General features: G+C 46.2%; 1 protein-coding gene and 1 long non-coding RNA gene across 24 annotated transcripts, besides 23 other annotated features; both read left to right on the top strand.

Annotated features, from left to right (window-relative positions):
• Positions 15,276-15,775: an enhancer, noted in NCBI's record as "H3K4me1 hESC enhancer chr10:123455553-123456052 (GRCh37/hg19 assembly coordinates)". NCBI's record gives its function as "activates a minimal SCP1, AML or CMV promoter by ChIP-STARR-seq in primed H9 embryonic stem cells {active_cell/tissue: H9 hESC(primed)}" and the evidence as "EXISTENCE:reporter gene assay evidence [ECO:0000049][PMID:30033119]".
• Positions 15,776-16,277: an enhancer, noted in NCBI's record as "H3K4me1 hESC enhancer chr10:123455051-123455552 (GRCh37/hg19 assembly coordinates)". NCBI's record gives its function as "activates a minimal SCP1, AML or CMV promoter by ChIP-STARR-seq in primed H9 embryonic stem cells {active_cell/tissue: H9 hESC(primed)}" and the evidence as "EXISTENCE:reporter gene assay evidence [ECO:0000049][PMID:30033119]".
• Positions 28,481-29,423: an enhancer, noted in NCBI's record as "H3K4me1 hESC enhancer chr10:123441905-123442847 (GRCh37/hg19 assembly coordinates)". NCBI's record gives its function as "activates a minimal SCP1, AML or CMV promoter by ChIP-STARR-seq in primed H9 embryonic stem cells {active_cell/tissue: H9 hESC(primed)}" and the evidence as "EXISTENCE:reporter gene assay evidence [ECO:0000049][PMID:30033119]".
• Positions 42,376-42,925: an enhancer, noted in NCBI's record as "H3K27ac hESC enhancer chr10:123428403-123428952 (GRCh37/hg19 assembly coordinates)". NCBI's record gives its function as "activates a minimal SCP1, AML or CMV promoter by ChIP-STARR-seq in naive H9 embryonic stem cells {active_cell/tissue: H9 hESC(naive)}" and the evidence as "EXISTENCE:reporter gene assay evidence [ECO:0000049][PMID:30033119]".
• Positions 42,926-43,475: an enhancer, noted in NCBI's record as "H3K27ac hESC enhancer chr10:123427853-123428402 (GRCh37/hg19 assembly coordinates)". NCBI's record gives its function as "activates a minimal SCP1, AML or CMV promoter by ChIP-STARR-seq in naive H9 embryonic stem cells {active_cell/tissue: H9 hESC(naive)}" and the evidence as "EXISTENCE:reporter gene assay evidence [ECO:0000049][PMID:30033119]".
• LOC107984183 (uncharacterized) lies at positions 66,364-88,202 on the top strand. The gene is made up of 3 exons (XR_001747308.1): positions 66,364-66,536; positions 86,884-86,976; positions 88,117-88,202. It is a non-coding gene; the product is annotated as an uncharacterized LOC107984183 (long non-coding RNA).
• Positions 67,042-67,543: an enhancer, noted in NCBI's record as "H3K4me1 hESC enhancer chr10:123403785-123404286 (GRCh37/hg19 assembly coordinates)". NCBI's record gives its function as "activates a minimal SCP1, AML or CMV promoter by ChIP-STARR-seq in naive H9 embryonic stem cells {active_cell/tissue: H9 hESC(naive)}" and the evidence as "EXISTENCE:reporter gene assay evidence [ECO:0000049][PMID:30033119]".
• Positions 87,058-87,557: an enhancer, noted in NCBI's record as "H3K4me1 hESC enhancer chr10:123383771-123384270 (GRCh37/hg19 assembly coordinates)". NCBI's record gives its function as "activates a minimal SCP1, AML or CMV promoter by ChIP-STARR-seq in naive H9 embryonic stem cells {active_cell/tissue: H9 hESC(naive)}" and the evidence as "EXISTENCE:reporter gene assay evidence [ECO:0000049][PMID:30033119]".
• Positions 87,558-88,059: an enhancer, noted in NCBI's record as "H3K4me1 hESC enhancer chr10:123383269-123383770 (GRCh37/hg19 assembly coordinates)". NCBI's record gives its function as "activates a minimal SCP1, AML or CMV promoter by ChIP-STARR-seq in naive and primed H9 embryonic stem cells {active_cell/tissue: H9 hESC(naive and primed)}" and the evidence as "EXISTENCE:reporter gene assay evidence [ECO:0000049][PMID:30033119]".
• Positions 100,067-101,266: an enhancer, noted in NCBI's record as "BRD4-independent group 4 enhancer chr10:123370062-123371261 (GRCh37/hg19 assembly coordinates)". NCBI's record gives its function as "activates an origin of replication core promoter dependent on BRD2, P300/CBP, MED14 and CDK7 cofactors, and independent of BRD4, by STARR-seq in HCT116 cells {active_cell/tissue: HCT116}" and the evidence as "EXISTENCE:reporter gene assay evidence [ECO:0000049][PMID:35650434]".
• Positions 102,867-103,106: a silencer, noted in NCBI's record as "silent region_2885". NCBI's record gives its function as "represses an Ori minimal core promoter by ATAC-STARR-seq in GM12878 lymphoblastoid cells {active_cell/tissue: GM12878}" and the evidence as "EXISTENCE:reporter gene assay evidence [ECO:0000049][PMID:35858748]".
• On the top strand, positions 113,356-233,484 carry FGFR2 (fibroblast growth factor receptor 2). Of its 23 annotated transcripts, none has more exons than XM_017015921.3 (18): positions 113,356-113,852; positions 117,847-118,105; positions 146,110-146,376; positions 147,235-147,312; positions 160,355-160,524; positions 173,099-173,222; positions 191,645-191,835; positions 194,351-194,495; positions 196,495-196,691; positions 207,873-208,024; positions 210,867-210,988; positions 213,209-213,319; positions 215,092-215,282; positions 223,701-223,823; positions 224,390-224,460; positions 226,282-226,419; positions 228,011-228,116; positions 231,701-233,482. In XM_017015921.3, the coding sequence occupies exons 2-18, from the start codon at positions 117,940-117,942 to the stop codon at positions 231,761-231,763; spliced, it is 2,415 nt and encodes an 804-aa protein (XP_016871410.1). In that variant the 5' UTR covers positions 113,356-113,852; positions 117,847-117,939; the 3' UTR covers positions 231,764-233,482. The 23 variants fall into 23 exon arrangements, 22 of the variants coding, with proteins under 22 accessions (XP_016871410.1, XP_016871409.1, XP_006717773.1 ...); XM_017015920.3 differs by lacking the exon at positions 194,351-194,495 and adding an exon at positions 192,985-193,132; XM_006717710.5 differs by lacking the exon at positions 194,351-194,495 and adding an exon at positions 192,985-193,132 and having other exon boundaries at positions 196,495-196,697.
• Positions 114,164-114,899: an enhancer, noted in NCBI's record as "OCT4-NANOG-H3K27ac-H3K4me1 hESC enhancer chr10:123356429-123357164 (GRCh37/hg19 assembly coordinates)". NCBI's record gives its function as "activates a minimal SCP1, AML or CMV promoter by ChIP-STARR-seq in naive and primed H9 embryonic stem cells {active_cell/tissue: H9 hESC(naive and primed)}" and the evidence as "EXISTENCE:reporter gene assay evidence [ECO:0000049][PMID:30033119]".
• Positions 114,900-115,635: an enhancer, noted in NCBI's record as "OCT4-NANOG-H3K27ac-H3K4me1 hESC enhancer chr10:123355693-123356428 (GRCh37/hg19 assembly coordinates)". NCBI's record gives its function as "activates a minimal SCP1, AML or CMV promoter by ChIP-STARR-seq in naive and primed H9 embryonic stem cells {active_cell/tissue: H9 hESC(naive and primed)}" and the evidence as "EXISTENCE:reporter gene assay evidence [ECO:0000049][PMID:30033119]".
• Positions 117,381-117,909: an enhancer, noted in NCBI's record as "H3K4me1 hESC enhancer chr10:123353419-123353947 (GRCh37/hg19 assembly coordinates)". NCBI's record gives its function as "activates a minimal SCP1, AML or CMV promoter by ChIP-STARR-seq in naive H9 embryonic stem cells {active_cell/tissue: H9 hESC(naive)}" and the evidence as "EXISTENCE:reporter gene assay evidence [ECO:0000049][PMID:30033119]".
• Positions 130,021-130,799: an enhancer, noted in NCBI's record as "NANOG-H3K27ac-H3K4me1 hESC enhancer chr10:123340529-123341307 (GRCh37/hg19 assembly coordinates)". NCBI's record gives its function as "activates a minimal SCP1, AML or CMV promoter by ChIP-STARR-seq in naive H9 embryonic stem cells {active_cell/tissue: H9 hESC(naive)}" and the evidence as "EXISTENCE:reporter gene assay evidence [ECO:0000049][PMID:30033119]".
• Positions 130,800-131,579: an enhancer, noted in NCBI's record as "OCT4-NANOG-H3K27ac-H3K4me1 hESC enhancer chr10:123339749-123340528 (GRCh37/hg19 assembly coordinates)". NCBI's record gives its function as "activates a minimal SCP1, AML or CMV promoter by ChIP-STARR-seq in naive and primed H9 embryonic stem cells {active_cell/tissue: H9 hESC(naive and primed)}" and the evidence as "EXISTENCE:reporter gene assay evidence [ECO:0000049][PMID:30033119]".
• Positions 130,800-131,599: a biological region, named in NCBI's record as "Sharpr-MPRA regulatory region 287".
• Positions 131,305-131,599: a silencer, noted in NCBI's record as "tiled region #287; HepG2 Repressive non-DNase unmatched - State 3:PromF, and K562 Repressive non-DNase unmatched - State 22:ReprW". NCBI's record gives its function as "represses a minimal TATA promoter and a strong SV40 promoter by Sharpr-MPRA in HepG2 and K562 cells {active_cell/tissue: HepG2 | K562}" and the evidence as "EXISTENCE:reporter gene assay evidence [ECO:0000049][PMID:27701403]".
• Positions 131,905-132,199: a silencer, noted in NCBI's record as "tiled region #8577; K562 Repressive non-DNase unmatched - State 22:ReprW". NCBI's record gives its function as "represses a minimal TATA promoter and a strong SV40 promoter by Sharpr-MPRA in K562 cells {active_cell/tissue: K562}" and the evidence as "EXISTENCE:reporter gene assay evidence [ECO:0000049][PMID:27701403]".
• Positions 168,020-168,519: an enhancer, noted in NCBI's record as "H3K4me1 hESC enhancer chr10:123302809-123303308 (GRCh37/hg19 assembly coordinates)". NCBI's record gives its function as "activates a minimal SCP1, AML or CMV promoter by ChIP-STARR-seq in naive H9 embryonic stem cells {active_cell/tissue: H9 hESC(naive)}" and the evidence as "EXISTENCE:reporter gene assay evidence [ECO:0000049][PMID:30033119]".
• Positions 193,254-193,423: an enhancer, noted in NCBI's record as "experimental_10566 CRE fragment used in MPRA reporter constructs". NCBI's record gives its function as "activates a minimal promoter by MPRAs in K562 erythroleukemia cells, with activity observed for both the introgressed and non-introgressed 10:123277990 variant alleles {active_cell/tissue: K562}" and the evidence as "EXISTENCE:reporter gene assay evidence [ECO:0000049][PMID:34662402]".
• Positions 200,413-200,928: an enhancer, noted in NCBI's record as "H3K4me1 hESC enhancer chr10:123270400-123270915 (GRCh37/hg19 assembly coordinates)". NCBI's record gives its function as "activates a minimal SCP1, AML or CMV promoter by ChIP-STARR-seq in primed H9 embryonic stem cells {active_cell/tissue: H9 hESC(primed)}" and the evidence as "EXISTENCE:reporter gene assay evidence [ECO:0000049][PMID:30033119]".
• Positions 226,212-226,745: an enhancer, noted in NCBI's record as "H3K27ac-H3K4me1 hESC enhancer chr10:123244583-123245116 (GRCh37/hg19 assembly coordinates)". NCBI's record gives its function as "activates a minimal SCP1, AML or CMV promoter by ChIP-STARR-seq in naive H9 embryonic stem cells {active_cell/tissue: H9 hESC(naive)}" and the evidence as "EXISTENCE:reporter gene assay evidence [ECO:0000049][PMID:30033119]".
• Positions 252,019-253,008: an enhancer, noted in NCBI's record as "H3K27ac-H3K4me1 hESC enhancer chr10:123218320-123219309 (GRCh37/hg19 assembly coordinates)". NCBI's record gives its function as "activates a minimal SCP1, AML or CMV promoter by ChIP-STARR-seq in primed H9 embryonic stem cells {active_cell/tissue: H9 hESC(primed)}" and the evidence as "EXISTENCE:reporter gene assay evidence [ECO:0000049][PMID:30033119]".

Here is a 254,352-nt window from a genome sequence, read left to right as displayed (position 1 = left end):
TTGAGATGGAGTTTCACTCTTGTTGCCCAGGCTGGAGTGCAATGGCACAATCTTGGCTCACTGCAACCTCCGCCTCCTGGGTTCAAGCGATTCTCCTGCCTCAGCCTCCCGAATATCTGGGATTACAGGCATATGCCATCACGCATGGCTAATTTTTTGTATTTTTAGTAGAGTCAGGGTTTCTCCATGTTGGTCAGGCTGGTCTGGAATGCCCGACCTCAGGTGATCCGCCCGCCTCGGCCTCCCAAAGTGCTGGGATTACAGGCGTGAGCCACTGCGCCCAGCCGTCTCTATTTTACAAATAGAGAAACTGAGGCTCTAAAAGACTCAGTAACTTGCCTGAGGTCATATGGCTGAGCAGCCAGAGTCAAGATTCAAATCTAGGCCTTCAGATTCCAGAGCTCGGGCTCTGAAATTGGACACTTGAAAATTTGTTTCTATTATAAGAACATATTTTTGAATGTGTTCAAGCTTGAGTCTGGATTTTGAAATCACAATGATGTTTAGTTTCTTTTAATATTCCGAACTGTGTCTCTAGCTACCTGGAGTGCCTCCTGGCGACTTTTAGTTCCTGGTGGCTGAAGGGCAGTCTTTGTCAATTCCTCATATGTGCATCCAAAGTGTAGGGCGTGTGCAAGCTCTGCGTCTCAGCATCACATGTGTGGGTGAGCGGAGCTTCTGGACTTTTGGTTCACCCTATGGACAGGAGAGGAGAAAAGGAATGGGGGCATGGGAGAAGGAAGATAAAGAAGTGGGGACTCACAGATGCCCCCCGCCCCTCCCTTGGAGATCAAGCAATCTGCCAGGACAATTATCTCACCCCGTCCTGTGTGTTGTAGTCCAGATAATGTTTAATTCCCCCCTCCCTCCAACTTTGAAAATCACTTACCCCACAGTGTATAAAATAGGAATGCTGTGTGCTTTAGAAAGAGGCACAAAAATGGAAAGAGAATTTACCTTACCCCCTCTGGGCATCTCAGTGGGCATTTTTAAAGATGCTTAATGAAGCATGGGGCTTCTTTGGCGATGACTTACATTCAGGCTGCAAGCTTGGGATTATTTTCTTCCCCAGCCCCTGAATAGGAGCAAGGGCACCTCTCTTCTCTCTCTCCCCACCCCCACCTGCAACTCCACACAGCTCCCATCTACCACCCCCAACCCGGGTGGCAAATTTCCCGTGGCTCCCTCCCCCAAATCAGCCTGAAAATAGCGCTCAGAGGGAGAGAAAGAGGCTTTGGGGAATGTGACCTGAGCAGTCAGCTTAGGCGAAATGTGCACAATAAACTTCTATCTGGACTGAATTGTTCTGTAAAGTGGCAATCACTTCCCAGACAGACAGGCCCTGGAGGACCCGCCATTCTGCATCTTTTAATCACGGTTGCTATGGAGAAGGCCACTATTGCATTAGAGAAAGCCCCGTAACGCAATTAACACATAGTTCAGTTGTTCCTCATCCCTTTTGGGTCCAGGGCGGAGGGGGTGATGGAGTATGGTTTTCCCTGGGGCACGAAGGAGACAGCAGGCCAAACAGGGCAGGGAGGATTCCCAGGAAGGAAACAGCAGCCCAGGACTGGGTTGTAGATGAAGGGACATCCAAAGGAGAACCGGGCTTAAAATTAACAGAAACTCGGGGTTGAGGGTTTCAAAGCAAAGCAAACTAAAATAAATAAATAAAGAAGAGCCTCTGCTGGTTACTTTTTGGATTTGGAAATATACTGAAAAATCTCTGGTGAAACGGATTTTCTACTATTTCTTATCTCAGTGTGCTGCGTTTTCTTTTCTTTTCGAGAACAGGGACAAACCCAGTAGTCCAGCCAAGTATGGTGTAGATGCAACCGCCTCTGCTGTTTTAAACTCTGTTTTGCAAGCTCATTTGCAAAACAAGGAAGATAAGTTTTTCTGCGTAACTGAGTCATCAGTAGAAGCATTTCCCAGAGTGTCCGCCTGGCTAGAAAAAGGAAATACTAGTGAAAATGATGAGTTTTCTGGTTATGAAATGGGGACTTGAGGACCTGTTTTCTAAAGTAACTGCGTTCCGAGTATTTCCCAAGAACGGGGCTGTAGCTTGATGCTTTCTCCTCGCCTCTCTCTGGCTGTGTAGAGTAAGAGACTCAAGCAACAATTTAACTCTCAATTAACAGTATTTAAAAGAAAAAAAAAAAAAAAAAGAAGGTATACTCAAGCATCCTCTTTTAAGAATCAGCGTGGAAAGGGGAGGGCAGTGGAAAAGCTGGCCTGCAAAGCAGAACGGGAGCGTATATGTCTTGTGTATAGATGTTTTGTATCACCCCTAATTAGCTAATGTATTTCTTTCCGCCGGACTCTTGGAGGAATTCTCAAGCGTGAACCCTGCCGCTCCTGGAGACCGCAGAAAAGCAAATGACACCGAATTTTCCCTTCTTAATTAAAATGTTAAACAGGGTTAAGATGCCAAGCTTCATCAGAGATATTTGTTCCCCTGGTGAACTCTGAGCCCTGCTGGGGTTCAGTTCAATGGGAGTTATTTGAGTCAACACATGTTATTAAGTTTCCAAATGTAATCAGCCCAGATATTTTAATGGAAACTTTCTCCATTCTTTTAATAAGCATGTGGTTTGGTTAAAAAAGCACTTGGGTTAGGTGCCCTGCATTGCCCTTCTGTAACCAAATCGCATAGCAACAGGCAGCTGTCTCTACAAAGCCAGGCAGGCTCCGCAAGGGGCAGCCGGCAGGAGCCCAGCCCCCAGCCCCGGTGTTTGGCCAGGCATAAATATCTTCAATGGGATTAGAATGTTTAAGGGGCTAAAGGCTGTGGGAAAACTTTTGTCTGCCATATTTATCTCTTCTGCTGTTGTGTCTTAACATTTCCACTTGGGGGACAACGGGGTTAAAAGTAAGAACAAATGTTTTGATGGGTTTATTTTGAATTATGAATCCATGGATCTACATAATTGCCTGTGGGCCTCAGCCCGCTTCTCACTGTGCCTTCTGGGGACCAGAGGATAGGTGGATAGGGAAGGCAGTGGGAATCAACACCAGGGAAGGACTTCAGCATAGAGAATTAATTACATAGGGTTGAGGGGGATGCTTCTCTTCCTGGGCAGATGCTTGGTATCTTAGAGACAGGTTTTGGGCTCTCAGCTGTGCTGCTGGGGTACCCATGATGCAAGAGCAGGTTCCAGAGGAAGGAAAGAACTGGGAGGCAGATGCTTCTGTCTCCGGGTCTGCGGCTCCACATGACTTGGGGGGATGCTGCTTTCAAGGCTGGGCAAGGTATTCCTCTTATGAGATGAACTGTGTTCCATCCCCCAAAATTCATATGTTCAAGTCCTAATTCCTGGTATCTCCGAGTGACTGTAGTTGTAGAGAGGGTCTCAAAAGAGGTAATTATGTCAATATGAGGCCATTAGGGTGGGCCCTAATCCAATCTGACCTATGTCTTTATAAAAAGAGAAAGTTTGGACACAGAAAGGGACAGCAAGGATGCATGTGCACAAAGAAAAGACCATGTGGGGCACAGCAAGAAGGTGGCCGTCTGCAAGCCACTGAGGGAGGCCTCAGGAGAAACCAAACCTGCTGACACCTTGATCTCAGACTTCATCCTCCAGAACTGTGAGAAAATCAATTTCTGTTGTTTAAGATTCCCAGTCTGTGGCATTGTGTTATGGCAGTCCTAGCAAGCTAATCATCCCCTCAAAGTCTTTTCCAACCCCACTAGAGATGTTGACAATCATGTGTCAGAAGAAGCAGGAATAAGGGCCTGAAAAGACAACCTAGGCCACAGACCAAATTCTCTCTCTCCTTTCTCTCTATCCCTCTCTGGAGAGAAACAAAAGTCACAATATTGAATGAAAGAGGCTGCCATCTAAGCAGTGTTACCGCATCCCCACACTGCACAAGTGAGCTAGGGAAATCCTCACCCCCCTGCCAAAGAGATGAGCAAAGTTTGAAGTGGAGGGGTAGGCATTCTCCAACTTTAAGCAAAGTTGATATATTAAACTTGGACTTGAAAAGAGATACATTTAAGATTTATGATTCGCTTTATAGAAATGACTCTTCACTTTGCAAAAGTATATGTAAAAAACATTAAATACAGACTCCTTAGGTATATCTAGAATTGGATTTAATGTAGAAAAATCTGGTTTGTACAAAATTTCTTTCAGAAACACTTGCATGAAGCAGGTCCACCCGTTTAGAGGATAAGGCACTGATGAGTAACCAAGATCTCTTTCTTGCATCGGTTATGGTCAGCAATGGGAGCTGTACAACCAGACACGCGACAAGTAAAGCTTAATAGATGAATAGATACACCCAAAAATATCTATACGTGTCTCTACCCATTTATAGATGACTATATATACATTTCCACACACACGTGCATATATGTGAGTATATGGATATACACAATCCATACACATGTACACTATTTCTTGTTGTTGAAATCTTCATTAAAGAACAATTTATTCAGTGCTTGCTCCATTTGCTATTGCACTGAGGTGCTTAGAATACAAAGACAACACATATTTTCTGCATCTGCACGAGTCTGCAATCTACTAAAGGATGAGCTATGGAAATAAATAACAGGTGATCTGAACATGATAGACGTTTATGCAACTGTTAGGGAAGCAGGAGCCTAGGAGAGCCAGAGGAACATCATTTTAAGTTCAGCGCTATCTTGAGACTAACTAACAAGGGGCACATTCCTCGCCAATCACGACCCAGCATCATAAGAGGTTTATGATTGAGGAAACAGCTTAGAGATACCTGCAAAGACACACTCCTACAACAGAAAGTCCAGATGTCCCAATATCCATAACAATATACGCTCTCAAGATAATTATAGTTATGCTTTGGTGTGCTGATGCGCTAACATGCTAAGGATAGTTTTCTTTAAATCAGCAGAATAATAAATTTTGTCATGCTGTCAGCCCACCCACACATAGACATAGCTTAGCTTAGCTTTCACATAGATAAGACCCCGATATAAGAAAATCTTAAAACACAAGGCATTCCCCCTCTTGCTTTGTGAGGATGCCCTACTCTGTAACTGAGCAGCTTTCAAGAAAACTATCTCTTCTCACTGTGCTCTGTGACTCACCTTGAATTCCTTCCTGCACAAGATCTAAGAACCCTCTCTTGGGGTCTGAATCAAGACCCCTTGTTCTGGCAACCCAAGCACACGGGGGATGCCCGCCCATGTGACTATTCCAGGGCTGCAATTCCAGTGTTCTCTCCCATCCACCTCTCAAGAAGTCCAGCCTCAGTGTGTCTGGGTCACCCGCCTCTTCTGACCTCCACTTTAGAGAGGAGGAAAAAGAGAATTCTGAGCCAAGATGTGGTCAAATAGATACTCACCCTGTATAAAATAGGTAGTAAAAACATGAACATTTAATAAAATATATTGCAAGTTTGTCTTAGGCTGGTAACATAAGTTTCTCTTACCTGAAACTGGTCTCAAAGAGAATCTAAAAAGCAGATAGGAAGCAGTTCAATTTTATTTCCTGCCCTTACAACCCAAAGCTTGCACTGGTCTCTTGGTTTTGGGATTCCAGTATTTTTACACCTTCCTGGAGAATGTGTATGTTTCACTCATCCATGTTCTTCCGTCTGCCTCCCCCTGTACCTGTCTGTGTTGAGATTCCTTCACTCTCCAGTGCTGTAGAAACCTCTAAGTGCCCTCCATCACCCACCTTGTTTTGTGGCCTGAATAATGGTCCTAGTGCAAAATTGCAGTGATATCATTCCCCTAATCAAGAGCCATCAGTGGCTGGACATGGTGGTTCACTCCTATAATTCCAGCACTTTGAGAGGTCAAGGAAGGAGGATTGCTTGTGTCCAGGAGTTCAAGATCAACCTGGGCAACATAATGAGACCTTGTCTCTACAAAAAACTTAAAACTTAACTGGATGTAGTGGTGCATTCCTGTGGTCCCAGTTACTTGGGAGGCTGAGGTGGGAGAATAGCTTGGGTTTGGGAGGTCGAGGCTGCAGTGAGCTGTGATCTCACCACTATACTCCAGCCCGGGTAACAGAGTGAGGTCCTATCTCTCAACAGATAAATAAATGAATGAAGAGCCATCAGCATCTTCCCATTCAGGAGTATGTGACATTTATTAGCTGCTCTCTATGTGCTAGTTGTGCATATATGAGACTTACAGAACAAAGTCCTAACTACTAAACCAGGCATTTGAGGGGCTGTATGCCCAGGACCCACCTGGCTCTCAGACACTTCAGTCAAGCTCTGTGGCCTGCCCAGGTGTCCAAGGCTTGGTCCTGGCTGCACCACCAGCCAGCACACCTCTGCTGTCACCCCCCCGTCACTGCTGTGCTCCTCCCCAGCCTAGAACAGTTTACAGTCACTGAAAAGGGAAAGGGAAGGCCATGAACCTGTTTATGTAAAAGAACAAGAATCATACAATAAGCAATACACACACCAAAACAAAAACAAAAACAAAAACAAAAAACCCCACCAACTTAGGTTTAGTAAAAAAATCTTTGAAGAAAAGTTACTAAAATGGCTGGGCATGGTGGCTCATACCTGTAATCCCAGCACTTTGGGAGGCCGAGGCACGTGGGTCACCTGAGGTCAGGAGTTTGAAACCAGCCTGGCTAACACAGTGAAACCCCATCTCTACTAAAAATACAAAAATTAGCCAGGTGTGGTGGCGGGCGCCTGTAATCCCAGCTACTCAGGGAGGCTGAAGCATGAAAATCGCTTGAACCCAGGAGGCAGAGGTTGCAGTGAGCTGAGACTGCACCATTGCACTCCAGCCTGGGTGACAGAGGGAGACTCCGTCTCAAAAAAAAAAAAAAGATACTAAAATAGTGGTAATTTTGAGGTAATGAGTCATGCATGTGGGTTTTGTTTTTGTTTTTACTACTGTGTTTCCCAAACTTTTAATAACAAATATATTTTTTAATAATAAGAAAAAAAAGCCCAAACATGCATATTCTTCAAGATCTAATCCAAATTCCACTTAAAATAGTAGAAAATGAGTATGAGCTTTTAGATGTTTGAACTGAAGTTCAGACCCTGCTACCTCGACCAAGCAGCCTCCGGAAACACATCTGTAATATGGGATAGTGCCTTATAAAATGTGGAGGGTGAAATATAATGTCCTAAACCACTTAACACATTGCTATGTAGTAGAGCAGCTGTCCCCAAACTTTTTGGCACCAGGTACCAGTTTTAGGGAAGATGATTTTTCCATGGACAGGTGAGGGGGAGAGGAGGATGGTTTCGAGATGAAACTGTTCCACCTCGGATCATCAGGCGTTAGTTCGATTCTCATAAAGAGCATGTAACCCAGATCCCTTGCACGCGCAGTTCGCAATAGGGTTTGTGCTCCTATGAGAATCTAATGCTGCTGCTGATCTGAGAGGAGGTGGATCAGGCAGTACTGCTCGTCTGCCCACTGCTCACCTCCTGCTGTGTGGCTCAGTTCCTGACAGGCCACGCGGACTGGCACTAGTCCACAGCCCAGGGGTTGAGGACCCCTTTAGTAGAGGATGAATACACTTTAATTCCCTTCTCTTTCTCTCCCTCCACAAAGCCTGAAGCCCCATCAGGAATGACTCTCATCTTACCTGTGTGTGTCCATTGTGGCTGTAGACTGCGGGCTATGATTATTTGCATGCCCTCGACTGAATGGAGAAACTGTGAATAGGGCTGGTATTTAGTCATCTCTGTATTCCTTGAAGCCCCCCACTCTTCCCATGATGGTGTGTTAAACTATTTGAGTATTTGTTACACTGGAGTAAATAATCAATCTCTGTATTGAAATGAAGAATCTACCAGAATGGTCTCAAGAATCCAAGATTCGATGAAAAACAGACTCAACCAGAACAAGAAAAACCAAATGAAGAAAGAGTAGTCATTTTAAACTCACTTTAAAGTCGTAACTATCAGAAAATTCAGAATTATGACTCCCTTTCCCACCATAACCTTTTCACATCACACATATGTAATAGAGGCAGTAAAAGTTAACACGACATTCGGTAGTACACGCTACAAACAGATTGCACGATGAGGTTGAGTTACTGTGGCAATGGGAATCATAACTTTGAATTTCCTCACTTTTATGCATTTGTAATAGCATCAGCTGTAACTATGCATTAGTGGCCCGGTTTACACTCGGAACCCAAACTGTATTTATAACAGGAAACAAGAGAAATCAGCTACCATTTACGAGGCCTTGAAACTGCCCATGACCTCTTGGGTTTTTTAGGGCTTTATCCGAGTTTTCCGAGTGACCATTATCAGAAAGACATTGGAATAAATGGGTTATTTTCCCCATTCACATAGCATTGTGCTTGGCTTTACCAAACAGTATTTATTTTTTCATTAACATAAATGCTTTTAGGGAGGGGCTGTATCACTGTAGCATTGGTGGTTGTCTGTGCCACGCAGCTTGTGGTAGGAAGCTCTGGGCTTTATTAAAATTGGGACTAATGCTTGCTGCTCATGCAACACCTGTCTCTGCGGGCTTTCAGAGAATTCCAAAATGCTACCTCTAGAAGAAGCCACCCACCCCAGAGAGATGCAGGACGTAACACCTTGGGTTAAGAGGTGGGCTGGTTTTCCGTTGCCACACCACAAAGATGTCTCACAAGACCCTGAGCTCGATTCTGTGGTTCTGTGGCCTTCAGGGAGCTCTGCGCCAGAATCCGCTGGGCCTGTGAACGGCTTCTGTCCCTCAAAAGATGTGCAGACAATGAGTCAAGGATGCCTATTGCATGACTTATGATTCTGCCAGGCAAGAAATTCTCCTGCATGCTCAACTTCATCCTCCATTCTTGTTGCAGCCCTTAATCATGAATGTCTTCTCTCGAGGTGGAGAATGGATGAAGACTCTCTTTTCAGGAGTCTTTATACACCTGAAGGTTGTTATTAAGGTTATCCTCACCATCTTCTCCAGCCTAAATCAATCCAGTATGCCTTGAACGTTTCTTCCTGGGCCTTGTTTTCTTACCCTTTGATCATCACTGTCATTTTCCCAGAGGAGGTCCAAAGAGTCCACTCTCTGGGGCGTAAACACACAGTCGCCAGAAGAGAAAGTGCAGGCTTAAGGATTGACTGTAAAATCATTTTGAGCCCGAGGTGAAACTTGTAACAGCTCCCAGAAAAAAAATTTTAAAGCACTCATCCAAATCAATATCAATAAACCAAAAACAGCATCTCTCTCTCTCCCTCTCTCTCTGTCTCTCTCAATCACACACACACACCCACACACACACGAATATTTAAGGATGGTGGAGAGATTGTGTCAGCAGGATTCTATTTATGTGCTTGTTTCTTCTGAGGAAAGTCGGTTTGTGATGAATGGTCATGAACTTGGAATGTTTTAAGCTCTTACACTTTATTTTCTATTTAGTTGCCTTTGGTGAATGTCATTTGGTGATTCCTGTCAGGGTTGCATTTTGGAAAATGGCAAACACCTCCTTGGCAATACTTTAGAGGAAAAATCTCAGCAAGTGTTGGGGTGAAGGCCAGGCAGCCGGTGCCTGTGAGCCAGCCAGTGAAGTCAGCGTGGTCTTTATTTAGGGGGACGGAAGGAGAGGCAAAATTGTTTGTTATATAAAATGCCTTTGATATTTGTACGAACTTCAGGAAGTACAGAACTAATTTCAGTAAATCCCCAAACAAGGGGGGCAATGCTGGCAGTTTTATGTTTTTTGCAGGTATGTCCGGATACGTGATTATTTTGCAAGAGGTCCCAGGAAGAGTGAGACTGGAAGAAAAGTCGGAGATTTTAGTCCCATCAGTTAAATTACCTGACATGTCAATCTCCTTTCATTTTCAGGTGGTAGCACAAGCAATGGGTGAGTGTTTTCCCGTGGCGTGTATAAAGACCAGATGAAAGTCAAAAGGCTTTCTAGGCCGGGCGCGGTGGCTCACACCTGTAATCCCAGCACTTTGGGAGGCTGAGGCGGGTGGATCACGAGGTCGGGAGATCGAAACCACCCTGGCTAACATGGTGAAATTCCATCTCTACTAAAAAATACAAAAAGTTAGCTGGATGTGGTGGCGGGCACCTGTAGTCCCAGCTACTCGGGAGGCTGAGGCAGGAGAATGGCATGAACCCGGGAGGCGGAGCTTGCAGTGAGCCGAGATTGTGCCACTGCACTCCAGCCTGGGCGACAGAGCGAGACTCCATCTCAAAAATAAATAAATAAATAAATTTTTTTTTAAAAAAAGGTTTTCTAAGAAATTTGATGAAGCTCAATATTTCTCATTCAACTCACTGGGGGTCTTTCAAGCACAAACACTAAAACCACAAACAGAGTGTCTAAGTTCTTGGCTAAAGCACTTTGGTTTTGGTAGGGGACGTAGTGATTATTAATAGGCTCTTCTCTTACTAATTCTGGGGGGACCATGGAAACCTGTGTGCTAAGAGGGCTTAAGCTATTGTATCCAGGAGTCATGGCAAATGGACTCCATCCGCTTGCTTGTTCACTTAAGTACCTTCGGACCTCAAGTACTTTTAAGGTCACAAAAACCTCTGTTGGAGTTTACTGCGGTGTACTCAGAATAAGGATTTTTTTTAAAACTGCTATGTGGATTTATCATCTATATGCTGTTTTCAGAGTTTGCTACCTTGAAATAAAGGCATATATTCAGTGAGAGAGATTTGTAAAAATAATAAAGACAAAAAGCAAAAACGAAAGCTGGGCGCAGTGTCTCATGCCTGTAATCCCAGCACTTTGGAGGCTAAGGCAGGCGGATCACCTAAGGTCACGAGTTTGAGGCCAGCCTGGCCAACATGGTGAAACCCTGTCTCTACAAAAAATACAAAAATTAGCTGGGTGTGTGGTGGTGGGCACCTGTAATCCCAGCTACTCAGGAGCTGAGGCAGGAGAATTGCTTGAACCCAGGAGGTGGAGGTGACAGTGAGCCAAGATCGAGCCACTGCACTCCAGCCTTGGGGACAGAGCGAGACTCCATCTCAAAAGAAAAAAAAAAAAAAAGATCACCAACCACATAGTGAGAGAGGAGTCATGGTGGTTGGAGATGATTCTATCTGGAATGTGCAGGGAGATGAAGCAGGATTAGATTTGATTGTGAGTGAAAGAAAAGCCCAAAGTAACATGGGTTTATATGAGGGAGGAGTTTATTTCCCTCTCCTATAAATGTCCAAGGATAGGCAATCTAGGCCGAGATGGTGACTTTATGATTACTGTGGCTCTTTCTATCTGCCAATCTTAGTTTGAACCTCATGGTACAAAATGGCTGCTCATGCTCCAGCCATCATATTCACCTATCAATCAGCAGGAAGCAGGACAAAAGAGAAAACTGCACACTATGCTTCCCCTTACACCCTGTTGGCCAGAAGTTATAGCTATAACTGGTTGCAAAGGAACCAGAAAGATGTTGTTTCTATTCTGAGTAGCTTTGCTTCCAGCTAAAAATGAATTCTATTTAAAAAGGGAGAATACCCATTCTTAAGGAGTGAGAAATATTTTCCTGAAATTTAACTGTAAATTATAGCCATACTAGCATTTGTCTAATTAAAATTTGAAAATAATAACATATTAGTAATTTATTCATGTTTACTACTCAGAGGGAACAACTTTGAGGATTGGAAAGGTATTCTTTTTTTATTATTATACTTTAAGTTCTGGGATATATATGCAGAATGTGCAGCTTTGTTACATAGGTATACATGTGCCATGGTGGTTTGCTGCACCCATCAACCCGTCATCTACATTAGGTATTTCTGCTAATGCTATCCCTCCCCTAGCCTTCCACCCACCGACAGGCCCTGGTGTGTGATGTTCTCCTCCCTGTGTCCATGTGTTCTCATTGTTCAACTCTCATTTATGAGTGAGAACGTGTGGTGTTTGGTTTTCTGTTCCTGTGTTAGTTTGCTGAGAATGATGGTTTCCAGCTTCATCCATGTCACTGCAAAGGGCGTGAACTCATCCTTTTTTATGGCTGCATAGTATTCCATGGTGTATATATGCCACATTTTCTTTATCCAGTCTATCACTGATGGGCATTTGGGTTGGCTCCAAATCTTTGATATTGTGAATAGTGCTGCAATAAAAAATAAAAAAGATACATGTGCATGTGTCTTTATAGTAGAATGATTTATAATCCTTTGGGTATATACCCAGTAATGGAATTGCTGGGTCAAATGGTATTTCTGGCTCTAGGTCCTTGAGGATTCGCCACACTGTCTTCCACAATGGTTGAACTAATTTACAGTCCCATCAACAGTGTAGAAGCATTCCTATTTCTCCATATCCTCTCCAGTATCTGTTGTTTCCTGACTTTTTAATGATCGCCATTCTAACTGACGTGAGATAGTATCTCATTGTGGTTTTGATTTGCATTTCTCTAATGACCAGTGATGATGAGCTGTTTTTCATATGTTTGTTGGCTACATAAATGTCTTCCTTTGTTTTTTAAATGGCTGCCCTCTGCCCTCTGCCAGATCTGCCCCAACAGGGACCCTGTCCTGTGGACTAGCAGTGGAAACGCCTGTATTCTGCAGAGCACCCCGCCACTCCTTCCTCCCAGTGTGGCCTGGGGCGCGCCTTCCATGTTGCTACAACCTCAGTTTCCTCTTGAATCAAAAGTGCATAATAACACCAGCCTCAAAGGTGAAGTTTCAAGTGTACCCAGTGAATGGGACTGTTCTTTGTCCTAAGACCCGGGGCCACCCTCTCAGCCTGACGGAGGCAGGATCGACGCTGACACACGTCTGAGTCTCTGTGCAGGCTCTGTGGAAGCCCACCGTATAATCCACATGACTCAGCCTCATTTGATAGAAAAGGAACCTGCAGGTGAGAGAGGTTAAGAAACGTACCCTGGGTCCCCCAGCTGGGCTGTGGCAGCCAGGACGTCAGCGCAGTTCTGATGACTCCTGGAGCCCAGGAATCGAAGCTCTCTGCTGGGCTAAAAGTAACAAGGCTTAGGTTAAAAGTCTCTTCTCACTTTTCAAATCTATAAAAAAATTTCAGAACTTTCACAATTTTTCAGCTCCACTTGGAAGCATTAAAGAAGATCTTACGGTCTCCTTGAGCATATGGCGGAACTTGTTAATAGCTCAGGATGGTGTGTTTCTAAATTTGACGTTAAGGAATAGGCGAGGATAATTACTGCTTTCCTTTTGTTTGTGCTTAAAAACACTAATTAAGGATACAGAACCATTTTTCAAGAGAACCTGTGTCTGGTGCAGCCATTTTTTTCAGCACCATTAGCTGTTTACTCACGTTATTCAGGGAATGTAGGTTTTTCTCGTGAGCCTCAGTAATCCACCTGAATGGACCATTGTCCCAGGGTGTCTGTGGGCAGCCGCAGTCTGCAGAGCCCCCTTCCTTCACTCTGCTCTTATGTGGCCGGGATCCAAGGCAGATTCATTCTTGACGTGCTAATTCCCTGACTCAGAACACGCCAAGGTGTCTGTATGTCTTCTGTCTCTTTTATTTTTATTTTTTGAGACGGAGTCTTGCTCTGTCACCCAGGCTGGAGTGCAGTGGCACAGTCTTGGCTCACTGCCACCTCCGCCTCCTGGGTTCAAGCAATTCTCCTGCCTCAGCCTCCCGAGTAGCTGGGACTACAGACACCTGCCACCACACCCGGCTAATTTTTGTGTTTTTAGTAGAAATGGGGTTTCACCATGTTGGCCAGGTTGGTCTCGAACACCTGACCTTAGGTGATCCGCCTGCCTCGGCCTCCCAAAGTGCTGGGATTATAGGTGTGAGCCACCGTGCCTGGCCTTTTATTTTTATTTTTAATATTTTTTAGATACAGGGTCTCGCTCTGCCTCCCAGGGTGGAGTGCAGGGACACAATCATAGCTCACTGCAGCCTCAAATCCCTGAGCTCAAGCAATCCTCCTGCCTCAGCCTCCTGAGTAGCTAGGACCACAGGCATGCACCACCACTACGCTCAGCTTGTCTTCTCTTTGATTGTCAGTATCTTGCTGTGACCTGGAGCTTCAGAGGGAAGCATTTCTCCCCACTCCCATTCTCTATCCAGGCATGTAATTCCCACCAGTCTTAGGAAGCTGCCTGCAGAGACAGAATGTGGGTTGTAGGGCAATGACCAGAGGGAAAGATAAAAGGCACCCATGCTGGCACAGACAAGCCTGTGAGGTGGAGACTCTGCTTGTTCATGCCAGGCCAGATGGCTGCTTCTGTTATTCCACTTCTGTTGGGGGATGCTAAGCCCCAAAGGCCATGGGGCTCTGAAGGAGGGTGCCTTTCAGCCAGGTTTTCTGCCTCAATACAGGAAAATAAGACAAAGAAGATACTTTTTGTTTGCTTTCTTGGTATGGGACCCAATAGCTTTTTCAGATCCATCGGAAATAAAGGCCTCCAGGCCTGAGGGGACTTCTGCACCCTCTCTTCCGGACACTGCCTATTCTTAGGCTCTGCTTTTCTGGCAATCGAAGAGCAGGGTCTTACCCAGCACAATACCCTCATCACACTGGATGCCTTGGAGATGTCTGCAGCACTGAACTGACTGTAGAGTGGTGGAGGGTAGACGAAGCCCCTGGGAGGAGAGCTGTGTGGCTCTCATCTAGGCTGAGGCTCTAGCTCAAATGGCTTGATTTTTTCTGCGTGACGGCCAAGCCATCTCCCCCTACCCAGACACTAGCTTCTGCCAAAAGACAATGATGCCTTAATAGTTGGGCTGGATTTCTGCTGGATACTTTTAGCTTCAGCAGTAGATAAACTATTTGCTCCATTACCTTCCCAGCCTTTGAGAATAGGACTGTCCCCATTTCAGGAACCCCATGGTAATATCATCCTCCACCCCCAGGGGGCAATCTCATTTCCTTAGTGAGGAAGACCAGAGACAGATGGGTGGCCACGCTCAGTACTAATTAAACCAGCAAAAGAGGGCTTGGTCTCCAGGGCAGGAAGAAGGTTCCTCTTCCCATTCCCTGAGGATGCACAACCCAGCTGTGCCACTCACTGGTCCAGTGACCTTTGGCAAGTCACTGAATCTCTCCCGGCCTCCATGTTCCCGTATGTAAAAGTAATAGACCCATCTCATAGGGGGTACGAAAAGGATTAAATGAGCTAATACACATTGAGGACTGAACATGGTGCTTGGCCGATAGACACGCTCAATAAATGTTATGATTATTGGAAGTCTCTATGGAAAAGCAGATCTTGGATGGATGAGCTTTGGATGTGTTCAGCCTTGAGCATGTTCTCTTAGGAATCAATGACATATTCTCCAGTAAGGCAGGCAGGTCCTGGGACTTGAATCTGTACGAAGGACCCAAGATAATGATGCAGGGGGGAGAAAGTGGAATAATAGTGGTGCCTGGGGGCAATGCAGCCAGGTGAAGATTCTACGCAGGACACTGGGCTTTTAGGACTAACTGATCCAAACTCGTTATGACTTTTCTCATTCATTCATTCACACAACAACTATTTACCAAGTGCATATGGGGGGTGAGGCACTGTGCTGAGTCCTGCAAATCCTGTGATGAACAAGAGTGGTACATTCCTGGAATGTCTGTCCTAACTGAGGAGGTGGGAGCAAGGGGAGGCAGACTGCAGATAAGTAGGTGAATACATGAACGAGATCATTTCAGAGAGTACTTTGGTCATCTATTGCTACATAGCAAACCACCCTAAAACAAAGTGGCTTAAAACAACGGTGACCATTTATTTGCTCATGATTCTGCAGTTTGGACAGGGGAATCTGCAGTTTGAGTGGGTCAGCTCACCTTTGCTCCACATGGCTTTAGCTGGGGGAGCTCAGCTGCGGCTGGAGGACTCATTTCCACAATGGCCCACTTGCTAGGTTGGTTGGCTGTGGCTGGCTGTTGGCTTGGGGCCCAGGTGGGGCAATAGGCCAGGGCCTTAGCCCTCCTTCGTGCCACCTCTCCACTTTGGTAGGCAAGGGCTTCTCACTGTCTAGGGAGCATTCTAAGACAATTATCACAAGAAACAAGAAGCCACCGAAGTATTCTAGGCATGGGAGTAATGCTGTTTGATGGGGAAATTTCAAAACTTCCCTGTTTCTTCGTTTTCTCATTTACAAAATGAGAGGCCTGTCTGAGTCACCATTAAGGTCTTTTCTAGCCAACTCACCTGAAAAAACACCAGCTCTTTGGTGTCTGTAGTTTCGGGATTTGAGCTTTTTCCACCGTCATTTCTCCCTAGGGCAATAAAGAAGCAGAAGAAGGCTTCCTGGACATTTTATGAGAAAAGGCACAAAGCCCATTAATAAAGGCATTGTCAATACATGTTCCAGGCTGGGCTGTGTGCCCCTTGTCAAGTACGCTCTGCATGAAGATAGATGTGAAAGGCCAATGCTTAAGCGAAGGCTCTTTTGAGCAAGAAGAGAATGTCAGTCATCAAGGAACTTCAGAACATACAGACCTTCTAGTCTAGGCAAGACCAACACACAAACCAAATTCCAGTGAGCTAGCGTTACCCAGTGCTCAGTGTTCTAGGGCGGGGGGCGTCAGAACAGAAGTCTTCTCTGGAATTTAATTAGATTGAGATGGTTGATATGCTTTTCAAGGAGGGAGCTGAGCATTTAAAATTATACCAAAGATATTTTTCCCGGGGTATCTGTTATGGGAGCCATGAACCTATCAAAATATGTGATAAGGAAGCTACTTGTGTCATTTTAAACTAGTTCAAACCAGCTAGGCTGCTCCCTGCTCTAAGCTGCTGGCTATCAGCTGTCACCCAGCCTGGATGTGAAACAGGCAGGTGGATAAGGAAGACATCATCTTGTTAGGATCTGCAGGAACAGGCAAGCAGAATGCCTATCATCATCACACATCTCCCAGGCAGGCTCAGGCTCCGGCATGAAGCACTGTCTTAGATCGGCTTTTTCATTTAAATGACATTTTTTTTTTTTTTGGAAAGGTTAGAATTTAATCCTCTCCCAGGATAGAGTTATTTCAGTTGCCACTGATCCTTCCGATAAATGAGAAGGGTTTCATTTTCCTTGCTACCAAGGTATCTAATTTTATAAAAGCCTTCAACAATGTAATAATTTATTGTCACAACAGGATGGCTGCGTGTAGGGACTGGTCTACTTTCTATTAATTTTCTAAATGAACCTCTTCTCAGCACTGAGAAGTTGTGCGTGCCTTTCTCTGTGGGTTTCATTAAGACCTGTTTGAAGTCATGATTGTAAGATCATTACGATGTTTTTAAAAGATAGTGGGTTTCAAAGAGTTGTACTTAGAAGACTTAAAAAGCTTCATCATCTTAATTCCTGTCCTCAGCAATTTTTTCAGAGCTATGATCTGGGTATGCAGTAATTGCTATCATTTTCCTCACAATTTCACACCCAACTTCTATTGTTCTCATTATACCTAGTGCTCTTCGGAAATGACTCATGTAATAAGAAATGTACAAATAAAAGAGAGCCTAGCATCTTCTAAGGAATCCGGAGCCACAGTAGAAGTGGCTGCATCTGTGTGCACGCACAAAAAATGGACTTTTATATATATCCTTAGAGAGGGGAAACCGAGGCAGGGGCATAGCGTAGTTTACATAACCATTTCTTACTTTCATGTTATGGTCATGGCAAGGGAAATGCCGACATGGTTATAAATTAGACATCGACAGATGAGTCAGTGAAAACTCTTGGAAATGTTGCCATCTTCGCAAGATGGGGACAGAGGAGAAGAAGGAAAAAGGAAGTCCATTCTGATCCTGAGGTAGAATTGGGGCTTTCTGCTAAGATGGAGGAGAGGGGAGGCAGGTTGAAGCAAAGTAGTCTTGGAAACAATGAAATTATTCTCACAAGTTCTCATTTACAAGGAAGTGTTATATTTGCATTATAATCATACCATTCTCAGCTCAACTCATGAGAGAAACTTCTGAAGTCTGCATTTTGCAGCAAAGTTAAATCAGAACTCAAAGACGTCAATTAACCTGTCCAAGCTCATAAGGAAAGACCACGGATGAGACCGGAAGTGGTGATATTCCTAGTCCTTGGCTTAGCTAGCTAGGGCTTTCTGCCCATGCTGGTGGGCTCTAGGGGAGAACAGGTGGTGTACATTGTATGAACTGCAGGAGCCAAGGACGTCTCTTCTCTCTTGTTGGGCCTGTGTTGATCACATTCAAGTATTTTTTTGTTTTGTTGTGTTTTGTTAAGAGACAAGGTCTCACTCTGTCACTTAGGCTGGAGTGCAGTGGTGTGATCATAGCTCACTGCAGCCCGGACCTCCTGGGCTCAAGTGATCCTCCCGCCTCAGCCTCCTGAGTAGCTGGGACTACAGGTGTGCGGCACAATGCCTGGCTATTCTTTTTTTTTTTTTTTTTTTGTATTTTTTTTGTAGAGACAGGGTTTCGCTATGTTACCCAGGCTGGTCTTGAACTCCTGGGCTCAAGAGATCCACCTGCCTTGGCTTCCCAAAGTGCTGGGATTACAGGCTTGAGCCACTGCACCCTGCCCCACATCCAAGTATTCTATAGCAAATACTTTGTTGGTTGAGCCAAATTTGAAACCCATTCAGGGCACATTCTTTCAAAGGTTTCAATTAAACCTAAGACTTTCGATATTGGAGTAGACACAACTCCCCTAGTCTAATGAGGGGTGGGATGGCAGTGTGTAGGATCCAGCACAAGAGATCGGCCTTTTGTAGAAAAACAATATTTTTGATAAAGTAGAAGCCCATCAAAGACATAAAGAGAAATTCCTTTCTGCCACTCAGGAAATTTTTTAAAAATGGAAAGTAGGAGAAAGTTGTGGAAAAATATCTTTGAGAAGGAGGAAGCTCTCTCCACTGCGCAGGCTTCCTTAAAAGCGTCTCGTACCCTTTCTGACATGCCAGCTATTGATGCTGCTGAGTCCACTCAAACCAGCCTGATTAACTGCTCTTCCACCCAAACTCCCCTCTTGGTCATTGTTTCATTTGGTCGACACTGTGGCTGTGCCCTGTGACCGCTGCATGCACGGAGCCAGTATTATAACCATCTTTTTGCAGTTTGCCCTTACGGCCTGTCACTCCCTAATCAGGAGTCTATGTTCAATGCAATGGTCTGGGAATGTCCCCCACCAAGTTGGTAGCCATATGCTTTTCTATTTTGGAGCACTGGAAGTTTCTGGTTCAGTAGTTCCCTTTTTAAAGGCGATACGATTTCCTATCATCTTAAGTAAGCTGGAAAGAATTTTTCGAATGAGAGAGAGAGAGAAAAGGCGCTATGTTGTACACGGTTGTTTTCTTTTTAAAAAACACACACTCAGACACACACAGCGAACTGTTCTGGAAACTCATGAGCTGAAGTCACAGACAAGGTCTCTGCTGGTAGAAGCCCTTCCTGCCCGAAAGGGACCGTTTGTTAATAGCTGTATTCATGAAAGTTAAAATTAAATTTCTGTGTGTTGATGTAAAGCCAGCTTTTCCCTCAGGGCTATTTATTTTAAAAATCAAAAATAGTAAAGGGTCCACAGCATAGAACATAACACAAGCAGATTGGGGTCTGTACTCTGAGCAAAGCTTCCTTTGTACTCGTCTCTGCAATTTAATGCCCTCCAGGAGTAACCTGGCAGTGTGCTGGTTTCCCCGTCCACATGTGGCAAGCTCAGGCAGTTTTTATGCTCACCTGCGAAGGCGATTGTTCAAGATTTTCATACCTGGCGTTAAAGGCTGTGATAAACAGTGCCGTCCTCAATGGATGTGCCACACAGGAAAGTGGGCTTGTAGGAGACTGTGATTGCGGCAGAATTGGTTTTGTATGTGGGATTGTTTTGCCTTTAGGGTTCGAGGTTGGGATTGATGCTGTGTTTTTTTTAAAATATCCACATTTTTTCATTAAAAAAAATTAAAATTGGCCAGGTGCAGTGGCTCATGCCTGTAATCCCAGCACTTTGGGAGGCTAAGGCGGGTGGATCACCTGAGGTCAGGAGTTCAAGACCAGCCTGGCCAACATGGTGAAACCCCATCTCTACTAAAAATACAAAAATTAGCTGGGCGTGGTAGTGGGTGCCTGTAATCCCAGCTACTCAGGAGGCTGAGGCAGGAGAATCACTTGAACCCGGGAGGTGGAGGTTGCAGTGAGCCGAGATTGTGCCACTGCACTCCAGCCTGGGCAACAAGAGTGAAACTCCATCTCAACAAAAACAACAACAAAAAAATTGAAATTAATGATTAAGAAGCAAAAGCGAAGGCTATTTCTAATAATGCCAATAAATAAAGGTAGAAAATGGCCCATACTCTTGCCAATGCAAAGGTTTAAAATCTTGATGTTTAATAATAATAATAGAGGTTGGGCGCTGTGGCTCATGTTTGTAATCCTAGCACTTTGGAGGGCTAAGATGGGAGGACTGCTTGAGGGCAAGCCTGGGCAACATAGTGAGACCCTGTCTATAAAAAAAATTTAAAAATTAGCCAGGCGTGGCGATGCACACCTGAAGTCCCACCTACTCAGGAGGCTGAGGTGGGAGGATCCCTTGAGCCCAGGAGGTTGAGGCTGCAGTGAGCTATGACTGTGCCACTGCATTCCAGCCTGGGCGACAGAGTTAGACTCTGCCTCTAGAAAAAATAATAGGAAGAAGTAGAAGAAATTTTTCTTCTCAGCTCCCTTGGTTAGAATAAAGGAGTAAGCAAGACTCCTTAAGATGTCTTTGAAAGATTCAAAAAGCCCTTTTAGTTATGGAAAAAAGAGCATCAGCAGCAGTGGGGAGCAAGATCAGTCCCGCATAGCCCTCTGTTATGCAACCTCAGCCAGCCCCCGCATAGACACAGCATGCCTGGCTGACCAGATTCTCACCTGATTTCTATGCTTGGACTTTTTATTTTTACCCAGAAGCGACCTGTAAAGCTTATGAAAGAATTTGCTCCTCTCCTTTCTCAGAAGCAAGTCATGTTCATTTCTTCCTTTGCAAATGCTAGTTAAGACATTTAACAGATGAAGTATTGGGAATCAGGCAATGTAAGAAGAAAATATTGATGAGCAAGTGTAAAGTGACTTCCTCCTGTTGGTGAGAAGCATATTTCATTTTTTTCTGGAAGAATGTATTAAATTTAAGCCGTCCCAGTAATAACTAAATGCTATCTACCTGTCAGTTGTATCAGTCGATTGCTTTAGAGTGTGGATTTCTATATTATCGCCCGTGGCTTCTCTCTAAAATCCTTTAGCGATGCTCCCACGTGGAATTGCATCTGCAAAGACCATTGACAGAGTTCTCAGCTCACAGCCTGGATACAAATACGCATGAATGAAAGACTTCTCTCTTTAGAGACTGCCTCTAAAGAACTCAGGTTCCTTACCCATGTTTTATCTAGGACTTTGCTCCAGAGCTGGGAGGGAAAGAAGAAACCCTCTTGGTGGCTGGGTGTCCCATTCTTTTGTCTCTCACTTGGGATCCATGATTAATCAGTGCATTGTACATAAGAGCGACCTCTATTTCTTTGGGCAAATGGAACCAAGTTGGAGCTGTAAAAGCAGGACCATCAATCAGTTTGTTACAATGGCAACTTTCTTGAAAGCACCTAAGCCCCGTAGGCATTCCTCCTAGTTAATGAGCAACAAGGTAGAGCCTAAATCACTGGCTTGGTAGAGGCCAAGTTAGAACCAGAAGATGGATATGCGAAAATCAGTCACCCAGAAAAATCCAAGCCACCCAAAAAAACACAACCAACTTCAAAGGCCTCCTGCCCCTTCTCTTACGCAAGGTTTTGCTGGCTGAAGCATTTGTATGAAAAGGCATCTGGTACTGCCATGAAACTAGCTGTGGAAACCTAGTTTGTGAATACTCTATGGAAAAGGATTTTCTCTTAAAAATTGTCTTTACAGCTTCTTCTTCTTGAAGTGTTGTCTGGATTTCCTGAGAGGCGATAGACAGCTGGTCAGAGCCTCCTTTTCTTCTTTTTTTAATATAATTTTTTATTTTTAATTTTTGTGAGTACATAGTAGGTGGATATATTTATGGGTTTTATGAGATATTTTGATACAGGCGTGCAGTGCATGATAATCACAGCAGAGTAAATGGAGTATCCATCCCCTCAAGCATTTATCATTTGTGTTGCAAACAATCCAGTTATACTCTTTAGCGATTTTTAAATGTACGATTCAATCATTTTTGAGGGGAGTCACCCTGTTGTGCTAGCAAATACTAGGTCTTATGCATTCGGACTATTTTTTGTGCCCCAGGGCCTCCTTGTCTAAAAGTCTGGAGATCCTGACGTTCTCCTGCCTATTCACTCTCTCTCACTCCCCGGCGTGTTCAGAACAACCTTCCTCAGCAATCCAGAAGGGGTGAGACCCCACAGGCTTTCATAGTAGATGAAACTAAAATAGCTTCTTGATGATCGATTCAAACCCCGTAGGAGTTTCTCTTTCTCTCTGAGGTGATATGCCCCCAAGCCTCTGAAACAGAAGAAAAAGGGAAAAATCAAATAAAAAAGCAAGCACACGATTCATTTGATCTTTGTATCTGTGTGTTTGTATGTATATAACTCTACTTTATTGGTCTTTTCTCACCCATTTTTTGTGGGTTTACATATGAACTATTTCATGTCTTTTTCAAGTAAATCCTTACATACTAATTAGTGTCTTGGCACACCACATACTACACTATTCTCCCCAGTGCCATCTGTGACATGGGAGTACACGTTAAACCACAACCAAAAGTCTATAGAGATTTTTTTGGCTATTCAGGAAAAAAACCAAAACCACCCCTGTACCCCTCCCCCGCCAAAAAAAAAAACCATGTATCCCATTTGAGACAAAGTATTTACCTAGAGTGATATTTATGGAATACCAAAAAGAAAATATTTTGCCTTTTAAAATGCATAACTCTTATCACGTCCTCCTTTTTACTAAAGTGATATATTTTTACCCAATGTCACTGAGTGTGTTGCTCCATGCTGGGTTTCAGGCTGATGGTAGAGGAGCCCTTGGTATGTTCAGTTTCCAGCTATGATGTGATGTTTCTGGTTTGGACCCCAACCTTGCTCGTAGGCACTGACGGTTGAGGTGACTGCTCCCGCCGTGGATTATTCTCTGAGCATCCTGTGCTTAGCCCCTCAGCATAAATAAAGCCTTAGTATCTGCTCTGCCTCTTTCAATCCTCATGTAAAATCATTCTCAAAACTCTCTATAAAGAATCCAGCTTGGCACATAGGGAGGCATTCTGAAAAGTGCAATTCTCCCACAGAGAGGTACTTACCCAGGGAAGCCAGGATCCTAGGAAGTCTATAAATAGGGTTTAGGGCTGCAAAACACCCCTTGAGATCATATGCACACTTTTGTGTGTGTATAGATTTATTTTGGTGAGGAGAGGGCTTATAGTTCTCAAAGGAGTCTGAGACCTGCCCAAAGTTCATCACTGTCACCTCAACTGGCTTCCTCCCTTCCATTTCTTTCTCTTTCCAGTCTATCTTGTATATTACATTAGCATAATCTACATAAAATCTATTTTGCATGTCTTGTAGCATACCCCAAAGCCTTTCAAGTGTCTCCTACTGATAGAACACTGTGTTCTCTTGCCCTGGCTGTCCTCCTAATGCCATCTCTCGTGGTTCTTCTCCCCACCTGCTCCTCCAGACTGTGCCACTCTTATCTCCCCAACATGCCCTGCTTGTTTGCATTCTCCTCTGCCTTCTCTCATCCCTTCCCCACATTCCATCTTCCAAGTCCTTTAAGGTTAAATCCTCTCACTAAGCTTTTCTTCGGTCAACCAACAGCATCACTCTTTTGCACAAGCTTGTGCCATCCATATGGACTTTGACTCTTCACCATAAACTCCTTTTCACAATATTTCATGCAACGAACCTTTCATGTGTATGTCTGGCCATCCGAAATGGATTGTGAATTTCTTGAAGACAAAGTTTCTCTCATTCATCCATTCATTCATTCATTCATTTGTGTGTTCAACAGACACTTATTTAGTATCTTCTATTCATGGGGAACTGGACCTGGTGCTGGGTTTGGACCTCCTCTACACAGGAACAAGCTCTACACACAGAGAACACACTCAGTGAACACTGAATGACTCAATAAATGTGGGTCAAACCAAGCCATTTTAGTAGTGCTCGAGAACCTCTGAAATGAAGACTGCACAGCCAGGGTTTCTCTGGGCTTCTGGGGCCAAAGCAGAACCTGAAGGCATGATGGTTCTTAAAATGGAACCTTCTGGAGGGTTCAGTAAGCCCCAGGCAACAATCTCTTTCCACTTCCAGAGGAGCCTGCATTCTGCTGACTCTGTTCCACCCATGGCAGGCTCCGGCTTTACTGGCTCTAGGTGTCTCCTTGGCTTTTCCTTCCCTGTGGATGGCTGAGTGAGAGCAGGATCAAAGTTCCCCCTTTCATCAGAGCTTGCATCCTACAAAGCGGAAAGAAAAAGAAAACACACCGATTCTTTCTAGCCACCCAAGCTTTCTAGCATTCTAGCCCCAGCAGCTAAACTAATATTCCTGATCGTATTCCTTCGTGGAGAAGCCCACCTCTGGAAACGGGAGTCGGAGTGGGGGACTGGCATCTAGCCAGGTGGTGGGTAGAGTTATCACACCTTCGGGTAGGCGCAGGAACCTGGTGCTGTGTGCACATGGCTTTTAGAGGCTGCTTTGAAAGTCCCCTGAGCTGTTTGTCTTGGCCAGCTCCCGGGGCAGTTGAGCATCTGCCATGAGGGCTGGAGCTGAGGGAGAAGCCAGGCTGTTAGCTTGCTTTCCTCAGCCTTGCATCTTGGTTTGGGATGGATTCCTTTGCTGTGCTCCCTTCAGAGAAAAGGGAGCGTGAGTCCCTGAGATTGAGGGGCCAGTGGCAAGACCAAGCTCCCTAAGCCACATCCTGGAGGCATCTGGGCTGGCCTCCATCACCCAGGATTCTCTTCTCTTCTTTGCTGCAAATCAGAGCACTGGCTCTGCTCGGAGGGTCCCCCAAAGCCTGCTGTTCTTCCTTTCCACCTCCTGCTCTCTCATGCCAGTAAAAACAAGAGAGGGAAACGGCTTTGATGCCGGACCTCCCTCAAGACAACTCTGTCTGCTAGGGAAGAGAGAGACTGTGTACATCTCATGTGTGCATGGTTATGCATTCTGCATATCTTTTACACATTGGGCATGATTTCTCTTGAATTTTTGGCAGAAGTCTCCTGCAGAGGTCCTGAGCAACTACCTTCAAAATAATGTACTTAAAACACACCGCAGCACTCTTTGGTTGGGACCACTGACTACATTTTCCATGGTAGAATGAAGGAAAAGTCAGATTTTACTCATAAAGTGAATCAGTGTATCTGCTCAGATAGCATGTTTAAAATTGTAGAATAATACATATGCTACAAAATTTATCATTTTAACCATTTTAAATGGAACAATTCAGCAGCATTTGGTACATTCACAATGTTGTACAGCCATCGCCGCTACCTACTTCCAGAATATATATATACACACAAACACACAGCATCTCGCTTGCTCTGTCACCCAGGCTGGAGTGCAGTGGCACGATCTCAGCTCATTGCAGCCTATGCTTCCCAGATTCAAGAGATTTTCCCACTTCAGCCTCCCAAGTAGCCAGGATTACAGGCACCCACCACCATGACCGGCTAATTTTTGTATGTTTAGTAGAGACGGGTTTTCACCATGTTGGCCAGGCTGCTCTTGAACTCCTGGCCTCTAGTGATCTGCCCGCCTCAGCCTCCCAAAGTGCTGGGATTACTGGTGTGAACCACCACTCCCGGCCTACTTCCAGAATATTTTAATCATCCCCCAAAGAAACGTGGTTCTCATTAACTAACTGGTCATGCCCTATTTTCCTTTCCCCCGCCTCCTGGCAACCACTAATCAGCTTTCTGTCTCTATGAATTTCCATGCTCTGGATAGTTTATATAAACAGAATTATACAATATATGGCCTTTTGTGATGGGCTTTTTCACTTAGCATAATGTTTGCAAAGTGTATCTGTGTTGTAGTATGTATCAATACATCGTTCCTTTTTATGGCTCAATAATCATCCTAAGTTTGGGGGTTGAAGTTATTTTCTCTCTCTGGCGCTTCTGTTCCCATTCCCACCTTCACTCTGATTCAAGACCATATGAAGCCTTGACTCATCTGAGCTTGATTCTTCCTAACTCTACCTCCTCCAACCTGGCAAGCAACCCCCAAATCTCATCCGAGCACCCCCTGCACCAGGGTCCCCTGAAGAACTGCTTAGAATTGTACGTTCCTGGCTCCACTCCACACCTGAATGGGACCCTCTGGGGGTGAACCCAGGGAATCTTCCTTTCTGACAAGTTTCCGGCCACTCAGACGCATGCACCTTCCCCAGCTCCAGCCCCAGGACTCCTCGACTCCCTGCAGCCGGGCTTCATCTCCATCTATGCCCACCAGATCCCACCCATGTTCCAGATCCAGCACAAATGTCACATCTCCTGTGATTCCTGAAACATTCTTCAACTCTGGGCCAGAAACAAGCTCTCCTAGACTGTGAGCTGCATGAAAACAGAGCTCTGGCCTTCTGTTTGTATCCCTTAAATAATATTCATCCCCACAATAGGAGCATTCACTGAGCATTGATGTGCAGGCTGTGTTCTAGCTGCAATCAATTAACTATTTTAATCTTCATGGTGCAAGTGAAGGCAATGGGATTATCTCCAAATACCTGGAAGAATGCCCTGTCCAGGAAGTGCCGGAGTGATTGTGCTCAGTGACAGACAGAGGGTGACTCCTCAGCCTACGTGATGAAATGGTGTATGAATGAATGAAGTTTCAAAAACCTGTCCTAAACCTCAATGGGGAAAAAAAGCCAGGCAGTGCTGGCAGGATAATAACCATTTAAAAACAAATGTCAGTACCTTCTAAGGAGTACATGAGTCACTCTCCACCAGGGGACCCTTCTGTCCCCACTTTTGTGCAAGGTCCTGGTACCTGAGGCTTCCCATGTGGAGATGTGCATCCTCACTTCCTGCCTCACCTTGTTCAGTTTTCTCATTGATCCTGCTGTTAAGGCAGAAGGTATGTGCCATTACAACAAAGGTGCAAATTACTATGCACGTGACTGAGTTCTGGAAACATGGGCCATGTGATGTGTGGCTCGCGTGGCTCCTGTCAGGTGGGCTAGAACTGGCCTTAGCCAGGAAAGCAAAGCTTTAGTGCAAACTTGTAGCTTTCCTTACCATGTGATCCAGCAACTCTACTCACAGGCATATACAATGAAGAATTGGAGGCAAGGACTCAGACAAGTACTTGTGCACCAGCACTCATACCAGCACTATTTGCAGTAACCAAGACACGTACTTGGTGTACAAGTACACGTCTGAGTGCTTGCTTTCAATTCTTCATCAGATATGTGACATACCCCTACAAAGGATTATTCAGTCTTAAAAAGGGAGGAAATTCTGATACGTGTGATAACACCGATGAGTCTTAAAAATATTATGCGAAGTGAAATAAACCAACCACAAAATGACAAATATTGTAAGATTCCACTTATATGAAACATCTAGAGTAGACATATTCACGGAGATAGAACACAGATTATAGTTTACCAGAGGCTGCGGGGAAGGGAGGAATGGACAGATATTGCTTAATGGATACAGACTTTCCGTTTGGGGTGATGAAAAGATTTTTGGAAAGAGATAGTGGTGATGGTTGCACAACATTATGAATGTACTTAATGCCACTGAAATGTACACCCAAAAATGGTTAAAGTGCTACATTTTGTGTTATAGACATCTTACCACAAAAAAAAAAAAAAAAAAAAAAAGTTCAGCGTTCCTTTTCGATCACCATAATAAAGTACAAAATCCTAGGGCCTCATGTCCCCTTGAATAGGGTCCATTAGGAGCTCCCTGCTGTTGAGCCTGTAATCTGTTTAACCTCCCATTTCTCTGGCCCAGCTGCTGCGGTCTGGGGAGAAAGAGATTTCTGACTTTCCCTGAATGGCCCCAGGGAGAGTGTAGCCCAGCTGAGAGGGCAGTGCGGGCCTTTCCAGCAAGCCTCAACCATTAAATGTGCCCCTAGGGCACCTCCTGCCCTGGGGTCAGAGTTCTGGCCGATTGTCGCACCATGACCACTGAAAGGCCTCCTCATTTCATTGTTAGAAGCCTCAGTAACGTTCTGCCTGTGTCCTTTTCAGACCCTGCAGAATTTCTAAAAATGAAATGAGGGAGTGTTGAACGTACATTCAAATCCAGCCCCGGCCTTGCAAATATACCTGCAATTACTTTATAGACCTGGCATGGTTAGGTGTTGAGAAACCAGCAAGGGAGGAGGGCAGGGACCGGGGAGAAAAACCTGACTTATTAACAAGGCCCTTGGGAGGGAGGACTGATGTTTTTTTCTCAAACACAACCACTATTCAGAGCATGTGGTTAATAATCTTCAATCAACTCCAGTTTATTTGCATATCAAATCAATTTTGCACGCAAAAAGCGTCCCCCATATAAATTAAATGCTCTGTCAAAGACCTCCATGCTTCCAAAAGCCTCACACACTCCAGGCTATTTGGAAAAGCCTTAGCACTAGCTTTGCTCTCCTGTGAAATCGTTTACAGATATTGTATTTTATTTTGATTAATTTATCAAACACATATGTACAGTTATTATGCACCTGGCATGTTCCAAGCTCTTTACAAATATCACCCTACTGAACCTGCCTAATCAACCTACGAGGTGGGTTCTGTTCTTAACCCCACTACACAGATGAGAAAACTGGGGCACAGGTCACTCTCAAGGTGATGGCAGGGCAGACTCTGAGGACATTTTCTTTTTTTCCCCAAAACCTCCATCTCCCGGGTTCAAGCGATTCTCGTGTCTCAGCCTCCCGAATAGCTGGGATCTCGGGCATGTGCCGCCGTGCCCGGCTAATTTTTTTGTTTTTTTTAGTAGAGACGGGGTTTTGCCATGTTGGCCAGGCTGCTCTCGAACTCCTAGCCTCAAGCAATCCAGCCGCCTTGGCCTCCCAAAGTGCTGGGATTACAGGCATGAACCACCGTGCCTGACCTTTGAGAACATTTTCTAAGCGGGCAGGTAGGAGACTAAACAAGCCCCCTTTCACGCAGAGGCTCAGCACCCCGTTTCCCCTGTTCATCGCGTTGGTGTAAGGCCCAGGACAGGCCGCCAGAGCACAGGGAAAGAGCAGGCAGGCGCAGCTGTGTCCTGGGATGTCCACTCTGCTCCCCCGTCACGCTGGCCTCCTCGGCTTCCCTGAGAAATTGTGGAGCGGGAGGTGACGTTTCTTCCCACTTGCCTTAGGAATGGATGGCAGAGGGGAGGCAGCTTTCGGAACCGCCGTGGTGTGGATTGGCAAGCGTGGCGGATCCTTCTGGAGAGCACAGCTGGGATTCCTGGTCATATCGTGTTTGAGAGCCCTTTCGGGTGACTAAAACGCCATTGCTGAAATCTGAATAAGGTCTGCGGATTGTCCCAACGTCAGTTTCCTGGTTTTGATGTTGTACTTTCGTGACGTAAGATGTAAACGTCGGGGGAAACTAGGCAAAGGGTACACGGGGCCAGTCTGCACTGTTTTTGCCACTTCCTGTGAATCTATAATTATTTTCAAATAAAAAGTTTTTTTGTTTTTAATTGCCATTGTTTGAGGCCCGGAAACTGTAGCTACTTCTTCAACTTCAGCTTCGCTGTGTTTCTCTGTGCTTGAGAGCCTGGGACAGCCGCCCAGTCTGTGGAGGGAAACCTATTGTCAGTCTCAGAGCTTGGCCCCTTCTTGGCCCCCAGCTCCCCCTTTCCCCTGGACTGGGGGTTCCCTTTCCTGCTCTCGAGCTGGGGCATTTTCAGCTGCTTTTTAAGAAGTCTGATGTACTTTCCCATAAATCTCAGGCACACTCCGCCCTGAGCCTCCCCCCTCCCTCTCCTGGCAGTAATCCTGGTGCGGGGGAGCACCCCCGGGCTTTCTGAGTCGCCATTTCCATCCCCCATTGGGCACCTTGCATATACTATTTCGTCCAGTTCTCTCAACACCAAGGAAGGGTCTAAGTGGGGAAATGTGGGTATCTCTGGGGGAGGGGAAGTGACCCCCAGGTAGAAGGAAGTACAGGGGCAAAGGCACACAGAGGCAGGATGGGGGCCCCGTATGAAGAACAGACCAGATATTGAGTGGTGCGGAAGAGGCTGCCGGGTGCACTGAGGCTGGACCAGCACGGGGAGGGAGGGGGTGCAGCCAGGCATTCTGAGAACCAGAGACACTGGCCTCATGGTAAATATGGCCGTGAAATATGGACAGACCACAGTAGAACAAAGTCATCCTTCTTCCTGCTCCAAACACTTGAGGCTGTCATCCTCTGTAGTTTCTGAAAAACTTGTGCAGTGTCTTCTCCTTTTAATGTGGCCAGCCTGCAGGGGGTGTATTTACAATCTTGGCCTGACAGCCCTTTACCTGCCCAAGACTCTGATCCTAATTTATTTCTTTCCCTCAAATCCCCAGCATTTGGAGTTGGGCCTCTTCAGAGGGGCAGCACACATGATGGGGCCTCGTGACACCAGTCATTAAATCCCCAAACCTCGTGTGCTGTGGCTCAGCTGCACAGCAGACATTCCGTGTGGATTAGATTTGGCTGGAATGCCTTGGAGTTTAGAGCCGATTTGTCACAGTGTTTCGGGATTAGGCCCCCGAGGGGCCAAGAAGATGAGCCCAGGAATTTCGAAGCCAGTGTCCAGGGCTTAGGGCATGCTGTTTCCACCTCATCCCAGGACATGCCTTCTCTCCACCTCACTCAGATGTGGCTTCAGTGTTGAGGGCTTGTTATTAACAAACCTGACATCCCCTTTCCCCTGACTTCATCCCTGCTGTCCCGTGGGGTTGTCAGGGTAACTCTGCCCTCCCCAAAGGCAAGACACACACGGAGTCCTCCCAGCAGCCCTTTCTTCTCCACTCTGAGATGTTTTCACTGCTCTTTCTCTACCTCTGCCCTTTGATCAGCAGATAATGAGGCTCCTTCTCTCCTCCCCTATCCCAGACTGTTCTGTCTGTTCTGATTTCTTCCCCACAGATGGCCAGGCAGCTTTTCAGAGGCTGTGTTTCTGAATTTTGACCCCCTCCTATCTGGGCAGATTGATTCTCACATGGCATGGCTATGTTTGGGGATAAACGTTGGTGCTTTTATTTTCTCCCTAAAAGGCCCCTGTTCTGGACAGCAAGCTCCCCGAGTGCTGGGATGGGCAGGCTTCCCTGATCGCAAAGTGCCAGGGCCTTTCAGGGCCTGCATTGAGGATGTTCTGTGATGGCTCAACGTTAGGTCTTGCTTGAACGTTCCTTCTAAAATCCTGCAGTGGCCAAATGTGACCCTGGATCTCTGGGTCTTTGCTCTGAAGAACAAAATGTCTGATAAACAGAAATCCAGTCTGGAGGAAGCAGGCTGCTGGGGGCCTGGCCATGTCCCCACTGAGCCAAGGACACACTCGGATGTTCCCACGAAGAGGAAGGGAAGGAAAAGTAGGGCCTTTAGCCAAACAGCCCAATTTCATTTAAAAACTGGTGAGAGAGAAAAGGAAGGCCATATTATCTTTTTAACATTGAAAAATTATATTATTTTTTAGAAATGGGTTCTCTATATGGCCCTGGCTAGTTTTGAACTCCTGTGCTCAAGCAATCTTTTCGCCTCAGCCTTCAAAGTAACTGGAACCACAGGCTTGGCCATCATACCGTTTTTTATATTGAGATGGTGGGAGGTGACCTCTTCTCACTAAAGCCCTTGTCTGACTGACTTCTCAGGAGTGAAAGCACAGTTTGGTAACACTACCTCACACTTAGGTGGCACTCATGTAGAGGCACTGCCCTGAATTTCTGTCATGTAGTCGCTCATTTAATCCTCACAACTACCCCATTTTACAGATGTGGAGACTGAGACACAGAGCCATGAAAACTGAGATCGACTCCTAGAGGATTTGAGCCCACACTGTCTGGCTCCAGAATTCTTCCTCTTAACCACTATGCAGCAGCTAATGATTGAATAATAATTAAATCTTTGTGAAGCTGTTATTAAGTGCTGGGCACTATGCTTTGAAATACATCGTCTGGTTTAACTCTCACACTCTTCTGGGGGAAGGTGTTTTACGCCGATTGTATGAGCACAGAAACTGAGCCTCAGAGAGGCCAGCAGTGGCCATGTGGGATTCAGGCTCAGGCTTCTCTGCTTCTACCTCCTGCTCCTTGTTTTGGGGTGATCCAGGTAGAAGGAAGGCAGGGAGAGGCAGACTGAGGAGGGGATCACCCTTGGGGCCCTGCTCTGTCCCAGTGCACCGTGCCAGAGGTGGCCACACAGTCACTCCTCCCAGAGCTCAGTCCACACCAGTCAAGGTGGCTGCTGGGCAGCTGCCTTCTACTTTTCTGATTCTTGCTGAATATCTTCCCCTGATCATCCTAACATGCCTAGTACCTTAACCCAGCATGCCTGGGCTTGACCACCACCCCCGTGTCCCACGTCCCACCCACCTTCCATCCTGCAGAAACCACTGGCTTCTTCAGCTGCACATCCTCTTATCCACCTGTATTCTCTTGGTCAAGCCTGGAACCCTTTGCATCCTCTATGGCTCCTTTTCAACCTGCCTTCAGCCCTAGTAGTTGCCAAGTCAGAGGAAAGCAACATCCTTTGGGTTGATCCATTGGGGAAAGTCCTGCAGTGGCCAAATGTGACCCTGGATCTCTGGGTCTTTGCTCTGAAGACCAAACTGTCTGAGAAACGTAAATCCACACATACACGAAGGTAAACTATTCCCTGGGGGCACACCAGCTTTGAGTCTCTCTGTCCCCCCTCCTCTCTCTATCCCCAGCTTTTATGGGCTTCAAGGGTTCCACTTTTTGGGACTGTTAAAAATTTAACTGGGAGGCCTTAGGTTGAACTGGCTGCAGTCCTGTGGGTTCCTATAATATGTAAGCAACTGAAGCCTGATGGAAACAGTAAAACAAAACTTAACTCATCAGTCACCACCAACCAACCTCTAACTAGGGACTTACCTACCATCAGAGCATATGCAAATAAGGCAAACACACAGCTGTAGTCATTTAAGTAATTTCTTTTCTTTACTTCCACATTCAGCCCATAAAAGCTTGCTGCCTGTGCTGCTGGAGCAGAGTTCTCTGAACCTCTTTTGGTTTTTTGTGCTGCCCGATCCATGAATCCTTTACTACTCAAATAAACTGTGTTACATTTTTGTCTAATTTTTTTTTAATAGGATCTTACTGGAGGAAAGTGACCCCAGCACTGGGCTGGGGAGCAGCGGCAGGACCCTGTTCTGGAGCTCACCCCAGGTGTTCCCAAGGCCTGGCTGTGTGAGTGTCTGGCTCTGTTGGTCTTGAGGCTGGATGACCCCTGCCCATGCAGGGCTAGGGTAGGAGAGGAGATGTAGAAACCTGAGAAGGGGAGGCCAGTTGGACAACAGGGCTTGCTCTGTCAACTAAGGCTGTTAGCTAAGACTGACAACACAATCTTTCACAAGTGAGGGGGGCTCAAAACAGCCATCCCATTGGGTGTGGTGGGAGGACCAGTGGATCCTCAAGACTAACCTGGAGGTTTGGTGGTTCTTCTCTTCCACGGTGGATCTCCCAGCTTGGATCCTGCTTGGATTTGGAAAACACTTGAGATCTTGTGTTACCCTCCAGCCCCAAGTGAGTTTGAAAGTTGGCTTCACAATGACTGGGAGTTTAAACTAGAAATTTCCATCTGATCTTCAGGCAAGGGATTTCTGCATCTCCCCTGCCAGACTTTATGTTAAGCAAGTAGAGTTTTGGCACAGACTTGATTTTGATGTACATGAATAGGCTTTTGTGTCATATTTATTTTGCTGGCCAAAGAAACCCAGGATTTCAGATTTTGAAATCAGGCTCTGCACTTATTCTATTATTCTACTGCTATGGATTAACATATTTAAATAGCTCTTATCCCACCACCCAAGGCAATAGGATAAAAGTTTTCAAAGGAAAAACCTAGGAGATACCAAAGCATATGCAGACCATCCTGGTTGTGGCTCCCCTCCCCAGGGGCAGTGGCCACTCCTAGTTGATTTGGGGGCATATTGCAGAGATATTCTAGACATATTCAGCTGCATTTGTAAACACACTCCTCCTCCTCCTCTTTCACCTGTATTGTCGCATATGAAACTCACAGTCCTGCACTTGATTTGTTAAGAAAATACCCCAGGTGTTGTTTCTCTCATTCTTCTTCATGGTCTATGTGACCCATAATAAACTTACGCAGTCCCCTAATAATGGACTAACCAGCACTAAACAGACATTTAGGTTGTCTCCAGCCTTTTTGAGTCCTGCTTACCTAGAAGGTAAAAGATGAGATCTAGTATGATTTAAGGTGTACTTTTCTCTTTTCTTATTCATAAGGTTGAGCATCTCTTTATATTTAAGCAAAGTCATTTGTGTGTCATTTTCTGTGCATTTGCTGGCTAAGTCTTTGCTCTCAGCTTTTTGGGTCTCCATATTAAAGAAACATACTCACATTTCCTTAATGCTGAAAACTGTTGATGTTCCAGGTGCATGTTAATGAAGGCATTCAAGACAACAGGAAGAACCCTTTGAGTTGGGAGATAGTGCTCTGAGGAGCAGGAAGGGATGACCCTTGGCAGGATTGTATAATTGACAGTCTTTTATAGGGGAAAATAATTCCCATTATCCAGGACATCTCTCAATATCTCTAAGATATTAACAAAAATAGCAGCAATTTTTTTTGAGGATCTATCATGTGCTAGATGGTATGCTAAGTGTGTTAAATGGATTATTTCCTTTGATCAGCACAACATCCTGTGATGTCAGCACTATTGTTACTCTTGTTTTACAGATGAGGAAACCAAAGCACAGAGAGGTAAACAAATAGTCTGGGGTCAAAGAGTAGCAGTCAGGATTTGAACCCAGGCCATAACTTTCATGCTGTACAGCCTCCCACGTGAGTAGGCAAGTGCTTCTTGGGCTGGTGAGCATATGAGCAGCGTTGACCCTGGAATATGGGCATTTCGAAGAACACAGTCAGGAAGAACATCTTGAGATCTATTATGGTCACGGCCACCTTTGCCAGTGATGTTCTTCCAAAGGGTGGTTTTACCTTGCACGAAGACTGCAAAAACTACCGCATTAATTATTATGAGAAGCCCTTTTGCCCAGGGCTCAGATTCGCCTCCACTCCCTTGAACCTGTTCATGCATGAGCAGCATAGGCTCCTGGAAGCTTGGCTGTCCCAGAAAAGGAATACCAAAAAGGGGGAGTGTTATCCCCTTCAGCCCCACTGGCACCCCGGCATTCCTTGGAATTCAGCATGTGGATTCATAGCTCATCATAGCAGCCTACTTGGGGGAAAAGCTTTGTAATGCTCCTCTTGGGAACTGTCCAACTCACAGACAGCTCTAAAAAAGGAGAAAGAGAGAACCCTCTCAGCACCTGCCTCTGCCTTTAGCCACTTCCTGGGAGACTTTCCAACTGCACCCAAGGTGCATGATGTCTCAGCCCCCAGTGGGGAATGTGGACCAAGGGGCTGTTTCCACCCTGGGCTTCCAGCATTCGACACGGCCTAGGGGCCCCAGAACAGGTGCCTCCACATGCGCCTCCAGCTCAGCGCTCTCCTTTTCTGTGTGTCTTGCCTCCTCTGTTCACCTCAGGCTGCGATCAGCCACAGGGAAGAGATGACCAGAATCCTTTCTGCTGTCTTCTGACACTGCCTGGCTGACCCTGCCTCACTCTGGCCTGCCCTTGACCTGGATGGGGAAATGGCTGCAGGCTGATGGGCCAGCCAGGGACACCTCTGTCCACACTGATGTGAGGCCATGTCCCATTCCCGGCTTGCTGGTTGTGTCCGAGGTCTATGCTAACTGACCACAATTTCTGCAGCCTTTCTGCTGACGGTTCAGCTCCAAGAAAGCTGTCTGGGGTAAGGAGTCTGCAGGCTGGTAAAGGCATCCTGTGTTTGTGTGTGTGTGTGTGTGCGTGTTTGTGTGTGTGTGTGTATGCAGACAGAGAGAGAAAGGGAAGGGAAGGGTACAGAATATTAAACTCAATAGAGACAGTATTCCTTTAGAATTTTTTTTAAGATAGAGTCTCACTCTTTCACCCAGGTTAGAGTACAGCAGCCTGATCTCAGCTCATTGTAACCTCTGCCTACCTGGCTCAAGCATGCCTCAGCCACTTGAGTAGCTGAGACTACAGGCATGCACCACCACACCTGGCTAATTTTTGTATTTTTAATAGAGACAGGGTTTCACCTTGTTGGCCAGGCTGGTCTTGAACTCCCAGCCCAAACGATTACCCCACTTGGCCTCCCAAAGTGCTGGGATTACCAGCATGAGCCACCACACCTGGCCTAGAATATTTGCTTTCTCTCAAGTAAGTACCTTCAGGAGGAATTTAATAGTGAATGAGGCTGGGCATGTTTTCCATCTGGTGTGTACAATGAATAACAGAGAGTAAACAAGTTGTCAGGCCCAGTCATGTGGCAAAAGGTAGTTTATCGGCAAGCTGTGGAATCAGAGTTCAGTCAAGCTCGCTCTGGGAAGCCCCGAGTCTGCTGTTCCTATTACTGATGAATTAAGTTTCTGGAAAAGAAAAGGCCTTCCTGGTTTGTCCCTCTATCTCATGACCCTGTGCAGGAACTACAACAAACCCTTTCCCACTCCCCTCCCTGACCCATTCTCTCCACCTCTGTGCCTGTTCCTGCTCTTCCCTCCACCTGAAATGCCCTTCCCATTGTCTCTGGCTGTTCCCACGTTATCCTTGCTTCAGGTCCCAGCCACAGTCCACATCTTTCTCTAGGATGGCTTCTGCACTGCTCAGGAATGAGCAGATATAAATGGGAAGTAGGCAGGGACCAGACACTAGAGATGTGGAGTGCCATGGCAGACACTGCTAATTATCTACCATTTTGTTCAGGGAGGCAACAAGTCCAACTTTTAGCTCCTGTCCCTGGCTCCCTTGCAGCTAGGGAAAGCCACGTGTCCCAGTTCTGACAGTGAGATCTAAATACAAGCTTGCACGGGGCTTTGGGGGAAACTGTTTATATGGGAACAGAATCATGATGTAGCACCCTAATGATTGAAGTCACCTACTAGAGATCTCCAAAGAAGAACGGGAAGGAGACTGGGTCCCTGAGGGCTCTCCCCTGGCCCCACCTCCCCTGGACCTGCTTTGTCAGATGGATCCAGGTTTTGTGGGGCCTGAGGCTTTTTCACTGTGGAAGGCCTTCTTTGAGGAAAAAAATGCAAAATATAAAATAAACTGGCTAAAACTTGGGAGGGGGTCCCAAAGTTTAATTGAATTTCTTCCAGGACTTCCACCTCTGCACTTCTTGAAAAAGGGAAAAAGGAAACAATTTGTTTGAGCCAAAGTTCTCAGAACTGAATCTCATTCCTGACAGTCCAGTGTTATCAGCAGTGGCTTCAAGTGCTGGCTGTTCTAAGGAAGAATAGGATCTTCCTTAGAAGAAGATCTTAAACCTGGTTAGCAGCTTAGAACAGATCCTAACCTTAGCAGCACGCAGGAGGCATTTAATGTCCTTGTTTTGGGTTGAATTCTGTCCCCCTCAAAATTGGTAGGTTGAAGTCCTAACCCCTAATAATTCAGAATGTGAACTTTTTTGGAGATCAGGTCCTTACTAAGGTAATCAGGTTAAAACGAGGTCATTTGAGTGGTCTCTCATCCCATATGACGGGTGTCTTTATAAAAAAAAAAGGGGAAATTCGAACACAGAGATTGACAAAGAGGGGATAGGATATGAAGAGACACAGGAAGAAACCAGCCACCTGCAAGCCAAGGAGAGGGGCCTAGAACATCAGCAAAGTGGATCCTTCCTTTGCAGCCCTCAGAAGGAGCCAACCCCAAGTGTCACCTTAATCCTTGTTTCCAGAACAGTGAGACAGTCCGCTCCTATTGTCTAAGCCACCCGGTCCATGGCACTATGATGGCAGCTCTAGCAGGCCGACACAGCCCTAAGACCCGGGCCCTACCAGACTCTGATCCAACCATCTGGGGTCAGCTCAGATCTGGGACTGTTTTCAAAGGCCCTGGGGTGACCTATTGTGCAACCAGGGATAGAACCGCGAACTTAGAGGATTCAGAAAGCTTCAGAGAGTAGATTGTGCTCAGACAGGCCTTGAAGAAGGAATAGGAGTTCAAGGGACAAAGAAGCCAGGAAGGTGGCCGGGCGTGGTGGTTCATGCCTGTAATCCCAGCACTTTGGGAGGCTGAGGTGGGTGGATCACGAGGTCAGGAGTTTGAGACCAGCCTGGCCAACATGGTGAAACTCCGTCTCTACTAAAAATACAAAAATTAGCCAGGAGTGGTGGGGGTGCACCTGTAATCCCAGCTACTCAGAGGGTTGCAGCAGGAGAATTGCTTGAACTGGGGAGGCGGAGGTTGCCGTGAGCCAAGATCGCACCACTGCACTCCAGCCTGGGTGACAGAGCAACATCTGTCTCTGGGCGGGGCGGTGGGGGAGGAAAGAAGCCAGGAAGGTGTTCAGGCACCATTACCAGCCTGAGCATGATGGGGTTACAGCACAAGACCTCATGTGTGCCAGGTCAGAGGGGACCTCGCGGGAGGACCCACGGCAACAGCAGAACAGTCTGGGCTTACCCAGGGAGGAGGGTCTTACCTGGCATGCAAGGGGTTTTCCTGGGCAGCAGGAGCCAGTGAAGACAGCAGTCTGAGGCCTGTGGGGATGGGAGGTGTCCTTTAGAAAGACAAGGCATCCTATTTTCTCTTTTGCTGTTACTGGATGTGCCCCTCGTCAGCTCCAGCTTCATGACAGTGGCCGTTCATGTGCTGGCCCCTCGGGAGGTGCTGGTGGCCTCGGTGCAGAATCACAGGCTGGAAACAACCGCCTTTCCTTGGAGGAACTTGCTGGGGTTTCTCGGGCACTGAGAGGTGCTTTCCTCTTGCTGAATGTCCTTCCCCTCTTGCCGAACGTCCTTCTCCTCTTGCCCTCTGGGCAAACTCCTGTAGCACCTTCAACGCCCAGCTTCTGTCACCTCCTCTGGGCGACCTGTCTTGTCTCTCCTTTGAGCCTGCTGCTGTTCCCCACCACAGCGCCTCCCATGGATCTTGCCATGGTTTGCTCCTTTGTCTTCTCTTCACTGGTCTCAAGAATGAGGACTGTCTCCTCTCTCACTCACTGAAAAATGTTTATTGAGCAACTGCTGTCTGCCGGGTCCTGCAACCTGCAGCAGTGAGCTTTGCTGATGTTCCACAGGCGGCCGTTGAATTGATGGAGCAGGAAAAAAAAAGAGCACAAGAGGGCATTGAAACAGAAGGAGCGATTTTGCATCATGACAGCTTGCAAATACGTGTTGATTGGATGGCCAGGGGGCTATTAGTATTAAGAGAATTCAGTTAAACCACAGAAAACTCTCCAAGCTGTTTCCCATCTATAAACTGAGAATAAGAATCAACTGTATTTGTCAAACGTTTCAAGGAAAGTGCACTAAGTTAACTATATTCTATCTGAGTTTAAATTCCTTCTCTGGGGGCAGGGAAGGTGGAACGTACATCTGTGCATTTGACTGATCATTTATCAGACTGTGTTGCGTGCCCTGGGACAACCTGGCGGGCTCCCTGTAGTCTGGATTTCTGGCACAGGTAGAATGTGGACCGATGGAATTGCAAGATCGGCCCTGTGCCTGTTTTAGTGGATGGTACCAATCTCCTCCTTGATTTCTTTACTCCTAACTACGGCTTAGTGGGTTAAAGCTTAATTCCTTTTCTCCGTCCCTTGACCATTCTCCGTTGCAGCAACCAATGCATTAAATGGATAGAGAAGAAGGAAGGAAGGAAGCCCAGATGCCTGGCTAATCGAGAGCAAGGAAACCAGGCATTATTAGCACCATACCAGGTGCTCTGTTCTTGAATAGGATATGGACTCTATTCTTCAGGCCATATTCTGTTAGCATCCCACAGGACTTAATTCCCTGAGCTGGTTTCTGCTCAGGCACTGGGGACCGGAGTAAGCAGATTATAGTCAGCATGGAAGAGAGGCTAGCTTCAGGGGAAGGGCTCGGCTTCCTTCTGAAAGAAAAGCAGGTGTTCCAAGAGGAATTCTGCCATTCAAGAAATGATAAATGCCTCCTTGGCAGACAGCCCACTGCAAAGGTGGGTGCTTGTTTTAGCAAAAGGTATACAATTAATAGATAGTGCTTTGAACCTAGCCCACAGGTTACAGGAACAAGCTTTTATTAAAGACCATAATGACCTCCATATTTGGCATTTACTTCTTCGGGCAGGGCCAGAGCCGTCAGGCTGCTGGACCCTGAGGCAGCCTGAGGGGCCCCTGTCCATTTACAAGGGCCTTAGACCCAGGTGGACAGACAGCAGCAGTTAGAGGCCTACTGAGAACTTTTCTTGGAAGAGGCATTATTAAATACTTCGACAAATTGAAACAGAGAGGTTCCTTTACTCCTTCACTCCTCTACTGTCATCAAAGTTATGCACGGAAGCCTGGGCGTGATGGCTCACATGTGTAATCCCAGCACTTTGGGAGGCCAAGGCAGGCGGATCACTTGAGGTCAGGAGTTTGAGACCAGCTTGGCCAACATGGTGAAACCTCCTCTCTACTAAAAATACAAAAATTAGCCAGGCGTGGTGGTGGGTGCCTGTAGTCCCAGCTACTTGGGAGGCTGAGGCATGAGAATCACTTGAACCTGGGAGGTGGAGGTTGCAGTGAGCTGAGATCGTGCCACTGCACTCCAGCCTGGGTGATAGAGCAAGACTGTCTCAAAAAAAAAAAAAAAGTTATGCACAGAAGGCTGTAATGGCCTATTTTACAGCAGATGAGATGTTTTTACAAGCTAATAAGGACACGCAAAGTTGGGGAAGAGGTGGGAGGGCCCAGGTTTGGCACTTGTGAGGAAAAGGAGCAAAACCCTGGAAAATGGAAACTTCCAGTACTCTAGCAGGGCTGAAAACTGTGAATAGGAACCACAGCATGGTAGGCAAGGGCACCATTTTGAGGCCTGCCCTTCAGAATCCCAGTGGGCCCTCAGCTGCCCACTGTAGGGTCGCTGTGGACACACAGTGCCTTCCCCGGCTGCTTCATGGAGGGAAAAGGCCAGGAACACTGGGCAAACTGAAGGCCACACTCTTAGCTTTTGTGCCTGTCCAGGGGCCAGCAGGGAGGTGGGCTGCTGCAGGAGCAATATCTCTCTGAAACTCTGAGCATTTGTTTCATTTAACGAGTGCCTGCTGTGGGCTGACCTAGAGCTGGGCGAGGAGGAAAGGACCACTCTCGAGGGGCAACAGCTGATTTGGAGAGCCAGGAGGGGTGGCCCCTCAGCCAGAGGCCGCTGCACACGAGAGGATGCCAGTTCTGTCCCACCAATTCCTTTCCTCTCCTCTTCCCATCTAATCTGTCCCCCAAATCAGACACCTTGTAAATCCCAGTTAGATCACATGACTTCCTTACTTAGAGCTTCTGCAGGCCTTCCCAGCCCTGAATCCTGGTGCTCGGGGACCTATAGGAGCTGCCTTTCCAGCTTTTATTCCTCCCTGAGTCTCATCTCCTCCTGGACTCCAGGTAAACCAGAGACTCCCATCCTCCCACTGTCCTCCCTCCCTGGGGCACTTTCCTGCCTTGGTTTTGTCCACAGCATCCTCAATGCCTGGAAACCCACCCACACCCTCGAACCACCTCAACCTGCACAGCTCCCAAGTCAAGGCCATATCCAACACCCACACTGGGCCGGGCACAGTGGCTCACACCTGTAATCCCAGCACTTTGGGAGGCCAAGGCAGGTGGATCACCTGAGGTCAGGAGTTTGAGACCAGCCTGGCCAACATGGCGAAACCCTGTCTCTACTAAAACTACAAAAATTAGATGGGTGTGGTGGTGCACACCTGTATTCTCAGCTACTCGGGAGGCTGAGGCAGGGAGAATTGCTTGAACCTGGGAGGCAGAGGTTGCAGTGATCTCATTGCGCAACTGCACTCCAGCCTGGGTGACAGAGCGAGACTCTGTCTCAAAAACAAGAAGCAAAAACCGAAAAAAAAAAAAATCCCACACTGCCCTAATTCCCAAATGGAGCCAAGTCTTCCTCTCCCCTCTCTCCTCTTCCCTGGCCTTGGCCTCTGCTTCACCCGCACTGACCGCTTTATCCCATAGTATTTCAGATCTCTCTGTCCTGTCTAATGTGCAGCCCCTGAGGGCAGTGGCCCTATTTTAAGCCCCTGCTTCTCAACCTGACTGCACATTCTTATCCCCTGGGGAGTGTTAAAAGCCTACCCCTGCCACGTCCCACACCTGGAGATTCTGACAAAATTAGTGCAGGTCTCTGGGGTGCAGCCAGGTAGGGGGAGTTTAGAGAACGCTCAACAGGTGAATCTAATATGCAGCCACGTGTTGAGAACATCTTTGAATCCTCAATGCATTGTGCTTCTCAGGTGTTTGTTGAATTGAATACAATCATTGGAACTTGAAGGTAGCGGTGGTGAATCAGGTCATAGATCAGTGCTGACCCATGGAAGTACAACATGAGCCATAAATACGAGCCACCTATGTCGTTTTCAATTTTCTAGTTGCCACATTCAAGAAAGTAAAAAGCACCAGTGAAATGAATGTGTATATCTTTTCATCCCTGTATGCGAATATTATTTCAATATGTAATCAGTACAAACATACTTGATGAGATATTGCGCATTCTTTTGTTCATACTAGTTCTTGGAAATCCTGTGTGTATTTTACACTTAGGATACATCTCAATTTGGATGAACCACGGTTCAAGGGCTCAGTAGCTTCTTGCGGCTTGGGGCTGCCATATTAGGGCAGTTATAGACCACAGACCAGCTGAATTGTGGTGTTTTTATGCCTGGAGAGCACATGTGTATTGTGCGAGCAGGCTTGCAGAGGCAAGAGAGGTGGCTTCGGCAGCTGCTATGAGACAGATTTAACACTCTTAGCCCTGAACGCCCCCCTCCCTTCTAGTTAAATCAGAGCATCTTCTTATCTTGCCTCGCTTTCCTCTTCACTCCTTCCCCATACCCGCCCCATCTGGGTCCCACATCCAAAGTAAATTTCCTCCCCTGCTCAGCCTCCTGTGACCCGGCTTTCCAGCACCCAGCTGCAGACCTGCTGCTGCTTCCTGTCCTGGTTCTCTTTGGAGAGCTGGCCGCCAGTCCCAGTGGGAGGGAAAAGGGGTGGGGAAACCTGGCCCAGAGACCTGGGAGGGAGCTGGGAGAGTTTGGAGTGTGTTCTCTCTCTCCTTTGCTTTCTCTTGCTCTCTCTTTCTGGGTCAGCATGCTAGGCCACCGACCATCCCCTCTCCCCCTGGCCTCCCTTCTTAGGGGTCCTCTTGGACCCCTAAGAAGATCTGGAAGCTGAGTAGGTCTCTGGTGGGGTTACTTGGCTGCTTGCCAGCCTCCCCAGGGGCAACCCCTGGTGGGGACATTTTGATGCCAAAATGTGCAAAGCCAGCAAGAACGGGACTATTATTAGACCTTCCCCCACCGGCCCAGTTACCGGCCACATGACTCGGCCCTTTGATGGCTCAGTGGGAGCCTCAGCCCAGCTCTCTGTGACTACTAATATGGTGTTTCTAAAAATGCCTTTCCACTGGTGCATACTATCACTGTCCTCCTGATGGTGATCTTTTGTTTCCAAAAGCAATTAATCTTCTTTGTCTTTTCTTTTTCTTATTGCATGTGGCCAGTTCCTGGTCTTTGTTGCTGTACTAAATATGTGAATTGTTTTGGAGCATGTGGTAGACGGGTTTTTATGCTCTAAGTTTTTGCTGAAAGCTGTGATGGCAGGGATGGCTAATGAGATTTTTTTTTAAGTGCTACAATTCTTAGGCATGTAGCAAGAGGTTTCACTTGAAAACTTGGAGAGATACATTGTAGATGACTCAATTTCACAGCTTCATAGCGTGCTGCAACCTGACTAGTTCTGCAGCTTGTCAATCAGAGATTTACTAAGCAGCAGAGAGGTCCTGGGGGAGGTGCTACAGGGAAGGATAATGCAGTCCCTATCTGGTTGTGGAAATAAGACACAGCGTGTAGGTAGATAGCAAGCATAAAGGTGCCCAGGGTGTATACGCTAAGTGGAGGTTCAGGAAAGCAATGCTGTTCATGTAAATGCTACTGTAGGTGCCAGAACAGGAGGGGTGACCTGTGGAGGCTCCCAGAAGAGGCAGGTGCTTGAGCTGAACAAAAAGGTAGGATGTCATAGACACAGTGGCCAGGGAAGGCACCGGCAACTCCAGCAGGAGGCTCCGTACACGTGGAGAATGGAGTATTGGGCTTTACGATGCTGTAGGTTATAAGCTTTCCATTTCATGGCAGAAGTGGTGATTCTTAGAGTCAAGAACATTGGGTTCTCTTTCTAGCTCTGCTGCTGACATCCTCTGGTGACTTTGGCCAGTCACATGACCAGCTCAGGACCCCTCTTATGAATAACAGGGCTTGTCATTTCCCTTCCCTTCTTCTGCTGCTCAGGAAAGATCAAATCAACCATTCATCCATCATCTACCCATTTAAACACCCACTTACCACACCCATCACCCATCCATCCACCTGTCCATAAGTACATATACCCATCCAATCATATACCTATCCATCTGTCTATCCACCCATTCACCTGCCTGTCTAACAATCCATCCATCCATCCATCCATCCATCCATCCATCCATCCATCCATCCAATCATCCACCTAATTATCCACATATCCATACATCTATTCATCCATCCATCCATCCATCCATCCATCCATCCATCCATACATCCATCCATCCCTTCTGTAAGTCAGCTGTGCATTTGTTCATTCAGTTTCTGTTTCCTGAGTATCTACTCTGTGACAGACACCGTACTAAGTGCTAAGATATGCAGAGCAAAAAAGCATGATTGCTGTCATCAAGACAAGCCAAGGATGAGGGGAATGATACATACACACATTTTCCTACCCAAATGATAGGGTTGCTGCCACTACAGAGGAATAAGTAAAGGACTGCCAATTTAGAGGAAGAAGGCCCTTTTGAACATGTAGTAATAACACTGTAGGCTCGCCTCCACCTGAGCACTAACCTCATGGGTATAATTACCTGTCTATCTTCTCTGGTAGACTGAAAGATTTTGAAAACAAAGGTCATATTTTCAGGACCATCCTTAGACCTTGGCAGGGGGGAATCCCTAGTCTGGGACCCCTGTTTAAGAATCCTACTCTGGGCTTCTTCAGTGGAACCCCATTCCATAGGGTGAGGAATCTGAGGCTAGAAGGACATGCGCATCTGGAGCCTCTGTCTCCTCCCCATTAGTTAGGTCCTGCCACAGAAGGCAGGGACCAACATTCTCAGCCTCAGTGGATTTAAGAAGCCTATGTCTAGGACCTGTGTAAACCTCTCCCCTGTGTGGGCCCCCTTGAGTCTAAGTGGAAGGCCAAGGGCAGCCATTTGTAGGGTGTGGACAGAAATTGGGAATGAAACTAGGCGGTCCACTTGTGTCTTATGTGCACGCAAGGCCCCATATGGTATGGTTTAGCATCGGATGGAAAGAGAAGGACAGGCTACAGGCCAGGGACAGGAGCCTACCCTTCCCAAGCCATCAATTCCAGCTCAGAACCCCAAGAGGTCCAAGAATTCCACATTCAAACATGGACTTCCAGGTTGTTATAAAGGTATATTTTTCCAGGTTTACAGAGAGAACCTATTAATTAACAGTTAAAAAAAAAAACCTTAACATATTTAGACATATGGTACATGGATCTCCTGTAGTGATCTTGCCTAGGCCTCATAAATATTAGGGATGGGACTTCATGCCTTGTTTGTGGTTGAATCATAAATTCTTAAGCACACATGGTAACTAAATGTAGTGTGTGATTCTGGACTGGACTTGGGACTGGAACAAAAAGTGCTGGAAGAGATGTAATTGGGACAGTGGACAAAATTGGAATAGGAACTGTGGATTAGATAAAACATGTAAGTGTTAAATTCTTGAATCTGACAACCGTCCTGTGGTTTCCTAAGAGGACATCCTAGCCTTTAGGAAACATAAATAGATACATGGGGGTAAAGGGTCATGATGTCTGCAACCAATAAAGAGAGAGAGTGATAAATGTGGCAAGACGGTGAAGACCAATGAACGTGGGTAAAGGGTATATAGAGGTCCTTTCTGTATTATTCTTGCAATGTTTTTTCAACTGTGAGTTTGAAATTATTTCAGAATAAAAAGTTAAAACAAACAAATAGCACATTGCCTTGGGCAGAGTAGATATTTCGTAAGTGTTTGCTGGGGTGACACTGAAGCAGGCTCTTGAGGAGGGCTCTGGTTTCAATAGTCAGCAACAGGGAAAACAGCATTAATAACACTGCCCAACAAACACAGGGGTGAACAGCATGCCTGCACTGTGCTCAGGGCTCTGCTTTATTAATTTATTTAATCTTGGTGGAAACCCTGTGTGGTAGGTGCTATTATTCTCCCCATTCCTCATACAGGTGAGAAAACTGCAGCCTAGTGAAATGAAATAACTTGCCCCAGTCCTACAGTGGTTAACAGTCTGTCTCCAGAGCTAGCTGCTCAGCACTTGTGCTTTGCAGTCTCTGATAACGTTAGTTAATACTCAGTGAGTGCTCAGTATGAAGAGTCATGGTTCTAGAACTCTCACATGTACCTACTCCTTTAATCCCCATAAACCCCTATGAGGTTACTATTATCCCCATTTTACAGATGGGGAAACCACAGCACAGAGAGGGGAAGAACCCAGGGAGCTGGAGTCCAGAGCATGTCCTGTTGAGCCATGCCCTCTGCTGAAAGTGTTCCTGGAAGACTGGTTCACATCAGGGCACAGAAAGGGAAACATAGGAGAAATGTCTATAGGAGGCCAGTAATTGGGTCTACCTGGATTGGAGCTATCCATAGGTAATATGGTGCAAGGGCAGAGACTGGGCTGGGAGATGCAATGGCCAGCTGGATCCCTGGCTGGTGGATCACAGCCCTGGGTGGTGATCAAAGCATGGGTTAGTCTGGAGGGGGCTCTCAGTGATTATCTCACAGGGCCTGTGTTGGCCACAAACCATTTGGCATCCTCAACAGCAACTCCTAGTGGCATGTGTGTATTCCAGGTGGGGTGATGTCAGTGGGAGGAGGAGGAATGGAGAAACCACAGGACCCTATCAGGATCTAGGAAGAGCCAGGCGTGCAGGAACAAGGCAGCCCAGCCTAATAAGGCAAACTTCAATACAGCCTGCCTTTTGACCTAATTGCTCAAATGTAGGAATGAATACATTTGCTCAGCCACAGCCTGTGTACCCGGGACTCAATGGTTTGGTCACTATCAGTTCAGCTGGGGCACAGGATGGTGGGTTGCTGAAGCAGTCAGCTGCAGGCCCAGGTCGCCCTGTGCAGAGAAAACAGAAAGGCCTGTCCTGTCCGCACTGGGCACCCACTCTGGGTTACTATGTTCTCTATGAGGTGCAATGCTATGGGGGCATACAGACCGGATTAGAGTTTTGTTATGGGCTGAATTGTGTCTGCCCTCAAAATTCATATGTTCAAGTCCTAACACCCAGTATTTCAAAATGTGGCTATATTTGGAGATAGAGCCTTTTTTTTTTTTTTTTTTTTTTTTGAGACAGAGTCTCTTTCCATTTTGCAGGCTGGAGTACAGTGGCATGATCTTGGCTTACTGCAACATCTGTCTCCCGGGTTCAGGCAATTCTCTTGCCTCAGCCTCCTGAGTAGCTGGGATTACAGGTGCCTACCACCATGCCCAGCTAATTTTTATATTTTTAGTAGAGATGGGGTTTTGCCATGTTGGCCAGGCTAGTCTCAAACTCCTGACCTCAAGGGATCGGCCCGCCTTGGCCTCCCAAAGTGCTGGGATTACAGACGTGAGCCACCGCACCTGGCCCTGAAGAGGTAATTAAGATAAAATGAGACCATGACAGTGGGCCCCAATCTAATATGACTGGTGTCCTTATGAGAAGTGGAAATTTGGACACAAAAAGAGACACCAGGGAGGCACATGCACAAAGAAGAGGCTGGGTGAGGACACAGTGAGGAAGCAGCCATCTGGAAGCCAAGGAGAAAGGCTCAGGAGAAATCAAATGGGCTGACACCTTGATCTTGGACTTCCCAGCCTCTGGAACTGGGAGAAACACATTTCTACTGTTTAACACTCAGCCTGTGGAACTTTGTCATGGCAGCCCAAGGAAGCGAATACAAGTGCATTCAGTGGAGAGGAGCCTGGGTGCCAGGGATTTCAGGTTATTTCATAGGAGACACAGGTGACATCTTTTTTCCATACTAGACAGGTTATGACAAAAAATGATGACTCATGGGAGATAGAATCACTGACTTCCAGTAAGTGAAGGGCTGTCATGGGAGGGGAAGGGGTCTTCTCCCTTACAGCTCAAGGGGCAGAACCAGGGCTAGTGTATTGACTCTTCAGGGAGATGTGAGCTGAGAAGTGAGGTTCCCATCACTGAAGGCACTCAAACACAGCTAATCACCTGGCAGAAATGCAGAGTTGTGTAGAGGTGGCAGAGTTCAGTAGCCTGGATCCCATCCAGCTCTAACACCTGGAGCTCTCTGCAGTGCTGAGAAAGCCCACTGGAGACAGATGTGGTTGGCCTCAGATGTCAGGCTAAGAAACTGCAGAGAGCCACTGGAGGTTTCTGAGCAGGGGAGCACCAAGATCGGGGCATGACTTAGGAGAGTCACCTGGAAGCAGTGAGCAGCATGGATTGCAGGGGTGAGAAGGAAGAGAATGGTGGCGGGGCAATAGCCTAGTGGACATAATAAGACCCTTAAAGGTTTATATGGTGGGAATGGCACGAAGAGGTTAAACGCAGGAGCTGTTTCTGGGGTGATGGACAAGATCTGGCAACTTTGGAACAGAGGAGGGCGCCAGCGAGCAGCTTCCCACACAAGAGGATGTGGCACCACTAACTCAGCTACTCCCTACGCTCCACGCATCACTCAACGCTCCAATCCCACCTTCCCACTGAGGCCTAACCTAATGGGTTAGCAGGCTCCTCGAAGAGGCAGATGCCTCAATGGGCTTAGCTGGTCAAGAGATTTCTTAGGAGCCACTCCAGTGAAAGAAAACCAGGCGAGAGCAAGGAGAGGCTGGGAGAGTCTGACGCCGGCAAAGGAGAGATGGCAGGGAGGTTAGGTGGGAGTATCTTAATCTGCAGGTGACTCTTAAGAAAGTTCAGCATGGCTGTCGGGGCACCTTGAGCCAAAGTAGCCCCGTGTCTCCCAGGAACGGGCCTCACATCCCTGCAGTGCTGTCAGCAGCCTGTGGAAGGCCTGTCCTGAAAGCAAGCGCATCTCAGAGCCCAGCAGCGGATGCTTGGCCGGTTACTCAGTTCTGAGATGTACATTTTCAGAGTGTGATGCCTGCCTACTCTGTTTAATGCTGTCACCTGCCCTGCCCTCCGTCCCTGTACCCGGGCCCCCGATGCTGCTCACCCCGGCCCTACTTTGTTCCCCCATTGCATTGTTCATATTCAAACATGATATCTAACATACTTATTGATTATGTGTATTATTCATTTTCCATCTCCCTGACCTCCACCTCCAGCTAGAATGCAAGCTCTATTAGGGCAAGGGTGTGTATTGATTTCATTCACTGATGTATCCCAAAAGCCCATGGCACTGCTTGACACATAGTAGGTGCTCAATAAATACTTGTTAAATAATTAAACTGAATTAACAGAGCTGGGGAATCGGGAAGAGGAACTAGTTTAGGAGGAAGTGTTATGAGGCCAAAGAGAAAAGTTCTGTGACCTTCCAGAAGGCATGGTTTGTAAAGTGCGGTCTCTACCCCAATTCCTCTGCTGAGCCTGGTTTCCCAGGACCAAGATACAGCCCATGTGGGTGGCCCTGGCTCCCATAGATTGAGGTCGCCCTTGCCTTACGCAGAAAGACCTGAACTAATGTACCTTTCATTGTAAAGGCCAATGGAGGTTGGGAGTTTTAATGTTACTGTTAGCAGGAGAGGAGTCATTTCTCAATGCAGTCAGATCAACAAAGGTTGCATTTTGTACCTGAAAAAAACTTTTCCCTCAAAAATAAGTTTTACCCGGAAGAGCTGGTGAAGATGAGCACTTGTGCTCCTGACAAACAGCACGACTCTTTGACTGGCACGAAAGATGGTGCCATTCACAGGATGGGAGCTGGAGGCCTCCTCTCCCCGCCTGCGAGGCTGCTCGCCGCGTGGGCACAGCGGATGTGGCCCTCCACGCTCCCTCCAGAGTCCCAGAACCCCTTCCTGCTATTGCTTCCATGGGTGTTGTTGCTGACCTGTGGCCAGGCCCCCCGGGGCCGAGTGTGGATTCCGATGCTCCTCCAGGTCACTTTGTCAGTGTTGCCCCTGGCACTGTGCTCCCTGGCTGCCCAAACAGTTGGAAGAGACGCTTTGAGGGCTGCTTCCAGACTTGGCTCTCTCCATGGAAATTCCGGGCCGCTTTTACCACCAAGCAGGCTGGCTGCCCGCTGGGCCTCCCAGCATCTTCCTGCCCTGGGAGCCCTCCTTCCTGGGGCCAATCCTCTGCCTTCACTTTCTCAGAGGCTGCAGCAGGACTGGGTATCCACTGACTCCTCATGTAGGCTCGTAAATTGGGCCTGAAGATAGGAACCATCTGGAGAGTCTGCGAGACCAGCCCTTGGAGATCCACCCAATAAACTGGCCACCCCCAGCTTGAGAAAAGTTGGGGCCAGGATAACCAAATAAAGCGTCTAGAACCTTGGACAGAATTCTGTTTGTAAAAACTGAGAACTTTTTCCAGCTTACACTAAGGCCTTCCAGAAGCTGGCCTCCACCTCTGTGTCCATATCTCCCTCCACTCCACCATCTGAGCCCCACGGCACGTCCTGTGTACACAGCACCCAGCACATGGTGGGCACCCAATACACAGGTGTGGGACAGGTGCATTCCCTTCTGCGGGGATGGACACTTCGTACCTCTCTGAATACCAGTGATCCTTCAAAACCCAGGTCCAGGACTTCTTGTATGTGAAGATTTTTGGGACATCTTTGCCCCACAGAAACTGCTCCCTGCTCTGAAATCCGGAGGCAGATGTCTGGACCCCCGGTCTGACATGCAGCAGACACTTCTTGTCATTCATTTTTTCCCACCAACATGTATTGAGCTAGTCATTACCAATGCAACGAAGCAAAAATGCTTCCCGTTGCTGCCCTGAGAGAAGTCCTCACAATAGGGTGAGTATGATGGTTAATTTTATGTGTCATCTTGGTTGAGCCACAGTGCCCAGATATATGCCCAAATGTCATTTTGGAGGTTTCTCTGAGGGTGTTTTTGGATGATATTAACATTTAAATCAGGCCAGGTGTGGTGGCTCACGCCTGTAATCCCAGCACTTTGGGACGCTGAGGCAGGCAGATCACCTGAGGTCAGGAGTTCGAGACCAACCTGGCCAACATGGTGAAACCCCATCTCTACTAAAAATATAAAAATTAGCAGAACGTGGTGGCGGGCACCTGTAATCCCAGCTACTCGAGAGGCTGAGGCAGGAAAATGGCTTGAACCCAGGAGGCAGAAGTTGCAGTGAGCCGAGATGGCCCCACTGCACTCCAGCCTGGGCAATAGAGCGAGACTCTGTCTCAAAACAAAAAAAAAAAAAAACAAAACAAAATGAAAAAAAATTTAAATCAGTGGACTTTGAGTAAAGCAGATGCCCTCCATAATGTGGGTAGGCCTCACCCAATCTATTGAAGGTCTGATGGGAACAAAGATGACCTCCTCTGAGCAGGAGGGAATTCTGCCAGCTGGTGGCCTTCAGACTTGATCCACAACATCAGGCTCTCTGGGTCCTACCCTGCAGATTTCAGACTTGCCAGCCTCTGTAACTGTGAGCCAATTCCCTAGAATAAGTCTTTCTCTCTCTATGTATGTATGTACACACATATCCTACTGGTTCTGTTTTTCTGGAGACTCCTGAGTAACGCAATGAGGAGCCACCAGTGAGAAGTGGCACAAGGTGAAAAGTGAAGGAAGAACAAAGGATCTTGGAGCACAGAGCCCTCTCACTCAGCCAGGGTCAGATGGCTTCCCAACAGAGTTCAGAAGGACACTTTGCCACCTTGCCTCCATAGGAACTGCCTCCAGGTGGGGGTTTTCTTTGCCTTCGCAAGGGAACTGCATGGAGCCCCAGAATGCTATGGTCATCGTTATTGACGACAGATCACTTTTGCAGCCAAGTCATTTTATCCGTGTTATTTCCTACCCTGCTGTAGTCAGATGTGGGAGGCAGCCAGCCTGCCTTGTGGTCATCGTTTCAGCCTGCTGAGTGCCTGTAAACTGCCGAGCTGGTTCTCCTTCCTGTGGCCAGGGGAATTGGAAATGGCTTTGTAAGCCTTCATGGACTTCCTCACTCAGCACCCTCTGCGGGGTGCTGAGGATGCTCAACAAGACCCATTCATCCAACATGTGACACTCTTCCCTCCATTCCACCCACAGCCGGAATTGAGGCCCGTCCTCAAAGCTGCTTTGCTGCTCTCTAATCTGAACCAGGTCTGAACAAATCGGCTGATGTGACACCCGCAAGTGAAAGTCCTCTTTTTCTCATAACTTAGATCCAAGAGTTGGCCAGGTGCGGTGGCTCATGCCTGTAATCCTAGCACTTTCGGAGGCCGAGGCAGGTAGATCACCTGAGGTCAGGAGTTCAAGACCAGCCTGGTCAACATGGCAAACCCCATCTCTAACTAAAAATAACAAAAATTAGCTGGGCCTCGTGGCACATGCCTGTAATCCCAGTTACTTGGGAGGCGGAGGCAGGAGAATCTCTTGAACCCGGGGGTGGAGGTTGCAGTGAGCCAAGATCGTGCCAGTTCACTCCAGCCTGGGCGAAAGAGCAAAACTCTGTCTCAAAACAAACAAACAAACAAACAAACAAACAAAACACACACACACAGAAAAAAAAAAAAACCCAGAAAAGAAAAAGATCCAAGAGTTGACCTGGTTCCAGTATTTTCCAAGATTACAATCTTCAGCCTTTCCTTTAGTTCTGCTAGAACCTCCAACTTTACAAGGAATTCCTTATGTCCATTGGAGCTGGTTTCTATGACTTGCAACCAAAGAATCTCATCTACTTTATGAATAGAGACTTGGGCACAGTAAAAAATGAGTCGGGGCAGGGAGAAGGGATCATTATATATATTGAAAACTCCTCCATGCCAGGCAACATGCCGAGTCTTGTATTTCATAGATTCCAGCATGCACATTTCTCGAACACATGTGCAGTTTAACTTTAAAAAAAAAAAAAACTGGCATGACTATATCCTAGCTGTCAGTCACACAGCCAGATGTGGCCATTACTGCTTGTGTGTGAACATCAGCACTTGTAGGGTCAAAGACTTGGACAAAAATCCCAGAGATGATAGAGGAGCACTTCTTTTCTTTCTTTTCTTTTTTTTTTAACTTTTATTTTAGTTTCAGGGGTACATGTGCAGGTTTGTTATATGGGTAAGCTCATGTCTCAGGGGTTTGTTGTACAGATTATTTTGTCACCCAGGCACTAAGCCTAGTACCCAATGGTTGTTTTTTTCTGTTCTTCTTCCGTCTCTCACCCTCCACCCTCAAGCAGGCCCCAGTGCCTACTGTTCCCCTCTTTGTGTCCATGTGTTCTCGTTATTTAGCTCCCACTTATAAGTGAGAACACATGCAGTATTTGGTTTTCTGTTCTTCTGTTAGTTTGCTAAGAATGACAGCCTCCAGCTTCATCTATGTTCCTGCAAAGAATGTGATCGTTCTTTTTTATGGCTGTGTAGTATTCCATGGTGTATATGTACCACATTTTCCTTATCCTGTCTACCATTGATGAGCATTTAGGTTCACGCCATATCTTTGCTATTGTGAATAGGAGGAGCACTTTTTAAAGAAAAGTCACGTCACTACAAGAATGAGGTTGCTATATCTCTGGCAGCCACAGAGAATGATACTGTATGGGAAAACATGAACAGTGCCAGCTCTTAGTTTAAAAGAAGATTGAGAAAAATAGGGCTCTGAATAAGAAGGTTTGGGCATACCTTAGTCAATTTAATTCATTTATATTTACCATTTCATTAAAATGCAAAAGAATGGTACATGATTTTAAAAAATCAATGTCCATAGAAGCTTAAAAGAGCTATCTTAATAAGTATACAATGGGTATTCTAAGCTAGAGATTGCCACAGTTTTTCTAGGAAGGGCCAGAGGGTAAATATGTCAGGTTTTGTGGGCTAGGCGATCGAGGGGGCAGCTACCGAGCTCTACTGTTCTGGCCCAAAGGCAACCATCCATCATGCATAAACAGACGAGCACCACTGTTTCCATTCCAGATGCCTGCATTTGTGGACACTGAAATGAGAGTGTTATATAATTTCCTTTTTGATTTTCTTTAAGGGATGGGGTCTCACTTGGTCACCCAGGCTGGAGTGCAGTGGCGCTATCGTAGCTCACTGCATCCTCGACCTCCTGGGCTTAAGTGATCCTCCGGCCTCAGCATCGCGAGTAGCTGGGACTACAGATGTGCGCCATCACCCCTGCATAATTTTTTTATTTTTGTATTTTTTGTAGGGATGGGGTCTCACCATGTTGCTCAGGCTGGTCTTGAACTCCTGGGCTTAAGTGATGCTCTTGTCTCGACCTCCCAAAGTGCTAGGATTACAGGCATGAGCCACTGTACCTGGCCAGAATTTCATATAATTTTCATGCATCACCAAATATCATCATTTTATTGTTTTTTGGGGGGAAGCCATTGACAAATATAAAAGCCTTCTTAGCTCATGGGTCATAGGATAAGCAATGGCAGGCCAATAGTTTGTCAACCCCTTTCCTAAGTGATAAGAAAGCACGTGTCATTCCTCTCTTAAAAAAAAAAATACCATCCCTGAAGGTCTGGTCTGATTGATCATAACTTTTATTTCTTAGTTCAGTATTGGGCCCCTTACAGTCAATGAAATAAACTTTACAGCAGTCCCATGAAGTAGGTAACAATCCCAGATGGTGACATGAAGACACAGAGAGGGCCGGGCACAGTGGCTTGCACCTATAATCCCAGCACTTTGGGAAGTCACGGTGGAAAAAAAATTAGTCGAGTATGGTGGCATGTGCCTATAGGCCCAACTGCTCAGGAGGCTGAAGTAGGAGAATTGCTCGAGCTTAGGAGTTTGAAACCGCAGTGAGCTGTGATAGTGGTGCTGCACTCTGGCCTAGGTGACCCTGTCTTTAAAAAACAAACAAATGGCCAGGCGTGGTGGCTCACACCTGTAATCCTAGCACTTTGGGAGGTCAAGGTGGGTGGATCATGAAGTCAAGAGATCGAGACCATCCTGGCCAACATGGTGAGACCCCATCTCTACTAATAATACAAAAATTAGCTGGGCGTGATGGCGTGCGCCTGTAGTCCTAGCTACTCGGGAGGCTGAGGCAGGAGAATCACTTGAACCGGGGAGGCGGAGATTGCAGTGAGCAGAGATCGTGCCATTTCACTCTAGCCTGGAGACAGAGAGAGACTCCATCTCAAAAAACAAAAACAACAAAACGAACAAAACAAAACAAAAAGATATAGACATATTTTGCTGCTCAAAATCAAACAGTTAGCAGGTCCAAGTTAAGTTTCAACCCTAGGTCTGATTAACTAACTAAAAAAAAAGCAAATGTGCCTCTTTCAAAGATGTCAACTTGGAGGTTATAACTAACATTACAGTCTATAGGTATAACCTAGAATAATTCTAGCTGCCTTTCATTCGAGTCTGCCTCCTTTACACAGAAGAATGTAGGAATTTAAGTGTAGTTTTGGGTAACAACAGCATGACTGACCAAGTGGGTCGTTCTAAATGAGCGCTGATGGCATGATACAGTGACTGACAAATGCTGAAGGGCTAAACTGCTCGTAGGATTTCTCAGGCTTACTGTCTTACCCACCTCTTGAATATTAAGAAACACATTTTTATGCAGAGAGAAAAATGCAGTAAAAAAAAAAAAAAAGAATCAAGTGTAACTTATAATATGTGCAACTGGCCTCGGGGGCTTCCTGGCCTCTTCATACACTTGCCTTTCCTGTAACTTGGGCAGGGAATTGCTATCCCACTTGAGTCCCCCGGAGGCCTGGAGGAGCAGAGGAGTGGAATGAGCCCTGAGGTTGATGGAGCAGGGGCTGGCACATCCCAGTGGCCCCAGAGCCACAGAAGGAATTAACAAGTGTTCTGCTTCATTTTTCCAGGCTCCGTGCTGTGGACAGGCCTCCTGGACAAGCCCTCAAATGAGTTCTGCAAATGGGCTTCCAAAATCAATAGGCTGCAAAAATCTATCTGGCCTGCAAAATCTTCCTCAGTCTCCTTCACATCCATCAATGCCCCCCTCTCCCTGGCGCAGGCATGTCCCTCCGCTCCGCACTGCTTGGCGGTCACAGCACTGGCCTGGGATCTGGCAGGTTAGCTCAAAGCTGCAAATATGGGGACCTGTGAAATGATACCAGAAGCGAGCCATAAAAAAAGCTTGAACAAACACATCTCTGTGGGAATCGTTCCGGGCCTGCTGGTGCTCGTGGCTACCCTCAGCTATTGAGATGTTGCCTTTCCCTCTTTGGGTGTGGTCCTAGAGAGTTGAATGTCTTCCAGTTACTGTTTAGGTCTTGCTTCATAATATTAACAGCTACCATTTATTGAGCAAATGCTGTGTGCCAGGCATGGTTCTCTGAACTTCAGAACCATTAGTCCTCTCCTTAAAAAACAAACAACAACAAAAAACAGCCCTAAAGTATTGGCCCTGTTTTACAAATGAGGAAACTGAGACTCAGAGAAGTATTAAACTTGCCCAAGTGAAAAATGAGCTTTATGGCTTAGCTGGGATTCTAACACAATTCTGTCTTCCTGGGAAGCCTGCGCTGGTTTCATGTTACAGAAGCAGAGACTTTGAAGAGCCAATCAAACCGAGGTGTGAAGTCAGAATCATTGCCTCTGCCATGTCCCCGCCATCATTTCTCAAGTCCAGGCTCTCTCTAAAGCCTTTATCCGTCTCCCAACAAGAGGTGAGACTGTCTATTGTCTATCCCCCGACGTGGCACACAGAAGCAGGTGTTGGTGAATTTCTGTCATCTCCTGGACCAGAGGGAGAGTCCATCACAGGAAGAGAATGAGCTGTTGGTATTGCAACTGACCCACCCCAAACACTGCCCCTGTGGTGTAGGGCTTACTAAATACTGAATCCATGAATAAGCCCGCCATTCCAATAGCCCGCTACCTCTGTCTAAGATGAGTCCAGATCACTAGGTGGAAGCACACCTCAGTTTAGGGAACTGCATCGTTAATTTTTGGAAACAGCTGGAGTTCCATGTTGAACCTGTGTATACAAAGCCAGCTCAGAGCTCCATGGTCACTTGCAATGGAAGAGAGTTTTTATTATGTAAGCAGAATGTATTTTTGAACTAACTGGTTTTCCTGAAGGCATTCAATTCTTAGGGTTGTATTTTACCGCGAAAATTATAATGGGTTATTGAGAGCAAGCTGTACATTTCTAATCTGACAGGCAATTGGAAATATGCATGCTGAGAATGAAAAGCATGTTGCCGTGTTTATGGAAAACGGAGACACTCTTGTGATTAAGGACTGCTACATGGAACTCATCGCCAGGGTTTGTCTACTGCGGTTGAGTAGAAGAAACAAAACAAACAGCTCTGGACACATGGAGAGCCATCCATCCCACCCCTTACTGTGAGGAAATGGTAGACGTCAAGCTGTGACTTCAAAAGGAAATCCCCGTTTTGTCTTGCCAATGGGACGTGAAGACTAGTTAAGCAATTACATCCAAGCTGTACCTTGATTTTGCATTCATCTGAGCTATTCGCGGAACTCAGTGGTGAGTTTTCTGGTAAAAATGGCTCTAGAATTACAAAAATTTCAGTTCACAGATACTTGAAAATGTTACATTGCAAAAAAACTCAGTATTCTAAAACTAACTGTTCAAGTTGGGAGACAGCCAAACAAAGATTGAAAACCAAGCCTCCGGCTGTTGGTAAACCCAAGGACCCTGGTACGTTTACTGCGGGATGATACTGGAGGTGCATCCAGGCTATCCGAGAGGTCTTCCTCGTGCACAGAGCTCTACTGAGCACCTGGGGAGGGGGCATGGTAGGACTGGAAGAGGCGACCTGCAGGACTGGCCCAGCTAAGTTCCCCACTTTAGCTCCCTCCCTCAAGGCCCGCAGCCACTCATCAGCATGCCCAACTCAGGCCTGCCTCAGGGCCTTTGCACTGACATTGCCTCTGCCTGGCTCGCTCTTCCCCCAGCTCCTGCTATGGCTCACTCCTTACCATTCAGGTCTCTGCTCAAATATCCTCTCCTCTGAGAGCCTTTCCCAGCCACACTATCAAATCAGTTCCTCTTCCTCCTCTCAGCCTTTGCCCGTGACCCTCTTCTATTTTTCTCATAGTAGTTGTCACAATGTGAAGTGATATTATGTATTCATCTGTGCACTTGTTTCCTTTATTCTCTGCCTCACCCATTGGAGTGCAGTGCTGTGAGAGCAGAGATCACTCTTGTTTAGGGTTGTAGACCCAGGTCTCAGAAGAGGGCTGGCTTCTGGGGTCAGGAACCCCTTTGGCCTCTGATGAAGCCCATGGACCTTTTCTCAGAATAATGCTTTTAATTTTTTTTTATTTCAATAGGTTTTTGGGGGAACAAATGATGTTTGTTCACTACTTGTTACATGGTTAACTTACATGGATAAGTTCTGAACTTACATGGATAAGTTCTTGAGTGGTGATTTCTGAGATTTTGGTGTGCTCATCACCCAAGCAGTGTACACTGTACCCAATGTGTAGTCTTTTATTCCTTCTACCCTTCTAGTCCCCAAAGTCCATTGTATCACTTATGTCTTTGTGTTCTCATAGCTTAGCTCCCACTTATGAGAACAGATGATGTTTTGTTTTCCATTCCTTACTTTACTTAGAATAACGGTCTGCAACTCTATCCAGGTTGCTGCAAATGCCATTATTTTGCTCCTTTTTATGGCCAAGTAGTATTCCATGATGTATATATACGACATTTTCTTTATTCACCTGTTGATTGATGGGCATTTGGGCTGGTTCCATATTTTTGCAGTTGTGAATTGTGCTGCTATAAACATGCGTGTGCAAGTGTCTTTTTCATATAACGACTTCTCTTCCTCTGGGTAGAGACCCAGCAGTGGGATTGCCAGATCAAATGGTAGATCTACTTTTAGTTATTTAAGGACCCTCCATACTGTTTTCCATAGTGGTTGTACTAGTTTACAGTCCCACCAGCAGTGTAAAAGTGCTCCCTTTTCACCACATCCATACTCAACATATATTATTTTTTGATTTTTAAATTGTGGCCATTCTTGCAGGAGTAAGGTGGTATGACGTGGTTTGGAGTTGCATTTCCCGATAATTAGTGATGTTGAGCATTTTTTCATATGTTTGTTGGCCATTTGTGTATCTTCTTTTGAGAATTGTCAATTCATGCCCTCAGCCCGCTTTTTGATGGGATTATTTGGGTTTTTTTTCCTTGCTGATTTGTTTGAGATCCTTGTAGATTCTGGATATTAGCCCTTTCTCAGGTGCATAGTTTGTGAAGATTTTCTCCCACTCTGTGGGTTGTCTGTTTACTCTGCTGATTATTTCTTTGGCTGTGCAGGAGCTTTTTAGTTTAATTAAGTCCCATCTATTTATCTTTGTTTTTGTTGCATTTGCTTTTGGATCATTGGGCATGAAGTCTTTGCCTAAGCCAATGTCTAGAAGGGTTTTTCTGATGTTATCTTGTAGAATTTTTATGGTTTCGTGTCTTAGATTTAAGTCTTTGATCCATCTTGAGTTGATTTTTGCATAAGATGAGAGAGGAGGATCCAGCCAGAATAATGCCTTCAGATGCATAAAATAAAACCCATAAGACTGAATAGAAAACAAGTAGATTGAAATATAATTGAAACAGTTATCAAAACATACAAAATGCGATACATGTATGTGTTCTTTTATTAACACTTAAAATAGTGAGATTCAATGTGGGTGTAATCACTATTGTAATTTCAAGGTGGTGATGAGAATAAATGCTATTTACAAGGCCTGCCACAGCTATAATGTGACGTGAAACTATCTGACAAAAGTCACAGGTACTACTAACACTACTGTGGTTTGGAGGCCTATGTTCACAATTTATGGAAATGCTGAATATTAGTTCAAGGTTACTAAAATGAAACATGTCAATTTTTTACATCCAAGTTCACAAACTCTGTAAATTCACTGACACCAGGATAAGAAACTGTATGCAGGTGGTCAGTAATTGTTTGTTGGATAAACGAAAGAGAGGCTAAAGGTTTTAGAACACATGAGTCATGCTCTCTAAGCTTCATGCACATCAAAAAGATGTAGGCTGCTTTGAGGAGCCAGGTTCTGTGCTGGGTCCTGGGGATATGGTGATAGAAAAGATACAGCCCTACTCTCAAGGAGTTTCCAGTTCTAGTTGGACAGAATACCTGTGCATAGGCAGAACATTTCAATACAATATGGCAAATCTGATGGCCTGTGTCCAGGGACTGGGCCCACACTGGCACTGCAGAGCAGGCACCTGGAGAAGAAACGTTTTGAGCTGAATGATGGAGAACAAATTACAGTTCCCCTGACAAAGGAGGGGTTGGAAGTGTGTTCTAGACCCAGAGAACAGTGAGCAGAACTCAGAGTTTTAAGAGAGCTGGGGTAGGAAGCGAGCAAAATCAACTGTGGGAAGTAACGGGAGACTCTCTCCTACCTTCCACAAATACTTATTGAGCATCTACTAAGTGCCAGGATCTGTTCCGGGGATGGGGAATTCTGTGCTGAATGAAACAGATACATGAGCCTCCATGTCCCTCCACATCAGAAATCTCCTGTGCTGCCCACAGCGGGCCCTGGCTTATTTCACCAGCAGAGTGGCTGCTCCTGAGTGTTTGTCAATGAAGGCATGATTGAGAGAATGAAATGAAATGAAGCAAGCTCTCTGCTTCCACTGAGCTTGCATTTTATTTATTTATTTTTATTTTATTTTATTTTTGAAACAGAGGATCACTCTGTCACCCAGGCTGGAGTTCAGCGGCGTGAGCTCGGCTCACTGTAGCCTCGACCTCAGGGGCTCAAGTAATCCTCCTGCCTCAGCCTTTGGAGTAGCTGGGACTACAGGCATGCTCCACCATGCCTGGCTAATTTTTTTTTTTTTTTTTTTTTTTTTTTGAGACAAGGTCTCACTCTGTCACCCAGGCTAGGGTCCAGTGGTATGATCTTGGTTCACTGCAACCTCCACCTCTCGGGTTCAAGCGATTCTCCTGCCTCAGCTTCCGTAGCACCTGGAATTACAGGCACCAGCCCCCAGGCCTGGCTAATTTTTGTATCTTTAGTAGGGACCGGATTTCACCATTGTTGGCCAGGCTGGTCTCGAACTCCTGACCTCAAGTGATCCATCTGCATCAGCCTCCTACAGTGCTGGGATTACAGGTGTGAGCCATGGCACCTGGCCTAATTTTTGTGTTTTTTGTGGAGACGGGGTTTCATTATGTTGCCCGGGCTGGTCTCAAACTCCTGGGCTCAAGCGATCTGCCCACCTCGGCCTCCCAAATTGCTGCAATTACAAGAGTGAGCCACTTCGCCTGACCGAGCTTGCATTTTAGTAAAGGGAGTCAGACAGCAAATAAGTAAGTATATGCCATAGTGTCCAACAGTGACAAGTTCTGAGAAAAATAAAATAGTAGACAAGGCTGAGGTGTCTTATGAGGACTGTGGTGTGAGGAACGCTGTAGCCCATGCATGCTAAGAGGCTTTAGGGCCGGGCGCAGTGGCTCACACCTGTAATCCCAGCACCTTGGAAGGCCAAGGTGGGCAGATTACCTGAGGTCAGGAGTTTGGGATCAGCCTGGCCAACATGGTGAAACCCCATCTCTACTAAAAAATAAAAAATTAGCTGGGCGTGGTGGCGTGTGCCTGTGATCCCAGCTACTCGGGAGGCTGAGGCAGGGAGAATTACTTGGACCTGGGAGGCGGAGGTTGCAGTGAGCGGAGATCATGTCACTGCACTCCAGCCTGGGCAATAGAGCCAGACTCTGTCTCAAAAAAAAAGCTTTAAGGGTATGGGGGTTGATGTAAGCTGCTGGTGATGCAGAGATGTTGTTATGAATTGAACTGTGTCCCCCTAAATTTATAAGTTGAAGCCATAAACCCCCCAAAGTGACTGTATTTGGAGACAGAGCCTTTAAAGAGGTAATTGAGATGAAATGAACTCATAAGGATGGGAGCCTAACCCAACAGGGCTGGTGTCCCTAAGGAAGAGGAAGAGACACCAGGGGCACGCTTGCACACACAGAAAATGCCGTGTGTGGACACAGAGATGAGAGAGCTGTTTGCAAACCAAGCAGAGAGGTCGTAGGAAGATTTTCCTTACTTTGACTTGTAAGATTCTCAAGACTGTCCCTGGTAAGTCAAGATCACAGTGCACAGATGCCACCAGGCAGGGATGGGGGTGGAAAGACCATGGGCTTGGCTTCTGGGCTTACTCACTGTGTGACTTGGAATTATGAAAGTGGATTTGCTGTAAGGCAAGGTCCTGGGAGTGATTCTCTCAGTGATTGTAGAAGAAACAATCACTGTGGATCCCCGGCACTGTAGGGGAACCCCAGAAGCTGTTCAGTCCAGCTTCCATCCTTCCATCCTGCTTCCGTCCTCCCGGGAGAAGCAGACAGGCTATGCCAGCCTATGGGACTCTGACACATTCACTCATTTGAAAAGGAATTCATGGTGCCAGTTCTGTGACAAGCTCTGTAGTAGGTGCTGCAGAAACAGAACAAAATGGACAGAAATCTCTTCTGCCTTAATGATCCCAGGGACAACCAGTTGATGTGCAGGCACACACATGACCTTGGCATTCATTTCATTCTCTCGCTCACGCCTTCATTGGCAAACATTCAGGAGTAGCCACTCTGCTGGTGAAATAAGCCAGGGCCCGCTGTGGGCAGCACAGGGGATTTCTGATGTGGAGGGACGTGGAGACTCATCTGAGCAAGAGGGCTACAAATCCACCTGCCTTCTTTGTTAAAATGCCATTCTTTTGCGACCAGCATTGTCCCCTCAAGCTACATCAGGAGAGATCAACCTTGCTGACACCTTGATCTTGGACTTCCAGCCTTCAGAACAATGAGAAGGTAAAGGTCTGTTGTGAGGTGCCCTGATTGGTAGCCCCAGCAGACTCACGCAGGGTTGCATTGTCAGAAAGCCCCAGTTGGACAGAGGCAGAGAAAGATGGGAGAGAGAGCGCGTGAGGGAGCACGGCGTGCAGTGGGAGGAGGTGGCAAGAGTCCAGATGTGAGGCCATGCCCAGGCCAGCTGGGCTCCTGTGGAGGGCGTGGGGACCAGAGACCTGCCGCAGAGGCTTGTGTGGTGGGCCTGGGATGCTGGGTAGATGGGAGGGAAGATGAGCACCTGGCAGGTGTGGATCAAGAGGCGACCAACATGCAGGTAGAAACTTGGGCTTGCTGGAGTCACCAGAGCCACTAAGTCTTCAAAGCGCTAAGATTTATCCCTTCTCCCATTTCCATGCAGACTAGGTAGTAGGAGGCAGGAAGGTCGTTGTCCTGAGACTTCCTCTCTCTGGAGGTCGGACTCTCTGGGCTCCATTGTTCCCACACAAAGGGGCAGTGATAAGTTGGTTGTTTGCCGCTTCTGGTGTCAGCAGGAGAGACTGCCTCCTTGCCTCACCCCCCATGCATGGGGCACCAGATGATGTGAGGCCTCTCAGGGCACCAGTGACTGCAGAGGAGGGATGGGTACTTGCACCTCAATCACAAAAGAGGGATTGAAGGGCTGTGGGGCAGGCTGGGAGGCGAGGACGCAGCCTGGCAGCCCTGGGCTGGCACAGGCTGCTCCTGGGCTGTGAGCAGCACAGCTGCTTCTCTGCACTTCAGAAGCACGTGTTCTGCTTCCTTGAGCCCAGGGGCCCTCGGGGGGACATTATATTCTGTTTCTAGACCTCCCATTCTGTGCTTCTGTCTTCTGGCCACCTGGGGTGCATCTGCTCCTTACCTACCAAACCACCTTACTCCTCTTTCTGGGGGAGACCAGGGCTCTGATGACCTGGTTCACACCAAGGCTAAAGCATCTAGCATTTTACGTGACAGTCTGAGGGGACAATGCTGGTCACAAAAGAGTGACATTTCTGCAAAGGGGGCATTTGTATCCCTCTTGCTCAGATGAGCCTCCATGTCCCTCCACATCCTAAATCCTCTGTGCTGCCCACAGCGGACCCTGGCTTATTTCACCAGCAGAGTGGCTACTCCTGAATGTTTGCCAATGAACCCATGAGCAAAAGAATAAAATAAATGCCAAGGTCACATGTTTACACCTGCACATCAACTGCTTGTCCCTGGGATCATGAGGGCAGGGATTTTTGTCCATTTTGTTCTGTTTCCGCAGCACCTGCTATAGAGCTTGTCACAGAATTGGCACCATGAATTCCTTTTTGAATGAGTGACTGTGTCGGCCAGACATAGCCTGGCTGCTCCTCCCAGGAGGATGGAAGGATGGAAGCTGGACTGAGTGGCTTCTGGGGATCCACCACAGTGCCTGGGATCCACCTCGTGTAGGTTTCTTCTACAATCATTGAGATAATTGCTTCCAGCTCTTGCCTTATGGCAAATCCACTTTCATAATTCCAAGTAGTATTTGGATGGCTGTCATAGGCCCTGCTCCATTTGTTCCTCACAATTACCTGTGATGGAGACAGGACTAACCCCATTGCCCCCATCCTATCACGGGGAAGCTCAGGCTTGGGGACGCTAACTGTCTTGCCCAAGGTCACACAGTGAGTGAGCCCAGAGGCCAAGCCAATGCTCTTTCTGCCCCCATCCCTGCCTAGTGGGGGCATCTGTGCACGGTGATCTTGATTTACCAGAGAGATCCTTGAGAATCTTACAAATCAAAACAAGGAAGATCTTTCTATCCAAAGAGACAAACATCCTCTTCTATTTAAATGTGTGGCTCTTGGGGCCTTTCCCCCCCTTGCTTTTAAAAAAAATTAGGTAAAATTCACATAACATAAAATTAACCCCTAAAAATGCACATTTCAGTGACATCTGGTGCATGCACTACTATGTTGTGCTATATCACACTCACATGAAATTTCAAAACATTTTCCTCATCCCCAGAGAAAACCCCTTACCCAGAGGTAGTCAGTCCTCCCTCCTCCCCTCGCCCCCAGGCTTGGCAACCACTCATCTCCTTTCAATCGCCATGGATTTGCCTATTCTGGGCATTTCACATCAATGGGGTCAGACAACCTGTGACCTTTTGTGCCTGCCTGCCTTCCTGCCTGCCTGCCTGCCTGCCTTCCTTCCTTCCTTCCTTCCTTCCTTCCTTCCTTCCTTCCTTCCTCACTCCCTCCCTCCCTCCCTCCCTTCCTCCCTCCCTTCCTCTCTTTTGATGGAGTCTTGCTCTGTCACCCAGGCTGGAGTGCAGTGGCATGATCTCAGCTCACTGCAACCTCTGCCTCCCAGGTTCAAACAATTCTCCTGCCTCAGCCTCCCGAGTAGCTGGGATTACAGGTGCCCACCACCACGCCTGGCTAATTTTTGTATTTTTAGTAGAGACGGGGTTTCACCACGTTGGCCAGGCTAATCTCGAACTCCTGACCTCAGATGGTTCACCCACCTCGGCCTCCCAAAGTGCTGGGATTACAGGAGTGAGCCACTGCATCCAGCCTGGCTTCTTTCGCTTAGGGTCATGTTTTCCACGTGTAGTGTGTGTCAGTACTGTGTTTCTTTTTACGGCTGAATACTATTCCTTTGTTTGGAGAGACCACACTTTATCTATGGTGTCTAAAAGGTTGCGTGAAAAGGTTCGACTTTCTTGGGTTATTGCCTTCTGTGGAGATGCTCTGAGACAAGTCTAAGGAATCCCACTTCCCTAAGGAAGCCCGTTTCATATCACATCCTTTGATGACACCGAGATGTCTCTGAGGAGGCAAACTGAAGGTCAGAAATGGGTGAAGACCAGCAAGTCCAGTGAACCCAAACAAGATCTGATCTACGAGGTTATGGGGGACAGCAGTCAGAATGGGAGATGGGAGACAGCTGTCTGCCCAGCCCTGCCCCAAGGTCACTGGTAGCCTGGCTGAGAACGAGCCTTGCGGGGCTTTGCTCCCTTCTCTGGAGAGAGGAAGTTAGGCTGTGGCTCCTCTCTGCTTTTCAAAACCCGAGGTTCCACCCTGTTCTTTCCACAGCACTGGTTCCTCCATGGTTAGTATCCAGGTTTGGGTTTTCCATGTTGTTTTCCCCTCCACCTGCTGTGTGGAACTTTTTAGCGCCCAATAGAACCTTCCTTAGGGGAGAGATCACTGGACTCCCGCAGAAGCCGCCTTTGAGACCGTGGGTTAGTGAACAGGGACTCCTGGGGCAATGACAGGAGTTAATTGCATCAGGTTCCTGGCTCATGGTAAGTTTTTGGTAACTGTAGCTGTTACTACTATGATACTAATAACAATAATTATTAATGTTATAATTTAGGCCATTGGAAAAAGCAGTACAAAAATGTGACTGGTTTGTTCTTGTTTGCCAGGTGAATTTCCAGCTTCCCTGGGTGGGGTTGAGATGGGAACTATGGACCTGTCTTGCTTGGACTGAAGCGGCACCATGCAGCTGGCCACCTGTGGCTACCTGGCCATGGACCACAGCGTTCCCACCTCCACATCAGCCACAGACGCAAAGAGGAGCTGGGGTTCTGCACACCAGGTCGTAGCCCATATTTGATTTGATTTAAACCAGACACAGCCCTTTCTCAGGGCTCCCCTTCCCACATCCTGTTCCCAAGTGGCTTTGAGGATGAAGCCAAGTTCTCCTTAATGATATCACAGCGGGAGTTGATTGCTACCTTGAGTGATTTGGCTGCAACAAGCTTCATAAATGAGTGTTTCTTAAACTTGAATGTGCTTACAGATCACCTGCCGATCTTGTCACAAGGTAGAGGCAGATTTGGCAGGTCCGGAGTGACGTCTGAGATTCTGTGATTCTAACAAGCTCCCCGGGGAGGTCAAGGCTGCTGGTCCTCAGATCACCCTGGCAGTTGCAGGGCCCTACACACGTTATCTCCCTGCCTGGGCTGTGTGTCGGCCAGCTCGGCCTTCATGGGGAGCTTCTAGAAAACCCCTAGCAGGGCTTCTTTACTGCCCTGTGGTATAAAAACCATTCCCTGATGACATTAGGAGAGGGCCTCCCAGCAGCTGTGACCAGCCATCCAACAGGAGGAGGGGCCATGGCCTTGCTGTGCTAATGGTGGGTGACCTGGGACAAAAGCTGGCTCTGCAGTCTATCAAGCATAGTAGTCTGAGCTGTGGCAGCCACTCCTGCCCTGTGGGCATAGCCCAGGCTGCTGGGGGACTCAGCCCATCTGCGTGGGGCTCAGGACTGAGGAGCTCCTGGGGGTTCACTAGGAGAGTGGGGGGTTTGGACCCCCTTTACTCTGCTTTAGTCCCTGCTCTCAGTCATATGTAACCAGTTAGTGTGACTTGGGGTGTCATGTTACTGCCACATAGACTTCACCATGCTGCAGGGAACAGGGAAGGGGACTAATTCCCATCCCTGGGTCACCTGGCCCAGATCCTGAATCATCTTTCCCCCCAGCCAGTGCCGCAGTGTCTACTGAAGGGTAGTCACATTGTAGAGATTACGGAGGGCACGAAGGCTTCTGGAATATTCTAAAAGCAGAAGAGCATGAATACCCGAATCCTGAGAGACTGTGGGAATGAACGATCTTCTTCCCATTGGCCATGCATTGCCTGAGGTCCACTCCCTGCCACCCCACACTCGGTACCATCCGCAGCCACGGGGCCTTGTAATTTATGACGCTAGCATTTCCTGTAGGATATGGGGTGGAGAGCCAGGAATCATATGTTTTGTCCTTTCCCCTTCTTTCAAGGGTAACAGAGCATTCCCTCCGTTCCATAATCAAGGAATGAAACCTATGTCCCTGTTTGGATTGCATGAGTTTCAAAGACACCTTTCCAGGATTGAGATGTGATGAAGCCTCCACTGGAATTTTTAAATCATGAGTGGGGGTTAAGTGGTGAGCAGTTGAAAGAATCAGTTTGCAGCATCTATAAAAGCTGCTACGTTTCAAACTCAGGGTAGAGGTGCCAGGGCCACAGGAAAGCCGTGAGAGGGCTACCTGGACAGTGGGGAATGTGTGAGGGCTTGGGGAGAGAGATGCTGGTCCCACGGGTGACGGCCGGGCGTGGTGGCTCATGCCTGTAATCCCAGCACTTTGGGAGGCTAAGGCAGGCGGATCATGAGGTCAAGAGATCGAGACCATCCTGGACAACATGGTGAAACCCCGTCTCTACTAAAAATACAAAAATTAGCCAGGCATGGTGGTGCATGCCTGTAGTCCCAGCTACTCAGGAGGCTGAGGCAGGAGAATCGCTTGAACCTAGGAGGCGGAGGTTGCAGTGAGCTGAGATTGCGCCATTGCACTCCAGCCTGGTAACAGAGCGAGACTCCATCTCAAAAAAAAAAAAAAAAAAAAAAAAAAAAAGAAAAGAGAAGAGAAGAGAAGGGGAGGGGCCAGGGTGAGGCCAGCGGTAATGAAGTGAAGGGCTTGTCACCACAGCAAGGGCAGGGTGAGGATGGTCTGAAGAGGGGACGATACCGCCTCTGAGAAGAAACTAGCTAACACCAAGAATCTCCCCTGAGCCAGGTGTGGTGGCTCATGCCTGTAATCCCAGTGTTTGGGGAGGCTGAGGAGCGAAGATTGGTTGAAGCCAGGAGTTAGAGACCAGCCTGGTCAACACAGAGAAACCCTCGTCTCTACTAAAGTTACAAAAATTAAATGGACATGGTGGCACATGCCTATAGTTCCAGCTACTCAGGAGGCTGAGGTGGGAGGAAGGTTTGAGCCCAGGAGTTCAAGGCGGCAGTGACCTATGATTGCGCTATTCCACTGCACTCCAGTCTGGGTGACAAAGTGAGACCCTGTTTCAAAAAAAAAAAAAAAAGAAAAGAATCTTTCTTGAAACGAGTGCTTTACGTGTATGTGTGTTACTCAGTCTTCACAAAGATCACACACAGGAGATGTCATTATGCCCATTTTACAGATGCAAAAACGGAGGCTCCTTGACAGCTGCAGTCGTTTAAAGCCATGGTGCAGCCACCCAGTGATAGAATGCATCTTTGGCAATCTGTTTCGCCAAGCCCTCCAGGTGACTGCGAAGCACTGGAGTGATGACCTCATGGCTGGGGTTGTGCAGTGGTAGCCATTTTTCAAAAAGGAAAAACTGCTGTTAAAAACTGAGACATACCATTGTGAAAGCTTGATAGAGAAAAATAGCAACTGATGGCCTTCTAGGAGCACCCCGTGGACTCTTCAGGCAACTGATTTCCGAGCATGGACTAAGGCCAGAAGGGCTTTATAACTCCATGGAATCTGCATGTTTAGACAGTGTACATCAGCTTTTATTGAGAGGGAACAGCTTTTGTATTTGATAATGTTCTCATAAGGTAAGCTCTTCACCTTTAAGGATTTTATTGATTCAGGGCTTTCAGAAATGCCTTGTTTTGATCTGTTGCTGTGCAGAAGCTGAGCTAGTATATAAATATGGGTAGTGTTTATTGAGTATTTACTATGTGCTGGATATTGAATGTGCATTACACGTATTGCCTCATGTGATCCTCACAACATGCCAATGAGGCAGGTATTATTGTTATTCTTATTTTATAGATGGGGACATTGAGGCCCAGAAAGGTTCAGTAACTCTCTCTTTTTTTTTTTTTTTTTTTTGAGACAGAGTCTGGCTCTGTCGCCCAAGCTGGAGTGCAGTGGCACGATCTCGGCTCACTGCAAGCTCCGCCTCCCAGGTTCACGCCATTCTCCTGCCTCAGCCTCCCGAGTAGCTGGGACTACAGGCGCCCGCCACCACTCCCAGCTAATTTTTTGTATTTTTAGTACACACGGGGTTTCACTGTGTTAGCCGGGATGGTCTCGATCTCCTGACCTCATGATCTGCCTGCCTCGGCCTCCCAAAGTGCTGGCATTACAGGTGTGAGCCACTGCGCCCGGCCACAGTAACTTTCTCTTTGTCACAGAGCAGGGGAGGGTTGGAGCCAGGAAATGAGCCCAGGTTGTTTTTTAAAAAAAAACTTTTATTATAGAAAAATTTAAACATATATAAAAGTAGAAAAAAGTTGTATAATAAACCCCCATGCATCCATCACCCACTTTGAACAAGGATCAGCATTCTGCCATTCTTGTTTTATTTTTCTTCCTCACATTTGTTGTTTTCTGGAGTATTTGAATCCTGGATACCACATCATTTCACCTGTAACTACTTTCATAAGCCTTTGTAACAGATAAGGACTTTTCTTTTTTTAATATTACTATAATAAGATTATCACACCCCCAAAATTATTCCTTTATATCCTCTAATACTTGGTCCATGTCCAGTTCCCCTAACTGCCTCAAACCTGTTCTTTTGCAGTTGTAATGTCTGAATCAGGGCACAACCACCCAATGGTGTATTTGGTTGTTGTGTTTCGTTTCTTCAAATCTGTAAGTTTCCCACTTCTTTCCCTTTGCCATTTATTTGTAAAAAGTTCCATATTCTGGATTTTGCTATTTATATCTCTGTGGTGTCATTTAACATGTTCCTCTGTCCCCTATACTTCCTTTAAACTGTGTGTTAGAGCCAGAAGTGGATTTGATTGAGGTTGAATTTTCTGGAAATAATGTTTTCTGGGCGATACTATTCCTGCCTATTGCACAGATTCTCTGGTGACTCTGTTTTTGATGATGTGAAGATTGTCCAGTGGGCCAGGTGATGTCATCCTGATCAATGCATCACACAACTCTGCTGGAGTCTTCCACTTGTCTTAGCAGCCATCAGTATGTGTGATCAAGGTGCATTATAACATTACAGACAGCAAAATGGTGGGCGTCTCATCCCATCCTTCTGGTCTGTATTCATTAGCTGACATTCTTCTCTCAAGAGTTTCCTACATCAGTGACTTGTTAACCCAGGCAGTCTGGTTCTAGACTTTGCTCTCAGAATCTATGCTTCTCATATTTTCATGTGGGCACAAATCACACTCGTCAAAATGCAGATTCTGACTCAGTAGGTCTGGGGTAGGAGCTGAGAGACTGCATTATCGATAAGCTCCCAGGTGCTACAGATGCTGCTGCTCTGCAGACCACCCTCTGAAAGGAGCCCGGATCACCTGTTTTGCCAGTTAAACTGTTCAGACTGATGCTCTCCTCTACAGCATTCTTTATGAATGGCCAGCTATCTCTGAATGGGCAGCTATTCTAATGCTAACCAGTAGTTTGACATTTTCCCTCATAAAGGCAAGGTTAGTGGTTTAAACCTAAGCATCAGGGTGTATTATTCAGACTACAAAATGTTACTGTAGCTTAGAATGTTTTGAGAAAATTTGACACATCACATAATATAACATTGAAGGTACAATTTTTATTCTTGTCTTGTGTCTCACATTTTGTCAAAAGTGAAATGCTTTTCTAAGGGAAGGCCTGGTGACGTGCCAACCACCACTTAGCATCTTCTGGTGCCAAGTTTATAGACAGCTGTGGTTCTGCCTGCCCTGCAAGGCCTTTTTCTTTCGTTGGCAGAAACTTGGCATTGCTTTGGAGGACTATCTTTCCAAGGTCTTTTGCTCTCTCTTCATCAAAGCATGGGCCGATCAGACCTTCTCTCTCCATGAATTTAAATCTTGAGTAGAGCAATGTCAGGACTGAAGATGGCTGGAGCTGATTCCTTTCAACAAGAGTGCTGAGGAGAGATTGTCTTCGATGTCCTTCCTCTTAGGTTCTGGGAGCTCCCCTAGTCACATGTCTTCTAGCCCTGACTTCTCAATCTCTTTTTAAATATGTGAAGTATCTCATAAGTTCCAAATGAGATGTTTTTCTGCTTAAGTTATCCAGAGTTGCTTTCTGTTGCTCACAACCAAGAAACCCTAGGTAGAGCCTCCATCCTAGAGCCTCAAAATGGTGTGACTTACCTGCTATTGCTGTGACAGTGGAGAGTGAGCAGGTTGACAAGGAAGCACTTCAGGCATTTGTCTTAGTGATGCCAGCATCACCAATCACCCTTTAATAGTGATCACATGTCAGAGTACCCTGAAAGCAGGAGTAAAGATAATGAATTGCAACAGGAGAACCCCTTGGAATGAGGCTTCTTCCTCTTGACTTTTCCAGTGAATTTGGTTTTATGGGAAGCACATTTTTTCCCACTGGTCAGAGGAGCTTGTAATTTTACAGGCTAATCTTGCCCTTATGGAATAGAGGAAAGGAAACAAGAAGCTACCAGCATCAAAGATTGGGTCCTGTCATGAGGCCTCAGGTACCCTCCTTTCTACTACAGCCTCCTCAAGCCCTGGGGCTACAGCTTTATCTAAGGAGTAATGACTATGATCTCAAGGAGGCCCCTGAGTCATCAGAAAAGTTATGTTCAGTATGTTCTGCTTAAGAACAGAGGGAAGAGTTTTTGGCTACAGAAGGAAGAAGGATATATATCCTCAGCCATTCCTAATGAAATAAAGTAGTCAATAAACAGAAATAAAATCACAACAAGAACAAATGTAAGTAGTAACTAAACAAGGAATTACCTTTGTATCTAGAAAAGTCATGACCAGGCTGGGTGTGGTGGCTCATGCCTATAATCTCAGCACTTTGGGAGGCCAAGGCAGGAGGAAGGCTAGAACCCAGGAGTTTGAGACCAGCCTGGGCAGCATAGGGAGACCTCGTCTCTAGAAAAAAAGTACAAAAAAGTCAGCCAGGCATGTTGGTGCACACCTGTAGTCCCAGCTACTTGGGAGGTGAAGGTGCGAAGATCGCTTGAGCCTTGGAGATTGAGGCTACGGTGAGCTATGATTGCACCACTGCACTCCAGCCTGGGTGACAGAGTGAGACCCTGGGAGAAAAAAAGAAAGAAAAGAAAAGAAAAGAAAAGAAAAGAAAAGAAAAGAAAAGAAAAGTCATGACCTTGGAAAGAACCAGAAAATTCTGATGTAGTACAGCTCCTGAATTCAAACTGCTCTCTCCAATGAAAGAAGGAATTAATGAAACTTGGAGGATTCTTACTAATATTCTTCAGTCTAGAGAAAAACATGACCTCTAGCAGAGAAGACAAGAGTAAGCAGTTCCATGAAAAGTTCAGGGGAAAGATCCCTTGAGTTTGGAAGGCCCTAAATGTCACCTGGAAACCTTAGTGGAGAAAGGAGGGGTTGCCAAGGCTTGCCATTGTTCAGGAAGCCAAAACACACAGAAGTGTGATATAGCAATGGCTGGATGGAATGAACCTTAATTTCTGACATTTAGTGGGATCCCGAGAGAGAGAGAGCAGAGCCCAAACTTCCAAGAGAAGGCTACTGGCCAAGCTCCTACTCCTGACCTGCCCCTTCCCCATTTCCTTGTCCCCTGACTTTAGAAGGGTGGAGAGTTAGTAAAATCTATCTCCACACTGTAGCCCAGATGACATTGAGCCCGAGATAAAGTGAGAAAGTTGTCAAGGAAAATCCCCCCACTATTTCAGAATAAATAGGTGTTGAGCTAGATGTAGTGGCTTATGCCTGTAATCCTAACTACTTGGGAGGCTGAGGTGGGTGGATGGCTTGAGGCTAGGAGTTCAAGACCAGCCTGGGCAACATAAGGAGACCCTGTCTCTTAAAAACAACAGCAACAACAAACAGAGTAGATAGATGTGTACAGAGCTGTACCCATTAAACTTGAACAACATGATAAGACATGGTATGACAAATATTTAAACACACTATAGAACACAATAGCAGCAGATGAAAGAAAGGAAATATTGGTGAAAAAAAAATCAATGAAGGCCTGTCCTGGACAAAAACATATTCTTCAAGAACTACCTATGAATCTTTGATATAATAAAGAACTTAATAAGACTATGAAAGATTTAATTCATAAATTAGAAGTAAGGAATAATAAGGCTAGGCATGGTGGTTCATGCCTATAATCCCAGCAGTCTGGGAGGCTGAGGCAGGCAGATCACTTGAGATCAGGAGTTTGAGACCAGCCTGGCTAACATGGTGAAACCCCATCTATATTAAAAATACAAAAAATTAGCTATGGTAGTGTGAGCCTGTAGTCCCAGCTACTTGGGAGGCTGAAGCAGGAGAATTGCTTGAACCTGGGAGGTGAAGGTTGCAGTGAGCTGAAATTGCACCACTGCACCAGCCCGGGTGACAGAACAAGACTCAGTCTAAAAAAGAAAAAAAAAAAGAGAAGTAAGGAATAATAAAGATATGACTGAACAATCAAATTATTGGCATGGAAGAAGTGCTGAAATTATTCATGGCAAACACACAAGAAAAAGGCAAAGATTACAGTAGGTTAGAGGAGATGCTAGTTATGGAGGACAAAGATGATCCAATATAATTATAATTGATGTCTCTGAATTAGGTACCCAACAAAAAAAATAGGGAAAAATATGTTCAGAGATGTAGGTCATCAGAAATAAATTGCAAATTTTTAGATCAAAGGGCATCAAGGGGAAAAAATGATATGTAATGACTGACATTAACCTGTATCCTGGTTAAGATATTGAACTTGGAGGATAAACAAAGACTCCTTCAGACTTGCAGGCTGCCTGCAAGGGAAAAAAAGTCAGGTGTCCCAGACTTATTAAGAGAAGACAATAGAGTAATGTCTAGAGTGTACTGAAGGAAAGAAAGCAAAATCCAAAAATATTAAACAGATGCAAGCTGTCATTCAAGCAAAAGACTCGCAGGCAGACACTGATACAAGAAAGAGTTCAGGGACGATAGTACCCATGTATTCTTCTGTGAAAAAGCCCTGCCAACCAAAAAGATGGATTAAAATGAGGAACTTGGGGTGGATGCGGTGGCTCATGCCTGTAATCCCAGCACTTTTGGGAGGCCAAAGTGGGTGGATCACTTGAGGTCAGGAGTTTGAGACCAGCCTGGCCAACACAGTGAAACCCCGTCTCTCCTAAAAACACAAAAATTAGCCAGGCATGGTGGCACATGCCTGTAATCCCAGCTGCTTGGGAGGCTGGGGCAGGAGACTCACTTGAACCCGGGAGGCAGAGATTGCGCCACTGCACTCCAGCCTGGGTGACAGAACAAGACTCTGCCTAAAAAAAAAAAAAAAGGTAAACAAATAAATAAATAAAATGAGGAACTTAGAAATGCAACACACTTAACCAGGGAGTGGGGAAAAGGAGAAGGGAGAACATGATGGCAAATTTCCTCTTTCTTTTTTTAAAGAATAGTAAATCAAAATTAAAACAAAAATTTGAAAAAAAGCTCATGACTCCAATGCCTTCATGATTTTTAAGTATCATTTTTCTGAACCTTGGGAGAATTTATAAGTACGAATAGTCATCTCTCAGTGTTTGTGGGGAATTGGTTCCAGGACCCCTTTGGATTTATATCAAGTCCCTGATATAAAATGGTATAGTATTTGCACATAACCTATGCACATTCTTTAAATTGTCTCTAGATTGTTTGTAATACCTAATCCGATGCTTACATCACTTCATTTGCATGGATTCAACATAGTACTCAGCCCATGGCAAATTCAAGTTTTGCTTTACAGAACTTTTTATTTTTCTTTGAGACTGGGTCTCACTCTGTTCACCAGGCTGGAGTGCTATGGCATGATCTTGGCTCACGGCAACCTCTGCCTCCTGGGCTCAAGCGATCTTCCTAATTCAGCACTCTCCCAACCTCTAGTAGCTGGCTACAGGCACGTGTCACCTAATTTTTGTATTATTTGTAGAGATGGGGTTTTGCCATGTTGCCCAGGCTGGTCTTGAACTCGTGGGTTTGAGTGATCCACCCATCTCGGCCTCCCAAAGTGCTGGGATTACAGGCGTGAGCCACTGCACCAGGCCTACTTTTTGAAACCATGTGGAATTTTTTTTTCCAAATATTTTTGATCCATGATTCATTGAATCCACAGATGCAGAACCCACGGACACAGAAGGCCAACTGTATTTGTTTTGGAAATAACAATTTATTTTAAGTTCAGAAATCCCTTCAGCTTTTTTTACCTTCCATAAAATTTAAGTTCATTTAAATTTTATAAAGAATTTAAATTCTTTTTATTCTAATATGGCATTATGATATGGTACTCGTCTGTTAATCATTTAACGTTGTATGTAGAGCCTCCTGTGTGCCAGATACTGTTCTGGGAACTATGAAACTGCAGAGATAAAAACAAGAACCACAATATTATAAAATTATTTCTGCACACTCTGTATCCTTAGAGAAATTCAGGATGATGTTCACAAAATATTAATCTTACGATTTCTGGATTGTAGGATTTGGTGTGTGTCTTTGAACATTTTATGTTGATTAAACTTTTAAAGCACTTGTATAACGCTTTTTTAACTTTTTAATTTATTTATTTTTTCTTTTTGATTTTTTTGAGACAGGGTCTCACTCTGTTACCCAGGCTGGAGTGCAGCAGTGCCATCTCAGCTCACTGCAACCTCCACCTCCCAGGTTCAAGCAGTTCTCCTGCCTCAGCCTCCTGAGTAGCTGGGGCTACAGGCGCATGCCACCACGCCTGGCTAATTTTTGTATTTTTAGTACAGATGGGGTTTCACCATGTTGGCCAGGCTGGTTTTGAACTCCTGACCTCATGTAATCTGCCCCCGTTGGCCTCCCAAAGTGCTGGGATTACAGGCATGGGCCACCACGCCTGGCATTAATTGAATTTATTTTTAATTGACACATAATAATTGTACATATTTAGGGGTAAGAGTGATATTTCCTTTTAAAAATTAATTTAATATAACACTTTTCCATGAAAAAATTATGTGTTTTCAAAACTTGAGTGCTTTAATGAATTGGAAATTGGAGAATTATTCCTTCCATTTATTAATTTTGCAGTTTTTTCATTTGTAACGATGCTGAGGCCAGGCGTGGTGGCTCACTCCTGTAATCCCAGCACTTTGGGAGGCCAAGGTGGGCAGATCACGAGGTCAAGAGATTGAGACCATCCTGGCCAACATGGTGAAACTCTGTCTCTACTAAAAATACAAAATTAGCTGGGCGTGGTGGTGCACACCTGTAGTCCCAGCTACTTGGCAGGCTGAGGCTTTAAAAGTTGCTTTAATGTGAAATTCTTTGATCACTTGAACCTGGGAGGCGGAGGTTGCAGTGAGCTGAGATCGCACCACTGCACTCCAGCCTGGCTAAACACTTTTCCATGTCTTTTTTCACTAGGAATATATTCATCTTTGTTGACAGGTCTGTTATATAATTTTCCATTCCATATGCATTTATATGTGCTCTTTCTACCTTTGCTATCTTTGACATATTTTCTCTTGGCTGCAAATGTTATTCCCAGTCTTGTTTGTGTATGTATTTTTATTATTAAAATAATCTTTTCTTCTTGCTAAGAAATACATGATCACTGCAGAAAAATCAAATCATATAAATAAATGGAAAAAACAGAATTTTAAAAATCACACAATTCCACCTATTCAGAAATAACTTCCATTAACATCTTGGAGTTTATATTTCCAGATGCTTTTCTATATAATTACCATTTGGGATTTTTTAAAACAAAAATGTCACCATACCACACTGTTTTGCATATGCTTTTCTTCACTTAGTTTATTGTGAACATCTTTCCCTGTCATTGAACTTTTTTTGAAAGTTTAATGGTGTGTACTATTTTATTGTTTGGCTCTTTATTTTTAGTTAATTCACTGTCGGTCGTTTAGATGGTTTCCTGTCTTTCACTATTATAATGTATAATGCAGTAAATGTGCTTTATAAATAAATCGTTGTGCACACCCATACTCCTTTCCGTAGGACAAATCCTAGATGTAAAAAGTTGCTGGGGCAAAAGTAAAACACATTTCAAAATGATGCTTGACGTATGTTGAAAACTGCCATCTAGAATGGCTGAGCAAATTTCAGTTCCATCAGAGGTGTATGAAAGTGTCTGTCCTTGCAACTTGCATCCTTTTTGTCTCTTAAGCCTTCGCATAGGTGAAAAGTTATGTCTAAAACTTGCTTTAATGTGAAATTCTTTGATTACTAGGGAGGTTGATTTAAAACAAATACTTATTGGTCATTTCTATTTCTACTCTAAGAACTGCTTCTTCATGCGTTTTGCAATTTAAAAAGACTAGGCATCTATTTCTTCTTGCTTGGAATAGTTATGTAGTAAAGATAGTGATATTCCTGGTTTGACATTTTATTTGAATTGTGATCTCCTTTGTGCAGAAGTTTTAGCTTTTTTTCTGCAGTCATATTTGTCCAAATTTTCCTAAGTAACATTAAGGAAGTATATACTGCAACATATAAAAGTTTCTATTTAATCACAGTGAAAACAGAAAAACGTTCAAGCCCTTGACTTCGTTTCCACCAAGGCCCCCGTTTGACTCTCAGGCACTGCTCTTTCTGTTGAGGTTTTGGATTACTCTGGTTCCACTCCAGTTTGCTTTCATCTTTCCAGCACCAGGGTATTCGTGACTTGCTATGATCCATTCCTCTTGTCTGGGGCACCTATGACTCAGCAGGCCCTGTAGATAGAGATCACACAGGGTCTTCAGGGTGCCAGGGTTTTAAGCCAGGCTGGTGGAGCTGTCCCCAGGCACCAACACGAGTCCTCCTAGATGGGCAGCCCTTTCTGGAGGTGGGTGCCTGCTGATGTTTCAGCAGTCAGGGCATGCGACCTGGGTCTGGGCTCTGGTGTTGGGAAGTGTGAGGCATGAGGCAATGCTCTGGTTCTCAGGACCTGGGAGTCAGCTGAGAGCCCTGGGCCCGAGGCCTGAGCTGGGGCCCCACCATTGACAGTGAAGGTTAAAGAAGCTTGGTCATGAGAAACAGCAACATGCTGAGTCCAGAAACCAGGGGCTGGTCAGAGTCCAGCCGGCTGCCAGAAAGGATGCTGGAGGCTAAACACAAGAGCCGCCTGTCCCTGCAGGCTTCCCCATTCTTCTTCACCCCTCCCAGGCTTGAGGCAATCTCCTCCCACCTGGGACCCCCCCCTCCCTGCCGCCCAACAGCGCTTTACCTACTGCTTTTTAGTGTGCATTGCCATGTGTTACAGTTATTGATAAACAGGTGTCATCTCCCTCCTGGCCTGCAAACCCACTGACGGCCAGTCTCATCTTTGGATCCCTTGAGCACCCAACGCAGTGCCTGCAGAATGAGGGCCTTGCAGGACACATGCGACCACACTGATGGGATGGTTACTGGATTCGCAGCAACAGTTGCTCTTGCTCCTCCTCTTTCTCCCCCTCTTCATTCTTATTTTTATTGCTCTTCTTTTTTTTTTTTTTTTTTTTTTCTTTTGAGACAAGAGTCTTGCTCTGTCGCCCAGGCAGGAGTGCAGTGGCACAATCTCTGCTCACTGCAACCTCTGCCTCGGGGTTCAAGCAATTCTCCTGCCTCAGCCTCTTGAGTAGCTGGGACTGCAGGCTCACGCACCACCACACCTGGCTAATTTTTCCATTTTTAGTAGAAACGGGGTTTCACCATGTTGGTCAGGCTGGTCTTGAACTCCTGACCTCGTGATCTGCTGCCCTCAGTCTCCCAAAGTGTTGGGATTACAGGCACGAGCCACTGTGCCCAGCCCTTTTTTTTTTTTTTTTTTTTTTTTGAGATGGAGTCTTACTCTGTCTCCCAGGCTGGGGTGCAGTGGCACAATCTCGGTTCACTGCAGCCTCCGCTTCCTGGGTTCAAGTGATTCTCCTGCCTCAGCTTCCCAAGTACCTGGGACTACAGGTGCCCATCACCACACCCCGCTAATTTTTGTATTTTTAGTAGAGACGAGGTTTTGCCAAGTTGGCCACGCTGGTCTCGAATTCCTGACCTCAGCTGATCCGCATGCCTCGGCCTCCCAAAGTGCTGAGATTACAGGCGTGAGCCATCCCACCTGGCCTTCTTCTTCTTCGTTCACACATTCCTTCAAAGTTGGTTGTATTGATCCGGTAGTTCCTCTGATTTGGAAATTGCAATTTACCAGGTTCATTGAAGAAATAGGGAAATAGCCTTTTCCCAGTCATTCACATTTGCTCTCTGTTTGCAGCTCTTGAAAGACAGCTGTTGAAAATAAACCTGGACTGTTTCTCTTCCCGCACATGAGCTCTGCTTGCCCTGTACCCTGGCACGGGTCTATACGTGCAGATGTCAGGCTGTGTTCAAAACCCGGTTCAAACAATCAGTGCCCAGGCTGGGGGAGGCTGGCCCTCACCCTTCAGTGGGCCCCCTTTGGGTCCCCTGCCCAAGGTCCTGTTGCCAGTGCCAGCATGTAAAAAACTCCATGTGTGCAAGCTCTGACTTGGGAGAAGAAAGCCAGAATATGGCTGGGTGTTTCTAAGCCCCCCAAGCTCCACACTGTAAACACAAGATGTCCTGGCCACCAGAAAGAAACAGAGTAGCATTTGTTATTCTTTCAAATGTGCCTTTTAAGCATTTGGCAAGTCATCGTATAGAAAAGTAATGTGTGCTCCAGTGAAGGAGGGCTTGAGTGAATAAAGCTGACTGTTCGCTGTCTGGCCTGGTTTGTTTGACTTGAACAACAGTCAGAGGACGAGTGCATACTTGATCTTTCTTCTAAAGCAGAGTGTCTTATGCGTTGCCAATCCCTTCTCCAGGATGGGAAGCCTGGAGAAACCTCTGTGCCTTTACCAGTAACAACAGTAACTTTTAAAGACGTCACCCAGCATGGAACCACTTTCAGTGAAAAAACTGGAGGATTCAAACTTTTCTCCTTTGTTCCCGAAACAAACTGGGAATATAGATGCCTGGCTTCTGGTTTGAGTGTGGCCAGGTTTGCAGCTGTGTTACTGTAGACAAGTTGCTTGGCCTCTCTGTGCTGTACAAAGCAGATGGTCAGATTGACATTTGTGAAAACGTTGAGATCAGGGGCAGGCAAACTATGGCCCACGGGCCAAATCCATCCCACCACCTGCTTTGGTACAGGCTGTGTGAGGTAAGAAAGCTTTGTACCTTTACAAATCACCGAAAACAAATCAGAAGATGGCTAACATTTTCTGATATGCAAAAATGATAGGAAATTCACTTTATGCTATGGGAAAGAAGCCAGACACAAAAGGATAAATACTGCATGATTCCACTGACATGAAGTTCTTAGGGTGGTCAGATTCATAGAGGCAGAGTAGGATGGTGGTTTCAGTAGATGGGGTGGAGGAAGGGGGAGTTAGTATTTAATGTGCATCGAGTTTCAGTTTGAGAAGATGAAACATTTGTGGAGATGGGCGATGGGTGATGGTTTCAAAACCATGTGAATGTACTTATCACCATCGAATGGTGTACTTATCACCATCGAATGGTAGCTTTAAGATAGTTAAATGATAAAATTGTATGTTCTTTCCATTTCACCGCAGTAAAAATATGATATGACATCAAATTTCAGCATCCAAAAATCAAGTTTCATTGGGATACAGCCATGCCCATGACATACACACATATGATCTAGGGCTGCTTTTGCTACAAGGGCAGAGGAGAGTATTTGTAACAGAGACTGTGTGGCCTGCGAAGCCTAAAGAATCTGTAATGGCCTTTGCAAGAAAACACTTGCCAAGCCCTGGTTTACAGACATAAGATATGCTGCATTATGTGAGGGGGACAACGTTACCCAGAGCACTAATTCAGAAATGGTTTCCCATATGGTTCAGGGCAGAGTTAGATTCCCAATGTCACTATCCCCTCCCTCCCTTCCTCCCTCCCTCCCTCCCTTCCTTCCTTCCTTCCCTCCTTCCTTCTTCCGAGACAGAGTCTCACTCTGTCACCCAAGCTGGAGTGCAGTGGCACGATCTTGGCTCACTGCAACCTCCACCTCCCAGGTTCAAGCGATTCTCCTGCCTCAGCCTCCTGAGTAGCTGGGATTACAGTCATGCACCACCACACCCGGCTAATTTTTGTATTTTTAGTGGAGACGGGGTTACACCATGTTGGCAAGGCTGGTCTCAAACTCCTGACCTCAGGTGATCCACCCACCTCGGCCTCCCAAAGTGCTGGGATTACCACTGTGCCCAGCCTATAGCCATCTCTTTAAAGAGATGCTACTTACTGCATGGCCCTGTGCCTTAGTTTCCCCATCTGTAAATAGGGCTAATACCCTACCTCATAGGATTAAAGAGTGGATCTGTGCAGTTTGGGATCATGAAAAAGTGCTGGAGATGGATGGTGGCAATGATTGCACAACAACGTGAACGATCTTAATGAACAAACGGTGCACTTAAAAATGACCAATATGGGCCAGGTGCGGTGGCTCATGCCTGTAATCCCAGCACTTTAGGAGGCCGAAGCAGGTAGATCCCTTGAGGTGAAGAGTTCGAGACCAGCCTGGCAAACATGGTGAAACCCTGTCTCTACCAAAAATACAAAAATTAGCCGGGCATGGTGCCGGGCACCTGTAATCCCAGCTACTCGGGAGGCTGAGGCAGGAGAATCACATAAACCTAGGAGGCGGAGGTTGCAGTGAGCCGAGATGACGACACTGCACTCCAGCCTGAGCAACAGAGCCGGACTCTGTTTCAAAAAAAAAAAAAAGACCAATATGGTACACTTTATGTTATACTCCTTTGACCACAGAATTTAAAACGACTGGATGTGTGTACAGTGCCTAGAACTGCATGTGGCATGCAGCAAGCATTCAATAAATGCAAGTCGTCTCCATAATGAAGAGTGGGAACCAGATGTTGATGCTCATGCTGTGTGAGGCTGTGTGCACTTGGGTTCCACTGGCTGCATAGTGTGTGCGCTGTCAGACCCTACTTTAAGACACGCACATCAATTGCTGAAAGCAGTCTGTCTGCCTGTGTATTCTAGTGCAGGGATTTTGTGTAATGATGAGCAGGGGAAATTGGTTGGGCACTGGGGTTTTCCTCCACACTGAAAGGAGCCATCGACGAAAGGAATATGCTTGAATTCTTCTTCCTTGATGATACCCAGGTGGCCAAAATAGGGCTTGCAGCTTCCCTAGTCCCACTCTGTCTATCCTCCCACGGTGAAAACCAGTTAGAAACAACCAGCCCCAGAGGGCACTAAATGATGAGCTGGGACTAGGGGGTGACTGGCAAGGTCCTTGCTTGATCTCTTCTAATACTATGAGCAAATAGTTTCCTTTAGAGATGATTAAGAACATTACTGTTGCATAATTAATTGTCTTAAAACCAACCATTCCACTTCATTGATTTGCTATTTTTAGCAAGATTTTCCACAGTCTCTTTGTTTTGTTTCCAAAATAATTGAGTTACAGCTAAATTAATGAGAAGTGATCATTTCATTGCTTTAAAAGGCTTACGTCTTCTCAGGGAAGCACGCGGCCCTCAACCCAGTCCTTTGTAGCACAGTCAGGACTAGCAGGGCAGGCAATAGAGTTATATAAGACTTCTCTTCAAGTAAAACTTTATCTCTGATTTTTAAAAACGTTGTAAAGAAATGTTGATGGGGAAAGCCAGTTGAAGTCCCAGCCTGGATGTATCATTCTCCAAAGAAAAGAGCCCCAGTGCCTGGAAACTGACAGAAATGAAAGGCAGGGCTGTGAGGAGAGCGTCACAATTTAAACAGGCTTTGCTAAAAATCACAGTGCACGCTGCAAAACGGCAGCTCGCATTTCAGTCTCAGAGTTTTGCTACAGTCTGTGATTATCCGTTTGAAGAGTCGGGCCATAACTTAATTCTGTAAATCAGAGCGTTCCTCAAAAAGAGACTTGGGGGGCTCTGCTGAGCCTTTTCTTGGCAGCCTGGCTTGGAAGTGGTGAGTGCCTTTTCCCCTAGTCAAAGCCATGAAGACTAAGCTGAGAGACGAGAAATTTTAGCCTGTTTAAAAGAAACTCAGTCCGTATGCGGCTGCCTGACAAGACCCAGGGTGTGCTGGAGATTTAAAAATGTGATGATCACACTTTGTTTGGGACATGAGAGCGGGGAAGTGGAGGGGAACTGGATAATTCTTTAGCAAGTGAAGGCATGTGCAAAGCATGGATCTGAAAGACATTCTGTAAACACATTTTTACAAGCAGCGTGCTGAACTGACTCATTTGGGGTGATGGGACTTGGTTGTAAGAGATTCTGTTATAGATAATACCTCTTTTAGAACCGCGGTGTGCTGGCTACCCACAATTGGCAGGGACAAGCAGAAGGGTTGAGCGGCACTCAGATGGGTCTTGGGAGAAAATGGATAACATGGTCGAAACTGGAGAGACTGGCTGGTGGCTCCAGAGCATTAAGACATGTACAAGCAGGCAGAGTGAGGGGAAGGAGGGCTTGGTATCACATAGGCAGTGGTGTACTGGCAAATGTTTAACAACTGGTTTTCTAAGAAATGTTCTAAAAAGCCTTGATTTGTAGTGTTTGCTGATTTCCATAGTGTAAATACTTCCAGAATGGCTCATTTCGAGCTATCTATGTGTCTTCCCTAAACATGGCCTTGGCAAGAGGTGCACACAGTTGGCTCCTGTGAACCAGGAGAGCCGGCTCTAGCTCACAGATGAGATAAATAGTGATTTTCCAGGATTTAAGGGAGAAATGAAAATGCTCTGGAAAAAGGACGTGAATGGGGAAACCTATCAAGTATAAATTAGGCTGAGTTATTTAGCAGGGGGGTGGGGTGCCGCCCATTATTTCTCACTGGAGGTAAGACTGGAGCTAAGACATTTCATTCAGCAGGGATGTTTGGGGGTCTTTTTGAGAGTTCTTGCATCTTGACTGGGAAAGCTAGGTCATTGTCAGTTCCTCCCAATGGTAAGCAATGTGACAGACATTGAGAACAATGACATTCAGCAAATGTTTACCTGAGAGCCATGGTATCCCACCCACTGTGCCAAGCACGGCATCTGTCTCTAAATAACTGAGTCTCTAGGAGCAGACATATAAACAAGTAATTAGGCTGTGTGTGGTGGCTCACGCCTGTAATCCCAGCACTTTGGGAGGCCAAGGTGGGAAGATCACTTGAGGTCAGGAGTTTGAGACCAGCCTGGCCAACATGGTGAAACCCCATGAGTACTAGAACTACAAAAATTAGCCGGGCATGGTGGCATGCACCTGTAATCCCAGCTACATGGGAGACTGAGGCAGGAGAATTGCTTGAACCTGGGAGGCGGAGGTTGCAGTGAGCCGAGATCACGCCATTGCACTCTAGACTCCAGCCTAGGCAACTGAGTGAGACTCTGTCTCTAAATAAATAAACAAAAAAGTAATTATACTATGATAGAGACATGAATGGGAGCAGTTAATTCTGACCAGGATGTGTCAATAATCAGGATGAACCAGTGATTTCTGAAACAAACACGCTGAAAGAAGACAGGGGAAGCTGAAAGTAGGTTGTTGGTATCACCGAAACCAGGACGCTAGCTACCATTCCTGGTATAAGAATCTACACGGTGGCCCGGCGCAGCGGCTCACGCCTGTAATCCCAGCACTTTGGGAGGCCGAGGTGGGTGGATCGCCTGAGGTTAGGAGTTCAAGAGCAGCCTGGCCAACATGGTGAAACCCTGTCTCTACAAAAGTACAAAAATTAGCCGGGCACATTGGTGGGTGCCTGTAATCCAGCTACTCGGGAGGCTGAGGCAGGAGAATCGCTTGAACCTAGGAGGCAGAGGTTGCAGTGAGCCGAGATCGAGATTGTGGCATTGCACTCCAGTCTGGGCAACACAGCGAGACTCCAACTCAAAAAAAAAAAAAAAAAAAGAATCTACATGATGAAATCTTCTACTTCAGTGCAAGAGAATCCAGGAAACACATCGTTAGCAATCACACACTGTTGTGTGGCCTGGGGCCACCTCAGAGAGGTTTTTTAACATCTCTGAAGTTCACTGCCATCCTTTGTAAATGAGGATCTTTCAGAACCTTGGTGGGGCTTAGAGGTCACCTCCTCACAGCTCTTTTCTGCAGTGTTATGGAGACAACCGCTGGTAGCTTAGCTCCCCAAGTGGGACCCAGAGCCTGGGACCAAAACCAGTGTGACCTTAAAGCAATGTTCTGCTAATAGGCAGTGTGACTTCAGGTTGCTCAGCCTATTCAGGTTCACTAGCTTCATATGTCAAATAAATATGTTGGATTTGATGATCTCTAAGCATCTCCTCTATTAAATAATAATAGCCGGGGTACCCACAACCCTTGGTTGTTGGGCTAGACCTGGTTTACGCCTGTTATTCTGTTATGACTTTTTTTTTTTTTGAGACAGTCTCGCTCTGTTGCCCAGGCTAGAGTGCAGTGGCATGATTTGGCTCACTGCAACCTCTGCCTCCCGGGTTCAAGCAATTCTCCTGCCTCAGCCTCCCAAGTAGCTGGGGCTACAGGCACACACCACCATGTCTGGCTAATTTTTTATATTTTTAGTGGAGATGGGGTTTCATCATGTTGGCCAGGCTGGTCTCAAACTTCTAACCGCAGGTGATCCACCTGCCTCGGCCTCCCAAAGTGATGGGATTACAGACGTGAGTCATTGTGCCTGGCCCTGGTATGATTATTATAGTCCCCTATTCACTATCAAAAGTGTCCCTGGTCAGCAATCATGTATATAGTCACCTTCAACAACTAACATTTTAAAAGTACTTCCTCCTTGCCAGTTTTATCAATATGATTTTATTTTATCAGTTCAGCTTATGAAGACATGTGTTTAGACAGCTTCAGGCCCCACAGACAGAGCTGATACTCACACCCAGATCCTAGATCTGTCCGAAGCCAACATCTTAATCCTTCTTAGCCACTATGCTTTGCCCCCTCTGTGTTGTTCGGTCACTCTACAAATATTTACAGAGTGTCTGCTATTCTATTCTAGTCCTGTGGTTCAGAAGAGGTTTCCAGAAACACGTTCAAAAAGCTCTGCCTACGAAGCTGGCAATTGCTAAGAAGCAAAAAGCATTATTAACTAGGTTCATGCCCACGCACACCCTGGAAGGCTTTCGTGCATGTGTGGAGCATACGAGGCACATGAGGCATCAAGGGACACTAGCAGCAAATGAGCTTTGCCTTTTCAACTCGATGCATTGGGGAGGCCCAAATAATCTGAAACATTAGCTTAAGTAAAGCACCAATTAAGTAGGTGTGTTGGGTGCAGGGCATGTTTCAGCTTGATAATTGTTCTTTATTCTGCACAGATGTGGGTCAGATTCCCAGAGATGCCCAATTCTGATGCCAAAGAAAGTCGGGAGACTCGCGAGGGACTTAAAGAGACAGCACAGCTTTTCCAGGTACAACTGGTTTGCTCCACGCAGGGACTCTGAGATAAAGAAACCAAACAAAGATCCAGTAGGAAGGAGGGAGTGAATGGTGGGAGAGGTAGGTTCTGTGTTCACCCGCGGTCATTTAAGCAGAGTCCCCTGTGTGCCGGGTGCTGTTTTAGATACTGATTTTGAGTGATGTTGATACAAGCCTGCTTTCTCATGACTCCTGATAGTTGTCCTTTATTCTAACTATTGCAGCTTCATAGATGCCGCCTTGAATCCCTACCGCTACAGGACATGGCTGACTTTTTTTTTTTTTGAGACAGAGTCTCGCTCTGTCACCAGGTTGGAGTGCAGTGGCGTGATCTCAGCTCACTGCAACCTCCACCTCCCGGGTTCAAGGGATTCTCCTGCCTCAGCCTCCTGAGTAGCTGAGATTACAGGCACACGCTACCACACCCAGCTAATTTTTGTATTTTTAGTAGAGAAGGGGTTTCAACACGTTGGCCAGTATGGTCTCAATCTCCTGACCTCGTGATCCGCCCGCCTCAGCCTCCCAAAGTGCTGGGATTACAGGCATGAGCCACCGTGCCTGGACAACTTTTTTTTTTTTTTTGAGATGGAATTTCGCTCTTGTTGCCCAGGTTGGAGTGCAATGGTGCAGTCTCGGCTCGCAGCAACCTCTGTCTCCTGGGTTCAAACGATTCTCCTGCCTCAGCCTCCCAAGTAGCTGGGATTAGAAGTACTTGCCACCACGCCTGGCTAATTTTTGTATTTTTAGTAGAGGCGTGGTTTTACCATGTTGGCCAGGCTGGGCTCGAACTCCTGACCTCAGGTGATCCACCTAGCTTGGACTCCCAAAGTGCTGGTTTTACAGACATGAGCCACTGTGCCTGGCCCATGGCTGACTCTTAATCAGCTTCCCTCAGCTAAGGGTCCCCTCTGTCTATTTCAAGGCTGGGTAAACTCCAGGCTGCTAGATCGGACGTGCTCATTATATTAATGGTGTCTGTTTCCTCTGATCAACACCATGATACCACACGGAAAGCAGGCAGGCAATTTTGGCTTGGTGCACAGATGGGACCACCAGGGCCGGGAGGGTGACGCTTGTTAGGGTTTAGCTGAGGCTCAAGTGCCATCAGTTCCAAACACGTGTGCTTTCCACAGCATGCTGAGACCTGAGGGCTGAGTGCAGCTCTTTGGAACTTAAGAAGAAAGAAGTGGGACCAAGGTGAGCAAAGGGACTGGGTGCAGAGTTCCATCTCATGGCTGCTGGTCCAGTCCATCTCAAAACCAGCTTCATCATAGAGCTGTCCTATCTCTGCCACCACACATACCCAGCTAAGAGATACTTCTTTTTTTTTTTTTAATGGCAAAGGCAGATGTCTTTGCTTAAGTTTCCTGGCAGCCCTGGCAGCTGGTTGAGACACCTCTGAGCTCTACCGCAGTTCCTGCTAAAGCCACTTGGTTGGGTTTGCAAGGCACAGCTATGCAGCTGCTCATGGGTCTGGTCAGGCTTCTCCAACCTCGGAAGTTCTGCAGGTCTTTGCAGGCTCCCTCCTCAGCTTCCCTCGGGTGCCATCCTTGGGGCAAGGGGCTATCACCATCGTCTGGGCTTGGCAATGAGTAGTCCATGTTCTGTGGACCTACACTGTAAAAAGCATGGCCCCACATCACCTGGGAACCGGTAGACATGCAGAATCTCAGGCCCCACACCAGAACTACTGAGTCAGCTTCTACATTTCCACAAGGTCCCCAAGTGCTCTGTGCACACACTGAAGTATGAATGGAGTCCTGCTTTGGGATGTGGCTGTCCACCTGCAGAAGATTAGGGTCCAAGACCAAGAAGGATGAGGCCCCTCACTAACTCTCTACTTCCATTACTTTACTTTTGTTTCTGCTTTTGCTGCAATTAATAATTGTCTTATTTATTTGTTTATTGTCTATCTCCCCCAGAATATAAATCATATGGAGGCAAAGATATTGTCTCAGTCAGTGCTGAATTCTTAGTGTCTTTCCCAGAGCTCTGCACAAGGTAGGCATTCAAAAAATATTAGTAGGTTGGCTGGTGGGTTGGATAAATGTGTGAATGAAGCAATGAAGATAGAGAAAGGGGAAGAAGGAGGGAAATAGGTAGGTGCTTTGGCTGACAAGTTGGCTGTCCTCTTCTTTAGGTCCTTAGAGACAACTCTTGTCATTCTCACTCTCCTGTGAATGTTTTGGCCCAGGTGCAAGGCTGCTGTTAGTAGCAATGTGACTGGGTGGGGTATAGAGTTGTTGCAAGAAATCTCCAGTCACCAGCACTGTGAATGGAGAATGTGGTCGTCACATTTAATTCAGCAGGGAAACTCTTTTGTAAATGAAATCTGATGCAGAAACCCAATCTAGATGATGTATGTATCCGGGGTGTTCATTGCTCTTGGATTCCAGATCAGGGGACACTGACATGCCCTGCTCAGGCCTCCCAACCACAGGTGCCCTCAAGGGGACAGGGTCTTCCTCCTGGGCCACTCTGGGCACTTGCTCTGGCATCCCTTCCCCTCCATCCTTCTTGTTCTGTGCTCACCTTTTTTAGATTGCATGGACAAATGCTCTTCTGCATCTCCTCTTTCATGCTGGGGCTTGATGGTTCATCAGAGTAATGCCAAAGCCAGTCATATTCCTGCAACAGGGCCAGCCTGATAGTAGTGGGCACAGCACCCTGAGTCCTCCCTGGAACCTAGCGACCTTCCCCAGCCTACACAAGACGGACTTTTTATCCTGCTAAACAGATAACAGCAGAAGGGTCCCTAGATCCACAGTGTGGCTGGGGGACCAGAGCCTCCTCCATAAGGCCAACCCCTCTCCAGCTGCCTCCTTGTTGCTCCTGAAGAATTACTCAATGACAGACCATGGTCAATAAATCTCTGCTACCCAATTTCGCAGATGGAAAAACTGAAGCCAGAGAAGAGCAGTGACCTGCCTTTGTCCCCCAGTGGCTGAGCTGGGGTGACAGTTGCATCCCCTGGGAGATCCATAGCTCTTACCTCAGCCCCTTCTCCAGCCTGGCCCTCTCTTTTGGCAAAAGAAAAATGCTAAGCAATGGTGAGTTACTAGACTGATGGTCCCTAGGGGCCAAGTTACGGAAGGGTGACTTGTTTTTCTCTGTGGTCAAGTGTCCTTTTACTGACAACTCTTCAGTAGTACAAAATTCAGACTTTGTATCTTAGCATGATATTTGGTGGCTGGCTCGCCAACACAAGTGTCAGGTGGCATGAAATCAAAACACAGCAGCAGAGAGCTTTGGCCCTTGAATCATTTGTTCATAAAAGATTACTTTTTCAGTAGCTGCAGAATCAAAATTGTGACTTTTTACTGATACAAGGATCACATGGTTCACTTTTTTTTTTTTTTTTGGAGATGAAGTTTTGCTCCTGTTGCCCAGGCTGGAGTGCAATGCCATGATCTTGGCTCACTGCAACCTCCGCCTCCCGGGTTCAGGTGATTCTCCTGCCTCAGCCTCCTGAGTAGCTGCGATTTACAGGCGCCTACCACCACGCCCTGCTAGTTTTGTATTATTAGCAGAGACAGGGTTTCACCATGTTGGCCAGGCTGGTCTCGAACTCCTGACCTCAGGTCATCCACCCGCCTCAGCCTCCTGAAGTGCTGGGATTACAGGTGTGAGCCACTGCGCCCAGCCACACAGGACTCACTTTTGCAGGAAGGGACCCATTCTTGCAGGGCACTGTTGTCTTCTATGGCTCTCCTCACACTTGTCATTGCTAGTTCAATACCTGTGTCCTCACCTGACTCCACACTCCAAGACTCACATTTGCTGCTGTCCCCGGGTCTGGCATACCAGGTACTTGATAAATGTTGGCTGAATGAATGAATAAACAAATCTACGATTCAGTGGAACTCCTCTGGAGTTTCTTGGTTATTTATTGCAGAGTTTGTCCACACAATGTCTTCTTATCAAATGCCTCCCAGTTACCTCCCAGATGTGTCTTGATGTGGAGACCAAATCTCTTTTTTGTTCATTCCAGCTTGGTTGTAAGTTGGTTTTGGGAACACGTTGCACAAGAAAGTAGAAAAATATGCAGAGAGCAGACTGCTGCACTAGTGGAGACGCGCGGGGGCTGTGGCCCTCCAGAGCTGCTAAGCTTTGCCCTCACGTCCTCTGAAATTGCCTTGTAGGTGAGAAATCACTTTCTGGAAATCTGGTGTGGTTTTCACCTTCCTCATTGGGAAGGCATTTAAAGCTGTTTCTGACGTCCACACCCATCCTCCCAGCTTGCTCAAGGAATTGATAGAAGTGGCCTCCTGGGTATGCAGGGGTCTCCTCAGGGGTCCAGCTCGGAGATCCATGCTGGGCTAAAGATGTGATATCTGCAGTCTATGTATGTGAAATCAGAGAGGGATGGGTGAAAAACAAGGTTTCTTTCTTTTTTTAAAAAAAGGTTTTTAAAAGAGGAGTTAAAAAAAAAAGAGCAAGTATGTGCCCCTCTCTTTCATGTGCACTTTCTATGTAATTTTTTTTTTTTTATTTTTTGAGATGGAGTCTCACTCTATTACTCAGGCTGGAGTGCAGTGGCACAATCTCGGCTCACTGCAGCCTCTGCTTCTCAGGTTCAAACAATTCTCGTGCCTCAGCCTCCCGAGTAGCTGGGACTACAGGCATGTGCCACCACACCCAGCTAATTTTTGTATTTTTAGTAAAGATGGGTTTCACCATGTTGGCCAGGCTGGTCTCAAACTCCTGACCTCAGGTGATCTGCCTGCCTCCGCCTCCCAAAGTGCTGGGATTACAGGCGTGAGCCACCTCGCCCGGCCTACCTATGTAGTCTTAACTTACCACACATGAATTAAGCCCTAGGATGAAGTTCCACTTTATTTAGTTCACAGCGTTGTCACTTCTTGTGGAAAACAAGTGTTGAATGATAGGTTTGGAGCTCAGAACTGAAGGGTGCAGAGAGGAAGTAGGTTTCCTAGTCTGATCTCACCAGGAGACTTGAAGCAGGAGTTTGCAGTTAAAGAAGACTTCCTGTTTGCCTGAGGAACATCCTATCCAGACTCAAAAGAAGGAAAGAAAAAGGTGGCTAGACCAGGTCAATGGACTTCAAAACACCAGGTTTCCACTCCTGTCATCATTGCTCACACAGGGAGTGAAAGAGGAAGAGGTTTCTCTTGTTTCTATAGCTTTGTGCCCTCAGGTTGTTGGTCTCCCTGCCAGTTGTGATGTGACTGCTCTCCTTCACTCCGTTTGTTGTGACTCCTTACTCCATGAACTGGGGTCTTTAGCACTATAATAATGTCACCAAAGTTGGGTGTCATTCTCCATTTCCCTAACAGTGACCACCTGCAGTGGGTTAAAAGGTGGCTGCAAAGTTTTTGCCACCTCTCCCATCAAGGGGTAAAGATTCTTTCCACTCCTCTTGCATCTTGGCTGGCATATGACTTGGTTTGCTCAATAGAATGTGACAAAAGCAATGTTGTGTAACTTCCAAAGTCAGGACTTAAGAGATTTGCAACTTTTGCTTTCCCTTTCTTGGAACACTCCTGCTTGGAATTCAGTGCTATGCTGTGATAAGCTCCAGCCTAGTAGAGAGCCCATATGGAAGGAAAATGAGGTGCTTCTATCGACAGCTCACCTGAGCCCCTGACTGACAGCCAGCAGGAACTGCCAACTAGGTGAGTGAATGAGAGAGTGCTCACTCCAGCCCAGTTGAGCTTCTGGATGAGAGTGGCCCCTGATGACATCACTATAGAACAGAAGAACCACCCAGCTGAGCCCAGTCAACCTACAGAATTGCAAGTAATGATAAATGGTTGTTGTTTTAAGCGACTATATTTTAGGATCATTTGTTATGCAACAATGCACAAATGAAACTTATAGCAGGGTTTGTGAAAATTTCTGAAGGCAGAGAATGTCTTTTCCTAATTTCTTACAAAGTGCAGTGTTTGGCTAGGGTGTAAATTTCCAATGAAAACTGGACCTGGGTGGTGATTTTTTCAATATTAGAACCAAAGGGGCCCTTGCAAAGTGCCTTACCCACTCATTTTTTACTCATAGGCGGGTGACCTTCCTTGTCAGCTGGAAAGCCCTGTCCTCATTCTGGCATCAGGAAGCCTCTCCTTCCCTGGATGATCTCAAACTATTTTCGTCATGTGGATTGCATGTTATTTACTTATCTTCTCTGCCTCTACCTCCAACCTGCCAGCAATATCTGGATGCTTTCTAAAGTCAAGTCTTGGTCCCTGTGGACAAAATGCCAAAGGCTGTCTTTACTCATCTTTCACATGAGTGAAAGTCAAGGAAGGCTTGGAGTACCCGACACTTCAGGGTGCCTCCCATTGCTGGACTCCCTGTGGCTGCTCCAAGCCTCACCTCGGGGAGCCCATTTTAGCAGCACCCCGGGCATCTTTGCCAATTCCAGGGATGCCATAGAGGCTTCAGAACTAAATGGATGTGAATCCATTTTATTTCAAACAATATTCCATGAGTGGGGCAAGTGAAAATCACGGAGGGCAGAATGAGAGCCTCTCGGGAGGGGACCAGGTGGGCATGGGACTCTCACCCTCCTGCAGTCCCCAGATGCCCCTTGCTGTGGTGTCTGTTGACAACCTCAAGATGCCAGAAGCTGCCAAACCACGATTCCACTTGTGGTCCTGCCTGAGGTCAGGTTCCCCATGAGCTAGACTCTGAGGTCAAGATTTGTACACAGGAAGCTTCCTGAGGTGCTGGCCTTGGGATCCCCAGCCACGGAGGAGTGAAGGAGGTGGAACTTGGTGCCAGTGAACCTGCCTTGGTCAAGGCAAAAGCGCCTGGAGCTACTGTGGTCTTTCAGAGTTGTCTCCCGTTGGGTGAGGGGCCAGGCCTTTCTGTGCTCCCACCCTACCTCACCCCAACAACTAGGGTGACCACCTGTCCCTCACCCCAACAGCTAGGGTGACCACCCATCCCAGGACTAAGGGGGATCCTGGGATGTGGGCCTTTCAGTGTCAAACCTGAGACAGTCCCTGCAAACTGGGATGAGTTGGTCACCCTAAAACAAGTTGGGGAGGGAGGGGCGTCTCTTCCACACAGGGCAATTCCCCACAAGGGACTGGGCAGAGAGTCGCTGCCAACTCTCACGGCAGTGGCTCAGCCCTGAGGGAGGATCTGGGCACCTCTGTGTCATCCGCCACAGCAATTTATTCGTGTCCTCTGAGTGTTTCTGGCTGTGTTCACGTGAGAGCTGTGACAGGCCCAGACCTCTTTTGGGGTGTTGGGGGCATGGTGGCCCCTTCTGCCTGAGCTGTTGTGGGGAGGGGTTAGGGTCTAAGGTTAGTACTGAAGGCGAAAACCTTGTTTAGTCAGAATTCCCCTTGGAACTCTCTGGAGAGATGCTTGGAGACTATGTGCTGTTTCCCATAAGCCCTGCACCACCAGTTTTTCTTCCGGGACTGGAGCTGCTCTCTGGTTTTCTGAGCAGCCGCACAGTGGTTGGTTTGTCTGTGGGAGCCAGGCTGTCACCTCGGTGCTGGGAGGTGCTGACACCATGGCAGTCACTCAGACGCCTGACAAAGGGGACAGTGATTCCTGACTTTGGAGTCCTGTCACTGCTGCTGGACAAGCCCATGAACTAGGATGGCCATTCGGACACCCTCCCCCGCTCTCCCTCCTCCTCTCTCTTCCTCTCCCCTCTCCTCTTTCACTCTTCCTCCCTCCCTTCCTCCTTCTCCTTTTCCAAGCACAAAACCCTTAACTCGAGGTTAAAGCAACCCACTGAATGGTAGAAAGACCTTCCAGCAATGAATCAGACCCACCTCTGGGTCCCTTTCTGTTACTTAGTAGAGGAGGCCTTGGCCAAATCCCCAAGACATCTCTGGGTGTCTGTTTCCCAAAACCTGGCCTCTGTGTCCCCTGGACTATAAGACGCTTGAAGGCAGCCACTGTCTCACTCGCCGTTGTGTGGCCAATGAGCACTCAAAGCAGGACCCAGCTCCAAATGCGCTACCAGTTAATGAATACATGAATTAATGAATGAATTAATGAATTGATGAAGCCTTAGAGGGCTTCACGAGGCCCCTCTTTGTGGACCAAAAGCACATGCATAAATGCCCTTCATGATGGCGCAGATGAATGGAGGAGGTGATGAAGCCCCTGGTACCTTCTGCCAGCCTCAGCTTGAGAAGGGGTGAAGCCCAGAACCGAATTTTCTCCTGATCTGTCTGCATGCCCCACAAGGGGACGTAGGCATGGGATGTGGCAGATGTTTGCCCATCTAAGGTGCCTCAGAGTCACAATTAAGAGGTAATCCCTACTTAAATGTCTCAGGTCGCCTCTCACCTGGCTCACCTAACCTCACTTGCTCTTGGCTGGGCTGCACCTGGCAGGTGCTTGTGGCCGCCTCCGGGATCAGTTGAAGATGATCATGTACGTGGCTTGCACCGTGGGCCTCCTGGGTTCTGCTGGCGACTGTACTAGAAGGATCTGCTGCTTGGACTCTCCCTCCCCCACATCCTAACAGAGAACATTCCTCGGAGCAGAACTTTTACACGCAGGCCCATAGGTGGGGATCCATAAACGAGGTTTATTAACCAGCTGAACGGTGAGTCGTCAGGACCAGGGCTGTGAGGCTAGGAAGATTCGGTCAAACACCACCACATTTGTTTATTTTTTTTAAAGTTTCTGAGCGAATGTATATTTCGGCATGTTTAGAGATTGGCAGCCCTGGAAAATGAAGTTTATTTATCCTCTAGATACACATTACATAAACAGCTGCAACAGCCTTCCTGCCCCATGTGGTGTTGGCTCTCAGCTCTGACCTGCGGGCCGCGCTCTGAGCCCAAAGGTGGCCCCATTTAATCACATACTCTTCCCTTAGTGGGGCCTGGGCTGAGCCTGTGGGAGGTGAACAGCCTCCTTCTGGGACCAGGGTGAGGTTGAGACCAAGCCTCGACTGCAAGTGGTGGTGGCTTCCAGAATCTTCTCTGGTGGCCTCAATTCACGTCCAGGTTTCCATTTATGTATTCATGTAATAAACAGTTATTGGTCTTTTCCAGGCCTTGGGTTACACTCTGATGATGCCAGGATAATCAGACCAGCCTCTGGGAGACCCTCCCCACCAGGGTGAGAGCCTCGGGGGGGGCAGTGTCCTGCGACGGAGGATGATTTCCCTTAGGGACATCTTTCAGCCCAAAACGAGCCTGCCTGTCTCTTCCATTCCCCCTGCAGCAACAGCTGTCCCTCATCCTCCCAGCTCTGTTCCCATCTGGCCTGGGGAAGTGAGCTTAAGGATTTTTCCGGAAACGAGGAGAGGTCAGCATGCTGAAGTGTTTGGAAGGCATCCGACGGAATGACGGCTGAGGCCCTCACTCTCCACTGAACTCTGCTTGCGGCTGGGGACTGCTCTGTGTCTGCACGTGTTCGCATTTATTAAATGTGGAGGTGCAAAACAAAACAAAACAAAACAAAACCAGTGAGATTTCTGGACTGCTGATGGAATCTATCAAATCTCTCCTCCTCCTCATTATAAGGCAGGCCCCCACATAGTAAATGCGCAAGGGTGGTAAGCTGCCAGTACCTAGGGGCTTGTATGTCACGCAGATCCCAAAGAATTATGGCCCCTGGAAGGCCAACTTGGCAAGAGTGCTTGGATGTTATTGTTGTTCTTTCTAGGAAGAGCAGTTCATGTTTACAAGAAGGATTGTTATTGGACCAAGATAGGCAGGGGGTGCAATTTTTTGCCTGAAAATTGCTCTTCTTCCGAACCTTTCAGCCACTGAGTCAGCACCTTGCTTTATCTTCCTTTCTCTCTGACAGAGTTGAGTCTTCCTTCTGCATTTCCTCATAGACAGGCTCTGTTTCCAGCCAGCTGAGCAGTACAGTCCATTCCTATCTTTAATCACCTACCTTGCCGATGGGTGCAGCACGTGAGGGCGGCCTCTCCCAGAGCAGGTGGGACTTGAAGGATGGCCAGGATGCAGATTTGGATTGGCTGGGAAAAGGGAACGGGCACTGCAGGCTGGGGGCCAGGCTGAGTAGAGGTGTGGAAGGGAAGCTGAGCATGAGATAGGAGGGGCAGTCAGGAAGGAGGCTGGGAGGAGGCCTGCTTTCTCAAGCTGTCATCACACATTCACTTGCTGTCCCAGTCCATACCCACAGGGACCCAGACAGCATCAGAGACTTGACTTGCGCATTGCCAACTGCTACTGTAGATTAAGTGGGCCAGAGGTCAGGCCTTGTGCTAACTGCTTCTCCAGCGTTACCTGTGCTTTGGGTTCAATTGTGACCGTCCTCCTCTCCTGCCAAAAAAATATACAGGTGATCATTCTAACTCCTCTTATCTATGGATGTAACCTTATTTAGAAATAAGATCTTTGGGCCAGGTGCAGTGGCTCACGCCTGTAATCCCAGCACTTTGGGAGGCCCAGGTGGGCAGATCACAAGGTCAGGAGCTCGAGATCAGCCTGACCAACATGGTGAAACCCCGTCTCTACTAAAAATACAAAAATTAGCTGGGTGTGATGGACTGTGCCTGTAATCCCAGCTACTCAGGAGGCCGAGACAGGAGAATCGCTTGAACCCGGGAGGTGGAGGTTGCAGTGAGCCGAGATCGCGCCATTGCACTCCAGCCTGGGCAACATGAGTGAAACTCTGTCTCACAAAAAAAAAAAGAAAAAAAAAAAAAAGAAAGAAAAAGAAAAGAAAAGAAAAAGAAATAAAACCTTTGACTTACTTTGAGACCAAGGTGAGGCGAGTGGATCATTTGAGATCAGGAGTTCAAGGCCAGCCTGGCCAACATGGTAAAACCCTGTCTCTACTAAAAATACAGAAAAAAAAGTAGCCAGGTGTGGTGACACATGCCTGTAATCCAGCTACTCAGGAGACTGAGGCAGGAGAATCGCATGAACCCAGGAGGCGGAGGTTGCAGCTGAGATCACGCCACTGTACTCCAGCCTGGGTGACAGAGCGAGACTTCATCTCAAAAAAAGAAAATAAAAAAAAGAAAAAGAAGTAAGATCTTTGCAAATGTCCTCAAGTTAAGATGAGGTCATTAGGGTGGGCTCTAATTCAATATGACTGGTGTCCTTATATCAAGAGAAAGGTGTGGACTTAGACGCACAGGGAGAACGCAGTGTGACTGAAGCCACTGAAGTGCTGCAGCAGCAAGCCAGGAACGCCAGGGAGTGCCAGGGAGTGCCAGGGAGGGCCAGGGAGCGCCAGGAAGGGCCAGGGAGGGCCAGGGAGCGCCAGGGAGGGCCAGGGAGCATCAGGGAGGGCCAGGGAGCACCAGGGAGGGCCAGGGATGGCCAGGGAGCACCAGGGAGTGCCAGGGAGGGCCAGGGAGCATCAAAGAGCACCAAGCAGGGCCAGGGAGCGCCAGGGAGGGCCAGAGAGGGCTGCAGTCACCAGGAGCTGCAGGAGGAGAGAAAGGATTCTTTGCTAAGGCTTCAGAGGGAGCACAGCCCCATGGACAACTCGATTTGGGGCTTCTAGCCTCCAGAACGGTGAGACAATAAATCCCTGTGGTTTTAAGCCACCAGGTTTGTGTCCTTTTGGGAAATGGACACACCTTGTTTTACCCTATAACATCCTTCCCCAGCTGCAGGAGGCAGAATAACACCCCCTCCAAAGACATCCATGCCCTCTACCCCAGAATTGAGTAAAAGGGACTTAGCAGATGGAATTGAAGTTATTTTAAAATAGGGAGATGATTAAGGTGGGCCCAGTCTAATCACATAAGCCCTTAAAAGCGGAGAACGTTCTCTGGCTAGAGGCAGAAGAGATGGGGTAGAGGAAGGAGAGAGATTCAGAGAGTGAGAGGGATGTGATGTGTCCTTACTGGCTTTGAAAATGGAGTGGGGGAGCTGAGCAAGCACCCCACCAACCCACCACTGACCACCAGGAAGGAAACAAGACCTGAGCTCACTGCACAGGACCTGAATCCTGGCAACATCGTGAATGACTTTGGAGGCAGAGTCTTCCGCACAGCCTCCAGTGAGGAACGACGCTCTGCCGACACCCTGATTTCAGCCACCTCCATCCAGACCTCTGACCTACAGAGCTGCGAGATAATACATTTGTGTTGTTCTTTAAGCCCTTAAATGTGTGGTAATTTCTTATAGCAGTGATAGAGAACAAATATGCCACCTATAAAACAGATGCAGCAACTGAGACCCGGGCACCGAGGTTTGGCAACCTTGCCCATGTTCTGAGAACTGGGCAGGGGAGAAGCTGCTGTGGGAATCCAAGTTTGAGGGAAACCAACATCCATGTGGCTTACTTCTCTGAAGCTGAAGGAATTTGTGGCAAATTTGGACGATGGGTAAACTGAGTCCAAATAGGAGAGTGACATGACAGGGAGCTGGCAGAGGGGAAAGGAGGGATGCCAGGGAGATCTGTGATCTCTCGGTTGGCACAGGGGTGGTGCCCATGGCAGACAGCTGATACTGAGGAATTGCTGGTTATGAGAAACCGCTGGAAACCCACCAGGCTTGAGCAGGTAGCAGGCTCTGATGGGCACGGTGGCTCATGCCTGTAATCCCAGCACTTTGAGAGGCCAAGGCGGGTGGATGACTTGAGGTCTGGAGTTCAAGACCAGCCTGGCCAACATGGCAAAACCCCATCTCTACTAAAAATACAAAAATTAGCCAGGCGTGGTGGCAGGCGCCTGTAATCCCAGCAACTCGGGAGGCTGAGGCAGGGGAATAGCTGGAACCCTGGAGGCAGAGGCTGCAGTGAGCCAAGATGGCGCCATTGCAAACCAGCTTGGGTGACAGAGTGAGACTCTGTCAAGAAAGGAAGAAAAGAAAGAAAAAGGAAGGAAGGAAGGGAAAGAAAGAAAGAAAGAAGGAAAGAAAGAAAGAGAAAAGAAAAGAAAGAAGAAAAGAAAGAAAAAGAAGGAAGGAAGGAAGAGAAAGAAAGAAGAAAAAGAAGGAAAAAGAAAGAAAAGAAAAAAGGAAAGGAAAGGAAGGAAGGAAGGAAGGAAGGAAAAAAGAAAACAGGCAAACAGGCTCTGAGAATCAGAGCCAGGTAGAGAAGCAGGGCAGGCACTGGAAACAGCCAGGAAAGTGAATGGTGTGGGCACCTCTGTAGCAGGAGGTTGGTCGGCTCCATTTTAGATAAGGGGCTCTATTTCACCCACCAGCTCCCACTGGATGACAGAGCAGGGGAAGAAACACAGTGGCCGTCTCAGGCTTTGCTGGCAGTCTCTCCTAGATCCTCACAGCAGCCCTGGGCAGGAAGGCCGATGTCGTATCATTCCCTGGTGACACGGTTTCTGGGCTCTGGAAAATGGATGGCGGCTCTGTCTGGCTCTGTCTAGCTCCAGGCAGCCCTGTTTGGCGGCGTAAATGACGCTCCACATGTAGCAAGACTCCGTCCAGGGAAGTGACCACAGCTGCACATGTCATATACACTTGACATCCCAACAGTGTTATACATCACTCCCAATAGTGCAGACTAAACACCAGGGGTTATTACTTCATTCAGGAGGAAACGCAGACTTAGAACAGATGATTACAGTTATCACCAAATATTCAATAGCTCTGTCAATACATAAATTGATCACTATGAAACAGGCCCAAGCTGCCACAACAGTGGCTCTGGAAACCAACCCCAAGGAAAACATGACAGAATTTCTGGTCAGGCGCGCCTCCCAATACTAAAAGGGGTTTTTGGGCATAGACAGGCGGGAAGGAGAAGGGTGTTAGTTCTCAATGATTTCCTGGAAGAATGATTGTTTCCCTTGGACTTGCCCGGACTAGTCAACCTGTGGGTGTGGCTTCTAGCCAGCACAGCATTGCCATATGCAATACAGCATACTTGGTTACATCTGGATTTCAAATACACAATGACTATCTTCATAGATGTATGTCCCATGCACTATTTGTTCATGCGATAGTGGGGACCTATTTATACTAAAAACAATTATTTGTTTTTCATCTGAAATTCAAGTTTAACTGGGTGTCCTGTACTTTTATCGGCTCAATTCGGCAGTGCTCTGAAGTCATGTCTTATCTGATTCAGAGGAGATGAGGGTAACCATTATCTTAATGCTTGCTTGAAGCACACAGAGGAGTTTTACAAAGAAAACAAATGGATCCTTTCCTCGTATACAGAGGATTTCTTTAAATAGAAATTTAAAGCAAAAGATAACTCAGTTGGATAAGGTGAAGAATTTGCTGACCGTCATGAGTCAACACTGGAATGAATTTCTACGTGATGCTAAGAAGAACTTTAGAAGAATGTGAGCAAGTCCCCTGCCCTGGACAGCCTAAGCTGCTACTGAAATCAATACCATTATGGGTGAATTTTGAAGATGATTACCGCTAATATTCACAGCCTACAAATAAGGCCACAGAAGCTCATAAAAGCCGAGTAACCTACCCCAGGTCACACAGCAAAGAGAAGTAGCAAGTAATAAGGTCAGGGGTAGGATAGGGTTAGACAGAGCTGCAGAGGGAGGTCTGGATGCCTCTGGTCTGGAAATACTAGTACCAGCTGACAAGTATTGATCATTCACCATGCACTCAGCACTTCACCTGAAGTATTCCATTCAATCTGCGCAGATTGTGTGAAGCGGGTATTAGCATGACTTCATTTTACAGATGAGAACGTGGTGAGGAGGGGCAGATGTAAGGCCCAGAGCAGGCAGCTGGACTCCAGGTCCCATGATCTCAGCCACTATAGGACAGCAGAGGGTGCAGCCTGCTGTCCACAGGCCCACTAGAAAAGGAGTCAACATCTGAAAACTGGGACAATTGTCATCTGGATGGGACAGCCAACTTCTCTGGGAAGATCAGGAGAATCAGCCCCTTTAGCCTCTGTTTCCATTCATCAGCTGAAGTCACTACCCCATCACCGTCACGGGGACGCTGGCAGCATAAGCGATAGCACAGGCTCCAGGGTCAGCCCTCCCTCCCGACTGTGTAACCTTGGATGAGCTCTCAGTGTTTCCATAGCACGATTTATAAAATGGGGGTCACAGTAGTGCTACCTCACAGGGTGCTTGTGATTGAAGTGTGATCACCCATTAAAGGCCATAATCCCAGTTGCATGGAACATGGTATGCACCCAATAAACGTCAGCCTCCAAGCACCCACTCTGTGCTAAGAGGGCCGTTGCCATGGTTCCTGAAAATGTGGAACCTTCAAAGCTTCCACTGGCCTGATGAAAGGGCAGGACAGGGGTCCCCACCTCTGGGCAGGGTGACTGGCAGGGGAGAGACCAGAGGCGGAGGCTGCCCCAAATCTGGCAGGTACCTCTCCAGGGCAGCTGTGGTGAGACTAGGAAGGAAGCAGGTGTGGTGGCTTTCAAGAGAGGACAGCTCCAAGGGGTGCAGTAGCGCAGGCCTGTAATCCCAGCACTTTAGGAAACTGAGGCGGGTGCATCACGAGGTCAGGACTTCGAGGCCAGCCTGGCCAAGATGGTGAAACCCCCGTTTCTACTAAAAATACAAAAATTAGCCAAGCATGGTGGCACATGCCTATAATCCCAGCTACTCTGGAGGCTGAGGCAGGAGAATCGCTTGAACCCGGGAGGTAGAGGTTAAAAAAAAGAGAGAGAGAGAGAGGACAGCCCACAGCTAGGACTGCCGGGCCTTGGTGGGAGAGGAGCGCCAGAGAACACCAGGGCCAGAAGGCCCAACAGGGGGCCGGAGGTAGGAGCTGGTTTCCCGGCGAGGGTGCAAAGGTGGTTCTCCGCCTTGTTGATCCACAGGCTGGAAACGTGGGGCCGCCTCCCGGGGGCGAATCCACGCAGCGAATGGAGAATTAGCCTGAGGTAGCCGCACGCCAGGCCCAGGCAGAGGCCGCTGCAGCACCACGTCCCTGCAAGGTCCCGCGCCCCAGCCGTCGGGGTAACAGACATTTCGTCCAGCTGTGCTTGGGCAAGCACCTGGGCTCCTGATTCGCCTCGACCTGGGTCGCTCATCATCTGCACAGCCGAAACGACTTCAGGGCTGGGCTCGGCGCTGGCGGGGCTGCCCCTCCTCCCTGCCCGGCCGCCCTCTACCTTGATGCCAGCCCCGTCACCCACGCCCCGGGCGGCGCTCGCCCCCGCTTTGCGCGCGCGGTGCTCGCGGCCACACGGGGGCGCTGGCGCCCGATGCGCTCCTCCCTGCGCAGAACCCGGAGAACAAAGGGCGCCCCGGGACCTCGGCCTCCCTCACCTGGAGCCACCTGCTTCCCGGGCGCTGCCCCAGCGCCAGGCCAGCATCCGGCCTCCGCGAAGGAGTTAATTTTTGCTCAGCGCTGCTCTTAGAAATCTGTTAAAGAAATCGCTCCCCACTTGATGGTCTTTCTCCCCAGCTTGGGGACACAATACGAGAGCTCTGGGACTCTAAAAGGGTTACTAGGTTTGTGGTTTTACGATGTGTGGGGCTCTGTATTCTCCACTCCCTCCCCGAGTTTACCAGGATCCTGGCAGCATCATTTTTCTCCCCTTTGGTTTATGAAAGTGAACTTCTTCTTTTTTTTTTTTTTTTTTGAGACAGTCTCACTCTGTCAGCCAGGCTGGAGTGCAGTGGCGCAATCTCAGCACACTGCAACCTCCGTCTCCCGGGCTCAAGCAGTTCTGCCTCAGCCTCCCGAGTAACTGGGATTACAGACGTGTGCCACGACGCCCGGCTAATTCTTGTATTTAAGTAGAGCCGGGGTGTCACCATGTTGGCCAGGCTGGTCTCGAACTCCTGACCTCAGGTAATCCGCCCGCCTTGGCTTCTCAAAGTGCTGGGATTACAGGCGTGAGCCACCGTGCCTGGCGAAAGTGAACTTCTTTTCACATTTGGAAGAAGTAGACACACCCTCGGGAAAGAGTGTAGCAAAGGCAGAAATCAAGAGAAAAGAGAAAGAAACGCATCGTGGAAATGAGGTAATTGCAGGGAAAGGTAACTTCCTCACACAGCTCAATCAGCTTTGTCCTAAACTGGCTTCTATTCCCCACCTTCTAAAGAGACCGTGCTCACTGTGTACACAAACCTATGTACATGTGCCTCTTTGCACTTATGCTTTAATTAGGAAATGCTGGAGGAGGCTGAGTTGCAGTCATCAATCAACAAGCATCTATTAAGAGCCTGTAAGGTATAAACACAGCCCCATAAACTGCTCCCACTAGCCAGGTAGTGCCAGGTCCTGGGAATCTAGAGATGGGAGATGCAGCCCCGGCCTTTCTGAGTATTAGCATTTAGTGGTCCCCAATTAACCCCTTTCCACCAAAATTGTTGTCCAAGGTCAGTTTCTGCTAGGCTTTCTTCCATGGACAGGCTATCTTGGTTCAGTAAAGCCTTTCCTCCCTCTGGGCTTGAGGCTGAAAGCACACAGTTGTGAATCTCTGAGGATTTGAGGGAGCAGGAATCCTCGAAGGGAGGAATTTAGGGCCCATAGAAACTCCCACTGAGACCAGGAGCTGCTTCCAGGGGGCCCCAGGATCAGAAGGTGATGGTGCAGACTAAAATCTTTTTTTTTTTTTTTTGAGACGGAGTCTTGTTCTGTGTCCCAGGCTGGAGTGCAGTGTCGCGATCTTGGCTCACTGCAGCCCCCACCTCCTCAGTTCAAGCGATTCTTCCGCCTCAGCCTCCCGAGTAGCTGGGATTACAGGCACATGCCACCATGCACAGCTAATTTTTGTATTTTTTAGTAGAGACCGGGTTTCACCATGTTGGCCAGGCTGATCTCAGACTCCTGACTTCAAGTGATCCGCCCTCCTCAGCCTCCCAGAGTGCTGGGATTACAGGCGTGTGCCACCATGCCCGGCTAAAATCGTTTTCATTGTCAACAGTAAGACCTGTCCCGTGTATCTCCTGCACCGTTCTCCATCTAAGGAGTAGAATTCTTGTCCCTACCTCCACCCTGGTAAGGCAAGATGCCCATTTAGGGCATGGGGAGCAGTCCAGGGGTGATGAGCGGGGGGACCTGGAGAGGGAGAGCAAGAGCAGTTCCTGGGGACTCCTCTGACTAAGGAGGTCTTCTTGGAGGAGGAAGCGGAAAGCAGGGTGTGCTCTCTAGCACAGCCCAATACATCGTCTGCCACGTTGAAAATACCCTATAATACTGCACTCTCCAATGTAGTGGCCTGGCCCCATGTGACTGTTGAGCACTTGAATTGTGGCTGGTGCTACTGAGGAGCTGAAGTCTTATTTAATTTTAATTGATTTAACTTTAAATAATCATGTTGGCTGGTGGTTAACGTTATCAGACAGCATAGCTTCAGGCAGCGATAAGGGTGTGGGTGGGGTGGGAGCAGACGGGATATTGTTGCTAATCTCATCCTCATCTACCCCACCCTGGCTAAAACCACCTGTATAGTTTCTGTCCAGTGAGCTGGGAAACCTCGTTGTGGTGGAAGTGGTCGTGATGTGTGGAGGGTGGGGGTGATTGAAAGGCACGGAGTCACAGCCAAGAAATGACATGCCATAAATTGCCCTTAAATAGCAATGGGCCAGGGATTAGAGGACTTTTCCGGTAGATACTTGTTACCAGTAGGAACAGCACGGTTCCTAGACTATGGTTTCAGAATACTTTGGAGAGGATGTTCACTTCCTGTAACACCAGGGTGGCCTTCAGTGATGGGTGAACCACAAGTTTTCAGCTCCAGGTGGAGGCGGGGAATGTTCAGAGATAGGCCGGAGATCATAGATAAATTTATTTTTAAGATAGAAGGGGGACACTTCAGTTATGCAAAAGAAGGTGAGGCCAAGGTTAGGGGTGGGATGAGGCTTGTTCAGTAACTTGCCTAGACTTGCATAGTTAGCCCTTGACCACGTTGGGATAAAAACTCAGGTCTTGGGGGCCCTGACTCAGTGCTGTTTCTATGGCACCACATTACTTGTCAAAAATACCTTGAGACCTTGGACATTGTAGATGTTACATGCAGCTGGCTTGGCCAACCAGCTAATTGACCTACCAGTTTTCCTTCATAGATTCAGATTGGCAGAAGCCAAAGGTAGGAATGTGTTTGTGGCCACAGGGGTGGCACAAGGGACAGTACTGGGGTCAGAGTCCATAATGCCCTCCACTAGAGTTCCCCCAGGTTTTAATTGTGAAATTGTTTAAACATTAAGAAAGTTGGGTGAATAGTGCAATAAGTAATGTATACTCTCAACTGTATAGTGTCAAGAGTTAACATTTTGCATATTTGCTTTATCTGTGTGTGTTTGTCCTTTTTTTTCCTGAGCCACTTGAAAGTCAGTTGTAAACATCAAGCCATTTAATCCTTTAAACTTTGGCATGGATCTCATAAGAATACAGAAAATTTCCTACAAAGCCAAGCTGTCATAATCTTATGTAAGTGAATTAACAACAATCTCTAATATTCAATCTCTAATATTAATATGATCTCCTATCTGGACAATATTAAAATTTTCCCAATTATCCCCCCCCCCACTTTTATAGTGATTTCTGCTTTTGTTTAATTTTTTTAAAAACACAGAATGCATTCAAGTTTCCCAAATTGCCCTTCCGTTGCATTTTGGGCAACAAACCCGATTACTCATTTGTAAACTGCAAATGTGTCGCAGAGTTTTAAGTCTTAATTTCTCAAATGCAAGTCTTAGTAATTCTTAAAAATTTTTCACTTCCACTTGTTATTGACAATAGTCGTTCTGTGAACCACAAATTGCTCCTTTATTCCTCCCCTATTTTGAAGACTATGCAGATTCAGCAGATGAAACTGTAGGTGTGTGAAAGAGGTGTCTAACAAGCGTATGCACCTAAACTTGAAGGCTCTTTGAAATATTAACAACAATAATAACCCTTACAGAAATCCTTCTTGGAGCACTTGAAGGAGGAGAAGTGAGCTGAACTCATGGTGAGTGGGTAATTGTTTTCTGGAAATAGTAACAGTTTCAGAGGCAATGAATGCTACTTGAAATATCTCCATTCTGGCCGGGCGCGGTGCCTCATGCCTGTAATCCCAGCACTTTGGGAGGCCAAGGTGGTTGGATCACCAGAGGCCAGGAGTTCAAGACCAGCCTGGCCAACATGGTGAAACCCTGTCTCTACTAAAAATACAAAAATTAGCCACGTGTGGTGGCGGGAACCTGTAGTCGCAGCTACTTGGGAGGCTGAGGCAGGAGAATCGCTTGAACCTGGAAGGTGGAGGTTGCAGTCAGCTGAGATTGCGCCACTGCACTCCAGCCTGGGCAACACCTGGGCAAAAGAATGAGACTCTGTCTCAAAAAAAAAAAAAAAGAAAGAAAGAAAGAAAGATGTGGAATCCCCTAGAAAGAGCCAATTGCCTGGCATTGGATGGGTGAGACTCACCTGCCATGGTGGACTTGTACTAGTGGCCATTGTAACCCCAGCTGAGTCAGGAACACAGACTTTTCTGGGTTTTGCTGCCATTAACCAGAGGGGTGACTTTGAGCCCATCATCCCTCTGTGTGCCCTGCTTTCTTCCCCTGTAAAATCCAGGGGTCATACTTGATGCGCTGTCATAGGTTTGACATGCACTTCTTCACCTTTAGGCCTGGTCTCCTTCGGAAGAACAACCTGTGCCGTTCAAGTCACTCAGAAATTCAAGAAATGGTTAGAGCAGGGCAGCCTTTATTCAGATGTCCCTAGTGGTTTTCAAGAAGCTCTTTCCTTGGGAACAGAGGTGTCTTTGCTATCTCTTAGCTATTTAATAGGGTCAAAGAGGATTCAATGAACTGGGATGTGACAAGCACTTAGACATTTTTATTTGTATGGTCCTCATGGTATTGAGAAACTCTTTGGCACATGGGAAGGTTACGTGTTTTCTATGATTATTCTTAGCCATATACAGTGGTTTGTTCACCCTTATATGTGGTTCTCCTAGTAGGAAAAGTGTCTTCTGCCTGGCACTGTCCTTGCCTCCCCCTGGACCGCTGCTGGGGAGCAGTGGGCACTGATGGGCATTGTGACGCCTCCTGTTTGGATGTTTTTTCCTACGCTTACACACTATGAGAAAGTTTAATTTCTAAATTAGGCACAGTAAAGTATTAATAATAGGCCAGGCACGGCGGCTCATGCCTGTAATCCCAGCACTTTGGGAGGCTGAGGCGGGTGGATCAGTCAAGGTCAGGAGTTTGAGACCAGCCTGGCCAACATGGTGAAACCCCGTCTCTGCTAAAAATACAAAAATTAGCCGGGCGTGGTGGCAGGCACCTGTAATCCCAGGTACTTGGGGGGCTGAGACAGGAAAATCTCTTGAACCCGGGAGGTGGAGGTTGCAGTGAGCCGAGATGGCGCCACTGCACTTCAGCCTGGGTGACAGGGCGAGACTCTGTCTCAAAAAAAAAAAAAAAAGTATTAATAATAATAAACTAATTAAAAAAGGACAGTTATAATAAAAGTTATATGAATATGGTCTCTCAATTAAAATATCTTATTGTACTATGCTCACCTATTTTCAGACTGCAGCTGAACTCAGGTAACTGAGGGTAACTGAAACCATGGCAAAGGAAACTGCATATCAGGGTGGACTACTGTGTATGGATAGTAATCCTCAAGAGACTTGCTCGTGTGTCAAAGTTTCTCCAAACCATGAGGACCACCTGAATAAAAATGTCTAAGCGAGGCTGGGCATGGTGGCTCACGCCTGTAATCTCAGTGCTTTGGGAGGCTAAGGAGGGAGGATCACTTGAGGCCAGGAGTTTGAGACCAGCCTGGGCAACATAATGAGACCCCTGTCTCTACAAAAAATACAAAAATTAGCTGGGCATGGTGGTGCATGCCTATAGTCCCAGCTACTCAGGAGGCTGAGGTGGGAAGCTTGCGTGAGCTCAGGAGTTGGAGGCTGCAGTGAGCTGTGATTGTGCCACTGCCCTCCAGTCTGGGTGACAGAGAAAGATCCTGTCTCAAAAAACCGAACCAAACCAAAACAAAAACAATTAAGTGCCGGGTGCGGTGGCTCACGCCTGTAATCCCAGCACTTTGGGAGGCAGGTGGATCACTTGGTGAAATGCCATCTCTACTAAAAATATAAAAAAATTAGCCGGGCGTGGTGGCAGGCGCTTGTAGTCCCAGCTACTTGGGAGGCTGAGGCAGGAGAATCACTTGAACCCAGGAGGCAGAGGTTGTAGTGAGCCAAGATCACGCTACTGCACTCTGGATGACAGAGCAAGACTCCATCTCAAAAAAAACCAAAAAACAAAAACAAAAACAAAGGCAAAAACAAAACAACCAAAAAAACCCGAACAAATAAAAAAACAAAAACAAAGAAAAACTAAGTGCTTGTCACGTCCTAACTCATTTCATCCTCTTAGTGATCCTATTAAAGATCTAGGAGAGGCCGGGTGCGGTGGCTCACGCCTGTAATCCCAGCACTTTGGGAGGCCGAGGCGGGTGGATCACGAGGTCAGCAGTTCAAGACCAGCTTGGCCAAGATGGTGAAACCCCATCTCTACTAAAAATACAAAAAATTAGCTGGGCGCGGTGGCAGGCACCTGTAGTCCCAGCTACTCAGGAGGCTGAGGAAGGAGAATCATTTGAACCCTGAGGGTGGAGGCTGCAGTGAGCCGAGATCGTGCCACTGCATTCCAGCCTGGGTGACAGAGTGAAACTCTGTCTCAAAAAAAAAAAAGAAAAAAAAAATCCAGGAAATAAGAACCATTATTTTCCCCATTTTACAGCTGAGAAAATGGAAAACTCAGATAACTCAAGCAACTGGCCTGAGGTAACACAGCGTTTGTTTGTTTGTTTGTTTGTTTTTTTTGAGACGGAGTTTCTCTCTTGTTACCCAGGCGGGAGTGCAATGGCACGATCTCGGCTCACCGCAACCTCTGCCTCCTAGGTTCAAGTGATTCTCCCGGCTCAGCCTCCTGAGTAGCTGAGATTACAGGCATGTACGACCATGCCCAGCTAATTTTGTATTTTTAGTAGAGACGGGGTTTCTCCATGTTGGTCAGGCTGGTCTTGAACTCCTGACCTCAGGTGATCCACTTGCCTCGGCCTCCCAAAGTGCTGGGATTACAGGTGTGAGCCACCATGCCAGGCCTTTTTTTGTTGTTTTTTGAGAGGGAATCTTGCTCTGTCACCCAGGCTGGAGTGCAGTGGGGCGATCTCAGCTCACTGCAACCTCAGCCTCCTGGGTTCAAGCGATTCACATGCCTTAGCTTCCAGAGTATGTGGGATTACAGGCATGCGCCACCACAAGCGGCCAATTTTTGTGTTTTTAGTGGAGACGGCATTTCACCATGTTGGTCAGCCTGGTCTCGACTTCCTGCCTTCAAGTGATCCGCCTGCCTCGGCCTCCCAAAGTGCTGGAATTACAGGCGTGAGCCACTGCGCCCGGCCACAGGTCACAAAGCTATTGAGTAAAGAAAGCTGCATCCAGCCTCTCACCTTAAGAAAGCCATTCCCCTTTGCCTCAAAGTGAGGCTATACTTCCAGAAGGACTTTGTCTCCGGGGAAGCCTTGGCTTTGGAATTCAGGCCCAGTTCTAAGTTTAAAATCATTGATGCTGTTCAGTAGTGGGATCAATGATTTTGCTTCACTTAAATGCCACAAGCTCCCTGAAGATGGGCTGGAGCTGTCACAGCATCCAGCCCCTCCCCTTACCCAGAAGTAAATACTCTTATCATAGTCCTCCGACTATTCTATATCCTTCCATTTGAGTGCTTCTTTTATGCCGAGGGCACTATTGAGATGTAGCTTAGAGAATGAAATTCCTGGTGTTGCAGGGAGCTCAGATCCACCCGGGAAGGTTCATGAGCACTTCATGTCAGCAGCCTTTATTTCATCTAACGTTTCCATAGAGTGAAGGAACAGCCACCCATTACAAAACAAATTATTAAAAGAAAAATTCCAAATCTTCAAAGGAGAGAGGCCCATGGTAGTGAGCGCTCCCACCCCCTTCTCCTTTCTCTTCCCATCACCAACGGGCTAGCAGCACAATTTGTTTCTTGAAACTTTTGGGGGCATCGGAGTTCTGGTGTCCTCATTTTTCTTCCTTCCCATTGATGTATCATTACTAGAGTGAAAAAAGAAGGGCGTCTCGAGGGCTTTTGAAAAAAAAAAAGGGTGACTACTCAAGACATTTTGTAAAGGGGGGAAAATTGCGAAGAAAAGAGACCTCAGTAGGGGGTGGAGGAACTGTGAATGTGTCCTTGTCTGGCGGTTCTTTCAGCTGAAACCTGGTGCTGGCGTTCGCAGTTCAGTTCAAACTGTCACCTTTAGTTCTTACTGGCTTTTCTGCCCTTGCCCCAGAACCTCAACAGATTGGGGCTTATTTACCTATTCACACTCCGCCGTGGAAGCTCATTAATAGGCTTTATTAGCAACACCATTCATGGGAGGCCATTGACGAAAGGGGTTCCAGCCACTTGAAGAGGGAAGAGAAAAGAAAAAACTGTAAAGAGATTATTTTCTCATTCAGAAGCCTCAGTGGTGTGAAGGTTTTCCTGGATGGTCTGAGGTCACTTGAAGACTAAATATGGGGACATAATTGATTTTTTAAAAATAATTCTAAACATACTTCCCCCCCCTCCTCAAAACTGAAGAGTTTCCTGTTGTGGTCTTGTGGGTTTCAGTCCCTTATATATGAGCCCTCTTTAGGGAATAAGGAGCTTTTGATAGATTGGTGTCTTTTCATTTCTATAAAAAATACATTCTGCAAACTGTGCCTGGACATGAAAGTAGGTGTTCTTATTTGTCATTTTCAGCGGAAAGCTTCCTTTCCATTCAACATGCATAAAGCTATTGATGAATGGGGGATAGGGACAGCGGCTTCCTGCACCATTAATTTATGTGAGAATGTGTTAACAGCATTTTCAATGGCTGATGGATGCGGTGTAGGATGGGAAAGGAACTGTCCTGAGACACTCGAGTTTCCCATTGGTGGGGAATATAAAGATGTAAGTGGCAACCTGCGAGCAGGCAGACACGTTCAGCTGCATCCCTTTTCTGAGAACTTGAAAACATACTGCTATCAGAACAACCCGTGTGGGAGTGAATGGCTAAGTGTCAACCTGGGCTGAGGTGTCCGTTAATGTATAGGCTCTGGGGCTAATCCAGGTTAGAGGACTTGACCAAAAACATACCCTCCCACCAAGCATATAGAGGGATAATTTTGCTTAAGAACCAGTTTTTATTTTGTTGCTATCAAATTTCCAAAATACAATGTTATAGCCTTTTGCCTGAGGCAGTTAAATGGATTTCTTACTTGTGTGGCTTTTAAATAACTTGCATAAACGTTTTCTGTGCTATATTTGTGAATAAAAATGATTTTCTAATCATGTAGCACCTTGAAAAATATTTTTGTAAATGTTATGAAGGGTGCAATGTTAGTGACACAGGTGCAAATATGTTTCTAAATCCAGGAAAAGTCTGTTTTCCAAGTCAGGTTTGTTCTCAATGCTTCATCTATCTTCAGGCCTCAAAAGGATTCTAAAGCATTTCTGGGTTTAGTGACCTTTTCTAAAGAAAAATAATTAAGGTTTTAATCTATATGGTCTTGAACTTAAGCACGGCTGCTCAGGAGCTGGATGAATAAGGAGGGAGAAAAAGCATATTTAAAATAAATTATTCCGAAGACACGGCTTAGTGAAAAGGTAAATGGACATAGGAACTTTAACCAGTTACAGCTTGGTGTGCAGTTGAAGAATCAGATTTTGCATTTATGATTTTTAATCTAAGATTCAGAGGGAGGAATTACTTTGTTCAAGGTCTATTTATGGTAGAGTTGTCTTTAGACTCCTTTGAATTTCTTTTTATTAATCCAAACATATATTATTAAACACTTTTTTTTTTTGATGCAATTTTGGCTTTTTCTGAGAGAGCCACATTCAAAGTCAGGCTGTCCTAGTAGCCAGCTGTGTGGTCCTAGGCAAATTACTTAACCTCTCTGATCCTGTTTCCTTATCAGAAACTGGGAATAGTACTCTGCAGGGTGGTTGGGCAGATGAAATAGAATCACCTATGTAGTGTGACCCTCCCATAGTAGGGCCTCCATTAATATTCAGTTTTTTCCTCTCATTTCTATTGTTTAGAAGGACAGAAACATGCAATGTCCTGCGAACATTTCCAAGTGGCTTCCTCTCCTCCAAAAGCTTCAGCTGCCTGGCAACCCTCCCCGCAGTATCAAGCAGGCGCATTTTAAAGTCTCTTTAGCGGGAGGGCAGGGTTAGAGCCTTCGGTCATTTGTTTTCTAACTTGACATAAAACAACGTAACGCAGTCGCTCAGCGAGCCGTTGGCCAGCCTCGCTCGCCCGGGGAGGAGGGAGGAGGTGGCGCGGGGCGCGGGACCAGGCCTTATTCGGAGGCTGTCGCTGCATCCCTACGGCCGCATCGCGGCCGAGCCCTCGCCTCCCGGGCCGGTGTCTCCGGCTGCTCGGAGGCGTCGGGAGCCGCGCGGGACTCGGGGCGGCCCGGGCGCGCGGCGCTGATTGGCAGAGAGGGCGCCGCCGTCCAGGAAACGGCTCGGGTTTCAGTGGGGGCGTGACCCGCCGCGAGGAGGCGGGGGCGGCGGCGGCGGCGCGGGCGGCGGCTGGAGGAGAGCGCGGTGGAGAGCCGAGCGGGCGGGCGGCGGGTGCGGAGCGGGCGAGGGAGCGCGCGCGGCCGCCACAAAGCTCGGGCGCCGCGGGGCTGCATGCGGCGTACCTGGCCCGGCGCGGCGACTGCTCTCCGGGCTGGCGGGGGCCGGCCGCGAGCCCCGGGGGCCCCGAGGCCGCAGCTTGCCTGCGCGCTCTGAGCCTTCGCAACTCGCGAGCAAAGTTTGGTGGAGGCAACGCCAAGCCTGAGTCCTTTCTTCCTCTCGTTCCCCAAATCCGAGGGCAGCCCGCGGGCGTCATGCCCGCGCTCCTCCGCAGCCTGGGGTACGCGTGAAGCCCGGGAGGCTTGGCGCCGGCGAAGACCCAAGGACCACTCTTCTGCGTTTGGAGTTGCTCCCCGCAACCCCGGGCTCGTCGCTTTCTCCATCCCGACCCACGCGGGGCGCGGGGACAACACAGGTCGCGGAGGAGCGTTGCCATTCAAGGTAATCGCCGCGCAAGACGCCTCGGGGAGCTTCGCCAGCCGGGGACGTGGGCGCCACGGGAGCCCGGGACGCCGGGTGCACCGTCCTCCGGGCGGGGGGCGCGGAAGGACTAGCATTGTGGAGGACGCTCCGTGTCCTCCCTCTGTGGCTGCATAGGTGATGGGGGAGGTGGGTGCGTGCTGACGGCCGGCGTTCTGGAAGTTCTGCCTCTGCTACCCCCATCCAGATGCTGACATCTGCTTCTGGCGTTGACGCCCCCCTCCCTGTCAAACCCTGGCGGGCGCATTCCCGCTGACTGGGCGCGTTTCTCCGACCCCAGAGCAGACGGGCGGAAGGTTCGCCTGCCCGTGGCACAGCCCCGCAGGCCGGTTCCCGGGGTCATCTCCGAGGTGCCCCATCCGTGTGTCCTGGGAACTTCCGTACCATCCAGGCCCTGCGGAGACCCCTTTTTCGGGAGGGGGCCGCTGGGGTGGGGCCGGTGACATCCCGTAGGGGTGGCGATGGCCAGGGGTGGCACTGCTGGGGAGGCGACGGCTCCGGTGCCTGGGCGCCCCTCGCCCGCAGCCGCCGTCGGCGCTGGAGGGAGCGCAGTGCGCCTGGGGCTAGGGGGCGAACTGGACCGACTTTTTCTAGTTCGCCTGCCTGCTCTGCCGCAGCGGCTGGGAGATGTCGAAAGCGCAGGCGAGTTCTAACTTGCGCGCTCATTTTTTTCGGCCACGGGGCCGCGCTGGGGAAAAAAGCCGAGGGCCCTGCGTGGCGCTGGCTCCGACCCTCGCGGACCACGGACCTGGCGCAGGAGGCCCGCTCGGGGACCACCAGCCTCCGTCGCTCTCCTCGCACCCCGCTCCCTTGCAGACCGTTCTCCAGACCCTCCTTCCTTTCTCCCAATTCAATAAAACCTACCCTTAAAGGCAAACCTGCTTTCAAACTCAGGGCACCCATTATGTGTTTGGTGTGAAACGCTATCAACATTTAAAACTCCATTGTCTCCCTGGTCCCAAATCCCTGTAAATCTTCCACCGGGCTCGACTCATTTTCATCTGAAAAGCCTGTTTAGTTTGAATAGAAAAGCAATCAGGCGCCCCTCTCTCTTTCCCTGGAATGTCAATTAAAATGCAGATTTCTCTGAGCTCTTTAGCGCCCCGAGAAGGGGGAGAAAAACAGGATATTTCAGGCAAACAAATGAAAGAAGTGCTGCCCTGAAAGGGGGTGGTGGTGGGGAGCACCCCCAAGCTGCTCGCAAGTTCTGATTGGACGCAAGCATTAAACCGGGAGGGCTTTGTGGTCCTGGGTCAGTGTGTGTTTTTTGAGATTTCAATTTGTTGAGGAATTTCCCCCTAGCCTTGACCCCTTGACAGCTCCCGCTCCTACTCAGTGCTGGGGAGAAGTAGGGAGGCCTTAAGCGAAGAGATGGGTCTGCACTTTGGAGGAGCCGGACACTGTTGACTTTCCTGATGTGAAATCTACCCAGGAACAAAACACCAGGTGATCCCAGTGGCCGAGCCAGCAGTGGACAGATCACCCCTTAGGTGGAAGCCCAAAGCGGAGGGCACTGTATTGGTCTGCCTTCTTGGAGGGCGGGGGTTTTGGGAATGTCATGGTAAATTGAAGAGCCCAGCACAGGCCTGGCATGGGGACCGCTCCGCAGCCAAGCCCTTCCTGCTTGTCACTCTGCCTGTCTTTGGGGGCAGGCTTGTGCCGAGGTGAAAATGGACCGGGGGGCGGGCGGCCGAGAAGAGCCATCCATCAGAGGGAGGGTGACAACTCCTCCCGCGTGCAGGCTGAGAAGAGAGTTCCCTTTCAAGGGGAAAAATAAACACGCTGGGGCTTTCACTGGGGCTCAGACTCCAGGAAGGATTATGGTATTGAAGGCAGGAAGCCGGGATTGTGGCCGCCAGCGGCATGCTGGGCCTGTATTCCCAACACCGAGCCTGGGGACCTAATTATCCTGCCTAGGAGGTCGCACCATACTTTTGTCCACTGGTGTGAGGAACTGTGCAGACCTGTCGCCTTAGGTCTCCGCCTTCCAGAGTTTTGGGGAGGGGGCTGCCGTGGGGTTTGGACCTGGAAATGGCTGAAATGCAAATTTCTAGTGCCAGCTAGCGGGATGATGGAACGGCTTGAGATTCAGCGGAGCGCCCTGTCCACCTTTCTCTGCCTGGAGCCAAGGAGGCTCCTCTGGGCAGGGACAGGTGGGCGAGCAGGCCGGGGAAGGAGCCTGGGGTGAAACCTCTGCGAGGACTTAGGATTGTTCCTGAAGTCGTGTTAGAGGTAGAAAATTCCCCTGCATTCTGCAAATGCTTAGTAAATCAATGAGAATGTTTGTGTACTTTCCTCCCACATGTATGTAGAAATAGATCCGAAATTATCTTCTGAGGCTCTTGACTAAGAGGAAAGAAAAGTTAAGAGGAAAAATCTTTCAAGCTATCTGAAAGCACATGCACACACCGTGCACGCACACACCATGTACACACACACACCGTGCATACACACACACCATGCACGCACACACACCGTGTACACACACACACACTGCACACATACTTTTCTTGCTTTTGCTGTGAATCACACCGTTTCACCTGTGCTATCTTTGAAGCAGAGGTTTTCTTTATTCCTCCTTTGGAAATGATGTGGCATATTCTTTTCCCTCCTCCATTTTTGTCCTCAGTCAAAGCTAAAAGGAGCAGTTTTTATGATGAGATTTGGGGAGGCTCCAGCAGTGTTGAAATCCTATGACATAACTTGAAACATCGAGTGGGTACATAAAAAATGTAGAGTTTAGAGATTTTTGTATTAAAGGCCTCCCTGCCACCCCCAGTCTTAGAAAATGTGGTTCATTCCTGTGGTTCACAGAATCTGAAGCCTGAGATTGATGAGCCCCTTCTTGTGATTGTTTTAATCATTCTCTAAAGTTTGTGCATTTTACTGTACCCTTAGTCACAGAGAGTACTGAGTGAATTTAAAGTTGCTTGGAATATATTAAGCTTTCTTGGAAAATTCTCTTTCCCTTGGATCAAATGGGTGAACAGAATATTAAGTTGAGTGTCCTCTTCTAACTTATACTCTGAAAATTTAGCCAGTAGGTTTGCATATGGAAAGTTATTGGTCCAATCACATACCATGACTATAATTTACATAATTTACATCATCATTATTAATAAATTCCTGCATTATTCATCAGAATTTGCATCTGCTCAGTTTCCTCACCCTTCTACAGAGGTTGAAGACATTTAGCAGCCCTGGACTGCCATTTAGTCACAGGGGAAGGGAATTCAGGCTTCGAAGTCCTTTTTGGATCAGCTGCGTTGAATGCGCTGCAGTTGTGTTCACTCTTCGTAAGTGGCTGCTTGGCGGAAGACTGAAAGACACTTCTCCATTTGAAAATGAATCCTGACAAGTGTAAACTGGTGGGAATTTTCTGTAGCCTTCCTGGGATTCTTTTGATTTTGCTGGTCTCCTTTCTTCCCAAGAGCGACAGTGAGGGTGGGAGACTGCTCACCTCCAGCCCAGCAGAAATACGGAGCTGTGAGCAGACTCCTCCAACAGTTTAGCTTTCTAAAGCCCAGTTGGACTAAGAGAAGGGAACGAGGTTGGTTATGCCAACCCGAGCATTTTTAACTTGCTTTTGTAGTTGCCCTTGAAACTAAGGTCACGTTGCTTCTGCTCATTGAGGGCGGTGGAGGCGATAGTGGATAGTAGAAGAGAGCACACATTGCCTCACTGAAGTGGCTGCACGTATCTGAGTCCTGTAGCTACTGTTTTATCTCTGTTTCTTAAAAGTATGCTTTTAAAAAGATTAGCCTCACACATTTCTGTGGACCGGTCTGGTGGTATCACCTGGGACTCTGAGGTGAGGATGGAAGGATTTAGCAGATAATGAAAAAGAACTCTGTTTGCGCACATTTGAGAGGCTGAAAAATGGTTTTATCCCACTTGGGCTGGAGTGATTTGGCATTGGGGAAGATTCCCTGACTCGCCAATCTCTTTCCTTTAGTGACTGCAGCAGCAGCGGCAGCGCCTCGGTTCCTGAGCCCACCGCAGGCTGAAGGCATTGCGCGTAGTCCATGCCCGTAGAGGAAGTGTGCAGATGGGATTAACGTCCACATGGAGATATGGAAGAGGACCGGGGATTGGTACCGTAACCATGGTCAGCTGGGGTCGTTTCATCTGCCTGGTCGTGGTCACCATGGCAACCTTGTCCCTGGCCCGGCCCTCCTTCAGTTTAGTTGAGGATACCACATTAGAGCCAGAAGGTAAGTCATTTAATTTCACTTTTCAGGTTTGTTTTGGGATTTGTCTGGGGGCAGATTGTTAAGGCCTGTTTTAGAATCAGCTACCCTTGCATTGTAAATGGGGCTTCTAAGAGCACCAGATCGTGGTCTCTTGGCTCCCGGCAAGGCAGAGCTGATGAGAGAAGGTCCTTTGCCGCAGCACTGCAGGCAGGATGGTATAGTTTGGTGGTTTCTTGCTGTGTGTGTTTCTCTGTGCTGGGTGAGGGAGACAGCTGGGAGTTGGCCTTTATCCAGTGCCCGAGAGAGCTGTGGAAGGGATGAACCTTGGGAGGATGAATGTCATCTCTAGTCTCCCCCAGCATCATTCCTACTGCTTACAATGTAAAGAATTGCTATTTTCGGACAAGATGAACCACTAAAAGAAATTGCCAACATCTGAAATGCTGACATCTTATTTTCATTGTTTAAGGAGAAAAGAAGTTTCTGAAGTTTAGCACAGAGAGAGAGGCTTGACATCTCAGAATTTTTTTTTAGCCATTGTAATTCATAATACTTAAGCAATGCATCATCACAGAGTGGCAGATTCTAGTTTAGGTAAACTTGAAAGTGAATGTGCCAGGGGATCTCCTCCAGCTCCGAGAACCTCCAAGTATCACAGGGCATGCGCCGGTGTCACAGCTTTGGAAATTTAATTTTCAAGGTGTAAGTCCAATTACGAGGACTACATGAGGCTGAATTATTCAGCTTAGCAGATTTGGAACCTCTCTCCCAGCCCTTTGGAGACAACGTGAGCCAAGCCTCTACTTGGTGCTGCACTGAAATCTGTCATCAGTAGGGAATATTGGTAGCTGAGTTATTTTTCGAGTGGTAATCCGAGAATAAAACGGCAGATCCCAGCACTCATCGCCACTTAATGAACCTGTTTGTGGAGAGTCCACCTGGTGCCTGCCTGGCTTTAGGAACCCGCAGCAGTCCGAGTGGTGTCTGGGGTAAGCTGAGCTGCTCTGGGAACACATCTCGTGCGTGGGGTGAATGAACAGCACACTTACCCAGTGGGGTAGGCTGGGAGAGGACAGAGAGCCCAGCCTCCTTAGCTGGATCAGGACAGTTTAGGAAGGAGGGTTGCGTCCATCTGAGATGAGAGTTCTGAGAGACATGGGCTCCCCAGGAAGACCCCAGGCACTTGTCATTGAAGGATGAGGACCGAAGCACTTATCACCTGAAGCAATCGTGTGAGACTGGGGAACTTTTCGTTACACAGAGGGATGGCAGCTCTATAATTAACAGGTGTGGTGACATCTCCCTGCGTCTCTGGGAAGGGAATCTGGTAGGAGTTTGTGTCTGAGGCTTGTATAGCTACAGCTACAGGCCGATTATGGAACTGCCTCTTGGTGATTTGTGCTGGGACACCAGGATGAGTGTAATTTGCAGTGGTGATGCATTTTTACAGGGCTTTCATGTAAGAGGGAAAAAGTTCCTGGTTTCTGAAAGTCATGCCTGTACGTCTTTAATTTTGCTAATAATTAAAATGGATGTTTCCGTGATTGCTGGTTTTCCCTTGAGTGCGTGGCTCGGCAAAAACTGAGGAAGCTGAGCTGGGATTTCCTACGGTGTGGGCTTTAGGAGCAACCCAGGTTAGGGAAAAACTGTCATTTTTCATTTTGGCTTTTCAGGGCAGCGTTATTGTGAGTTTATTTCAACATAAAGTGTAAAATGGTCCCAGAGGATTTGTTTTACTGTATTTAATTCTTGAAGGAAGTTTAAAATTGTGTATACATGCAGGGAGGGACAGGTGAGGCAGAGGGAAGAAATCGTGGAAAGGGACGAAGTTCCCCGAGTGAGTCTTTGTGTAAGAATTTACATCCAACAATGTGGGTATTGTTGGAAGCAGGCCTGCTCAACCTGGGATCTGTGGATGCACTTATGGATCAGGAAGGAGGTCGATGAAGTTCTGGAAATTTTAGGTAATATTTTGTTAATGTCCTTTTGTGCATTTTTATGGGTTTATAGTTTCCATGAGCTATGAGTTCATTTGCATCCAGAATTATGAGATGGAAAAGAAAAGATGTCTTAGAGGAAGGTGCAAAACCTGGCAAAGAAGAGGCTTTGGAAAAGTATACAAGTCCCAGGCCTCAGTTTCCCTTTCTGTCGTCTGAGGGCTTAAGAAGATGATCTTTAGGGTCTCTTCATTAATAGTCATTGAATATTAATGTCCTCAGAAGTCTTCTGACTCTTCCACCAAAAGGTTGTTAGGAGATTTCCATTTGACCTGGACATAAAGAGCAATTAGCACAGGGGCTGGCATCCAGTAAGCACCGGGTGCATGGCCTTGTCGCCGTTGTCGCCAGGGAGCTGGGAACATGGGTCTTCCCAGTCCCGTGGGCTGGCTGTGCCAGGTGCCACAATGTCAAAAAACATCTAGGCTTTTGGAGACAGTTGAGAAGAAAGTTGTTTTTGGATGGAGGAGGCCCTTGGTGTTTCCAGGAAGCTGTGTTTGCTTTCTGTAGGGTCCCCACTTCCCCTCATCTGTTAGTCTAATACTGGCCACTGATTTGAGCCCTAAGACCAGTTCTTCTGTTGCAGGAGTTCGCTTTGGTGTCAGAGGTGATTAGGAAGGTCATTGAATTATAGATGAGAAAGGAGTTTTTAACAGCTGAAAATGGGCTCAGGTTTAGGCTCTGTGCTGGTGAATTGGAAGAGAGAGAGAGAGAGAGAGAGTGTGCGTGTGTGTGTGTGTGTGCGCGAGTGCGCGTGCGTGCGTGCGTGCCTGTGCCCCTGTCCATCAGTTCTCCATGATTAGAACTACTATAGCTTTGGTTAGCAGTAAGTTCCACCTTGACCTTCTGTGCACCAAGGTCTTATCTTGTAAGACTTTTTGGTTTGCTAATTTATTTGGAAGCTCAGTTTAGATAATGTCTATTGGATAGGAGAAAAATGTGACTGAGAAGTTCCAGGAAGAAGCCTGGGCCCTAACACTAGAGGGTCCTTTTCTTTTGGCCCCTCAGGGAAAGGTTATGTTTAGTCATCTTGGCTTTGTGCAATATCGTATCATATCATATGTCATATCATATATCATATATATCATTTGTCTTCTGGACACGTTCTGAAATAGTAGCAGTGGGGTTGGGCCCACTCAATTGACTTAAGAAAATAATCTCTAGAAGATTTTAGTTTTTAATATTTCAGATTAAATATGAGTTTTCCAGTTGGTCATTCATTGTTAATTTCCTTTTGGTCATTCATTGTTATAGGGCACCAGCAGAGGAGTGAAAACATGGTTATTGACTCGAAGGGGGGCAGTCCTCAATGCCAAGTACTATTCTGTTGATTAACATTATAAATATTTGAAGTCTAGTCAAGCTTGATTACCCTGAGAGGGGGCAACTCTTACTTTCAAGTTCTTCCTGACATTGTCACCTACTCTGGTTAATTAAGTCATTGTTGACATTAATGGCATCTTTGTTTACACCAACCCAGTAGGAGCTAAAATGAAAGGGCTTTTCAACCCTACACCCTTAATTACTTTCCCACCCTCCACAGAGTGTGACTCTGAAAAGTAACAACCTGAAAAAAAATGTAGTTTGTGTAGCAATTTTTTGTCAATCTTCTGAGAGGTGATGCTCTCCTGGACCAACGTGAGTTGGTCCAGAGTTCAGTAGCAGAAACGTCGAGGACAGGATCTACACAGAGACCTCCCTAAGTCAGATTTTTCCAGTATGGTTTAAGTCCTTTGTTAGAAGTATTGTAAATGCCATAATATTAACCATACGCATTTAATTGCAAGTTAAAAGAAAGGAAGAAAGAATATATCCGCATACCAAGAGTGAATGATTTAAAATAATCTTCTGTTTCGTATTATCTGCATCTTTGTTTTTCAATATGAGTGTTAATATTTAAGAGTTGACTGTAACTTGATAGTTAGCTTTGGAACAAGGACTTATTCTTGGTCAATTAAACCAAATACAGGCTTACGCAGTTAAATACACAATGAAGTACACATTCTTTATTAGTATATAAAGTGTTTCACAATTCATAGACCAAGAGCCATGTTTAATATTACTTATAGAGCAGAAATCTGGCAAGCCCAGAGAACTGGTACTTGTATCATTTTATACTGGCTCTCTCTGATTCAAATTTGGGGTATATGTGTGTGTTTCTGTTTTGTCTGTTTATTTCAACCAGTTAAAAGACAGAGCACTTACTATGCCAATGGCCCCGCATCAAGCCATAAGTAAAGACTTTATTCCTTTCAAGTCTTTCTGACCCAGTTGAGGGTGAGAATTCACAAAACCACAGCAATCCAATATGAGATGTTTTTAATATCAGACTTAACAAATAATTACATGGCTATGAAATAACTGGGGTCGTGTTTAAACTGGAAGTGTTTTGTTTAATGTTCGTAGTTTCAATAAAATGTATCCACTAGTCTTCCAGTTTGCAGACTGTTGTTTAGGTGTTTGTTTAGCCAGGGTAATTGTTAAAAACTCCCTCTAATCTAGCTTACCCTTACATTTCCATGGAAGCGAATTTTAGTCATTAAAGGAAAACATGGGAAATTGATTTTTGGGTGCCTGGCTGTTAAGCTAGGTAGGAAATATAGCTGGTGTGCTACTCTCCACTGTACTGGTCCGATTCTCGCCAGGGGGACATCTCTGTAGGCAGTTCAGAAATTATTTTTTGGAAGTTTTTTAGGCTATTCCACAGATAATTCTGATCCAGTAGGTTTTATGCAACTGTGCAAAATGCTTATGGTCTCTATTTTTTTTTCCTTGAGAGATGATTTTAGCCTTTGGTTTTTTGTTTGTTTTTGTTTTTTGAGACAGAGTCTTGATCTGCCACCCAGGCTGGAGTACAATGGTGCAATTGTACCCTCACTGCATTGTCAAACGTGGCTCACTGTACCCTCGGACTCCTGGGCTGAAGGGGTCCTCCAACCTCCTGAGTAGCTGGGACTACAGGCCTGGATAATTTTTAAAAATATTTCGTAGATATGGGGTTTCGCCATGTTGCTCAGGCTGGTCTCCAACTCCTGGCAGCCTTGGCCTCCCAAAGTGCTGGGATTACAAGTGTGAGCCACCACACCTGTCCTAGCCTTAAGTTTTGCATTTTTTTCCATCTTTTTGCTGTATCCCATATGATTTAGAGATTTTTGCTGTATCCCATGAGATTTAGAGATGGCTCTACTTTTTTTAGCTTTCCTAGCATTGAAATGCTTGGTGTTGCTAATCATACCCCATCTTTACCACACCATCTTCCTCCCTGACTTGCCTTCTTAGTGTAGTTTGGTCAAGAACTTGAGGCCAAGTTCTTTTTTTTTTTAAATTTAGCTTTTATTTTAGGTTTGGGGGTACATGTGAAGGTTTGTTATGTAGGTAAACTCGTGTCATGGGGGTTCGTTGTACAGATTGTTTCATCACCCAGGTATTAAGCCCAGTACCCAATAGCTATTTTTTCTGCTCCTCTCTCTCCTCCCACCCACCCTCCACCCTCAAGTAGACCTCAGTGTCTGTTGTTCTTTTCTTTGTGTTCATGAGTTTTCATCATTTAGCTCCCACTTATAAATGAGAATATGCAGTATTTGGTTTTCTGTATTTGGTTTATTGCTAAGGATAATGGCCTCTAGCTCCATCCATGTTCTTGCAAAAGACATGATCTTGCTCTTTTTTATGGCTGCATAGTATTCTATGTTGTATATGTACTACATTTTCTTTATCCAATCTGTTACTGATGAGCATTTAGGTAGATTCCATGTCTTTGCTATTGTGAATAGTGCTGCAATGAACATTTGTGTGCATGTGTCTTTATGGTAGAATGATTTATATTCCTCTGGGTATATACCCAGTAATGGGATTGCTGGGTCGAATGGTAGTTCTGCTTTTACCTCTTTGAGTAATCGCCACACGGCTTTCCACAATTATTGGGCTAATTTGCACTCCTACTAACAGTATATAAGTGTTTCCTTTTCTCTGCAATCTCACCAGCATCTATTATTTTTTGACGTTTTATTAATAGCCATTCTGACTTGTGTGAGATGGTATCTCATCGTGGTTTTGATTTGCATTTCTCTAGTGATGAGCTTTTTTTTTCATATGCTGGTGGGACGTATATATGTCTTCTTTTGAAAAGTGTCTATGTCCTTTGTCTACTTTTTATGTGGTTATTTGTTTTTCTCTTGTAAATTTAAGTTCCTTATAGATGCTGGACATTAGATCTTTGTTAGATGCATAGTTTACAAATATTTTATCCCATTACGTAGGTTGTCTATTTACTCTGTTGATAGTTTCTTTTGCTGTGCAGAAGCTCTTAAGTTTAATTAGATCCCATTTGTCAATTTTTGCTTTTGTTGCAATTGCTTTTGATGTCTTTGTCATGAAATCTTTGCCCATTCCTATGTCCAGGATGGTATATTGCCTAAGTTGTCTTCCGGGGTTTTATAGTTTTGGATTTGACATTTAAGTCTTTCTTCCATCTTGAGGTGATTTTTTGTATATGGTATAAGGAAGGGGTCAGCTTCAATCTTCTGCATGTGGCTAGCCAGTTATCCCAGCACCATTTATTGAATAGGGAGTCTTTTCCCCATTGCTTGTTTTCATCAGTTTTGTCGAAGATCAGATGGTCGTAGGTGTGCGGTAGGTGTGTGGCCTTATTTCTGGGCTCTCTATTCTGTTCCATTGGTCTACGTGCCTGTTTTTATACCAGTACCATGCTGTTTTGGTTACCGTAGCCCCACAGTATAGTTTGAAGTCAGGTAATGTGATGCCCCCAGCTTTGTTATTTTTGCTTAGGATTGCCTTGGCTATTCAGAGGCTAAGTTCTTTTAAGGAGAGGTCTGATTGAACAAGATGCTGGACAGGTCATTGTGGTGATCCTTCACGTCTTGAAGATGTCTCCTTCTGTAATAGACAAAAGTCACACTTTTTACAAGTTTCTCTTTCCTCACTGTGATTTGTATGTGGTAGCTGACTTCTATTTATATAACTTCAAGCTCTTACCATTTAAATATTTATACACAAGTATGAATCATTGGGACAAGCCATGGCCATCCTTGAAGAGTGTGTGTCAAGTAAAATAGGCGTGCTTTAGATTTTCAGTAATTTTGGTTTTGGGAAACCGGTACCATGGAAGAGCTTTCAGATGCTGAATGTGTAATTTACTCCACTTTGGAATACTGTAAGTAATTCTGCGCCATTGTGGACTTTGGCCACATCATGCCACTCTCAAAAACTTCTGATTCTTTTTGACAGTACCAAGTCAGGGGGCTAAGCTGTTGTATATTCTTTCCTTTAACCCCTTGTCTAACTAAAGAATGGTAAATTCCAATTCATTTCAGAATGGAATGCACACATATAGAGTTTCAGGTTATGCTGAATGTGTTTTATGAGGAGGCTAAAAATAGCTTATAAGGAAAATGCTGATAGATTCAAGAACGAGAACAAGGGATGTATTTATTTGTATGATTTATGTAGCGCCTTTCTTGGAGAGGACTCAATTCTGAGCTCTAACGTTAATAAACTCTATATCAATTATCGTGATTATTTTCGAACCCTTGAGCTCCTATATTACTATATGTGACCCATTTGTATACCTGACAGTTTACTGTTAAATTTTCCATAGTGACCAGTTGTAATATTTTAAAAGTATCCAGACATTGAAAAGGCCAACTGTGTGTATCTATGGTGTGTGTATGTGCTCAGGGGGGTGTACTATAAAATGAATGTCAAGATCATTGCAATGGTTAAGTTTAGGTTTTAAACTCTTTGAACACCCTTAAAGTTCAGATTTTCAGTTGACAGTGGGATTGCCCCCAAAGATGTGTGGCTGCCTTAAGGAGCCTTCTTGTCCTGCTAAGCCTCCTGGATTTCCACCAATGCATGTTGCATTTCTACCTGGCTGCAATAGACGCACAACTGAATATATATCGTGGACATTTATAAATGTTTCAAATTTAAAACCACTCAAATTTTTAAAAGAACAAGAATCTTCTGTGCATTTAATCTAAATTCTGTATCAGCCATTCTTAAAAATAGAATTGAATAAAATCATTTTGGATGGCATGTGGTATGCTTTCTGGAGACATAAACTAACAGAGGGAACTTGACCTTGGGAGGTAGGTTTGAATCTCTCTACTATCTACTGATGCTGTGATTTCAGAAAAGTTAGATAACCTCTCTGAGCCTCAGAGATAGTATCTATCTTGAAGGGTGAATGTGCAGATTAAATGCAAATGAAATGTAAAGCCCCTACTGAATTTCCTGGCCCAGAGTAGGTGTTCATTAAATGCTGATTTCTTCCCTGTCCCACTTCCTGTCAACATTTCCTGGACCAACAAGATGTTTACTCTACAATATTACCAATATTTCCTGGACCAATAAGATGTTTACTCTACAGTGTATAGTGATAATTGTCTGATGAGAAGCATTTACATTAATTAAAATGTAAAACTGGCTCTAGGCCCTGGATTTGTCCAACCCTTTTTATTATCTTGGGCTTTTGCAAGTCCCATGGATTTTAGAAATGGGATCATCCTGCTGCTTGCAGTCCAAATGGTTCAAGGTTGAAATTTTTTTTCCCCTCTGTTGAAAAAAGTCAGTTGCAGCTCTGTAATAATAACAGCAGACACATACTTCATGAGGAACAATGTATTTTGGCAAAAGAGTTTTCTGTTTGAAGCTTCAAAATACAAAATACTCTGCCACATTGCCATTAGGCCCGGCGAAGAACATTGGAGAGGGGTTATGGAATCGGTTGGGGTGGGGTGCGGGATGGAGAGGGGTTATGGGATCGGTTGGGGTGGTGCGGGATGGAGAGGGGTTATGGGATCGTTTGGGGTGGGGTGCGGGATGGAGAGGGTTATGGGATCGGTTGGGGTGGGGTGCGGGATGGAGAGGGGTTATGGGATCGGTTGGGGTGGTGCGGGATGGAGAGGGTTATGGGATCGTTTGGGGTGGGGTGCGGGATGGAGAGGGGTTATGGGATCAGTTGGGGTGGGGTGTGGGATGGAGAGGGGTTATGGGATTGGTTGGGGTGGGGTGCGGGATGGAGAGGGGTTATGGGATCGGTTGGGGTGGGGTGTGGGATGGAGAGGGGTTATGGGATCGGTTGGGGTGGGGTGCGGGATGGAGAGGGGTTATGGGATCGGTTGGGGTGGTGCGGGATGGAGAGGGGTTATGGGATCGTTTGGGGTGGGGTGTGGGATGGAGAGGGGTTATGGGATCTCTTCGGGTGGGGTGCGGGATGGAGAGGGGTTATGGCATCGGTTGGGGTGGGGTGCGGGATGGAGAGGGGTTATGGGATCGGTTGGGGTGGGGTGTGGGATGGAGAGGGGTTATGGGATAGGTTGGGGTGGGGTGCGGGATGGAGAGGGGTTATGGGATTGGTTGGGGTGGGGTGCGGTGTGGTGTGTTCTGCTTTTGGCCAGGCTGGAGAGGTGAGCTCCATAACATGGTATGGTCATCCTTGCCATGTTTGCCTGTAGTGACCTCCCCTGAACACTCCTAGATGAGATTTTTGTCTGCATGGAAGGGAGCTCAAGGAAATTGTGATGGGACCCACAGTACTGAAGTGGACAGGAGCTGAACAAGCATTTGCACATGATACCCCTATGGAGGTTACTTGGTAGGACAGGCTATGAAGTAGGGGCAGTATGGATGAGGTCACGTTTCTTTAGCCCATTCCTTGAGATGATGATGATGATGATGGTGATGATGATAACTGGCTACCATTTATTGAGTGCCTGTCATGGTTGGACTCTGTGCTAGGTACTTTAACATATATTATCTCTCATCTTAATAACCCAGAACATCTTGGGTTTTCCTGTTCTTATTTTATGGACAAGGTAACTGAAATTCTTGGGGATCAAGTGACTCCTCCAGGACCTCATCATTAGTGAGTGTGGGCCCAGGTCTTTGGGTGAATGTGTTGGTGTAAGAAAAATTTCCCTTCTTCCTGAGCAGGAGGATTTTTTTTTTTTGCTGGAGAATGTGGTGACCCCTCATTCTTTCCTAAATCTGTCGTTTGACTATTAAACCTGTTAGGGACACTGCTGGTTGATTCTGTTTCTTTCTCACACATCCATACCGAATTCTCCTAAAGACATTTGAAGAAAAATTCCAGACAATAAAAATGTTTAATGATTATACTTTGTGATTCTTCTAGAATGGCTTCTGGTGGCATGTGACTTATTGGAAAGAGGCTAACCCTGACTGCTGCCAAGGAGACCAATGGGAGACTGGGTCCCAGTTGGTGGTCCAGGCTGCGCCACACCGTAGGAGTCCATAACAAGAAGGGCTGGCCTCTGTTGCCCGTTGATGCATGAGCCATCTCAGCAGAGCAGGCCGTCCCCAGTTATTCCTTGTCCCAGATGCCTCTGCTGGTTTGTCCTAGTGCCTGCTAACCCTCAGCTGTTGCCACTTGGATATTATGTCAAGCTTTTCTTCCCAGAATTTCTGATTTACGACTGGGTATGAAGTCAAGGCCTACCTGCATAGACAGACCCCTGTACTTGGGACTCCCACGAACTGTGGTCATGGAAACAAGCACCAAGGACTACCTGACCCTTCTAATGTCACTTTTCTGCAGAGATTAGGAGGAGAGACTAAGAAAGCCAAAAAAGAAAAAATTCCAAGAATGAAAAGGCCAAAAGCAGAAACACCTACTCTTCTTCCAGTCTTGGCCAGAAAGGGTGTCCTTAGGGGAAAAAAAGAGGCCAGGGAATGGAGCCCATTTTTAAAGCAAGCAAAGATCAGTTTGGTATTTAAAAATAAAAAGTGAACTCCAGTACCAGCTAATGTGTAGGTGAATCGAGGCTGGTTTAGGCAGCTGAACTTTGTTCTTGGCTACCTGTACAGCAGTTGCAGAACACTCAGGGGTTCCAGGCATTTCCAAGTGGGAGTTGAGTTTTGGAGGAAAGTTGTAGAATTCCTTTTTCTTTTTTTTCTTTTTTTGTGAGACAGAGTCTCTTGCTCTGTCACCCAGGCTGGAGTGCAGTGGTGCGATCTTGGATCACTGCAACCTCTGCCTCGCGGGTTCAAGCGATTCTCCTGCCTCAGCGTCTAGAGTAGCTGGGATTACAGATGTGCACCACCACGCCCGGCTAATTGTATTTTTAGTAGAGCTGGGGTTTCACCATGTTGGTCTCGAACTCTTGACCTCGGGTGATCCACCCACCTCAGCCTCCCAAAGTGCTGGGATTACAGGTGTGAACCACCGCACCTGGCCGTAGAGTTCTTGACTAGGAGATGCTGCAAATTTCCCTCTTAAATTTGCAGCTCCCCGTGCGATGACAACTTTCAGAGCTTGGCAGAGGCAAGATGGTATAAACATGATTTTTAGATTGCAGGGTAATTGCTGTGGTTTCTTTGAGTTTTTTCATCCATTTGCTCCCCAAATAATTTTTGAGACCTACTATGTGCCAGGTTCTGTGGGGATGGAATAGCAAGCAATGAACAGTTGAGTGGGGGAGACAGGCTCTTGTCAAATAATTGCAAAAATGAAGGGCTAGGACTGGGTGCAGTGGCTCACGCCTGTAATCCCAGCACTTTGAGGGGCCGAGGTGGGCGGATCATGAGGTGAGGAGTTTGAGACTAGCCTGGCCAACATGGTGAAACGTGGTCTCTACTAAAAATACAAAAATTAGCCGGGGGTGGTGGCAGGCACCTGTAGTCCCAGGTACTTGGGGGGCGGAGGCAGGAGAATCTTTGAACCTGGGAGGCAGAGGTTTCAGTAAGCTGAGATCACGCCATTGCATTCCAGCCTGGGCGACAGGGTGAGACTCTGTCTCAAAAATAAAAAAAAAAATCAAAATAAATAAACAAAAATAAAAAATGAAGGGCTAGGTCCAGTCAAAGGTGAAGATTCTGTGAAGGAAAAGCATGGGCCGGAGGCATGTGCCCCATGTTTAGGAGTTCCCAGGGACTGGGACTATGAAGCTGCTGCTGCTGCTGCTTTTTTTTTTTTTTTTTTTTTTTTTAAATGCAGGGTCTCTCTCTGTTCACTGTGTCACCCAGGCTGGAGTGCAGTGGTGCAATCACAGCTCATTGCATCCTGGACCTCCTGGGCTCAAGCGGTCTTCCCACCTTAGCCTTCTGAGTAGCTGCGACTATAGGCGCAGGCTGATTTTTCTTTTTTCTTTCTTTTTTTCTTTTTTTTTTTTTTTGGTAGAGATGGGTTCTCACTTGTTGCCCAGCCTGGTCTCAAACTCCTGGGCTCAAGCGATCCTCCCACCTTGGCCTCCCAGAGTGCTGGGATCACAGGTGTTAGCCACCACACCTGAGGCTGGTCTTCCCCTTAAGGAGGTGGCACCCACCTGGATTCCCCAGCAAACCCACCTGCATTGCAAGGTTGACCCTCATCAGTACCAGCCACCTTGCCTGCTAGGTTGACCCTTGTCCAGTGAGGTGATTTTCCAGGGCCTAGCCTCTCTGCTGTCCCTTGCTGGCTTCACCTGTTGATGTTGATGGAGGTGGAGCAGAGGCCGTTGAGTGAATGCGTGCAGCTGGGCTCAGAGGCCCCTCTTCTCCCCTCCTGTGAGGTGCTTGCCCTTGAAGGTGTGGCGAGTGAGGAGGCCGGTCAAGGGCATCCCGGCGGCCTCCAGGCCGTATTTGAGTGGGTCATTTCAGCCTGCTTCCTATCTCTTTTCTGTTACTACCTCTAATTGGCAGAGTTTCTTGCCAGGTCAATGTGGAGGCAGAGAGATGGCCGGAGGGCGGCCAGGGGAGTCAGGCCAGGTGTGGGCAGGATGGGATTCTGCCTCCTCCCAGGTGCCTCGCCTGGGGGATGCCCTGTCCCAGAAAGCCTACATTCGTGGGAGCCGGCGCACAGCCCTTCTGAGATCTAAAGCTTCCCTCTGAATGCTGCTTTGGAGGATTGTGAGAGGTAGTGACTCTTCAAAGTTTGTTTGTTTTCTTGAAGCTTTTACCTCTATGCAAATATGCGGTTTGGAGCAGGGAAGAAAGGTTAACTGTGATGGCGCCGGCTCTTAACGTGGAATGTCCTGAATTAATGTGGGTTTCAGTCCTCTGGCTCAGGATCCCCTGAGGGAGAGTTTTTCTTTCCTCTGCAAAACACAGGAGAAAAGTGATCCCTGTGGCTCCGACCTGCCTTCCTTGGGTCCTGCGGTGCAAAACCAGCTGGGACCGTGTCCCGCCCACCCGAAGGCAGTGTGGGGAACCTTTCCTCCAGGTCATTCCCATTCAGCTGATTGCTGCCGGCTCCCCAGGCCACAACTCTGTGCCTTCAGGCGTCTGCACGGGTTTCGAGATGCTGGCCAGGCCTGAACTTGGTGAGCCTCAAGCAGACCGTTCAAACCCATTCAAATGAGGAAGACCATCTGTTTCCCAGTCTCCAGCTGCTGCTGCTTCATTTGCAAATGGCTGGGATGCTGCTGAGGGGATCAGGCGGGGACACATCTGCAGACTCTGAAGGAGTGTTGGAACCGAGATCCTGCTGAGAGAAGAAAGGCCGAGCCCTTTAAATCAACTTGCCAAACAGTACCCCCAGAAGGTCCTGAGTTGAGAAAGCAGGAGGCAGCCTTGCCCTCCTGGAATAACTCTTAACCTTCCCTTTTCTTTTGTAGCCTTGGCCACTTTAAAAGTATTTCTTTATTCAGAAAGTGCGCAGTGTGGGAGGGCCTGCTCTATGGGCTTGGGGGAAAATGTCAAACGGGATCTGGACATCTATCTGACCTTTCAGGGCCATACAGGGCAAACGTATCCGCTGGAGTATGCACCATTTATTGAATGTTTACATCAATATCAGGGAGGTGAGCTTGTCCCAGCAGCAGCTTCTAGGAGCCACAGGTAACAGTAAGTGTGGCAAGGTGACTGTCCCTGAAAACCTGCTTCTGGAATGAGTCAGGCTTTAGGGTATGCTCTCTGGAATGCAGGCCAGCCGCCCCAACTCGCAGTAACGCAGGCCCTTAGCTCTGTGGACTGCGTGAGGCACAGCTGTGGGGACTCTTGCCCATGGTTTGGTGTTTGCAGGGTTATTCTCGGCATGCTGTGGGGCTAGGGTAAGTTATCCGGCTCCTGAGCCCTGCTGGGGTTCTCATCTCAAGGGAATTCTGTGGTGTGTTACTGTGCCCCACATGCAAATATCAGCTACTCTCAAATGTGTTGGATGGATGAATAGTAGAAGGTATTTTAAGAAGCCACAGGCCTCTTTGTAAATTAAACAGGCATCATACATGGGTGTTGATAATGATGAATCTCACAAAATCTTCAGATGTTTAGTCTCTGGGAACATTCCAGGAATCCTCATTTAGGTAACTTATATGTGATGAGACCTATTTGTTCACTTGAAAGAAAACCTGTTTTGAAGTCAGAGGAATGCGAATAGAGGCTCTCACATGGTTGGAAAAAGCAATCTGCAGGCCAGTTACGCCCCGTAAACAGGAACCCAGGACTGCCCTCCTGGCCAGGGCTGAGTTGCAGGATGGGGACCCCCCACTACCTCCAACCGCCCGCCAGGATGAGGAGTGCTTGCTCTCAGACGTGCCCCTCACTTTAAATATACAGAGGCCTTCCTAGGCAGCCTTTGATTGTGTCCTTGTGGTGACCTTGCCCTGCAGCAGGCAGCACTGGAGATGTTTTTCTCTTCTCTAAAGCATGACTCTGAGGCTCAGCGGTGTGAGGCTGTCCAAGCTGACACGTTCACTACTGGCAGAGGCGGGTCTCAAAGTCTCATCCTTGGACACTGGAGCTGAACTTCTTGTAGTGTGGGTCTTGGACCAGCAGCATCAGGCCTCACCTGTGGGAAATAAAGAATGTCAGCCCGCACCTGCAGGCCTACTGACCCAGAATCTTTTTTTGTTTTTTCCTTTTGAGACAGACTTTTGCTCTTGTTGTCCAGGCTGGAGTGCAATGGCACAATCTTGGCTCACTGCAACCTCTGCCTCCGAAGTTCAAGTGATTCTCTTGCCTCAGCCTCCCGAGTAGCTGGGATTATAGGCTCCTGCCACCAGACCTGGCTAATTTTTGCATTTTTAGTAGAGACAGGGTTTCACTGTGTTGGCCAGGCTGTTCTCTACCTCCTGGCCTCAAGTGACCCACCTGTCTTGGCCTCCCAAAGTGCTGGGATTACAGGCGTAAGCCACAGCGCCCAGCTGACCCAGCATCTTTGGAAGTGGGAGCAAGGAAGCTGTCTTAAACTGACCACGTGGTTTTACGCACAGTAAAGTCTGAGAAACATTGCATTGATCCCTACTCCAGTCCCTCTCCGTACACCTTTTGGGTGGAGTGGGCTGGGGACGCAGACTGTCTTTGGCTGTGCATGTCCTAGAGGCTGAACAGGACGAGATGGGAGCAGTGCAGTGTCTTAATGGGAATCGGGATTTTCACGGAGGAGCTGTTGGAACTGGGCTGAATAGGAGCCTGCCAGGCAGCAGAGCTGGGTGGGCTTGTAGGTAGAGGGAACAGTGCCCATGTGGACAGGTAAGCCAGAGTGTCAGAGAGAGGGATGTGGGGCTTGGAGCAACCAAGCCTCAATGCGCCATGATGTTCTTTGGGTTTTATTCTCTCTGACTTTGGAGTGGTCTGTGCCTTTTTAAAAGAGTAGAGATCATGTGCTTTTCAGAAGATTCCTCTGGGGGTCTGCGGTGGCTACAAGAGGCGCACCATGGGTGATGGGTTAGGCGCATTGCAGAGGTCTTGTGGAGGACTGGAGGAGACCTGTGGGATGCAGTTTTGCCTGTACTTTCTTTCAGAGCTAAGCTTTCTATCAGGGATAGGCCTAATAGGTGAAGGGGTGTGGGGACTGATCAGAGGAAGGGCCAGAGGAAAAGAGGGGCTTCAGGGCCGACTTGGAGCTTGGGCGGCAGTTCAGTGGTGTGACTCCCTTCATCGTGTAAGAGAAGAGGCTGGTGGAGGAGGAGGAGGTTGAAGGTCACTTGCTTGTTTTGGATACGACCTCTGTAGACATCCAGGTTATGTATTTCCTCCCCCCGGGCAGGTGGAAATATGAACCTACAAGCAGGGACTTGAGTGGCATCTGCGGGGAGGAGGTGGGAAAAGCCACACGTGCCCAGGAGACTGGAATGCAGGGAAAGGACCAGAAGAGCCAGAGGTAGAATTCTGGGTATATCCATGGATACAGGAGGGGTGGCAGGGAAGGAGAAATTTCCTAGAAAGGCGAGAAGTCCTCCTTGACATGTTCCTGTCCATAAGAACACATACGCACATGTACGCACCAGCAGGAAGCAGAATGCTAACCGAAGATAATTAACCCCCAATTCTGTGTTAGGGATTGAGAAATAGACCAGGAGCCCTGCCCCCTCCTCTCTCATTTCCTGACCTTCCACACTGAGAAGACCTGGCTAGGCAGCCTTGCTTTTTTTCCTGTTTAGCGGAGGAGTGAGGATTTCAGCCGGAAGGTCTTTCTGATGGCAGATGTGTAAGTGCCAGACATTGTGCTGGGTGCCTTCTGTGTCCTATCTCATTTATTATTGTTCCTGCTCCGAGGACTTGCCTCAAGGTCATACGATTTGTAAGTGGCATAGTCTCGGTGTCAGTGACAGGTCTGTTTGGTGTCTCTCTCTCTCTCTCTCTCTCTCTCTCTATATATATATATATATATATTTTTTTTTTTTTTTTTTTTTTTTTGAGATGGAGTCTCGCTCTGTCATCCAGGCTGGAGCACAGTGGCGTGATCTTGGCTCACTGCAACTTCCGCCTCCCAGGTTCAAGCGATTCTCCTGCCTCAGCCTCCCGAGTAGCTGGGACTATAGGCGCCTGCCACCATGCCCAGCTAACTTTTGTATTTTTAATAGAGATGGGGTCTCCCCATGTTGGCCAGGCTGGTCTCGAACTCCTGACCTTGAATGATCCACCTGCCTCAGCTTCCCAAAGTTCTGGGATTACAGGCATGAGCCACCATGCCCGGCCTTGGTCTGTACCTTTAACACCCCCAGCCTTTTCTGAAGAGTCACCAGAGAAGGGACAAAAATGAGGCCATAGCCTTACTGCTAAGGGACCATGAGAGGCTTGGGGTATAGCTGTCTGTTGAGACAGGTGCTTTACTACTTTGTAAGATGAAGAGAGCTGCCTCTGGCTGAGCACTGTCATTAGGACTCAGGGAATGGAAGTGTTTTGAGACCAGAGGGTTCAGTTTCAGGACTGGAGATCACAATGCATTCATTTTACAGAGTGACAACTCTGTAGGGCCACTCTTCACCCTAAGATTGGGTCATTAAAGGCCAGGCACATCCTATTCACTCCTTCACCTCCTTGTGAGCCCCCCACATGCCTTTTGATGAAAGGGTTTTCCCCAGAACAGTGTGTCCCAAGAAGCCCTGAAGGGCTGGAGATGTACCAGCTTTCTCTGCTATGTCCAGCAAGTGTATTTTCAGAAGGTAGGAGGCTCGGGCTGGGCTGGCCAGGCAGCCAGGCACACAGACTCCTCATTGTACATCCAAGCCGGGGCGTGCAGGACTTCAACATAGCTTGTAACGTAAGTATCTATTTCCTGGGCGCTACATGATCTAATGGCCTGTCGCTTTGGGAAATGCTTTCTGAACAAAAGACTCGATTTATTTATTTATTTATTTTTTGAGACGGAGTTTCGCTCTTGTTGCCCAGGTTGGAGGGCAGTGGCGTGATCTCGGCTCACGGCAACCTCCACCGCCCAGGTTCAAGCGATTCTCCTGCCTCACCCTCCTTAGTAGCTGGGATTACAGGCGTGTGCCACCACGCCCGGCTAATTTTGTATTTTTAGTAGAGACGGGGTTTCTCCATGTTGGTCAGGCTGGTCTTGAACTCTCCTGACCTCAGGTGATCCACCCTCCTTGGCCTCCCAAAGTGCTGGGATTACAGATGTGAGCCACTGCGCCCGGCCTTTTATTTTTTTAAATTATTATTATTTTTATTTATTTATTTATTTTTTTGAGATGAAGTCTCGCTCTGTCACCCGGCTGGAGTGCAGTGGCACGATCTCGGCTCACTGCAACCTCTGCCTCCCTGGTTTAAGCGATTCTCCTGCCTCAGCCTCCCGAGTAGCTGGGATTACAGGGGTGCACCACCATGCCTGGCTTAATTTTTGTATTTTTAGTAGAGATGGGGTTTCACCATGTTGGCCAGGCTGCTCTTGAACTCCTGACCTCAGGTGATCCACCCGCCTCGGCCTGCCAAAGTGCTGGGATTACAGGCATGAGCCACCGCACTCGGCCAGGACTCAATTTTGAAGTTCTTATGCAAGCAAAGCTGCCCATATCTAGGAGTTTATGCACACAGTACTGATTCAATACCTGCGTCTTAGTGGTCCATCAGGAATTTTTCACTCATGAAATATGACTTTAATACACGTGTTGGGACCAGAGAGAAAACCTTCCCTCTGTGCATCTTTTTTTGGAGAACACTGTCATGAACAGCCGAAAACATCAGATCAAAAGCAAGAGGGATACTGACAAAACAGGGAGTGCGGATTTCCACTGTGGGTGGGGACATTGGGAGACACGGTGACTCACTCCTCAGTAAGTGCATTCTTAGGCTCTTTACTCTGTGTGCATTTTTATTTTCTCATGGGCAACAATATAATTTCTTTCAAACATGAAGAGCCATCCAGCATGTTTCTCAAAGGCAGACTTAAATGATATGAGGGGTGTGCCTAAATATATAATTTTTAATGGTTACCATATTGGAAACATTAGCCATGATCCCATCTGATGACTAGGAACATGAGCCAGTCTGGAGTTTCTGGAGAAATCCAGCTACCGCTGCAGAGGCGGCTGTTAGCTGTTGTTACCGGCATCCTTGTTAGCGACCAGGGAGGTTTCAGTCCCGACTTGTGTCTACCAGACACCCTGACAACTGGTTAGAAAGAGAGGACTGCACCCTTTCATCCTGCGTACTTATCTGTTGTTTGTTGCTTTGACTTCTTTTTGTTCTCCGTTTTTATGTTGGCAGTATTTCTCGAGGTAGAGAACTTTCACCTTTATATTGTGCGGAGTATTTGTCCCTTCCTCGCCCCCTTAAAGAACACGTAGTACCTATGCCTTATAAGGTCTCTGTTTGATGTGAGGAATTTGGTCTTCTTGCAAGTCGGCTCTTGCAGAGGGGAGGCTTTGAGGATGTCTGGGCTGCAGCAGGCTGTCTTCGTTGCTGTGTACACAGCCCTCATGGCAGGGCATGCAAAGGTGGTTGGTTCTGACTTCAATGGCGGGACTCCATTGCCTTTATTTTTTAATTTAATTATTATTATTATTATTATTTTTGAGATGGAGTTTAGTTCTGTCACCCAGGCTGGAGTGCAGTGGTGCGATCTGGGCTCACTGCAACCCCCGCCTCCCGGATTCAAGCAATTCTCCTGCCTCAGCTTCCCGTGTAGCTGGGACTACAGGCACACACCACCATGCCCATCTAATTTTTGTGTTTTTAGTAGAGACGGGGTTTCGTCTTGTTGGCCAGGCCGGTCTCGAACTCCTGACCTCAAGTGATCCACCTGCCTGGGCCTCCCAAAGTGCTGGTATTACAGACATGAGCCACCGCACCTGGCCTCCATTGCCTTTATTTCTTTCTGCTGATAAGTTCTGATGCCAGTGATACCCAGATTGTGCCATAGGAAAGAGGGGGCTGGGCTCTTCCAGAAACCCTATCTTGCAGAAATCTCTCTTCTGTTCCTACGGACAGAGAATTGGGTATTGACCAGTGAGGACTTCTTACTGGGACTGGGCGTGGCCACTACAGGACATCTTCCAGACTAAGAGGGCCAGTTGGGGGTTACTGGACCAGGGAGGACAGTGGCGGCCACTTACTTGCCATGTGCTTTGTGTGCAGTGACTATGTAGCGACATTTGCAGCCGGACTGTGTTTCTCCTGTAGAGACACTGGCAGCCCTACAGCCCTACAGCCGTGACATTTACTCTGTACAAGGTGGCAGGAGGTGTGGGAGGGCACCGGGAACCGAAGGCCATTTTACTACCCTTCCCGCAGCGCTCCTGTTACAGTGCTTGTGGGAGTCCCAGCTGTGCCTCCAGGTACAAACGGGTTTCTTCCTGCAACCCACAACCCTGACAGGACATGCCTCCCGGGTGTGCTCCTAACCTGCCTCTTCTCTCTGCCCCTCCCTCTTTCTCCTCTCCCCTTCCCCTCTCTTTCTTCCTCTTGCCTTCCTCTTCTTTCCTCTCCCTCCCTCTGTTTCTCTCCCTTCCTTTTCCTTGTCTCCGTCTCTCCTCTCCTTTTTCCCCCTCTCCCTCTCTTTCATCCTTCTGTCTCTTCCAGAGGAGTCTGTTCAGGGATTTCTTTCTCTCTTTCTTCTTCCTGGAGGAATGTGTTTAGGGATTGGACACCTCTGACTTTGGAGGAGGGAGAAACCTCAGTGGGATGGGTTCCAGGACGACCCCACCGCATCCTTGGAACTAGGATGATCTAGACGTTGGAAAAGACACCATCCCTGGGAAACCCCAGAAAAGGCTTAATTTGTGAAAAGTAATGGAGGGAGCTGTGCCGTTGGTAGAAACTGCTTTTTTCTTCCTTAACAGTTTAAATCTGTCGTCCATTCTCCGTGAAGTGATTGGACGGGGCAAGACTCAGGTTTCCCATCTGTTCTCTGTTTGCATTTGGGCGCCATTTCAAAAACCACACGGGAAAAGTTTATAGGCAAACATTATAAAAAGTGACAGTCTGAAGTGCTGCTATCGCTGGTTTGGCAACGTAAAGTGTTACCTGAAATAGCTTACCGTTTCCAAACCCTTTTGCTGTTTCAACTGTCTCAAGACAACCCTCCCGCTGAGATGGGTGAGAAGTCCAGCTGGATGTGTGCAGTGAAGTCACATAAGTCACAGCCTTTTTTGACTTTTACAAGATTTCCCCCTCCTGGGGCTATCTTCACACACAGCGAGGATTTTTTTCTCTCTGTTTACTTATAGAGAGGTAAATTCATGCAGCTTGTGGCTAGTGGCACTCTGTGTGATGTCAAATGGTCTGCTGAGGGGCTCGGAGAGTCAGGCAGCCCCTGCCTCAGTTTCTCTCTCTCCCCAGTCAGAGGTCCTATGAGCTCCCAAGGAATAACAGGATGGTTTTCTTAGGGAAGGAAGGCCAGGTCAAGGCAGGAATTACTCACAGCTCATGTGCAGATGCCTGTTGTTATTCATACTATTTATTTATTTGTGTTTTTTTTTTGTTTGAGACAGTTTCACTCATGTCGCCCAGGCTGGAGTGCAATGGCATGGTCTCGGCTCACTGCAACCTCCACCTTCTGGGTTAAACGATTCTCCTCTGCCTCAGCCTCCCAAATAGCTGGGATTACAGGCACATGCCACCACGCCCAGCTAATTTTTTATATTTAATAGAGATGGGTTTCACCATGTTGGTGAGGCTGGTCTCGAACTTCTGATCTCAGGTGATCCACTCGCTTTGGTCTCCCAAAGTGCTGAAATTACAGGCATGAGCCACTGTGCCTGGGCTACTTATTTATTTTTGGAGACAGGTTCTCGTCTCGCTGTGTCACCCAGGCAGGAATGCAGTGGCGCGATCATAGCTCAGTGCAGCCTCTGGGGCTCAAGCGATCTTCCTACCTCAGCCCCCTGTGTAGCTGGGACTACAGGTGTTTATCATCATTCCCGGCTTTTTTTTTTTTTTTTTTTCATTTTTTGTGGAGAGAGGATCTTACTATGTTCCCTAGGCTGGTCTTGAACTCCTGACCTCAAGTGATTCTCCCACCTCGACCTCCCAAAGTGCTGGGATTGTAGGCATGACCTGCTGTGCCTGGCCCATTTATTTTTTGATTAGCTGTACAAGTACCTGTCTCTCTCATTTTTAAAGTATCAAAACAGTCAATTTTTTTTTTTATTTTTTTTTTGAGATGGAGTTTTGCTCTTGTTGCCCCGGCTGGAGTGCAATGGCGTGAGCTCAGCTCACCACAACCTCCAGCTTCTGGGTTCAAGCGATTCTCCTGCCTCAGCCTCCCGAGTAGCTGGGACTATAGGCATGCGCCACCATGCCCAGCTAATTTTGCATTCTCAGTAGAGACGGGGTTTCTCCATGTTGGCCAGGCTGGTCTCGAACTCCTGACCTCAGGTGATCCGCCCGCTTCGGCCTCCCAAAGTGCTGGGATTACAAGCACGAGCCACCGCGCCCGGCCAGTCGTTTTTGTTTGTTTGTTTGTTTGTTTGTTTGTTTTTAAAGAAGCTGCTTGTGGCCAGGTGCGGTGGCTACCACCTGTAATCCTAGCACTTTGGGAGGCGGAGGCAGGTGGATTGCCTGAGCTGAGGAGTTTGAGACTGGGCTGGGCAACGTGGTAAAACCCTGTCTCTACTAAAATACAACAACAACAACAAAATTCCCAGGCGTGATGGCATGCACCTGTAATCCCATTACTCCAGAGGCTGAGGCAGGAGAATCACTTGAACCCAGGAGGTGGAGCTTGCAGTGAGCCGAGATCGCACCACTGCACTCCAGCCTGGGAGAGAGCGAGACTCCGTCTCAAAAAAAAAAAAAAAAAAAAAAAAGGCCAGGCACGGTGGCTCACGCCTGTAATCCCAGCACTTTGGGAGGCTGAGGTGGGCGTATCACGAGGTGAGGAGATCAAGATCATCCTGGCCAACATGGTGAAACCCACCCCGTCTCTACTAAAAAAAATACCAAAAATTAGCCAGGTGTGGTGGCAGGCTCCTGTAGTCCCAGCTACTCAGGAGGCTGAGGCAGGTGAATAGCGTGAACCCGGGAGGTGGAGCTTGCAGTGAGCCAAGATCGCGCCACTGCACTCCAGCCTGGGCGACAAAGCCAGACTCCGTCTCAAAAAAAAAAAGAAAAAAAAGGCTGCTTGCTAACACGCTGCTGGTACTTCCCAAGTATTTGAAACTTCTGGGAGAAAATTCACGTGGATGCAACTGAGCTTTATGCAGCAGGGCTGCAGTAGTGTGGCCACGGCAGTAGAAACGAGTGTTGAGCTGTGTCCCAGGAAGGAGACTTGGTGCCTTGTTTGTTTACCAGTTTTAGGAAACAGTGACAAAGATTGGCCAATACTACTGTGAAGCTTGCTTGCTTCTTTTCGACTTTTAATTCATATTGTGAAAAATACATGGAAACATATTCTCTGTCTGTGGAAGCCTCTGAAAGAGCATTTGTGCATAGCAAGGCGGCTTCTGGAACCTTCTCCCCATTGCGTTTTGGCAGGAGATGAGGGAGATGTTGGGCTGTGCACCCCTGGTGGATTCGCACAGGAAAGGTGAAAAGTATGCCACAGCAATGGGAAAAAGTAAATCCAGGAAGTGCTCACATGACTATAAAAGGAGTTATGTACATTTCCTGGGGAATTCTTTGCTCTTTCACAGAGCAGGCTGTGCAGCCTGGTGGAGTCAGGGAGAGGTTGTCCATCCATGGGGGGTGACCAGAGTTAGGGAGGCCCCTTTGCACATGCAGGCACAGGGGATTCTCTGATTGTCCTGGCTCCGCGCAGCCTGGGGCCAGGTCAGTACAACTGTGGGGATGAACATGGAGGGCTCAGGGAGTGCATGTTTGCAGGGAGTGGGCAGCGGGTCAGGTCACCTGCAGCATTCAAACCCAGAAGAGAAGCTAAGCCCTGTGGACGGCAAATGGACCCAAGGACACGGGCAGGGACAGAGCTGCTTCCACTGAGCCAGCTGTTAGGTGCTTGTGTTCTTGGCCCCCTGGCCGGGGTTGTCTTTGATATGTGTCGTGTGTGCTGGGCCCTGCAGGCTGGGCTTGGGGGGCCACTGGGTGGCCTGGGAGGCTACCAGTGTGGCATTTGGCCCCTCCCCAGCGTATGGCCCCACCCCATCCCTGCCTCTCTTCTTACTTACATCCTCCTCTTTTTATTCTCCCCAACCTCTTTCTCTCTTGTGTGTTTATTCATGCATTCTCCCTAACATGTGCTTGCAGAGTCTTCTGGGATACCCAGGGGTATTACTGGCATGTTTACTAAAGGCACCGCTGATCCCCAAAATGGGCCCTTTGTGAAATGACCACTGAAGGGGTGGAGGGAGGAGTCCTTGCTTTCTCAGTTTACCAAGACAGCAGTTACTGGTTTGAGACTTTGAAGACAGGATGGCTTGATTTTTATGGATAAACATCATTATCTCATTGGTGTATTTTAGGGGGTGATATTTTACTATCCTTGAAGCTTGGATATCTAGATGACAGTTTTGATCTGGTTTTACTGGGATCAAAAGCAGTTTTAGTACGTCAAGTCATCTTAACTGTCCATTGAGATGGGACTCCTGTAAAATCACTTTGTATCTGGAGATAGCAATCCAAGTGTTCTGGCTGGGCGCAGTGGCTCACGCCTATAATCCCAGCACTTTGGGAGGCCGAGGCGGGCAGATCACGAGGTCAGGAGTTCAAGACCAGCATGGCCAATATGGTAAACGCTGTCTCTCATAAAAATACAAAAAAGTTAGCTGGGTGTGGTGGTGCACGCCTGTAATCCCAACTACTTGGGAGGCTGAGGCAGGAGAATCACTTGAACCTGGGAGGCGGAGGTTGCGGTGAGCCGAGATCGTGCCACTGGATTCCAGCCTGGGTGACAGAGCAAGACTCTGTCTCAAAAAAAAAAAAAAGAAAAGAAAAGAAAAGAAAAGAAAAAGAAACCCAGATGTTCTGTGATTATCCTCTGAAAATCGTGGTGCTTAAAAAATCACGGCAAGCATCTTCCGCCTTGAAGAGTAACAGTAATAGTGACAGTCATTAGCCCGACATGTTGTAGTTGATGATCAGGTTCATCTTCGTTGGCTCATTGGAATCTTACCAATAATAAACCAGTATTTGGGTACTCTTACCCTGCAACAGATGGGGAACACCAGGCCAAAAGGTTAAGCAGGAATGGAGAGGCGTGGGAACTCAGGGCTTCATCCTCTTCTCGTCCAGGGCAGCACCCTTCACCAGGCATCTCCCATGTCCAGCTCCAAATAAGACACAGGTCCTCGCTGTCCCCTGTACTTCCTTCTAGAACAGCACGTGGTAGTCCAGCAGCTCAGATACCCCCAGTTTCAGCAAGATTTTGGGGTTTACTGATTTTAGGTGAAGGAAAGGATTCTCAATGAAAACACTTTCATTTAAAAACAGGAAATCATACATCATAACTCCTCCTTTGCCGGGAGAGAGATTTTTTTCTGCATCACAATTGCAAATGCCTTGCTTATCTTTTTTTTTTCTTTTTTTCCCCCTAATGGAGTCTTAGAGCATTCCTCTGCGTGACATAGGGACATGGTTGCACCTTATCTGAGGGTCAGGATGGAGCAGATTGGTGTGTGGGTCCCAGGTGCCTTCCCTGTGAGGGAGGGAAGCTTTGCTGCTTCTGCTCAGCGGCTGCCCTGGTGATCAATTCTGGCTAAGAGGAAAGTACATTCCATAACATTTCTGGTGACTTGCTGATCATGTGATGTTGTCATAATAGACATTGATCATTTTATGACCCAGACTGATCCAATGTAAATTCATTCTAACATGGTGGGTGCTGTTTCAGCAATGAGTTGTTGGAGACCTGGGACTCAAAGGACATCTGGTCCTTGCCTTAGCCAGCTGTCAAAGGGGTTGGACCAATAGCGTTTGGGGCCCCTTCAGCTCTCATGTTGAGTGAATCTGTGACTCTAGGATGTTGGGAGTGGGAGATGGGCCAAGATTTGGGACCAGACTGAATCCCTGCCGTCTTCTCCTCCTTCTCATATTTCTCTTCCTTTCTTTTTTCTGTTTGGTCTCCATAGTTTAAAGTATTTCTATTAGTCACTCAATTCAGCCGCATTTTGACTTAACCAGCCTTGAGAGACCTGCTCTAAGAGCCTTCAAACTAAGTTCCCAACATCTTTTAAACTTCGCTTTGTCCTTCACTTCTCAGCTCAAATGCCTGTTCTTTGGAGAAGTCTCTCTGATTGTCTTATACAACAGGGATTGAAACACTTTTTGCAAAGGCAAGACTGCAAATATTGTAGGGCTTGCAGGCCACAGGGTTTCTGTTGCAATGACTGAACTCTGCCCTTGTAACACACAAAAGCAGCGCCAGACAATAAGGAATGGGCATGGCCGTGTTCTAATAAAGCTTTGTTTACAAAAACAAGCTGCGGCTGGCTTGGCCCGCGGGCCATCATCCGCCACCTCCTGCCAAGGGACCAGCCCTCCTCTGCCACTGCTGTGTGTGCCCGTACCTTGCCATGTCCTTCTTCCTAATGCTTAAGCAAGAACACTGTATTTTTTGTAGATTTTGTATCTATCGTCTGTCACCCCCACCATAATGGACGCTCCACAAGTGCAGGGTCTTTATCTTGTCTCCTCTTGCTGCGGAGCTTCCAGAATAGGCTTGTTGTATAGTAGACATGCAGTAAATAATTACTGAGTGAGAAAACAAATGTTAGAAACATAACCTGCCCGTCAGCTGGGCTTTCCTTGCTTTGGGGTGCATTTGTCCATGTTACATTTAGCTTCTATTTTCCTCCTTTTGTTGTGATTCTCTCTTTGTGTTCACGTGCTAGTTGGCATCTGGGGCTTGGCATGCATGCCTTTGGTGATGCCCCCTTGAGAAGCCCCGGGCCTCCTGTGTGGCTGTTGATGGTGGTGGTGAGGGGGATTTCTTGTCCCCAATGCATGTGGCCCTTGCTCCTTTCACAGTGGGACTGAAACACAGATTGACTTGATTTCAGTCTCCTGTGGGAGATTTGTTCTTCTGAGGGGTGTCTAGGCAAAACAGTTGCCTTTGATCCTGCCCTGATTTGGTGCTGTCTCAGTGCTGGGAAGCTTTGCATTTTCTAGGCCTGGAACTCTGGGTCCCATTCACACTTCTCACTGGAGGGATGAAAGCCTCCTTCTTGGGCCCTCGTGGCCATCCCAGCTGGCCGCTCCAGCTGTTGTTATTAATAAATGCCAGTGGTGTCCTCTCAACTCCAGTGGAGAGGTTGTGTGGGTTGGATCCTTGTGGGTCCAATCCCGTGCTGCATATCTGGGAACTGTGACCTTGTTTGACATGGCCATGTGTCTGCCAAGCAGGATGGGGTCGGTGGCGGGAAGCACAGAGAACCATGAGACCCACGCCTTTTCTCTAGGGTCTTGGTGTCTCCGTGGGGAGATGGGATGCATTCATGAGAATATGGTGCATCCCATGAGCTGGCAAAGTGGGCAGGTGTATGGTGGAGGGGGAGGGAGCCAGTGCTCTTCCGCCCAGGGGGACTGATGCAAGGTGACTCCCATCACGGAGGACCCTGCTTGATTTGGGTCTTGGAGGGTGGATGACAGGGAAGAGAGGGAGGAAGGACTGTCCCTACAGAAGAAGCCTGGGACATGTGTGGTGGGTGTTGGTGAGCAGGGTGGGACTCAGCTTTGTCGTGTGGAGTCGGGGGCACACAGCACCCAGCGGCTTCATTTCAGGACCCCTGTAAGTGCAACGGAGACTGCCTTGCAGCTGTCTGGGCATTTTGCTCTTTTTGTTTTTGGTGTTAAGGCCTCTAGGCTTTTATCATTTTGGGAAAACAGCAGGTCTCAGCTCACCCAGCACAGAATTAGGTCTCTAAACCGGCAAAGTACTGATCTGAACATGAGAGCTCATGAAAACTCTGGATGGCAAAAAATCTTGTAGAGGGATCCCTTAGTTTTCCTTGAGTTTGAGACATTTCATTTTAAGAAGCTTGGCCTTGGGGCAACAGACCAAGTCTAGCACAAATAATAAAGAGTGTATGTGTGTGTGGCGCACAGTCACGTTTCACGTACAAATGTGTAAAACTCGGCATTCTTACAAATAAAACATACCACAATAACAGATTTTTGCAGGTATTACAGTGCAAGCACGCTTTGGCAATCAATTTAAACATTTTCTTGTGGAATATTCTTCCATGCTATGGTTTGGTTTGTTTCTAAAGCCCCATAGGATGTGGAAACTAAGTCAGGACAGATTTTCTGGGGGTATCCTCTGGTTGCTCTTCCAGATACTTCCTGACTTCCTGGGGCTTGGGGAGAGGTGGATGCCTGCTGGGGCCATTTGCAGAGCAAGAACAGCTTCTCCTGGGAATAAGCAGGCCTCCACTGACCTTTGTTGGACGTTCTCTCCTCTCCCTCCTTCCCATCTGTCTCCGTCTTCTCTCTCCCACCTTTCTGCAGAGCCACCAACCAAATACCAAATCTCTCAACCAGAAGTGTACGTGGCTGCGCCAGGGGAGTCGCTAGAGGTGCGCTGCCTGTTGAAAGATGCCGCCGTGATCAGTTGGACTAAGGATGGGGTGCACTTGGGGCCCAACAATAGGACAGTGCTTATTGGGGAGTACTTGCAGATAAAGGGCGCCACGCCTAGAGACTCCGGCCTCTATGCTTGTACTGCCAGTAGGACTGTAGACAGTGAAACTTGGTACTTCATGGTGAATGTCACAGGTGAGTTGGCCCGCCAGCACTATGCTCTCTCTTCTCTGTAGCCATTACATTTTTTTGGCCAAGTGAAAAGGTAGTGAGATCTCTAATTGTAATTGGATGCCAGGCATACAGCTTCATAGTTTTTGAAATTCTTCTTTGGGACCTGGTGCACCAGAAAGGCCGATCATTAAGAATGATAGAATTCTTGTGCACAAAGTAACATTTTTCTTAAGATAGTACGCTTTTATTTAAGTAAATACATGCTTTTTTTTTTTTTTTTTTGTACCACTGACATCTCTGGCATTTAGAATATAGGGTTGAAATTTGGATACTCAAGATTTCTGATTCATTTATTAGAGTTTGAGTTTCTCTCCATGATTTCCTTCTATGCAGTGAGCGGGACAGAACAGGCCCCCTTTGTGGCCGAGTTTAAAGTTCTGCTTTCAGAATGTTAGTTGACGATGAGAAGGGCCACACAGGGACTGAGTTTTGTTAGGGATCAATTTCTTTCTTCAAGGAGACCCCGCATACTGAAAGGTTAATGTTGGAAAAAGAGTCTTTGGGTGCTACACAATTGGTAAATTTGTCAGGGGCTTGAATACTGTTTGAAGCTTGAAATCCAGTTCTCATATATCCAATTTTATAGCCTGTTTAAATAGCGTGAAAGCAGAAAACATTGAGAATCATAACATAGACCAACTGTCATCATGGAGGGAAAATTTAAGCCATTAAAACTATCTTAACTGAAAACAATCCCAGGCTCTTTGCGAGGGTTCCTGGGTTGTTGACTTTGCTATGGAGAAGGTCTCAGTTGTAGATAATTGCAACCTTTTTGCTTTGCAAAAAACACATCCATGGAATATGTTCTTTTGCATACAGATGCCATCTCATCCGGAGATGATGAGGATGACACCGATGGTGCGGAAGATTTTGTCAGTGAGAACAGTAACAACAAGAGTAAGTAACTGCCCGGCTCCGATGGTCCCCGAGAGAGGAGCATGGAGGGAAGTTCTGCCTGTCACCTGTCTTCTTGTCGACTCTTCTGCGCCATGCTGTGTCCCGCGGCCCTTGCCTTTCCCCGCTGTGTCTACTTTCCTGACTTTCAAACCTGAGAATAAACCAGTGTTGCTGCACAGCCTTCTCTATCGTTTGTCCTTTCTTCTCGTGTCACTGGTCATTCGTTTTTCAAAGCAGTTACTACTTTTCTTTCCTTGATTTTCCCTTTTCCCTTTGACTTCTCCCTATTCAGAGACATAAGAATAGTAGAACCATGTAACATCTTGGTTTTCCTTGTAATCAGTGATTGTGCTTGGTTTAATCCAGTGGTGTGTGACTGGGGCAATTGCCTATTCTTGCTCTCCCGGCACATTGGGCAATATTTGGTTGTCACAACAGAGGGAGGGGGTGCTGGTGGCCTTTAGCTGGGGAGGGGCCAGGGATGCAGAGCACAGCCCCATAACAAAGAATTATCTGGTCCAAGATGTCAATCATCCCTAGGGTGAGAAACCCGGCCTCCTACAACACACACCTCATGCTGAGTGAAAATGAAGGACGTGTGCCTTACTTTGTAGACCACGATTGAAAAGGGAGCCAAGGGTGGCTTGCTTAATGAGGGCCATGAACACTGAGCGCTAACATGGGAGAGGCCATTTACTTGCGAGGAAGAACATGGCGTAGCCTCTTGGAGCTGGGCAACCTGGGTTTGAATCTTGCTCCACAACTTCTGAGTTGCTCATTTCACTTCTGTGCCTTAGTTTCTTTATAAAATGGGAGTAATAATAATAATACTATTTTCTGGGGTTGTTATGAGGATTACATGAGTTCCTAGTTGTATAGTGCTCAGAAGAGTGGTTGCTTGCAAATGTTTATTCAATACACAAAATACAATATAGCATTACTTGCATTTTCCAATGACTTGGCTAGAATGTTCCTAAAGTGTTTGTACATAGGGTATTGGGATTCTCTGCTTACATGGTATATTCTACATTTTTCTTAAAAGGATTTTAGTCAATTTGGTACATTTAAACAAGGCCTAAGTAATATACCACACCCGGCTAATTTATGTATATATATATATTTTTTCCCGAGATGCAGTCTTGTTCTGTCACCCAGGCTGGAGTGCAGTGGCGCCATCTTGGCTCACTGCAACCTGCACCTCCCAGGTTCAAGCAATTCTCCTGCCTCAGCCTCCCGAGTAACTAGGACTACAGGGGCCTGCCACTACACCTGGCTAATTTTTGTATTTTTAGTAGAGATGGGGTTTCACCATGTTGGCTAGGCTGGTCTCGAACTCTTGACCTTGTGATTCACCTGCCTCGGCCTCCCAAAGTGCTGAGACTACAGGCGTCAGCCACCGTGCCCAGCCTAATTTATGTATTTTTAGTAGAGACAGGGTTTTACCATGTTGGCCAGGCTGGTCTTGAACTCCTGACCTCAAGTGATCCACCCGCCTCAGCCTCCTGAAGTGCTGGGATTACAGGTGTGAGCCACTGCGCCTGGCAATACTTTATTTTTTCGAGCAGTTTCAGGTCCACAGCAAAATAAAGAGGAAGGAACAAAGATTTCCCATATAATCTTCCCCAACACATGCATAGCCTGTCCTGTTATCAACATCCCCACCAGAATGGTACATCTGTTCCAGTTGATGAACCTGCACTGCCATCATTATCACCCAAAGTGTGTGGTTGACTTTAGGGTATGTAATCATACAGTGTGTAGCCTTTACAGATTGGCTTCTTTGACTTAGTAAGATGCATGTAAGTTTCTCTCATGTCTTTTCATGGCTTGATGGGTCATTTGTTTGTAGCACTGAGTATTCCATTGTTTGTATGTATCAAAGTTTATTTACCCGTTTACCTACTAAAAGATATCTCGGCTGGGCACCGTTGCTCACGCCTGTAATCCTAGCACTTTGTGAGGCCGAGGCGGGTGGATCACTTGGGAACAAAAGTTCGAGACCAGCTTGGCCAACATGGCAAAATCCCTGTCTCTGCTAAAAATACATAGGTTAGCCAAGTGTAGTGGTGCATGCCTGTAATCCCAGCTACTCGGGAGGCTGAGGCATGAGAATCACTTGAACCCAGGATGCGGAGGTTGCAGTGAGTCGAGATCACACCACTGCACTCCCTCCTGCCTGGGTGACAGAGTGAGACTCCATCTCAAAAAAAAAAAAAACAAACTCTGTTGCTTCCAAGTTTTGACAGTTGCAAATAAAGCTGCTACAGACATCTTTGTGCGGGTTTTTGTGGGGACATAGTTTTCAATTACTTTGGGTAAATGTTAAGGAGTGTGATTGCTGGATTATGTGAGAAGAGTATGTTTAGATTTGTAGGAAACCACCTAGCTGCCTTGCAAAGTGGCTGCACCATTTTGTATTCCCACCAGCAATGAATGAGAGTTCCTGTTGCTCCACATCATTCGATGTGCTTGGTGTTCTGGATTTTGGCCATTCTGATAGGTGTGTAATGGTATTTTGTTGTTTTAATTTAAATTTCTCTGATGACAGATGATGTGAAGCATCTTTTCATATGATTAATTGCCATCCATGTATCTTCTTTGGTGAGATGTCTGTTAAGGCCGTTGGCCCATTTTTTAATTAGGTTGTTTGTTTTCTTACTGTCGAGTTATAAGAGTTCTTTGTATATTTTGGATAACAGTCCTTTATTACATCTCTTTTGCAAATAGTTTCTCCCCTCACCTGTGGCTTGCCTTTTCATTCTCTTGACAGTGTCTCTTGCAGAGCAGAAATTTTTAAGTTTCATGTAGTCTGGTTTTTCTTTTATGGATGGTGCCTTTGGTGTTATACCTAAAATGTCATCACCCAACCCAAGGTCATCTAGATTTTCTCCTATGTTACCTCCTAGGAGTATTATTGTTTTGTATTTTGTATTTATGTGTGTAATCTATTTTAAGTTAATTTTTGTAAAGGATGTAAGGTGTGTGTGTGGATTCACTTTTTAGCCTGTGGATGTCCAGTGGTTCTGGGACTATTTGTTGAAAAGACTGTCCTTTAGGTTTTTTTTTTTTTTTTTTTGAGATGGGAGTTTCGCTCTTGTTGCCCAGGCTGGAGCGCAATGGTGCGATCTCAGCTCACCGCAGCCCCTGCCTCCCGGGTTCAAGCAATTCTCCTGCCTCAGCCTCCTGAGTAGCTGGGATTACAGGTACATGCTACCACACCCCGCTAATTTTGTATTTTTAGTAGAGACGGGGTTTCTCCATGTTGGTCAGGCTGGTCTGGAACTCCCGACCTCAGGTGATCTGCCTGCCTCGGCCTCCCAAAGTGCTGGGATTACAGGTGTGAGCCACTGCGCCCGGCCTGTCTTCTTAAAGGAAAAAGATAAAATAGATATTGGTAGGTGCCTCGGATAAATGAGTTACTTAAGTGAAGACTTAGATTTGTCCCTGAGTCTCCTAGCAGCTGGGGCAAAAGAGAAATATTTTGGTTGGTGCAGTTTTTACTTTTTGTCAAGAGGAAGCTTAGGGCAGTGGTTCTCAAAGTAAAGTTCCTGGACCAGCAGCATCAGCATCACCTGAGAACTCCCTCGAAATGCAGATTCTCAGGTTCCTCCTCAGACCCACTGCCTCAGAAACTCTGGGGCTGATTCTGATTCACACTGAAATGCGAGAACCACTGGCTTAGAATTTGCACGTGGAGGTCTGCCCTGAATGGGAGCTTACTGTTAGTGGTCTTGTTCGTAAAACAGTGGATAATAAGGTGAGTGGAAGTATCTTCTGTGATTTGTACCAGCCTTCTAAAGAGGTTATCATTATTGTTATTTAATAAAAAGCACTGATAAGTGGAGCATGTCACTCGCCTCTTTTTTTTTTTTTTTTTTTTTTTTTTGGGGACGGAGTCTTGCTCTGTTGCCCAGGCTGGAGTGCAGTGGTGCTATCTCGGCTCACTGCAAGCTCCGCCTCCCGGGTTCACGCCATTCTCCTGCCTCAGCCTCCCGAGTAGCTGGGACTACAGGTGCCCACCACCACACCCGGCTAATTTTTTGTATTTTTTAGTAGAGATGGGGTTCCACCATGTTAGCCAGAATGGTCTCGATCTCCTGACCTCGTGATCTGCTCGCCTCGGCCTCCCAAAGTGCTGGGATTACAGGCGTGAGCCACGGCACCTGGCCCACTCACTTCTTTTGGCCAGTGGCTCTGGCATGAAGCTGGAGGCAAAGATGCTGAGGGCCTGCACTAGACAGGCTCTGTGCTGGCTGCTGGTTCCGTCCATGCCACCAATAACCCGATCAGGTGGAGAGAGTATTTATTCTTGCTTTATTGAATGGAAAATTGTGGCTTAGCAAGCAAAAGAAGGGCTGCGTTTCAGTTGTAGGCCTGTTGCCTGAGAGCATCCTAGGGTCACGATGGGGGTGGAGTGAGAATGCTTGTACAGGTGTTTACAGCTCTCCAGTTTTACTGTATGTGGGTGCCCTCGCTATGGATTGAGACATCAGATTCTGTCAGCTTGGTTTTTGGATGCCTGGGGAACTGCGTTGTCCTGGTTGTCGGCTACCTGCCTAATAGCAGGTTACCGTGAAACCATGTGAAGCAATAGAATGCAACAGCAAGGTATGGATTACATGACAGGCAGGCTGAGTGGTTCAGAAGGATTATATGCTGTGGACCTTATGCTTTGCATTGTGAACAGTGTTCCTAACTGCCCAGCGCCCATGCAGAAGGGCCAGGGGGTAGAGCACCCATGTGATGAATGCCAACCAACAGTGTACTTGCCATGCCTTCACCTTGCAAGCAGGGTTCTTTTGTAATTAGCTCTCGAATGACAGCAACTCTGCCCCTGAAATGGGTGCTCTGCAGTGATTAAGGGCTAGTGTTAGCTGTACCAGGGAGATACTGCTGTGAGGAGGTGCCTCTGTTTGGTGTCTGTGAAACATTAGATGCTATTTAAAGTGATAGCGGTTCTTAGCTGGCTACTTGGCCTCTGCCATCTGTTAGTGTGATTAGGCTGGTCTGATTCACAGGTGCAGCCTGGGGCGGCTGAGATTAAGCAGCTGTGGTCTGTGTGGACAGAGGAATGCCACGGCCGGGGTAATTGGCAAGGCAGGAAAGGGGACGTTGCCATTAAAACAATTTTTTGCCACCTCAAGTGTCAAATGCCTGACCCGATTAATAGGGAAAATTGCAGAAGCACCAAATTCTTTGTATTTTCAGCCACCTGGAAAACACTCATGTGTCCAGATTGATTTCTTTGGTGCCTTCTGATTGTCTGAAAATGCCACTGGGGTGTGTTTGTATGTTCTTCTTTAGGAACTTTGACAAATGATGCTCCAGTGACCCTGTGTTGATGGTGACGTTTTTGGGCTTTTTTGAGTTTTTTTTTTTTTTTTTTTTTTCTCCTTTTGGATTGAGACATTGAAAATTTAGTTCTGTATCTTCCAGTTGGAAAAATATATTGCAGGTTATTCCCTCTGCTGATTTGCTAGATTATTGATCTAATTTTGTTGGTTAACATAAGAAGGCAAGCTCAGCTGCCTGCTAGAGTGTTTTTTAGATTCTGTACAGAGTACGAAAAGCTTGGGTGCCAAATACAATGGCAAAAATAACAATGAAGAATTAAAGATCGGGCGCGGTGGCTCATGGATGTAATCCCAGTACTTTGGGAGGCCGAGGCAGGCGGATCACAAGGTCAGGAGTTCGAGACCAGCCTGGCCAATATGGTGAAACTCCATCTCTACTAAAATATAAAAATTAGCCGGGCTTGGTGGCGGGCGCCTGAGGCTGAGGCAGGAGAATCACTTGAACCCGGGAAGTGGAGGTTGCAGTGAGCCGAAATTGTGCCACTGCACCCCAGCCTGGGCGACAGAGTGAGACTCCGTCTCAAAAAAAAAAAAAAACAAAAAACTGTATCTATTAACATCATGTTGTACATGCATTGAAAAACCCAGCCATGGGCTGATTTGATTGATCTTTTTAAGTTGGTTTCTTCATCACAGATGTGCAGGGCATTCTCTGGTCATATTTTAGCAGCTGACTAGCTGATGACCTCACATGGTACCAGCACTAGATGTTTCCAAGTGGAACAGTCCTGTGATGTCATTACAAGCCTGGTTGCCAGGAAATAATGCTGTTACATATGCCCCTCGGTGCAACACATTTTCTCCAGAAAGAAAGTTGCAGTTTCATATGCTAATTTTTGAAATGCATCCAGGTTGAGGGTTTTGAAGGGTTGAGAATTTATCCTTTCGCATAGAAAAGTATAAGTTAACTAGTTCTTGCCTTCCCTAGGTACTAGGTATGTTAATGGGTTATCTGGCAGCAACTAGGTAGATGCATATACCCATTTGTTCGAGGGATTTTTATTGTTTCCAGCTTGTTTCGGTGATTAATGTTTCTGAAGAGCTTGAGACTTAGTTTTTGAGAAGATCATGATGGACGAAAAGTTCAGGTCCATTGCTTAACTCGAGGGAAGTGATGGAGAGACAGTTGCATCAAGACTCTTGCTGCTAAAGTGGTTCTTTCTCTCGAGTGATGAGAGAAAAAGTAATTTTCTATTTTGGTTTCATTCCTGTTGAGACCTGCAGATGCCCACACTCCATGTCAGGGAGAAAGGCTATTTTTTTTGGAAGTACCTAGGGAAAATGAAGGTAGTTAGCCTGAGATTCCAAACTCATTTCATTGATTAACCTGCCGATAACAGTTCAAAGTCACCTTTGTTCTAATTGGGATTTTTACTTGGTAGAGATCCTAAGTTGGTAACAGCAGGCTTCTTAGTTGTGTTGAAGTTTCTAGGAATTGAAAAGAACAATATCAGTAATAAAAACAACAAAAAACCCACACAGGCTTTGCAAATTTTTAGAAATTCCCTTTGTAATGAAAACATCATCAATAAGTTGGTTTGGGCCAGCATAGCAGCTCGCACCTGTAATTCCAGCTAGTTGGGAGGCCGAAGCAGGAGGATCGTGTATACCCAGGAGTTTGAGACTAGCCTCGGGAGCATAGCAAGACCGCATCTCTACAAAAAATAAAAGATTAGCCAGGTGTGGTAGCTCATGCCTGCAGTCCCAGTTACTTGGGAGGCTCAGGTGGGAGGATCACCTGAGCCCAGGAGGTCAAGGCTGCAGTGAGCTGTGGTTGTACCACTGCAGTGCAGCCTGGGCAACGGAGCAAGACCCTGTCTCTTAAAAAGAAGAAAAAGCTGCTTTTGGTATTTTATCACAAATACTGTTGATGGTGTTCCATCCAATGGTTGGACTGAATATCTTTCTCAGTCTCCTCCTTGGTCAAACAGCATAGCCAATGATTGGAGAAGTTTCCTTTGAAGGCAGATCTTGGGAATTCCCATGGGCTAACTGGTCTGCTAGTGGGCTCAGTTCTTTCACTTGTGGTTAACTTGCTTGGTTTTGAAAACATATATTTCTGATTGAATGCCTGGCTGGTTAGCAAGTTTTTAATGAGATTTCTCAAAGCCACAGACATACCCCCTCATAATCATATCCTCACTCACATCTCCGTATTTTGTTAGATTTGTTTTCTCTTAGTTTATACCAAACTGAAAGCAGAACTGCAGGGTAGTGGGGAGCTCTGAGACATTTTTCCCCTGTCAGGAGTCAAAGCATTCAAATGTCCTGATTAGTGATATTTTTAAAAGCCCTAATTATAGACTCGAGACAGAGGCTTTAGTGGGGCTTTAGAGAGTTTGTGAGACTTAATCTAGGAGCTGGAACAGGCTGTGTTTTTAAAATTTTTTGCATCCATAAAAATACAGTTGGCAGTCATTGGTGGCCGCGGCTCACATAAATCTTGAACTTTTGACTTAATTACCATGGGAGAGTTCAAAGGGCAGGCTGGAGTGGTTGAAGGAACACTGCTCAGGGAGCTGGAGATGGGCCTGGCCTCAGCCCGGCCTCTGGCTGTGTGACCTTGATCAAATCACTTAACCTTTCTGGATGACATTGATATCATCAGTCGTTGGGCCAGATGGTCACCGAGGTCTCTTTTGGTACAGCCTGGTAATATGATTCCATGTTTCTCCTTTAAATCATTGGGCCGTGTTCTCTGTTTTTTGGTTCCAGAGAGAGAGAGAGAGAGAGAGAGAGAGAGAGAGAGAGTAGATTATAAACCTTAGGTGTCAGCATTGAGATGTGCAAGGGTTTTGGTGGGGGCAGGCCCAGCAGCCTATGGTTTCTCACTAAGTTTAAATTGCAGGGTCAAAAGAAATCACATAATCCTACCATTTGTTGACAGAATCAATACCTGTCTAGCACATAGATACCTGGAAAGTATGTTCGAACTGGCGGGGACCTTAATCAGTGCAACTACTTCATTTTATAGCTAAAGCTTTTAATAGTCATCCATCCGTCCATCCATCCGTCCGTCCATCCATCCATCCATCCATCCATCCAATAACGCTTGAGTGCCTACTCCATAGGCTAAAGACAACTCCAGCTGTACCCTCCAGGTGCCCTACTGTTGTTGGTCAGCATCAGAAGGAGTATTTTTCAGTACAGAGACACTAATGTTGGAAGCACACATCTATCACAAAGAAGGGGCCCTGAGAAAGAATAACTTGGCTCTAGGGTGGGAATAATAAAGGCTGTGTTGGAGTCCTTTGAAGGAAGTTTCTGTGGGTTTATAAATCTCTCTTTAACTCATTGCATCTTAAAAGACTTCTGTTGTCTTAAAGTAAAATTCTACTTAATATTATTACTAATGTGCAATGACTGTTACAGTGTAGAAAATGATAATGAGTAGGTATGCTATATGCTGGTGATGGGATTTAATTGATGGGATGGGATTGATTGATTGTGGCTAGGTCTGACTGTTCTTTAACCAGCTCATTCTTAGTATTTGATGATTAGGAGAACATCATTCTTGTGGTACCTATTACATCAGAAGGTCTAAGAATGTCAGAGCCAAAGGAACCATACCTCTCATCGAGGTTAATTTGTTTCCTTTACAGGTGGATTAGTGTCATTCATTTTGAATGCCATTGGAAGTTTATACCACACGTCTCTATTAGCTGACTTTAAGCCCGCTCTTCATACACCTCTAAGGTATATAAAGTTCAGGGAAACTCATGTGTCCTTAGCTTGCAGATTCATTTGATTGATTGATTGATTGATTGATTGATTGAGACAGAGTTTTGCTCTTGTCGCCCAGGCTGGAGTGCAATGGCATGATCTCGGCTCACTGCAACCTCTGCCTCCTGGGTTCAAGCAATTCTCCTGCCTCACCCTCCCTAGTAGCTGGGACTACAGCCATGCGTCACCATGTCCAGCTAATTTTTGCATTTTTAGTGGAGACGGGGTTTCACCATGTTGGTCAGGCTGGTCTCGGACTCCTGACCTCAGGTGATCCGCCCACCTCGGCCTCCCAAAGGCTGGGATTACAGGCGTGAGCCACCGCGCCTGGCCTGCAGATTCATTTTAGATAAGATTGTTGAGTAAACATCCCTGTTAAGCATCTACTATGGACAAGGCTGATCTCTGCTTCAGTAGATCTTTAATTTGGTACATGAGTTCCTTCTCCAAATGAGAGTTGTTAAAGCTGTTCACGAGCCTTGGTATAAAAGGGGCTTCCTTAGGTAGAGGAGCCCGTTCTAAGTGCCTGGATGGTGTTTGTCTCCAGCTGTTTTGCAGTTCTTGGGAGGCCCTGGCATTTCCATGTGTGTCCTTTCCAACTGCAAAAACATACAGAGGACACAAGGCTGCTGATGAAGGAAACACAGTAGGGCTATCTTATAGTATTATTATTTTTCTAGATCTTACAGATTCAAGGTTCACATAAAGCTAGTGTATTTTAGGAAGAGCTATTGTAAAATTATAAAAGAGTTCCAGCCGGGCGCGGTAGCTCACGCCTGTAATCCCAGCACTTTGGGAGGCTGAGGCAGGTGGATCATGAGGTCAGGAGATCCAGACCATCCTGGCTAAAACGGTGAAACCCTGGCTAAAACGGTGAAACCCTGTCTCTACTAAAAATACAAAAAAAAAAAAAAAAAAATTAGCCGGGCATGGTGGCGGGCACCTGTAGTCCCAGCTACTCGGGAGGCTGAGGCAGGAGAATGGCGTGAACCCGGGAGGCAGAGCTTGCAGTGAGCCAAGATCGCGCCACTGCACTCCAGCCTGGGCAACAGAGCAAGACGCTGTCTCAAAAAAAGGAAAAAAAAAAAAAAGACTTCCTCCCCTCCCGTATCAAGTTCATTAAACATATTTGTGAGCTTGATATTTAAAGAGAGGCTGTGTGCTGGTGTGATGTTAGCAGTCACCAGGGTGGGGCTGGTCACACATGGGAGCCTGGGTGGAGGGTTGTGCCTGGATTTTTTATGGTGGCCCCCAACCTTGGATCTCTGAGACCTAGATGAGCAGCACTGCACCCGTACCCTGCTGTATGGCTGTGTCTGTGTTTTGCAGAAGCAGATTTTATAGGTGTAGCTTTGATGATTGAAATATCACCCGAGGGAAGTGGCTACCTGCCAGAAATTCCAGCAACATTATTTCACCTTAGTCCTTAAATCACTCCCGAGGCACCAAGACAAAGGTGCGGGTTGCCCATGGGCTGTTGCCACAGGTCAGGCCTGCATAGGTGCGCGTGGTCTGGGCCGGTCCCTGGGCTGTTACAGACTCACCCATGGCTTGGCCCAGTGAGGGCAGAAAAGAACAACATTCCTAGTTCCTTCAGCTAAATCCCACTTTTTTTTTAGGGAACATAAAAATCATGCCTAATGGTATGTAAGCACATATCTGTTGATTTCTTTTATGTAAAAAAGAAAAGACATTCCACAGGATCAGCTCAGCAGTAATTGATGTTATCTGAAAGAGTTACTGCATTAATATTTAGCTAATTCATATGAATAGGCTATTGTGTTTACTTAAACAAATGACATGAGTGCAGACACCTGACAGCATGAGGTATGCTTTTCATTTAGGTTAGATTTGTAAACGTCTTTGTGTAGTGACAAAGCTCATTATTTGTTTTGTGCTCTCAATGGTTTCTTTTTAGTGGCTGTGGCTGTGGATGGATTTTTCTAAGTAGAAGCTTTTAAAATGAAAGTTTATTGAAATTGTTTCAGTATATGCCAGGCCCTGAGAGTCTTGGGATGAATGGGAATCAAGTACTCCCTGGTGAACCCTCAAAAGAATAGGTGCGTTTATGGGCATTCAACACCCAGAGCCAAATGTCTACCCAGGTTGCAAATGCAACTGGATTCAAAGGAAGGAATTCAGCCCCTGTTCCTTCTTTCTCCTCCTTCCTCTTCTTCTCTCCTGGCTTCGATAGTTTTGCCCCTCTTCCCACTGTTTCAGCATCATATGGGTGCACCTAAATCCCATCACTTTGACACTTAGATAAGCACAGGGATAAAGATACAGCATGGCCTTGTAAAGAAATCTCAGCTCTACCTTTGACAACAGGTTTCAAGAGCAAGCGTGAAGGCTAATTGGGGTAGGTGTTTGGATGCAGCGATTTCAATTCCTGATTGTACCCTGAGTCTGGCTGCTAAGTGAAGGGGATCCTTATCCCCCAGGGACGTGCTCTACACCCGTAGAATAGAGGAGACTTCTAAATATGCATCAGAGACAAAGCCCCTGCCTAGGGCCATTTTGCCTTGGGTTTGTGAACTGTGTGTGCTGTTGTTCAGTCTAGCCTTCATCAGAAATAAGCATAGTTATGAATTAGCCTTCTACAATGTTCAAGTCCCTGTTGGTGGCTGTTTCAGAGGAATACAGGGATTTTGGTTACTACTTTGCTAAGACAGAAACATATATGTGAATAGTTAAATTGCTGTACAGTAGAGGTTCTGGACAGGAAAAAAGGAGGACGTGTGCCTTGACCCAGGCTGGCTTTCCCGGACTTCAGCCTTAAACATCAGATTGGTGGAAGGTACGGATTCCAACCTCGTGGAGAAGCTGCATCTTCTTAGCAGTGGAGAGTAGGGTTGAAGATAGTGGGCTCTGGCATCAGACTGATGTGGTTCAAATCTTGGCTGCACCTCTTCCAAGCTTTGTGGCTTTTGGCAGGTTACTTAACTGCTCTGTGCCTCAGTTTCCCCACTTGGAAGCCAAGATTATGATAGTGCCTTTCTTGTTGAAGCATTGTGAAGATTAATGTGTTGACATGTAAAAACTCTTTGAGCAGTGCTTGGCAAAGTAGAAGCTTTCAGTCGGTAGTAGTCATTCGCCATTATTAGCAGACATGAAGAATTTACAGTGGTATTCTGGCTTGATGTTGTGGCTTTTATTTAGAAAAAATATACTTTACTTTGTGATTTAAAACTTTTTTCTTGACTTTAAAAAATCACTTGTATTTATGACTTTCGGGGACATCTGGAGGGCATAACTTTAACATATCATTTAATTGGTAGCCTCCTCTTAAGTTATCATTAGGTGGGGTGGTAGGGTTATGGCATTCATAACCACCATTGGAAAGAAATTTTTTTTTTAATTAAAAAAGTTAGTATGTATTTAGTGATACAGTTTTTTTTTTTGTTTGTTTGTTTGTATATAAGTTCTGAGAAATGTACGAATGACTCTCTGGGTTATTTTATTATATTAGAATGACAATTTATACTATTGATTGCCCTTAAAGTAAGGCTCCAATGGATAAGTTGATAGGGCTTTTGAGAACAACTTGCTTTTACTAGTGTGTATATGTGATCATTTAATAGGTGTGGCAATCCAAAATGATCTATTTTTGGAGGACTGAGCTGTCGCAGTTGTATATGTTGTTCATATGTTTATAAAATAGCATTTTAAAACATGATTTGGCATGAAATTATTTTCTGGCATCAAGAACAAGAGAGAGAAGGGGCCTCAAACACTTTTTTTTTTTTCTTCCTGTTGGTAGACATGAACCATCCCTCTCTGGGACCTTCTGCTCAGCCAGCTGGATTAGACTTCTGAAAATATTTTCCAAATGTAAATATTACCCAAAGATTTAAAAAATAGCCTAGCATTTACATGCAAAGCGAAATGATCTTACCTGTTTGGAGTTTACTCATGGAGGGGAAGCTGTCCATCAGTATACATTCTAATACTGTTTTCCAAAACAGGAGCACCATACTGGACCAACACAGAAAAGATGGAAAAGCGGCTCCATGCTGTGCCTGCGGCCAACACTGTCAAGTTTCGCTGCCCAGCCGGGGGGAACCCAATGCCAACCATGCGGTGGCTGAAAAACGGGAAGGAGTTTAAGCAGGAGCATCGCATTGGAGGCTACAAGGTAGAATTAAGCTTTCAGAACATCACATTTCTTACATTTTTGTTTATTTATTTATTTACATTTTTTTTTTGCGATGGAGTCTCGCTCTGTCGCCCAGGCTGGAGTGCCGTGGTGCGATCTCGGTTCACTGCAACCTCCATCTCCCAGGTTCAAGCGATTCTCCTGCCTCAGCCTCCCGAGTAGCTGGGACTACAGGTGTGTGCCACCATGCCTCGCTAATTTTTTGTATCTGTAGCAGAGACGGGGTTTCACCGTGTTGTCCAGGATGGTCTTGATCTCCTGACCTCGTGATCCGCCTGCCTCGGCCTCCCAAAGTGTTGGGATTACAGGTGTGAGCCACGATGCCCAGCCCTACATTTTTGTTTATTTTTTGAAGTGCTCAAAAGTTAGCAGGAATTAGAAGGAATACTTTAACAAGAATCAATAATTGTCACAATTGCCCATGTCAGGGTTTGATATTAAAAAAAAATATTACCCCGGACTTGCGTGTAATTTTAAAGTACAATTCCCGTTTGTGTTGTTCTTCATATGAGGAGAGTTTAATAACAGAAGGGTCGAAAGTTGAGAGTCTGTTTTCTATATGCTTTATAGTGTATAAAACTAAAACGGGTGTGGAGTTTGAGAAGCGTCAGTATAGTTTCCCTGTCAGAGCAGGATTGCATGAATAGTGAGGGGACTTGGATTAGAGACTGGAGTATGAAATATGATGCATTAAGGGAGAGTGCGTGGAGATGACAGTGGCAATCTGCTGTCCTCCTTGAAGGATTCTTGAGAGCACGTCACACAATGCCATGAAATTTTAGTCTCATCACTCCCTAGGGAGTTTGAAATTGGCAGCTGTCTCCCTGCAGATGCCCGCGCATGCTCCTCTAGCCTTTGTTCATCCACTTAGCAGACATTGATTGAGCACCCTGTGTGCCAGGCACACTCCTGGGCTCTGGGGAGATGAGAGGGTGAGGCATGGCCCCAGCTCCAAGGGGCTCTTAGTCCAGTCCAGCAGGAGAGGCAGAGGAGAACTCTGGCAATGGGAGGGACACAGGTTTGGTTGAAGTTGCAGGAGCATGTTGCATCCCATGGATGTACATGGAAAGGTGATATTGGATTGGCGTTTGGAAGAATAAGGAGAAAGGAGGTCAGGAAAGGATTCAGGTCTGAGTTGGAAGGAAAGATGTCTCAGAAAGAGAGAGATGGAATTTCCAAATTATTTAGTATGGAAGGAGAGAACTGTAATAATTGAGCATATGAAAAGGACTGAAGGAAACCTTATGATGAAATTCTCTGATGCATTTGGAACATAAGTGGGCATATTAGTTACCTGTTGCTGCATAATAAATTGCCCCAAGGTATGGTAGCTTTAAGCAACATTTATTACCTCATTGTTGCCTGGATCAGGAATGAAGGTGTGGCTTAGCTGGGTCTTCCATCTCCAGCTGTCTCACAGGACTGTAAGCAAGGAAGGGTTGAGGCTGAGGTCTCATTGGAAGGGTTAATTGGGGAAGGAACTGCTCATGTGGTTGCTGTTAGGATTCACTTCCTTGCAGAGGGCCTCAGTTCCTCACTGACTGTTGGCTGGGGGCTGCCCACTGTTCCATGCCACACGGGCCTCTTCATAGGGCAGCTGCTGTCATCAGGTTGAGCAAAGGAGGAGCCAGAGAGAGAGAGAGCAGGATCGCAGAAGTCAGAGCCTTTTGTAACCTAGTGTTGGAAGGGACAGCCACCACTTTTGCTTTTTTCCATTATTAAGCAAGACACTAGGGAGGAGGTTGCCCAAGGACCTGAATGCCAGGAGACAAGGGGATCACCGGAACCCATCTGGGAAAACTGCATGGTGGGAGGAATAGAAGACGCTCTTTAGCTCAGACCTCAGGTCCTTTACAGCCAGGTAGGGAGGATTCCTCAGTAGCAGCAGTGGGGTGTCCAGGACTGTGTCTCACGTGTCTTTAACACACCAGCATCACTTTAGCTCCATCATTGCTGTAGGTAAATGAGCCTCCTTTCCACCTAAAAATGCCCTGCAACCCTTTTCTGAAATTTCTTAGACAGTTATTCATCTTTAAAGGATTATTTTCTTCTGCAAAAGTTTTTGCCTTTTTGTTTTAACACTTAGAAATTAACATCTAGAGGCCAAAATTCAGAGGAAAATGGGGACAGCCTATGAGTAAGTTTCTAAGAACGCATGGTGGGCAGTGAACATGTGAAACAGTTATGAGGCAGATCTGCTAGCAGGTGGGTACTGTTGAAGCTTGAAAGTAGAAATACTTTGGTTGTTTTCCACAACTCCTACTTGGTGGTGGAAGCAGGAGGCAGGGGGTGATTTGTCCTTCTGTTCTTAGTTCAGTCCTTAGACCAGATACGATGAGATTCAAAGGTTGGCCCTTTTAAAAGAAATCTTTTTGAAAAAAAAAAGTTAAGGATTTCATGGGGGGATGCTGGTTAGAAAGGAAGAGTTAAGCCACTAAAATCACGGCCCCTGGGATTGTTTTTAACCACCAAATGCTTTCTGAAACTCACATAATTGATGCAGTTCCAATGATTTATTTAAATACAATCTGAGTGTGAGAATGGTGGTCAAAATCCTGGTGGTTAACTAATTTTGTCAATTAAGACAGCCTTGTAAATAAGTACAAAGAGGAGCTGATGAGGCTCCAGAGACCCCTGGGCTCAAAATAAATGGAACCGACATCATTATTATGGGGAAGGAGCTTTTTGCAAATCTGAATTAGTGATTACAAATATGCTAAGAGACTAAGAGGGCCTAATGAGAAAATGCTGCCTGATTTTTAACAGGTGCAGTTCAGTGTTAATTATTGATTCCAACATTTCGCTAGATGAAGAGCACCTATGTTCTAAAAGCAAAATGAGGACTCCCAGCAGAAAGCCTTTAGCCTGCCCCTGTGGAGTGCAGATGACCAAAGTGATTTTGTTGTATCACGCTGAGCCGTTTCTGGAGGGAAAAGGAAATGGAATTTCAGTGTGTGGGACAAAAACCTAAAATATATTTTGCTTTACCAAAAAAAAAAAAAAAAAAAAAAAAAAAAAAAAAAGGCCAAAAGCGGCAGAGGGCCACACATTTGGATGCAGTGTGCTGGCGTGGTCCTCTCCTTTCTGGTTCTCTGGTGGAGAAAGGCTATGGCTGTAGGGTGGGGCGGCCTGGGAGGTTGGCCCGCTAGTTGCAGAGGTGGTCAGCCTAGGTTGATCAAGGGCTTTTCACAACAGCAGTGGCATTGAACGTTCATTTTGGAGATGCCAGAAACTCTTAGAAATTCCACTGAGTCCCAAGGGCTTCCGGGACTTGAAAAGGAAAGACACATTTCTCATCTCCTGGGAAGGTTCCTTCAGTTACCTAAGGCATCATCTTCGCTAATGATGTGTTAAGCCAACCCCAGGTCCTGGAGTCACTGGAGCTCAAAGAGGCTCATTCCCACCTGTGGGCCTCCCCCATGGGGAGCTCCTTGGCTGGCTATGGCCTGCGTTTGCCTCAGAGAGTCCTTGTTGGGGCCTGACCAAGGCAGACTTTGGGGAGAATGGTCCCTGGTGTTGGGTTTTCTCTCTGATATTTTCTTCGTTACCTACGTAGACTTAAAGAAATGTGCCTCTGGGTTGGGCACAGTGGCACTGTAATCCCACTGCTTTGGGAGGCTGAGGCAGGAGGATCATATGAGGCCAGGAGCACAAGACCAACTTAGGCAACATAGTGAGACCCCCATTTCTGCAAAAAATTTAAACCATTAGCTGGGCGTAGTAGTGCTCACCTGTAGTCCCAGCTACTCAAGCAGCTGAGGTGGGAGGATCGCTTGAGCCCAGGAGTTTGGGGCTGCAGGGAGCTGTGATTATGCCTCTGCAGTCCAGCCTGGATGATAGAGGAAGACTCTGTCAAAAAAAAAAAAAAGAAAAAAAAGGTACCTTTGCACATTTGACTTCAGGGAACTATATTGTTATTTTCATTCCTCGGCACTTCCTCAAAAGCAAAGAGACCTAATTGAAACTCAGAGGGCCTGACATCTAACTGATTCATTCCTGACTCCTGTCCATTTGCCACTTTGCTTTATTTTATTTTTATTTTTTGAGACTGAGTTTTGCTCTTGTTGCCCAGGCTGGAGTGCAATGGCATGATCTCAGCACACTGTAACCTCTGCCTCCCGGGTTCAAGCGATTTTCCTGTCTCAGCCTCACAAGTAGCTGGGATTACAGGTGCCCGCCACCACACCCAGCTAACTTTGTATTTTTAGTGGAGATGGGGTTTCACCATGTTGGTCATGCTGGTCTCGAACTCCTGACCTCAAGTGGTCCACCCTCCTTGGCCTCTGCGAGTGCTGGGATTACAGGCATGAGCTACTGCACCCGTCCCATTTGCCAGTTTATTTAATGAAGAAGCAAAATGTCAAGTTTTCCAAGATACATTTTTCCAGAAAGCAAATACCTGAAAAACTTCTTCAAACAAATGTGTGTTATTTCTGCAATTTTTCTTTTTCCTTTATAATTCTGTTCATTCCATAAACTATGATTGTGCTTTGGTGGCCTGTCCATCTCATTCTTTCTACCCGTTTATGGATTGGGCACCTCGGCAGCCATCCCCTGCATTACAGCTTGTTTTGAAATGGCATGCATGTGCGGCCTATAAAGGGAGGAGGGAAGACAAAAAAAGCAAAACAAAGTCAAAGAGAATTATGAAATGTGACAGAAAGCTCATTTTCATTCAAATGACCAATAGAACTATTTGGAATTCGGCAGTTCAGTCTTGTTTATCAAAGAACCCATGCTGAGCCATCCTTAGGTGATTAAGAATCAAATTATTATTTTTAAAGTGCATGAGCAAAGTCTTGCTGGATGTTATTAATATGTGATTGATATAATAGTAAAGGACTTGAATCATAACTCTATCTCCCTAATCATACTTATTCCTGGGCTTTTGCGTCAGTCTTGACCATGGGCAAGTTTTTTCAGCTCTCTGTGCCCCAGAATCCCTTGCCTTAAAATGGGAAGATTGGCTGAATAATCCTGATCCCTTCAGGCTCTGAGAACCATAATTTAATAGTATCACCATCGTGTAGCATCAGCCATTTCTCTTCTTAAACAACAGCACAGATTTTTTTTTTTTTTTTTTAATAAAGAGGTTACCTTCATGGCTAGATATTTCACAGGGCTCAGGACAGTTATTGCAATTTAATGCAGAAAAGCAAGAAGCTGGCTGAGATAATTAATAGACCACCTCAATTCTCACCTCCTTCGTAGGTAATTATTTAGGCATAGGGGGTTCTTAAAAACCATCTTTTATGCCACTTCGAAGTGCCTGCATAGACCAAGAGAGATCGCAGGACAGAGGGCTCATTCAACGTGACTGTGAAATTGGCACAGAAGCCCTCAGCGTTGGGTATTACAGGGGTTCAGGTTCCCCTGGAGCCCCTCAGCAGAGAGTAAAGCATTATTGAGCATGAACCAAGTATATTTCAGATCTAAGAAAAGATGATTTTTAAAACTTTTGTTATAATCACTACTAAACTGGTTGTTTTGAAGCATAGGTTAATTAGATTTACATTTTCTAGGTTAGTTACTTAGATGTCATTTTAAAGACTTTTTGATGAAATGTTATGCTTAATCCACAAGTATGTTTAGGGGGAGAAATCATGACTAATGTACTTATCAGCATGTTTATACTTTATGGAGATTTTTTTTCAGTGAAGACATTTCAGCTTTAATCCCACATCAAGCAGTCTTTGATGAGGACACAGGTATATGTTTGTATTAGCCAACGTTTATGGACTGCTCCCCTGCGTCGTGACTTACCAGGTGCCTCCCATGGAGCAAGTTGCTCAGTCCTTCCACAGCCCAAAGAGGCAGACACTGTTATTTTGCCCTTTTACATTTGAGGGCTTGCCCTACCCCTACCTCATAGGTGGCACAGCTGCCATTTGGACCTACGTGGTTTTGCACCAGAATTTATGCTCTTGCTAAACTGCTTGCTTCAAATGTAGTTCCGTGTTTTGTAAAAACACTGTTGCTGTTGAATGAGAAACATAATGAAAGTAATGGCTCCCCAAAAGCATGCAAAGATCTAGCCCATGGTATACAGTTGAGAGCAAAGTTGGGGATATGATGCTGTTCTTTCAACTTCCAAGACCTCTGTGGGTTATTTATTTGTTTGTTTTTGAGACAGAGTCCCTCTATATTGCGCAGGCTGGAGTGCAGTGGTACGAACATGGCTCAGTGCAGTCTTGACCTCCTGGGTTCAAGTGATCCTCCTGCCTCAGCCTCCTGTGTAGCTAGGACCACAGGTGCATGGCACCACATTTGGCTAATTTTTAAATTTTTTGTAGAGACGGGGTCTCACTTGGTTGCCCAGACTGGCTTCGAACACGTAAGCTCAAGTGATCCTCCCACCTCAACCTCCCAAAGTATTGGAATTACAGGCTTGAGACACTGTGCCCAGCTGGTTATGAGGTTTTTACATTTATTGTGGTAATATATGCATAACATAAAATCTACCATTTAAGTCATTATCAAGTTTAGTAGGCATTAATTACATTCATGGTGTTGTGCAACCATCACCACTATTTTCAAAACTTTTTCATCTCTCCAAACAGAAACTTTGTACCCATTAAGTAGTAAGTACTCATTTCCCCTCCCCCACTGCACCTGGTAACCTCTAACCTACTTTTTGTGTCTATGAATTTGCCTATTCTGTGTACCTTATATAAGTGAAATCAGGATATTTTTCCTTTTGTGTCTGGCTTATTTCACTTAACAAAAGTCCATCCATATTGTAGCATGAATCAAAACTTTATTCCTTTTTATGGCTGAATTATATTCCATTGTATGGATATACCACTTTTTTTTTTTTTTTTTTTTAAGACGGAGTTTCACTCTGTTGCCCAGGCTGGAGTGCAGTGGTGCAACCTTGGCTCACTGCAACCTCCGCCTCCCAGGTTCGAGCGATTTTCCTGCCTCAGCCTCCTGAGTATGGGATTACAGGTGCTCACCACCATGCCCGGCTAATTTTTGTATTTTTAGTAGAGACAGGGTTTCACCATGTTGGTCAGGCTGGTCTCGATCTCCTGAACTTGCCATCCACCCACCTCAGCCTCCCAAAGTGCTGGGATTACAGGCATGAGCCACTGTGCCCGGCCCCACATTTTGTTTATCCATTCATCTGATGATGATCACTTGGGTTGCTTCTACCTTTTGGCTATTGTGAATAGCCATTGTAGCAATTGGTGTACAAGTATCTGTCCCAGTCCTTGCTATAAGTTTCTCTGGTATATACCTAGGAGTGGAATTGCAGGACCATATGGCATTTGTCTGTTTTGCAAAAGCAAAAATGGGGAAGATCGTGACATTTTTAAAGAGCTAAGTTCAACAGGCGGTGGATGTCCTGCCGCAGCCACCTTTGTGAGCACCGACAAGCAACGGGCCTCTAAGAAAACATGGCTTGTTGTAATTCACTTCCCACCTCCTCTGGAGAGATCCAGTGGTTGTTTACCGAGCAGAGGGAAGAGTTTCTGCCACTGGTCCCGAGGATCAGATTGCCCGGCCCTGTTCTCTGGACACCTCCTGAAAAGCAAACTTCTTGTATCAATGTTGGAGTTTAAGCATTAACAGGTGTTTGCCTCCACATCTGCATGGTGGTGAGCAACAGCAGGTACCTCTGTCCTTGACATGCAAGGTTAGTTGGCACAAATGCTTTCAGAAAGGATGGCTTCAAGTCCCCCAGGCACCTGCTGAAAGTGGGGGACTGGGATGGGAGAATAAGATTTTATGCATTTTTTGTTTTTTGTTTTGTTTTGAGACAGAGTCTCACTCTGTCACCCAGGCTGGAGTACAGTGGCATGATCTCAGCTCACTGCAGTCTCTGTCTCCCGGGTTCAAGCGATTCTCTTGCCTCAGCCTCCTGAGTAGCTGGGATTACAGGCACCTGCTACCATGCCTGACTAATTTTTATATTTTTAGTAGAGACAGAGTTTCACCATGTTGGCCAGGCTGGCCTCGAACTCCTGTCCTCAAATGATCTGCCCGCCTCGGCCTCCCAAAGTGCTGGGATTACAGGCGTGAGCCACTGCACCTGGCAGATTTTTTGCATTTTAATGGCAACTCACCTGTTGAATGAACTGATCTGTTCATGGGGTGGGTGCCTCTGTGAAGGCCAGGATTACAAGAGATTGCTGTCTTCCTGGGAAAATTGGGTGCTGATACTGGCGGGAGAAAGGCTTGGGAATATCTTTCTGATATCACATGGACACAGCGTTCTACCTGGCACAGAATAAAACTTTGTATCACCTTCTGCATGTTTATTCTGCTTGTTATCGAACACCTGAGTATTTGGAAATGTCTGGATTTTTTTGCAATGTGGAAGGTAAATATCCAGGTGACAGCCTGGGTCTTTAACCTTTCACCCTTCACCTTTCACTGCGGTGTTTTGGTGTCAACAAACTAAATCTACATTCCCAGTTGTCACCTGAGGGTAGCCTGGGATTTAATAGGCATTTTGGGGGAATGAAGGTAACAGAAGAATTCCGAAAAACCTGTCTGGGCCACCTTGTGTCTTTGTGTGGATAGGGTGTGGAATGTTCATGGAATCCGCTTCTTGTATTATACTTGGGAGTTTAGGCCATTTTGCTTCAGTCTGCTTTGTTTCAATATTGAAATGTTATTTTAAAAAAGTCTTTAGTGAACATAGTTTTGAAGTCCATGCTCTCCTGTTCTGTTACTTGGCAGATGAAAAATAATGATGAATTCCACAAAGATTTGGCCATGAGCAGGAAAGAAAAAGAGTCGTGCTTGTGTTGGTTGGTGCAGAATTTCTTCTCTCACTGGCTTTTGTGTTTGTTTTGCCAGATCCATTGGTTCTGCAGGGGGTAGCTACTATTGAATGATTATCTAAGGATCTGTTTTATTATACTTTTTTGTTGTGTGTGTTGAGATTTCTGTTTGTTTGAAAGGTAGAAATAAGAAAAAAGTAGGCAATACCCATAATCCCACTGCTTAATTATATAAAGTACATTGCTAACAATTTGGTATATTTTCTTTCTGATTTTAGCTGTGTTTATAGTCAGGCTTATACTTTCAGTTTTATATGCATCTTTAGGGTGGTAAATGTGTCTGCTTTTTTCTTTTTTTTAAATAAATTGGAATCATGAATTAACTGTTTTTCATTTATCAATAACTGTTTAATGATACCTTACCAGGTCTGAACATAATACTTCATTCTTTTTATGACTATAGACTACGCTGTTTGAATGAACTTTCCATCAGTTCATACAGGATGAACTATGCATTCTTAATGTCTCTCTCCTTGACAGTTTTTTGCTCTTACAAGCAGTGCTTGAAGCAGCAGTTTTGTTCATGTGCCTTGAAGTAATTGTGCTATTTTCTGTGGGCTAGCTTTCTAGAAGTAGAATTAACTAGATCAAAAAAAATGTGTGCTGCTAATTTTAATAGGTACCAGCAAGTTATTTTACACAAAGGTTTTTCTCAATTTATGTTCCCATTCTCAATTGGAATCTTTTATTTCCCTACACATTCACCAAGTACTGAATAACATTGATCCTTCTAATTTTTGTTAATCAGCTGGTGAATAACAGTGTCTCATTATTGTTTTAATTTGCATTTCCCGGATCGTTAATGAGGTTAAGCATCTTTTCATATGTTTATTGGGTATTTACATTCCCTCTTCTCTGAAAGCAAAGACGGTGTATGTGCATTTGGCCTAACTGGCAAAAGAATTGTAGCACTGAAAATCTGAGGAATTTAGAAACACGCGTTGTATATATTACGTCGGAAGAGTGGTTTCTTTAGGTTTATTCTGAATCTCCATATGGAAATAGAGTAATGAAAAAAAACCCCCAAACTTTGTGCTTTTGTTTGCCATCTTTATAAAGTTAACTATTGTAGTTTCTTAGCTTGCTATTAAGCAACCACTAATCAATGGTAGGATATCCCCTACAAAAGTGTCCAGCAGTCCCACTGTTGGTGGATTTAAGAGCATCCATTTGGAAAATGCTACAGCTCATAAAATTTGGGTCAATAAATCAAATACTGGAGCAATGGTGTAAGAAAATAAATATTAACAGCACTGCATGGGGCAATATTGATCTAGTACCAAGATTTCTGGATGGACAGAAACACCCTGTTTGGTAATTGTGCTTCTCATTGTAAAAACATTTTTATAAACGTTAACTTATTAATATTTGTAGTGCATCTCCAGGAAGTAAATATTCAGAGAGCACGTGCTCTTGAAGAGGGATCTTGTATGGAATGCCATGGCCCCAGTGAGAGACTTGAGCTGACCATATCCCCTGGGGTTAAAAAAAGGGAGCAGTGAGCCAAGCTGCATATGCCAAGATTTAATGTGTCAGCCGAGTCAGGCGATGTCCCCTCCCTGTGCAGTTCAGGTTCAGCTCCATTTGGAATACTCCATGTGCCAAATCTGGATCCAGGCACAAGAAAGACATTGACAGTTTGAATGGGGTCCAGAGACAGGCACTAGCCGTGATTAAGGGCTTATGGGCATGACATTTGAGCGGGGGCTCAAAGAACTGAATATTTACAGCAGGGATAAATGCTGGATTACATGGCTTGGTGACGTGGGGACCCGTGGCTACATCCCTAAGTTACCTGCCACATGACTGGTTCCCCGTAGGCAAAGAGAGAATCATTTCTGTTACCCTTGAGAGCTTGAGGTGAAGGGAGGGTCTCCTTTTGGGTCTGTGGACCTCAAGTAAAATCAAGGAGCTTATACCTATGTGTCCCATGCTCTTAGCATAACGATGCCGTTGTAGCACCCAGGGATCCAGGATTTAGGTAGGGAATTCTCATTGCGCTGGAAGATTTAGCATCCATATCTCCTCCTCCTTCAGAAGACACATTCTGCATGGAAGGTGCTTATCTCTCTTAAGGGGAGACGCGCTAGCATGTTGTCTGGGTCCTGTTACAAGTCTACGGCTCAACCAAGAGCAGAAAGCGAGTCTTTGTCATACAGTAAAGACTCTCCACTGTCGATCAGATGCCCGTAGATTCATTTTTCTGCCAGACATTTTACCTGCGACAGTGAGGATCAGTTTCCCATCACCAGCTCCAGGCTGTTAGACTCTGAAACTACCTTCGTAGTTGTCGATGACTGCAGCAGCCCAGCAAAGTGGCTGACCAGAACTATCTTAACTCACTGCTTGTACTCTGTTAAGGAGGAAGGAGGCCAACCTTCATCCAGTGATCCTTTCTAAGACTGTCAGTGATGAGCAGCGACCTCGTTTTAGAACTCAGCAGCAGTACCTCCACCCTGCAGTCATGGCTTGCATAGAACTGAGTGGCTGACATGAAAACCGTGGCACTCCAGTGTGCTCTTCGCATCTCTTAACTCTGTTGGCAGGCTAATCACTGGCGCTGCTTTGCAAAGTGGACAGCTGCTCTGCCCTCCTGTTTTTATAGTGGAGTGGTTACGAGATGATTTTCTTTATTCTCTAGTTTCTTATATCACTCATGTGCTTGCAGATGCTCTGCCTGTATTTGTTTTTTACGTGATTAACCCAAAAACACTTGCAATGCCCAGGGCATGGCTCAGAAGGTCAGTTGAAATTCCTGAAATGATAGCTAAGGTTAGTAGGCCTTGACTGTTTATTTTTTCATTTCGTTTCACTGGAGTGCCTTGTCCAAAACACCTGTAGAGAATGACTTGGATTCAGATAGAAATACTAAAGCCTCAAACCCTGAAGATACAAGATGTTGCATTTTGTGGTAAGGAAAACTCTCGCAAGTTTGAAAATTTGAGTCTATGGAAATATTTGAAAAGCAGGGGGAGAACATAAGAATGGCGTCTCTTTGTGTATTGATGGTACCTTGGGTAGGAGTCACAACAGCTGATTTTCACATGTGCTGCTTATCTTTGAAAAGTCTCAAGAAGTTTGTGAACGGACGGATATACAACTTGAGTTTTGTAAGGATTCATTGCCGCCATATTTGGAATTCTGGGTATTTCTCTGAGGAACATGTATATCTATTCAGCCACAACCAGAGATGGGAAGGGCAGACTGATGTTCCCAGCTGAAACTTCTTGAGACATCCAGACAACATCTGAGAACTATGAGCCCCTTAGGAGAAATGAATTAGCTACGGCAGCACAGAGGGCTTGGAGCAGTGCCTGGCATATAGTAAATGCTCACTATAAATGTTAGTTCTACATGGTTCTGTGATGCCATAGAGGCTGAGGCTTCCTAGTGGATGGGCAAACTGGTAGCTCGCCTGCCCGTGGCCATTGGTACCAGGCTGGCTGGTGTTCAGGCTCCCTGGCCAGTTGGCCTCTCCTAGAGGAGCCCTCAAATCCATTATGGTAACAGACCCACGCTGTACACTGCCGAATACTCCTGCAGATCTGAATATGTCAATATTTGCTTCACAGGTGTTCACCATGATGATGATGATGGTTTTCATTTCTCACGATTCTTAATGACAGTTATCAATTTAGAATTTAGGTGATTCTTCCATACCTTTCTTGCCTCCTTCAGCTTCTTTTTAAATCAAGAAAGCACAGTACTTGGTATTCTGTGCTAGGATTGTTAAATAACCGCCTTTGCTTTGATCTTTTCAGGTACGAAACCAGCACTGGAGCCTCATTATGGAAAGTGTGGTCCCATCTGACAAGGGAAATTATACCTGTGTAGTGGAGAATGAATACGGGTCCATCAATCACACGTACCACCTGGATGTTGTGGGTGAGTTTGCCTCTCCTCGTGTGGCGGCTGCATACCAGCCCATTCTTGCTTGACTCGTTTGAAAGCATGAACGTTAAGTCCTGTTTCTCCCATAAGTTTCAGGAGAATTGGTTCATTCTTATTCTTTCTACTATCATTTTACAAGGCTGCTTCTGTCATCTGACAATATTCTGTTTTCCAGGCAGCCAGGGTTTATGAGCTTTGCATGATCCTCATGGTTCCCAAGCGTCATCTGTGTAAAGTGGACGTGGTATGAAATGTCTGACATTTTGGAAGCTGAGATTACTCTGAAAATGTTAATTGGGCAGGTGAAAAGGGTACAGATGTGCTGTAGCAGACCTTTGGTTTTAAAAGAGAAGCATCATTTCCCCAACAGGGCAACTGTAGAAGGCCAGCTGAAGAGTAAAGGAAAAGGTCTGAGGACTGAGCCTGTGGCTGGCTGGAAAAAGGTGAATGTTGAGGGCCCTTCACTTCCATCACAAGAAAGTCATTAGACGGTACCAATTCAGTGTCTGTTCCTGGCATCTATTTCCTCTGTGCAAAGGGAACCATGTATATGAGCTTATAAATACATTTTTGTCAGAGTGCACAGATAAGTAGGCCATTTTAATTAAACATTGAAGACCACCTCGCCTGTTGTCTTGGAAATTCAAGTTTCTTCCCAGGTTTTGCCTGTGATGATGGGGCTTTGTTGTAACTAATGAAGAAAGGAGGTTTCTGTGTCTTGGAGGATTGCTAACATATGGAACTCTACCCAAGACATACTTCATTGTTGCAGGATGGCAGGTTAAGATCCCTTCCATGTAGGGGCCATCTTTTCTCTTTCCTGTCATGTGCCTTGACTTTCAACCTGCCACCTTGAGCCTTCTTTTGGTTTGTCCTCCCCTAAATACAGGTTGCTATCTTCTGCTGTAGACTCAACTCAGTTCACACTCACGTTTTGCCGTAATGTGACTGTTGGTAATTCCACAAGCCCACACCACCCACTGTGCCTCTGTAAACGAAGTGTCTCCTACATCATAGCCTGTGCGTGTGTGCCTAGTATCATCTCATGTGTGGGTCTCCTTCAATAAAACATCTTTGAAGAGGGAGACCCCGTTACATATTGGAATTGCCCAAAAAGCCACTAAAAAAATAATCCAAAAGCTTGATTAACCAAATTGCAAAGATTTGGTTAATTAAAATTTTAGGTTAACTGAAAAGTAAACAAAACTATTTTGATTTTCTGTCAAGTTAAATGGAATTGGATCTACGAGACACTCTGCCTTAGAAAGCATGATATAACCATTACTTCCATTTGCATATAAGCATTCAGGGAAAATAGTGTTTATTCGAAGATTTGAGTTTTGTTCTTCAGAAGCCTTCATGTGAAATTTGATAGGTCCTTGAATAATGTTGATCCTATAGATATTCATAAAAGAGTGAGTTTTAGAGCTCTTTCCCCATAGAGAAAACATGTGGCATGTTTCTTAGTGAGAATTACCATGTTCAGATATTTTACAAAACAAACAAAAAGAGAAGTAACACTCAAATTTGAGAAGAAAATGATTAACATTTGTGTTGGCATTGATACACTGTAAATCCATTGATCAAAGAGCATATGACTTGGCCTTTACCTGGGTTCCTGTGTGTACCGAATGTGACGTAAAACTATTTCTATTTAGGGAAAGAGAGATTTTGGGCTAAATGTTCTAAATACCTAATTTTGAAATTAAGTAATTTATTGTGGGAAAAAATAATTGAGCTATAGCAGTCTTTTGGGATTATAGCTTTGCATAGGTCTACACATCATTCATTAGGCTGGGCTGGGGCCATTCTAGGCATCGTGGAGTCAGATGGCGGCCACTCCGGTCTGGGCTCTTGCTTAAAGCAAGTTTTAGGTTGAGTTGTTATGTAAAACATTCAAAAGCCCCTCACCCCACCTCCCCTTTGAGCTTTCTGGCGGCTCATCCCTGTGAAGCCCTGAAATCTCTCTTAGAGTTTAGGGTTGGGATTTGAATTGGGCTGCTGAATAATGGAATTGTGCTGTCTAATGTTAATCCCCTGGCAATCAGTCTTGTTGAAAAGAGCGTATGATTCAGTGGTGTAATGTAGAGAGAGCGTGGAGTGTATGGAGTAATGCAGAGAGAGGCCTGATTATGTCACAAATTTGGGAGATCGCCCAGCTAAACACGGGCCAATAATGACACAATGCTGGTTGGGAATATCCATTAAAGCTCAACTCCAATAATTTTCCAAGCCTTGAACCTTCTTTATAAATAGAAGCCAAAAGTCAGTGGAGTAAAAGGCATTTTCAGTAAAGATGGAAGTGTGAAATACTCTCATCTCTGCTCAAAACCCTAGTAATTGCTTTGCGAAGCACTAATAAAATAAGAATTGAGTCAGCTAAAGAGGCTCATATAGACGTACAGGGTTGGCAGTCATTCTGAACATCTCAGCAAGTGGAAACAAAAAGGATTCAAGCTTAAGCAGTGAATTTCTGGTAGCCCACAGGCCCAAATGTGATACACTGCTGTGTGATAACAGCTTTTCAGCCACCTCTCTGTTTCACAGAAAATCAGAAACCCTTTCCCAGTGAAAGCGAAGTCCCATTCTTGCCCACATTCTTTGGGGTTTTATTTTTGTTTCTATGATACATAGATTGTGGTTCAGATATTATGAAGCATCAAGATGGGTGAGATCTTTTTATTGAAATTCTTCCTTGGAAAGGCATTCCCATAAGCACTTTAATGTAAAAGCCGTGTAATTTAAGTGACATTCTTGTGTTCTAGAATTAAACGGCAAGCCATTGTTGTGTGTAAGGGAAATGCTTTCATTTATGGGAGCCCTTTTAGGAGCCTGGCTTGATCCTCATTAAAATTGACACCATTACTTTTCAGCTATTTACTGCAAGGGAAAATTAGTGTGATGCTCCACGTTTTGGTAATTGTGGCGATAATAAAATGGGCTCCCCTAAAGTAGCTGTGGCTCCGGGAGGTGGCGAGCCTTCACCATCGTTCATCATTGAGTGGTACCAGAGCCCTGGATTCTGACTGAGGTCCTGTCACTGTGAAGCTACAATGCTGGGATGACTCATTGCACTTTCCTTGTGTCCAAAAATGAAGGAACTGGAACTCATGAATGTTAGAACAAAAAAAGCGGCTTATGCCGTGGAATGAACAGCAGGTTTGTCCGTGGCCATACCTGGGGCCCCTAGTGAATTGGGACAAATTATTTAGCTTTTCTGAGGCTCTGTTTTATCATCAGTAAAATCGGAATGATGATACTTACCTCATTCCTATGATGGTTGTATTAGGTTTCCTAGGGTACCCCTAACAAATTACTATAAACTAATTGGCTTAAAACAAAAGAAATCTATTCTCTTACAGTTCTGGAGCCTAAAAATTCAAAATTAAGGTGTTGGCAAGTTCCACGCCCCTCTCCCAGCTTCTGGTAGCTGTCCTTGGCTTGTAGAGGCACCGCTCCAATCTCTGCCTCCATCTTCATGTAGTCATGTTCTCACTGTGTGTCTCAAAATCTCCTTCTGTCTTCCTCTTGTGAGGACACCTGTCACTGGATTTAGGGCCCACCGTAAATCCAGGATGAGCTAACCTTGATATTTTTAACTTAAGTACTTTTGCAAAGACCTTTTTCTTCAAATAAGGTCACATTCCTAGTTTCCAAGGCTTAGGACGTGGACGTACCTTCTCAAAGGTCACCCTTCAGCTCACTACATTAGTTACGAGGCATCAGTTGGGTTAGCAGATGAAAACATCAGGCTGGCAGGTAGGTGGCCAGCAACAAATGCTGGTTTCCTCCCTTCCAAACCAGGATTCTTTTGAGGGTTAGAATGGATCTTTAATAGCTTTTATTAGTCTCAATCAGAAGTCTTATTAAACAAACAGAATGCCATTTTGGGGCTGGGCATGGTGGCTCACACCTGTAACCTAGCACTTGGGGAGGCCGAGGCGGGCAGATCACCTAAGGTCAGCAGTTAGAGACCAGCCTGGTCAACATGGTGAAACCTCGTTTCTACTAAAAATACAAAAATTAGCCGGGTGTGGTGGTGGGCGCCTGCAATCCCAGCTACTCGGGAAGCTGAGGTAGGAGAATTGCTTTAACCTGGGAGGTGGAGGTGGTAGTGAGCCAAGATCATGCCATTGCACTCCAGCCTGGGCAGCAAGAGTGAAACTCCATCTCAAAAAAGAAAAAAGAAAGCCGGGCGCGGTGGCTCACACCTGTAATCCCAGCAGTTTGGGAGGCCGAGGCAGGCAGATCATGAGGTCAGGAGTTCAAGACCAGCCTGACCAACATGGTGAAACCCCGTCTCTACCAAAAATACAAAAATTACCCAGGGGTGGTGGCAGGTACCTGTAATCCCAGCTACTCAGGAGGCTGAGGCAGGAGAATCGCTTGAACGCAGGAGGCAGAGGTTGCAGTGAGCTGAGATTGTGCCATTGCACTCCAGCCTGGGCGACAAAGTGAGACTCCGTCTCAAAAAAAAAAAAAAAAAAAAAAAAAGCCATTTTGGGACCTACAGACGTGGCCAGAGGCTGACATTGACATTTCCTGCTGAGGTTTCCACCTTTGATTAATGCTGTCATCAAGGCCATCCTGAGACTGATTTGGCTGTTGGACTTGCAGGAGAGGGGTGTGGAGTTTGAGGACTTGAAGTTCATGGAGTTGGCTTCTTTACGCCCACCCCTCCCCTCCCCCACTTTGCAGTGGAGGAAGTTCAGGTTCAGCTGGGGTAAGTGATTTGCTAAGTAAGGGCTTGGAGCAGGCATTCTGGAGCTGGGGCCTCCATCTGGGTGTTCTCCACGCCTATCTGTATGAATGCTCCTTGCTCTCCAAGCGGACTTCTTCATTTGATGTTCACTGTGGTGTGTTTCAGTAGTGACTGCCACAGCCCGACTCTAAGGAGGTGCTGCTGTCACCCCACCCTGCTTTCAGTTCTTTGCTGCAGAAGACAGAATGTGCGGGAGAAAGATGGGACCTTAAAAGACTAGTTGCTCTTCCTCACTCATGTAGACGATTTGGCTTTGAATCGTGAATTATTGCTTCTTTTGGGCATTCCAGTTCTGCATTTCCAGAGACCCTCAGGTATGTCAAGCTTTTTGCCTGGCATTTGATATTTTGGGGGCAAAGTACAGTGGAAGTGGAAATGGTGCCTCTGGTTTTGTCAAGGCCAGATATGTCTTCTCTCCACTCCTTGTGTTTTTTGAGACAGAGTCTTGCTTTGTTGCCCAGGCTGGAGTACAGTGGCATGATCTTGGCTCATTGAAACCTCTGCCTCCCAGGTTCAAGTGATTCTCCTGCCTCTGTCTCCTGAATAGTTGGGATTATAGGCATGTGCCACCATGCCCAGCTAGTTTTTGTAGTTTTTAGTAGAGATGGGGTTTCACCATGTTGGCCAGGCTGGTCTCGAACACCTGGCCTGGAGTGATCCGCCCGCCTCGGCCTCCCAAAGTGCCAAGATTACAGGCATGAGCCACCGTGCCCGGTCTTTTATCAGTTTAACTTTCCAGAAATTTGTTCCCCCTGCCTGTCCGCATCCCTTCAAATGAAAGCTGTAAGCAGCAGGCAGTTGTTGTTTGGGGGCCCATCAGAGGCCGCATGTCACTTCTGGATGGGTCAGGCATCACTACCAGCCCTGACTTGATGGCGGCAGATCAGCATGGCACTGTCAACTAGCCCTTGACATAAATCTGTTGTAACTCAGCCCCAGACATGATAGGACACAGCCTGAAAGCGCACAGGAATCCGTACCAGAGCGAAGTCCCCCCTCAGGTGTGTGTTCAAGAATGAAGCGTCTTTTATTCCAAGCACTGACTGATAAGCTCGAATGTGGAGTTGACACCTGGAAGGGAGTTTTGGGAGCTTTTGGCAGCCCATCCCCAGTGGAAGAAGGAGGAATGGCTGAAATTGTTGACTGCTTGGGGCAGCCTCTGTCCCAGGAAGACAAAGGCTCCAGTGTGATAGCTGAGCTGGGGCCAGGGGACGGAGGCACGGCGGAGTCCCTCAAACCACAGCTGGAGTGTGAAGTTTGGACTGTCTCCTGGGTTGGGAACAAAGTAGTGGTTAAGTAAATGAAGAAGCGGTGGCCTAGTTAATTAATTAACCTGTTAATTCATTACTGAAGCTGTCAAGATTCAGTCATTCCTGCTCACTTGCTCGTGATGGAAGGCTGCATCTCAGTCTCGGCTTCCATCACACTGTGGCTTCTGGATGGAATTTTTGTTTCTGTGTGTGATAAGGAGTGGCTGTGGTGGCATCATTTAAATGACATGATTCTGCACGTCCAGAGACGTTAGGATATTGAAAGCCTGACCATTACCTTTTAGGTTGTCATGCTTGTACCTGTTCCTGGCACAAGGTCTCGGCTCCGTAGAGCCCTGTGGGGTTCTGAACTTGAAGCCTCTTGACTTAGAGGCTTCCTGGCCAGGGCTCATTTGATTTTCCATACTCCTGACTTTGCTGCCAGTGAATTCTTTTCCATTTCTTGCTCTGAGTGTAAGACTTGGTGTCCTACCCTGACACGGGCTCTGCATGCCAGCTCTAGAGTTGCGAAATCTCACCGGAGGGGGGCAGAAAGCCCCTCTGTTGAGAAGGGATTGGGGTGGCGTGCCAGGTAATGGGTCACAGCGACAGCCTTTCTAAGTGGGCTTATTTAGTTGACAGATCACGGAACCGGAGCGGAGTTGAGGAGGAAGCACCTTCCTTTTGCCGCTTTCGTGTCCCCAGCAGCCATCTCATCCTGTTCTTATAAACCATCGCTGTCACAGACAACCCCTAAGGGTCTCTACTCTGTGCCAGATGCCCTCTCTGGAGGTTCAGGTGGAAATTACGTGGAGAGGGGTGTCAAGTTCTGTTTCCACCCTTGCTAACTCTATGGCCTTAGAAAAGGCATGGAACCTCTGAGCCTCAGTTTCCTTGCCTGTAAAATGGGGTGATGACTGTTTCCTTGTAGCACTATGGGGAGGAGGAGGTGGTAGGAGAGGCAGCGCTTTTAAATAATAGTACCATGCAACTGTTAGTCGTTATTGTGCGTTGGTCCCATACTTCCTCTTGCATCTCCAGACAGAGCCGTGCACCCTGAGCCCATCCTGATGAAAGGAGGGGTCAGTCCTGTCCTTTCCTCCAGGATAGAGATTTCAAAACTTCCTTTGGTAGCTACTGTTTAATGAGCTTTTGATTGCTACAAAGCAGCTTTTCATTCCTGTTTCACAACAGGGATCCCGGGGGGCAAAGGCTGGTTAGTGGCAGCTAGATCACTCCAAACGTACTGACTGGCAAATACAGACTCTCCCGCAGAACTGACCCCAGCAAGAAGCCTTTGGGAGCAGGTGGTATTCTGCGGGTGCCAGCTCCCTGGGGTGGGAGCAGGCACACGCCAGCCTGGATGGGGCATGGTAGAACTCTGCGATGTCAGCTTTTTTGTCACATTCTCTGCAGGCTACCCGTTGTCCTTTGCCCCACCATTGAGGAAGGAAGCCTTATTGATTGCTTTCGATTCTTGCAGGGGGCCTGGGTGAGGTGGCTGGAGAGAGGGCTAATATTTGGTCTGGCATTTAATCTTGGCATTTCATTTATGGTGTGGGCAAAGAGGATGTAGAAGTGTTAAAATCAAGTTAATATCTTACAGTTTTATGTAAGAAGAGGTTACCTGGAGATTCAGGTGAGGATGGGGCAGAGAGAAAGCTGCTTCTGTCAGAGCTTGGGCAAATAAACTTGCCATGAAATGTCAATTTAGTGATGGCAGTAAGAGTGTGCAGTAATGTGCTGGAACTTAGCGAGGTTTCTATCAGCGTGTGCTGAATTGAAATAATCAAAAAACAGTTTAATAAGTTGCTTATATTTGGAGTTTTGTGGTTCTTAACATTGCAAATTCTGAAGCAAGAAATTAGAGTTTCTCTCTAAACTCATTTACTCATGTGGCTTTATCAACGGCTGCCTTTGTAAACCGAAAGACCTCAGTTGGGAAGTTTTATGAGACGGAGTCTTGTTCTGTTGCACAGGCTGGAGGGCAGTGGCATGATCTTGGCCCACTGCAACCTCCGTCTCCTGGGTTCAAGTGATTCTCCTGCCTCAGCCTCCTGGTAGCTGGGATTATAGGCGGACATCATCATGCCTGGCTAATTTTTGTATTTTTAGTAGAGATGGAGTTTCACTATGTTGCCCAGGCTAGCCTTGAACTCCTGACCTCAGATGATCTGCCCGCGCAGGCCTCCCGAAGTGCTGGGATTACAGGCATGAGCCACCGCACCTGGCCTGCCAACTCTTGTTAAGATGTGAGTGTGGAATGCTGTGTGTTCTTCCCCTTTTAAAAGATGTGTCTGTTGGTTTGCTTTCACGGATTCCCTCTCCCTTAGGAGACCCGGCTGTTGTATTCATGGTCTTCATGCTTGGTTTGTTTTCACAGTCAGAGAAGGTAGGATGCTGTAGGGTTCTACCTACAGGTAGGATGTGCTCCTTACTTAGAGATTTGGAAGGGTGGCATCAGAGAACCACTGTGCGTCTTTCATGATAGCTGGTCAAATGTGGGTGTCTGTGGGAAATAGATGGCCAAGGGTGTCGGTGTTGCTGTGGGGAGGTTGTTCTGTTTCCTCTTCTGAGAAGAGACAGATGAGGCGATGAGGCAATGGGAGCCTCATTGCTTTGGCTTGGAGGGAGAAAATAGAGCAGAGCTCTCTAGCTGGGATTTTGTGTATTTGCTGAGTTGCAGTGGTTAATTCTCTATCCTTGAAGCACGTGGCACGCTCACGCAGCCTTTATGTGGTCGAGAGGGTGACAGTCACTTGAATGAGGTATAAGGCTTTGCCCTCATGGAGTTCCTCAGGTCACATTTTGAGGTCGAAGACCATAAATTGGGATGGAAATTTCTAGATCTTGATGGAACTCCAACTTTTTCTCTCTTTCTCAAAGCCTCTGGATTACAGGATTCTCTCAAACAAGGCTGGCAGGAATTCTGTCCATCCCAAATAAGTATGCAAATCTACAGGTCAAATGGTGCCCCAGACATATTCCCCACTGGATCAGGGAGATTGTGGTCTTTTGAGAGACAAACATTGAATATTATTCTAGTAGGATCTTTTGGAAATTATGCTCTATTAGAAAAAGGAACTTTTCATTTTACTGGTTCAGTGTACACTCTGGACTGAAACTGAAAGGTAAAGGACTTAGCCCTTTAAATTTTACATTTTGGCCGGGTGTGCTGGCTCACGCCTGAAATCCCAGTACTTTGAGAGGCTGAGGCAGGTGGATCATTTGAGATCAGGAGTTTGAGACCAGCCTGGCCAACATGGTAAAAACCCATCTCTACTAAAAAATACAAAAATTAGCCAGGCGTGGTGTTGTGTGCCTGTAATCCCAGCTACTCGGGAGGCTGAGGCAGGAGAATCACTTGAACGTGGGAGGCGGAGGTTGCAGTGAGCTGAGATTGTGCCACTGCACTCCAGACTGGGTGACAGAGTGAGACTCCTTCTCAAAAACAAACAAAAAAAATTAAAATATTAAAAATTAGCCAGGCGTCATGGTGCACACCTGTAGTCCCAGTTATTCTAGAGGCTGAGGCAGGAGAATTGCTTGTACCCGGGAGGCAGAGGTTCCAGTGAGCTGAGATTGTGCCATTGCACTCCAGCCTGGGCAACAGAGCGAGACTCCATCTCAAAATAAATAAATAAATTTTACATTTTGGACTGAAAAAACAAAACCATTCTGTATGTGAGACTCTCACCGAGTGTTCATAGGGAGGGACTGGGGCTGGGGCCTGACTTGAGGCTTCCCATCTGGCTTGGACAGTGAGAAGAGCAGTGGCGTTTGGATTGAAGGCTTTTGTGATCTGGGTGACTATTTTGAAGTTTCTCTTTAGGTCATGCTGTACTTAGAAGTATCTAGAACCGTGATTATTTTCAGTTTCTGAGTTTCATCTCCAAGAAAACAAATGGGATTTATTGTTCAGCCTCTCATGTTATTCCTATCAAAGGGAGGCATTTCTTGTTTGCTCAGATGGGCTGAAAGCTTTTACTTCTGCTCGAACCGCCCTAGGAGCAAAACAAGGCATGTGAGAGAGATGAGCATGATAGATTTTCTAGACTTCTCTAGAAGAAAGGCTTTTTAGATGGTGAAGGTTGATGAAACCTGCCAGCATTTTTACAATGGACATCCCTCTATGTCTGCACATCTCAATCTCCTTCATTCTTACTAGTGGCCAATATGCTCTTCTTTCACGGATGTAGTACAATTCGTTTAATCATATTAAACAATATGATTGTTGTGCAGATCTTTTGTTTTCCAGTAAAAAAAACCCTACAGCGACAAGCTTTGTCCACACTTATTTAGTGGGCATCTGTGTGAATATTTTTCTAGGACAGATTTGTAAAGGTTGGTTAACTGGATCATTTTTGATAGATTTCAGTCAAACATTTTAAAGCTAAGGGGCCTTACTTACTTGGAGTGGTTGCTGTCTTTGACGGAGGGCTCCCCTGTGGTTTGGTTTTTAGCTTCTTTGCAAATCATTTGAGAGAAGATACTCTAATTGGGAGTTCACCCATTGTAATAAGAGGGTATACCTAATTCCTGGACATTAAAAAAGAACAAACTTTTCCAGCTCGAAGGAAACATTTTCTTCCCCTGAAGGAAACCCAGCTATGCAGACACCAGCTGATAATCTTGCATTCCTGAAAGATGTTGCACCCCTATGGCAAGTGGCGGCTGCTGAGGCTCTGACGTGACTCCCAGGCATGAACGCTCTCAGCTGTGTTTACCTCAGCTCCTCGGGAGGGAGCCTGGGAGACTGACGCCTGAGTTTTACATCAGTGTCAAAACCCAAGCACAACCTAGGGAGGGACCTCCTGCCTAGTGTGTGTGGGTCAGGAGATAGAAAAGCTCTCACTGAGTAAACTGGACAAGGTCAATATACCTCGCTGATTGAGAAGGTAGGTTTTCCATGACCCTAGAAATTGATCTTGTTCACTCTGAGATATTGTCACCTTTGTTATGTCTCCTTTTTAAAAAAAAATTGTGGTAAAATATACATAACATAAAATATACCTCTGTAACCATTTTTGAATGTGTAATTCATTTACATTAAGTACATTCAATTTGTTTTGCAATTATCATTATTGTTCATCTCCAGGACTTTTCCATCATCCCCAAACCATGACTCCTTTTAGCAAAAGAGACCAATTTCGAACGTAAATTTGGCATAATAACTCTCTGGTTACCAAAGAATCTTCAGTTCTGGTGAAACTTTTTGAAGGCAGAGAGCTCAGAGTGTCTTAAACACTTGGGGTGTAAATAACACACAGCCCTACTCCTGTAATTCGCCCAAGAAGACCCAAATTGATACCCAGCTGGTAGAAGCCACTCAACCCCAAGCCAAATAATACAGCCTGTAACATTAATTAGGGAAGGTACTAATAATACAGCCTGTAACATTAATTAGGGAAGGTACTTTGCCTCCACCTGCTTTGGTCTTCCCAGGCCCTGAGCCCAGCCAGCACTTTACTCTCTTCTTCACTTCATCGAGCAAGCACAAAGGCATTAGTGGTGTTTTGCTTCTAGCATTTCACAGGGTGCAGCCTCCATAAGTCACTTTGTGACTTTAGTGCTGGAGGGAGGACACTTCATTTTTACCCAAACAAGTTTGTTCCGCAGACTTCACTCTCTCTGCAAAGAGACGTGTGTGTTTTAGAGGAAGTGGGAGCCCCAGCCGATTCTGCAAGACTTCCGAGAGTCAGATATCCAGACAGAAGATGCGGACACCTGGGTGACCAGACAGCGAAGAGGAAAGAACAAAACGAGCATGTGCCAAGCCTGTGAGGGAGAAAGGGCAACAAACCAGTGACCTTCCACAGAAATGTGTTTAAACAAAACAAAACAGGTGATTCTGGGTGCCCAGCATCCCAGCCCACTCATCTATTCTAGGAGGTGACAAGCCAAGATACTGGCTGTGGGCACCTGGGCTCTTTCTGAAGGTGGTCTTCCTGGCCGTCATAGCGTTCCCTTTTTCTGCTAATCATTTTTAGTTCTGACCTTCCTTTGTGCTGATCTTCAGAAGCTGGAGAAAGCTTCGTATTTCTGGGAAAACAAAACAAAACTCAGAACCCAACGAGATTTAGCCTGTCAGGCTTGAGTGCGTTAGGTGGAGTCTTGACAAGGCAATGAACTCATTCTACTAATTGTAATTAGCGTGGGGCCTTTAGCAAGTTCTGGGCTCCTCAGACTTCAGAGAGCTTTGATCGGCCTCCTCCTCCTCCTAATAACCATGCCTCATGCTAACTGGTTTAGTGCGTTTTTATGCAACAAAAGCAACCACCGCCTACTCTTTAGAAAAAAGCTAGGCAGGCTTTAGAAAAAGAATTCTCAGTTGTTTTCACTTGTCCTCCAAATCGCAGAATGTTCTTTCCCTTTTCAGCTCTTTGGCGTTGCTAAGAGACTGCCATTTTGGAGGAAAGGTAATTAAATTTTGATTTTAATTTAAAGACAGAGCAAGCGAGGTTATCCACGCTCCTTACATGAATGGGGGCCTGAGAGCAGGAGACTGGCTGTTTCCAGATCAATACTGGGAACTCCGTGTGATTCGAGTCTCTTGGTGTGTGACTGCCGGAGAGAGGTGGCTTTGAAATGGCTCTTTGTGGCAAGTACTGCCTAACTTTTGGGGAGAAATGCTCAGGAGACCAGTGTGAGCTGGGAAACCAGCCACTCTGTGCTTGATTAATTTATAGGTGTAATTTAAGAGCCTGGTTCTCCTTCTGATCCCCGGGATGCATGTTTACTGAGCCTGTAGACATGAGGCCTCTCGGCTCGGTGGACATTTTTTATGGCCTTTGCTATGTCAGAGCAAAAGTTGTAGATCTCTTATGAGCAAACATATTACTATGTCCAGAGGAGGACTGGCATGTTATAAAATTTCAATGGTCAATTAACAAAGATTTATTCTTTGTCACTCAGGTATTTTTTTCCTCTCTCTCTCTCTCTCTCTCTCCCTCAATAATGACCTCTTGGAAGGAAGCAGGCTGTGCTTTCCTGCTGCAGTCTTTAGGTGGGTTATGGCTCCCAGCTACAGAGCAGGGCTTGACAGAGCCCATCCTGATATTTCAATTCTTAGCAGCTGGGCTTTCTGCTTTAGTAGAGTGGACACTTGAAGAAAGGGGGCGAGACCGAGAGTGAGAGAGAGAGAACGCTGGGAGAGAATGTATTTTTTAAAGCACTTCAGCCTGTGTTTACTACGCGTTTATTTGGTGGAACCTCATTCCAGCAGTGCAGCCAACTGTCCCGGCAGCAGTGGCCGCACCCTTTGGACTGCTTTCCATTCCGTCTTAATTTGGAATTCACACAGCCACCTTCCAATCACTCTTTTGAAGGTTCTCATCTTGTTCCAGGTCCATGCACTGTGCATTTGCAACCTGCTGAACCTCAGAACGTCTATTCTTATATGTGTATATATGTAATTAAAATTACAGTAAACAGAGGAGCTACTCATCAGCCTATTTTCCATGTGTTTATCTCACTCCCTTTGTAAAAAGGAAAATCTGTTTTATATAATATCTGAGAGTTAAACATGCTAGAAGAGAATCTTGCCTAAAACTGTAAATCCTTCCTGTCCTTCCTGGTGGAGAAGATGTGATTTTTGTTATCACATAGAAGAAGAGATGAACTAGCACTGGGCTTTAGTCTCTCGCCCAGAGATAATACATCAGGGGATTCTTTTTATATCAGTTTGTTGCAAAAAAGTTGCAAACTTGAGGGGTTTGGTTTGCCCAGGGACCGGGGAGGTTCCTGGTGGGGAGAACACATGAGCTCTTTGGGTCATCGTCCCCTTTGTCTCTGCCGTAGTGCCCGCTGGGCCAGGCCACGAAGGGGGCCCCCACTCTGCCCAGCCTGCATCCTCGTCCACCATCTGCACCCTGCCATCACCTCGGTTTTTCAGAAGTTAGGAAAGGAGTCCAGGCGCTGTCATCCACTTACTGTTCACTGTTTCTGAGGTTCTTAGGGATTCCGAGGGGTGGTGGATCGCTGAAGGGTTCGAGAGGAGGAGCGCAGCGTTCGGCAGATGCTGGCATCCTGGGCCCTTTTCCAAGACGTCCAGGCCTCCTCCTCCGACTTGTTTAAGGGCAGAGAATAAGGTTGCAAAGGAAATCAAAGCCTGATGTGGAGAAATGAAACATGAGACCTACTGACTTTTTAAAAACATTTTAAATAACATTCTCTAAGGTTTCATTTTATACTGAAGGCAGCTGTAATAAGTTTGGAAGACAGTGTAAGGTTTCTATTACAGAACAATCCTGCTTGCAGTTTTTCTACCAGAAGTGAGAAAGGGCGGAGGGGGAGTGGAGGTGGTTAAGAGGTTATTTTGTATAAGGTGAGAAAATTTGAAAAGATGAATTCAAGACTGCAAGCGTGTAACATTTGGTATGCTGTAATTTGCAAATGCAATAACATTAAACCATTGCAAACTTGGGGTGTGTGTGTGTGTGTGTGTGTGTGTGTGTGTGTGTGTGTGTGTGTATACATAGCCGGGATAGCATTGGAATAACTTAATAACTGGAGCTCAGCAGCACTTTGACCACAAGGAAAACAAGACTGCAGCTCTGTAGTGGGCCCTGCCAGTGTTGCCTCAGTGACTAAATTCCCTGCCGAAGCCTGGCGCAGGCCAGAGATGTCAGGCGGGATGAAAGCACTCATTGTTCACGGGGCATCATGGTTTGGTACTGCATGCACAATGTTTACTTGTGAAACGATTTATTAGAAACAAATATGTTTAAGAAAGAGGACTTGGTTTGAAACTCAGTTGATCTGGCTTATGACATTTAAGATTTTATGACCTTTGTTTCTAAGAATAGATGTGTAGGCCCACTGTAAATATTTATCTTAAAACGCACCCACACTACACACACACATGCATGTACAAGTGCAAAACTGGAAAACGGAGCCAGGGCATGAATTGATACTAAAGTTCACATTTCTGTGTGAAGGAATAAACCTTCTTACTATTTGCTAGGTGCATAGGAGCATAGTTTGTGACCTTGTCTGGCAGGATCTAGCCCAGAGGACAGCTTCCCCTCGTGCTGTGAAGTCTCTTGGTAGGAGGCCTGGGGAGGAGAGGAGCGTGTGTCTGTTCGTGCGCGGACTTAACTCTGCCCTTCCCACATGGATGAGGCCAGCTGGGATTAAATCAGACCTCGGTCACTGCCCGCTGTGGACAGGTCCCTGGGGTGTCCAGCCAGCTGCTAGGCCTGACCAGGAGGCTTGCTGGGGCCCATCCCTGGGTCATTGTATGAGCCAGAGAGCAAGGGTTTCACCTGACGTCTGAAGGGGCCCAGCTTTGAGATTTTCTGCCCACCAACACCAGAAGTCTTAACTTCAGGTTCTTTGCTCAGCCTACATGGGCAATATAGGGGCAGATGAATGATTTCTTTGCGGCTCCAGTATCCTTATCTTTATAATGTGAAAACATAGATGTCTGTAAAGTGATGGGAGATTCTGGAATGAAATGTGCTAAGAGTAACCACTAGCACTTTTTCTTTCTTTTTAAAGACCAGCAACAGGCTTATGCAGTAAAGTCAATTTGCACATGGTCTGGCTCTTGTCCAACAAATTCCACTAGATGATGTTTTAATCTGAAAGGTCCAATGATGTAGATATCTATTGTTCTAATTTGCTGTTTCCAGCCCAGTGCATGGTGATTCTCAGGTACAGTGCAGAGACATCCTTGGTGTGCTGAGCTGGCTGAGTTCTCCTCATTTCCCTCAGTTGTTTTTTAACACTGGAGGTTAGGGTAGTGGTACCCACACCTAGGGGAGGAAGAGAGGGAGGAGGCTGGTAAGTGCAGGCCTGTTGGGATGGAGTTGTATTCATGTATGGACACATGATTGTGTTTTGTGTGGCTTTTGACAGATCTGTGTAGGAAGGTTCCAGTAAGTTTGTACGACAAGATCAGGTAGCAGTCTGGTGGTCTGGTGGTTATTTAATTCTTTTTATTTTATTTCATTTTATTGTTGCAAGAATGCTAAGCATGAGAACTACCATCTCACCTAAGTTTTTTTTCTTTTCTAAGACGGGGTCTCACTCTGTTGCCCAGGCTGGAGTGCAATGGCATGATCGTGGCTCACTGCAGCCTCAACTTCCTGGGCTCAAGCCATTCTCTCACCTCAGTCCCAAGTACCTGGGACTACAGGCATGCACCACCATGTCTGGCTAACTTTTGTATTATTTGTAGAGATAGGGATCTTGCTATGTTGCCCAGGCTGGTCCCACACTCCTGGCCTCAAGCAATCCTCCTGCGTCAGCCTTCAAAGTTCTGGGATTATGCTCAAAGGCATGAACCACTGCGCCTGGTCTTCAACTAAGTTTTCAGTGTACAATACGTTGTTGTTGACTATAGGCACGATGCTGTGCAGCAGGTCTCTAGAGTTTGCTCATCTTGCTTTACTGAAACTTTATGCCTCTTGATTGCAACTCACCATTTCCTTCCCTGTCCCAGCCCCTGGCAACCACCGTTCCGCTCTTTGATTTTATGAATGCGATGAATTTAGATACCTCATATCAGTGGAGTCAGGCAGTGTCTGTCTTTCTGTGACTATCCTGTTTCACTTAGCATCATGGCTTCCACGTTGTCACATATTGCACCATTTCCTCCTTCTTCATGGCTGAATAGTATTCCGTTGTGTATATAGCCACATTGTAAAAATTAATCCTTTGGCAGACACTTAGATTGATTCCATTTCTTGGCTATTGTTAATGGTGCTGCAATTAATATAGGAGTGCAGATCCTGATTGCAGTTCTTTTAGATAAATAGAGAAGTGGGATTGCAGGATCTTAGGGTAGTTCTGTTTTTAATTTTTTGAGGAACCTCCATATTGTTTTCCATGGTGGCTGCATCATTTTATATTCCCACCAACAGTGCGCAGGGGTTCCAGTGTCTCCACATCCTTGCCGACACTTGTCTTTTTTTTTTTTTCTTCCCATCCTGACAGGTGTCATGTGATAGCTCCTTGTGGTTTTGATTTGGAACGCGCCCGATCTCGTCTGATTTGCATTTCTCTAATGATTAGTGACATTGAGAAACTTTTCATACACCTAGTGGCCATTTGTGTCTTGGAGAAATGCATAGTTAAGTCCTTAGCCCATTTTTCCATGGGTATTACTTAACACTTGAGGAGTCTCATGTGTGGTTGCTAGCACACCTTGGCTTGATTGTCTCCACAAAAGTTTTGCAGAGACCGCCTCTTAGCTGGAGAGAAGCCTTTCCAGGCATAAGATGAGAGGGTGTATTCTTTGTTGAGAACGTGTTCTCGAAGGAGAGAGAGGCAAGACAAGTGAAGCTAGGAAGTAATTTTGGGATACCATCTCTGCCCTTTTATAGGGCAGTCTAAAACATAGCCAGGAGTTGGAAACCAGCATCTCCTTATGTTTCATTCAGTGCCATATTGGAATAAGCTAAGAAACATCTACTTGTGCATTTAGTAACTGGCATAGAGTAACACCTGATATTCATCAAAGAGCTAAATGGGTGAATAAAGAATGAATGAATGGAGTGAATTCCACAATAAAGAGGTGAATCCCATTATTAATCAAATCTGTTCATAACTTTGGGCTTTAGGCTTTAGTTTAATTTTTAAAACAAAGGTTGGAAGTCTTCTCAGAGCATCTTAGAAATGTACTGGAGCCGAGCGTGGTGGCTCACGTCTGTAATCCCAGCAATTTGGGAGGCCAAGGCAGGTGGATCGCTTGAGCATAGGAGTTTGAGACCAGCCCAGGCAACATGATGAAATCCTCTTTCTATAAAACATTTGAAAGTCAGCTGGGCGTGGTGGCGGTTGCCTGTAGTCCCAGCTACTCAGGAGGCTGAGGTTGGAGAATCACCTGAGCCTGGGAGGCTGAGGCTGCAGTGAGCCGTGATCATGCCACTGCACTCCAGCCTGGGCAATGAAGTGAGACCCCGTCTGAGAAAAGAAAAAAAAATGTATTGGGAGACATGTGCCTATTGAAACCATTTTTGGTATTCAGAGTGTCTTTAAAGTTAGTCTTGTCATTTGCCTGTGATGTTAAGCTTGTGGTTGAGGTGAGTTTTTGAGATTATCTCAAATAGGATAAGTGAAGAAGCTTCCCTCCCCTACCATTTGTCACTTAGATTGTCAGAGTAGAATTTCTTCCCGTATTCATCAGGTGGCAGTGGACAGCCAATAACCTGGGATGTAATAAGTTCTTTTCTCAATTTTCTAAGTAAGTGTTCTTTTTACAAGGGTCGCGCTCCGGCAGTCTCCTTTGAAGTCGTTTCTGTTATTCATGGGGCCACAGTGTTATTTCAAAGGTGTCAGCCAGCAGGCTTGAGGCTTTTCTGGCATGAGGTCACTGACAGCCCTCTGGACAACACAGCTTATTTATTGGTCTCTCATTCTCCCATCCCCACTCCTCCTTTCTTCCCTCTCTCCACCAGAGCGATCGCCTCACCGGCCCATCCTCCAAGCCGGACTGCCGGCAAATGCCTCCACAGTGGTCGGAGGAGACGTAGAGTTTGTCTGCAAGGTTTACAGTGATGCCCAGCCCCACATCCAGTGGATCAAGCACGTGGAAAAGAACGGCAGTAAATACGGGCCCGACGGGCTGCCCTACCTCAAGGTTCTCAAGGTGAGGACTTTCTGAATCTAAAGGTACCCACAACTGGGGTCTCCTTCATGGGTTTGGCCACAGGTTCTTTGATTTCCTGTTGGAGTTGAGAGAGGATGATTCTCTTTTTTGACTAGCCAGCAGAGAGTGTTCTAAGGAATTAACAGATCATTACACTTGCTAGTAGAATTTCAGAAGGGAACTATGGAGTAGGGGAAGAACTACTAAACTTGGGGAAGAACTACTAAACTTGGAGAGAGAATAGTTCAGCTATTTATCAGCCCTGAGATCGCAGACATTTAGGCTTAGCTGCGCCTCTATAAAAGTAGAGATCGTGATACTCTGTCCCCCATAGGGCGGTTGTGCAGAATAAATGGGATGGAGTGGATGGAAAGAGCTTTGTAGGCTCAAGGCATTGTGCCAGTGTTGATTGTTACTCTGATGTTGTTTTCTATTAATAGGACATTAGGATCCAATTTTAGTAGCCACGTTTTAGAAACAATTTGGATTTTTTTTTTAACAAAAACAAAACAAAACAAAACCCTGACCTTTGAAATCCATTCAGAGGTGATTTAGACAATAAACTCTAGGTCATATTTCTGCACCAGTGAAATGTTGAACAAGGAAAATATCTTTCCCTCCTTATTTCTTATTTGCAAGCCCCCATTTTCATAGCATCTGCCTCTTTTTTAGATCTAGGTTTGCTCTTCAGGAGACTGAGGACAGGGGCAGCTAAGTCTGTACAGCTGGCTCTTAACTCCTTGCCTACCACGCCTCCCATGTCTAGTTGCTCATGGAGAATGAATGTCCTTAAGAAGAACATTCTTCCAGTAGAACCATAGGTGACCCAGCTAAGAACTTTCAGCCAATGAAGTGTTCTCACCAGCTAATAATTCCAAGGATCAAAGGCATTGGGAAAAGATGACCAACCTGGGGACCCACCCGACCTATCCAGTTAGCTATCGCTCACACCCTCCTGCCCTTCTCTCCACCAGGTCTTTCCGTTGTCCACCACTGGACTGATTTTGTTCTTTAAAATCCGCAGCCCTTTAATGCCGCTGTTTAGACGTAATGGAGTTTGTTTTCTTGCGGTGTGTTGGTGGTGGGACCATAGACAATGCTAAGACCTTCCTGGTTGGCCGTTATATTGTTCTCCTGTGTCTGTTCTAGCACTCGGGGATAAATAGTTCCAATGCAGAAGTGCTGGCTCTGTTCAATGTGACCGAGGCGGATGCTGGGGAATATATATGTAAGGTCTCCAATTATATAGGGCAGGCCAACCAGTCTGCCTGGCTCACTGTCCTGCCAAAACAGCAAGGTAACAATGCTTTCATTTTTGTCTTTTTTTAAAAAGAAAGCTGGATATAGAAGCTGAAAAGACTTGGTGCTTTGGGAGACTGCAGGCAGCTTATAGGATAACTCTTGTGGCCTTGGTATATTTATAATAATCTTTCTTCGGTGATGCAGCTGGTATGATGCCAGTAGCCATGGAAAAATGCCCACAACGTTCAAAGTGCTTGCTCCAATTTCTTCTAGAGATTAGCCTCCACCCCCACCCAGTTTTTAAGTTGTTCCTTCTGGTTGATCTTGTTTAGGCTGCACATTTCCCATCATTACTGCACATTAACACCATTTAAAACACACGCTTCCATGCCTGTTTAATACGGGGCATTTGAGTATCAGCAGAGTTTGTCTCCTTCTACTTCAAGTTTTTAGGGAAATATTGGCAAGATGCAATTTGTTCAACAAAGCATCATTTCTTTGGTTGCATGGTTGATCCTTATGAGTTGCTGTTCTTGACCTTGTTGCACCAAATTTGAGGGGAGCTCATCTTAATGAATGTACTACTGGACGCTACTAAAGGCAAAAGGTTGACTTTTTAGGTTTGTCATGACTCACATCCAAATGTTTATTAATGAAAAGAGAAAAAGCCCAGTTTTTTTGGTTACCAAGATGATGCTTGCTTCCATTTCTTTTTGTCAATGCTATGTAGGGCAAGATGGTATCGCAGAAGTAAAAATAACCAGAGCCTGGTAACCAAGACAACCTTCCACCCCAATTGGTTCCCACAGGGCCAGGAGGATGGGTGAGGTGTCCATCTGGGCTTATGTGCAGTGTGTTGTCTTAAAACACAGCAATTTAGATAGAACTACCCTTTCCTCTTGGTGGGAGTCTGCAGCCAACAGGACCAGAACCAGCTTGGCCTTCTGGGCACCATACTTTTGGAAAACCACCCCTAAATGCAAACCAAAGCACAGGCCAAGAGAACGGACCTCTGTGGGTTGATTTTTTCCATGCGTTTGATTGCGTGCATGTGTAGGAGGTGAAGCCGGTGTGGTGACGGGCCTGTGGAGGTGAGCTGGTCAGTGTTGCTCCGTGTCTCTCGGTTGTGGGCTTTGTGGATGGGCTGCAGTCGGAATCTCCCAGTGGCCAGCACCCCCTGAAGCCCCCGGTGCGACGCCTTGTGGTTCCACAGCCCCCTCCACAATCATTCCTGTGTCGTCTAGCCTTTTCTTTTGCTTCCCTTGTTTTCTAGGCCGCCGGTGTTAACACCACGGACAAAGAGATTGAGGTTCTCTATATTCGGAATGTAACTTTTGAGGACGCTGGGGAATATACGTGCTTGGCGGGTAATTCTATTGGGATATCCTTTCACTCTGCATGGTTGACAGTTCTGCCAGGTATATACTGTTCTTTCTCTCTGGGTTTTTTTCCCTTTTCTTGGTTGACTGCTATAAAATTAACACAGCTTCTGTTATCAGAAATGGCCCCTTTTATCCTTGCATAAAGATATAAAAAATGTTAAAAATGATCCCTCAGGGATAAGAAAACTGCCTTGGAAATTCACACACAGTGAGATCCCACACTCACATTTATGATCAAGGGAAATTTCACCCTTAAAACCTGAAGGGATCTCATATTTTTAGTGAGTCATTGAGCCAATGTATAAATTAGCCCATCCCCCTTTCTCTTAAGGAACAAGTTGCCATTACTTTGGTAAAATTCAAAGTAATTTATTCTCATTTCAAATTCCATTTTGCTAAAATCCTGTATGTGTTTTTATTGCTTTCATCCCACTTTGTATTTTTAACGAGATGTAAATAGAGGGATGTGTATGGAGGAGCCTGGGGAGCGGCACCTCTGAATGTCAGATGCACAGAAGCAGTGTGTTGCCTACCTTGGGGATCGGTGGCTTGCTGCATGTTGCGATAGGATGGACTTTCGGTTTGCTTTCATTGCAAAGCATGCTCCTGCCATCTTGGGCTTGATGTTATTTCTGCCTCACAGAGAAATAAACATCATTGCAGCCCTGTTGCCTAAACATTGCTGCTGTCTGAATCTTTAACCGACATCTCTATTCTAGTGAAACTTTCTTGAAATTAAACACTGTCCTCTCTGATGCATCTGCCTCTTTGTCATTTCCTTTGTGAAACTGCAGAGACTGTGGTTTGCTAGCTTATGATGTTCCACTCCAGTTATTAATTCCTTGTTTTTAGAGTACAGTGCTTACCTGCATGCTTATTTTACATCTAGTAAAAATAAAATAGATCGTTTCATTTTTGTGCTGTTGCTGCTGAGAGTTTTGACTATCTTGCAAGTATTTTTCTGATTAAAATGTATAAGCTTTCAATAATACCATTGCATCCGTTTTTCCTTTTGTTGCGAATCTGCTCTGTGAATATTTGCTTTGAAACAAAGAGATGTCTCTTATGTTGAAGCTTGCTTTTATTTGCAGTACTGCATTCTGTGGTGCCTAACTGGCACTTCTTAACCAGTTTGCCTGACAGTGCTAGCACTTAACTAAGAATGCAGTTTGAGAAAAACACTATTTGGAAATACACTGCTTGTAGATGGATCATCGAGGACTAAGAAGAAGTCAGACATTGGAAGTTGATATAAAAATGTGCTAAATTAAGTAATTATATGTATACTCACACATAATACCTTTATGTTTTTTCTTTAAGAGAAAAGCTGTAGTGACATAACAATATAACCGGATATGTATAAACTTAAAAGGTTATTAAAGAATATTATAATCTTTATGTATTATGGATCTAATGGTTCTATATTATAAGCAATTCAATCTGTGTATTTAATGCATTGGTTTGTTTATGGACTAGATGGTATTAAGGAATTCACCAAAACTTTTTCAGACCAGCCTACTAGATGAACATCAGTTTCATATGGAATTGTGTTCATCCGGGTTAAATTATCCTGTGGAGTCTTCCTTTGGAAGAGCCTACCCATGTAAGACTGAAGCATTGTCACTGTCTCCTTAGAAACAAAAGTGGGCATCGTTGATATTTCAGAATTTTTTATTTGGTTTGCATTCACAGACGATCATGAAAGATAATCCTTTCATTGTGGGTACAGTTGGTCGTCCTCCACTGAAATGTCTAACAAAATGTGGCCTCATAGCCTGCCCTGTGCAACTGGGTGTCAACCACTCACTGGATTGCAGGTGCCCACTGAGGCTAGTGACAGTGACTACCTGGGTCCTGGTGGTCAAATGATGGACCCCTGGTTATTCATTTTCATTTGGGAGTTTTTGGGAAGCCCACCTTGCCTTGAGAATGGTCGTCGCCTTTTGGTTCCTTTGGTTGTGCTATGATGCGTCAGTCTGGTGTGCTAACTCTATGGCCTGCTTATCTGTTCCTCCTCCTGTGATCTGCAATCTAGCGCCTGGAAGAGAAAAGGAGATTACAGCTTCCCCAGACTACCTGGAGATAGCCATTTACTGCATAGGGGTCTTCTTAATCGCCTGTATGGTGGTAACAGTCATCCTGTGCCGAATGAAGAACACGACCAAGAAGCCAGACTTCAGCAGCCAGCCGGCTGTGCACAAGCTGACCAAACGTATCCCCCTGCGGAGACAGGTAACAGAAAGTAGATAAAGAGTTTAAAGAAATTTACTCCTCCCCCATGACCCAGCCAGCTTGTGGATCTTGTCCTCTGCTTTGATGCCATCGACTTCTGTGAGCTTCCATGTGCGAGTGATTCTGGTGTGATGCTTGGCGGTCACCCAGTTAGTGTTTGGAGCTTGGAGAGTCTAGTCATGGTGCGTTGCTTGGATCAATGGGGTCCAGTTCCAAGGGCAAGAAAGGACAATACTGTCAGAATCAGAAAACTAATCAGCAGGACTGGAAATAACTGGAGGCAAATCCCCCTGTGTGTGTTTGATCAGACTCAAGTACAGCGGTCTCTTCGAAGCTTTAGCCACATTCGTGTCCTGTGATCTAATACCTTTTTTAAGATAAGCATGAACATTCGCTTGGGACTTATGCCACTAGTACGAAAGAGACTCTAAGTTCTCTGACTTATTTTTTAAAGTCAAGATCAGTATCTTATGCCCTGGGGGTGCATCTGAACTGTTTGATTTAAACTGTTGCACAATAACTTTCTACACAGAATTTTGGCTTAACCTCTTTGCAATTTACAATAGAATTGTATGCATCTATTATGTCTCATTGTTAGTAGTTCACAGGTGTGGCTGTGGATTTATTAGTAGAATATTTGTATGGAACCAGCAACAGATTGTTTTTAACCACCAACTTGGTCTTTGGTGGTTGCTTTTTGCTTGTGTGTGCCTCCTGATTGGTTTAATTTTGCTTTGGGGGAGATGGGGCAAGATGGAGCCTCTGGTGTAAACCAAAGCCCTGCATAGGTAGGTGGGACAGGAAATGCCTCAGCTCTTTTCTGCTTATTCACAGAGATGGAAGCGGAAGGCAGATGTAGATGCAGAACGTTTACAAAAGCATTTGAAACTTGGTTCTGATAAAGGTTTCTTTTGAAATAGCAAGTAAAACAGCAAACTCATTGGCTCTATTTCAGTGTGTATTTTAGTAAAATGTACGGGGTGCTTGTTAAAATTTCAGATTCCTTTGTCTCAGCCCCAGAGATTCTTGTTCAGTCATCTTGGATAGGGCCAGGAATCTGCATTTTACACAAGCCCTATGGTGATTTTAGAATGCACTTTGAGAAACTCCAGGTTAATTCCAGGCATGCCTCTCCCGGGACTTCAGGTAGGAATGACATTTTCTGGACAAGGCATTAGGAAGGATTAGGAACCAGTTGGTCAGCAGTGGTTTTGGAATGGGTCTGGTTGTTCACAACCCAGCTTCAAACTCCTGGCTGAATGGGTCCTTGTTAACTTCTCTAAAGCCATGTTTCAAGCAGGTCTTTCTTTGTGGAGACGGAGGATAGAATTTAAAGTGTGTGTCAAGCGTAGGCGAATGACCAAATTGTGTTAACAGCATGGAAAAGAGGGGCCTGTTGGGTCACGTCTGCCACCAAGAATGCTGTTGTCATTTTGAGTGACATGATTATCTTTCTTGGGGCCAGGAAAGCAAAGATGAGGCCAGTTGGCCAACCAGTTTCTAGAAGAGTCCAGTCCTGAGATAACTCTTACATGGTTTCTATTATTTTTTTTCTAATAGGGAAAAATGGTAACTTCTGGAGGCAACTTGTAATTTGGCATAGCTAGGCCACTGCCCCTTAATTATCTCATCATCTTTTTTTCTGCAACTGTTAAAATGCTTTTCTTTTTACTTAATATAGAAGGGTAAGATGCCCTTAAAATCCCCCTGACTCAGCCACAGTCATCGTGTTTTCTTTCCCCAGTGCCAGCTGGCTTTTCTTCACTGTCCATCTAAGAATACAGTTTGAGAAAAATAGTATTTGGAAATATACTGCTTGTGGATGGATCCTTGAGGACTAAGAAGAGGGCAGACATTGGAAGTTGACATAAGAATGTTCTAAATTAAGTAATTATATGTATACTCACATGCAATACCATTTATATTTTTTCTTTAAGAGAATTCAGCCTGGCCGGGCGTGGTGGCTCACGCCTGTAATCCCAGCACTTTGGGAGGCTGAGGCGCGTGGATCACCCGAGGTCAGGAGTTCGAGACCATCCAGCCTGACTAACATGTTGAAACCTCGTCTCTACTAAAAGTACAAAAATTAGCTGGGTGTGGTGGTGCATGCCTGTAGTCCCAGCTGCTTGGGAGGCTGAGGCAGGAGAATCACTTGAACCTGGGAGGTGGAGGTTGCAATGAGCCAAGATCACACCATTGCGCTCCAGCCTGGGCAACAAGAGTAAAACTCCGTCTTTAAAAAAAAAGAGAGAGAATTCAGCCTAAGTTGGTCCTTTTTCCTCTCTTCCCTGTGTTACCAGAGGGAACATCAGAGTTCCTTCCTCTTTTTCTTCCCTCCTTCCTTTATTTATTCATCATAATTTACTAAGTGCGGGGTATAAATCAGGTTACATGTAAGACACAGCCTGTCACATTCACCAGTGGTTCCAAGGTTATTTGATGGTAAATGCCTGTAATCCTAGCTCCACAGGAGGCTGAAGCGGGAGGATCCTTTGAACCCAGGAGTTCAAGACCAGCCTGACCAACACAGCGAGACTCCAACTCAAAAAACAAAACAAAACAAAACAAAACAAAAACCCAAAGTGGGAAAAAAAAGAAAATGTAATTGGCTTGTGTTCAGTAGGGCCGAGGAGTATAACAGAAGCAGAGGAAAGGGGGCAAATACCAGTTCCCTGGAAAAGTACATCTCTGCGAGATTAATTTATTTGGGGGGAATGTTGACACACCTCAGCTCCTTCTACATGTCCAAGTGGGGTACATTATTGGATCTTCACAAAGAATGTTTCATCAGTACGCATGGCCCCTTTGGTAGAGAAAGAGATGCTTATCGGGTATCTGGATAAAAGAGGGTTATTGGACTGGAGCTGGAATGAAAAGCCCCAGAAAGGCCTGCAGATACGTTGATGACAGAGCAAATACCACAGGGATGCCAAGCATGCCTTTACCTGAGCCTCTAATCAGATGTGTCAAGGATGGGTTGTTTCTAGGCATTTATGAGGCCACTTTTTATTCTGTGTTGGCCAGTCTCCTCTAGGACACAGGGATCACTCAGTGTCTCCATGGCCCTGACTCTTTCCCTCTCCAACACCCATACACACACAGCGTCTCACTCAGGTCCCTCAGTCCATCCTTGTTCTCTTTTCAGGACAAGAAAAGTTGGGTTTTCGTTCCTCCTGTGAGTTTTTCCTTCTTGGCATTTATTAATTTGCACTAGACTTACTGGTGTAACACAGACGTTTCAGTTTATGTTATTTTTTTGAGCAAAAATATTTTTTTCCAGTACCAAAGAAGAAATTCCTTGCAATCATTTCCTAGTAAGCGTGAATTTTTTGAGACTTTGTATGCACATGGTTGAAGAAGGAGAAGCAACTTTTGGGTGGTGGGAGGCAGATGGCAGGTGGCATCTCCCTGTGTCCTTTGATGGAGGCTCATGTCACATTCAGTGTCAGGGCTTGGGCACCGTGCCAGACACTGCTCACCCACTCCCACTCCTTTGGTGCCCAGCGAGTTAAATGAGACCAACAACAGCCAGCCCAGAGAGGGGCATCTTTGTGAGCGTGTTGGTTCTGGTACAGGTATGCTGGACAGCCAGTGACCAGTGTGAAGCAGCCTTTGTGAGTTAAAGGGGGCAGCATTACTTTCTGTGTTTTCCACACATCAATTGGGTGGTGGGGGAAGGTGTAGGGGTGGGTGGAGGATGGAGTGCAGAGGAAACTGAGGATGCCTGTTTAGGAGACGTGCGGTGTTGCTGGGTTTGCTGAATCAGTTTTACATCGAGCACATCAGTTTCTTTCTCTGGGGCTTGAAGCTTCCATAGGGTAGGATGGAGATTTAACTGTCTTATGGTTGGCTCCGTCCAGATAAATTCATCTCCTGTGCAGCTTACACCCTCTCTCACTGCCGTCAGCATGGTACAAGAGGCTGCAGGGTGGTTTTTTTTTTGTTTTTTTCAGACTTTAGTTTCACCTTCTCAGCTGCTGATATAGGTAGGCTGAAAACCAGAGAAAAATCAAGAGCAGACTGGGTGCCGTGGCTCATGCCTGTAATCCCAGCACTTTGGGAGACCAAGACAGGCAGATCACCTGCAGTCAGGAGTTCTAGACCAGCCTGGCCAACATATAGTGAAACCCCATCTCCACTAAAAAATACAAAAATTAGCTGGGTGTGGTGATGCATGCCTGTAGTCTCAGCTACTTGGGAAACTAAGGCAGGAGAATCACTAGAACCCAGGAGGTAGAGGTTGCAGTGAGCTGAGATCGCGCCACTGCACTCCAGCCTTGGTGACAGAGTGATACTCCGTCTCACACAAATAAAATAAAATAAAATAAAATAAAATAAAATAAATCAAGGGCAGTGAAGGCTACCTTTTGTAGCAATACTTTTGAGGCAAATGGCATATTCCTGGGGACGTTAGGAATAGGACCAAGATGAAGGGGGAGGAGCGGAGCGGGTGCCTCGGGGGAGGAATGTGTGACTCAGTAGCCAGTTCTCAGGTCCAGTGTTAGTGATCCTCAAACATATGCCAAATTCCGGGAAGGGGGATGGATGTTCTACTCCCAGAAGCTCGTTTACTGCCTGGCAGCTGAACATCATGATCTGGGAATATTCTCTGTATTTTGGTCAATCAGGTGGTCTAAACCTTACCGGCTCCAGAAAACATTTGGGTAATTAGAGTGGTCACGGATGACTTAACTGGAATCTGCCCTTTCATGTGGGCACCTCATCCTCCCTGCCCCTATTTCGCTGCTCCCTTTTCTCCTCTCTCAGCCTCCAAAGGACATGACAGTTTGCCCAAGATCTGACCTGGACCTTGGCTGATGCGATCTCTCGAGCAGAGCCAGCGCATCTGGGGCTGGTGCGTCATGGCTCTGATAGGTTTACTCACAGAGTCCCAGGGAAAGGCCTGCGGGAGGCAGAGACTCGCTATGGGAGAAAAGTGAGTGTCTGATGAACTGCCTTGCCTAATTACCTAAATTTTGTTATGGAGGAATTAAAAATGCAACTTCAGAAGCCTTTGAAGGTTTATCTCAGGCACCCAGCTTGCGGTGGTGAAAGCATTTTGTTTGGCCATAGGGGAGTGGTGGGCAAGGCTTATATTAGAGCAGAAGTATGTTAATGCCAGCCTCGTGTTCTTGTGGGGGAAGGTGGTTTGCAGCCTAAGAGTCACAGGGCCTGTTTGGCAGGCTGTGGTCCAAGTGTGTTTGTCAGTCCTGGGGAGTAAACACACAAATATTAATTCGTCTCTTCTCCCTGGAACATCTTTGCTTCTGCTTGCTCTGTTCTCTGAGAAATCCCCTCTAGATGGTAAATTTAATTCAGTATAAAGAGATAACACTGTTAGACCGGGCGCAGTGGCCCACACCTGTAATCCCAGCACTTTGGGAGGCCGACGTAGGTGGATCACCTGAGGTCAGGAGTTCGAGACCAGCCTGACCAGCGTGATGAAACCATGTGTCTACTAAAAATACAAAATTAGCTGGGCGTGGTGGTACATGCCTGTAATCCCAGCTACTTGGGAGGCTGAGGCAGGAGAATCACTTGAACCCGGTAGGCGGGGGTTGCAGTGAGCCAAGATCGTGCCTGGATAATGAGAGTGAAACTCTGTCTCAAACCAAAAAAAAAAAAAAAAAAAAAAAAAAAGAAAAGAAACAGATAACACTGTTTCTTGGTGGCCCTTTAAAAAGAAAGGAAAAAAAAAAAACACTTCCTCACTTAATCTCCCATATGTACTATGGAAATGTACGAAAAGCACATTTACTTAAAAGCTTGACTTATGGCACATGCTGGAGAGATTCCGGAAAGTGAGGAAATGGAATTGGAGTCTGTGAAAATACATGCTTAAAAAAAAATGCCTGCCAAGATTCGGGAGTGGGAAAACAGTTTACTAGAGTGTTCGTGTTGATTGTTTATAAGTAACTCACTTATCACTAACAAGAGAATATGTTAAAATTGGTTAGGAATGAAACTCTGGAATTGAAGTTTCTAGGTAGGAATTGAAGAATAAGGAAGATTATGATTTTGTGCAAAAGAAAAGAGAATTTAATAGTGCTAAAGAAGTAGAAGGATTTCAGAGATGAGCAGTGGGAGTTATTTGAGGTTCCTGATTCAGAGGAAAGATGCCCAGTAAAACATGGAGTCCCACAGGGGAATGGCCTGCCCAGGACCGGGCCAAGCCCCCAACACAGGCTCGCTCTTGGAGTGGAAGGGAATGAAGAGAAAGCCAGCCGTATTTTATAGCCCCAGAGGGGATTTTAAAAGCATAGTAAAAATGCATGGAGGTAAAATTAAGATATACCTCAGTAGACAGAGCAATCAAATTCTATAGTTTCTTAGACTTTGCACGTTTTCTTACCCTTTTCCCCCGTTTCGTGTTCTTATAAAAGTATTTTCCAGGTTTGTACATTTAATCTGAATCTCCGTACTTCATCTGAACAAAATTCCCGTAAGTCATCCTTCTTGTAGACCTCATTTTTAAAATTCTAATAATAATGACAATAAAGTTGATAAAGGCTTTCTTATTTATTTATTTTTAGGCTTTCCATTTGAAAAGCTGTCACATGAAAATCTTCTCGAGACAGTCTGTTTGGGGGATGGTGTAGATACATGTGAACTTTTGCCAGGGGTTTGTGGATGCAGATTCCTTTGGGGTCATGGGTGAGCCATAGAGGGGTGAACTTCAGACTGAATGTTAAATTTTTCTCTTCTGAGGTAACCCCTAAGCCATATTTGTCATTAGGACCCTCTTACTGTCCAGTTTTCCTCCTGCCCTGAGATGATTCCCTGACTCCTGGATTCTTCATCTCCTGCTTACTAGAACCCCAGCCCATCCTTGGCAGTGAGCAGAGGGCCTCATCTAGCAAATCAGACATGCCCACTAAGGCATATCTTCTGCAGTCAGCCTTTAATGTCACTGGGTTATCTTCCTGGTTGCACACAGTTTGACAGTACAATCGTCGCTTGGTATGCGTTGGGGATTGGTTCTAACAACCCCGAATATACCAAAATCTGTGGATGCCCAAGACCTTTATTTAAAATGGTGTAGTATTTGCATATGAACTGTGTACATCCTCTCATATACTTAGTCATTTCTAGTGATACCTGTAATAACTAACGCGTTGTAAATGCTATGTAAATAGTTGTTATACTGTATTGTTTTTTATTTGTATTTTAAAATTGTTGTATTGTTATTTTTTATTAATTAGCTTTCAAATATTTTTGATCTGTGATTGGTTGAAACCATGAATGCGGAACCCACAGATATGGAGGACTGACTGTATCTTACACACAGAACCACCCTAGGCTCCAAACGCTCCAAGTTACCCAGAGAGAAGTGTCTTTGTCTGTTCTCTCAGATCTGGGCAGCAAATGATTCTAAAGGGACTAAGAGAAAATATTGCAGTGTTGGTAGCAGACATTAACTGAGCTCTTAGTGCCAGGCCTAGCACTAAGCACTTCATCAGTTTTTTTTTCCCTCATTTTATCATCACATTAATGCTGTGCAGTTGGACCTGTTCCTGTCTCCTCTTTTCTTTTTTGAGATGGAGTCTTGCTCTGTCGCCCAGACTGCAGTGCAGTGGCACCATCTCGGCTCACCGCAACCTCTGCCTCCCAGGTTCAAGCAATTCTCCTGCCTCAGCCTCCCCAGTAGCTGGGGTTACAGGCACTCACCACCATGCCCGGCTAACTTTTCTATCTTTAGTAGAGACAGGGTTTCACCATGTTGGTCAGGCTGGTCTCGAACTCCTGACCTCAGAAGATCTGCCCACCTTGGCTTCCCAAAGTGCTAGGATTACAGGTGTGAGCCACTCTGCCTGGCCCCTGTCTTGTTTTTAACAGATGAGGAAACCCAGGTCTAGAAAGGTTAAGTGATTTCCCAAAGCTCACACAGTGAGTGAGTGCTCAAACTGGGACAGGGACCCTGACAATCTGACCGCACAGTCCCATGTTATTGCAGTTGGTCAGGATGCAGCCTGCCTAATGCGGGGCCTCATGTTGTGAATGATGAGCACAGGAAGGGCAGCAACGGGATTGGCTGTTGCCCACATCGAAGGATGCAGAGATGCCACAAAACCTAGCCTGGTAGCAGAAGGAAGGGCCGAAAGCAGTGATCTTGTAAGTTTTCACTCATTTTAGAAGTCAGCATATTTCAAGCATATGCCCTTCGTTTTCTTTTCCGTTGTTCATGCCTCAGCTCAGATCCTTATTATTCTAAAAAATATTTTTGTTAAATAAAGTACTTCTTCTAGAACATAAAAGAATTACATACACATGGTCATAAAATCCAAATGGTCTAGAAAGTTCTGAAATAAAATGTATTTTCTACCCCCTCTCTCAACTCCTAATCTCTCTGCCCACAGGTGATCACTGCTAAGTCTCTTATATATCCTTCCAGAAACGTTTAAGTGCCCTTGTTCTCACACCTCGCTGTGGGACAGCTGCCTTCCCCACATCCTATTCTGTGAGCCTCGCTGATGAGAGCGGTGATTTTCAGGGAGGAGGCACAGAAGCCCAGCCATGCCTCTGCCTCTGCTGGGTGTTAACGTCATCCAGGACTGCGGTCCCAAGCAATTGCTTAATCGGTTCCCACTCCTCTATTGATTGCAGCTTCCTATGCACCCCATAGTGGAATCCTGGAAACTGGTATCCAGTGATGAGGGGCTACGCTGCAGGCCATGCAGAGAGTGTTCTGGCTGTACAACCTGCCAGACCCTGGCCATTTGCGGAAGTCGTCCCATTGCTAGGCCTCTTTTTTTTTTTTTTTTTTTGAGACGGAGTCTTGCTCTGTTGCCCAGGCTGGAGTGCTGTGGTGCAATCTCAGCTCACTGCAACCTCTGCCTCCTGGGTTTAAGCGATTCTCCTGCCTCAGCCTCCCAAGTAGCTGGGATTACAGGCGCCTACCACCACAACCGACTCATTTTTTTTATTTTTAGTAGAGATAGGGTTTCACCATGTTGGCCAGGCTGGTCTCAAACTCCTGACCTCAAGTGATCTGCCCACTTCCTCCTCCCAAAGTGCTGAGATTACGGCGTGAGCCACCGCGCCTGGCCGGCCGGTTCTTACTAGTTTGGCTGGAGCTTCTTGCCCATGATATCCTCAAGCATAAGGTCCCCCTGCAATGAGTGGTGATTTTTGCCTGTTCATGGGGAAGAACTTTCAGAAGACCTTCTTAGTCTTGAAAACACCTGCGTACTTAAGCATCCACAGCACACGGCCCTGATGCAGAATGAATTAGGAGGACAGAAAGATTTGGGGAAGCATCATTGGCCGTTAAACCCGCTCCTGAATCTTTCTGAGCTCTGTAGGTGGAGCTTGAGATGTTCCTGTGGACCAATGCAAACTGGAAGTCTTGATGTTCTCTGAAAGTTCCTGGCTTCTGATGTGTCCCGCAGACGAGGTTAGCTCACTACAGTGAGGTTGGATACCACATGGCGGGGACTTTAAAGTTGTCTGTTTCATCCAGGGTGGGGCTTATGCCTAGTCTGTGACCTCAGTGGGGAGCAGGACGGATTCCCCAGGAGCACCCACATTTACCTTCTCGTCTTTTCCCGCTTGCTTCTGCCATTTGCTTGTGCAACCCAGACACTTGGGTGTGAGGATCTCAGCTCCACAATTAATGATTCTTTAGTTCCCGCTTTTAAAACATTTTGACCATACAATGAATAAATGTTGCTCATACTATCTGCATAATGAAGTTTAGGAATAACTGCCCCCTGCCAAAAGATTGAATGGAAGGCTCAGGAAGTGCTCATGTACGTTTTAAAAGATAATAGGAATTCTATGTGAAAAATGGCCCACTTCTTTATTTTAATACTGAAAACAACTTCCTAATCCTAAAATGATTTTCTTCCCCTAATCTATTCTTGGGCATCTTCTTGAATTTCCAGCCTGCTTTGAGGGAAGTCTGGGTTTACAAAGGCGAGATTCAAAGCTTTTCAAACAGGACAGGTCCTCTGGTTCCCTGTGAGAAGAGCCCAGGACCCACCCTGTGAAAGTTCATCCCACCTAAATTTGTTCATCTGGACTCAGTCTTTGCCAGTGTGATTGAAGGCGTTTGTAAGCACATCCAGGAGTACTATCCACCTGGGCAGTCACGCAGGAGACAGAGCCCAGGGTGGGCTAGTTGCCTGCTTGGAGATGGATCGTGGTTAACTTCACATTCTTGTTCTCTTGGGCCAAAGTCTTGTTCATGGTTTAGAATAAGACAGTGTTCAAGCAGCCTGTGGTCAGACTAAGATTGCGTAGTCATCCTCAAAAGTGGCCTTCCAGTGTGCTCTGTGTGAGTCTTTTTTTTTCCATAGAAACCAGCCAAAGGACAGTGATATATTTAAGAAATAATCATTTTATCAGACACACTGAAATGGATCAGGATAAACAAGAAAGTAACTCGGTGGAGCCCTGTGTACTGCCAGGTGGGAGAGGAGTTCTCTTGTGTGGTTATGGGAAAAGGTGTATTTTCTTTCCATTGATGCTTCATCCCACGTGTTTAGTGCACTGGTTTCTGAAACCGAAGACAAGAGGCAGCCCATTTCCACTGAATAGCCTGGCCATCAATAAGTTTCCAGAAGGACTGGGGAGAAACAAAGAATGGCCCCCAATGCTGGGGTCTGGGGTTATTTTGAGTTAAAGGGACTCGGAGCTACTGAATGTCTTCCACATTCAAGTCCTAGAACTCTTTCCTTGAGATATTCCACTTTACATTTCCAAAGACAGAGGAAATATGGTAGAGCCAATTTCCTAAAAGTTTTCGTAGAATTTCATAAGCACAGCATTGATCCATGATCCGGGTGGTCTGAGAGGGGATCCATTATCCAGGGCTCCAGTACAGGTGCAGGTACAACCATAAAGGCACTAATGAAGCCAGAGAGGACTGTCTGCATGTCCTCAAGTGACTCTCTGGAGGAATTAGGACAGAAAGAAAATTTACATTGTGATCAGATGGTATAGAAAAATTTCATAGAAAAACCTGAACATAGGAACATAAAATTTGGATGAAATCTGGTACTGCATGGACTGGAGGGCAGAGGAGTTAGATTCCAGTGGTTTTCTAATTTGGTTTCTGACTTCTGCCAGCCCCCAACCCATTCCTTTCTAAGATTCGATACTCTGGCTGGGCTCTGGCTGACTTCCAGCCTTCTCAGATGGAGCCAGGATTACATCTGTGTCTTTGCATTTTGTATCCAGGTTTCGGCTGAGTCCAGCTCCTCCATGAACTCCAACACCCCGCTGGTGAGGATAACAACACGCCTCTCTTCAACGGCAGACACCCCCATGCTGGCAGGGGTCTCCGAGTATGAACTTCCAGAGGACCCAAAATGGGAGTTTCCAAGAGATAAGTGAGTACTTCTCTTGGCCATGTCCCAGGATGGAGACTCAGCTATAAATGGGGATATTGGATTAACATTTTCTTTTTATGACCCTTAGCCACAAAGGTCTTGGTGTGATGATGTCAGCAGGAGTAAGATTGTATTTCTAAATAACCAACTCCTGGAAAAGAAAAAAATGGATTTAAAAAAAAAAATAACTCCTTGAAAGCAGAGCTACTTGCCCCTGGCTGGTCCCCAAAGAAGATGGCATCTGGTTATCATTTTTTAAGTGTCTGGGCAATTCAGACTCCGTCAAATGGAATAAAAGTAGAATTATCCAATTTATAAAACAGATCTGACATTCTAGCTTTTGGTTACTAGAACAAGACTGTTCTCTGTTCACTTCTGTGGAGAAATTAGATGCAGAATATAAATGGCCTTAAGGACCGCTACCCAGTGTTGCTGTTCTCATTGGTTATTAATGTCATATTGGGCTGAAAAGCTTCAAATATGGTACCTGACATCTAATTTCTGTGATCCATAATATTTTCCTTGTTGGATGATACAGAGGTGTGCCAATCAGATGTTTAGTCAAAATATGGCCACCTGGGTGGTGTTGGGGCTACGTATCTCTTGGTCTCGCTTGAACTCCACGTACTGGAGCTCCGTTGGGCTGCATTTGAATCCTGGCTTTGCCAGACAGTGGCTGGGCAACCTCGGGTGAGGCACCTGATTCTCTGAAATTCATTCTCATAAAATGAGGGTGGTGGTTCAGACCTCCCAGGACTGAGCAGAGTTCTTGGCTTGTGCGAGTTTTCCTTTCATTTCCCTTCACGTGGTGGTAACCTGGGAGCTCTGAACTGCAAACCTCAGCAGGATCATCGTGTGGGGCATGGAGTCAGTGGGCAGAATTTGAGCTCCTAGCCCTCGTCCTCTAGGCAGGGACCGACCCCTAGATCCTCCTTATGAAAGGAAGTGCAGTGGTCATTGTAGGGCTGTCCACTCACTTCTGGGGTACTTTTTGTCGTCACAGCTTGAGAGTACGGGAAGGTGGAAATGCTGACTACTTCTGCATCACATACACTGGAATAAGCTCTTGACTTGCTTATAAGCAGCTACCCTGTTTGCCTTGACATTTTCAGTAGCTCCTCAGATTATATACACTTCTCATGTGTACCTATACACATTTGGAAATGCAAAGATAAGCTCTTCCAGAGACTGATCTGATGAGCTCTATTTGGAAGGGAGAGGTAGCTTATGTGGCTGGCACTTCTGATTTTGATTCACGTGATGTCACATCAGTTTTGTTTCCCAAGTGCCAATTTAGAGATGTGTACCGTTAGCTAGGACTGAATAATTGTATGGATATTATTTGGTTAGAGTGTTAATGGAAGTAATTTCCAGTTGATTTGTATACTGTAGTGAAAAGACCACTCACTCATTCACTTATTCATTCACTCAAGGCATGTTAATTGGACATTTACTGGTGGGGCACCAGAGAAAACACAAAGAATGGTTTCTTTACCTGTAGGATGTGGAGAAATGGATGTTTCTTGTGAACTCCGCCAGCCCTAGTTTGTGTGTGATTATATACACAGATAGGTTCATGTGCACATTCCTATATATATAACTGAACTGGGGAGTTGTGATCATATTTTAAGAAATTGCAGCTTTCGGGTTTAGTCCATAGTTTTTGCCACCTGTGACACCACAGTCAACAGTGGAAGTCTGTATGTGCCCAACTGTTACCTCCCACCCGGGGTACCCTGAGTGTGGAAAATCTGAGTGCTAAACATTTCAAAACAGTGTTTAGCGCAAACGTAGGTGGAACAGATTTCCAATGAATGAAGGCTATTTAGAAGCAGTTTATTAGATCGGAGGCAGAAGTTATACAAAGAAAGGATTGTTATGCTTGTAGTAGCAAGGCGGTGGGACATAAATTAGCCATTTTTCCAATGCAAATATTTATTTTCTGCCAAGATGTTAAATTTAATTTTCGTTCTGGGTAGAAACAAAATGACCTCAGCATAGCACATGCTGCCCTTAGTCTTTATGCTGCACTTTTGCAAACTATTGTGTACTTACCTTAAATACTGTTTACTAATGGCAGCTCCATGCTTTGCTGTGTTATGCTTAAGTTAGAAAGAGCCGTATTCATAAGTATTCCAAAGACTTTTGCGTTTTGTTGGTTTCTGGAATGCACAAGGACAATATATGGCTATTCGTCCGATGTGCATAGACCTTGTAATCTTAGAAATTTAATTTGTGGTGTTCACTTTGGATTTTCTTCATTGTTAATTTTATGTAGTCATAAGGACTTTTAAACTTATGTCAAAAAAAAAGTCCCCAATTTTTTAGAATTTTCTTTTTAGTAAAAAATTAGAGATTCCTTGAAATGCTTTTAAGAGGCATATCCTGTAACTTGGCAAGGAATGTGACCATAAAATCCATTGGTATTTGAATAATAATTTTAAAGCCACCATTTTACAGGGACAAAAAAATAAGAACAGTCTTAACGTTTTTTCTTTGAGCCATTCTAAATTACAAATATTTAATTGGCTCAAGATCAAAAGCTCTTCTCTGGCACTTAGGAAAGCTGACCACCGCACTAGCAAGGATACCTTCCCTAAAGAAAATAAACCGAGAATACCAATGTGAAATTTAATAGCCGTTCCACCAGTAATTGACATTCTCTAAAACGTCACTAGGAAAATACTCAGGCGCGTGTGTACCCTAAGTCTCATTAGTTCCATATGATAAGCACTCCATGCTTTAGTAAGCCGCTGAAAGATTTTTATATTTAGTTCTGGAATTTCCCTCACTACACCCCATCACCAGATGCTATGTGCTAATCCCCTATTTACACATTTAGGCTGACACTGGGCAAGCCCCTGGGAGAAGGTTGCTTTGGGCAAGTGGTCATGGCGGAAGCAGTGGGAATTGACAAAGACAAGCCCAAGGAGGCGGTCACCGTGGCCGTGAAGATGTTGAAAGGTGAGCGGGGAGGCGGGAGGCTCGGGGAGGGGCTGGGTGGAGAGTCTTATCAAGAAAGTTCCTTTTGTGGCATGTGAACTCTATCATGGCACGGGGTCAGAGAGCACATAGTTGACCTAGGGGTTGAGAAGTTTTCGGTATAAATCAGCATCTCGGACAGACTATTTATCTTGAGCTGTGTGTACTTATAAAGAAAAGCCAGTTTTGTTAGAAAGCGGTAGCCTCCTACATAGAGTTATTCTTTGACTCCTTCTTCGTGACCACAATTCTTCATTCTCTCTGTATTTTTATGTGCTTAGAAATTATCAACTCACATATAATTGAATTTATTAGCTAGGAGTTGGTGTGTTAGATTTGGGACTTAAACCTTAACTTTACAAGTACAAGAAAATTTGTGTTTTTGGAGGGAACGAAGAGACGTAAGGGAGCAGAAAGCCTTCTCTTTTGCGTGAGGAACAAAGCAGAAATGACACTGGTCTGGGAGAGTCACTTAGAAGCTGAGAAGGAGTGAACAGGATCAGGGCTGGTGCAGAGCCTCCTGGGACACATAAACAATTACCCTGAGATGTAAATGTCGTGTTGTGTTTGTGGGACTGTGAACACTTCTACGTTAACCTTCCAACCCTGCTTCATGCCCATGTCCAAAGAACTTAAAGAACTTTTAACCATTAACTTATTCGTCCTGCAGTATTCTTTTATGAGAAGAGTTATAGGGAACTGTCACATTATAAATCCTCTTGTAGGGATCTCGGAAAGAAGATCCCATGCCGAGTGTTTCCCACGTTTCCAGGCAGAGAGGCCCATCCTTGGGATATGGTGCTGGGCATGTCGCAGGCGCTCTGGAGTTAGGCTTTGTCTTTCTTTTGTGGGTTCTCATGGGATAGTCATCACATCCCTCCCAAGGGGAAGTAGCAGGCTGGACTTTGTCAACAAGATGTGCATTTTGTTTTTTGGGTTTTTTAAAAGGCTGTTTATCTGAGTGACTCCCAAGGAAAACTAGAGTGCTTTGAGATGTTCCCCACCTTGGAGCCTGATGCCGGGGAGGAACACTGTGCTGTCTTGCCCCAGGTGTCATGGCACCACTGACTGAGGCAGCCCCTGGCTGCGTACCAGGGCCAGGTGTGGGGAGGACCCAGGCTTCTCATCTCTTTTGGCGGAACTTCTGGTTTTGCTAATGGAGCTCAGAGTTACATGGGATATTGCAAAAAGGGAGGTCTGGGAGTTCTCTTTCTCTTGTGATGCCCAGGCTGGCAGCCTTCCCTGTAAGGACACAGAAGGATATTAGTCCCCAAGCCATTGTGGCGTGTCCTTTCTTACAGCCCACGGCTGTGTCTCCCTCCCTCCTCATGGCCCGTGGCTCCCTCCTTCACATACATCAGTGTAAATTTTGCACACACAGTCACTTGTATTGATCTTCCTTTTGTGAAGCTAAAAAACTGTTTGCAACATGGTTCTTATCCATGCCCATATTTCATTTTTTTTTTAAAGGAAACCCAGATTTTTCCATACTGAATTAGCTTGAGGTGGAGGGCACATGGGAAAGTCTTGCCACTTAGGAGAATCTAAGAGAAGCTAACTGCGAGCCCGCGTATGTGGAACCTGTGCCATTCTTGCTTGAAATTACAGAGCGGAAGTTTATGTAACTTTTCTTAGGATGGGAACTGCAGTGCCCTCTGAGAAGCCACTAGAAGTCGCAGCCCTTTACCTGCTCAGAATGCACATGCACACACGTTTATGGCCCTGTTTATGGGGAACCGTCTGAACCCACCTCGGAACGCTCTAAGGGCCTCGAGGGGCTGGGTTAAGAATGCTTGGTCGGGAGCAAGTCTGTAGTGATTTGAAATGGCCCTACCCTCGGTCTCCTCGCTGGTTTCAGGCACCATGAAGTTTGGTGTGGTTTTCTGAGACGCCTTAGATATGGCAGAGGATGAGATTATCTCATGGTCTAGGAAAGAATTGGCATTAGTGTCAGAAGCCCCTGCTCTCGTCCTGACTCTTGGCCCCATTGGCCCCCCAGTGAGCTCTTTGACACAGAGTGAGGCAGTTCCCTGTGTAGGCCTTTGTCCCTTCCTCGATAAAATGAGGGAGATGATTTGGAAAATCTTTTCTGATTCTGAAATTCAATTTCATGCTGTTTCAACTAAGTCTTTGGCAACTAACAGTAGCTGCCCATGAGTTAGAGGAAATGAACTGATTTGTGAATATGCCTACTGTTCATAGATGATGCCACAGAGAAAGACCTTTCTGATCTGGTGTCAGAGATGGAGATGATGAAGATGATTGGGAAACACAAGAATATCATAAATCTTCTTGGAGCCTGCACACAGGATGGTGAGTAGGAGGAAAAACTGCATTCGCCCAAATACTCTGCAGTTTGATTGAATCATTTTAGAAATGGCTGGGCTTCCAGATCCTGCTCCCAGAGCACCCTGTGTGCATGTTTAAAGTTCTTTTTAAAATCCCCATTGGAAGATGTTCCTAGCCATGAACACAAAGAAGGGTCTGTGCCCGTACCTGGGGGCCAGTGGAAAGGAGGGTGCAGGTGACTTTGGATTTGAGGGCCTAGAGGGCGCTGCTGTTTCTAGGTCATAACCTGGAGGGGGTTTTGGAAAAGGCAGCCTCCTTATGTTTTTGTTTTGTAAGTGCTAAGAGAGATTTGTCAGAATAAGATCCTATGTTTTGGTTGAGAAGTTCTTCCCTTAAAACAGGGATTGAAGAATCCACATCTTGCTGTGGGTCACAGATGGCTGAGCTCCCAAGAATAGCTTAAAAGAGGAGAAAGCGGTATGAAGGAATACGTTATTTTCCCTGGGGGAGAGAGACCCTGGCTTCTTCCATTGAATGTTTACTGGCACTTTGAAATCAATTTGCTAAGTAATTAGTAAACTTGAAAACGCCTATCTTTGACTTAGCAATTTCTCTTGTAGGTCTATATAGTAATTGGTGAACTTTTTCTGTAAAGGGAGGTCGTAGATATTTTAGACTTTTGTGGGCCGTATGGTCTTTGTCGCAACTTCTCGTGTCTGCCATAGTAGTGAGAAAGCAGTGCTAGAAGTACAGAAATGAATGGACCTGGCTGCATGCCAATAAAATTTAATTACCCAAACAGGCGGTAGGCAGGATTTGGCTTGCAGGCTGTAGTCTGCCAACCCCGAGCCTATACCATGGAGAAATTATTGCACACGTGTGTAAGGGAACATGTACAGAGATGTTCATTGCCTACTGTTTGTTATGGCTGAAACCTGGAAGCAAATGCCTATGCATATAAGGGAATGGATAAATAAAGTGTGGTGTGTTTATACGATACAGTATATGCAGCTGTGAAAAGGAATGATCTGGTTTTGTTTTTATAAGCCCAACAGGTTCCAAAAGGATAATGTATGGGTAAAAAATGTTGCAAAGATCTAAGAGCTTTATTATTCATTTATGTGATTAAAAATAATATATTACTTATTGAATAGTTAAAATGAACCAAAAGGATAGAGTGGAGGGATCCATTGCTTTCCAAGAGGGCGCAGGTGACAGCATGAGAGTGACAGGGAAGAGCACGTCAACTGTGTCTCTGTGCCTTTTGAGGCTATCATGACCAAGGGCTTATTTATCATTTTGGAGAGATTATAATCATATTTTTATGTGTGCTTTTCTGTATGTTAAAACTTTTTCTTTTTTCTTCTTCTTTTTTTTTTTTTTTTTTTGAGACAAAGTCTCGCTCTGTTGCCTAGGCTGCAGTGCAGTGGTGTGATCTCGGCTCACTACAGCCTCCACCTCCTGGGTTCAAGCGATTCTCCTGTCTCAGCCTCTCAAGTAGCTGGGACTATAGGTGTGTGTCACCATGCCCAGCTAATTTTTGTATTTTTAGTAGAGACGAGGTTTCGCTATGCTGGCCAGGCTGGTCTTGAACTCCTGGCCTCATGTGATCCACCTGCCTCGGCCTCTGTAAGGGCTGGGATTACAGATATGAGGCACCACGCCCAGCCGCTGTATGTTAAACTTTAAAAAAAAAAAAAAAAGCATGGGTTGTAATAACTAAAAATGTTTTGCTGAATTGCCCAAGGGGAGACCCTGGATTCTCTCTTTAGGGAGCTTCTCTTCTTCCTCAACAGGGCCTCTCTATGTCATAGTTGAGTATGCCTCTAAAGGCAACCTCCGAGAATACCTCCGAGCCCGGAGGCCACCCGGGATGGAGTACTCCTATGACATTAACCGTGTTCCTGAGGAGCAGATGACCTTCAAGGACTTGGTGTCATGCACCTACCAGCTGGCCAGAGGCATGGAGTACTTGGCTTCCCAAAAAGTGAGTCTTTCACATTCTACTTGGCTGGGTGGAATCCAACTAAAAATGTCTTTAAAGAAAACAGGCAATTTGGACATGCTCATTTGCTAGATCAAGCCCTCGCATGTCTTGTACAACCTGGAAAATATTTATTGCGTTATTCCCATTTGAGTTTAATGAACTGTTTAAAACCAAAGCAGCCTCATAAACCTATAGCATCGCTGCAGAGATGAGCAGAAAAGATACCTCTTCTTTGAGACAGGACCATGTGTGATTTCCCTCGGAATTCAGCTCTCCAGGTGGGAAATGGATGGTTTTAAAGGCCCCCTTTAATTCGGATGATTTTCTTTCTTTCTTTTTTTTTTTTCTTAAGCTTCATTTATTTTGTGGTTACTGAGTTTTTGAACATAGACTTTAGGTGTTTAGTGTTTTGGGTTTGATATGGCATTAAATATTCTAAGAGTAAAGGTCAAACAAAGGGGTATTTTAGTAACCTTGCGTCCTGGAGCTCTGCGTTTATTTTGCCTCGTTTGGCGGGTGACCCTCTGTGGTTAGAAGTTGGCCAGGTCCCCTGAGGTGGACTGCCTGCATTCCAGGCGTGCCACTTACCGTGGAACTTGAAACATTTCAGTTATTCTGAGAGTAGTTAGACAGGTGCCCAGATGTCCTCGGAGGCATTTTGGATGACCCAAAACTCCCTTGTCAGCCCCACACATAGGGAAGCGGAGGGGCGGAGCTGCCTCCTGTGCAGAGGTGGGCCTTGCTCCTACCTGCATTGCAGTTTATTGCAGTGCCAGGAATTCCTTGGGTCCCCAAAGAGGTGAGATCCTCTGGTCGGCGTGCACCCTCTGTCACTGGGGGTCTGGGTTGCCTGAAGAGTCACAAACTCAAGTCTCCATGGGGCCATGCCAGTCACACCACCAAGGCCTGCGGATCACTCAGAGTGCAGAGATTCGAGGGATGGCTGCACCTCAGCTCTACTCTCTGGCCACATAGGAACATGGCCCAGAGCTACCCCATGTTCTGGATGGTTTTTTCTTTCTTTCAAACAGGCTGGAGTGCCGTGGCATAATCACAGCTCACTGCAGCCTTGACCTCCTGGGTTCAGGTGAGCCTCCCACCTCAACCTCCTGAGTAGCTGGGAGTACGAGGATGTGCCACCATGCCTGGCTAAGTTTTGTGTTTTTTGTTTTTTGTTTTGGTAGAGACGGGGTTTTGCCTTTTTTCTTTTTAATTTAAGAAAAACTTTAAAAACATTTTTTCAGGAGAGTTTAGAGTTTAAGACTTTTTCAGATCTTTTTCGTATAAAAATCTCCCAATATATAGGTTTTGGGAAACTAATTAAACACAGTTTTGACTTCTGTGATTGTGTTTACGTACACGTGCGTGTGTGTGCGTGTATGTAGGGTAGTTTGCCAATCTATTTGGCATCCAGAGACAACCAGACAGATCCAGAACATGGGACATTTGACAAGATATCGCTTCCAAATGTCAGTGTCTCGAAAGACAAAAACTGCTGGGGAGACGGTTCCAGATAAAAGGGGGCCGATGAGACAATTCCTAAGTGTAAAAGTGGGATCCTGGACTGGATCCTGTGGGTCGGGGAGGGTGGCCAGTTCTTAGAAAGGACATTTGTGAGTGTCCTTTGAATATGGACTGTATAATATTACTGGTTATATTTCTGTATCAGTGTTGAATTTGCCGGGGGTGGTGACAGTGGTATCTGTTGTAGGAGAAATACGCTGAAGAATTGAGATTTGTGAAGTATCAGTGATGCCTGCAGCTCAGTTTTAAGTGGTCCAGCCATAAAATATAATCAATCCATTCACTATCCCAAGTGTGTATGTGTGTGGGGGCAGGTGGGGCAGGACATGGAGACAGCAAGTGATTGAGTAGGTGTAACAAGCAAACCCAGCAGTGGTGGATACTCACTGTGCCATCCCTCCTTTTCTGCAGCTGTGAACTCTTCCTAAATAAGCCTGGGGAGGGTAGCCCATCTGTAGGCTGCCTATTTTGATATTCTGGTCTTGATCACTCCCTGCCCTACCTGTGTGGGAGATAGGGGAAGCAGTTTTGCACCCAGCAGGGTGGTGCTACTAGGGGAAATGTGGTAGGAGGGCTGGCTCAGTCATTTTATTAAATCCTTCAACATCTACTCCTAGAGCACCCCCGATGTCTCATGCCCTTGGTCAGGCTCTCCAGCGAAGTGGCCAGAAGAGACATAGTCCTTGACCTCCTGGGGCAAGAACCATGGGTGACAGTAAGAGAAATTGACTGTAAATGTGGGAATGAAAATAAGGTTGTAAAAAAATATTGAAAAAGGTGCCATGGAGGAAACAGGGGGATAAGGCCTTACTCATGCCAGGACGCTGCACTTTGCTGTCACTGCCATGGAAGCCTCTGAGGGGGAGGAAGAGGATCAGTTAGTGCTTCAAAAATGCCTCTCACTGCTGCTTGTGTGGTGAATGGGAAGGCTGAGCCCCTGTCAAAGGTGATGATGGTTTGGGCTAGGGTCTGTTGGGTCCAAAGACACCGAGAAAAGCTGGTGGGCTGATGTTGGACATATTTTGCTCTTGGGATAATGAATGGATTGATTAGATAGGAGGGAGAGAAAGAGAGATCAAGGGTGACTTCTGGATTTCCAGCTTGAAAAACTGGATGGTGGTGCAGCTTCCAAGTCTGGGAGGACTTGGGAATCAGGGCTGGGGCAGGGGGCATAGATTTGGGTGGAAAATCCGAGCTCGTCTTGAGCGTATCTGAGTCATCCAAGGGGAGATAATGAAGAAGCTGCAGGCAGCAGCTCAGCTCTGAGGGTGGGCTAACAGCTGGGAGGCAGCAAAGGGAGCTGTGAGTTCAAGCCATGGGCGTGGACAAACTCATCTGCGGAGAAGCTTGGAAGAGGAGAATAGAAGCCTGAAGTCAGGTCCTGAGAAAATTCTCAAATCTAGAGATTGACTGAAAGCACCAGAAACAGCAGCGGAGGCCGAGCAGGCACAGCCTGAGCAGTAGGAAAATCAGGACACGGAGCACAGAGGCCCCACATGGGAGCTTCAGGAAGGAGGGGGCAGGTAGTAGAGCCTCGGCGCTCAGACTGGTGAGAAGCACGGGTGTTGAGTCCTGGTCCTAGAGGCAGTGGTGGTACCCCTGCCCACCCTAGCCCTGAGGACCCAGAGCTCCTTCCTGTTTTGGAGCTGGCAGAGAGAAAACTAAGAGACGAACTTTGCTAAGCAGGGCAAATGCATCCATTTAATCGTGGAAGAACGGAAGTACCCATATTAAAGTGTTGTGATAATAGTAACTATCGTTATTATTAATTACTGACCCCTCCGGGAGAAGCTAACCATCTTCCAGGCACCGTGGCAGAGCATTTGACATAAAGCATCTTACGTAGCCCTCAGAACAACCCGGAAATAGGTGGGATTTGGATCCCCATTGTATGGGGGAGGACGATGAGGAAGCAGCATGAATGGTTTGAGACCAGATGTGTCAGGAGGACTCAGATGTCCTCACTTCTGAGAAGCGGACTTGTAGGTCTGAAGAGTGGAGTGGCAGGTCCCAGACCTAGGTCTCCTGGTCCCCCACTCAGCTGTCTCCTGCTCTCATGAGGCCCCTAACTCTCTCTAAACTGAGGCAAGACCAATGAGATTCCACGTGGGGGGCGGGTGAGGGGTTGTTTAGTGCCCCAGTGTGGCCTCATTGTCTCTACATTGAATAACAGCCCAAGGTAAAAGGGATATTGTATGGGCCTTTAAGACATGGCATGGTTCCAAAGCCACTTACTGGAGGCCACCTGCAGTTAAGGACCCAGAATAGGTTTGAAAATGGAGGTAGATGAAGATGTTAAGCATGGTCCCCTTGCGAGGGCTCTGCTTCCAAAAATGGAGGGCTTATTCTTGAAAGTGGAGAATGAAGAACCAGGCAAAGGGTCCGGCCCTGGCTTTCCCACACCCATCCCCTCACAATGGGGAGCCATGGGCTTGTGAGAGACCTGCTTGCCTGAAGGAAGGGGCAAAAGAGAACTGTTGATTACATCGTTACTGATGTACTGGGTTCATCTGTGCTCAGCGCTGGGCCGATTGAGATGAACACACAGTGCCTGGCCTCCAGCAGCTTTCAGTTGTGTGTGTACATGTGTGTGTGTGCGTGAGTGTGTGAGTGTTGGGGTAGGGGTTGGGGATTGGAGACAGAGAAGTGAAAAAACACCATGGTGTATATAGCAATGCAATTAGGTAATAGGGTATTTGAGCCTTACACAATTTATAAAATCCTTACTATTTTTAGCTCAAATCACACTAATTTTACTTTTTTAACCAAATCCCAAACCCAGTTAACCCTCAAAGTGTTAAACCTGAGCAGTTTGTTTTTCGTTTTTGTTTTTGAGACAGGGTCTCACTCTGTCACCTGGCTGGAGTGCAGTGGCGTGATCTTGGCTCACTGCAGCCTTGGCCTCCTGGGTTCAAGTGATTCTCCCACCTCAGCCTCCTGAGTTGCTGGGACTACAGGCATGTACCACCACACCTGGCTATTTTTTGGTAGAGACGGGGTTTTACCATACCATGTTGGCCAGGCTGGTCTTGAACTCCTGACCTCAAGTGATCTGCCCACCTCAGCCTCCCAAAGTGCTGGGATTACAGGCATGAGCCACTGCGCCTGGCCCTGAGCAGTTTTTTTTTTTTTTTGGTTGAGACAGAGTCTAGCTCTTTTGCCGAGGCTGGAGTTCAGTGGCGCTATCTCGGCTCACTGCAGCCTCTGCCTCCCAGGTTCTAGCGATTCTCCTGCCTCAGCCTCCCAAGTAGCTGGGACTACAGGCGCTTGCCACCACGCCCGGCTAATTTTTTGTGTTTTTAGTAGAGATGGGGTTTCGCTGTGTTAGCCAGGGTGGTCTCCATCTCCTGACCTCGGGATCCGCCTGCCTTGGCCTCCCAAAGTGCTGGGATAACAGGTGTGAGCCACCACGCTCAGCCTGAGCAGTTTTTTTAGTGAAGCCCCAGCTTCCCCACCTGTAAAATGGGTATAACACTATCCATGTCATAGGTTGCCGCAGGAATTCGATGTCATCAGCCATACTGGGCACAGGGCATACTGTCTACATCATAGGGATGTTGGTCTTCCTTCCCTTAGTGACCCACTGACCTTCACCTATGGAACACCAAACTGTCCCAGGGCCCTAATTGTATAAAATGGTCAGCTCCCTGTGCTGGAGAACGGCTGACATTCCTGTGGATGACGGGGATTTGGCTTGCCTTTGATTACTTTCTTTTTCTCGGGTGTGGGTTCCAAGTCTCCTCTTATTCAACCCAGAGGCTGGGGTTTGATGTTTCCTAGCCCCTGGGATGAGGGATGGCCACGCTAGACTCTGGCTTTCGCTGAGAAGATGGTGGAGGGAGCCGTCAGCAGTGTCTCTGTGCAAGCTGAGCCCTAATGCATAGTTGGAGCCCAGTGCGTGGGAAGCACATTCTTCTGACCACACAGCTTGCCAGACACACAGAGCGCGTGTCGGCAGGAGCACACCACCGGGAGAGTTTGGCCCGGGGCTTGGAAGTTCAATTTGAACAGGCCTCCAAAACTGGGAACAGGGCTGCAGCCCCAGACGAATCTCCAGGCAGCTTCTGTGAGCTCTCATGTTTCCTGCTTCCAACCTGGCCAGGGATTGCAAGCTTGCGTGGCTTTCTTGCTTTCCCGCTTCTGGGCTTAGGCTACCCGGGAGGCCCAGAAGTGTGTGAACACAAGGAATAGCTAGGGGTCGGGGTGGAATCAAATAATTCCTTATTTATATTTCAGGGATCACGTAGCTTGCCCCTTTTTTAATTGTCCATTTCGTGGAGTGCCTAAGATCGCCCCCATTTCAGCCTTGTTGAATGGACTGATAAGACTTTCTGCTTCGTATGATAGTTAACCTTTGCCAATAACCAGTGTAAAAGGCTTCGGTGGTGATATTTGCTTCTTTGTGTCTTATCTCTTCCCAAAATAGAAGGTGATGATTGGAGACCCTAATTACCTTGTATCTTGTGGAAATCTTGCTATATGAAAGTGTAACAAAAATGCAGCAGCTCACAGTAGCGTATCATTTGTAGAAAGGAAAAATCATAGGCCGGGCGTGGTGGCTCACGCCTATAATCCCAGTACTTTGGGAGGCCGAGGCGGGTGGATCACTTGAGGTCAGGAGTTTGAGACCAGCCTGACCAACATGGTGAAACCCTATCTCTACCAAAAATACAAAATTAGCCTGATGTGGTGGTGGGCACCTGCAATCCCAGCTACTTGGGAGGCTGAGGGCAGGAGAATCACTTGAACCTGGGAGGCAGAGGTTGCATTGAGCCAAGATCGTGCCACTGCACTCTAGCCTGGGAAACAAGAGTGAAACTCCGTCTCAAAAAAAAAAAAAAAAAAAAAAAAAAGAAGGAAAAGTCGTAATAGCTAGATCTTTCTGAGACCCAAGAGTTAGTGTCAAGACAATAAATTAGCTGTTCTGCAGCAAGTATTTAATATTTCAGTGTTTAGAATCAGTGTATGTGGCACATTCAGGCTGAGGCCAGGTGTTAGGAGAAACTGGACTGAGAACGTGGATAGACGGGCATTGGCCATGGTAGAGACCAAGAAAGGACATGACTAGTCATTTCAGGAACCTTAGTCATGGGACATGGAGGAGGTACAACAGGGCTAAGTTTGGAAGCGTAGAGACCCGCTAGACGGGCAGTGTGGAAGTCTCAGGGGGAGGGGCAGACAGTGAAGATGGCCTGGACTAAGGCATTAGCAGTGGGAAAGGCATGGTGTGGACACATGGGAAGGCATTTTGGAGTTGAAATCAACAGGACTTGGGAGGAATGTGTAAAGAATACCGGTGTATAGCTCTCCGATTAAGAGAGACAAAGCATTGGAGGAGTTGAAACCTTGAATTTGAGACGTCAAGGGAATGTCAGTGGGGAAGTGTCCCATAGACAGTTGAAAATGAGAACATGGGTCTCAGGAGGGAGGTCATGATGGAGATACGAACTTGCGCATATTTTGTATGTGTTTAGAATTAATGCCTTGAGGATATATGGAAATACATAAACTTAATGGAACAATTCCTCTATTTGAAGGGACAGAAAAAGAGAAGAGCCAGCCAGAGATTCTAAGAGGGCAGGGAGAGACAGAGAGGCAGCTGAGGGAAGGGGACGGGATAAAACTAAACAGAGGGGCTGGGTGTGGTGGCTTACACCTGTAATCCTAGCACTTTGGGAGGCCGAGGCGGATGGCTCACCTGAGGTCAGGAGTTCGAGACCAGCCTGACCGACATGGTGAAACCCCGTCTCTACTAAAAATACAAAATATTAGCCGGGTGTGGTGGCAGGCACCTGTAGTCTCAGCTACTCGGGAGGCTGAGGCAGGAGAATCGCTTGAACCCAGGAGGCGGAGGTTGCGGTGAGCCAAGATCGCACCATTGCACTCCAGCCTGGGCGACAAGGACAAGACTCCATGTTAAAACAAAAAAAACAAAAACAAGAAAACCTAAACAGAGGGACCATTTTAAAAAACAAGCAAGAAATCAATAGCATCTGAAGCCACAGAGGAGGAACAACTGAGGAGTTGGAGGACGTCATTTGCGTCTAACAATTCAGAGGTTCTTCATAAGCTTCAGGAGAGGCAAGAGTGGAACACAGATTAGAATGTTTGAGAAGTGACCAGGAATGAAGAAGACACAATGTTGGATTTTAACCAACGCTTCTGAAAATTCAGGTTTAAAGGGCAGGAGAGCAAGTGTTGAGAGAAAAGATTTTAGGATGATCAGATACAGATCTATAAGCAGCTGAAAGAAAGACACTGGTGTGGCTGGACAACTGGAGGTAGAAGAGAATATGGTTATTTAGTCTACCTTCGCTCTTCAAAATGATCATTCTATTTATTTATAATTCCAAAACAAATACATGTCGTGATCCAGGCTCTCCGATGATCCCAGTTGACCTGTCTTCTTAATCTTAGAGCCACACTGCGTTTTCTTTTCTTTTCTTTCTTTTTTTTTTTTTTTTTTTGAGACAGAGTCTCACTCTGTCACCCAGGCTGGAGTGCAATGGCGTGATCTCAGCTCACTGCAACCTCTGTCTCCCAGGTTCAAGTGATTCTTGTGCCTCAGCCTCCTGAGTAGCTGGGACTACAGGTGCACACCACCACGCTCGGCTAATTTTTGTAGTTTTAGCAGAGATGGGATTTTGCCGTGTTGGCCAGGCTGGTCTCGAACTACTGACCTCAAGTGATCCGCCCACCTTGACCTCCCAAAGTGCTGGTATTACAGGCATGAGCCACCGCACCCGGCCACACTGTATTTCTTATAGTATACCGCAACTGGTTTTTAACATCAGCTATATTTTCTATCTGCATTTTAAGAAATGAACATATTTCCTTTTTGTTCTGGCGGTGTTTTGAAATTAGTTATTTCTCTTGCTTCTTTCTTGATTTCAGTGTATTCATCGAGATTTAGCAGCCAGAAATGTTTTGGTAACAGAAAACAATGTGATGAAAATAGCAGACTTTGGACTCGCCAGAGATATCAACAATATAGACTATTACAAAAAGACCACCAATGTAAGTCGATGGCAGTAACACAGTGGGCAGGGGCGGGGGTGAGGCTCAGAATGTTCCAGGAAGAAAGGCCGTCAATGTTGAGAGCTGGGTGGGATGGCTGGGGACCCATTCCCCTGCCCCGATTCCCGTTCTTTTGACTTACTATTCACAAACTCTCAATATGCAAATTTAGCCTCTATTATGTCAATTTTAGTAAATGTGAAACACTTATATACAGAATAATCAGCAACCGCTAGGATTTTCTTATGGTTCTCATCAAGAACTTTCATAGCAAAAACTACAGCTTGGAAGTTACTGGTTTAATTTTTGCCTAATAACTGGTCAAGGAGCATCTGTGTGCTAGGGAGATAAAGGATAGAATCCAAGGAGATGGCATTTTATTAACGGCCCAGACCTGTGCATCTCACACATTGTTCATGGTCCTCATTGGGACTGATTTCTGCTCTATTGACTGACTAGTAAAAACCGAGAATATCAGCTCTTAAACAGGGCATAGCCCTATTGAGCCTGCTAAGATAAATTCTTTTAAATATATTTAGTTTTTGCATTTTCCTCTACATTTGCAGGGGCGGCTTCCAGTCAAGTGGATGGCTCCAGAAGCCCTGTTTGATAGAGTATACACTCATCAGAGTGATGTGTGAGTAACTCTCTTTTCTCTGGCTTTTTCCTGGGCTTGAGCTGCAAAAATACTGTACGTACTTCACCTTTCTTCCTTCTTTAGTGGCTGCTGCATTTCACACATTCGTAGAAGGTGCAGGAGCTGGCCTTAGAAAGGACAGATTTTATGGTAGGCTGATAACCAATGCTCTGTTACTAATCTGCCTGGCTTCAAAGAGCACAGAAGGTGGAACTGCTGACCTCCCCCTGCCAGAGCGGAAGTCCTTCCCTTGAACATATTCATGGATGTGCAACTACAAAGCGGTTATCTAATTCGCCAAGCTCTTGGCATGTTCTTCACTCCATTAAAGGAGTAATCCTGGAGCTTTTCCCACTTACGAGTAGTTTGTCATATTTCCCTCTAACCCAGATTTGTCCTTAAAGAGTGGAGCTGAGTGAGATGTGGTCCAGGCTGGGGACCTCCACAGGGTCTACTCTCTATGTTTATCCCTCAACAAAAAGGTCTGATCTTGCTTTGGCATCCTTGATAGCATTCTAGAAACACAGTAGAATATTTCTATTATGATATACTGACAAAACCAGTGGGGTCAGGCTCCAACTGATATTTTAGATTTGAAAATTCAGTTGAAGGCTGTGTGCAGTGACTCATACCTGTAATCAATCCCAGCACTTTGGGAGGGCAAGGCGGGTGGATCACGAGGTCAGGAGATCAAGGCCATCCTGGCCAACATGGTGAAACCCCGTCTCTACTAAAACTACAAAAATTAGCTGGGCGTAGTTATGCGTGTCTGTAATCTCCACTACTTGGGAGGCTGAGGCAGGAGAATCGCTTGAACCTGGGAGTCAGAGGTTGCAGTGAGCTGAGATTGTGCCACTGCACTCCAGCCTGGCAACAGAGCGAGACTCTGTCTGGGGAAAAAAAAATCACTTGAACTATTTTTTATTTGTATGAGCAGGAGGAGTTCTGGGTAGGCATTAATTCTGTGCTACCATAGTTGGTCCTCTCAACAATCCTAAAAAAAAGACATGACTATCCCATTTTTGCTGTGAGCAACTGAGGCACAGAGGCTGTTCTGCCTGTCCTGTGCTGCTGCTTTTGCTCTGTAGAAAACTGCGGAGTGAAACACCACCATCGAGTACAGAAGGTTGAGTTTCCAGAACGACCATGATGTAGCTAAACCTGGCTCTCTCAGCTTGCTCCTCCCAGAGATTGAGCCTCCTGAACTTGGCACAGGAAGTCCAAATCTCTGAAGAGTCAAGTGTAAATAAATTATGGCCTGTGAGATGTGTTCAGTTTTGTTGTGTGCAACTCATCTGGGGCATGTGATTCCTCATCCTAACCCCAGCCCAGTGCTGATTGCCTTTGCGATCTTAGTAAGTTCCAGAGCCTCTGTGCAGCAGATGTTCCGCCAGCCACACAGGGCAGCTGTGATCCTGCGGAGTTGGCTTGCTGGCCTTATTCTGTCAACTGCCCATCCTGGTAGATCACAACCCTTGGGTCAGGCACATAAGGAGTTGGAAAGGAGCGTAAAGGCTTTGAAACTGAGAAACTGAGATCCTTGCATTGCTAACACCACATTTAAGACAAGCAGCTCTATTCCAGAGTGATGGCAGTTTGCCTTTTTGTCTATTGATGGAAAATTCCATCAGCACATCCCCGTGTCATCATCATTCGGGGATGCTCTTGCAGGGCAGGAAAGAGCACATAGGAGGAACTGCAGGAGGGCCCATTTGTCTTTGAACTTCAGAAGTGAGGAGGTGTTTATGTCTCAGCTGGGCGTGTTTAGGTTTTGGCAACGTGGATGGGTTAGTAATGCCGTGCTTTCTCCTTTTGTTGCAGCTGGTCCTTCGGGGTGTTAATGTGGGAGATCTTCACTTTAGGGGGCTCGCCCTACCCAGGGATTCCCGTGGAGGAACTTTTTAAGCTGCTGAAGGAAGGACACAGAATGGATAAGCCAGCCAACTGCACCAACGAACTGTAAGGGCTGTTGTCTTTCCTGCCGGTGCCCCAGTGGACTTGCCACACCAGTAATACCTCTCCTGATGTATCTCGTTTTTGAAGGCCCCTGGTTTCCTAAACATGCTCTAAGAAGAATGGCTGAAGCTCTCTGGGCTCAATCCAGAGCTGGGATACATAGCGACACCGACAACCATTACTTGTCTGAGAGAAAGAACATTATTCTGAGTATGGAGAGGGCTTTGGATCAGAGGGTGTCTGGCTGCCTGGCTGAGGGCTCCTGACTTTGCAGAGCCAGCAGGAGTGGTCTTCCTGGGCCACTGTGCTGCACCTTCTGCGGTCTCCCGTGGAGTGACAGGAAGACCCACGGGTCAGGAAACAAGCTAGAAAGCCGCGGGGCCGCCCTGCAGGGTGTAGGATTAAGGAACCAACACAGCCTTTCCCTGGTGGTTGTGCCTGGCCCCCGCCTGGCCCCATCGTGGCCAGTAGAGAATCGGTGTTTCCAGAACTTCTCGAACCATTGAAAATTGCCATTACAGATTGACGCCAACCACATTTCCTCAGAGCGAAGGAACTCGTGTTTGGTTACCTAGGTCTCACTTGTGTTTTAGTGCAGAGAATTAAACATGTGTCCAGGCGCCCTCCTTACTGTACCAGATCTGCCTGTAAAACCATGAACTGGTTTGTAGCAAAACCTGCCTCACACTTTAAGTGGAGTTATGTTGTGTTTGTGACGTGTGCCTGGTGCAATAGAATCAGTGCTTTGAAAGGAGTCTCTCTGCCTCCTGCCTCAACCCCTCCAGGATTAACTAAGAAGAGTGATTGTCCCAGAAACTGCGGTCTATTGTGTATCATTTCATGGGGATTTTATATCAGTAATCCCGTGAGTGCTTTTCGGTGTACCGTGGATGTCTGATGAATGGCCACATTTTATAGCATATTATATAAAGGCATTTATTGTGCTCTTTGTCATTCCTATTGTTTTTTTTCTTTTGTAACGTAGAGGATCTGTCGAAACCCAAAATCAAGATAAGACCTGGGAAGCTAAGCCTATCTAAGAGTTAATCAGGAAGTTAGTGTGCAGCCCAGTGGTGGCAGATTAATTCATCAAAAACTTGAAGTTGTAGTTTTCAAATTTTATTTAATTTTTTTTTAACTCAGGAAGCTGTGTCAACTAGAATCATTAAGACCCAAAGCACCGGGCAGATAAATAGTGGAGCTGCTTTGGTGCTGGGCAGGGTGTCAGGGGAGGGAAGACTGGAGACCAGCCCATGGAAATACGCATTTTCCTTCAGCCTCCAAAGCATCTTTAGGGTGTGACGCCATTGTGAGATGTCACTGTGGCCCAGGGTTACCAGGGAAAACACATAGCTGTGTCTTTCTTGATGGCTTCGATGCCTTTCTAACATGTTTTTGTAAGTCAAAGTGCCTTTCGGAGGAACTGGCAGGGAAGCTTTTGGGAAAGTGATTCATGACCCCCTAATCTAGTTGCTTGGAAGGTTCTGATGCATTTTCCTAATTTACACCACGTCCCCATATTGCCTATTAAAACTGACTATAACCACGTACCCAGTGCATATGAAATTAATTCAAGGAAATCCATTTTTCCCAGGTACATGATGATGAGGGACTGTTGGCATGCAGTGCCCTCCCAGAGACCAACGTTCAAGCAGTTGGTAGAAGACTTGGATCGAATTCTCACTCTCACAACCAATGAGGTAAGAACTTCCTTCTAGAAGCCCCTTGTCCTTGGTTGTCTTGTGAGACATGCGTAGTGTTTTACACACACACTCCCCTGTTGGCTGTTGGTTGGAGTCTGTGGTCTTGTTTATTCTTTTTCCATAGGGTCAGATAGTTCAACTATGGGTTCCTCTCAAATCATGATTTTTCTCAGAACTTCATTTTGTGAGTTCTGACTCATGAAACCAAAGACAGAGGGACATCCCCGAGGCTGCCTTCAGTGTAGCTGCTGGTGGAGCAGTCCGGGGTATGTGGGAGAGTGGGAAAGGGGAAGCAGTATTCACTTGCATTTTGGTGTGCATGGGAAAAAGCTTGGATTCCTGTGCAAGTTTGATTCTGTGCTTTGGTCATTAGTGGGTAAACTGATAATGTTCGTCATCATTTGCTTGATGGAATACAATGAAGTTTTCTAACACCAGCTTCTGTTACCACAGTACTATCCTATGTGATCCTGTTGGTAATGCTATATGCCTTGCAGCCTCTTTCTAGGTGTATATAAACATACACTGTTTTCTACAATGAGCAACTTACATGATTTTTACATAAAAACATGTACCTTTTGTTAAAATATTTATTTTCCCTAAAATATTTATGCTCTCGCCTGTAATCCCAGCATTTTGGGAAGCCGAGGAGGGCAGATCACCTGAGGCCAGGAGTTCGAGAGCAGCCTGGCCAACATGGCGAAACCCTGTCTCTACTAAAAATACAAAAATTAGTTGGATGTGGTGGTATGTGCCTGTAATCCCAGCTACTTAGGAGGCGAGGTAGGGGAATCGCTTGAACCCAGGAGGTGAAGTTTGCAGTGACTGAGATTGCGCCACTGCACTCCAGTCTGGGAGACAGAGCAAGACTTCATCTCAAAAAGAAAATAATAATAATTTATGATCCTTGCCAACAAAATAAACACTCGTCTGTCACTCACTGTGCAAATTTAGCCATGTCAGTGGCTCCTTCAATATGCAGATAGAGTGCCTTTTATAATTATGGAAAGCATATGCTCTGAGCAGGAAAGATGATAAACCCATCAAGTCTAGTCAAATCTTAAGATAGAGAAATTGTTAATGAATGTATTTTGAGATATTTAATGAGGATGCACAATAGTGTTCTTTTACACAGGAAACTAACTCCAAACCATGCAATTGTCTCAACAAGAAAAAAGTTAAAGTCCCCCAAGTATTTTAGAAGGAAAATAATACACTTAATTTCTGATTTAGGAAATAGTTTTAGAGTGATTTTTTAAAAAGTAATAATCAAATGTAGTGATATGAAGTCTTAGCTCAGCAGCTTTATCTTATGCGTCTGACTGTGGCCTGTGCTGGATAAAGGAAGAGATTGCACTTAAATGAATACAGCTGACCTTCAGAAGTTGAAAGGAAAGGAACGGTTCAAGGGGGGGAAGAAACCAACTTTCTTCTTCTGCCAAAATTGTTGTTTCTAGTATAAGTTCCTTTAACTGTAGACTTGGAATCTACTGATATCCCTGTTTTTTTCCTATCAGATCTGAAAGTTTATGGCTTCATTGAGAAACTGGGAAAAGTTGGTCAGGCGCAGTGGCTCATGCCTGTAATCCCAGCACTTTGGGAGGCCGAGGCAGGCGGATCATGAGGTCAGGAGTTCCAGACCAGCCTGGCCAACATGGTGAAACCCTGTCTCTACTAAAGATACAAAAAATTAGCCGGGCGTGTTGGTGTGCACCTGTAATCCCAGCTACTCCGGGAGGCTGAGGCAGGAGAGTCACTTGAACCGGGGAGGCGGAGGTTGCAGTGAGCCGAGATCATGCCATTGCATTCCAGCCTTGGCGACAGAGCGAGACTCCGTCTCAAAAAAAAAAAAAATAAAAATAAAAAAGAAAGAAACCGGGAAAAGCACTAAAGTTCTATTTTAATGATCTCATGTCTATGCTCAAAGTGATTTATTTATATATTTACATGTAGAGTGGGTCCGTTGATACTGAAATTTGTATCTAGTACCCTAAAATAAAAAAGCAGAATGCCATATTGTCTGGTGGATATAAAAATCGAAGTTTCTTTCCTTCTGAAAATCATTACCATATGCTCAAGAAAAACGGTTCCATTTAGGACAAAATTTCGTTTTTATCATTGTAAGCAAAAAGTTCTCTTTTGATGTGGTGGGCGTGTTTGTTTCCAGTTGTGTGGTTAATGCTGATGTTGTTGGAACTGATACATTCCCCTTCTGGGATGCTGGGATGGGGACTCTTTCTCTTGCCAACCCTGGTGATGAATTAGAGGGTTTTGTGTGTGTGTGTGTGTGTGTGTGTGTGTGTGTCTTTAAAAATGTCTAGTTGCCAACATTCCATGGGCTCTTTTCTGATAACACTGAGGCTGTTTGTGCTGTGGTCTGCACTTTTTGCCCCCTCTCAGCAAAACCACATGTCATAGAATAGTTGTTGGCTTCTGGATGTGTGAGCAGAACTGCCCCACTGTGCCAGCCCAGTGGAGGCAGAGAGACCCACAAGTTCCCAATTTAGAAAGCTTTTCATAGCTTCAGAACAGGGGTCGGCAACTGCTTTCTGTAAAGGGCCAGGGAGTAAATATTTTCAGCTTTGCCGGCCCTGTGGTCTCTGTTGCAACTTCGCCACTGTAGCCTCAAAGTAGCCACAGACAATATGTAAATAGATGTGTTCTAGTCTGTCTTCTAGTAAAATTTTATGGATCCTGAAATTGGAATTTTATATAATTGTATATAAATTTTATTCATTTTAATCCTATAAGATATTCTTCTTCTTTTGATTTTTTTTTTCAACCGCTTACCAATGTTAAAGACCATCTTTAGCCCTCAGGCCATACAAAGTCGTCTGTGGGCACCCAAGTCGGAGGAAGTGTCACCCTGGGGTGATCCAGAGGGCTTTTTGCAGCACCAGCACTGGATGCCTTGGGGAGCAAAGGACACTTTCTGAATCTCGAACCTTCAAAACTTTGAAACTTAACCGATATTTTCCTGAAGTTTCCTTTAACAGTGCATTATGGATTTAACATACATGAGTATGTCTAAGCCTTTTTTGAACCTGTTTACATTTTCAACTCGGAGAGCTTCTGAGAGTAATCAGTTACATCTGTTAAATTACCCACTGAATGAAGAAGTATTCCCCTTCAATTATCCCCGAAACTACAATAGTAAAATGTAATTCAGAAAATAAATATTCATAGTCTCAACTACTTAAAGGGGGTCTGGGGACCCACAACATGTTACCGGTTTTCATTTTGCTGGGGCTCGCATTTGAAGCAAGGGCTCTAGTGAGGAGGTGGTGTAGACTCAGCGGGTTATTTAGGTCCGTGTGAAGCCGAGTTGCCTGCCCAGCACCTATAGCTCAACTAGGTTTTATTGTTCTCTACCTGTCAATAGTTGATTTATGATGGATTCCAAGAGAAAAGCTAAGGACAGCCTGGGGTACATCAGACGTGGTCTCAGGGAGGTCTTCGTGGAAGTCAGGTGGGCTGGGTCTCTGTTCACCTTCTAGGGGTCTCCTGTCCTGTCCCACGTCCAATACCCACATCTCAAGAGTTTGTGTTTGAAATAAAACTCTTCTCTTCCCTTCTTTCAGGAATACTTGGACCTCAGTCAGCCTCTCGAACCGTATTCACCTTGTTATCCTGACCCAAGATGAAATAAAACGTCTCTCTTCCCTTCTTTCAGGAATACTTGGACCTCAGCCAACCTCTCGAACAGTATTCACCTAGTTACCCTGACACAAGAAGTTCTTGTTCTTCAGGAGATGATTCTGTTTTTTCTCCAGACCCCATGCCTTACGAACCATGCCTTCCTCAGTATCCACACATAAACGGCAGTGTTAAAACATGAATGACTGTGTCTGCCTGTCCCCAAACAGGACAGCACTGGGAACCTAGCTACACTGAGCAGGGAGACCATGCCTCCCAGAGCTTGTTGTCTCCACTTGTATATATGGATCAGAGGAGTAAATAATTGGAAAAGTAATCAGCATATGTGTAAAGATTTATACAGTTGAAAACTTGTAATCTTCCCCAGGAGGAGAAGAAGGTTTCTGGAGCAGTGGACTGCCACAAGCCACCATGTAACCCCTCTCACCTGCCGTGCGTACTGGCTGTGGACCAGTAGGACTCAAGGTGGACGTGCGTTCTGCCTTCCTTGTTAATTTTGTAATAATTGGAGAAGATTTATGTCAGCACACACTTACAGAGCACAAATGCAGTATATAGGTGCTGGATGTATGTAAATATATTCAAATTATGTATAAATATATATTATATATTTACAAGGAGTTATTTTTTGTATTGATTTTAAATGGATGTCCCAATGCACCTAGAAAATTGGTCTCTCTTTTTTTAATAGCTATTTGCTAAATGCTGTTCTTACACATAATTTCTTAATTTTCACCGAGCAGAGGTGGAAAAATACTTTTGCTTTCAGGGAAAATGGTATAACGTTAATTTATTAATAAATTGGTAATATACAAAACAATTAATCATTTATAGTTTTTTTTGTAATTTAAGTGGCATTTCTATGCAGGCAGCACAGCAGACTAGTTAATCTATTGCTTGGACTTAACTAGTTATCAGATCCTTTGAAAAGAGAATATTTACAATATATGACTAATTTGGGGAAAATGAAGTTTTGATTTATTTGTGTTTAAATGCTGCTGTCAGACGATTGTTCTTAGACCTCCTAAATGCCCCATATTAAAAGAACTCATTCATAGGAAGGTGTTTCATTTTGGTGTGCAACCCTGTCATTACGTCAACGCAACGTCTAACTGGACTTCCCAAGATAAATGGTACCAGCGTCCTCTTAAAAGATGCCTTAATCCATTCCTTGAGGACAGACCTTAGTTGAAATGATAGCAGAATGTGCTTCTCTCTGGCAGCTGGCCTTCTGCTTCTGAGTTGCACATTAATCAGATTAGCCTGTATTCTCTTCAGTGAATTTTGATAATGGCTTCCAGACTCTTTGGCGTTGGAGACGCCTGTTAGGATCTTCAAGTCCCATCATAGAAAATTGAAACACAGAGTTGTTCTGCTGATAGTTTTGGGGATACGTCCATCTTTTTAAGGGATTGCTTTCATCTAATTCTGGCAGGACCTCACCAAAAGATCCAGCCTCATACCTACATCAGACAAAATATCGCCGTTGTTCCTTCTGTACTAAAGTATTGTGTTTTGCTTTGGAAACACCCACTCACTTTGCAATAGCCGTGCAAGATGAATGCAGATTACACTGATCTTATGTGTTACAAAATTGGAGAAAGTATTTAATAAAACCTGTTAATTTTTATACTGACAATAAAAATGTTTCTACAGATATTAATGTTAACAAGACAAAATAAATGTCACGCAACTTATTTTTTTAATACTCGTGTCTTACCAAATGGTTTCCTGTGCTTGGAGGTGCTGACTGAGTGCTGTTGTGAATGCAGGAAGGGCAGGGCTGCCAAGGGTCTTATGTGCTACACACGGGGGTGACTTGCCAGAGGGGTTGACTGAGACCAGCAGTACCTGTGACAGGTTGAGGTTGATCCAGTGGAAAATCTGAATCAGTTGGTTGGAGCCCTGGCTCGGTTGCTTACTGGCACCTCAATGGAATCATCGTTCCTTTCTGAGCCCTACCAGTTCCCCAGAGGAGCAAACAAAGAGCCACATGGTAGAGAGCTTTGCAAACTGGAAGGTGACCTAAGGATGACAGGTATTGAGTAGGGAAGACGTTCAGAACATCTGAATCCTGGGGACTTAAAAACCTTTTAGGCTGTTTTCTTCATGATGTATGGAGAGAAGGATTTGCTTCAAATTTTCCAAAAGAAAACTTGGACAAATGTTCGAATAATTATTTATTTTCATACCACCAACGATCTGAAGAGGGAAATGGAGTTTTGCCTGTCAGTTAACAAATGTGAATCTGTGACTCTTAAGGGTCTGTTGTATCTACTTGCCAGCCTCATCAGCAGCAGGAAAGGGAATTGAACATAGGCCAACTTCTCCTGCACTTCAGCCAGGCTCTTAGAACCTTACAGGGCCATTGGTAAAGAGTGCTGTCTTTGGGGTCTTCTTTCTGTTTGAGGCCATTCATGGTGGAGCAAGGTGTCACCAGCCATCAGGGGAGTGGCCTAGGGTCCTGGTTCTGTATTTCCCAAACCTCTGTCCTTCTGTTTCTTACAGGATAACAGGGCTCTTGGGAATGTGATTTTAAAAATAAGGTGCATGAAAGCCACCTAAGAAAATTGTCACCTGTTAGACACAAGTGTACAGGGTGATGTTCTGTACCCCTGGGGACATTTCTACCGTGAGATGTCCTTGGCAAGGGTGAGGATGGACTTGCTGGGGTCTACGCTGGTTCCTCCGTGCAGCTCTCTGGTGCATATGCTGTACTTTAGACACTGAAGGGCAGTTTATAGCCTTGACAGTGTAGATTATAATGGCAGTAAGAACTGCTGTATTTCTGGCCCATTTCATGGAGATGGGTGGGCAAGAATCCTAAATGGTCTTTTGGCCATTTTGATTTTAGAATTATTTTGAAAGAGACACTTGTCATGAAGGGCAAGAAGGCAGTGTGGTCCATGAGAATGATAGGTAATACAGTACCTTTTTTTTTTTGAGACCTGTCCCAAATGAGCATACACAGGTAGGATTCGATAAGAATCCTGGAGCTTATGGCTCTCCTCCCCCAAGAACCTAAGGAGAGCGTTGGAAATTAGTTGCAACTACATGTGATGGTCACCTAACCATCATGAGATGAGTTCATTTGTGAAGAACCAAAAGATTGCAGGCATCTTGGATGTGTAGTGCCCGGCCTGCTGTTCCTAACTGGGAAAGGCATATCCAAGAGGCTGCCTCAAAACGTCTAGCTGATGGTAGCCTCTGGCAGGATGGGGAGCCAGAGAAAGCGGGTGGAAAAGTAGCATCTTCACGGGGGTTCTGTGCATTCCCAGGGGACAGGGTACCCTGCATCCACCACACAGCCTCTCCATCCCTCCTCAGGGAGCTTCTCTGCATCTGATCTTGTGGGGAGTTCCTTAACCCCACACATAGGAACATAGGAAATTAAAACATGCATTTATAGTAAAACGTCTGAACAACTTGAGCTGCTATGAACTGAGGACTCCACCTCCAGTTTTGAAAACAAGAAATGGGGCTGCTACCTTATACTGCATCACTGAAGATTGCTTGCAGGGCTGGGTCCAGAGGGCTCAGCTAGGACAGAAGAGGAAGCTGAGGCTCCGCTTGAGGTCCCTGAGGGTCACATGGCTGGGATGTGGTCTAAGGAACAAGACTGCAGCCTTGTTCAGTGCAGGAGAAAGACAGTGGACTTGTGGGCTTGGACAGAATTGATTGGTTTGTTTCTTACAGCTGGGTGATGGTGCGCAAATCCCAGCTTCTGTCTGGATGTTTGTCTCTAGGTGAACCTGGTCCTCACCAGCCTCTCGACTTGCCATGAGGATTTGCTGTAGGGCTTAGCTGTGGCAGACAGGACTCAATAAGTGTTCGTTTTCTACTTCCTGAGAATTTTTTTCTACATTTCAGTGATTTTAGTATATCCACGTTGTGTAACCATCACCACTATCTAATTCCAAAACGTTTTCATCACTCCATAAAGCCAACAAATTCCCATTGTTAGCCACTTGCATTTCCCCCTCCCCCAGTCCTTGGCAACCCCCAATCTGCTCTCTGTCTATGGATTTGCCTACTCTAGACATTTCATGTAAATGGAATCATATGCTATGTGACCTTTTTTGTCCAACTTCTTCACTTAATGTTTTCAAGATTTGTTCATACGGTAGCCTGTAACAGCACTTCATTTTTATTGCCAAATCCTATTCCATGATATAAATTTACTACATTTTGTTTATCCATTTGTCCATTGATGGACATTTAGATTGTACTTTCCAGTTATGAATAGTGCTGTTATGAACATTCATGTACTGGGTTTTTGTGTGGTCAGGTTTTCATTTCTCTTGGGCATATATGTAGGAGTGGAATTGCGGGATCATATGGTAACTGCTAGACTGTTTTCCAAGGTGGCTGCACTATTTTACATTCCCACCAGCAGTGCATGAGCATTCCAGTTTTTCCACATCCTTGTCAACACTTGTTATTATCCATATTTTTTATTATAGCCATCCTAGTGGATATGAAGTATCTTCATAAGAATTTCGTAGCTGAGGAGATAGGATGCAGATCATTGAATAAAGATACATAATGCTTTCCTGGTTTTTCCAGAAAAAGATACTTCAATTAATCAGCTTGGTTTCTACACTGATGAAATGGCCAAGGTAGCTAAGATGCCTCAGTGGATCTTCATGAAATGGAGAAGCTGAGAAACCAATCAATTCCCTGTCTTCCCTCTTGGCTGAGAGAGGAAGGAAGCACTGCTAAGTGGTGCAAGGATGCAGGATCTTTCTGGCTGGAATGCTTGAGTGTATCTGTCCTCACATCCCCAGTTTTATACCAAGTAAAGTCACGCAAGCTTGAGCAGTCCATGCGGACTAATGAATGCACCATTACTTATGTATGTGGGTCCATTAGGTTCCTCCTTACCAAGCCTGCATTTTGATGTTATTTATTTTTTCATGGTTTTAAAGATGAAAGCAAAGTTTATCTTCTCTCACATTTCATCCCCAGGAGCCTTGAAATGACTTGGCTGTCGACCCTGGGCAGGGACAGCAGAAGCCGTCCATGTCTCAAGTGACATTCTGGAGTAGGGCCCTTCTTGTGCCCTTTTTTTATGCCGGGTGTCTGGGATTTTTGAATGGGCTCCTCCAAATTGCCTTGAAGTCCTGTTTCAGAAGGTCACATGAGGTGCTGTAGAAGTCAGTGGATGGGAGGGCATTCAATGTCCGGCACTGGGGAACCATCCGCTCCGGACCTTTGAAATACAATTTACAAAGGGATACCTCAGCACATGAAGCTGTTCAGTGACTGAATTCAGCTTACCGTGCACATATGGGTAGGTGATTTTTTCCTTCTGCAGCTCAGAACACTGCCTCCTTTTGGGCTGCACTCCTTTTAGGTTTCTTTTCCTCTTCTAATTCTTTTTTAGGCTGGAGTGCAATGGCATGATCTAGGCTCACTGCAACTTCCGCCTCCTGGGTTCAAGCCATTCCACTGCTCCCAGCCTCTAATTCTCTTTTGAGGACACTTAACTGATGCTTGCTGGTGTCTCTTACTAGTTAAAATCCATAGCATGAGGTGCTTTGAAAGGGACAGAGGACACTTAACTGACGCTTGCTGGTGTCTCTTACTAGTTAAAATCCATAGCATGAGGTTCTTTGAAAGGGACAGAGGACACTTACAGATTTATAAATTAAGAATCAAGCAGCTGGGCGCGGTGGCTCATGCCTATAATCCCAGCACTTTAGGAGGCCGCTGTAGGCAGATCACCTGAGGTCAGGAGTTCGAGACCAGCCTGACTAACATGGTGAAATCCTGTCTCTACTAAAAATACAAAAATTAGCCAGGTGTGGTGGCTAATGCCTGTAATCCCGGCTACTCAGGAGGCTGAGGCAGGAGAATTGCTTGAACCCGGGAAGTGGAGGTTGCAGTTAGCCAAGATCACGCCGTTGCACTCCAGCCTGGGTGAGAAGAGCTAAACTCCGTCTCAAAAAAAAAAAAAAAAAAAAAAGAAGCAAAGAACGCTTTCTTGGTCTGTAAGTGGGATGACAAATGATTCTATGTCAAAGGATTGTTGAGTTAAATGAGATTGTACCTGGGAAGCATGAAACAGTGCCTGCTGCATATTAGCCACTATCAACACTCAGGTATTAGCTGCTATTTCCATCTGTCTATCTACAGCTATTTGACATAGATGTACTTACTGAAACAAATATGAAGATAAAATATGTGTATGTGTATAGATATAAAATTGTCATTGCGGAAGAAATTTGTTTGTGAAATTGCTAATCTATTACAAACACAAGTGTCCATTGTACACACAATTTTTAACAAAAAACATTTAATAAGTTTTTGGTTTGTTTTTTTTTTAATTTTTTGAGACAGGGTCTTGCTCTGTTGCCCAGGCTAGAGAGCAGTGGCACAATCATGACCCACTGCAGACTTGTCCTTCTGGGCTCAAGCCATCCTCCCACCTCAGCTTCCCGAGTAGCTGGGACTACAGGCATGCACCACCATGCCTAGCTAATTTCTGTATGTTTTTTGTAGACCTGGGGTTATGCCATGTTGCCCAGGCTGGTCTTGAACTCCCGAGCTCAAGCGATCCACCTGCCTGGGCCTCCCAAAGTGCTGCAATTACAGGCGTGAGCCACTGCGCCCAGGTTAATAAGTTTTAAATCAATGAAAATAATGATCAAAATTTTCAAAAACTTATGAAGTTGTATTGATAACATTCAACCTGTTATGGTTCCCTTTTTAAACAAGCATTCACTTTACGAATACTAAATAGGCAATGAATGCCTAATATGATTTTTAAGGGACAATTAAACACTTTTAGAAGTGCACAGACCAGGCCAGGCACGGTGGTACACACCTCTAATCCCAGCACTTTGGGAGGCCGAAGCGGGTGTATCACCTGAGGTCAGGAGTTTGAGACCAGCCTGGCCAACGTAGTGAAACCCCATCTCTACTAAAAATACAAAAATTAGCCTGGCATGGTGGCGGCATGCCTGTAATCCCAGCTACTCGGGAGGCTGAGGCAGGAGAATCGCTTGAGCCTGGGAGGCGGAGGTTGCAGTGAGCCAAGATTGCACCACTGCACTCCAGCCTGGGCAACAGAGCAAGAGTCCATCTCCAAAAAAAAAAAAAGACATGCGCAGACCAAGCTGGTGAATGGTGAAGTACCACGATCTCAAAGGCAGACCGGAACAGGAGCAGCTCAGGATGGTTTCTGCACGGCAAGGTCTCTCCGGCTCCAGGTTTGGTGTTGTTACAAGCAAATTGAAATGGGTGGTGTTACAAAGGGAAATATCACATGGGAAAAACGGAGGAAGCCTGGGGCTCTCGAAGTTTAGGATTGTGTATGGTTCAGGGGCTGCGGAATTTCTGGGAATTGTAAAATTAGCGCCGTTCACCTGACAGGGTTGGAGAGTGAAATAAACTTTCCGTTGTGTGGGGAAGTCCATTAGATGTTCTTAATCACTTCTACAGCGTGTACTGCAGAGGTTTAAGTGGGAGAAGATGGCTGGAACATGAACACGGGCTCAAGGCTGCCCTTTCAGATTGTTCTGTGACTTGACTTGCTGCCTCTTCTGGAAGGAGGCTGTGTATATCTTTGTACACATGATCACAGCAGGAGAGGAAATCGGAAGCCTCCTCTTCTTCCTGGCCTGGTCTTGACTCCCCATGAGACTGGCCCTTTCGTTGCCTCTTGCCGGATTTAGGTTTCACCAAAATGCAGAAATTCCTTGTTGATGGCTGGCTCTCACCCAGTAGCAGCCAGAGCTGTGAATGAAAAAGGCAAAGTCCAAACTTCAAACCTGGGCTGAGGGGTGCAGGGAGTGGGAGGGCTTGTTCTGCTGTTGCTTATTTCAGAGCCTGACAAATGGAGGCCCACAGACCAAACCCAGCTCACTACCCGCCTTTGTACTGCTTATGAGCTAAGAAATATTTTTAAATGGTTGAAAGTATTATTTTAAATATATATTTTGGCTCACGCCTGTAATCCCAGCACTTTGGGAGGCTGAGGTGGGTGGATCACGAGGTCAGGAGATCGAGACCATCCTGGCTAACATGGTGAAACCCCGTCTCTACTAAAAATACAAAAAATTAGTTGGGCATGGTGGTGGGCGCCTGTAGTCCCAGCTACTGGGGAGGCTGAGGCAGGAGAATGGCATGAACCTGGGAGGCAGAGCTTGCAGTGAGCCGAGATCATACCACTGCACTCCAGCCTGGGCAACAGAGTGACTCCGTCTCAAAAAAAGAAAAAAAAAAAAAAAAAAAATATATATATATATATATATATATATATATATATATATATATATATGTGCAAATTATATAAAGCCCCAGTTTCAGTGTCCGTAAATATTTACTGGGACACAGCCACATTCATTCATGTACATAATGTCTATGGCTGCTTTCCCACAACAGCAGCAGAGTGGAATGGTGGCGACAGGGATTACCCACAAAACTGAAGACATTTACTACCCATGGCTCTTTATGAAAAAATTTGATGACCCCTGGCTTAGATCTACAATGTGCTAGTTGGTTGCCAGACCTAGGCAGGTGGAATCCTTCCCATGCCTTGTGGGGAAAGACAATAGCAGATAACAAGGGCCTGAAACTGGGAGTTGCTTTCAAAAATAGGGGTCCAAACTGGGTGTGGTGGTCCAGGCCTGTAGTCCCAGCTACCGAAGAGGCTGATGAGGGAGTATTGCTTGAGCCCAGGAATTTGAGGCCACCCTGGGCAACATAGTGAAATCTCATCTCAAAAAAAAAAGAAAAAAAGAAAAAAGAAAAAAAAAAAAAAAGAAAGAGGCCGGGTGCAGTAGCTCATGCCTGTAATTCTAGCACTTTGGGAAACTGAGACGGGTGGATCACGAGGTCAAGAGATCGAGACAATCCTGGCCAACATGGTGAAATCCCGTCTGTACTAAAAATACAAAAATTAGCCAGGTGTGGTGGCACGCACCTGTAGTCTCACCTACTCGGGAGGCTGAGGCGGGAGAATTTCTTGAACCTGGGAGGCAGAGGTTGCAGTGAGCTGAGATCGTGCCACTGTACTCCAGCCTGGTGAAACAGCAAGACTCTTTCTAAAAAAAAAAAAAAAAAAAAAAAAAAAAGCCAGGCGCGGTGGCTCACACCTGTAATCCCAGCACTTTGGGAGGCTGAGGTGGGCGGAACACGGGGTCAGGAGATCAAGACCATCCTGGCCAACATGGTGAAACCCCATCTCTACTAAAATACAAAAATTTAGCCGGGCATGGTGGCACACACCTGTAGTCCCAGCTACTTGGGAGGCTGAGGCAGGGGAATCACTTGAACCTGGGAAGCGGAGGTTGCAGTGAGCCGAGATGGCACCACTGCACTCCAGCCTGGTGACAGAGCAAGACTCCGTCTAAAAAACAAAAACAAAAAACAGAATTGGGGTCCATTTGAGAGATCTCCACTAAGGGTGGGGATGAAAGTCATGAAAACTGCCCTTTGACCAAGTGGGATGTTCTAAGATTGTCTGGAGACAGTAAGTGGCCAACGCGCTGTGTCTAAACCAGCCTTCTGGGCACCGTTTTGCCCCTGCAGCAACATGCCCACTGCTCTTCCTAACAAGCTTGCCACAGAGATCCACAAACCAAAGGCTAAATAAACAATGCGGTTCTTCCGGAAGGAAGGGAGGTGAGAGGCTGACATTCGGATTTGAACGCTGCTTGTTTGGTAGGAAGTAAACCTGGTCTCTTCCAGCGAGGGAGCACCTCTGTACCGTAACACTGTATTCCTTGCTCAGGCTGGAACACCAAGTTCAGGGGGCAGGGTGGCCCTCTACACAACCTTGTTGCCCGGGTTTTCTTTCCCATCACCCCGGTGTCCTTGCACGCATTAAGCTTTCCATGGATGCAATGACAGGCACGCACCCTTGTCAGACTCTGAACACAAAGGCAATCCCAGGACAGACTAGTGTTGGAACCGCCTTAGTTTGCCTGGACACAACGTAACTGAAACTTCTTTTTCTTCCCATTAGCTGGAGTTTAAAAAGCGTCTCCACAGCTGTGATGGCTGAAGGCTTGAAATGACAGAGCCACTTGCCCCATAAATCAGCATGCAACACCCCCCACGTAAACAGATCCGGGAAAAAAAATCTACATACGCAATAAATGTGTACAGGTACTGGAGACTGGTAATAAAAATGCTTGGATCTGCTTTCAGTTTTTCCCTTGTCTTCTAAATGAAGCTGAAAGCAAATCAAGCACTAAGCCCTTATTTTTCTGATCTGAAAGCAGGTGAATGTGGTCAAGAGCAGGAGATATGCAGATGAAGGGGGGACCCCTAATAGTGGAAACCTGGGTGTTCATAGCCTCTTTGGGGAAGCAAAGCCTTGGGCAGATCCCCAGGGTGAAAGCGTAGACTCTTTTTAAAGACTGGGCAGGAGGGAGGGAGCAGGCGAGGCTGGAGCCCGCATTGTTGGGCTGCTCTGACTTACATGGCACCTGTAGACCCAGGGAGAACCTGAGAAGGGGCTCCTGGGCCAGGGGCCAGGCAGGTATTTGTGGTTGTGTGTGTGTGTGCATGCCTATGCACTGTCGTAGACCAGGGTTTCACAGCTTTTAAGAACAATAAAAACATTCAGAATTCTTCTAGTGGCCCCACGACGTAGGGCCTTCTGGTTATTTAAGATCTCCAACATGCGTCAAAAGCAGCTTAGGAGGGGAGTCCAGATCATCCCTACAGCTGCAGAAGAGCACAGCAGCCAGTAAGAAAGAAGGGTAGTGGGGGAGCGGGGTGTGGGGGAACATGGATGGTTCCAGAATTTCTTCAGAGAATTAGTCAAGGGTCTGAAGTTGGCATGAAACGGGGTTTGAGGAACTGGGGAGTTGACTGGGAGCTGGTTTTGCAGAGCAAACATACTGCTTTAATGTAAATCAAGTAGTTTTGTTCATTTGATTTAGGAGGCTGGAGTATGATACGGTTTGGCTCTGTATCCCCACCCAAATCTCATCACGAATTGTGATCCCCACATGTTGAGGGAGGTACCTGTAATCCCTACGTGTTGAGGGGAGGAGGTGATTGGATCATGGGGGTGGTTTCCCCCATGCTGTTCTTATGATGGTGAGTGAGTTCTCCTGACATCTGATGGTTTTATAAGTGTTTGACAGTTCCTCCTACACACATTCTCTCTCGCACCTGCCACGGTGTAAGATGTGCCTTCTTCAACTTTGGCCGTGACTGTAAGTTCCCTGAGACCTCCCCCGCCATGTGGAACTGTGAATCAATGAAGCCTCTTTTCTTTATAAATTACCCAGTCACGGGTATATCTTTATAGCAATGTGAAAACAGACTAATGTAGAGTTTAAAAATCTCCCCAAGCTACCTCACCCTGGCCTGCCACTTCCAAAAGGTCTAGTTAGCCCGAATAGTTTCATTTCTAAGCCCTTCTCTCAATCTTCCAGACCAAAGTTGTAGCCACCCCAGGGGTGCCTGCTCCCCATCCTTGCAGGTAAGAAGGGACATGCGTATTTTCCTGCTCCCCCACACTCCTTTAAGCAGTCATGCCTCGCCTGTTGGCTGCTTGTTGTGCCTGGCTGATGGATGCAGCTCCAAAGCTGAAACACCGTCAGAGTTTGTGTGAAGGGAGTTGGGGTGGAGTGGTTAACTTATCTCCCATGAGGCAGGTGCTTTGACCCAAGGGGCATGGTACATTCTAGAAATGTGTAGCCACCCCCCGTTTCCAGGGGAGAATAGGCTGTTTGGGTAGAGCTGGCATCACGAGGGGAGAAACGAGGCTGGCACCTTCAGAGCTGGCTCTTTAAGCCTGGCCCAAAGCAAGTGTGTGAAGTTGCTGTCTGGGGAGACCTCTGGAACAATTTCTGGCCTCATTCTGCCTTCCCCAGCAAGCCAGCAAGTCACAGGTACTATGGGCCCAGCACTGCACTGGAGATGGGAAGTCATATTAGTTATTAATCATCCTTGAAATAGCCCTAAGGGTGTTCTGTTAGTTTTCTAAGGCTGCTTTAAGAAACTACCACAGACTTGGTGGCTTAACACAACAGAAATTTATTCTGTCACAGTTCTGGAGGCCAGAAGTGTGAGATCAAGGTGTCGGCAGGGCCATGCTCCTTCTGAAGGCTCTGGGGGGGATTTCTTTACCTCTTCTGGCTTCTGGTGGCGCCAAGTGTTCCTTGGTTTGTGACTGCATCACCCCAGTCTGTTTCTGTCTTCACATGACCGTCTCCTCTTGGTGTTTGTCTGTCCTCTGTGTGTCTCTTAGGATGCTTGTCATTGGATTTAGGGCACACCCACGTAACACACGATGATCTCATCTTGAAATCCTTAACTTATTTATATCTGCAAAGACCCTGTTTTCAAAAAAGGCCATGTTTAAAAGTTCCGGTGGTTAGGACATGGGCATATCTTTTGGGGGCCACTATTTAACCCATTGCAGAAGTGGAGGGTTGGAGATTTGAGGTTTGGTGGCCCTCTCCAAGAATTTTACAATCAGGTTAGTGGAGAACAGGGTTGGTACTCGTGAAAGAATTTGCTAGGTAACATATTTTATCCAAGGGGCTGCTGTGGTGGCAGAGACTGTGTAGAGAGGCCAGGCCCATTCCCTGCCTCACCCTGCCGAGAAGGAAACTTGCTTGGGGTGCGTCTTCCCAGCGTTTTTTCTCATTTCATCCTCGTAACAGTGGCGTGAGATAGGCACTGAGAGGTCAGTTAACACCTACACAATCATGTGGTTGCCACATGGGAGAGCTGGGATGCAAATCTGTGTGAGCTGATTCTGGATCTGGGGATCTAAATACTGGTAACCCTGACAGCTGCCCAGCAGGCCCTCTCTGATGGGGGAGCTTCAAGGGAGGTGGGGACCCACACTTGACCTTCCTGGAGGCTAGAACAGGAGACAGAAAGTGAGTGAGCTTACCTAGGCCAGAGGAAGGCTTGAGGGTCATTCTTGGGTGGACAACAGCTATAGGAATAAGCCCTGCACAGGAGGGGAACAATAAGAGAAGACTCTTAAAAAAGACTCTTTAGGCTGGGTGCGGTGGCTCACGCTGGTAATCCCAGCACTTTGGGAGGCCAAGGCGGACAGATCACCTAAGGTCGGGAGTTCGAGACCAGCCTGGCCAACATGGTGGAACCCCATCTCTCCTAAAATTACAAAACAATTAGCCAGGTGTGTTGGTGCTCGCCTATAATCCCAGCTACTCGGGATGCTGAGGTGGGAGGATCACTTGAACCCAGGAGGCAGGGGCTGCGGTGAGCTGAGATCATGCCACTGCACTCTAGCCTGGGCTACAGAGCAGATTCTGTTTCAAAAAAAAAAAGACTCCATAAAGACTTCCCTTCCCTTCACATCTGCCCACGTGAAGGGAACTCTTTAAAGAAAAAATGATTGTCTGAGCTCACTGGGGCAGGCCTCAACCCACGTCTCCATGGAATGGAAATAGTATCCCTTGTGGCTTCCTGAGGAGGAAAAAGATTTTAGGGGGATGGTGTTAGGCAGAGAAACTGGGGGGGTGGGATGGCATGATGCCCCCTGGGTGGTAGCTGGCCGCTGTGAGGTGGGTCCATGCTTTCTCCCTCTTCTTCTGAGTTTGTCCTTGACTTAGCTCTGGCTGCCATAACAAAATACCACAGACTGGGTGCCTTAAACAACACGTTTATTCGCGTACAGTTCTGGAGGCTGGAAGTTCGAGATCAGGGTACCAGCATGGTTGGGTTCTTACCGAAGGCCCTCTTCCTGGCTTGCAGATGGCCACCCTCTCGCTCTGTGCCCACCTGGCATTTTCTTGGTGCAAGGGCATGGAGAGATTAAGCGATATCTCCCACTCTCTTCCTCTTCTTATCAGGCCACCGATCCTATTAGACCAGGACCCCATTCTTATAACCTCCTGTAATCTTCATTACCTCCTAACTCCATCTCTTAGTCACATTAGGGGGTTAGGACTTCAACATATGAATTTTGGGGTGGGGGGCACAATTCAGTCCATAGTAGCCCTCCTCCTTCCTTCCTTCCCTCCCTCCCTCCCTTCCTCCCTTCCTTCCTCCCTCCCTCCCTCCCCTCTTTTGCTCTGGTCTCATGTCCAGCCCCCAGACAGCATCCACGGGAACTACAAGACTGTGGGCATTGACCCTTTTCTTCCCCAGCCAGTGGGGTGGCTTCTGAGTAGCCAGTGGCTTTAAAGCCAGCACCAGCATCTCCTCCTGGCCTCACTGTTCAGACCACAGGGAATCCCCTCAGCCTTCAAGTAAGGGTGAGAAGGGGCAGCGGGTGGCCAGGCAGCCCAACCCAGGGGAAAGCCAGAAGCCGGACTTAAACCCGGCTCAGCTCTCACCCTCCAGATGGCCCTGACAAATCACTTAGTCCCTTTGAGCCTCAGTTTCTCTTCTATAACCTAGGGTGGTATTAAACCCCCTGGCCCTGCCTCCCTGACACAGCTGTTGTCAGGTAACATTGGGAAAGGACTAGAAAGAGGCAAAATGTGATAGAGTTCTAAAGAGAAACCACAAGTGTGTGTAAATAAGAAGTCGTCATCCCTGGGCCACGAGGAAGATGGCTCTGCCCACATCCATTCGTATCTAGGCTTCAGCACGAGGACGTGAGTCCTGGGACCCGGCACGCACGCCGTGGGCAGGAGAGGCTCTCCCCTGGCTGCCGCTGCTCCAAGCACATGTCCCACGGTCAGGGAGCTGCTGTTCTCTCAGGGGACGGGGGAACTGCATTTCTCTGGAGATGGAGACCTGTTTGTTGTCCCCACTGATGTCAGGAGGTCCTAGAGATAAGGGTGGCCTGCTACCCACAGATGCCAGACACCCACAGCCTTCCGACTTTCCCACATCAGGGGTTCTGAAAGAGAATGCCGTCAAAGAGAAAGGAAAAAACCCACGTCCTTTCCAGGAGATGAGTCCAATTTGTTTTCAACTGAGTTATGTAGAAGGAGGGTGGACTTTTTGGTGGAAGAAAGTCCTTTAAAACAGAAATGTGGTCCAGGATGAGGTGGCCATTGTTAAGTCAGGTCAAAGGCAGAGCTACCCATGGCCGTCTTCACGTGCCTCTGGAGGGTCAGAAAAGGGGCAGAACAGGAGAAAATGCTGAGAATGGCCCATTTCTAACAGAGAGTCTTGATCTTCTTGCAGAATTTTGGTTTTTATTGCCTAGAAATGGGTGGTTTTTCCTCACAGAGAGCAGCCTTGGTTTCCCTAGCCTCCTCTTGGCCTCCCAATTGCTGGGTGAACTTGGGGTAAGATGCTTGCCCCTTCTGAGCCTCTATTTCCTAATTTCCAAAATGCAGACAGAGGTATTGACAAGTGTCCCTGCCTGTCAGGCTTCTGGTGAGGATAAGAATTGTGGATAGAGCTGGGCGTTTCCACGCCTATGCAAACACATGGGTGGCTTCAGCATGTTACCAGTTCTCTCTCCTTCCAGAGGCTGGAGAGATTCCTCACAAAAAATCTCCTGACCCCTGTGGAGTGGTAGAGAAGGCTTTACCCACCTGAATTCACCAGTAGCTCCAGGTTGCCTCTGCTTTCCAAAGAATACCCCTTCCTCATTTGTTGTTCTATTGGCTGAGGGTGTAGAATCCTGGGTTGTGGTGGGTGAGCTCTTACGGTTCCCCTTGACCTGCTCCTTTTCACAGATGAAAGGATGGAGGCCCAGAGAAGGGGCCAGGCAGCCGCACAGATGACATGCAGAGGAGTTGGTAAAGGAGCTGGGACAGGAACCCATGTCTCCCGACTGCAGTCTCCTGATGCTGCCCGAAGAAAGGGTCCTTTCTTTTTTCTCCTTCCCTTGACCTGTTGAAATTCTGCCTTGATGATGTTTAGAGGCAGCAGAGCTCAGATCTCAAATGGTGCCAGTGAGCTGTGCTTTGTTTGGCCTGTGTTATGGCTAAAATATTTTGGAATTGGTTCTCCATGTTAAAATTCAGAAGACTTCACAGAAGCATGCATATTTCAAGTGCTCTTCATAGAAATGCAGATGTTGGCGACATTGGCTCCCTCTGCCGCATGGCCATAGTCCCTAGAGGGAATTAGCATTTGTTCATTTTAGACGGGGCACTTGAGTGCCACCTGGTCAGCTCGCACCTGGCCAGTTTCACTCTGTGATGTGTCTGCCTGGTCTGTGTGGACACTCGTGCCCTTGACTCCTGAGTAGAGCTGGTTGCCTGGCATCATTAATTCTCCCCATCTCACAGACGACACATCTGGACCACAGGTGATTCCTGTTTTGCTACTTTCTGATTCTCGAAACCAGTTAACTGGGCTTTGGGTAAAATTGAAGGCAATAAGACATCCCATTCCATAATGGAGTTATTTTCCTAGCGTCCATTTGAAAACGCAAACTTTCCAGAAAAAAAAATTACTTTCTTTCCCAGTTGACCTAGTTGCAAAGGAAAGTCTTATTTTCTTAAGGGGCTGAGATCTTGCTGGTGTGGTATGTGGAGAGGCTGGTCAGCATTTCCATTAGGAACACTTTCCTGGGCTTTCAAACCCAGCCATAAAGATGTGTTTTGGATGAAAATTGGTCCTTCCCCAGTAGAACCTGGGAATCTTTATTTCAAGGACTCTTTCAAAAGATCTTTCACTCTTGAAGTGCAAATATATGTGGTTTGTGGCTTACTAGACCACGTTTGGGGTTTGGGATTTTGCTGTATGACATTTTCTCAACCTTTAATTTTAAAGCCATCATCTCCTATATTTATTTCCATGGTTAAAATAGGTATTTTCTCTCTCTCTCTCTTTCTCTCTTTTTCTGAGGAGAGTGTTGCATAAAAGGGAACTTTGTCCATCATTCTCGGCTGGGGTACAGACTGACATGGGGCCTTGGCAGAATCTTCATGTGGATGTCTCTTAAGTGTGTTAATTTATGTTAGTGGACAAAATTAAGTGGGCATGATTCAATTATGTAATGCAATTAAGAGAGGTTTGCATTTACAGCAGTGTTTTGCTTGTTACTCTTGTTTTGATCCTTGCCTGGCAGTCACAGGTTTTTAAAATTATCTGGATTTAATTATTGGAAAACAGAGCTTTTTTGCCTGATATGATTACTCTCAGGAAAAATTTTGAAAATCTACCGTGCATAATCTATTCACTTTTTTCCAAGAATGGCTGGACATTTTAAGTGTGAAGGGGTGGCCTACTTCTGTAATGCAAACTGAACTTACCAAATACACACCCATTTGCTCCATCCGTGTCCACCTGCCCAAGTCTGTGCCTCTTCCCATGTTCCCTAACTTAGTCAAGACCGTCCACGCAGCCTCCCAAGCCAGAGACTCTAGACTCGGCCTGGACTCCTCCCTTCCTCTCCTCTCTAATATCCGGTGAGCCACCACTTTCTGTCCATTGTCCTGACTAGAGTATCCTGAATCCATTCTCCTTCTCATTTCCCAAGCCTTCATCTCTTGCCTGGGCTCAGCTTCCTCACCGGCCCAGCTGTACCAGTCTCTCCCATCCAGGCCACCCTTTACCCTGCTACCAACCCATTATAGTCCTAAAAAAGTCGTATTTCATCCCATCCCATTCTCTTGCTTAAAAACTTCTGTTGGCTCCTGCGGCTTGCAGATAAAGTCCAAAGTCTGCAGCATCATGTTCTAACCACCTTACCAGGGCCTGATATACGCCACTCCCTCCTCAGGAAACTTATGCTCCTGTTGCTCTGAAACCATCGCTCCGTGGACTTGCAGGCCCTTTCGTGACACAAGCATTCTGTTCTCTATATCTAGAGTGGCTTCCCTCAGACAGTTTTCATTGGCAAACTCATTCAAGGCCCAGGTCTAACATCATGTCCCTTGGAAGGCCTTCCTGGTCACTTCCAGATAGAGTCAGCACTTTATTCAAATCTCAGTGACAGCATATATCATGATGTATTGTGGTTTATCTTTCTTTGGGTCTTATCTTCTCCTAGACTATGAACACTGTGAAGGCAAATTTTCAGATCTTTATTGCTATGAATTTCTGTCCCCTAATACGGTGACTCAACGCCAGAGGATGCTTCATTAATGTCTGACGAATTCAATAATGCCTGAATAATCATACCTAATATTTATAAAGGGCTTGTCACGCACCGGGCGGTATTTCAAGTGCTTTACATATTTTAATTTTTACAACCACGTTTGTAGTATAAGCACGCTTAGAATTTGATTTGCTCCCGAGAAAACAGAGGCACAGAAAGGTAATGTGAGTTATCCAAGGTCACATAGCCTGGACTGAATTCAGGCCATCTGAGCACAGAGCCTGCTGGTGGCTGAATCCTCACATTATTCTGTTTCCCAGTAAATGAGTCCCAAGTGCCCAGATAATTTATGGGTAGATTTGAGGCAAGAGTCATAGTAGGGCCTTAAACTCAAGATCCATTCCTGGCCCTGAGTTTTGCATCTCAGACTATGGACCAAAAACTAGATGTCTGTGGTCTTCATCTCCTCGGCTCGTAGGTCTGGGTGATCCACAGGGAGCTTGGGTAGGAAGGTTGATAAACTGCTGGTCTGCCTTTCTGAGCAAATCATTTATAACATGAAATCCTGATCTGAACAAACCCCTAATAGGGAAGGTCAAGGCGTCAGAGGAAAAGGAAGGGACACATTAGCCCCTTCATCATCATCATTGTCATCATCATCATCATCATCTCATCACTTTCATTACCTGGGAGTTGCTTTGAGGTCAGAAATAGACTTCACGCAAGAATGAGTTATAGTTGTCTGTACATTTGCTACAGAGCACAGGGATATAGATGAATGACACGGTGTTGCTGAAGTTCCCTCAGGAACACCACTCAGGAGAACCCAGGTAATTACCTCCTTCCTAGAAGATTTGGTTGGAATTCATCTGCCTGGAACGGTTTAGGTACTACCTTCCCTGGAGACAGGGACCTGAACTAGGTCTCTTCCCAAATTCCTTTCACAGGAGCGTAAGTTCAGCAAACAACACCCAGAGTTGACATCTCAAACAGAGGGTCTACGTGGAAATTGGCCAGGCTTGCTAGAGACAGGGCCTGGAGGAGCGAGCCTCACCTGGCTCAGGTGCCGCTCTGCCACTGAGACAGGCACTTGCTGCTTGTCTCTCTAGCATAATTCCTCCCTTACTCTTTCCTAATCCAGACTCCCTGTTTTGGTGATTCAACTGGTTAGGGGGAAGCTGATTCATCTCCTGGCTCCAGGGATGGAGCCAGTACCTGGGCCAGGCCAATGACCAGGCTCTGGCCTGGTCGGAAATGGGCATGTACCCTAAGTCAGTCCAATCAGAGGACTTTTTCCTGGGGATACAGGACAATGAGTGAGACTGTTCCCCATGGAATGTACCCCTGGATCCTATAGCCCTGAAGGCTTGTTAGAAATGCAAATTCTTAGTTCTTGCCCCAGATCCTCTGAATCAGAATTTCTGTGCCAGGGCCCAGGAAACGAGCTTTCCAGATGATTCTGATGAGCACTCAAGTTTGAGAACCAATTCTCTCTTCAGTTTACAGATAAAAAACAGGTGCAAAGACTTGCCCAAAGCCACACAGCTGGGGAGAGCCACTGCAGGGCTAGAACTTGGCTTTGCTTCCACCCACACCCTCTAAGAGCCATCTCTTTGTTTTCATTACATTGTAAAACTATTCCAATGACAGAAATCTCACCTTTTGAAGTTCCTCCCTTACCCAGGCCCTTTACTCCAGGCCTAAAAATAAACGACACGTGCTCTGAGGTTACACCGGGCGAAGCCTCCCTCTTACTCCCAGGCTCATGTGCCGTATCACAGGCTCCACGGAGGCTGCATTTAGGAGAATTTGGAGTCAGCGAGGACCACACAGTGTCTGCAGGGACAGGTCCATGTTTGGCCCAAGAACCAGGGCATACCAGGAGAAGGCTGGTTGCTATCATTCCTGGGGGCAAGCTGCTAGTCTCTCAGCTGGTTCCTGCTGATGGATCTGAACACTCAGTTTGGGTTGCCACCCCGAGGCTCTGCTCCATGCATATGTGAGGGTAGGTTTGTTTTTTTTTGGGGGGGGAGGTGTGTGGGGGGACACAGCTGGTTCCTGGCCAGAGCCGTGGCTCCAGTCTGAAAGTCCAGGCATACCTAAGTCGTCTCCTGTGGCTCCCCAATGCCATATTAGGCTGCCCCCTCTGAAGGGTGGAATCTCTGACTCATCCTCCCTCCCCAACACCCCCTCACTCCTGCCAGTTTTGGCCAAGATTAGAATTCACTCAAATCTGTGGGTTCTAAGGTTTATGTGCTATTTCACTTTGGCAAATGACTCCTTCTTGTTTCAAGTTCGAAAAAAATCCCTTCCCGAAAGGGGCTTTGAAAGGCTTTTCTTGGCGACACAGTGTTTTGGGCAACCCAAAAGCAACGTGGTGATTTCAGTGCCCTGAGTCAGGAAGAAGCCGATTGCATTTCTCAATATATCCTGGGGTTAATGGATGAGAAGCAAGGAGGATTTCGAATCAGAAGGGCAACAGCAACACCCTCCTGCCATTCTTGAGCACACCGCAGGTTTCCAGTGCTGAGCTAGGCACTCTCTGCAGTTTATTAACCCACACCAGTTGTTACCCAGTCCCAACAGGTATGCAAACTTTTTCCCATTTTAAAGGTGAGGAAACTGAGATTCGGAGACATCCCGAGCCTAAGGCTGAGCGGCTGAGAAGTGAGTGAGATGGGAGCTTGGGTCCTGCCCGTGGCTATGCCCCGTGGTGGGCCTGGTTCTTGGGAAGAGGCACGGGGTGTGCTCTGCTACCCCAAGGTGACTGGAGGTGTGTGTTCTTTACACCACCACACCCTGGGATTTGGAAGATGAATCAGTCAGGGCTTTTTGTTGTGGGTAACAGGATAGGAAGTTGAAAATGAGGGGGCAGCTTGAGAATCAGAGAGAAAGCAGGAGAGGAGCGGGGCACAAAGGATGAGAGCCCAGGAGCTCTGAGGGTTTCTTGGCAGAGCTGATGGAAGGTCTCTGACAGTGCTGGTCATGGAACAGAGGCCTCAGCCATGTCCCCTGCTGTTGTCTCTCTGCTCACGATCCCGATTCCAGGGAGAGCAGGTGCAGTGGGCTCTGCTGGGGTCTGGCGCCCATCTCCTGTCTTTGGGAGGGCAGGTGTCTTGAATGACGATCCCATCAGACTGTATCAAAGTGGGAAAGAGGCCATTCCCCAGGAAGAAATCAGGATGTTGTTACTAACAGAAAGAGGGAGGAGAATGGGTGTTGTGTTGAGTGGCCAGAAAGCCTGAAATGTGCATGATACCGGGTGTTGGGTGGAAAAGCTAGAAGTTCTCCCATCCTCTGGCTGTGGGGTGAGACTTTCCTCTCTCTTACATCTAAGAACCAGAGATGCATTTGTAATTGCAGCAGACCTGAAGACATTGCTCTGTTGTAGACTGACTGGTCATTCTGAAAGGTGGCTTTGAGTGACGGGCCAGTTGTGATAACGAGGCTGATAAATGAAAACCGCATAGAGCTGGGGCCTCTCCTTCAGAATATAGCCCCTCACCACCCACCCCAGGCTTAGGATCCTGGCCTCTGCAGTTCCCAGCTTTGCTAATCTGCAGCCTGTGGGATCCGCAGGGCCAGCCATGGGGAGCTATTCTCACCAATTATGACAACTCCGTTACTGGCTCCCCAAATTTTGAACCTCTGGGGCAGAAAATGCTGGCAGATAATGAATGGGAGCTGAACTAGCTACTCTTCCTTGGTCCGCCAAGAGATGCCCCTGGGATGAAGTGGAATAAAGAAAGACCAAGAAATCTCACGAGTCTGAGCTGAGCTGGGTCTTATAGATGACCCAAGCCAACTGTTTTACTTTAGAGAGGGAAACTGAGGCTGAAGAGAGTCAGGCAGTACCCAAGCTTCCATGATCAATTGATGACCGAATGGGGAGGGGTCTCCAGACTTTCTGACCTGCCCAAGGGTGTGCCACCCACCGACTCAGGGTCTTCTCCAGCCACTGCTCTGGGCAGCTTCCCTTCCAGCTACCATTTATTATGTACCAACTGCAATTTATTAAGTACCTACTGTGTGCACAGCTACCAACTGCCGTTTATTAAGCACCTACTATGTGCACAGCTCTATGGGCATACCAGGACTCATGAAACCCACTGCCTACTCTCAGGGGGTTTACAGCTAATTGGGAAGAAACAAGGAAACAGCTGCAGAAACAGGCTGCAGGCGAAGGGTTTGCTGCAGGGACTTGGGCAGGTGCCAGTTTCCCTCTCTGGTTTCAGGTGGACCCAAGCTCTTGCATCTGTATGTGTGTGCAGGTATATGCTGAGGTCTCAGGTCAGACCCTATTTCTTTTTGCTTCCCCTTTGGGGGGTTGCTGGGAGCTGGGTTACTGGTGACGAGTCTGCAGGGTGGGGTAAGGGTGGGCATGTTTACAGTGCTTTCTGGGATCACATGTGTTCTCATCTTCTCGGCTTGGCCAAAGTTTTTAAGAATGAAGAATGTAAAAATTCCCTAGTAACAGCTTTCCCACCTGGGCCTTGGCTGCTTCTCCTGGCCAGTGGCTCCATTACCTTCCTTTACACCTGTCCTAACCCTCATTCTAATTCTCCAAGTCCCAGCTCAAAGAGCCTACCCACACCTCTCCTGGGGAAGACTTGCCCTGTCCCAGGAGTCCTTTCTCTGCAGATAGAAAGTGTCCGGGGCCAGTGATAGAGTTTG

The sequence above is a fragment of the Homo sapiens genome, chromosome 10 (genome assembly GCF_000001405.40).
Source record: "Homo sapiens chromosome 10, GRCh38.p14 Primary Assembly".
In the NCBI taxonomy this organism is placed as follows: Eukaryota; Metazoa; Chordata; class Mammalia; order Primates; family Hominidae; genus Homo; species Homo sapiens.
The sequence above is the reverse complement of the archived record's forward strand: the minus strand, read 5'-3'. Positions and strand labels throughout refer to the sequence as shown.

Excerpts from the sequence above, each read along its gene's own strand:
- FGFR2 (NM_022970.4), top strand. The coding sequence starts at position 117,997 with ATGGTCAGCTGGGGTCGTTTCATCTGCCTGGTCGTGGTCACCATGGCA. Across the intron at positions 215,283-223,700 it reads AGTACTTGGCTTCCCAAAAA|TGTATTCATCGAGATTTAGC; the intron begins GTGAGTCTTTCA and ends TCTTGATTTCAG. Across the intron at positions 228,117-231,792 it reads TCACTCTCACAACCAATGAG|GAATACTTGGACCTCAGCCA; the intron begins GTAAGAACTTCC and ends CCCTTCTTTCAG.